General features: G+C 42.0%; 3 protein-coding genes, 1 long non-coding RNA gene and 1 pseudogene across 26 annotated transcripts; 2 read left to right on the plus strand and 3 right to left on the minus strand.

The window, feature by feature from the left end:
• Positions 1-1,531: 1,531 nt before the first annotated feature.
• On the minus strand, positions 1,532-18,860 carry LOC120100706 (uncharacterized). 5 transcript variants are annotated; one of them, XR_015673967.1, is made up of 5 exons: positions 18,701-18,860; positions 17,375-17,472; positions 14,204-14,286; positions 13,913-14,014; positions 1,532-2,161 (listed from the first exon to the last, which is right to left on the minus strand). It is a non-coding gene; the product is annotated as an uncharacterized LOC120100706 (long non-coding RNA). The 5 variants fall into 5 exon arrangements; XR_015673964.1 differs by having other exon boundaries at positions 14,174-14,286; XR_015673966.1 differs by having other exon boundaries at positions 13,913-13,995; positions 18,701-18,858.
• An 8,239-nt stretch (positions 18,861-27,099) lies between these two features.
• Il6st (interleukin 6 cytokine family signal transducer) lies at positions 27,100-67,240 on the plus strand. 4 transcript variants are annotated; one of them, XM_087616314.1, is made up of 17 exons: positions 27,100-27,260; positions 35,003-35,089; positions 37,993-38,072; positions 40,897-41,202; positions 42,235-42,355; positions 45,040-45,203; positions 45,851-46,005; positions 47,799-47,958; positions 51,486-51,568; positions 52,434-52,644; positions 53,065-53,247; positions 55,071-55,172; positions 55,349-55,495; positions 56,400-56,540; positions 59,337-59,433; positions 60,884-60,965; positions 61,821-64,836. In XM_087616314.1, the coding sequence occupies exons 2-17, from the start codon at positions 35,058-35,060 to the stop codon at positions 62,559-62,561; spliced, it is 2,805 nt and encodes a 934-aa protein (XP_087472440.1). In that variant the 5' UTR covers positions 27,100-27,260; positions 35,003-35,057; the 3' UTR covers positions 62,562-64,836.
• A 12,349-nt stretch (positions 67,241-79,589) lies between these two features.
• On the minus strand, positions 79,590-176,103 carry Il31ra (interleukin 31 receptor A). Of its 5 annotated transcripts, none has more exons than XM_087634308.1 (15): positions 175,832-176,103; positions 138,144-138,222; positions 122,939-123,056; positions 120,265-120,428; positions 109,048-109,190; positions 107,871-108,024; positions 105,472-105,551; positions 102,790-103,006; positions 96,057-96,242; positions 94,544-94,645; positions 93,298-93,444; positions 90,082-90,222; positions 86,935-87,028; positions 85,408-85,492; positions 79,590-84,170 (listed from the first exon to the last, which is right to left on the minus strand). In XM_087634308.1, exons 2-15 carry the CDS (start codon positions 138,196-138,198, stop codon positions 83,700-83,702), a joined length of 2,157 nt encoding a protein of 718 aa, XP_087490434.1. In that variant the 5' UTR covers positions 138,199-138,222; positions 175,832-176,103; the 3' UTR covers positions 79,590-83,699.
• LOC103691462 (serine/arginine-rich splicing factor 3 pseudogene) lies at positions 90,615-91,242 on the plus strand (annotated as a pseudogene).
• Positions 176,104-185,295: 9,192 nt separating the features above from the next.
• Positions 185,296-240,395, minus strand: Ddx4 (DEAD-box helicase 4). Of its 12 annotated transcripts, none has more exons than XM_087621694.1 (22): positions 239,670-240,395; positions 238,786-238,872; positions 231,781-231,841; positions 226,033-226,110; positions 221,314-221,391; positions 219,143-219,193; positions 213,893-213,952; positions 209,647-209,748; positions 208,659-208,739; positions 208,149-208,190; positions 205,980-206,027; positions 205,838-205,885; positions 205,495-205,637; positions 204,545-204,697; positions 203,945-204,099; positions 195,497-195,626; positions 193,803-193,969; positions 191,673-191,818; positions 187,765-187,864; positions 186,849-187,119; positions 186,616-186,729; positions 185,296-185,992 (listed from the first exon to the last, which is right to left on the minus strand). In XM_087621694.1, exons 2-22 carry the CDS (start codon positions 238,855-238,857, stop codon positions 185,906-185,908), a joined length of 2,187 nt encoding a protein of 728 aa, XP_087477820.1. In that variant the 5' UTR covers positions 238,858-238,872; positions 239,670-240,395; the 3' UTR covers positions 185,296-185,905. The 12 variants fall into 12 exon arrangements, with proteins under 12 accessions (XP_087477820.1, XP_087477827.1, XP_087477824.1 ...); XM_087621701.1 differs by having other exon boundaries at positions 209,692-209,748; positions 239,670-239,866; XM_087621698.1 differs by having other exon boundaries at positions 208,149-208,205; positions 209,692-209,748; positions 239,670-239,752.
• Between the last annotated feature and the right edge of the window lie 5,585 nt (positions 240,396-245,980).

Here is a 245,980-nt window from a genome sequence, read left to right on the forward strand (position 1 = left end):
GACCAAGACCCACGGTTTAGGCGAAGAGAAGAGGAACTGGGTGAACAAAGGTGGCAGATCACTGACCACAAAAAAAATCAGTTCAGCCCACAGCTGTCTTGGGCAAGCCCCTGGCCGGGTACCAGAACTGCAGAAGCCGTGGGCACTGCAGCCCCAGGCATTTCCTTCAGCCCTTTGTCCCAGATAGGCATCGACTCCCACTCTGCCCTCCTTTGTCTCAGCCTCATCTTTGGTTAGCGATTTTTGTTGTAGGAGTGAGAGAGGAAGGAGAGATTGCTTTAGATGTTGCATTTCTTATGCATCTCCAATATCCCCGAAACAGAAATAATAGAACGATAAGGAAGAGATTAGATCACTACCAGATTATCCACTTAGAAAATCCAGCTGCTCCAATTATAAAGTTTTTAGTAAAACAAAGAACGCTACAGTAGACAGTAATACACAGTACACGGTAATACAAAATATGCAGTAATTACTATGTGTACCATATACCCGTGTCTTAGGATTCTATTGCTGGGAAGAGACACCATGGCCATGGCAACTCTTACAAAGGAAAACAGTTAGGGGTTGGGGATTTAGCTCAGTGGTAGAGCGCTTGCCTAGTAAGCATAAGGCTCTGGGTTCAGTCCTCAGCTCTGGAAAAAAAAAAAAGGAAAAAGAAAAAAGAGAAACATATTTAACTGGGGCTGGCTTACAGTTCAGAGTTTAGGCCATTATCATCACAGTAGGAAGCATGGTGGCCTGCAGGCAGGCATGGTCCTGAAGATGTAGCCAAGAGTTCTTCTACATTTGGATCCACTGGCAGGAGGAAGAGACAATAAGCCTCTAGGCCTGCCTTGAACTTCTAAGGCCTCAAAGCCCAGCCCCAGTGACTCATTTCTTCCAAAAACACTCTACCTACTTCAATACTGCCTAATAGTGCCTCTCCCTGTGAGTCTGTGGGGCCCATTTTTGTTTAAACCACCACAACCAGAAAAGTTGTATGATACATAGGGAGAAACACTCATTTGTAATTCAAAAACATTAAAAGCCGGTAGAAATTACCTAAGCAAGATCCACATGAATTTAGGTGCATAAACAACAGAGAATTTGCAAAAATAAAAATCTAAGAACATAATTATAATAATTGAAATATATGTTTCTAAAACACGATTCGTCTATAAATTTGATTCAAGTCTAATTTAAAAGATGGCTTTATGAACCTGTCCTAGTGATGTTAAAATAAATGAAAAATCAAGCATTCAGCATAGTAAGAGAAATACTGGAAGAGAAAAGCCGGCAGCACAGAAAAATAATTAAGGTAGCATCCATTTGAGGCAAGATATAAATAAATAAACAAATAAATAAATCTCTTAGGAAAAACTCAAAACAGACTACAGAAGATATGACAATTGAGCTTCCGGGTGATGAAGTATATGGTACAAACTATTGTTCCAATATTGAGCCAATATTAAGCCAATATTGAGCCAATATTAAGCCAATAATTCATGTTCTAAGACTGGACTGTAAAGATATTAGAGACCTGGAGAATCATGTCAAGGTATTTTATTATAGAATTAATTCTAAAACAGAAAACTTAGATGCAAATCAAGGTATGATGGCAGACGCCTGCAATCCCAGCTCGCAGGAGGCCTAGGTGGGAAGAGTGCAGTGAGTTTGACCCCAGCCAAGGCTACAGAATACGTTACAAGCCAGCCACGGAGGAAAGTGAGACCCTACCTCAAGAATCCAGAGTAAAAAACTCAATACCTTATAGAACAACAAAAAGTAGTGTAGAGGGCCGCAATAACATTCGCCACCGCTAGATGGCGCTGGCTTCCACTGCGCCCCACGTGGAAGGCCAGGATAGCCTCCGCCATTACAAGATGGCGCCAGCCTTCGCCGCGCCAGCCGACTTCCTTTCAGGAAGTTAACTGTGCGCATGTGCAAGAGTGCCTTCGTGCCAGGTCTTTGCCCACTCCGGGGCGTGCCTATGAGATCATGGGTAAGCAACCAATCAGGCGTGGACATGCCACATTAGGGTGTATATAAGCAGCGCCATTTTGGGGCTCGCTCTTTCCTCTTCAAGATGTAATAAACGCTTTGCTGCAGAAGGATCCTGGTGTCCGCGCGTCATTCTTGCTGGCAAGACGTTGGGCGCGCGACAAAGTAGGTATCAAACCTATGACCAATAGTAGGAAAACATTTAAATAATCTATAGTATATTCCTTAAACAAATATACAAGATTTTAAGGAAAACTTTAGGGTGTGGGAAAATCACTATGTATTTCTCTGTGTTCCTAAGTGAATGGGCAAGATAGAAAACACTGAGTGGAGCTGGACGTGTCAGACCGTGCCACAGCCACCATTCAGCAGCTGACACAGAACCAACGAAACCACTTCGAGCTTTGTACAGTGTCAGCTGAAATTGTTAATCAAATGGGAGAATCATATCAAAGGAAATAACAGAGATTACTTTGGGGGATGGAATTTATTTCCTTAACATACTCTGTACATTCTAAATTTTCCAAAACAGCATCCACAAAATTTCTTTATAATCTGGGAAACAGTCAGTGCACACAAGAGAATTATGAATGTGATGTTGGGAGACTCTCACTCTCATAGGGACCTAGGTTGGGTGTGGGTCAAATGTTTCCTATGTCAGTGTTAGCACAGCAAATACCTGAAGTGATTTATGAAGTGAGAGGAGACTTGGTTTATAGTTCTGGAGAGTTCTATCTGTGACCTGACAGACCATTGGTGGGGCCTATAAAAGGCAGTATGCCCTACCAGGAGCGGACAGCAGAGCAAACCCACTCACCTCATCCACAGAATCCAAACAGAGCGGCCTGAGGTCCACCCGCCAAGGCCCACCTCCTAGTGTATTCACTATCCTCAGCAAACTTTATTTATTTATTTTTTTTTTTGGTTCTTTTTTTTCGGAGCTGGGGACCGAACCCAGGGCCTTGCGCTTCCTAGGCAAGGGCTCTACCACTGAGCTAAATCCCCAACCCTTCAGCAAACTTTAAATACATGAGCTTTTAGGAGAATATTTAATGTCCAAGCCATAGAAATCCCACCCCTTCTCCTACAAATCTTCCAGAAATAGAAAAGACAAATCTGGAATCCCCAAGGATTAGTTGAGCCGTGAGCAAAGGAGATGAATGTTACAATCTCAAAATCGTTTTTTGAGATTTTGATTTGATAAACATAGCCATGGTGTGAATACGATACATTCATAATTTGGAATGGGTTTATTTTGAAGCAGAGGCAGGGACTTGAGAAGAAATGAATTCAATATTGTTGCTATTGGTGGTGGTAGTGTGTGTGTGTGTGTGTGTGTGTGTGTGTGTGTGTGTATGTGGTGTGTGTGTATGTGGTGTGTGTGTATGTGGTGTGTGTGTATGTGTGTGTATGTGTGTGTGTATGTGTGTGTGTGTATGTGTGTGTGTGTGTGTGTGTGTGTGTGTGTGTGTGTGTGTTGCAAATAGTGAAACTCAGGGCCTTTCACATGCTAGGCAAGCATTTAACAACGAAGCTACACTGTAGCTCCCAACTCTTTCTTTATGACTTTGGTATAAACTTCTGCTCATCATTTGATTTCTCTGAATCTTAATATCATCACATTTATCATGTCTCAAGGAAGGAGAAAATTGCATATCCACTGGGCATGGTGACCCATGCTTTATCCCAGTACTTAGGAGGCAGAGTCAAGTGGATCTCGGTCAGAAGATCGGCCTGGTCTACACAGAAAGTTCCAGGCCAGCCAAGGCTACCCAGTGACCCTATCTCAGAGAGAGAGAGAGAGAGACAGAGAGAGAGACAGAGAGAGAGAGAGAGAGAGAGAGAGAGAGAGAGAGAGAGAGACAGAGAGACAGAGAGAGAGAGACAGAGAGAGACAGAGAGAGACAGAGAGAGAGAGAGGAGGGAAGAAAGAAGGGAAGAGGGAAGAGGGAAGAGAAAAGGAAAAAATGAAAGAAGGTGTCTAACCAACTGAAATGCATTTGAGCATGCTGAAGTCATTTGAAAATGAAAATACTCTATAACGTAAATAAATGAAAACCATTATTGTATTTACATGTCTCTCCCTGATTAAAAGGGCTGTTGCTGTCATCGGTGGAATAGGTCACGTGTTATCAAAAGGAGGACAGAGGTCACACAGAACAGTAATCCTGACTCTTTAGCTGCAGTCATCTGAACCCGTTGCCTACCCCCAGCCCCTGAGGCCCTCAGGAATGTGGCGGTGTCTGTGCTCTGTTGGTGAGCTCCACCGCTTAGCCACCTCTTTTCAGTGTAGTAAGCCGCTTCCTTCCTTCACGAGGTCCACAGGCTTTTAATGTAATGAAGCACTGCATTTGCATGTGCACCTCTTACGTGTATATTTTCTGTTAGTCATGTGTTTTCTATAAATATTCAAAGCTTCCCACACTAAAAAAAGAGGTTACTCACTTTTTTTTTCCAGTTAATAAGTCTAAAGAGCAACATAGTTACTTAGGTAGCTATATATGCTTTAAAAAATTACCGGGGCTGGAGTGATGGCTTGCCATTCTCAGAGTACCTGGGTTCAGTTCTAGCACCCACACAGTGTTTCATAACTGTAGGCAACTCCAGCTGCGTATCGAATGCCATCTCCTGACCTCTACAGGCACGAGATACACGGGTGATGCATGTGTATACATACGGGCAAAATATTTATACAAGTAAAATAAGTTTTTTATTTAAAAAATGTACATTTAATTGTTTGGTGGGGGAACATGGGCATGCATGTGTCCTTCTACAACATGGGCTCCAGGACCTCAGGTCGTGCAGCTTGGTAGCAAGTGCCTTTGCTAACTGAGCCGACCTTGCCAACAAGCTGACAAGCTTGATGGCCAGTTTGATCCCTAGGACCTACTGAGAGAAGAAGAGAACTAACTCTTCAGATTGTCATCTGACCTACACGCCCATGCCATAGGTCTAGCCAGGGGAGCTGTGGGAATTTATACCAAGTGCCCAAGTGAAGTTGACAAGTTTGGTCACTGAGTGAAGTTGAGCTACAGGTCATCTTAGGCAATACGTAGCCCGTAAGTTAGAAACAGAGACTCAGGACTTCCTAAATTCTTCATAGATGCGCATTAGGATTATAGTCCCTGAAAATCTTAGATATGTTCTGCTTTGTTAGATTATGAAGGTTCAACAATTTGTGGAGGAACTTCAAAAGGATTATTGACTGTAGTAAGGGAAAATTGTTAACGGATGCTTCAAGGATTCTGGCCTTACTTCAGTCTAGAGTTACTCAAGTTTGTCTTACCTGGGCCTGATAAAAAAACAAAAGCATGATTTCAAAATCCCACAGAATTTGGTGTTGGCAAGATTGGCTCAAGTTACTCCTACCTGAGATCAAGGTTTTGACCCACCACTATACCCGAGGAGAATCCTACATCACCATCCATCCCTTCATAATACTCTTACCTAATATGAAGACCAAGCTTGATGTATTCCCATTGGTTCTAACCACTTATCAAATATTAATTCATTTGATCCTTAAATTGACCTATTAAGTAATAATATTACTATTTCTGCTTTATATCTGAAGACATGAGGAAATAGTAACCAACTAGTCAACTTGTCCACTGTTACTTAACTAATAACTGTTAGCACTGAGATTTTTAACGAGAAAGTGTGTCCTTTTTTTTTTTTTTCTGTATATTTCTTTTTTTTTTTTTTATTAACTTGAGTATTTCCTATATACATTTCAAGTGTTATTCCCTTTCCCGGTTTCCGGACAAACATCACCCTCCCCCCTCCCCTTCCTTATGGGTGTTCCCCTCCCAAACCTCCCCCCATTGCCACCCTCCCCGCATAGTCTAGTTCACTGGGGGTTCAGTCTTAGCAGGACCCAGGGCTTCCCCTTCCACTGGTGCTCTTACTAGGATATTCATTGCTACCTATGGGGACAGAGTCCAGGGTCAGTCCATGTATAGTCTTTAGGTAGTGGCTTAGTCCCTGGAAGCTCTGGTTGCTTGACATTGTTGTACTTTTGGGGTCTCGAGCACCTTCAAGCTCTTCCAGTTCTTTCTCTGATTCCTTCAACGGGGGACCTATTCTCAGTTCAGTGGTTTGCTGCTGGCATTCGCCTCTGTATTTGCTGTATTCTGGCTGTGTCTCTCAGGAGCGATCTACATCCGGCTCCTGTCGGTCTGCACTTCTTTGCTTCATCCATCTTGTCTAATTGGGTGGCTGTATATGTATGGGCCACCTGTGGGGCAGGCTCTGAATGGGTGTTCCTTCAGTCTCTGTTTTAATCTTTGCCTCTCCCTTCCCTGCCAAGGGTATTCTTTTTCCTCATTTAAAGAAGGAGTGAAGCATTCACATTTTGGTCATCCGTCTTGAGTTTCCTTTGTTCTAGGGATCTAGGGTAATTCAAGCATTTGGGCTAATAGCCACTTATCAATGAGTGCATACCATGTATGTCTTTCTGTGAGTGGGTTAGCTCACTCAGGATGATATTTTCCAGTTCCAACCATTTGCCTACGAATTTCATAAACTCGTTGTTTTTGATAGCTGAGTAATATTCCATTGTGTAGATGTACCACATTTTCTGTATCCATTCCTCTGTTGAAGGGCATCTGGGTTCTTTCCAGTTTCTGGCTATTATAAATAAGGCTGCGATGAACATAGTGGAGCACGTGTCTCTTTTATATGTTGAGGCATCTTTTGGGTATATGCCCAAGAGAGGTATGGCTGGATCCTCAGGCAGTTCAATGTCCAATTTTCTGAGGAACCTCCAGACTGATTTCCAGAATGGTTTTACCAGTCTGCAATCCCACCAACAATGGAGGAGTGTTCCTCTTTCTCCACATCCTCGCCAGCATCTGCTGTCACCTGAGTTTTTGATCTTAGCCATTCTCACTGGTGTGAGGTGAAATCTCAGGGTTGTTTTGATTTGCATTTCCCTTATGACTAAAGATGTTGAACATTTCTTTAGGTGTTTCTCAGCCATTCGGCATTCCTCAGCTGTGAATTCTTTGTTTAGCTCTGAACCCCATTTTTTAATAGGGTTATTTGGAGAAAGTGTGTCCTTAAAAATCCTGTACTCAGCCACATTACATTGCTAAAGTGTGAAAAAGAGGTTAATTTTTGCAGAGAACTTGCTGTGTAATACGCTGACTCTATGGTGTTACTACTATTGTTTCTCCTTTTTAAAGGCATGAAACTATATTCTAGGAGGGTTCAGAAGCCCTCTCCTGGCAAGGCAGGTTGATAGGTTTTAATTCAGGTCATCTAATTCTGAAGCGCATGGGTTTTGTAGTTGTTAGTTTGTCTTTGTTTGTTTGTTTGTTTGTTTTACTCCGGGTATCATATAACTCAAGCTGCCAATAACTTACTATGGGGCTGAGGATGGCCTTAGACCTCTAATCTCCCTGCTTCTACCTCCTAAATGCTGGTAGTATAGGTATGTGCTGTTAGATCTAGTTCACGAGGTGCTAGAGAACCAAACCAGGCCTTTATGAGTATGCGGGAATGCACTACATACCAGCTCAGCAAAACACAGGTTCTGGAGCAGATAGCTTTGGCTTCATCACAGGCTTTCCTTCAAGGAGGACACATGGGTAGTGAGGAAACCCTGGGCATCTCTATAGGGCAGATGACAACATGGGCCAACAAGGAAATCCATCTATGCTCAGTGAAGAGGTTGAGAGTTTTGAGAAACATGACAATTTGAGGAAGTTAAATGGAAGATTGCTGGCTGTGTTTCGCATTGGGAAATGTACTTGCATTTTTAGTTCTTGTGGCTTGAAATGAAATCCCAGAGTGACTCATTTCCAGTGCTCTCTGATACGAAGCACGAGTCCTGATCCAGCAAAGATGGCTGACTTCTCAAGAATTTATAGCCACTCGAAGCTGGTAAGCTCCAAAGCCACCTAACTCCGGGGACTGTGTCCTTCTAATCCACCATGATCCCGAGTCTCAGAGAATACTCAGTTCTAAAGGATGTATGCACATGTCTCAAGTAGGAGCTCTTCCTGCGATAACACAGCTTCTTTGCAATAAAGATGTTGCTCCAATCCTCATGGAAACAGTCCAAAGTTAAGAAGATGTGCACTGGGGGTTGGGGATTTGGCTCAGCGGTAGAGCGCTTGCCTAGCAAGCGCAAGGCCCTGGGTTCGGTCCCCAGCTCCGAAAAAAAGAAAGAACGAAAAAAAAGAAGATATGCACTGGAGGTGACCAGCAAATACAAAATACAAAGATGTGTGTCTAAAAGTTCCATCAGAGAGTCACTGAGAGACAAGGCACATCGAAAAACCTGGCTTTCTGTCCCTCATCTGGTGACCATGAGCAGTCTGTCATGATGCCAACAGTGAGATCATGTGGTGAGTTGGTGTGTATTCTCATGGGACATCTTGGTTCATCGTTGCTTAGGGTGTTGTCTAGTCTTTATGCCTAGTGTAGGACTTTGTTTTATAATATATGCTGTATTTGAAAATATTCTTTGGCTGGGTGTGGTGGTACATGGCTTTAACCCCAGCACTTGGGAAGCAGAGGTGGTTGAATCCCTGAGTGTGAGGCTAGCCTGGTCTACAGAGCAAGTTCCAGGACAGCCAGGGCTACACAGAGAAACCCTGTCTCAGAAGAGAGAGAGAGAGGAAGAAGGAGGGGGAGGAGGAAGAGGAGGAGGAGGAGGAGGAGGGGGAGGAGGAGGAGGAGAGGGAGGAGGAGAGGGAGGGAGGGAGGGAGGAGAGAGAGAGAGAGAGAGAGAGAGAGAGAGAGAGAGAGAGAGAGGGAGAAAGAGGAGGAAGAGGAAGAGGAGGAAGAGGAAGGAGGAGGAGGAAGAGGAGGAGAAAGAGGAGGAGGAGGAGAGGGAGGGAGGGAGGGAGGAGAGAGAGAGAGGAAGAAGGAGGAGGAAGAAGAGGAGGAGGAGAGGGAGGGAGGGAGGGAGGAGAGAGAGAGAGAGGAAGAAGGAGGAGGAGGAAGAGGAGGAGGAGGAGAGGGAGGGAGGGGAGAGAGAGAGAGAGAGAGAGAGAGAGAGAGAGAGAGAGAGGGGGGGGATTATTTGATTATAGGGAGGTTAAAATATAAACTCAGATTATAGGGAGGTTAAAATATAAACTCAGAGTCAATACAAAAATACAAAAAGAGCTTTAACTCATGGAAAAAGATCACTGTCCACATAGTGTGATGTTAAAGGAAGGATTCTTTTCTTCAAAACCACTTGTATGGGGAAAGTTCTTGTTTTGGTTGAAAGCTGGAAATACAAGGCTATGCAAGACATCATCCCCCCTTCCATAAAGGCCTGTATTTAAGAGGAGAAGGGTGAGCAGCAAGCTGGAAACAATAATAAGAAAAAGAAGGGGAAACCAACATGGCCGAACCAACATGGTGGATTCCTACTCTGCACATTTTTCCTCACCCTCTTTTTTTTTTTTAAACCTCTCTAGTCTCCTACTGCACTTACCAATATCTGGCCTAGAGAGAAGCTGACCCTGGGGTGCTCTGTAACTCTTAATTATCTGGAACCTTTTGACACCAGATGCAGACACAAAATCCAGAAGTAGAGGAGTACCCTGGAGGGAGGGTCTAGCTGGGGAACGCACTGAGGGCCCTCGGAAGATACTTGAACCAAACGGTGTGTGACACTGAGACCTGAGCCCATCACTGTAGTGTCAATGCCTCATCAGTCTTTCTGGAATCTTACATTTACCTTCATATGAGATGAGGAGACCATGGTAACATATCTACCAGGAGCAATTGTGAGGCCAACTAGTGTGCTCTTACATAAATAAAACAAAATAACCAAACGGTCATACTGTAAGTGTACTCACTGACTTGAAATACACTGTCATTTTTTAACTTCAGATGTCTAAATACCTAACAATTTCCTGACAAACACACAAGAGTTCTAGAGCTCATAATTCTGTGGCAACGCTAATATATGTACGTATAATTTAGCCTTCTAAGTAATAAGCAGTCCATAAATACATATTGCCTAAATGATGGATGGTTCATCAATTGACTGAATGGAGGCATTTTCAAAATCAAATATAATGCTACTAAATAAGACTACAAGCTGTTAGTCTAATAAATAACTCAGTGACTGTTTCCCAAGCTGAATTAATGATCATACTCTACAGCAACCTTCCATTAGGCGTATGTGAAATAAGTAATAAATTTCTAAATTAATCACTCTGCTCACAGTTAGGATAGAGGCAATAAGTAGAAGCAGAAAGGACGATAATCACATTAGTGGGGTCTGCTGTGGGATCTATGCTGTGATGAGAAAGAATGCTTGCCTCAAGCTCCGTTTTTGTGTTTTCCATAGCAGTTAGCATCTTCCAAAATAGCATGTAACTGACTGCTATATTATGTCTGTCCCCTCATTCTAGTGTATAAGTATTGCAAAGCTGGAGGGTTTTCAATGACCCATACCAGCTCTTGAATATCTAACTCATGATTACTCAATAAATACTTGTTAAATTAACAAGCCAGCTTATTAATTAATAGCTTATACTTCACAATGTACCATCTCATTGCTACCCAATGTTCATATCTCCCATGCCTATCTTGGGGTATGAACAGGATTTCAGGGATTATTTATGGTCAATGGTTCCAAAATGCCACACCTTCTAATAGGCCAAGCATCTAAACACATGAGTCTAATAGGGTCCATACCTATTTAAACCACCACGTATGTTGAAATAACGTTCTTTAAAACCTTCACATTTAAAAAATATGACTTCTATTTGGTAATTCAAGAGATAGTTACTAAGCTGCAAAGTCCAGGAAGAAGCTCAACTCAAAACTACAAGGATGGTTGGGTAACTGTAACTTTAACCTGTGTATAATGTATTTCCTGGTGGGTTTTTGTTTCTTGTATGGGGTAGGAGTCAGGTTTATGTTTGCTTTGTGGCTTTGGTGGTGCTGATAGTCGTGGTAGGTTTTTGTTTTTATAATATTAGAAATAGAACCCAGAGCTTCACTCATGCTAGTCAAGTGTTCTTGTACCAAGCTACACCCCCAGCCCTAGTGTGTGTTTTGAAAGATAGAGATCAATGTGGTTCCATGTCTGGTCCACAAGCAGACACAAAATCTCAAGGCTCTCAGAATACCTAGCACAGTTCTAACAAGATGATTTTGATGAGGCCAACACAAACTGTAGTTACCTCACAGTAGGCATTCAGTCTGGAGAGCAGCCTAACTATAGTATGAAGTAAACAAGGGAATTCTTTGTGGATGTTAATTTTAGAGAATAGATGGATGCTTTATCTGGTGAGATGACCCTGCAAGCAAAAATGATTGTTACACGGGTCTATGAGCTGTGTTGAATCCCGGAAACATGGTAGGAGAACAGAACTGGCTCCCGAAAATTATACTCTGATGATGATGGTGGTGGTGGTGGTGGTGGTGGTGAAGGAGCAGAAGGAGAGAGAGTAATGGATGATAAGATAACTTGAAGGCATAGAAAAGAATACACACACACACACACACACACACACACACACACACACACACACACACACACACAGAGCGTCCCACTCAGCTCAGGCTGTCATAACAAAATAGTATAGTCTAGGTGACTTTAAAAAAAAGAAAAAGAAAAAAGAAAAGAAAAGGAATAGATTCCTCATTGTTCTAGAGGCCGCGAGGCTGAACATCCAGGATTTAGAAGTTTGGTTTCTCATGGGGGTCCCTTTGTGGTTTACAGAGAGCCACACTTTCTTGCTGTGTCCTGACATGAGCTGTTGTTAGAGATTCCCCGTCTTTCTTCCTTACCTCATGGAGCCACCAATCATTTCAGTCCCCTACGACTTTAGTCGCCTTCAGGATCTTCCCAAAGCCCTGTCTCCAAACACAGTTATGTTGGAGAAGTTCGAGTTTGAACGAATAGAGTTGAGGAAGGCACAGTGCAAACTTTTGTCTCTAGTCCTCTGAGGTAATGTGTTCAGTCACACGACTTGACTCATTCTGAGAAAGTGCTCTAGTTAAAGTCACTCAACAATGAAACCAATTGCCCACCCCCTGGAGTTGCGGCTTTGTGTCCCTGAAGGAGGGTGAGAAATATGTTCCTACAGTGAGTGAAGCATAGAGCCGAAAACATTTTGGATCTCTCCAGCTCAGAACTTCCGCAGTATTTGAATATTTTTGGCATTGCTGTTTGAGTACACTCACCATGAATTGCCCTTGCTCTGAAAGATTGGAACCATATGAGATTATTATATGGAGAAAGTCTAATAGAAGGCTTAGAGCAACGTTCAGACAATGTGTGATGAACTAAAATTTCACAGTTCCTGGCTTTGCAGTGAACTCCGAGGTCTGATTCTAATCAGGATTGTGCATAGGTTCATAATTTTGTGAAGGCTTTGGGGAGTGTGGCTTCAGTCAATTCTTGAGCAGCATCCTCAACACCACTTATCAGTCTTTTAAGGAAAAAACTTCACAGAGGTTAAGTCTGATTCCATGAGTGAGATTAGCAATGCCTAATAGGTAAAGTCATTTCAAACATAGTCCTTGGTAACTTGGGAGGAAAAGCCTAGAAAAGGAAACTAGATTAGGATAGAAAAGTCAGATTATTCTTTCACTATTTTTCTCCCACAAACTGCATGATCTCCTAGTAAGTCTACAGGTATAATAATTAGCTCACTAGACCAAAATTGGAATTATGTCTCATCCATAAACACTTGGCAGCCAACCCTATTTATTAATCCTGAGCTCTGTTTCACTGTCCACTATACTATGGTCAGTTTATATGCACATGCTATTTTAGCTTAATGCACAATATTAGTAAAAGTCACTGAACATATAATAAAATAAAACAAAAATACAAATACTGTTAGTTCAAATAAAAATTGAACTAACTATAAAACAAGTTAGCTGTAGTTGATACTCCACTATTTAGTAAAGTGACTCATGCTGTTAAGAATGTTAAGCAAAATGGATATTAGGAGATACACACACACACACACATACGCACACACATACACACACACACACAAACAGACATACACAGGGAACTTGAGCTCACTGCGTAGTCTAGGCAGTCCCTATTTCAATAAAATAGTGCAAAAAAAGAAGATGTAAGATGTCACCTGTCTTGGTTAGGGTTTTATTGCATGATCAAGACAACTCTTATAAGCATAACATTTAATTGGGGCTGGCCAATTAAATCAGAGGTTCAGTTCAATATCATCAAGATAGAAGTATGGCAGTATTCAGACAGGCATGGTGCTGGAGGAGCTGAGGGTTCTACATCTTCATCTGAAGGCTGCTAGGAGAAGACTGCTCCCAGGCAGCTAAGAAGAGCGTCTTAAAGCCTACACCCACTGTGATACACTTCCTCCAACACAGTCACAGCTACTCCAACAAGGCCACACCTCCTAATAGTGCCACTCCTCAATGGGCCAAGCATGTTCAAACCACCACATCTTCGTATGTCCTCCAGCCCCCACTTACACATATACCACACATATACATACATCACACACACACACACACACACACACACACACACACACACACCCCTGGTAACAATTTAAAATAGGTATAAATGGCTCAAGAAAGCCCCACATCTGTTTTTACCTGTGGAAGAAAATACCTGTTACTAAATACTAAATATTTGTTAGTTTACTAAAATGACTTGCTAATGATAGATGTAAATGTGATGATAATGTAAAGATGTTAAAAGCCCTCACTGCGTATTATCTGATCGCTGGTAGCTACCATGGCAAAGGAGAAAAGGTGCACTGTTCTTTTTTTCCTTTCCTACCTGTCATCCTTAATCATTGCTAATGCTCACTGAGCACCCTCGCCATGAACAGTCTTACCACCCTTTTGGCAGGTGACTTGGACTATACAACAGCCCTGTCCCCTCAGTATGATGTTCCAGAAAAGTTACCGATCCCCATCGAAGTGTCTCCAGTTTAGATAAAGAGTTCATCAAACAACAGAAATGACTTACAATTGAATTCATTTCCATCCTCCTAGCCGAGTTGAATTCTTCAATACTTTCTTAGGGCTTTCCTGCTGGTGGGCCTCTTGGTCCTTGGGATAGGAGAGGACTCTAAGACAGAGACAACGGCGATGGCTATATGCAGGTAGAGGGACTAATTAAAGCCATGCTTCTAAGAGTCAGCATCCTCCCAAGGACCGCCAGTGGCCAATGGAAGTGAGGGAAGGCGAGGGAGGGAGGGAGGTGGGCAGGGAGGGTAGAAATCCTTACCTGGTACTCTCAAAGAAGGAGTCAACTCACCCGACAGTTCTGCTTTCAATTTCTACCCTCTGCAGCCATGAGTATCCCTCGGAGTTACACTCATGAGAATGGATGTGTTGATGCTATACCCAAATATAATAGAAAGTTGTCATAACCAGGCCAAGAGATAGCTCAATAGGTAATTGGGTTCCCATAACTCACATAAATGCCACGTAAGTGTGGTAGGCCCAGCATGTGGGAACAAAAACAGGGCATCCCTGGCAAGCTGTGAATCAGACCATCCAAAATGGTGAATTCTGGCTTCACTGAGACCCTGCTACAATATGTCAGCTGGAGAGTGACTGAGGAAGTCACAGCTAAAACATATTGGGTTATCAGTGTATGCTCTGGAAGCCATCAAACTCTCTCTCTCTCTCTCTCTCTCTCTCTCTCTCTCTCTCTCTTTCTCTCTCTCTCTCTCTCTCTCTCACACACACACACACATACACACACACACATACATACACACACACATACACACAAAATCAACATTTTGTTATCTCTCTTGGAATCAAGAAAGACAAAAGAAAAATAACAACAGGTGAAAAGAACGACTAATTTGAATAATTGTGTTTTTTTCTGCTGTCTGGGAGCAAAGTCAGTTGTCTTAAGTGAGAGAATGTCCCAGAAAGGTAAGAAGCACGTCCAGGGGAACATAACTTTTTCATATTTCTCATTATTCTCTCCCTAACTTCACCAAACTTTCTCCCACCAGGCTGTCTGTCTGTCTGTCTGTCTGTCTCTCTCTGAGTAATTTCCCAAACAGTTCTAACAGTAGCTAATTTGTCCTGCTTTTTTTCAACACATGTTCTCGGAGCCTTTGGTTTATCTCTGTAATTATAACCTGTGCCACCCAACCCGTACCAGCTCTGTGCTCCAGCCAGCTCTGTGCTCCAACTCCCACAGGCATCCTGTAGGTACTTGGATTCATGTACTTAAAGGAGACCTTTGCTCCCAGGAGGTTCCTGAGCTGGAGAACCGAATGAGTTGCTATCCTATTAGACTTCTCCTGAAGCTGACATTTCCAGTGCCTGTCGCTAATTTCAAAGTCTCACTCCTATTACCCATTAAAGATGGATGGATCGATATAGAATAATTTTTTCCTGTTGGAAGAATAACTTAAGTTTATTATCTGCCATTTATCCTGCTATTTATTTGGAACAAATGTATTCATTTTAGCATCGACTCGTTTGGGGTATAGAAAAATAGATAAGATAGAGCTGGAACTGTGGTGTCCCTATCCCCACCCCACATGTTTATCAAGACCTCTGCTTTCTGATGACCCACTTTCTCCTTTGTGAGCTGGAAGAGACTGTCAGAACAACCTGTCACTGAACTGACTGTAAACACTTGCTCCGGAAGCTGTTTGAGGCTTTGCTGAGCCTGAATTAGAGCTCAAATTCTTCCTCTATCCAATTCTGTTCTCTCACCAAACCACTCCATGTTCCATTTTTAAGTGTTATTCTCTAATAAATATTTTGTACCCCCAAAGCCTCAAACATAAACTCCCTATGAATTCTCAAAGTACCCCATAGCCAAGTGATCATTTGGATGTCAAATTCCTCTGTAAAAATGGCTAAGGACTTTGGAGAGTGAAGAATTCTGTAACTCCAGAACTCCAGCATAAACTGATGGGCCAAAGCAGGACACTGGGCTGCCCTGTCTTTAGGAGACACAGTGGCTGATGCGTCACCATTTGTCACCCTTGCATATTTTATACCAGTCTTCAGCTTCGGAACAGTAATGCAATTGTGACATGACAGCTCATTTGGGATGCAAAATGTAAGCCCAGACCTACTGCACCAAAGACCCTGGGGCACACTGCTGTGTTCATTAGGGCCCGATGCTCGCAATGCCCTGATGGAAGCCAGTCATATTTCATTCCCTTACCACTGTTGTATATAGGGACAGACAGCCACACAGCCAGATTGAGTCAATGAAACACAAAGAAAGGCCATCCTGCAGTATCTCAGAAAGATAATGAATCTCTCTTGTTGGATGTGCCAGAAAAAGCTTATTGTTTGATGCTATGATGTTGTGAACCAAGTACTGGCACTCTAATGGCACTTGGTGGCTACTGATTCAAGCCATCCAGAAATCCACCCTACCTATAGACTGTGAACAAAGAATTTAAACCAATTCTTTTTCTGGCATTTTCTTTCTTTCCTGCCTTCCTTCCTTCTTTCCTTCCTTCCTTCCTTCCTTCCTTCCTCCTTCCTTCCTCCCTCCTTCCTCCTTCCTTCTTCCTTCTTTCTTTCCTTCCTTCCTGCCTTCCTTCCTTTATTTCTTTCCCTTTCCTCCATCCCTCTCCCCAAGGAGCCCAGAAGTCACTGTCATATACTATCATGACTTGACTGTTTAAGGGAGTAGTTCTCAACCTTCCTAATGTTGCTCCCTTTTAATACAGTTCCTCACGCTGTGGTGACTCCCAACCATAAAATTATTTTCACTGCTACTTCCTAACTGTATTTTTGCTTCTGTTATGAGTAGTAATGTAAATAACTACCATTTCCGATGGTCTTAGGCAACCCCTATAAAAGGGTCACTGACAGCTCCCAATGGGTCTCCGTCCACAAATTGAGAACTTCGTGTTTAAGGCACATCTAGTTCAAGAAACATACTAACGCCAGCACTCACTTCAACTTGCCTGCAACCTATTGCTCTGTTTCTCACAATGCCATCTTCTCTAAGTTCTCTCTGATAAGTCTCTGCTTGCTCACATCGAGTTAGCACCCATCTTTCCAAGTCCTTCATAAAAGATGCCTTGACTGTTCCCCCCAAACTGTGTCCCTCCACTTACTTTCTAAAGTCTCAGTCTGTATCCACAACATACAGCCTCTGCTTTCTCTCGGCTCTAAGCGCCTTATTGTGCACTGGCACCTGGCGTTGAATGTGATATTCTGCAGATGCTAAGTAGACAAATGAGGGGTGATGCCCTGGTCTTCAGAGAGGGATACGCTAGGGTACCAGATACTGCTCCCACCAGTAAGCCATGGATGTGCTTCAGCCATGACCACCTCACCAAGCCCCACTATAACTGTAACTCTCACTCTACGGTGATGTGACAGGCAAGTAGGGATATCTGTTGTCTTAGAGTTTCTATTGCTGTGAAGAGACACCATGACCAAGGCAACTTTTATAAAGGAAAACCTTTCACTGGCGCTGGCTTACAGTTCAGAGGTTTGATCCATTATCATCATGGTGAGGAGCATGGCGGCGTGCAGGCAGATGTGGTGTTGGAGAAGGAGCTGGGAGTTCTACATCTTGATCTAAAGGCAGCGAAAGGAGACAGTGTGCCACACTGGGTGTAGCTTGAACATAGAAGACCTCAAAGCCCACCCCCACAGTGACACTTCCTCCAACAAGACCACACCTACTCCAACAAGGCCACGCCTACTCCAACAAGGCCACACCTCCTAATAGTGCCACTCCCTATGGGCCAAACATTCAAACACATAAGTGTACGGTGGCCATACATATCTATCCAGCAAATGGAGGTGCCAGGCCACCATCAGCACCCAACCCTTCCTTCATGTCTGTTCTCTTCAGAAGCTAGATAGCAACAGCAGGTTTGTGTTTTGTGGCAGGAAGCAAAAAGCACAAGGATTATGTGAGAGCTTGTGGTTACAGTGTACCACAGTGTTTGAAAATGTGGGGTTTAGGCCTTAGATCCTTAGACCACCTGAATGTGACTCTAGGAGGAGCCCGGCCGTTGTCTAACTACAATGTCAAGCAAGGGAGCAGACTTCTCTGACGCTCTGTTTCCTTGTCTGAAAGATGGGAATCATAATCATGCTGGCTTCATTTTAGAACATGAGGAATTCTGGAAAAGGTCATGTTCATAAACCACTCAGCATCCTGTTTGGCACACAGTGAGCACTCAATAAATAGTAGTCATTGTTAGCGACCCAACCTCTCTGTGGCTCAGTGCAAGCTTTCGTCTTCACTCAGGGAGGGAAGGGCCTTTACACACTCCCCCGTTGTGTAAGTCTGCCTTCTGCCATTATAGCAAAATATCTGAGGCCAACTTAGTAAATGAAAGGTTTGTTTGGTATCAGGAATTTCGATTCACGGTCGCTCTCCTCTGTTGCTTTCTGTAGTAGCAAAGCGCACGCAGATAGTATATGCCGCAAAGGAAGCTTGCTCACTACACAGCAACTAAGAAACAAGGAGAAACCAAGAGGGGTCCAGGTCCCCGCATTCCCTTCAGGAGCATGCCCCTGTGCCTTGACTTTCACCCACTGTCCTTGCCTTCCAAGCTTTCCACCACCACCAATAGTTAAGAGACAAACCTTTCACGATATGGACCTTCAGGGGACATTCAAAACCCAACTTGTCACAGCTGTTCACAGGCAGCAAAGCTAAGGGACAATGAAAAGAAGGAGCTAGGCATTCTGCCTGCTCAGCTGGAGTACTTTAACACCTGGCTGTAAGAAACGTTGCCAATGTCCTTCTTCACATAAGATTCCCTAACTCCCAGCATGCCCATCAACTCACCAGAACTAAAACCTTCTGTGGCAGGCACTCCTCACATTCTTCCAGCACTTTCTAGGGCTCAAAGCCCGTTTCTTGTCTCTTCTTCCACACCAGCCTTGTAAAACAGCTAAGGACAATCTGTGCTAAGTCTCCCTTCACCTACGATAAATGTGGTCTATGCGATTTTCCAAAGTAGGGTCAGGAAGTTGCAGATGGTTTGGGACAGACTTAGTCACTTCCACCCCCTCATGGCCTTGTGCCCTGTACATGAGGTGGGATTTCCCAGTGAAATGCATAATGTGTATGCTCTAGGCACAAGATACGTTTAGCCATACAGTAGACCTGTGGAGAACTCCTTGGGGCCCAAAGTATATGCTGCCCAACATCCAGAGGATGGGCCTTTCAACTAATTGACTGTCTTTACTGTTATCTAAGCACTGTGGTGCACACTTGCACCTGCAGTATTCAAGAGGCTGAGGTAGGAGAGTCAGTGGCCTGGGCTCATAGAGAGAGACCTTGTCTCAAATGAACAAACAAACAAAAATATGTTAATTCTCCTATCTTATCCTAAATCATAAGCAAATCCCCTTTAACCTGAATACTTGCTCTAATCTTTACCTTTTGTGCTTATTCAGCCAAAGATTTCACATTTAATTTATACAATTGTTCTTTCTTCTCCACACCTTACATTCAAGGAAGGACTCCCAAATGCTTACGGGAACTGGAGAGGGAAAGTACAATGAAAGGGGAAGGTTTGGGAGTCAGGGCCACAGAAAGGATGCTGAGCCCTTGTTTGGAAGGGAATCTTAACTGTGTGGATGGTGCCAGGCAAGCAGCTCTGTGTGAGGACTGGCGATCTGTGCACAGATGTCTTCTTGGCTAAGAATGAAAGATGTGGCCACTCTGAGACAACTGTTCCCATCTCTGAGTCACCCACAAAGACTCAGTGTTTGTGATGGAAAAGCTTTGGTACCCTGGCTCTGACATCGGCCATCTCTGTGACCTTCATCTGACACTTCACAGTCCGTCATCCAAGGAAGGCAAGACAGGAACTCAAAGCAGGAGCCATGGCAGACCACTGCTTACTGGCTTGTTTCCCAGGGCTTGCTCAGCCTGATTTCCTATGCACCCCAGAGCCACCTGCCCAGGTGTGGCACTGCCACAGTGAGCTGGGCCTACCCACATCAATCACTCACTAACAAAGTGCTTCACAGGCCAAACTTAGGAAGGCATCTTCTCAATTGCAGTTTTCTCTTCTCGGAAAGTTTTGTACCTTGTGTCAAGTTATCAAAAGGCAAAACAAAACAAAAATAGGGCACTTGGCCTCCCAAATCTTGAATGGCATCTGCAATGGGGAGAATAATACTAATGTTCCATAGAGGAGAACAGTTTAAGCTATCCTCTTACCTCGTCACTGAAGAAGAATACCCTGTGATAGTCTTGATTGAAGTATGGTGGGTACAATTTCTTATCCTGAGCCATGAGTAAGCAATGCTTTTCAAGCCACGGCCTCACAGACAGTACAATTTAGCAATACAAGAAAGGAACAAAAATCCAGCAATTACTCTTTAACCTTGGCCAGGGAGAGTTTCAGCTGTTTAGGGACCAGAAATTCTGCAGCCAGGCCTGCTGTCTCAGGTCTGAGATTCCAGTATTCAGGAGGCTGTGACAGGAGAACTGTGATTTCAAAATAAACACCAGTTGCACTGCAGTTGTGTGTGTGTGTGTGTGTGTGTGTGTGTGTGTGTGTGTGAGAGAGAGAGAGAGAGAGAGAGAGAGAGAGAGAGAGAGAGATCTGTCATTCATGTTTTCATTGCTACTTTAAGACCTTAAACCACAAATTGCAGCTAAGTTATGGGTCTACCAGTCAAATGGTAAATCTTCACAAGCAAGCTTTGAAGTAAAAGTGATGACAATAGTATTTCTTAAAACTATGGGAAATGATTTTCACACAGATGACAGTCTTTAGATCTCACAATCTCTTGGTGGAAGAGACTGTATTCCCATTTTACAGACTAAGAAATCAAGCTTCCGTGTCTCTGGTGACAGAAGCTCCTGGTCTTCTGCCTCTGCATCTAGACATTCCTCCCAGATCCGTCATCAGAAACAACACAGGTTACAACTTCTGTAGGATGCAGGACACTTTGTGCCTGGCTCACTCTATCTGAGGGTTGCTTCTACCAAGGCCCGAGAGAGTGAAAAACAGAGCCAGCTCCCTCTCTCCCTTTAACCAGAACCTTCCCCTCTGCTTGTAACGTGGTTACCGTGAGCCTTGGCAATACACATCAAGCTGGCTGAAGTCAGAAAATGCAGCCCATCATTCTCTAGATTGGATTTGTCCCGCCCCTCCCTCTCTTTTAAAACATCTTTTTTTTTTTTTTTTTTTTTTTTTTACAAAGGCTGTCATATAATTTCCTCCAGAGCAGTTTTAATGAAATGGCCTGCTTCCTTACATAAGAAAGGCTCGTGAAAAATACTGGAGTCCACTAGTTATATCAGAGAAGATAAATATTTTAGTTGGCACACTTTCAACTATTAATTCCCAAGTTCAACCCGGCTATTTTGCTCAGACTGTGAACACACGAGTTTGGGTTCACAAACTTAGGTTCTAAAACATTCTGGGAAAAGCCTAAAGACATTGGCCTTCTTACCCAGGCAAAGTCCAACGCAAATGAAAACCATATTTCACAGAGGCGTCCCTGTGCTTCTTAACAGAGCAAAGCCAGGGAGTGTCGGTGGGTTTTCTGGTTCATGAAATGCTAGCTCTTCCTCCACCCACCATCTTTAGAATCCCACTGACGATTTCTCCCCACCTTTGAGTTTCTCTACCTAAGATAGAAAGTATTTCAAGCTATGAGGAATTGCAAATGGGAGTCTAGTGTTTTTTGTTATTAGGGAATGGTGGTGACAGGCAAAGCGGCCGCAATGTGGAGATGATATTTGAACCAGCCCCTCTCCAATGAAGCCTCAGAAGCCATGCGGAGAAGAGACTCAAGGCTTGACTATGGCAGAGGTGAGAATAATGGGGAGCAACTGGGCAGCTCTTCCTTCCAGGGCTTCAACTCTGGCCAACCTGAAGATGACATAGCTGCTGGCTATGCTTCTACTGATGTTTGCACAGGCTCTATCAGGAGATTTCATTGAGCTAATAAAAATGCCATGAGTATAGTCAGTGAAATGAGTTCAGAAACAACATGGGGGATTACTTAGACCATAGGGCAACAATCAAAACAAAGTAAGTGCATATAAAACAAAGACAAAAACAAAAAAACACTGTTGGAAAATACCTAAAAGAAACACATCAATGTGGTAACACTCAGAAGTTCTAAGAGCACAGGGGACACTCACCCTATGTCCATGATTTGTGTATGCACACGTCATCTAATGAGACTCTGGGCGATGTTTTCTAGAGCTTCGAGGAAAGGCAAGAGTTCACACTTCTGTTGGAATGGTGGGGCTTGAAACTGCTGCAGTCATTTTGTTACCACAGAGTAAAATCACGAAAATGACTCAGGCAACCACAGAGTAGAAACCGAGGCTCCAGCCATATTGTCAAGGCTGAATGGACAGAGGGAGAGAAGTCTGGTCCTTTTTTGTCAGTGTGGATCAAAGCTTACCTGATGCCTGTGGACTTCTCGGGAATGTTAAGGAGCCCTTGTTGATGCATAACTCTCTATGAAGATGAATTCTAAATTGTAAAGCTAGATGTGTAGTCTGTAATTTGTGAATAATACTTCCACAGTGTTTGAGAGGACAAGAGTTCAAATCCCAGTGTCTGTAGAAACTGTCTTCTCCTCTGACAGCCTTTTCCTGTCTCTGAGGAGGTTATTTCATTATCGGAAGAGTTAACTTCCAACACAGCACAAAAGTGACATTGTTATTGCCATCCTGATGTCCTTTTAAAATTCTATTTTACTCCTTATGATTGCCTGTGTGTCCATGTTGTGTGTGTGTGGGGGGGTGTGCATGCCCTTATACACTCACACAGAAGCCGGAGGCATCCTAGTCTACCACCTTCTACTTTATTCCTTTGAGACAAGCTCTCACTCACTGAACCTGGAGCAAGGCTGGCCACCAGCCAGTCCTAGCAGTCCTTTCTGCCGCCCATAGCACTGGAGTCCCAGGTGAGTAGACAGGATATGCCCAGCTCTTTACCCGAGTGCTGGATCTCCACGCTTACACAACAAGCTGCACCGAGCCATCTGAGTCTGGATGTTTGATACCTCAGGACACAGAACATCTTTATTGTTAACCAGTTGGTTGATATTTTGATTCGTAGCCTTCAGTACTTGGACTACTTCACACTTCATATAAATTAGGTAGTGAAAACTGGCAGAAGTGTGTATAGGCCTATTTAATAAATCAAAGCCAAGATGTATTCATCAAATTTTAAAGTGAAACTCAAGTTAGTAACCCCAACCAACACCGGACATTTTAACCCAATCCAAAGACAAAGTTACTTAACACATGGTGAGAAATGACAGGGGGAAAATATTAAGTCTTTTTTTTTTTTTTTCCTGATGAAGCCATTGCTTTGGTAAGAGCAGAAAAGTCTGTGTGTGCTCAGTAAGAACAATGCCTTGGTCATGTGCTTGATCAAAAGCAGGGGCAGCAGCAAGACAGACATCAGCAAGACCACGTTCATTTTCCAGTCTCTGCTCTCTCCACACAGTCCACTGAGCCAGTTGGACTTTGGACATCACATCTCCGCACTCTCAGAAGCCATGGGCACTTTCCCGGTACAGTCTTACGATCAAATTCAAGAAGGGAACTGGATCTAATTCTAGCATAGAGACTTTTGTGGCTGTCTCTAATCCACCCAGGGGAGGGTGCGCTTAGAATGAGGCAGAGAAAGCCGAGTTGAGATCCTGGAGTATTCAAGCACAAGCGCTCCCAAATACTCCTTTTACTTTCTTTGCTGCAGTGGGACATCGATATGGTCATTATTTGCTTATTTATATATTGTGTGTATGTTATACACTTTCACTCCCTTGAGGGAAATATACGTTTTCTTTAGACCTATATCAGTGCTGGCACATAATTGATGGTAAGTGTAGACTGAGGAAATAAACAGAACAAATTGAAGTAATTAGCACCTCCCTAATTCCTGGAATTCACGTCCCCCAAATAGCCTACTGCTTGATGTAATGTCACTCTCCAGATGCATATCTTAAGGAAGGTTTGATTGGATGTGAAGTAATATTCCTTATGAACAGTTTTTTGGGAGACACAAGGGTGAAGAGGAAATGGATACCTATCCACAGTAGCTGAATCCTAAATGAAAAAAAAAAAAAAAAAAAAAGGTCAAGGATGCTCACAAATGGTAGTCCCGATCTTTCCCAAGAATAATGTCATACATTTCCATACTAAGAATAAACATTGGGTACAGTCCAAGGAAAGGGGAAATTGTTAGGAACCAGCTTGACCAGGCAAATATGGCCGAAGACCAAGGGAACTGAAGATCCCAGTGAGAGTGTTGTTAAAATCATCCTGAGGACAAACTGCAGCTTCCGTGGGAGTGAGCACCTAAGCTTACAGATGGAGGCGGCTACAGGTACTGACAATGAAAACAGCCCCAAATATAGGAGATGGAGTGATCTCTTTAGATGGCTGGGCTGAAGGCGTGGCTTTACCTGGGGCTGCTTGCATATAAAAGGAAGCTAATGATCCTGTGGAAAGGGGTGAGGAATGGTGAGCTCTGAGCAGTCACTGAATCATCCACAAGGATGCCGAACTCATTAGATGACCTTAGGGTGCGAGACTGACACAGAGTTTCAGAAACCTTACAGGACACAGACAGGAATTGTGCCTATATCCTGGTCAGGGTCAGAGTGAGGCAGACAGAAGCAGGTCAAGTTTGTGTTCAACATTTGTCACCTTCGTCCTATAGCATGTGTCATCAGCTTTGCTCACCTGTTCCACGCACGGAAGGAAGGTGGGGCATGTGACACTCCACTGCCATTTTCTTATCTTTTCTTCCACAAACCGGTACTTATTATCAACTGTATTTAGAACCAACAAGATGTTACCACTGGAAAAAAGTGTACATTGCAACGATCAATGGGGATTTCTAGTGATAAATCCTTAACCAGAAAGTGGTTATTTCCAGGCTAACAGTCTACAGAGGGGTCTGGAAAATCAAGCAACTTCCACAGAGTGGGTGCTTCCTTCCTAACGTTTTGTCGTTCTGGAAGTTCTTCGTCCAACATTGATTTTTCTTTCCTGTTTAGGACTGTTTGTCAAAGTTGTTCTTTCCATGTTTGTGTGTGCCTTTGTGAGTTTGTGTGCATCATGTATGTGCAGGTGTCCTCAGAGGTCAGAAGAGGATTGATAGATTCCCTGGAACTGAAGTTATGTTGGCTGTGAGCCACCTGATATGGGTGCTGGGAATTGAATCTGGGTCCTCCCCGAGACCATCAAGTGTTTTAACTGCTGAGCCATCTCTCCAGTCCCTTTGCTTAGGATTTTAATCACTCTCACAAAATGTGAGTTGCTTAGTGCCAAGGCCTATGCTTAGCCAATACAGACAAATAAATTGATAAGTCATGTATGTGAGACAGGCAGCGTAGACCTTTGAATTCCCCACACATGGGCCAAGGCAGGTAAACATATTATAAGACATTGTCCTCCTTCTACACACAACCACCTCAGATAAACAGAGGTTTAAATAAATGCTGTAATGCAGAAAGGTCTGAGGAGCAAAGGCAATAGGAGACATTTAAGAGTACCTGATATTTAATGACTCCATACAATGTGTCAAGCTCTGTGTTTTAAATAATTTCGTTCTTGTAACTTAGTAGGTCAGAACCTTTCTCATTTTGCAGATGGAGAAGCTTGAGACTTTTCCAAGGTCACAGCAGTGGGAAGTCCCAGCACCAGGATTTGCATTTAAACAGTTTGGAGGCAGTCATTCCAGAGACCCTTTATGCTTTTCCAAAGAGCACCTTTGTAAGATCTTCAATTGAACAAAGGCCCTTACTAGTCTTTTCACTCAGGCCTATCTTGTCACACCCTGAAGGTTAGCAAGCTACTGTGGCTGGAGCCGAACACATCTTTAGCTGAAGCACTTCAAGTGTGTCTGAGACTTTTAAGTAGGTCCTTTGCAGTATCTTTTCAACTATCTGACCAACTGCTAAGGGGTCATAATTTAGAGCTGGGGGTTTAGAGATGCAACAGAGGAAAGAGGCAGGGAGGAAAGGGGGTTAGGAAGCTAGACTGCAGTTTGATCCATTTCCTCCCATCTGAATCGTCAACATAACAAATAACTTTAAAATTACTAATTTACGGGGTTTTTTTTGCTCCACAATTCATTGTGGTAGACTATCATTCTTCCAAAAGTCCCTAGCCTTCTGTTTTTTGAGTCATTTCTTCACTCTTAGTCTCTTAAAAAGTTTTTGAGAATGTTATACAGTAACTTTTACAACTTTTTTTTTGCTGTCCCCCAACTCCTCCCACACACCCCTCCATCCATCCAGCTTCCTGTCCTTTCTCCCCTTTAGAGCAAATCAAAACAAAAGGTAGATGTTGAGAATGAGAAAATCAATTTTCTTCAATGGAGCTACACTGATTATATCAAATCACACTCCAGGGCGAGCTCCGTGCTCAGTAAAAATTAACCAATGCAAATTGGAGTGATTCTTTACAGATACACATCCCTTATCTTTTAAGCTTTTCATCTTACTTGAGGGAGGGGGTGAGAGTGTACACACCACACACACACACATGCACGCACGCACGCACATTGTAGCCTTAAGGTCGTTTTCCAATCAAGAGAAGGGTAGTGATTACAATGAAATAGGTTTTTCCTTGGTATTTCTAATCACAGATCAGGAGGAACAAACCGCAAAAAGACACGTTTCTTGGCAGGTCACCAGCTTACCGATCAACCAATCACACCAAACTCACGAACAACAAAAAATTGCACAGTGGAAAGGTTCGTTTACTTAAGCCTAGAACTGAAGCGGTCACTATGGGCGAGTACAGTCAGGGCCACTAAGCCCGGCCCTGTCCCCAGGGAGCTCCCTTGCCTCCAGAGTCCCAAGGGCCTCCTGGCGGTCTCCGGAGGCTCACAGGCCCTCGGGGAAGACAGCCCAGGGAGGCTGCCGAAGGCCAGGGAGAGGGATCGAGGGAGGCATCTGGGTTGCTGTCAGCGACCCATTACCCTGGGGAAAATGGAACCTTCCGTTCCGGCCACCCACCCAGGAGCGGCGGGGAAGCCTTCGATCTAGTCTAGGAGAGGCGACCAGGCTCAATCTCCGGAATCCCGGACGCCGGGAACCGCGTTACGGGAATCGCAGAGGCCTGCAGTCCCGCCCCTTCGTCTCCGGCGACCCTGAGCCAATGGCCGCGCGCTCCGAGACTGATCAGAGCCAATGAGCTCCCGGTCTCCCGCTCAGTGGGCGGGGCCATGGGGTGGAGCTAGGAGAGCCCAGGTCAGCGGCGGACGGAGGGTGGCGTGTGCGGTCAGGAGGCCAGAGCTTCGAGCGATCCAGGCTGCGGCTCCGCTGAGGGGCCGGCTGTGTGAGCCAGGGATCCGCGGGGCTGAGGGACGCTCAGGAGCGGCGAGGCTCGCGGCCCGAAGGTGAGAACAGGGCCCCGGCGCGGGAGGGTGCGGGCTGCCTGGCGCGGCTGCCACCTGGCACCCTGGGCCCAGCGAGGCCGGGTTGGACCGGCGCCGAGCGCACGCCCGGAGCTGGTCTGGCTGGCCTGGGAATCCCCGCATTCCTTCCCTCCCCTCTCCCGGCTCCGACTTCCCTGACGTTGTCACTCGCCCTCCCGAACGCGTTCCTGACGCTCAGTTCCGGAGCCCCCGCCCCAAAGTCCTTCGGGATCGCGCGTCCTGGGTGACCGCGTCCCGCGTTCTTTCAGTTCCCGTGCCATGTCCACTGAACCAACTCTAGACATGGCCCCAGAAAGTGTGGTCTTCGGTGTCCCCTGAAATGCCACCATCCCCTGCTCTTGATATTTCTTAATCCAGAGCGAACTTTTTACCCAGACATCGTAACGTTTCGGCGTTGATGAAAGTTCAGTATTTATAATAAATATTAACGTTCTTTGGTCCGTACCCTTCCTCATAAATCCCGCGTGCCTTTACATCTGGAGAGCAAGCCTATCTGCCTTTAAATTCTCACCTCTCCTAAGCGTAAACGTGACCCCCTCAGCTATCAGGGGGCTCTCCTTCTTGGATGAACAACATTTTAATTCAGAACTCCAAACAAAAATAACATCAAAGGCTTGGCCCACTTCTGTTTTTGTCATTTTCCATTAAAAGGAAACTCATTTGGGCTTAATTTGTATAGTTACTGGACATCCCAGCAGCTGTACTGCTTCAAAGTAGTCAGTTAATGCGGGAATGTCAGGGTGAATCTTCTGAAAGATTAGCTGTTTGGTCTGGTCAGTGCTGTAAACAAAACTGTTTTAGACCGCGTGTGACTGCCAGCTTCCAGTTGGAACGACTCTTAATTTGAAATTACTGACTCATTATCAGGGGATGATCGCCATCGTCTTAATTTTCCAAGTTTGTGTTTATATTTATCATCGAGGATTATTTTTGAACTATAATCTGGAATCCTGAGTAGGACTAATCTGATAGTCGGTTACATTCTGTTTTCCATAGGTTTCTCTTGGGGGCGGGGGAATTGTGTCCATTTGCTTCTACTCACAAGTGAAAGAGAAAAACAAAATACAAGGGGGAATGTCGGGTAAGATAAACTTTATAGTAGAAATTTTGGATTGTTGGCATAGGTGGTTTAGGATATTACAAATACTGCTACCAGCTAATTTAATGCAGCATTCTTATGTAACTGGACATTCTGTCCTGTTTTATTTATGACTTTCTGTTTTCGTTTTAAAAATATTTTTTTTCCTAGGAGAATGTGGCATTTCAGTTCAGTGCTAGGATGAACACTGATTATTACATACCTATGAAGTGGGTGTTATAATTCTACCTCTTAGGAAAGGAAACAGGCCCAAAAGCATAGGACTCCAATCCTGTGCTGACAAACTGACGTATCGATGGATTTCTTATAGAAAATCCATTACTGTAAGTTGGTCTGGGGCGTTGAATGTTGCTCACAACCCTGTAGTAGTAGCAGGAAGGGGTTTTCCCAAGATGTGATCACAGCCCACATTTTGGTGCACATCACCTGGCCCTGGTACATTTGCAGTTTGTCTGCTAAGGAAGCAGTAAGTTCTTAAAGCTTTCTCCTTGTTTTTGATTGCAAAGGTGGCTTGATCACAGGTGAGGTTTCGGTTGATATTATTCACCCTGCTCTGGAATTCATAAAAGATACCTGAGATAACATCTAGGTTTTTCAAAGTTTACAAAATTGGGTTAACAAACTATTGTGTGAAAAAAAAACTACTCGGATACAGAGTAGTTTCAATTAAATAGTGAGGGATAGAGAAAGTGCCGTGGGCGTTTAAGGATTGGAATTGAAATAAGCAGTGGGGTTCCCAGAGGTCAGCCCTGAAGCCTGGATAAGGTTTGGAGAGAGGGAAAACTAAAGGGTCTCACCCTGAATGTAGAACAGAGGCTAGAAGGGACCATGGAACAGAGTAAAACCGCCATGCGCTGTCACCACAGTATAGTCATCTTACTAACGACTACTAAGGCAGCGTTGTTTGTCAGTCGCCGTGTGGATATTTGGCTAATGTTCTTGTGCTCTCCATAGCCTTATTGAGATAGGTCTTATTAGCTTTTATACAGAGGCAAACAGAAGTTATTATCAGATGCTGTCTTTACATAGATTTCCTGAGCTCAGTCTGAACCCTCAACTGTAATGCATGGCTTTTTCATACTGTCTATATGAGCGGCAGAGTAAATCCGTTATACCAGGACTTTTAAAACTCATGTTTAAGCTGAGGATGTAGCCAGTAGTAGAGTGCTTGGCTAGCATGTGCCAGGCCCTGGGTTCAACCTTCATCACTGCATACATGCACATATTCTGTCAGTAGCACTTAACTTATGTAATACATGCGCAAACTAATTGTTCTTTTAGTTGTTCCCTAAATTCGTCAAGATTCTCAGCACGTGAAGTTGTGTAATTGCTGGACTAGTTTTGAATCCTTTTAGGGAACTCGGAAAGTGCAGTGGGAACACAGATGTTTGTGAATGTAGGGGACATTCCACCGAAGAGATGTCAATTTGGGTTATAAACAATGGAGCCAGGCCAATGCAGTCAGCAGGGCACTGGCACTGTGGAAGCAAACAAGAGGGCATGCACAAGTGCACACTCCAAAGGTGTGCTAGAGGAAGCCTGCAGGTCTGTGGTAACTTGAGTTTACCATCCAGGTGTGGCTGCTGTGGAAATGATGAAAGTTAAGAGGAAGTGCAAAATGAGAAGCATAAACATTTGCTCTGCAGCTGGACAACTGAAAGAATAATTTCAGCATAATTGGAATAAAACGCCAGGCTGCTTATAATTCCCTCCCAGATTATAGCATGATCATTTGAGAGAAAGACATCTAAGGAAAGAGTTTTATTTGTGTGGTGAGCTGGGGGGGTTGAACGTTGTGAAAGGACCTTTCTAAATTGTAAGCAAGCGCTCTATACCCCGGTCTCCTCTATTAATAATATTTTAAAATAAAACTGAATATCGGAGAGCAGTCGGACAGTGCAGGTGGATGAAATCACTTCTTAGGTCCTCTGATAGTTGAAATAGTTGGCATTATTATTCACCCTTTTAAAACCTTTTGAGGAAGAATGATGGCTTTTAAACAGCGCTCCTGAACGTTACTCTGAGAAGAAGGGAGCTGGGAGTGCATCACTGTGCTGTGAAGCGGTCCAGGAGGAGGTTGTGGTAGAGGAGGGAGGAGCTGGCAGCTATTGTTAAGTGCTGTGATCTGGTCCAGTCCTTAGTGAGAGGTGAGGAGTCTGGATAAGATTTGTAACGGAAAAGTCAAGTTGTTAGGGAAGGTAAGAGAAGAACAGACTTTACTGACTGCAGCAACTGATAATGATGAGTTATTTATACATGTGTGAGGGGAAGAAAATTGCTGTGATTTTTAAACAATTCTGATAACAGTGTTGATACGGTGTGCCTGTATGTGTACTTGAGTGTCTATGTAGGTATTTCATGAGAAGATTTGTTAAATTGATTTGTGTCGGAGGCAGACTAAGATGATACACAACTGGAATTGAAGATTTGAGCCAGGATTCTTGACATTTGGTTCATGTCTTCACTGTAAGTATTTTAAAAGAAAAGTTGATCCCGAGGACTTCATCTTTGGGGACATTCATGGGTAGGAGATAAAACCTTTGGAGAATACAGAAAAGTAGATGAAGGAGAGAAGCACCTACATTGTATATGCCAGAGGGTCTCAGACTTGGGAAAGTAGTGGTGTTGGTGGAAAGCTTCAGAACCACTCAGGGTGGTGTCATGGAGCTACCAGGACTCGCGCTGTGTCTCCTAGCATATGGTGAGACTTTAGACAGATGCTTTAAAGCCTCCTGTACTCAGTCCAGAGCAGGAACTTCGATTCCTTTTGGTAAAACAAATGAGTTGAATGTCCTGCCTCCAGATTTTCAGATTCTCTTTAGTAGTCACGTTCACCCTTTGTTTTAAGGAAGAGTAGATTAGTCACTTCTTGTGAATAGTGGCTTGCATACTGGCATCTTCTGCACAATCCTTTCTTGTTCGGATGTTCTGCCTTACGTACATCCCCGGTGACTGTAACCCCTAGTGCTAGTTGGTGACTGTAACCCCTAGTGCTAGTTGGTGACTGTAACCCCTAGTGCTAGTTGAGCTCAGGCAGGCTGTATGTCAGATGGCACAGTGGTGGTTGGTACGGTCTTCAACCTTACGTGCACTGCTTTCTCGCTATGGAAACACTTACTCTGTCCTACAGCTGAGTGCTCCTGAGCCCTGACTTGGAAACTCTCTGTCCCCAAGGCACTCTGCATGTGTTTTTCCTGTTAGCTTTGAGCTCGGAGTAAGCAAGGACTGTTGGCATCAACTGCACTTGCAACATTGTATTCCTTAATTGATGGTGAGAATGTGGGCCTTCATCAGAGTGCTCATAGAACTCTCATTTGACTAAAATAGGCAAGGTAATTTGTAAAAGACATATGTCCTCAAAGGTCATAAATGTTTTGTGTTTTCCAGTATGTACATGATCCGACTTTCGCACTTACTTCTTTATTAACTCTGAAATATGTTTGTATAAAAATATCTTTTTACCTTTTTGCTCATAGGACCAGTTGTCCCAAAGTATGTCTTTGAATAATGATATACTTTTTCATCAGATTTTGTTTTGTATGTTCTCCCCATGTTGCCAAAGCTAGCTGCCAAGTCTTAAGCAACTGATTTTCCTTTCTGAGCCACCAACTAAGACTTGCAGGTGTGTGCGTGACTAGTGTATAAATTCTTTATTATTTACCTGGTTTATATTTATTTGTTTGTTTGTTCTGTGGTACCAGGGATGAAAACAGTTATACACATGAGGGCAGCTGTATCCACTGAGTTTATTTTAGTTCATGTTGTTGATGTGTGTATTCTTCTGTCCCCATAAATGTTTTACTTATCTTTACAGTATGTCTGAATGCTGGCACACTAAGTCCTTTTTGTTGTTGAAAATTGACTCTTAGTCTCTAATTTTTAATGGGTACAGTTCAGTAATAAACTACTTTGCTCTTTGGGTTAAAGTTGTGTTGCATTTCTATATTGTGAAATTCTTGTATAGTTATAACTGGATTTATCCTACTCTACTGTTGCTTTTGGTGCTATTACGAGCAATATTTATTTTGTTACATTTCTTAGTTGGTTATTACTGATGTGCTCTGGAGTGCTAGTTTTTAAATAATCATTTGTTTAAATATTATATTAAGTGTCTAGGAGTCCTGATAGTTTAACATGGTTTTTGTCGTTGTAGAAGCTACATATTTCAAAATTGCTAACAATGGAACAGGCAAACTACAGCACACCTCTTGTTTTTTAAAGTAAAGTGTGTTCAAAACTGTCAAAACGAATAATAATGAAACAAGTTAATTAAAAATGAGACTATTCAAATGTCATGCCATCCAGGAAGCCCTGTAGCTAAGCATGATACCTACCACAGGGCCCAGCCATTTGATCCTTAGAATCCACTTCTCAGAATTATAGCATATGTCCACGCAGACTTTGCCTAAGTAATTTGCAGTATTATATGTTATGTATACATATGAATATCGTCTCTTTATCTCATGAGCATCTCATATGCTAAGTATGGATCTGAATTCTAGAGACAGGTCAAGAGCACAGATAGAAAACTGCCTCCTTTGCTTACAGTCTGTTAGGGTAATACACACCATGTGCTCATTTCTTAGGGCTAATGTAACAAAGTACCATAAATTAGGTGGTTTAAAATTACAGAAATGATCCTGTGTGTTGGTGGTGCATGACTTTGTACTAGCAGGGGCAGGGGCAGGGGCAGGGGCAGGGGCAGGGGCAGGGGCAGGGGCAGGGGCAGGGGCAGGGGCAATCTACTGCCTGTCATGAAAAAGATAGGAAGGATGGATGGAAGGAAGGAAGGAAAGACAGACAGACAGACAGACAGACAGATTTACAGAAATGCTATTTTCTCCAGAAGCCAGAAGTCCTTCTGGTAAGAATCCTTTGGCACTTCCTAGCCTCTAACAGTAACCATGTGTTGACTTGTGTGTGTGTGTGTGTGTGTGTGTGTGTAACTGCAATCACTCCAGTCTCTGCCTTCTGTCAGATGCCGTTTTTCTGCGTCTCTCTTATAAAAGTTATATTGTTCTCCTCCCCTACTCCACTAGGGCATCTTTGCTAATGACAGCAGCAATGGTCCTGTCTCCAAAGAGGGTCATGTTTTGAAGTCATAGGACTTGAGTGAATCTTTTGCAGGGGACACAGCTCAACTTTGAGCAAACTGAGCAAACTAAGGAAATTATATGGATTTTAGAATTCGGGTTGGCAGACAGTGGCCTGCAGACCAAATCTGGCTTGCAGTCTGGTTTTGTAAAGAAAGTCTAAACATTTATCTGGTCCATTGCATAAACTATCTGCCAATCTTCTATAGATGTCTCGATGTTATAAAGGAGAAAACAAAAACAGGAGGGTGGTTGAGTAGTAGAGGCAGTTTAGAGGGCCATGAAAGGCCTGTGGGAAGAAGCCAGAGCACGGGCTGCACAGATTTAGCCCATGCAGTGCTTAGAGAGTTCAAGTCTCAGTATTCTGTGAAGAAAGCAACTGACAACACTCATCACGTGTGGGCTTTGGGACGTAAGAGACGTACACTTACGTGCACATACAATTATTAAGTTGTAGGTGTAGAGTTTTGCGAGACTATCCACCAACATTTTCACAAACTATTTTTCTTGGTGATATAGAGACTTTACATGCCACCCCTCCTTGTTTATCATTTGAAATTTTAAAAAGGTTAAAAATTTAATTCCTTGTTACTGGTTTATATCAAAGACGCAACATGTAGAAAGCAGCAATACAGGATTCAATACTTTGCCTAAATTTTAAGTCATTTCAAAAAAATGGCTGTCACTGCTCATGCTAGAATTTAACCTAGTATTGCATAAGGTTGAGCAGTTGAGAAGTGAGCAATTTTAGCTCAGTGTCAGGGAGTCAACCTCCTGCTAAGGACCTGTTAGTTCAACAAAATGCCCTGCAACATTCCATAGACATCTAGAGGGTTGAATTAGGAGTAGGTGATCTTAATGTTTGCAAGTATGTACTAAACCAGTGGTTCTCAACCTTCCTAATGTTTTAACATAGTTCCTCATGTAGCGACCCCCGACCATAGAATTATTTTCATGTTACTTCATAACTGTAACTTGGCCTCTGGTATGATGTAATGTAAATATCTGTGTTTTCTGATAGTCTTAGGTGACCTCTGTGAAAGGGTCATCAAAACCCTAAAGCAGTCATAACCCACAGGTTGAGAGCCACTGTATTAAACATAACTCTAGGCACTAAATGGTCCCAAAGGCTTGAGGCAGAAAGATTACTTGAATTTAGTAGTTAATGACCAGCCAGAACAACAGAGCAAAACCTTGTGTCAAGGGAGGGGTGGGGGAGATATAGTACCAACCATTCCGCTGGGTTATCATACTCTCTCCCAAGTGCTTGGGATCACTTTGTTCTGAAGTTCCTATCTAACCTGTGCTGCTTGGTGCTGACCTGCAAATGTAAGACCAGTGAAGGATTTCAAGAGCACATGTCCAGGTGAATCTAGGAGTTGGGAAGGACTAGGGGCGAGTATGACCAAAATACATTGTATACATGTATGAAGTTCTAAAGACTACAGTAGACACATGTGCAGCACTGTTATCAAAGTCAGCTTCTGAACAAGGCTCTTCTGTCTTCACAGGATGGGCCGATGGAAGAAACATGACATCTAGAGGCAGCAGACTTGTTTCAGATTCATGCCTTATCAGTTCTTAGGTTTGTGTATTGGGTAAGTCATTTGTCTTCTCTGAATTTTTGTTCTTTTTGTAAAAGTCCACGAAATAATGTCTGCCCTACTGATGTCTCCCAAGGGTACTGGGGGTCATGACTCACGTGAGAGCAGCCTGACATAAAGCAGTGTGAGCATGAGCGGGAAGGAGGGAAGGAGGGAAGGAGGGGAGGAGGGGAGGAGGGGAGGAGGGAAGGAAGGGCGGACAACTGTTAAGTAGGGAGGTAATATCTGAGATGCGCTCACTGTCGCACATTCCATAAACCACCCTGGTCCCTCCCCAGCTCCCCAGTGAACAAGATTTTGTTTGATTTCTGAGAGAAGGTTCTGCAATTACCTTTGATAGTCAGTCACCATCCCATAGCAACGGTTTATACTGACATCCTCCTTGGTGACTGCAATCCTTATTCATTCTTCATTCTGCCCTTGGGTTAAATTTTAAGAATGGAAATAAACATAAAGGTCCTAGTATAGGCAATAAAAATGTTTAAAGTGGCACAGTTATTAAGTTTTAATCAGGACATGGCCAAGCAGATTTTCCTGGAAATCCAACATGGTGAGATGGGTGCTATGAGAGATTTACACCCAAAGGAGGTACCCAGTGTGGAGAATCAGAATATCCTGGATCACAGTTGGGACAGCAAAGGAAGTTTGGGTTCCCATTGTCTGCTTGTCTTCCTTGGCAGCCAGGATTTCATTCAATGCATATATGATTTAAAAAGCATATTAGGGGCTGGAGAGGTGGCTCAGCAGTTAAGAACACTGACTGCTCTTCCAGAAGTCCTGAGTTCAAATCCCAGCAACCATGTGGTAGTTCACAGCCATCTGTGATGGGATCCGATGCCCTCTTCTGGTGTAGCTGAAGACAGCTACAGTGTACTACTCATATACATAAAATTAATAATTCTTTTTTTAAAAGTTATTAGTATATGCATATGATTTAAAAACCTATTAGTGAGGCATGGCGTTTAAAGTGTTTGAATTAACCATGTTTTGTATTGCTTAGTAGCTGGGTGAAAGCAAACCCAGTCTGTTATCATCCCTGGGCAGTTGTGGCACTTTTATGTGTCTTTTAAGCAACAGGGAGTGACTTACGAGTGATTAGTGGCTTTCTGCTTACCACTTGGTACAATAGCTGCTCCCCAACTGAGGACTGGCTTCACCTCCATAGTTTTTGTGACCCAAGCTCTGAAATATTAAATAGGAAGTTCTAGCAAAACAAAAAGTATTAATCAGGTACAATTAGGCTGTTTTTTTTCCCCTCCACCTGAGAAAACTGGCAGACTGAAAGAACAGCAATGCAGCTACTGCACACACGTTTGTTCAAGCAAGCCATTCACAGTCTGTGTGATAAGCACTACTCGAGATTACTAGTGACCCACCTTTCAGCAGACTACTGTTGGCTCGCCATATCTGAGGAATTACCAATAGAGAAGAGCCACTCTGTAATTCACCCTTTCTTGAATCTTCAGTTACTAGTCATGTTTTAGCTTTTTAAAAGCTTCCTAGAAAGCCAAGTTCAAGGAAGTCACTATGTGCAGTATTTTTGCAATACATGCATATTCTGCAAGAGGCGTGGAATAAGAGGAACACTTAATACACCTTTAATTTGAATGTTTACTCTCAACAGAATCAAATGAAAAGTATAACAGAATCCTGCCCTTTTTAAAACTAAGTCACAGGTAAAGTCAGTTGTGTAGAATGTGACATAGAATACTCTAATGTCCGACACTCTGGTAGATCCTCCTTCCTCATAGCTCAGTGACGGTTTTTAAAATTAGGAAGTAATACTTTCTAGTCATTACAGTGAAGGCCTTTCCGTTTCCCCAGGGCACTGCTCAGTCACAAGCCCAGCTGCCCTAATCTGTATTGCGTGTGAAAGTTAACCGGGCCCTGTATGCTTGCGCATAGTTCTTGCTAATTCCGTATTGCGTGCGAGAGTTAACCGGGCCCTGAGTACTTGGACATTCTTCTTGCTAATTGCTGTGGTTAAGTTCCTCTGCTTGCTTCTTATCGCTTCTTGTCAGGTTAGCACCTGAGCTATTGGGCAGCCTACGGCATCCTTGAAACATTCCTCTGTGTGTACCCTTTGGAAGACATTAGCACATGTTTCTTTCAGTATATGCACGGTGTCTGTATGATGTTGTTTGCTTATAAGATTTAATGTATAAAGTAAAAATCTGTGGGCCATGATTTCTGTGTACTGCATGTCTTTGCAGGAATACAGAGCGCCTCACACTTAATGACATTTCAAGGATGTTGAAATACTGTTTCACTTAGGAGGGCTTGCTCATGGTTTTAAAAGATAGCCGGAATGGCCCCCTCCAGAGGAAAAGGCAGGCATGCTTCTGCACACTTTAAGGTGTGGGTTCCTCAGACTGATCTTTGTGTCCTGTAAGTTAATTTGCTGTCTGCAGGTATCACCGGACCTCACCGCAGGCTGTGGGTTGAGCTGGTGGTTAGCAAAAGAAGCTGTTGCCACTTTGTTGCTGCTGCTCAGAGTAGTGTCTTGTTTCTAACCAGGCCTCACAATATTTTGCTTGTATTCGTGAAACTGCTGCATATCAGACAGACTGAGCCATAGCAGCCAGCGAGAAGAATGTGTTAGTAGCACAGAGCTGCTCGTGTACAGCAGTCCTAGCACTACTGAAGGACCAGTCCTGGTTTCCCTTTCGTTGGTTGGTTGGTTTTTTATTTTGATGTAAAATCATACATACAAGTAACTGTGAGACGGAGGACTTTAGGTATTTGAGCACCATAACTTAAGTAAGCATAGGAAAATATTCCTTTTCTGTATTCATATAGGTATTTACCACCTTCCAGAAAATAGCTACAGAGTAGAAATAAGCCTGAGTTTTAACCTGTGTGGAAGAGAACGGGTTTTAACATTATGTCTGTTACAGGAGCATCCCTTGCAAGATGTCCGCACTAAGGATCTGGCTAATGCAAGCTTTGCTTATTTTCCTCACTACTGAGTCTATAGGTAAGGCTCATGAAATGTTCCAACTTTACAAATTAGACATTCATATTTGTATATAATTAGGTTTATGTTTAGTAATTATATAATTATGTATATATTTTTTTCTGGGGTCATTATTGAAAGAAGTATCTTCAGTACCAATATGCCTGATAATTCATTTTACATCATTTGAGTTTCATCAATACTAAATGCTAATTAGCTGTATTTCAATAATGTTAAGATTGGGGATATACAAAATGTTGTTTCTGATAAAGGAATGGGATAGAAATCTGTTAATTCCTAGTCCTTTTCTTCTCCTTGATTTTGGTTAAAAGTCATCCAGCAGTGTTATTGCTTACCAGAATGATGTGGTGGGGGCTGAGTAGTGACACGGACCTGATGGTGGCCTGAGACCTGATGATCTACATACAGTGTGGTGAATGAAGACATTAAAACTTGACATTTTGAGAAGTTAAAAAAAATTATGTCTATGGGGGTTTTCTTTTCTCTACATGTATTCATACACCCACATGCATGCCTGCTGGCTGGGGAGGCCAGATGAGTATGTGGAATCCCCTGGGACTGGAGGTACAGATTGTGAGTTGCTGGGTAGATGCTGGGACTCGAACTCCAGTCCTCTGCAAGATCAGCAAGTGTTCTTAACCACTGAGCCATCTGTCCAGCCCTTGGAAAACTTGTAACAGTTTGACATAGCCATAACAACTGAGCATATGTCAACGGAGTCAGCAAAGGAAAGTACAGGTCCGTGGCAGGTTGGAAGAACACACCTGACCTCTGTCACAGTTTGAAAAGCACCCCTTTTGGTCAACTCTCTTCACACTGAGGAGTTCAGCTTCGCTTTGAACAGTTTGCAGTAGCAGAAGGTTTGATGTTAAACTGAAGCCCAAATAGGATGGGTAAGAACCTAGAAACTCACTAGCAAGCATTGGCCAGAAAGCACCCTTAAGCTGGAGCCTCAGGGACAGAGAGAGGGAGGGAGGGGGGAACAAGGAGAGGGAGGGAGAGGGAAGAGAGAGAGGGAGACAGACAGACAGACAGACAGACAGACAGAGACAGAGACAGAGACAGAGACAGAGACAGAGATAGACTACATTTGGCCCAGATAAGTGGACCGGAGACAGAGAAATGGGAGTAAGAAGGGGTAAGTTCGAGCAAAGCATACTGACCTGTATCTGTATTAGCACTTGGAAAACTGAGGCAGGAGGATTACAAGTTCAAGGTCAGTCTGGGTTGTACAACAAGACCTTATATCATTACTTTGAAAATACTTACCAGACCAACATTGTTTGGTACCAACACCAGACAATACAAACAAATGTGCAAGCTATATTTGTACATTTGTTCAACAAGACCTTATATCATTACTTTGAAAATACTTACCAGACCAACATTGTTTGGTACCAACACCAGACAATACGAACAAATGTGCAAGCTATATGCTGATACTGTGACAAACATAGATGCAGAGATTCTTGATAAAATGTTAGGAATGGCATTTACCAGCACATTAAAAGGATTATTTAATCTGACTAAATGCATTCATTGCAGAGGTGCAAGGACTATTCACCATGTTAGCACAGCTACTATCAAAGCCAACACGAGACTCTTAAAGGAAAAGCAGTCCCACTAGCAGATTGCTATAGTCAGTCTTCTCACTGCTGCAACAAAATACCTGACATGCAACTTCAGGAAGGTAGGATTTGAGTCCCATGAGGCTGGGGAAGGCACATCAACAGAAGGTGGTGCAGCTGGCTCACACTGTTCGTGCCTTTAGGAAGCAGATGGATGTTAGTGTAGAGCCTGCTGTCTCCTACCCAGTCCAGGAGCCCAGCCCAAGCAAAGGTGCCATCTGTATTTAGAGTGGATCTTTCTGCCTCATTAGCCCAATCTAACCCTCCTGGGGGCATCCTACAAGTTTATCTCCTAGGTGAGTCTGAATCCTGTCATATTGACAGATTAGTTTTATACTAACCATTTACATATGGTTCTGCATTCTCAGTGTTGGGTAAATAGTAGAAGAGAAATTAAATCAGTGTGTCAGAACAAGACCTGCATGCCCATTGCAGCACTATTTACAATAGCCAAGAAATACATAAGTGGATAAGGGAAACGAGTGTGTCAGAGATCTTAAAAAATGGTGAGCTCCTGTCATTTGGAACAATGTAAATAGGACTGAAAACGTGATAAATGAAATTAGCCAAACAAACAAACAAACAAACAAACAAAAGCAACTGAAACTGCAACAGTGTATCTCAGGGGCTATTCAAAGCAACCAGAGTTAGAGCCCAGTCAGCAGCTGTGGAGACTGTACAGTTCAATTGAGTGTTTGTTTTTGTTCCTGTCTGATTCTTGTTTTCCCTTCTTCAAATAGAAAGTTTTATTCCATATATTGATTCCATGTATTAATACATTTATCGCTAAAACTAGTCCAATTGTTTTCTCAGCCCACCTGTTCTATGGAATTTAGACCATCTGAGCCAAGGGGCGGAGAGATGATAGACAGGGTTGGGTTGTGCTGGAAGCAGTCTGTTTTCCGAGGAAAACCAGAATATTTGACCATGAGTTCAGTAATGTTTAATATTTTGTACATTATGACTTGTATATTTCTTGTATATTTAGGAATTCAGACCACAATTTTTTTCAGGCTTAATTTTTTTTTCTTCAGAGAGTTATTATAGTGAATTTGTATAGTCTACACGGAGTGTTACTTTTGTGCTGGAAATACTGTCTTTGGGGCTTTTTGCCCTGTTCCTGTTATCGTGCCAGGCCTTGAGCCCATGGCATCACACGTGCCAGGCGAGCTCAGCAGTCTGTTGTTCTTTTCCAGGTCAACTTGTGGAACCATGTGGTTATATCTACCCTGAGTTTCCAGTTGTCCAGCGTGGCTCTAACTTCACTGCCACTTGTGTGCTAAAGGAGAAGTGTCTGCAGGTGTACTCCGTGAATGCCACTTACATCGTGTGGAAGACAAACCATGTTGCCGTTCCTAAGGAGCAGGTCACAGTCATCAACAGAACGGCATCCAGTGTCACATTCACAGACGTGGTCTTTCAGAACGTCCAGCTCACCTGCAATATCCTGTCATTTGGACAGATCGAGCAGAATGTGTATGGAATCACCATACTTTCAGGCTGTAAGAGTTGTGTCTGTTTGTCAATTTACATTTTTCATGGTTTCTGTTAGCCTTCCCAAGGACAGTCACTGGTTCAGTACTCTTTGGATGTCCCTGTTTTATAAAACAACATTTAGAAGCAATGTGCATTATACACAACCCAAAAGAACAACGCCAGTGTCATTTCTTTGTTAAAAGACAGACATTTATCAGATTCTTGAAAAACACTTTGACCCGAGACTCTCTGTGCCCGTAAGCCTATTACTGATCTGCAGTTTGTGTCTGTGATAGAAACTTTCTGTGTCTCCTCATTACTGAGAAAAGGCTTGAGTTAAACAGGTTCCTGAATGAAGAAAATGGAGAAATACCAAAAAGAGGTCATGGATTTGAAGCGAGCAAGGAGGCATTTATGGGAGGGCATGGCAGGAGGAAAGGGAAGGAGAAGCTATGTAATTATAATATTAAAAAAATTACTCTTTAAAAAGAGTAAGTACAAAAAGAGTAGAGCCAGTGATCCAGACCTCTGGGGTCGGCTAGGAGTTACACAGGGTCAGCATTTGCTTTTCTGCCAGTCCTTCAGAAAGCAGTAAGGACTGGAATTCGCACCGAGGTGTGGTGGGAGGTGCCAATCACCCCAGCATCTGGGATGTGGAAAAAGACCCAGAGTTTGAGGCCGGCTTAGACTTTGTAGGAGGACACAAGTAAAATAAAGGGTATGTGAGTCGTTTCTGCTCCTACGACTACCTTTTAATACTAGTTATTAATAATTTCAGGGAGACACCACTGATTTACCTGGTTATAAATTAAAATGTATTTTATATAGAAAATTAGGTGAAAGCAATTAATTAAAGACAGTTACACTAAAAATATATACAATGACCTAAAACGTATTTAAGAGTTGGAAGGAAAATTAACATCCGTTTCTCATTATGCCCATATCTTTATCTTGGGTTCACTTATCTAATTGGGGTGGGTCTCAGGTATTATATAAATTAGATAATATGTGTCTATCTAAGGTTTTTTTACTTAACTTAAATGTTTGTTTCCTTATAGATCCTCCAGATATACCTACAAATTTGAGTTGCATTGTGAATGAGGGGAAGAACATGCTGTGTCAGTGGGACCCAGGAAGGGAGACATACCTTGAAACAAACTACACTTTGAAGTCAGAGTGGTAAGTAACGCAGATATGCCCTGTGCTGGACGGTCAGACACTGGCTGGGGCTCTCTTTGTGGGCAGCAGTATGGGTGACTGTTTTGGGACATCTCACGTGCTCTGACAACAGCATTGTGTGCTCCTCAGGGTACTGTCAGCAGTGTCAGCAGTGAGCAGTGTGTACACTTGACCCCATGCTGCCTTCAAGAGAAGCCAGCCACATTCTGTCCCTAGAGTTGCAGTACCAAGCTCTAAATGATGACTTTCAATCACAACCACATGCTATTTGTCTTAGTCAGTGTTCTCTCCCTGTGAGAGATAGCGCGACCATGACAACTCATATGAAGGAAGACATTTCATCAGGGCTGCCTTACGTTCAGAGGCTTAGTCCGCTGCTGACGTGGGGCATGGCAGCACGTACGGACGTGGTGCTGGAGGAACTGAGAGCTCTACATCTGGATCCGCAGGCAGCAGACACTGGGCATGGCTCGAAACCCCAGAAACTTTCAGCTACTATTGATTTCCTCATTTCTCTTATAAAATGCTTTCTTACAAAACGTTTTTGAATTGAAAGTTTTTAAAAACTCTAAAACCATCCCTACCTTTTAAATTGATAAATTCTTCTCTTTCTTAAATGACAGATTCTGCTTGCTTCTGTTTCCCTTCCATGCAATTCAGTTACTTCTTGGATACTGCGTAACATTCTCTCATTCCTTTATTCCCTGGGAATTGTTAGGTTTATATATTTGGTCAAATTTGGGTTGGATTTCTTTTTCCAAAAATTTCACTCTGAGGGATGGCGTGTTAGGTCCCTAGGATTAGGTTGTGGCTGCGGATGTGGTTGTCCATAGAGTGCTCACTGCACAAGCATTGGGCTCCTGGTCAGATCCCTAACCCACACATCAGATGACATGGCAGCATTCTGTGAGTCCAGCTCTGAGGAGAGAGCTGCAGAGACAGGCTGCAGCTTACTGACCGGCCAGCTTAGGTCACTGAGCTCCAGAGTCAGGGTGACCCTGCCTTAGTAAGTAGAGTGCACTGGGGTTGAGGAAGACACCAGACATGAACTGCTGGCCGGCTCACTCACTCACACTGCACATTGATCTCCAGTGTTGCCAGCCTTGTCCTTCTTAGAAATCTATTTCTTTTATATATTTTATTTTTATGAATATACCATAGCTGTCTTCAGACACACCAGGAGAGGGCATCAGATCCCATTATAGATGGTTGTGAGCCACCATGTGGTTGCTGGGAATTGAACTCAGGACCTCTGGAGGAGCAGAGAGTGCCCTTAACCACTGAGCCATCTCTCCAGCCCAGAAATCTTATTTCTTGATGCACACAAAAGCTAAAAGAATAGTGGGTCCTACGCATGCCCGCCACCCAGATTCTACAGTTCACTTATGAGATTCGCAGTCTCCTCTCCAGCGGCCAGTTCATCGCGGTCGTTAATGCAGTGAGGTATAGGCATTAGGAATGTTTATAAGTTGACACTTCGGTGTCTACGTGGTTAGCATCAATATTGAAGTGTACTGTACTTTGCACTGAGAGCACAGATCTGAACTGTCTGTGTCGTGCAGGGGTTTGACAAGGGCATACACCTGTAGAACCGCATGCTTCCTGAAGTTTTCTTAATGCTCCTCAGTTCCTCCCAGTCCCCACCCCTTGAGACAGCCGCAGAGATTGGACCAGCTCACTCCCCGTCTGCTTTCATTCTGACGTCTGAGCGCTTGTCAGTGTTTGTTATTTGTGGATTGTAAAGTTAGAGCACTCTGCTTTGTTTTGTTTATGTATCTTATTTGCAGTTCTTGGTATTAGAAGAAGTACATGCCAGATATTTGCAGGTACTCTGCCTTTTCAAAGCTATACCTCTAGTCTCAGGGTTACTTGAATGTTCTCACACACAAAAATAAGGTGCAACTTTGAGTTTACATTGATATTTTCAACTTTGAACTATAGTTTTTTTTTAAATATATAATCCATCAAGCAGCTACATCTTTTTTTCTGTACCAAAAATTCTAGTTCCCAACAATATTAAAACATTTGTTTGCTACTGTTTTCCCCAATAAACAATATAATTCCAATATTATTGCTGGTGATAGATACTATTTCTAAAAGCAGTTTCTAAATCCACAAATATATGTGGTTGAATCATTGTTTTAAAACGTTTGAAATCAGGGCTAGAGAGATGACTCGGTGGTTAAGAATGCCTGCTGCTCTTCCAGAGGACGAGATTGCTCTATTTTTATTTTTTAAGGCTTATTTTATGTGGATTTTTTTTTTTTTGGTTCTTTTTTTTCGGAGCTGGGGACCGAACCCAGGGCCTTGTGCTTCCTAGGTAAGCGCTCTACCACTGAGCTAAATCCCCAGCCCCTTATGTGGATGTTTTAACTGAGGCATAACTTTGTGGATAATGTAAACTTTCTGTAGTTGACAAAGTCAGCCAAGGCTTCCCTTGTTGGCTGTGAAGGTTGAAGAATTTTGGAGCTTGATAGAGCTCCGCCTCATCCTCTCTCACCTAGCATACTCCGAATAGAGAAAAGACAATGCTAGTTTAGTAGGGATTCTGTTTCAAGAAGGAGAAAAACTACAACGAATCCTGTTAATCTGTTGTTTCAGTCTAAAAGTATTAAATTGGCAATTCCAGAAATAAACAGTAAGGACAAGTTTACTATTTGTGGTTCTTCCAATTTTATATTTAGGGCAACAGAGAAGTTTCCTGATTGTCGAACAAAGCATGGCACGAGCTCCTGCATGATGGGCTATACCCCCATCTATTTTGTCAACATCGAGGTCTGGGTGGAGGCCGAGAATGCCCTTGGGAATGTCTCCTCAGAGCCTATCAATTTTGACCCCGTGGATAAAGGTACTTAGAAGCTTGAATATGGGACTTTATCAAACTATGGTTTGTAAATTACTTTTCAGATCTCGATTAATGTAGAAATGTTTATTAATATACTGATTTTTATAAAGTTTTTAATATTAAATGTAATTTGGAAACAGAATAATAGCTGTAGTTTAACTGTACTCATGGCTGTTTCCAGTTTGCTTTTGGAATATTATCATTTCTGTTAGTTTTATTTTTGAGATTGAGTTTTATGTAGCCCAGGCTGGCTTTAAGTTGGCCGTGTGTCTGAGGCTAACATTGACCTCCTGATCCTCCGGCCTTCCCCACTTAGATTGTCACTGTTTCATTGTTTATCTAATCTTCCCAGATCACACACCACGGCAATCACAGTCACTTCTTTGTTCTAGTTTTACTTTCTTTTCAAAATGTAATTTATTATAAAATTTCAGTATTTTTTAATATCAGCATCTGAAACTTAACAAATACACTGAACAGACTCGGGAAGGTTTCCTTAGAATCTCTCTGTTACGTGGCAGAACATCATTTCTAGAGATTTCATTTGGGAAGCATAATCGTACAAAGCAGATGGTCGTGTTTTTGAGTTGTAGTATATGAAATTGTAGAAGTAAAGCACGACTAACTTTAGGACTTACTTTACTCTTCAGTGAAACCCAGCCCACCTCATAATTTGTCAGTGACCAACTCAGAAGAATTATCCAGTATATTAAAACTAGCATGGGTCAATTCAGGTTTGGACAGTATTTTAAGGCTGAAGTCGGACATCCAATATAGGACCAAAGATGCCTCAACTTGGATTCAGGTAAATTAAACGTTGCTATTTATTCTAATAGTGTTGTCATTTGTTTGTTTCTTTGCCTGCTTTGTTTGTTTTGAACACTAATATGAAGACTCACCTGTTTTGTCAGTGTCTTACGTTTCTGATATGTGGAACATTCCGTTTGGCAGAACGTGGAGCTGTGGAGATAGAAAGCCGTGACCTAGAAGGAAATAAAGCAGGCCAATAGAACACACAGGAAAGGCATGCAGGTGGATCAGGGCCTTTTACAGAGCAGGGTTTGGCATGCATAGCTCAGACAGCCTTGCTGCGTGGGTTAAAACCTGCTACCTGCTTTTAGAAATGGAATTTGACTGGAACATGTTTGTTGTATTTATTTAGTGGCTGGAGTAACAGATTTTCTGGTCCCCAGCTCAAGATCCCTAGCCCTTGATAGAGGGTTTGTCAACTCCTAAAGTCCAGAAAGGGTTAGTGGGGATCCAAGCCTGGAAAGGGAGGTGGCTGGCGTGTTTATGATCTCAGCAGAGGAGAGCTTGTAGCCGTCCCAGGGGCGGTACTGCATTGGCTGCCTGTGAGATTTTGTGCTGCAATTTCATTTATAACTAATCGCCCACTTTTGTTTTATGATTCATTTAGTTTACTACCATGGTTGCAGTTATGAACTTCTAAAGATACTAAACCCCATAACCTTTGTGCTCCTTTATGATACTCCACTTATTTTATTGGCTCACAGTGCAGTCACAGAAAGCAAAACAAAATTGGGTTCATGACTCAGACTGTACAGAGAGGATGTGTATGTAAAGTTCTTCAAAGTATATTTAATATCATAGAGTCTTAACCCAATAGTACAGAAGAATTCCACCAAATCTGACATCTACTTTTGTATCAGAACTGAAATGTCAGAGTGATGTAAAGAAGTAGTTGTTTGTGTGGATTTGGTCTCCTCCCCACTCCCAGTTAAAGGACAAGTTCATCTGCTACGCTAGCTTCTGCTTTGCTTTCCACGTCCCAGCATGTGTGCAGTCACACAACTTAGAAGGCAGCTTGCTCTTCCCTGGGGGCCAGGAGTCCAACTCACGTCAGGCTTAGTAGTAGGCACCTTCACTTCTGAGCCATGGCGCCGCTTCCTCGCTTTTATTTACTTGGGGGGTTGGATAACTTCTTGTTCCCAGATAAATGTATACCCCTTCCTTCTGCACACTATTGTCACGGTGTGCCGGCCTTCTGATTTCACTGTGGACTCCCATTCCATCTCGCTTCCCATGAGCCACTGGACAGAAGGGCTGGTGGGAAAGAGAGGAATAGAATTGAGACCAACACATTTATTTTCTCCTGTGCCGTAAGACTGTGCCCTCCCAGCGCTGCCCTCTTGGAGTCTTTTCAGGCTCTTTTCCCTTGGGACATAGCCATAAGCTGGGACAGTCCAGTTCCTAGCACACTAAGCATTCAAGGTTCAACATTTATCCTTGCTTGTATCTTTTCTCTAAGCCATCTTGAAGTGTTTTGTTGTTGTTCGTGTGTCTGTCTGTTTAAATGTTTGGGTTAGCTGTGGAATTGGCTGGCTCTCTGAGACGGGCTCTCAACCTCAGGCAGTGTAGTCTGTTAGAACTTGCTACTTGCTGTCGTCAGTAGTTCGTCCTCCTGATGCTACAAGCACAGGTCACCTCTTCACGCTGAGAATCCTGAGGTCTCACAGTGAAGGACAGAGTAGGGGGTGGAGCCTACGTTACGGACTGTCAGATTCTTACCTCCATGGATTTCTGAGACTGTACTCACTTTCTCTATCGGAGGTGTTGATGGTGTCGTTTTATTCTCAGGTCCCTCTTGAAGATACAGTGTCTCCCCGGACTTCGTTCACTGTTCAGGATCTCAAGCCTTTTACAGAATATGTGTTTAGGATTCGGTCCATTAAGGAGAATGGGAAGGGCTACTGGAGTGACTGGAGTGAGGAGGCGAGCGGGACCACATATGAAGACAGTAAGTGAACACAGTGAGGGAGGATGCTGTAAAGACACAGCCCTCACTGCTGTATGCGTGGTTATTTTAGTCGAGCTGTACCGTTTTATTATTTCATTTTTAAGGAAATCACAGAAAACTTAATGTGTATTATTGATAGTATATGTGTATTTAATAGCTAATTAGGTTATATTATATTACTGTGACAGGGTACTTTAAATGTCATTAATGAACCACTTGATTAGCTTTGTTCTAGGAAGGTGGTCCCAAGATGGCCCTAACTAGAGAGTCGTATCCTAACTCGTCAATGTCACTGTCAGAGCTGGCTGTGGCGGTGCAAGCCTTCAGTCCCAGCACTGGGAAGGCAGAGGCCAGGAGAGCTCTGAGTCTGAGCTCCAGCCTACCCAGGGCTACGGAGTGAGACCCTGTCTGAAAACTAAAACTGTCAAAAATGTGTTTCAGGGTGTTTTTTTTTTACCAGGATTGATAAGCCCGTGGAAAGGGACCGGTTTAGGATTTAGGTTGGTTTGCTGTAAGTCATTTTTTTCATCACTGATTATATTATTTTAGTCACACATACACTGAGGAATATAAAAGCTGAAAACTGTGTGCAGTCTAAAGAAGGGTCTCTCTAGGTCTGGAGACTCTTGCTCTTCCGAGGCCTGGAGTGGATTCCATTTCAGGGGGTCTGACACCCTCTTCTGGCCTCCATGGGTACTGCATGCATACAGTGCATAGACATATATGCAGGTAAAACACTCATGCACTTAAATCTATCTGAACAGGTTAGACCCTTCACAAAGCTGCTAGCAGTTCTGATCTCCTGTGGAGCCACCGCTGTGGTCCCTTTTGTGACCTTTCCTACCGTAATCTCATGGCAGCAGCTTTAGCTTTGCAAACCTCATGCACTCAACCGTCTTGTGAGAGGTTGAGTCACTGTGAACTAAAAATATCAAAGGCAGCAATATCCCTCCCTCTATATTCTCACTCGTGAGCACTGTGCAAACAGCAGTCTTACTGTGGCCAGTTTGAGAATGCTCGGTCCAATAACTACGCCCCTTTGGCTCATCTAGGGATACTTTGTTTTCGTGGGGGAGGGGAAGGAGGGGGAATTTGTGCTTTGTAACACAGGCTGGCCTTAGACCCTCAGCAGTTCTCCTGTCTCAGCAGACCAAGCGTCAGGGTTATACATGAGTCACCATGCCCCGTTGTTGATTGGGAATTCTTCAAGTGGGTTTTTAGAGGCTTATGGGTCCATTTGTACAAGTTCATGAAACACCTCGGAGCGCAGGCCAGATGTGGTTAGGTGTGCACTTAGCGCTCTCTAGAGCATCTTAAAAGCCATTAGATGAAGCATTTCTTTAGCCTGCAGTGTGAAGCTTCTAGGTGCTGCTCGTGTAAAGAGGTGTGGCTGGCTCACTTCCTGTGTACTTCTGTGTGTTTTGTTCCGCTTGAGCGCAGCACCACAGTAGTAGAGTGTGTGAGATCCCAGTGTCCGGCACCACAGCTTTTCAGACGTCTTCCCTGCCAGCCTGTCTTCTTACTCTCCCCCTGTGTTCTGTCTTTCTCACAACCAGCACATTGCTGTGTGAGTTTCATTCAAATGCTGTTTGTTTTAGTATATGTAGTATTTGCAGGTATTCTTAACAGAGCTCTGGAACTCAGAACTTACAGGAATTTAGTTTTGTCCTTTGAAATGGGCTCTCCTGTACTCCCCCTCCCCCGCTCAAACACAGGATGTAGCCACAGTTGGTCCTGTTCTACCTCCACATGTCCAGTGCTAAGGCGATGAGGCCCATGCTTGCTTACCTCCTAGAAGAATGTCGTGATGTAGTCAGTGTTCACTCCTTAGCTTCAGTCCTGCCGTCCTTGTGTGTAGTTACTCAGTCTAAAGTTAGTAGATGAAAATTTTTAGAAATAAACGATCTATAAATTTTAAGTATCTTTGATATATTTTTATTATCCAGTATTTAATACCATCCATAGTTGTTAGTTTGTTACTGTACCTCATTTACAAGTTAAACCTTAGCGTGAGCAATGTCTACAGGAAAGCAATGCATAAAACGCTCATTGCTCTTCAGAGTCCTGCTGTCCACAGGGCTCTTAGAGCACACGCCCTACAGATTGGAGGGGCTGCCGCATTAGTGTGTGACTGGGTCCTAGTGCTCAGAACTGTCTTTTTATATTGTTCCCAAACGGCTGGAGACCAGACATACACCAGCATAGTTGTTTCCGATTTCATCTTTAGCAAAAAGTAATACAATAATTCAGTTTCGTTTTTTTAATCACTGTTGGAAGAAAAACCTTACTTTTAATTTTAAGACTTTATTCTTTCTTGTCTACTATAGTACACGAATGCATACACACACATTCACACACACATACACACACAGACACACCAACACATACACACAGACACACACACAGACACAGACACACATATAAACACAGACACACACACATACACACAGACACACACAGACACACACACTCACTCACACACAAACACACACACACACACACATACATACACAAACACACACACACACCTCACTTTTTTAAAAAAAATCAATACTATTAGCTGATTGTTCAAACTTATGGCACCTTCTTGGAATAACAGTTATTTAAGAAATTGAGATTAGAATATCCCAACTTCAGCCTGATCAATCACGGGATCCCATTTACGTTCTTTTCTTTTCTTTTTTTAAGATTTATCTATTTTATTTATGTGAGTACACTTTAACTGTCTTCAGACACCTGAAGAGGGCAGATGGTTGTGAGCCACCATGTGGTTGCTGGGATTTGAACTCAGGATCTCTGGAAGAGCAGTCAATGCTCTTAACCACTGAGACATCTCTCCAGCCTCTCCATTTCTGTTTTTAAAGAAAGCACTACTATTAAATATAGTTGAAGATACACTAGTCAATAGAATGAGGAAAGATCTGCGTAAGTGTGAGCTGTAGGTTTGTTGACCCTGAAGAAACAATCAGGACAAACAGGAAGGTTGCTGTGCGAGGTGAGGTGTGGTTTGGGAATGCAGTGAGGTACTGGAGCAGCAGCAGCAAATGCAAAAAACAAACAGGGCTGCTTCCTTGTCTCCTTGTAGGAAATACTCGCATCTCTAACGGACTCAGTTGTTATCTGTAGTCACGCACCATGGCACAGGCCGATAGTCCCTACTGCTGAGAAGGCCAAGGCGAGAGCCTCCTTTGAGCCTAGAAGTTCTGTCCTGCTCTCCATAACATAGCAACACCCTATGTTTTGTTTTATTGATGTGTGTGTGTGTTTGCGTGTGCGTGCGTGCGTGCGTGTGTGTATGTATATATGTGTATGTATGTGTGTTTATGAGATGGTGATTTAAATTCTCAGCTGCCACTCTGACTAAGGACAGACCCAAGTCCGTCGTCCTGCTGTGGGCTGCTGCTGGAAAGAGAAATGCCGTGTGACTGAAGGACAGGACCGTTGAGAACAGAAAGAATTACTTCAGAACTTTACTATATGGTTAAGATAAAAAGCATCTTATTTTATAAAGTTTCTGTTTTCTTTAGGACCATCCAAAGCGCCAAGTTTCTGGTATAAGGTAAATGCAAACCATCCACAGGAGTATAGGTCTGCACGGCTCATATGGAAGGTAAGGGAAAAGATAAAAGACTTACACTCTTGTCTCATATAAATGTACTTAAATGGTGCTTTAACTTTTTAACACTTACATTTTATTCTACTCATCTTCATTCCCTCCAGACATTTAATAATGTTACTGAGTAAAAACACAAAGCCTTATCCAGCTACTGAAGAAGCCAACCGAGTTTATAAACGCAGCTGATCCACAGTGTGGACTTAGCACAGTTCATAGAAGGGTAACCTCTGTAAGAACAAGACCATGGAACGTCTCTGCACGTTCAGGGAACTGAGAGGCTTAGAGAGAGCAGAGTGTGGGCAGTGAGGCCAGGCCTGTCCACCAGCATGCTACACTGTAAGGTGGCGGCGTCACGCCGTGAGGTGGAGACAGAGAAAGATGCTGGAGCACAGATGATAGACCAACCTCTCAGCTGCAGAGACAGAGGCTAGACCACCCTGCAGGCCTGCTTCCTTGATGGTTTTATTCTCCTAGATTATTTATTTGTTTGCTCTGAGTCTCTCAGTGAGTACTAACTTCAGAATGATCTCAGGCTGGGGAGGTGGCTCAGCTGTCCTGAGCCCCGGCTGCTCTTCCCGAGGATCCAGGTTGGGTTAGCCCCGCGTGGCAGCCCGCACTGTCTGTAGCTCCAGTTCCAGGCATCCAGCCCCTTCTTCTGATCTCCAGGCATTGACACAGCACACTAACAGACGTGTAGGCAAAGCATTAATAATACACATCAAAATACATCTTTTTTAAAAAATGAGTTTGCCCTTTCCTCCAATTAAATATGTACAGGTTTGACATTGGCAGAATTTGTAGACCTGAAAGGTGATTATTCAAGATTCATAAATAGTTTTTGGTAAACTTTTTATTACAGACATTGCCCCTTTCTGAAGCCAATGGGAAGATCTTGGATTATGAAGTGGTTCTTACACAGTCCAAGTCAGTTTCGCAAACTTACACAGTTAACGGCACAGAGTTGATAGTAAACCTCACCAATAACCGCTATGTAGCGTCTCTAGCAGCAAGAAATGTGGTCGGCAAGTCCCCTGCAACCGTCCTCACCATCCCCGGCTCCCACTTCAAAGGTGCGTATTGGCAAGGCGGGGCCGTGCTCCTGGATGCCAGGGTTCAGGGTGCACAGCCCTGGAAGCACGGTAAACAGGCTGCTTTCTGCCGTCAGCGACAGCCATGCTTGCAAGGGCTTCTCTATCAATGCTTTGAGGTACCCCACCCTGTGCAGTTATTTGAACTCCGGAGCGAGCATACTCATTCGTTTACGTGCTTCCTGATAATTATTTGTTTTTTGAAATACTATTTCAAGGTTCTAGGAATTTTCTTTGCATGTGACATAGCTACATTATTTATCTCTAGCTGGTAAGGGCAAAGACATAGTTATAAAATTAAATACACAAAACCTTTGGGCATGACTGTAAAATACTGAAATCTCAGATTTATCAATGTTGACTGATTTTTATCCGCATTAAATTCTTTTTTTTTTTTTGAAGCTTCTCACCCCGTAGTGGATCTTAAAGCATTTCCAAAAGATAACCTGCTCTGGGTAGAATGGACACCGCCATCTAAACCTGTGAACAAATACATACTAGAGTGGTGTGTGTTGTCAGAGAACTCACCCTGCATCCCAGACTGGCAGCAAGAAGATGGCACTGTGAATCGGACCCACTTAAGAGGTACCCACCTAAGCGTTAAGTAGATGATGTGCGTCTGACCCCAGGAGACGGTGTCTTTTCCATGCTTCTTGTCCTTGTCTTCTGTTGTCTGGGCACGGTGAGCCACTGAAGACTCGCAGCCTCACCTGTGACTAGGTGTGTGACTTAGCAAATTACACTTCAACTCAGCCTCTGAACCACAGGCTCTCCGTATGGGGAGAAGGGCCAGTACTTTTCTAGGAAACTAAAGTACAAATAAAAACCCTTGGATTGCTTTATTAACCTAAGGACGCTTACAGAACTGTACAGAGAATCCAGTCTTTACTACCAGTTGTTTGTTACGTGTGCTCAACTCAAGTTAACTCAGGCAGCCCGGCCGAGCACAGGTTCCTTATGCATTCCAGGTTCTAACAGAGAGTGAATGTGGTCTAGCTGCTACCTAAACCCTGCATGGTTGTAAAGTCATATAATAGCATTAAAGAAAGCGAAGCTGCTCCCTGCATGCTCTTCAGTTCATAAGAAGGGCAGCCGTTAGGGTTCGGCTGGGGCAGAGGCATGCCCTATGCAGGGGCGGCTCTCACCAGGTTGCTGTCTCACCTTAATGAACTTAGATGTCTCCTTTATTGGCCATGCCAGATAAAAACCATGGGGCTGGGGAGCAGGCAGCCTAGGAGATTAAAGAGCATGTGGTCAGCTCTCAGAGTCAAAGGTGTCAGGCTCAGCTCCCCGAAAGCATCATTAGAGCAGAAGTTACAAATGGCCTACTTTTTTCTAAATCATAGATGTCAAGAAAAGATAAAACTTCTCTGGTTAGGAAGACAAAGGTGCATGTAATTTTGTGAATGTTAGCAAAGGAACTGGAGGTTCATGCATGTGAAGGTATAAAGAACCACCTTGTTCAATGCATAGTTTATAAAAGGCCACTTTAACTAGTTCCTAAACCGTACTCCAGTTGTCTGATAAAACTTCTTGGATAATTTGGAAGGATTAGAAATAAAGTATTGTATTTAAGATTTTTCCTTTTAAAAGTGAGCAGGAGGTAGCCTTGACTCTGCACAGCTGTGCACTAGCGCTCGCTCTGCCCTTGATCTCACTGTTGCATCTCGGCAGGTCCCAAAATTAGCTAAAGTCCTGGCTTAGGGCTCCTACTGCTGTGAGAGACACCATGACCAAGGCAGCTCTTAGAAAGGAAACATTTAATTGGGGCTGGTTTGCAGGTTCAGAAGTTCAGTCCATTACCATCATGGAGGTAGACATGGTGCTGGAGGAGCTGAAAGTTCTAAATCTTGATCTGCAGGCAGCAGAAAGAGACTGGGTCCCACACTCAGCATGGCTCCAACATATAAGACCTCAACGTCTGCTCCCACAGTGACACACTTCCTCCAACAAGGCCACACCCACTTCAGTAAGGCCACGCCTCCTAATATTGCCACTCTTCATGGGTCTGTGGGGGCCATTTTCTTTCGAACCTCCACAAATACCAAAGCGGTCCCAGAATAATCTGAAGTGTTTTACTAATCCTGAACATAAAAGCATTCACTTTTTCTATTTGCAACACAAACACTTTTCATACATTCTGGTTCACTGTACTGACCCTAAAAATAGCCTTGTGGTTTTTGTTACCCAGATAGCTCATCATAGCCTTGAACTCACAGTGTAGCCCAGACTGGCTTCAGTAGGATTACACAGCCAACATTTTACTATATAAAGTTTATGTTTGGTATACAAAAGATTATTTTATATATAAAACTGCAATTTTTAGAAGTAAAACTAAGTGGTCCTGTAATAATAAGGTAAAAATCTCATTTGGGGGAAAATTGCTATCTGTGCTATTCTTGTTGTAGGAAGCCTACTGGAGAGCAAGTGCTATCTGATCACAGTAACCCCAGTGTTTCCCGGTGGGCCTGGAAGCCCTGAGTCCATGAAGGCGTACCTCAAACAAGCAGGTAGGTCCACCCTCACCTGCTTTGAAAAACGCCTTTAGCATTCCCCTGTCTTGAAACAAAACAAACAAAAAGCATCCTCATTATGTTTGATAATTTCATCATAAGGACCCTTTACTGACTAGTGTTCATTCCTAAACTCAGCTTCTCAGTTCACAGCTCCGTTTACTCTCCTACAGCTCCTTCTAAAGGACCGACTGTTCGGACAAAGAAAGTGGGGAAAAATGAAGCTGTCTTAGAGTGGGACCATCTTCCTGTTGATGTCCAGAACGGATTCATTAGAAACTACTCCATATCTTATAGAACCAGTGTTGGAAAAGAAATGGGTAATAAAATTGTAGAACCACTAAGAATGTTACTAAAGCTTTTTCTTAAGTTTTTAAATACGTGTTCCTCACATAGTGTGTTTGATAGTGTAGAGCATCCTTAGCAGACATCTGCAGATGTCTCATATTTATGACACTATTTTTTAAAACATTGTATTATAGGTGTCTTAGTTAAGGTTTTACTGCTGTGAACAGACACCGTGACCAAGGCAACTCTTATAAAGACAACATTTAGTTGGGGCTGGCTTACAGGTTCAGAGGTTCAGTGTATTATCACCAAAACGGGAGCATGGCAGCATCCAGGCAGACATGGTGCAGGAGAGGCTGAGAGTTCTACATTTTATCTGAAGGCCACTAAGAGAAGATTGACTTCCAGGCAACTAGGGTGAGGAGGGTCTTAAAGCCACACCAACAGTAACACACCTACTCCAACAGAGCCACAGCTCCTAATAGCACCACTCTCTGGGCCAAGCACATTCAAACCATCACTAGTAGTATTGTGGCTAGTAGCATGGCTCGGCAGGTAAAGGCACTGTCCTCAAACCTAGTGACCTCAGTTCAATCCCTGGGTCTCACAGGGTGGAGGGAGTGGGGAGCAAGTTGTGAATTGATTCCCAAAAGTTGTCCTCTGACCTTCATACACACACACACACACACACACACACACATACACACACAGAGAGAGAGAGAGAGAGAGAGAGAGAGAGAATCATACACATACAGAGTAAGTCAATGTGATTTTACAAAGATTTTAAACTTTAAATATATATTGTTTTGTCCTTGAAGAATTTTAATTTCAGTTATAAATGTTTGTTGGAAAAGTATTTTTAATACTTCACAGTGCCAAATATTGGACAGAGAAGTCAAAAACATTGGGTAAAAGAGCTGTTGTTTCTCCTTCCAGTTGTGCGTGTGGATTCTTCTCACACAGAATACACACTGTCCTCTTTGAGTAGCGATACACTGTACATGGTCCACATGGCAGCATACACAGAAGAAGGTGGGAAGGATGGGCCGGAATTCACTTTTACAACACTAAAGTTTGGTAAGAAATCGTGAAACTTTATGTTTGAAGTTTAATTTGACTAGAAATGGATTCACTGTGCTAACATGGTATTTTAAAGGGCACTGGGGACGGAGGCAGCTCAGAGGCAGAGCAGTTACAGCCTCAAAGCTGTGGTTGGCCTCAGCATGGCGGGGGCGGGGTGTGGAGGTCACAGGATGGGATGTGTACTTTAGGATGTGGACACTTGCTTATGTGGTATAGGTTGCTGACGTATATGAACTCCTCTCCTTTTGGCTCCTGCTTGACTGTGGTAGCTGAGTTCACTTGCACAGCCGATCTCAGAGCTTACTGCCTCCCTTCGTGGGTTCCTTTCTTCAGAGTGGATTGTGTAGTTCTCCATCTCTCCTACGGTTGGCCCTTCTTACAGACAGGTTGCTTGAGAAACTAGTCTGGCGCATTCTCTTTCCTGTTGAAATCCGTTTCCAGCCCTTCCACCCCTGGGGACGCTGCCCAGTGAATGGATGTACATGGGGACTACTCACTGAGGAAGACAGGACGAGGCAGAGGGAGTGATGTCCCATCCATTGCTGGATTTGAGCTTCACCTTTCTCTCTAATCTTCAGCATAAAGTGCGCTGGCTTGCTGGGCTCCCTGGTTCTCAGAGTCCTGCTTGTGTTCTCCTGTGGTGTTGTACTCCACATCTGTATTCTGCAAAGCTGTTACCGGCCCCTTCGCTATATGCCTTATGTGGTATTTAAACTTCTTCATGGCTTCAACTTTCCCCTCTTTCCTGTTACAACCCTCCAACTATTTGCAGAACCCAGAAATGTCAGTGTAATTGCACTGAGTGTCTTCGTATTTCCCCTTACATAATGGAGAAGAGTGCGATTGCTTGTGCCTCATTCCCCTTAGGAATAAGCCTGCCTCTGGCCTCAGGTCATTACTCGCTCTGCCTTACCGTGTCTTTCTAAGTGAACAGTCACCGTTTACGTCCTTACGAGGCTGTCCTGTGCCTCTCTGACAGCGTGTAGTATACTCTCCTTTGAATCATTGTAGGTTTTTTGTTTGTTTGTTTAATTGAAACTGTATTTGTAATTCCCCAGGTGGCACCAGGGTTATGTTCTATGGTAATGTCCATGTTCATTGTTAAATGTAAAGATAATGTAAGAATGCGATTGCATAAAATCCTGATCTTCCTTACAAGGGAGAATCAACGTAGGTTCTGGAATGAGAGCCCACATGATGACATGCTAATAAATCTGTAGCAGTTAATACTTAGAATAAACACTGAAAAACAGTAAAACTTTAGAAGTATTTTCCTAGTTGCAAAAGCCATGTTCACTACAGGACACGTTTATACTAGATTGTAAATTAGTTCAAACTCATCCTCAATATAATCTAGCAGTATCTCTTTCTCTTGTTGATGTTGTCTATCTGCAGTTTCCGTTGTAGCTTCCTCAAATGGCCTGGGAGTCTTGCCCCAAAGACTTTTTGCTCAGGTGAAGAAATAATACCAAAAGTAAATACATTAATTGAATCAGTAAACAATCCGAGTCTAAAGCCATCGGCAGAGGCCATTTTACCTTTAAAGAAGGCTTTGGTAGAGACAAAGCTGCAGTTATGATGCAGAAAATAGGACATAGACAGCATCTGAGAGAGCAGCACGCACAGGGCCTAGGCCAGGCCCGTGAGAGATGCAGGGCTTGGCTTAGCAGCAGTTCTGAGACTGCTGCACCGGTAAGTCAGTGAGCCTGAGCACTCACGCAGTAACGTTTGAGCGAGTGTGATGGGGTGTGTCTGACAGGCCTGGGGAAGAAGATCCCAAGTTAAAGCGAGGCTGTCTGTGAGGCTCTTAACAGCCCATCAATAGCTTATTCCCAAGCCACTTCTACTGGCCTTCACGGGTTGAGCTATTCATAAGGGGATGTGCATGATAGAAATTTAAAATGAAGTAAACAGCGTATTTCTTAAGAGTTACTCTCATATTTTTCCTATAAAAGAATAACGAAAAGGAGTTATCTCCATGATAGGATGCAAGTTTAGCACATTCCAGACCCAGTTCAACCTTGGCACCAGGGGTAAAAGCAGGTGGAAGGAGCTGGAGGAATTACCCAGAAACAACCACGAGGAAAGCATTTTCATATACCCCTAACAGTTCTCTCAGTTAGTGACTCAAAGTTCCATTTTAAAAGCCTGTAGAGATTTCTATGGTCTTTAGGAATTTCAGATTTATTTGTATCTTTAAATATTTTATTTATTTGTTTTTAAGACAGTGACTCTAGTGAGATAGCCCAGGCTAAGTCTGGCCTCAAATTCCCAACCCTCCTTTCCCCTCCTGCATCCTTGCGTGCAGACAAACAAGCACCACTGTGCCCAGCTCTGCGCGCTTTCTAGGTGAATCGTCCTGTGCCGCCTCCGGCCTCATGAGCATCGCCGTAAACTCTTGGCCTACAGCAGACGCATCATCATTTGATGACTGCTACCAGTAAGCTGTATGTTTCCTCCCTGCCAGCGTGCGTTTTGTGTTATTATACACCGAGGTTTGCAATGCAAGTACAAATGCCTGAGTACAGAGAGAGGAAGAAAAGCTACCTCAAAACCACCAGGGTGGGCAAAAGGAATGTATACTTTGTCAATAATCTGCAACTCAGGTGCTTGGAAGACAGACAGGAAAGCCTAGTTGGGCTCCACAGTGAGTCCAGGCCATCCGGGTTCATCGCAGGACACTGTCTACTTAATCAAAAAATCAAGTGGTCTGCAACGAAGATGATAATGTTTTTTCCTCTTTTTCTCTGAATTAACACTTATTTCTTATTATACCCTTTGGTCTTTTAGCTCAAGGAGAAATCGAAGCCATAGTCGTGCCTGTGTGCTTAGCTTTCCTCCTGACAACGCTGCTGGGAGTCTTGTTCTGCTTTAATAAACGAGACCTGTAAGTTGCACTTTACATGGTAGTGTTTAACCGATATTTACAGCCGAGCTCTGGCTGTGCACAATGCTTGCCCACCTCCCCACACTCATCCCCACTCCTACAAAGACCCTTGTTTGTTTTAAGTCTGTCCTCTCTCAACCTCTGCCTCACATGGACTAGCCTGTTCTCGGGTGTAGCTTTGTCTGATCTAGAATTTCACATACGTGGAATCAGGTGGCTTGCGGACCTCTGACATTTATCAGTTTTGGAGCTCATTCCTGCCGTTTCCTGTGTTAATTTTTCCCCTCTGTACTGCTGAATCATGATCTGTAGTGTGGTGTATGAGTTTACAGGTTCTAATTCTACCTGTTGTTTTATAAAACAGTTATGAATGCTCCGATAATCATGGTAGTTTTATCAGGAGTGACTAGAGAAACAGGCATTTAGCTCCGTGTTAGAGCATTCATATGGCCTGTGCAAGGCTCGAGGTTCCATTTCCAGCCTCACAAGGAAAGAAGAGACAGTCCCGGCCCTCAGTGTCTCTGCCGTCTTGAGTGTCCCACCATCGTTAGCACTTGGGACTGAGGCAGATCTGCTCCCCTGAGACTGTGAGCATGAGTGTAGGACTCAGGTTTTCATTTCTGTCCCCACTGCCAGTGGCTCGATTGATGAGTCACATGCTCCTTATGGTTTATCTATCAAAGCTGTTTGTCCAGTTTTAAATTGCTTTTTTTTTTTTTGTTGACATTGAGTTGTAAATGTTCTTTTTATTTGGAAACAAACGTTTTTGTTAAATACATGTTTTGCAAATTTTGTCCCAGTTTCTGTATTTTGTTTCCTTAACTATGACCTTGGGGAAGCAGAAGTTTTTCATTTTGAAGTTCCTTTCCCAGGCTTTTCCTCTGCTTCTTGCATTTTGTAACCTCTTTAAGAAATCTGTCTAACCCAAGGTTATATGTTTTCTTCTAGAAGTTTAGTAATTTTAGCTCTCACATCTGTAATCAATTCTGAGTAAATTTGGGGACAGGATACAAACCAGAGTGTAGTTTCTGCCTCCCACCAATCTGTTCTGTTGATGTTGAAAATAGCTTCTTTTCAAATAAACGTTTGTCCCTGATAGTCTGTATCTACTTCTAGGCTCTCATTTCTGTTTTCCTGAACTGTGTGTGTTCTTTTTTAATTTCTGATACTTTGAGATTGGGTTTTATATAGCCCACATCGGTCCTGGATGCCTGTCGTTGCTGCTTCTGCCTCCCCCCCCACCCCCAGTATTGGATTTGCAATGTGAGCATGCGCTGCTCTCAGCTGGTGTCAGTCAGCTCCATGACCTCCTGTCTTCTTTGGGAAAACACAAGTTTATCATTGTTTACTTGGCGTCAGTTAGATACCACTTTTATCTAACTTTAGCAGAAAGTTAAATGTCTTTGTATTGTTATGTGTTCTACATGTGCCTTGCTTCTTTTCCTTTCAGAATTAAAAAACACATCTGGCCGAATGTCCCAGATCCTTCAAAGAGTCATATTGCCCAGTGGTCACCTCACACCCCCCCAAGGGTAAGATACTGCCTTCTTACTGTTTCTATACAGACTTATATAGTAGGAGCCATTGATGGAGCTTAGCCAAAAGATATTTAGGCAGAGTGAAAAGAAAATAGGATGTAAATGGCAGTTGTCAAAATCCTGAGAATCCCTCTTTATTCCAGCACACTGTCTGTCTATCTGTCTATCATAGCACGTTTGTGCAGACCTTCCTCACACTGCTCAGCGCACACAACAAATACGTTGTTGAAAATGGAAACTGAGGACTGAGACAAAGGGATCTGTAACTGGATGTTAGGTCCTGGCTGACGGCTGCCATCCTCCCCGTAAGCAGATGAACGCTGGGGACTGTACTAGACAACACTTCACACTTACAGACCCTAGAGGGGACGCCTTCCTGATACCCCAACAATCCTGAACTTAACAAATTATACCTGTAACTTTGCATAGCTTACCGAACCTCGGCAATCCAGGTTTGCTTACAAAACCTCGGTTATGCAGGTTTGAGTTTTAATGCTTCCAAGGCTCTTTCTTATTCATGTAACTCTAGGCTGCCTACAGCAGATATGAAACACTCAGTTCTAGTTATAGCCTACGTGCTTACAAAGATGTTACTTTGCAAACTGGAAGTGCAGCCGAATCTGGACGCCTTGGTTTGCTTTATTTGTCTGCATTCAGCTGGTTGCTAAGACTCCTCGAGGTGGATGATTCTCACCCCTGGAAGTCACTTAACGGTTTCAACCACACACAAGCCCTTACATGTTTTTATTTAAAAAAGCTGTAATATAGGGCTCAGAGCAATGGCTCAGTGATTTAAAAAGTCGAAATATGCCCAGAGTATCATTCATTCATTCATTTTTCTCTTTCCAGCACAATTTTAACTCCAAAGATCAGATGTACTCAGATGCCAATTTCACTGACGTAAGCGTTGTGGAAATAGAAGCAAACAACAAAAAGCCTTGTCCAGATGACCTGAAATCCTTGGACCTGTTCAAGAAGGAGAAAATAAGTACAGAAGGGCACAGCAGTGGCATTGGGGGGTCCTCGTGCATGTCCTCTTCTAGGCCCAGCATCTCCAGCAGTGAGGAGAACGAGTCTGCTCAGAGCACCGCAAGCACGGTGCAGTACTCCACCGTGGTGCACAGCGGCTACAGGCACCAGGTGCCGTCAGTGCAAGTGTTCTCAAGGTCTGAGTCCACCCAGCCCCTGCTAGACTCCGAGGAGCGGCCAGAGGACCTGCAGCTGGTGGATAGTGTGGACAGCGGTGACGAGATCTTACCCAGGCAACAGTATTTCAAACAAAGCTGCAGTCAGCCTGGAGCCAGTCCAGATGTTTCACACTTCGAAAGGTCAAGCCAGGTTCCGTCAGGCAGTGAGGAGGATTTTGTCAGACTGAAACAGCAGCAGGTTTCAGATCACATTTCAGAGCCCTATGGCTCCGAGCAACGGAGGCTGTTTCAGGAAGGTTCTGTGGCAGATGCTCTTGGCACAGGGACTGATGGACAGATAGAGAGATTCGAATCTGTTGGAATGGAGACAGCGATGGATGAAGACATTTCCAAAAGTTACTTGCCACAGACTGTAAGACAAGGTGGCTACATGCCACAGTGAGGGACCGGCTCCTGCGGGACCTCAGCGGGACTGCGAAGTAAAGCTAAAATGCTCGTGACTTCAGATGGGAAATAATCTTCAGTCCCTGATGATAACCATTGCCTTTAAGGACAAAGTCACAACTGGGCCATCTCCATTCCAGAGTATCTGGGATTCTCCTTCAAGCACTACATGAACTGACTTTATCCTCTGAATAGCTGGAGGACTCTGCGCTGTTTCAGAATGTTTGCACTGCTGAAAACTAAGTGTGTCTGAGTTTGTAAAGCTTTTGTTTTGCTCCATAGAAAGTGGGGAATTTAAATGAGCCGAGCCGAGCCGTGGCGTCGCTCAGCTGTGCTGGTGGTGAGACTGACCATTCAGATGCCGGGAGCAAAGGTCTAACCCTCCTCAGCCAGCAGCTTCATGTCAGAGTTCCCCGGGCAGACTGCCCAGATTGTGTCACCTATCAAAAAAAAAAAAAAAAGAGTGGAGGGGGCAGGGTGGCTCATTTCTGGGTTTGTTATTAGAGAATCTTGGCTTGTTTGGTGCCGTTGGTATCGATGCTTCCAGTTATTACTGAAGAAAAGGACGAACTTTCAAGAGAAGCAGCATAGAAGAACCCATTACCTTATATTCACCTAAAACCTCACAGAAACCTGCTTATTAGTGATAACATTTTTCAAAGTCAGTTTCACCAACACTCTAGTGGACCGGGCTGGCCTCAAACTCACAGAGATTTGTCTGCCTCAGCCTCCGGAGTACTGGGGTTAAAGGCATGTACCACCACCACCACTTGACTTAAAAATTTGCTGTTTTTAAAGACTTAAGTTGCTGACATTTTTCTGAACGTATATAAACACACCAGGGACAGATGATTCCAGATGTTGGTGGAGGAAGCACTTTATCCAGAATGTCTTCAACTGTACATTACTTTAATTGACTCCACCTTGTTTTTGTTTTTAAGACTAGCAAGGTGTTTGCTGAAGGGTGGCATTGCCCAGAGGCTCAGGCGAGTCCCAGAGCTCACGCACCGATGTCTGTGACCACCACCGTGGCAGAAGTCCTCCTACAAAGCTGACGAAGCCGTGAGGGTTTTGTTAGTTTGCTGGGCGGGGATTGAGCCCACAGCCTTGTACATGCTAGACACTACCACTGAGCTCACCTACACATCTCACTATGTTATGTAGGCTCAAGCGATCCTCCTGTCTCAGCTTCCTGAGTGTTGGGACTTCGGGTGTGCGCTGCCACACACCCGACCAGGTAGTTTTAATATCTGCCATTTATGAGGTAGAGTTTTACACAGGATTTAGGACTATCTTAAACCTGTTCCTTAGGTTGCTTTGTTAAGGAATAGCCTGGACATCCGGTGTTTAGCACTAAAGCCATTATGTATGCGCCTAACTTTCCAGTGACATGTCCTGGGTGGGCAGGAGTTGACTGAGCGCCATTAGTGGTTGATTACCACCAAGTGTGCGCACAGGAAAAGGATTAAAGTTTCAGAACATGGCCCTTAATCATTCATAGCCGCTGCCCCACGGTGGCTGAGGAGGAGTTGATGTGCACTGAGCTGGATGTGGTTTTGCCGTTCACTCAGAGGACTGTTTATACTCTACTTGTGATGTGTTATCGTTATATTTTTATACTAGGTAATCCTGTTCTGAGTCCTTTCACGTGTATAATCCTCATGGGACTGTACGTGCTTTGCTCTGGTATTCAGTTGCCTTCTTGGCAAAACCAGCCTAGAATTGCTAAAATGCCAGGATTGAAGTTAGATGATGAAAGTCGGGCACAGGAAGGCCAGGTCAGGGTCAGAGAGACCAGAATTCACACTACAAGGCTGGCACCATCACCATTCAAGTTGGGCATGGAAGCCTGGGCCCGGCAGGACTGAGCTCCCTATGTATGTGTATCTGCCAGGAAATTAACACTTGCTAAATTTCCCATCCTCTCACAGCGAGCAGTGTACCTGTGCGCTGCTGTGAACGTTGTAGTGTGAAGTCTGTCCTGGGGTAGGGAGTTACCAGTGTGAGGTCAGGGATGAACACAGCTCACTGAAGACGAGCCTGGTGGAAGAGAGTTTGCCATTGTGCCCACTGCATGAACATTCCCTCGGGGGATGTATCATGGAGCACCTCTCTTTGCTCTAAGAAAGAGTCTTAGAATTCATCTTAAATACAGACTTTGCTACAGCATGTTTAAGAATAATCTGGATGCACGTAACTTGTATTTTAGGTAGGCAGAGAAACTAATCTGGCTGCTTTCTGTAAAACCAGTCTAATAAAGCTAATTCTATACATGTTCTTTTCTTCTCTCGTGTGTAAAACTGTAGTTTAAGGCAATCAGAAAACAACCTATCTTGTGGCCAAAACTAGTTCACTGTAGTTTAAGGCAATCAGAAAACAACCTATCTTGTGGCCAAAACTAGTTCACTGCTTCTGATGCAGTTGCCTGCTTAGGAGTCATAGACAAAGAAGGTTTAATGTAATCAATATTACCAAACAGAGTTCCCATCTTTTACTCACCAAACAAAGTCAGTCCTTCGAAAAGCATAAGTCAGTACTGGCGGACACAGAGAAGCCAAAGTAGGAAAAGTGCAACCCCATCCTGGTTCTCCTGTCTACAGTTCATTCAGCTTCTGCATAGTTCCTGAACTGTAGGGTTTTTTGCTTTTCGGGTTTTTTTTGTTTTGTTTTGGGGTTTGTTTGTTTGTTTTGTTTTTGGGGATTTTGGGGGGGTGTTTTTGGTTTTTTAAGATAGGGTTTCTCTGTGTGGCCTTGGCTGTCCTGGATCTGCCAGCCTGGTGTGCCACCACTGTCTGGTGAGACCATAGTTCTTACTGTGAACTTAAAGGGCTGAAGAGGTAGAAGGGCTTATGGGACGGACTGCAGCTTCTAATTTTTTCTCAACCCTACTTTAATAATGGTTCTTAAATGCTTTAACCTTCCTTCTAGCCCACCACCCATTAGGGGTAGTGGAAAAGAGAGGATACAGGTGAAGTGGACCTGTTTAGAAATGGTTCTTTGGAGCAAATCCTGTCTGCACTGTCAGGAAATCAGCAGTTCGGTTCACTGGTCAGCAGTGGCAGCCCCACTCGAGAACACTTCCTGGATGCACCAGCAGTCCAGTTCAGTAGTGTCGGGAGAGCAGCAGCGGTGGCCCGACCTAGCAGGAGTGGCCAGGCCTCAGCCTCAGCACAAGTCAGCAGAAAGAACCAGAAGTTCTCAGCTGTGCCTCTCAGTGAAATGAAAGTATCCAAGACTGTTGAGTCCTATATATACTGCCTCCAAATATCATGTGTCCGTGGGTGTGGTCTCCCCACGTGTCTTGCCTCAGTATGTGAGTCTGTATCAGCTGACATGACTGCCAATCGACCCAGGTCAAGGAATTCGCAAGAAGCCACCAGAACACACGTTTTTTGGTGTTTCTCTTTATGGAGTCCTGACAAATGGCGCACAATGATACATGTGAGGCAAACCAATATGTGTGTTATTACAAAGAATCCTTCATCATGTGTCCTTTCGAATGCTTTCTGTAGCAAAATATCCTTTCACCTGTGTCTGCTTTAGCAAAACACCGTCCAACACAACTGACTTTCCAAAGAACCTTAAGTTTCCATTCCACAGGACACTGTCAAAGCCAGGACTGCTAACGTCCCATTAGACATCGCACTGTTTTTAAAGCTGTCTTCTTTTTCCTGCCCACAGAATTAGAGCTACAGCATTCCTCAGTGTTTGTCATAGACATGTATTAACCAGGTAGAACAAGCCAGGAGGTTTTAGACTATTAAGTTTACTCTCCTGCTTCATGTTACTGAGTTTCCTTTAAAAGCAAGCTTTTAACACAACTTCTGGTTAGTAGAGATTTTCATGACATGAGTAGAATCAGTGAGCTGCAAAAAAAAGTGTAAAGGTGAATTGTTAAAAATAACCCCTTGGGCTAGCTCTGCTCTAGGCACTGTTGTTACATTACCCAGGTAAGATTACGTTTTAAAATGTGCCTTTCTATGAGTTAGAAAACACACTATATGGCAAACTATATAATTAATTCATAGACAAAGTCTTCTCAAGCCAGATGTACTATCTCTCAGGTTCATGGTTTGTTCTGTCACATGCAGGTTAGCCTATGCTCACTCCGGTAAAGCTAAAACGGTGATGGCTGTAGGTGTTACTCGCTCTAACTTTTTTAGGGCTTTTTGTCACCAGTAAGCTCCCACAGACTGGTCAGTTTTTTGTTTGTTTTTTGTTTGTTTGTTTTAATTAGTTGTCAACACCAGTGAGGGGGTCAGCATGAAAACGCACCAGGCCGGTTGGGTAGAGATTCTTAGTCCTGTGATCACCAGCTTAGTCTGGTAACCACAGACTGCAAATGCTGTTACGTAACTAGAAACATGGGACGTATCAGAACAAGGGGATGCTACACAGGTGTTTGTGTAATATACAGTGCACCTTGCTGCTAGTGTGACAGTAGGCATTCCCTGTGGCCCCTTATGCCTTTGCTCTCCTGTACTCCACGTGAGCCCTGTTCTCTCAACTCTGCCCCACCCACCCATGCAGCTTCACATGGGAAGCTTGCCCGTGTTAGCGCTGTAGTAAGTTGCATGTGCTGAGTATAACCAAAGCTATCATTTTTATGTTGACCCTGTCATAAATGTCTTACTATATCAGCTCTAATCCTTTTTAAATAAATTTGAGAAAGAAACTGTTGTCTTTTTTGTCTGCAGTCACCACCGTCTGAGTGTCATCATGTATGGTGTTTTGGCATTTCTCAGTACTGGTGTTGGTTAACGCAGGTCTTGGTATAGATGGTATTTTATGAGGGTTTTATGGCTTGTTAAATGCTCTTTTAGCATAATGCAATAGGAATTAGAATAAACTGGCTCTCAGTGGTGGCCTCAACAACAGAAGACATGACAGTAACTTACCGTTTGCAGATTGGCTACATAAATTCTGGAATTCCAGCATCCTCCTGCCAAGTGGGTGGTCCCCTATGTATTTGCTCAGGGACCAAATATTAGAGGCACTGCGCCACCTTGTGGCCAGTCTGTGCCCGTGCTGCTGTAGTGTCTGGTTTGCCTCGCCAGGAAGCCAAATCTGCTAGGGTAAGTAAAGGTTCCAGCCACTAAGGTCTCAGCTAAACATGGTGGGTTGTACCTACAAACTAGTCAAGGAGTGACTCTCACCCCTTCCCAGCATGCCTTCTAATGTACTGTCTCCCAGCTGACTGCGCTGTGTACATGGATAAAAGTCCTTCCTGCCTTCGAAAGGATTATCCCGTTTCCCTACAGGGAAAGGGTCTTCCTACTGAGGATTGTACAACTTCCTACAGCTTGTTTTTTCTTAAAGGAATATATAAAAATTCTTCCACAAACTGCATCCATATTCTTCCATACACAGGGCTCGGTATGGGTGTTTGGACGGGCCATCACCATGGGAGAACGGGAGATGTTCTAGGTTCTCTGATTTATTCACTCTGAGAAGGACACCCCAGCATCTGCAGGATAAAGAGACCAGAGGAGCCATCTGGGAGCGTTTCTTTCCTGAATTCAACCCTTTTTTGTCAGAGACCCACCCTGAAGCTAAAAACAGTGCAAAGCCATACTCGGAAAGAGGTAGGGCGTTGGAAGGTCAGCAGACTTGTTACAACCTTTTAGACACCTCACTTGATATGGCTAAATAAATGGATGGATGGATGGATGGATGGATGGATGGACAGACAGATGATAGATGATAGATAGATAGATGATAGATATATGATAGATAGATGATAGATGATAGATAGATGATAGATAGATAGATGATAGATAGATGATAGATAGATGATAGATGATAGATAGATAGATAGATAGATAGATAGATAGATAGATAGATAGATAGATGATAGATGCTGCTGCTGCTGTCGCTCGCAGAGCGCCTGCTGTATGCTGAGCCCAGCCCAGCACTGTCAGTACTGGTTTCATCTCAGCCACAGGGCAATTCTATTTCCCCACTTTACAGATTAAAATAAACAGGGTTTAGGAAATAATTAATCCGTAGGTGAGTAGGCAGCACGTCCGAGGCTCATAACTGGGTTATCTGAACACTCTTGCTCCAAGCAACTGTTCTGCCCACCCACTCCACAACCAAGGACAAGGATTGGTGAGCTAATCTGAAAAGGCTCTGTGGGAGAGCACTTGTTTGAGTCTGGCAGGCCGCCCCGGCCTGCTCTCTACAACAGAGTTGAACAGTTGGGTGGAGCTTACGTACCCGTACCCGTACCCGGCAGGCATCGGCTCAGCAATTTAGGAGTGCGGAAGTCCAGCCCATCGCTAGCGCTCCCAGGAAAAGTTTCGGAGACTCCCACAGATTGAGCAGGAGCTGCCCTGCTCAGGGATCTTCCTAACCAGCTCCCTAACCAGTTCCACCAAGGGCAGGCTTTTCAGTCGTGGAACCTGTATTTGTCTCCTGATTTGTTTCTGGGGAAGTTAGATCATCCCTGACCTCACCTCTGTAAAAAAACAGAAACAAAACAAAACAAAACAACAACAAAAAACCCAGCCTTCCAATTTGTGACAGAATAGGCACAGTCCTCTGCCTGCTGTGACTGGCCAGGTAACCAAAGGAAGGGCCCAGGTGATGGTTACTTGATGTCACTTGGAATCATCCAAAGTGACAAACTCACTGAGCCTTAGTCCACTGACCTTCCAGGACTCGTGGAATGCCTGTCTCAGTGCCATGTTTAACACCCAGTGGGCCACAGCCTCCAATCGGAAAACTGTCCAGATCCTGTCAGGCTGGTTGTTAACTTCCTGCTTCCATACCTGACACACCTGAACTCTGACCCATGCCTTCCATCTAAAACCACCTGCCTCCAAGGGACTAACACACACACACACACACACACACACACACACACACACACATGCATCCCCCACCCCACACACACACACCCCACTTTGCTCTGTAGACCATGTCTAAGGGGTGCTGGCCACCAAAGTGATTTCTGACTAACCGTTATTTGGGTGTGTCCGTTTTAGCACTCATTTCTCTTCTGTGCATCTGGCATGATTTCCAAAGCTGTCATGTTTTCCAGGGACCTATAAAAATATTCTCAATTTGAATAAAACAGCTACTGCCAGCAAGCCAAGAAAAAAGTATGAAATTGAAATGAAAGAATGTCTCATTAAATGTGTCATAAAGCATAATGTCAGCATCATTCTCTTGGAATTTATAGAGATCTATTCGTTTATGAAACATTTACAGATGTGATTAGAATTGGTAGCTATTTTGTTCAATTAACAGGAGTCCTTAGCTAGTTTGGTGGTACATACCTGTGATCACAGGATGTTGGACACAAATGTCAGAGGCTAGCAAGTCCATGGAGAGCTCAATAGCATGAACTCCAAAACAAACAAACAAACAAACAAACAAAATGTAACAGCAAGTGATTCCCAAGAAGTCATAAACACTTTCGATTTTCCCTAGTTAGAGTCTCACCCAATACTTTCAAAAAACAACATATTAAAACCATTTTAAAAAATGTTATCTGTCTGTCTTGATTAGAACTTTGGTGGTCCTTGTTATGGCATTGGAAGATGTAATACATTTTTCAAATTTTTTCCAACCCACGCTGAAGTGTTTCTGAAAATATTACAAGTTAGAATGATCTCTTACAAATAATTCAAGTGGTGGAGTCATCACTATCACTTTTGATGAGTTTTATTTTCATTAAAATCTGAGCTCATGAGAAAAGTAGGGCACGGTAAATAATATAGTGTATCTGCTCAGATGTGAAGGGAGAAATAACACAGTGTCTCAGAGAAACCAAAAGCAAATGGAAAAGTGATCTCAGTAAGTTTATGAAAAGATCCTGATTTCAAAATATAATACATGTATGTATTTTCTCTTTTTAATAATAAATCTTGTTCATTGACAAGTTCAAAAAAAAAGTTATAGCCAAAAGATATATTGTTTGAGGGATCTACAGAGCCCTGGCTGTCCCATAACTCTGTGTAGATCAGGCTGGCCTCAAACTCACAGAGATCCACCTGCCTCTGTCTGCTCAGTGCTAATATTAAAGTTGTGCGCCATCAAGCCCAGTCAACTCTGGTTTTGATCGTCGATAGACCCCCCGAGGTGCAGGACAGCTCTCAGAGGACCCAGCTTGAACACAAGCTACGCCAGCTCCACGCACATTCACTAAGCAACAAGCTAGAACTTAACTCCTTCAACCAAAGTCCTGATGGGCAGGCCAGCAGCCAATCAGAACCCACTGCATTCTCCAGTGTTAATAGAAGGGACACACCTGTGGACATCTGGCACTCTCAAGTGAAGACAAAGATGGCCACTGAAAACTGGACCAACAGTTCGTCTTTCTTTCATCCATGCAAAGAGTAGCTGCCTTGTGCTCCTGGGTCCCTAAGGAGAAAGCTCATCTTGAGATGAGACAGACAGACAGACAGACAATCAAATTGCTCCCCACACTCGCCTGGCTCAGCGGTAAGAACAGATTACAATGAGCTTCAGTCACACAGTGAGGCAGTTTGATGCTGCTGTGAGGTTGACTCTCTGTGACAGGACTGCATGTTTCATGAATTTTCATGGGGAGTCTATTCATAGTCACCCCAAAGAAGGCAACAAGAGACCAAAGGAATTCTTCCACCCTGCTCCAGTCTGATGAATTAGTGAGTTTAATTGTGATTCACAGCAGGGTGGTGAAGAGGGAGTTACGGAAACAAGGGCAACTTACTTACTGGCAGCAATAACCAGTCTCTTCCCCTCTTCTCATCAGATGTGAGGGTCTCACGTGGGGAACCCCAGCGATCTGACTTCATGTCGAGTTCAGAGGACAGAGTTTCATAACACTCCAATCGCCCCTCCCCACTGGGACCTATCATCCCCCCAGCTGTGGTTTGTGCCTAGGCTGGCAGTACCAGCACTGCCCCTCCTGTAGAATGGGCCTGAAATCTAATCTGAAAGGAACTGGTTGCACCCACAATAGTTATGCCACAATTACATCTATGGCCATGCTGCCTGGTGTGCTGTAGAAGAACACGCTTTACCATATCTGGGTAGAACCATTGGCAACCACTGCCTTCCAGAAGCCTGGGTATGATCCTCTGTCACTACTAATGGCAGCCAGTAGAGAAGGATCAAAGGGCTCTGAGCTGATACCACAGACGCTGACTCCATCAGTTATCCCCAGCTGATGCAAGGGCCCCAAGCTGGAAAATCTCTACTTCTAATATACTTCTTTTAAATGAGAAATGAACACACTTGGGGAAGGAAACAGTCCTTGCCCATCCTTGAGACAAGCTTAATTCTTAAACCTCTGTCTCCATACTCATCCGCTGATGCCCACTGTGCTTGATGTTCTGGGAGCCAAGCACACTCGCCCCCAGATCTACCCAAGTCTATACCTTGTAAGACACCACCAAGTTCACAACGCAGTCTGAGGTCACCAGTCACCCTCTGTGGTCTTTACCTGTAGGCCGCCTTGGCCATCTTCTAGGACCATTTCAAGCCCATGAGATCTCCCTCTAAGGTAGTGATGGCATAGTGAGATCACCTGAACCCCTTCCTCGCTTGATGAACTGTGTAGTTAGAGCTGTAAAGCCTCCGGGGTCTCAAAATCACTTTTGCCACTTTTTGCCTTGGGAACTCCATCTTGGCACAGGTGCCTCTGAGGGACCCTGATAGGCTCCTGCATTGTCTTAACTCTTTTTCATGGACCCTGAGTTGCTATACCACAGAGGCTCTCAACCTTCCTAATGCTGCAACCTTCTTAATACAGTTCCTCACGTGGTGGTGACCCACAGCCACAAAACTATTTCATTGCTACTTCATAACTGTAATTTTGCTATGAATTGTAATAAAATTTCTAATATGCAAGATATCTGATATGCAGGGTATCTGGTGTGTGACCCCTGTGAAAGAAGGGGTTGTTCAACTCCTGCAAGCGGTTGCAACCCACAGGTTGAGAACCACTGCAAAGCACCTCTTTATTTTTTTATTTATTTATTTATTTATTTTGGTTCTTTTTTTTTTTTCGGAGCTGGGGACCGAACCCAGGGCCTTGCGTATTTTTTTTTATTTTTATTAGTTATTTTATTTATTTACATTTTGATGTTATCTCCCTTCCTGGTTTCCCCTCTGCCCCCTATCCCATGCCCCCTCCCCCTGCCTCTATGAGGGTGCTTCCAACCCCTGCCTCACCGCCATAACCCTCCCCTACGCTGGGTCCTCGAGCCTTCACAGACCAAGGGGTTCCCCTCCCATCGATGCCAGATAAGGCAATCCTCTGCTACAAATACAGCTGGAGCCGTGGGTTCCTCTTTGGTTGGTGGTTTGGCCCCTGGGAGTTTGGGGAGGGGGGGGTCTGGTTGGTTGATATTGTTGTTCTTCCTACGGGGTTACAAACCCCTTCAGCTCCTTCAGTCCTTTCTCTAACTCCTCCATTAGGGTTCCTGTGCTCAGTCAGATGATTGACTGCAAGCATCCGCATCTGTATTAGTCAGGCTCTGGCACAGCCTCTCAGGGGCAGCTATACCTGGCTCCTGTCAGCAAGTGCTTCTTGGCATCAGGAATAGTGTCTGGGTGTGGTATCTGCAGATGGGATGAAAACCCAGGTGGGGCAGTCTCCGGATGGCCTTTCTTTCAGTCTTTGCTCCACTCTTTGTCCCTGCATCTCCTTTTGACTGGAGGAATTCTGGATTGATATTTTTTGAGATGGGGGGCGGCCCCATCCCCTCAACTGAGGGCCATGCCTATCCACTGGATATGGTTCTATCTCCCTTCCGTTGGGTATTTTGGCTAATGTCCTCCCTGTCCAGTTCTGGAAACCTCTTGGATCTCAGCAACTGGGACTTCCTAGTGGCTTCCCCAGTCCCCTACCCTGCACTGCTACACACCTCTGTCCAAATTCCTGACCGTCTACTTCTCCCCATCTCCTCCTATACCTGATCCTTCCCCCTTTCCCCTCCTCCTCTCTCCCTCCCTGATCTCTCCTTCCCTCTACCCCCTGTGATTATTTTCTTCCCCCTTCTAAGTAGGACAGAAGCATCCACACTTCCAAGGCACTTTCTAAATGTAATGTTTACATATAGTCTGAGTCACCGCAGACCCTCTGGGATCTCCCATACGTGTAAAGGTCATGAACCACCACGAGGCTCAGCCAAGTCATACAGCCCCAAACCAGTTATGAGATCATCTATGAAATAGCAACTGGTTGTGTAGATCGGAGGATTCGTCAGGGTGTGGGACTATACTGCAAACACACCAGTGTCCTGGGCATATATATGCATAGGTGCGACCTTTCAGTGTGGCTTGATTCCGTCCCTTCTGATCTTGGACTCTCTCCTCATTTCCTAGTGTCACGTGCTTTTATCTGTCCCCGTGCCTTTACCTAGCTGTGCCTGATGACCACCCTCATGAGACCCAACTACCACAGGATAGGAGAGAGTAGTTGGTCATGGGATTAGAGGTAGGGGCTACAAAGGAAGTCTTTGTTACTTGTGTTATATAGAGTAGCAGCCAGAGTATGAGTCTTGGTTTGTCATTGAGACCATAATTTAATAATGGTGTAGCCTGGGGTTGTAATAACCAAGACATATAAATGTCCCAAAAGTTTTAGCATTTCTCACTTCCTCCCCCCTGTCCCTCCCCTTGTTTGGTCCCAAACTCACACACTTACTATGAATAAGCACCCAAGATCCGCTGGACTCCACGAATCTGCCCGTTTCCCTATTCATCTAACTAGCTAAGTGCTGGGATTGGTTCTAATGCTCTGACTTAATTGGGAATCTGCTTGTCCAAACCCTGAAGGCCATTGTCCCCAATTGGTTTTGGATTGATCAATAAAGAGCCAATGGCCAGTGGCTGGGTGGAAAGAGAGGGGCGGAACCTTTAAATTTGTGCAGGCGAGTGGTAGGAAGGAAGACAGAGGACCGCCATGACTCAGGGAATGTAAGAGCCAAAAGAGAGAAAGCCAACCCACCATGTAAGAATCTGGGTGAGTGGTCACTGGCTACTTCCCCAGTTGGGCCCGGGATAGCAGGGGAAGGTTTAGGAGTTTCAGGAGTACCAGAGGGGAGTGTTTGCTAACAGGAAAAGGTTTAGGAGTGCCCAGCCTTTGAGCTAGTCATGGGATGTCAAAAATTAACCTGTGTGTGTGTGAGTGTGTGTGTGTGTGTGTCTGTATGTATGTGTGTCTGTGTGTGTATGTCTGTGTGTGTGTGAGTGTGTGTGTGTCTGTGTGTGTGTCTGTGTGTGTGTGTCTGTGTGTCTGTGTGTGTGTGTGTCTGTGTGTCTGTGTGTGTCTGTATGTATGTCTGTGTGTGTGTCTGTGTGTGTGTGTCTGTATGTATGTGTGTGTCTGTGTGTGTATGTCTGTGTGTGTGTGTGTGTCTGTGTGTGTGTGTGTCTGTGTGTGTCTGTGTGTGTGTGTGTGTGTGTGTGTGTGTGTGTGTGTCATTCTCGAATCCATATTGCTCCTGGGCAGGAGCAAGTGTGCAACCCACAGGGAGCCAGAGTGGCTTAGCCCATTACCACTGCAGTCAAGCCTTGCCTCTGACACACTGTTCAGCTTTTATGGGGACAGTGACCATCTGTAACCTTAAGTACCCACACTGCTATGTAGCAAAGAGCCTCAACTACCACAGCGCTTGCTCAAGAGACTGTTCTTGGTTCCTCCTCTTGCCTTTCCCAGCCAAGGACTTCAGGGAGGGTTCAAAGAACACTCAGGAGGCAGGAATCTCTTGCTCCTCTAATTCATGTAGAAGTTTTCTGTACTAGGTTTTGTTTTGTTCTTGTTGTTTCTGGTTTTAATTTGGGGTTGGGGAAGACTAATGAGGCTCTCTCTTCTAGGAAACGAGAAGGAAATACTGTTCTAGGTCTGAGGGTGATTGCCTTTGTGTGGAGCATGCCCACCCCCAACCCTGCCTCCAATGAAGAGATAAAAGGATGTCCCATGGAGCTAGCCCAGGAGATGTCCTGACTCGTCAGCTAGGAGACTGTTGGCCAAGCTTGTTGAGAAATCAGCAGCCACCAAGTCTATCATTTTTCCTGGAACTTCTTTCAATTTCCTGGAGGACAAGACAGCCTGGTGGATAAACATATCTCGGAAGGGGCTGGAAAAAGCCCTAAATACGGGCTGATACATAGAGAAATGTGCAGCCTCGTGTCTCAATAGATTGCTGGTTTTGAAGGGACAGCTATATTACTGTGGGTGTGCTCTTAGAGCTGTTTCCTACAAAAGCAGTTTTGAAGCATGAAACTGGAGATATTCATGTATCTAGCTATGGTTGTCTGGTTGGTTGGTTGGTCGGATGGATGGATGGATGGATGGATGGTTGGCATTGCCATAGGACTTCTTGCTACAGACATCCTGAGCCCTTCTTAAAGCCTGGCTCTTCTCTCACCATCCTTGTGCTGTGAACATGGACATGGTCCTTCCACTTCATCACCTACCCTGATAGAAGCATTGCTCTGAGTCATGTGCTTCTAAAAACAGCCCCAGGGTCTGGGAGGCACCAAGGGGAGGGGAGGGCTACATCCCCATCAAAAGGAGACCTGCCAAGCCCTTGTTCTCAATCTGTGGATCATGGCCCCTTTCACAGGGGGCAATATCAGCTATCCTACACATTAGATATTTACACTATGATTCATTAGAAGTAGCAACATTTTAGTTTTGAAGTAGCAATGCATATAATTTAATGGTTGGGGGTCACCACAACATGAAGAGTTGTATTAAAGGGTCACAGCATTAGAAAGGTTGAGAACCACTGGTTTTAGGACCCACCCCATGAATCAGCCTCTCTCTCTCTCTCTCTCTCTCTCTCTCTCTCTCTCTCTCTCTCTCTCTCTGGCACCGAGCTGTTTCTTCCTTCTTCCTCTTCTTAATAGACTTTCTTAGAAATTGTAGAAGCATGTTTCTATGGATACGATATGAGATGATCAGACAGTGTAATCTCAGACATTTAATGTGTTTGTATTTCAGGAACACCCAAAATTCCTCCTACTACACAAAAGCAGTCAGTCAGAGGCCTGGGTTCCAGCTCACCAATTCCAAGCCACACAACCCAGGCAACACCCTTTAACCTTTCAGAGCTATTTGACTTCTCTAACAACAACGCTTTGTGTCTCACAATAAGAGATGAAGCAGATTCCCAGAGAGGTGTACAAAATCCAAGCACAGAGCCTGGCAAAAATAAATGCTGCAACATTAGCCTCCATCACAAAGTAGTGAGAGAAGGTAGCCGGAGTTTACAGTGGCACTGCTGTGTGTGGTGTATCGAGGTGTTACCCTCGGAAAATGGTTGGATATTTGCTTGGTATTTGAATTTCACTTTCTCTTCTTCTAGAAAGTTCCAGCAAAATGATTCTTTCTTTACAAAAGCAACCACCACCAAACCTGGCCAGACACCTGAAAAATCTGCTCTATGGGACAGGGGGTGTTTTTAAGCCTGAGCAAGCATGTTTAGAGGCAGGGGAAAGGAACTGACAAGGGACTGGAGGAGGGTCCTGAGCCACTTGTCACTCAGAGACTTTCCTGGAACCTGAGCTGAACTTAAGGAAAGAGCCTGCCTGTTGGCTTAAAGTCAGCAATTTGGGTACAATGACATCTGCTAGGACCAGTAAAGTGAGACTTACAGGGGAACCGGGGAGCTAGAAGTTTGAAGATTCTGCTGGGATAGGTAGGCAAGAGGAAGGGAGGGAAGGAGGGGGAGGGAGGGAGGGAGGGAGGGAGGGGGAGAGAGAGAGAGAGAGAGAGAGAGAGAGAGAGAGAGAGAGAGAGAGAGAGAGAGAAGAGACTTAAGGGTAGATGGAATTTTTGGCAGGAGGAGTAAAGAAACTGGTGACCTAGAGAGTCCTGGTCATCAAGCATTCTTTCCCTTGACCACCACAAGCCCGGATCTCTACTCATTCTGTGTCCCCAGCCTCTGTAATCACGGCCGACTTTCTGTGTAGACCAAGCTGGCTTCAAACTTGCAGCAACCCTCCTGTCTCTGCCTCCTGAGTACTGGGATTGATGACATGCATCATCATACCTGGCTAGATTTACAGATTGAAGAATGAAGAAGTCAGTGGAGAAAACCAAGATGGCTGCAGCCACCTCTGTGCTCCAAGGAGTCTGAGAGACCCACGGGGGTTCTGCAGGGGTGACACAGCTGTGGAAAAGGGGTCTACCGAACCCACAACAGCTCCAGAACAATTAAGAAAGATAAAAAGCAGGACTTTTCAAAAGTGGATTCAGAACATTGAAAAGAATCATGGCAGAGGAGAGCCACATACAGTGGAGAATGATGGATCTACGCTTCGCCACCCAGTCTCAGCCAGCAGGCTGCAAGCACAGAGGTCGTGCCTGGTGGTCCACACTGACAACAGGGAGACATCTGAGGCTTGTGCAGGTCAAATGGACGACTGTAGTCTGTGCTGCTGCAGGAGTCCATGTTAGTGTCGGTGGGCGGGGCTTCTGCAGGGGGGCCACGCTGATGAGAATGGTTCGTGCTGCCACCTTAGGCCCGTGTTACCACCAAAGGCCAGGCAGACACACATGGTCTGTGCTGCTGCCTGAAGCTGCATTGATGTCTCTGGCCTACGCCGCTGCACGTGCATGATGCTGGAGACCATGTGGATGTCTGCGATCTGTGCTGTCCCTAGAAACCATGTGGACGTCCATGATTCGTGCTCCCACTGACTGAGGACATGGAAGCTATGTTTGCAGTGATATTGATGGCTGCAGACTCAGAACTGAGAGAGACAGACATTGGAGGCCTCTGTGACAACCCCTTCCCGACCCTGAAATAACAGCCTAGACAGAAAGCCTTGGAAGAGAACTCTTAAAAATTGTGATAAGGATGCCCAAGTGTAGCTCTCCACAATGGATGGCTTCTGGTGGGGTTGCAAGTGGGGAAGGACTCAGTTTTCTTTAAGGGGCTGGCCACTAGGAGCTTAACCATGCTCCAGGGAGTGCATAGATAACACAATTTGGACTTGCTTTGTTTTCTTTTGGGGGGCAGTCATAAGGGTGGGGAGACAGACCTGGAAGTACTGGGAAGTGTGATGGGGTTCATGATGTGAGTTTCCCAAATAATTAATAAAGATATTATGTGTGGAGGAGATGAAGTAGGCAAAATCCAGGAAGTGCAGAATATCATAAAGGTGATTTTATGACTTTATATGGGTGGTCAAAATACAAATGAGTTGACAATAAAGAACCTGGAAGGTTCCTCCCATGGCGGTAGTGACATTTTTCATCCCCACCCTGCACCACACAGCTCCCATTCATGTCATACATTACCCAGACACATAATAAATCTATGGGGAAGTGAACATGCCCAGCCTCAGGGGACACAGGCCTGCTGCTCCTTCGTTGCTGCAGTCATTTGGAACTCTGTGCTGGTTCTGGATTGCATGTTTTTATTTCCACTTCAAGTCTAGGCTTTAGGACACTTCTCTCCCATCTTACCCCCATACACGCATTGATTGGATTTGGGAAAGACAAAAGATCCCGTGTCTAAGAGTGAAATTAGTAGCATATGCATCCAACCTCCTCTGAAGGACCCCGGGAGGCCCTGCTGACTAGGCTTCATCCTCGCCTGAGTTCTTCCACACCCTTCCTAGCAGCTCAGGGCATGTGCCTTGGCCAGGACTATGCACACAGAACTCAATACAATTGTGACCTCTGGGCTCTTCCAACACGGACTGGTGCTGTCTGTGCTTCTGCTCAAACTCCCCACTGACCCCAGGGCAGCAGGAATGAGGATCACTAATATCCTCTGCTAGGCTCCGTTCTCTCAGACTCTAAGAGGACAAGACACCAACACTTCTGCATGTCTGATTATGGGTAGTCACTATGGCAGTCAACACTCACATCAAAGAACCAAGAGGAACAAAATCAAGCACGCAGAAGGAATAGCCAATTGTCTGCGGAAAAGGACAAATATCTCCCAGACATCTCAGCTAACACCGGAAGTCACTGTAGCCTCTTGAAATTTTATCAGGCGAGACGTGATCACAAAACCTGCAGCAAATTCAGAAGCATCCCCACGTGGCTAGGACAAAGTAGGAAAAATATTTTGAACCAAGATGTTTATCATAGTTGTTCTTTATACAGAAAAGATGTTCAGTACAACCCTGTTTGACTAAAGCAGTGTCTTACAGACCACAGCACGCAAGCATGTGGAGGGAGACCTGTAATCCCCAGCTGTGAGGCTGGCTGGGCATTGTAGGCAGAGTTCAGCATTGCTGGCTGCTGCCTACTAGATGCCAGTAGCACCCCTCCCAGCCATGACAGTCAAAGCATCTCCAGGTATTGTTCATCTGTCTGAGGTGGGAGGGAAAATGAACCCTGGTGGAGAACAACTAGTACAGGCAACAGCCACCAACACTCCCACAGGTTGAGCAGGGGATAGGAAGGGATGAGGGGGTTGGGGAACCTTGAGTGTGTGCCTTTCCACAGGAGGCAGGCACTCAGCTAGAAACCCAAAAAGTGTGCCTAGAAGTCAGAGGGGGAGACATAGTGTCCTCCTTTATGTTATTCCCTTGAGACAAGGTTTCTCACTGAATGTGGAGTCAGGCAGGAAGCCAGCAAGCCCAGCAGTCTTCCCGCCTGCAGCCCCGAGGTTACAAGCTCACATGGTAGCCTCCAGCTTTTTACGTGGATGCTGGGGACTTGAGCCCGGGTTCTCATATTTGCTCAGCAAATGCTCTTGCCTGTTAGGTCATCTCTCAGTTTCTTGGTTTTTACTTTACTTAATTTAGAAGCTGATTCAGAGTTAGGACAATGCTATCTGAGGTTCATGCAGGGACGGATGTTCACAAACCTTCTGCAAAGGGCCAGATCTCCAGTCCTAAGTCTCTGCCACAGTTACTGAAGTTGCTTTTGGTAGGTTGGGGTGAATTGGCCACAGATAACATGAAGTAAAGTATAGTGAACCCTGGACCTAGCATTAAGCTTTATTTGCAAGCATTGAACTTTTGTACACTTTTCACATCACGGAATATTACATGTCCTTTGAATTTTGCCAATAACATTATTCGCTCACAGATCTATACAAACAGCACCTAGATTGGTCTGAGGGGAGGTGCTGTCTGAGGCCTCTGGGCTACAGGGTACCTAACCATCTGCTATACCTGAGAGCTTGACTAAGAGACAGGTTGGAGGCAGGGCTCGGGCTCAGGCTGCAAGCAGTGACAAGGATCCTCACTGCAACTCTTTTCCTGCCCCTCCCCCAGCCTCCAGCCCCATCAAACCCCTGTGAGGTCCAGTATTGCAGGGTTCCTCCTGGCACTGCCTCCTGCGTGGCCAGAATCAAAGCATCGCTTTTGGGTCTCTGTTTTTCTGTTAAGAACAGATTGAGTTCTCTGGCATTCTTTACTGTTGTTTTCTCTTTTTAGATTTATTTATTTTATGTATATGAGTGCTTTGCCTGAATGCATACCTGCACAGCAGGAGAGGGCATCAGATCCCATTATAGACAGTTATGAGCTGCCATGGGGTTGCTAGGATTTGAACTCAGGACCTCTGGAAGAACAGCCAGTGTTCTAAACCTCTGAGTCACCTCTCCAGCCCCCATCTTTTGCTATTATTGAAAATAACAGAGCATCGATGGCATTCCTAGATGTTTGCATGGTCCCCTGTAGCGTTCAGTAATAAGGAAGGAATCACCATCCCATGTTATGCCGGGCACCAGGGGGCCACATCGCACCAGCAGTGTGTTCTCATTGTGGCAGACTCTCTGACCCTTTGCTCTCGAAATGTCTCCACCCTGCTCATTAAGTTCCCTTGGCCGGTCACTACCACACCAGCCCATGCATCCAGATTTCGAGTTCCCTTGAACTCAGTTGAGTCACCGGGTGAAGGAAAACACCACACAAACTCAGTTTGAAACAACAGGTAACTCAAGTCACTGGACACTACTAACTTAATTAGTATGCCATACTAACTTAAATCCTCCTGTGGCGGAGCCTGGTGGATCAGCCATCTAATGGGGGCTTCTAGTTCATTACATCTTGTACCCCAAGTTCTCTCCCTGTCCCTCAATCCTCAAGTCCCTTTTCTCCTTCTTTCTGCCCTCATTCAGACCTGGATGTCCGCCTACTCTTCGCTCAGCGATTGGCCCCTTAAAATCTTTGTTAGGGGAAGGTCCTTGCCACAATTCCCAAGGCCCCAGAAAGCTCTTTATCATGAATTTCATAATTTCTAATTGACTGCCACTAAATGGCTTCCCTGAGTCCTCCCAACGTCCCTTTTCTTTGACAGTAAAGAGAGAAAACACTGATGGCCTCCTTTTCCCACAGAGGCAGCCCGTGGTGCAGAAGTGGGAACACGTGGTGATTTGATCCATCGTGGCCTCTGAGCCTGCATCTTGTGAGGCCACCTGGAGGGCTCAGCACGGAAAGGAGAAACCAACTGTCCTTAGAGCTGGCTCTGCTGGGACCACCTCAAAGCCTGCTGGGACAGCACAGGGCCTTCAACCATCCTACCCATCAAAAAAACGGCAAAGGTAAATACAGGGCAAGAAGGCTGAGAAGGGGAGAAAGGAGTGGAAAGAAACAGAGAGGTGGAGAGATGTGTCTTTCAGAGAGCCTGAGGAGAAGGGAAGTCAGGAGGCTAAAATGAAACGGAAGCAGGCAGGGCAGCAGGCGCAAAAGGAAGCCCAAGGTGCTTCTGACCTCTTCAGCTCTGGGAGCTGTGCGTGCGTGCGTGCTTGCATGTCTCTGTCCCACCCCACTGTTCAAGGACTGCGTGTGTGTATGCCGTGTGTATGTGCATGTGCGTGCGTGCGTGCGTGCGTGCGTGCGTGTGTGTGTGTGTGTGTGTGTGTGTGTGTGTGTGTTTGGGTGTGTGTGTCTCTGTCCCACACCACTCGCTGTTCAAAGACTTTAGATTCCAAAGCCTTATCATGTCTTTCGAGGCTCTGCCAGCTCCCCTAACCTCCCTGGGAACTGGAGATTCCCCCAGTTGGAGGTGAGAGAGTACTCTTGCCAAGACAGAAGGCTGGGCCAGAGCCTCCCCAGTCAGAAATTCCAGGGATCAAATTGCCCAGTGTTTTGTTTTAAGTCACTTCCCAGGCTTGAGAGCAAGACAAAAGAACCAGAGGGTGACCCCACTGTGCAGCCACACAGTTCCCCAGCCTAAGCAAATAAATCCTGTAGTTGACTGGCACTTCTGCCAAAGGCTCCTTCTTTTCACAAGTTCTGTGCTCAGCTATACCAAAGAGGCAGAAGTCCTCATAAGGCAGAAATAAATTTGCATAGTGCTACACCTTACCAAGGTCTTGCTCAGTGTGGCTGGGAAGGGGCCCTTTTAGGATCTGCTCAGTAAGCACTCTGAGGCTCCAAGCCAGTGTGAGGGTCAGTGTCTCTGAACCAAGGCCACCAAGCACCTTGTTTGGTGCCTGCTCCTAGTTTGGTGCCTGCTCCTACCGGGTATAGCACAAGACAGAGGAAATGGTCTACAAAGGAGGCTGGCCTGCTACCTAGCCCAGCCCAAGCCAGCATCTCACTGGAGGTGTCTGGGATTTCCTGATTTACCGGCAGTCAATGTGTAATAAACTTGGGGTGAGTGGGATGAGTAGAACACTTGCCTAGCATAAACAAGTCCCTGGGTTCAATCCCCAATGCTGCAAAAATAAACGTAAGTTGGTAATGAAGAGTCTCAGAAAAGGCATTGCTGAAGACGCTGAGGGGGATCAAGGACTGGGGAGCCTGGCATACTGTTAGGAATCCACTCCTCTCTTGGCCTCTGCCCAAAGGAGAGAAAGTGTTCAGAGGCAGGGAGGGGAGAGGAAGAGTAGAAATCAGGTTCCTGTCAGAGTCGAGTGCCATGGAAACAGCAGTCCTGGACCCCGAGGGAAGCTTCAGCAATGGCCAGGACAACTTGGTCCCTGGGGATATGATCTGACTTGTGCACCTGGGCATCCTTTAAGCTTCGAAGATAGGCCCTTCTCCCAAAGCCATCATTTCAAGGGGCGTCTGTGAGAGCACACAGAAGTAACTTCTGTCTCCCTGTAAAGCATTCCATTCTTCCCGACATAAGTCCACAGCTGCATCACCAATTTCTGGGCAGCTCAGCAGCAAACTGAACAGGCCAGGGTAGAAGGAGGCTTCTGGAAGTTTCCATGTCTTTGCTAGGGAAGAGATCCATTCAGTCTCCGAGGGTTCCAGACCATAGCAGCACTTAGATTTCTCCCTTGCTGTACTCTGGAATATTTTCATGCATAAGAAACTCCCTGGTTGTCACTGAATTTTTCAGATATGGATTCTGAGCTCGCTCTTCACAGGGGGGCTCCAGTCCTGGACTCTGACAGGAAGGTAAAGGTTGGTTGTCAAGTTCTGAGTATGTCTCTTCCGCCATTCCCGGAGTCCGGCTATGGCAGTCTTCAGAAGCAGCCTCAGTTAAAACTGAGGGCTCCTTAAAACTTTTCCCTGGGGGACAGTCAGCCCTGGATGGGGAGGTCACATACTCATTCGCTTCTCCTCCCAAAACGCTCTCCTGACCCTTTCCAGCTTCCGCTGTCGAAACTACTTCCAGAAAATTCTCAAAGTTCACTACCAGCTTATCAGTGAGGTCAGCGGGGACAGGACATGGTTTTAGGACCTGGTCTTCTGTGTTCCCAGAGTTTTCAGTCTCCTTCATATTTGACTTCTTCTACAAAAGAGAAAAGGGGACACCCCAGGGGTCATATAAAGAGTGCAAATGACTGAGCCGAAATCATTAGATTTGGGACACAGAAGCCCCGCCCCTAACAAACCCCCCACCCCATCCCTCCCTGGTCCAGACAGTGACCAGCTACTTCCTCAGGAGCTTGGCAACTGTGCTCCACTTCCCGAGGAAAAGCACCCAATGGCCCACAATCCTTTTAGAGAGCTCAAGGCTATTTTCCTGACCATATTTACAAAACTCTAGGTGAGACGAGAGAAGCCATAGGGAAAAGCCACAAAGGCAAAAGACACCACCAGAAAATCTAAGGCGGCCTCACAACAGGACGGGTCTCTGTCATGTTTATCTCCTGCCACTCTGGCCCAGTGCCTGGTGTACACTTTGCAATTAAACAGCACATGCTATAGAGGACTGTCCTGCAGACTATAACAATCAGGTCTCTTCAACTTCATACATAGGAGAGCAGAAAGGCCAATATAACAGAAGCAAAGAAAAGGAGGGAGCAAAACCAGAGCTCATTATTACAAAAATGTTCGTGTATTTTTTTTCTTTAAAATTCTAAGTTGAAGAAAGAGACTAAGGTTTTAAATTCTTGCATCGAGGCCAACCTGGGGAATGACTTTCAGTACCAAGGATCTCAGAGCTACATTCCACTCAGGGCTGATTTCCACTTGGGGGGAAGTCATAAGTTAGACATTTTTCAAGTTTCCAATTTAAAAAAGTCCTTAAATAGAGTATTTCTACTTGGAAAAAAAAATCTGTCAGGAAACCCTCCTGCTGATTAACACCCGCCCTGGGAGAGATGAGACTTAAAGCTGCCTTTGGCCTACTATTTTCCCCAGGACTGACTGCTGTGTCTCTGAGTGGACCCCAGATTAATTTGTTCTTGGCTGCTTTTTAAGTGACCTCAGAGGTGGTAGTCAGGCCCTCTGGCTCCCCATCAGAAAGCCAATTTGTGAAACAATTCTTCTCCCATGGTATCCTTACTTCTCTGTGGAGAATACCTCAGACCCTGGTGAGGGTCTTTCCTCCAGTCCAGAGGCAAGGTGGAAGTCCCAGTAGGAAGGCTGATTCCATCTGCCCATTCAGCTGTTCCCTGGGTCTTTCAAACTTCCAGTCCTTTCTCTGTGAACCTTGGGAAAAGCCTCTCCTAGTCCCATCCACCCGGTCCTCCTCCCCCAAGCCAGTCTGCACAGTTTCCTGGACAAAACCCAGTAACATGTACCTTGAAATCATCTCCAAACCAGGTAGCTAAACTACTTTCAGCAGGGTTGGGAACATCAGGACAGCACAGATGAGTCAATCGGCTGCTAAAAGATGAGATTTTTAAGAGAGGAGTTGAGTTCAGAACACGGTCCATGCATAGTGCGTGGCTGAGCTAAGGGCAAGATTTATTAAAAAGTCAATAGTCTGACTCCCTACTCAAGAAGGGTCTGGTTGGTTTGAATGAGAATGTCCCCCACGGGCTCACATGTTTGAATTCTTAGTCCCCAGTTGGTGGAACTGTTTGGGAAGGATTAGGAGGCGTGGCCTTGTAGGCCTAGAGGTTTCGCAAGCCTACTCATTCCCAGTTAGCTCTCTGCCTCGTGGCTGTGTCTCAAAATGTGAGCTCTCAGCTCCAGTGCCAAGCCAGCTTTCTTGCTGCCTTGCTCCCTACTGTAATAGTTATGGATGGGCTCTAACCCTCTTAAACTATAAATCTCAAATAAAGTTGCCTTGATCGTGATGTCTTATCACAGCAATAGAAAACAACCAAGACAGAAGGCAACTGCCCAGCTTTCTATTCAGCAAGAGTCCACACTCTTGACTGACAGGAAACAGGAAACAGTTGTCTATGGGACAAAAGGAGATGCTTCCCCCACATAATTATATCCTTACCCTCCTTTCTCTATCACCCCGTATATCCACCCTGGTCTTGATGTTAACAGCATTACAGCCACTCTTGTCAAGTGTATCCTCAGGAGCACTAACTACCCACACTTTGGCGTAGTGTTCCCAAAGTATGTTCCCAACTTCAACACCACCATCACCCACTAATCAAAATACACATTCCTAGTCTTTATCCCAGAACTCTGAGTCAGAAATCCTTGGGGCAGGATCCAGTTCTAACACATGTCTAGATTGAAGATGGTTACTCAAGAATACGATGTACAAAAATTTGTGCTGTGACTTGGCTGCAGTATATTGATGGTGATTGAGGTCGACATTAGCTTAGTCACAAATGAAGCCCAGCTGCTGGGCAGAGAAGGCTCCAAGGGCCAGTGTAGATCGCCCTACACAGAAGGAACACTGAGACAGCCTAAGGCTCACTGCAGGAAGAAATACAAGATGCTGAAGACAAACTTCTTTCCCCACACTGGTAAGAGCAGGCAGGACAAACATGCCTGCCTCCAGCCCCCCAACTCTGCATCACAAAGAACAGACCTGTGCTCTCATCCAGTTGGCTAGCAACCAGGGCTCAGTCTCCTTTCCATTTCAGCCTCACGTGACAGACATTGGCAGACAGAGCCTAAGGAACAGGTAGTACTCCCTGCCTCAGAAGGATCTAGACTTGGTGTAAATAAGTATTCTTGTTTGTCAGAATCCTCGTGAGTCTGAGGGTGTGGCCTTTAATCATTCTTACACATATGGACCAAATGAATGGATGAGCAGCCCTCCCTGGGCGGAGTTCCCTCTACACCACGTGCCACGGTGGCACCCGCTGCTATCTGCGGCCGATTTTTAAGACATTCGCTGTCAATTATGAACTCACTTTGGCTTCCTGAGACCAAAAGTCACTGTTTTGATGCTAAGTAGAAGAAGGCCTCCTCCAATTAGAGTCGTTAGAAGGACAATTTCAAAGACACCTTTTTGACAAAGAGAACAAAAATAACGTCAGTAAAGTTCCCTGACTCTTTGACAAAAATCAGATATAAACTTTTTCTTTTACCTTTAGCAACATTTCTCATTACTTTCCTATTTAAATCCAATTCATTTCTATTGAAACCACTGGGATTTTAGTTCCCTACCTAGCTGTCTTCTCTCCATATAACATGATAGATATTAACATATCTTCTTTTGTATTGTTACATTTTACTTATACAGAATAATGAGTTTCATTGATATCTCCAAATATTACACGTTATATACTGATAGATGTTGGGCTTGCCAGGGTCGTCTTCCAACTTCATTCAGTACTTACTAGCATAACTATTAGTCAGACATTATTCTGAGACATAAAACAAACAAATAAGCAAAAAAAAAAAAAAATCAGATCCTTACTCACATGGTTCATGTATCCTGGGGTAGACAAACCTCACATGATAAACTTTGACAGGTAATCTTTGACTTGTGGATTTGCCTGGACTAAGAGATACCTACAGAATGGCAGACACATGCTACTGTGTGTCTGTGAGGGTGAGCCCAAAGGATGGACATGGGAGAACACTTAGGGGAGGGTCCACTCTGAATAGGCTGATGGTACCATCTGATAGGCTGGCAGTACCATCTGATAGGCTGACGGTACCATCTGATAGGCTGACGGTACCATCTGATAGGCTGACGGTACCATCTAATAGGCTGGCGGTACCATCCGATAGGCTGGCGGTACCATCCGATAGACTGACGGTACCATCCGATAGGCTGGTGGTACCATCCGATAGGCTGGTGGTACCATCCGATAGGCTGACAGTACCATCTGATAGGCTGACAGTACCATCTGATAGGCTGACAGTGCCATCCGATAGGCTGGCAGTGCCATCCGATAGGCTGACAGTACCATCTGATAGGCTGGCAGTACCACCAGATGGGCTAAAAGTGGAAAAAGAGAAGGAGGGTCAGTGAACCCAAGTTCCCTTCTTCCTGAGCATGAATCCTGATTGCTGGGACCATTACCCACAGATAAGCCAGCCTTTAGACCCAGACTCACTCTAGCAACTCAGCAGAGAGCTTCCAGGCCTCCAGTTTTAGACTGGGACTGCATCATTAACCCCTACTCTTGCTTTAAAGATTCAGATTTCTAAGACTGATAACTACCAGGGTCTCTGCTTTGGCAGCATGGTGAATACCACTACTGGGAAGCCTAGCTTCTGATCACTTCTGTTCTCCTAGAGAATCCTAAGTAATAGAATAACGTTAAGAGTACTTCAGATAAAAACGATGTTCAAACAGAGTAACTAGGGCAAAGTGGAGGGAGGTTAGTCACTGAGTTTTATATTTATTTATGTATCACTTATTTACTTTTCCAGATAGGGTCTCATTGTGTGGCCTGAACTTGCCATGTATGCTGGTCTAGCCTTATACTTTAGACCTTCCTGCCTCTGCCTCCCGGGTGCTGAGGCCAGAGTGCATCACCATGCCTGGCTAGATCTAACCTAAAGCCTGCCCTGGACTGTGGAAAAAAGCAACGTGAGATGCAAAGCTTTGAAGAGGGAGAGAAAGAGTCAGAAAGTGATAGGAAACGAGGTAGGGGGCAGATCACTTGCATTTTGTTTAAAATTGAAGCCATGATTGGCGAGCTTTCAATGGGAATCTAGAATTTTAAACTGTGGCCTCTGTGTCTGAGTGGGTTCTAGAGGGCTGGGAGATGGTTAAGAGCACTGGCTGCTCTTGCAGAAGGTGAGCTCTCCACACTCACATAGCTGCTCACAACTGCCTGCAACTCCTGTTGCAAGCGATGCGCGAGTCTGTTCTAACCTATGCAGGAATGTGGTGCACATAAGCTCACTCAGACACAGGAATACACATAACAACAACAACAACAACAACAACAACAACAACAACAACAACAACAGTCTTTCAAAGAAAAGAGATTGGGTTGTGGAGGACCCAGGAGGAAAGTAGAATTGTTTTTAATCTACAGACTAAGGAGAGAATTTCTAGGTTCCAACATAGGATCATGCCTTCAATTTGATCCTGAGAGAAATTTTCATGAGCTGACATAAGTTGTACCCAGGATTCTGAAGCTGTAATGTGACTTTTAAATAATTATTTTAGAAATAGTATCAAAAAGAATTCCAAGAAAGCATGGTTAGCCTGTAGAAGAGAACATGTTTCCGTGTAAAGTTATATATTCTACTCATAGTTTCCAGAGCCATGGTCTACGTTATTCTTCAGGAATATAAATAAAAGAAGCCTTTGAGATGCATCAAGAAGACATTTTTGGCTTATAGCAGTTATCTAGTTATTGCAAAAACTTGTCAGTGTTACTTGAATTTTGATGGATGGATGGATGGATGGATGGATGGATTGATTGATTGATTGATTGATTGGAACAGGCTTCCTCTGTGTAGCCCTGGCTATCCTGGAACTCACTATGTAGACCAGGCTGGCTTTCCTCTTCATTTTCCTTTGTCTATTTCGTATCTTCAGCTTTCCTACTGAATATCTTCCTTGAGCAGCCAACATATGAAATTATTATATTTCACATTATTTGCTATATCTATCAAATGCTTCTTGCTTTCCACATTTTTTCAGTGTGAAAGCTGGTAAGTTGAATACACACATCTTTTTGCAAACAAACAAAAACCCCACCACAGATGGTAACATTAAGTCTCTCGTCAGTGACCTTTGATCAACCGATATTTTTTTCCTTCCAAGGTTCTATTGCACAACTCTTGACATTTAGAAACTGGTGTGAACTCAGGCAACAGCCTTTGGCATGGCTGAGGCTGAAGTTGGTGCTGTTTGCTTCCTCCTAAGATTATTTAAGGCTGCCTATCAGGAAGGGTCTGTCTAACTCAAACCTCCCTTTGTCTGCAGCTCAGGAGCTCCTCACTGCTTACCTTCCTGGGGGGTGCAAGTGGGCCAGAGAGCAGGAGAATTCACCCTCTGCTGCCCTCTGCTGACTTCCCTTGCACCTGACAAATGGCATTTCCAGCCCAGAGTAAACCCCAGGGTGAGGCCTGACCCTAGTACTCACTGATTGACGATGTCTTGAAGTTTATGCTCGACCCGATGGTACCTCCAGCTCTGGTGCTGGCCATGACAGAAACAGTGTAAGAGGTCCTTCGTGTCAGAGACTCCAGGTCATACTGAAGGGTGTGGGAGTTAACAGTCTTGGCTGAAAAGGAAAGTAGAAGTTAAATAGCAAGCCAAACTGAAAATGTGTATTAGCATTGACCCAGGGTACCCTGATCCATAATTCTAGCTTCTCAACTTCTTCTTCAAACAAGTCCACCAGGATGGATCAATGACCGGAACATAAGAGCTAACAGTATAAAACTCTTCAAAAGTCCAAATAACCAAACCACAACTTTGAATTGTGAATAGTTTCTTTTTTAACTATGATACCCAAAGCACAAGCAACTACCTAAAACAATATTAAACTGAACTTCATTAAAGTTAAGAAGCTTCTGTCAAAAAGATAGTGTCAAGACTGAAATAACTGTCTATAAAACTGAAGAGAATATTTGTTAGTCATAAATTAGGTAAGGAGCTTAGGCCATTTTGTGGATGCTGAGGGACCAAGAGCATCTGTGGGAGCAGAGCCAGAGGGAAGGGGGTGGGCTTGCCAGAGCGTTAGGATTTGAGCTTGGGCCTTTTGAATCCAGGATCTTGAAACGCATCGTGATTCCTGTCCCTTGGACTGTAAGGTTTATGTAGGTAATCTTGGAAACAATGGGAATAAAACTGAATTAGAACGGGCTTTTGGCTGTTATGGACCACTCTGAAGTGTGTGGGTTGCTTGAAACCCTCCTGGCTTAGCTTTCGTCGAATTTGAGGATCCCCGAGATGCTGCTGATGCTGTCTGCGAGCTAGATGGAAAAAACTACGTGATGCCGTGTAAGAGTGGAACTGTCAAATGGTGAAAAGAGAAGTCAGAATCGTGGCCCACCCCCCTCTTGGGGTCCTTGAGTCCTCCACCTCAGCGCAGCTCCCCAAGAAGGAGAAGTTTTTCCAGAAGCCGGAGCAGGTCACTCTCTAGAGATAGGAGAAGAGAAGGGTCTCTGTCTCGTGAGAGAAATCACAAGACATCTCCATCCTTCTCTAGGTCTCATAGCCGATCTAGGGCAAATGAAAGGAAATAGACCAGTTTGCAAAAGTGGTATACAGGAAGTAACTTCATTTGACAGGAGTATGTACAGGAAATTAAATTTTTGTTTGAGTGCATTTTTAAAGATGTTTTAGCTGTTCAAATTTGTTTTGTCTCTTGGAACAGTGACACGCGAAACGATGTAATTCTCTATGAGGCCTGTGATATCAAGAATTGTTACTTGACAATGTTCCCTTAAGCAAGATTGAATTTTCTTTGAATTTTAGTTTTTCATAGACTGAAATAAACCTAGATCCTGCCCAGTTTTAAGTGTGATGTACTAATAATATAATGGCAGAAACTGAATAAAGCTGAGTTCCCCTAGTAGCTGAGACACTATGTGGCACTGAGGGTGAAATGATAAGCAGTCTCGAAAAGCTGCTGTGAGCACAGCCAACAGATAAAGGGTAGGAACCGCACTCTGAAGGTTTTCAAAGCAGTTCCTTCCTGGTTGTAGTATGTGGATGCATAGTTCTTATAACATCTTTATTTGGAAATGTAAAACTAAGATATCAGTGTCCTATCAGTTTAAAGGTACATTGTAGAGCTGAACTTCTTGGTTACTGTGCAAGATTTTTTTTTCATGCTGTCATTTGTAGTGTGTTTGTGAGAATCCTTGGGATTAAAAAGATAAGGATCTTATACTCAGAATACAAAGAACTCATAATTCAAAAACTACAAAGACAATCTGATGTTAAAATGGGTGAGGAAGTGGCCAACAACTACACAAAGGACTGCTCGATATCATTAGTGACTGGCGACAAAAGTTTTCTAAACGAGATACCCCTTGGAAAACACATTCTGTAAGATTAACATATTTTATTTCGCACTGAACCCAAAACCTTGTGCATGCTAGGTACGTGACTTGGGCTCTGAGCTTCCCCCTTAGCCATGAATACTTCTTCGAAAGAATCTGAATAGGTCATCTATAGACAGAGTCTGGTAAGAATCTGAATAGGTAATCTATAGATACAGTCTGGTAAGAATCTGAATAGGTAATCTACAGACCAGTCAGCTGCAGAAGACTAATACAAATCTGGTAGTCAAAATGAATAATAATATGATACATCAAGATACCCAATGTGATGACCTGTAACCTTTCTGAAAAAACCAACATCCTGCTGACTAATAGATATGACAAACCTGTGACTTTTCTAACATCCTGTCAACATCAGCCGATCCCCTGACCACACAAATATTGTGTCCTTGGCCTGTGTAAATGTTTCACTCTTCTCCCCTCCCTCTGTTACCCATGTTATGGTATAAATTCAGCCTTGGGAAAAAATAAAATTGTCGCCTTGATCAGACTCTTGTCTTGGCGTCCTTCTCTTCCAGGTCCATCAGCCTCCGTCACTGACATATAGACACAGTCTGGTAAGAATCTGAATAGGTCATCTATAGACACAGTCTGGTAAGAATCTGAATAGGTAATCTATAGACCAGTCTGATAGTCACCAGAGGCCATGGGAGGAGGGGACCGGGAGTGATTGAGTTAAAGAACACAGAGCTTCCACATGAAGAGGGAGAAGAGAGAAGTGGCGATTGCACAATGTGGCAAATGTTCTTAAGACTGCTGAACTATACATCTTCAAATATTTAGTACCAAGTTTAAAATCAAATTTAGCCTAAATGGGAATCCAAGCATAGCTCAGAGCTTAGGATGTCAGAAGATACTGTAGAGTCAAAAATGAAGTCCCCTGGGCAGTGGGAGGTAGAACTTATACTTAAAGAGCTCTGCAGTAAGGCAGGTGCCATCAAACCCGGTCTGCCCCTGCCTATGGATCCACTCTTTAGGATGGGCAGAATCTGAGTTCTTCGTATTCTGAGAATGGTTGGAAAAGTCCAAGGGGACCCATTCATTCTGTGACTGAGCAGGAGAGATCACACGAGCTCCTCCCAGTCCTTCTCAGGATTCCTTTACACCTTTTCAACTCACGAGATGGTGCCTTCCCCTCTTATTTCCAGAGAGGTACAGAGAAGCTGAGATTTGGGTAAGCGTGCAGGTCACAGAGGGGAGCCACCTCCGTGTCTGTATTCTCATCATCTGGGGGAGCGAGCAGAGGGTGGGTTGAGTTTGTTCAGCTTGGCCGTGTGCACACTTACAGAGTTTTTTTCCACCTTCAGCTTGGTAAAATATCGTGTAATTGTGGATAAATCCATTTCTAATACTCTTGGGAATCTCTTTCCATGTGACCACGGCTGTCTTCAAACCAATGTTGTTCACCGTGGTATTGGGACCAGATGTTGGAGCTTCAGAGGACCGGGAGGATAAAAAAGAAATATCAAAGTTGAATCACACCCACGAAGACCAACCCCTTGCCCTAGACTTGCTACCCTTGTTCAGGCAAAAACCGCAATGCTGGGAGAAAGAGGTTGTATGGGGAACTGAGGAGTTTGTAGAGATTACCCACACCCTCCCCCAGGTCAAGCATCTTATATAAGATGATGAGAAATGTCAAAGCCCCAAGAAAATGTAGTTTTCTGTAGGTCCCCCATTCCAGTTAGCACCCAGCTTTCATTTCTGTCTGTAAAGTGTAGCTATGATCAGTTGAAGAGTAACTTCCCTGGACTACCTTTATACAGCAGGAGACATGTTCTAGTGTTAAATCTAGAAGATGCTCATTTCCAAAAAGATAAAGTCTGAGTAATGTGCCTTGTTTATTGTCTTATAAATATCACCTGGGAGGATGCAAGATAGCCCAGTGGGGAAGGCACTTGCCGTGAAAGCATAAGATCATATAAATATCTGGCCGTGGTGGCCTCTGTTATAAGATCAGAGCTGAGGAGGTAGAGACAGGTGGATCTCTGGGGGTTGTTGGTCAACCAATGGGCAGCTAGACCAGTGGGCAAGCCCCAGGTCCCAGGGAGAAATCTCAAGACATAAACAAGGTGAATGGCTTCTGAGAAATGACAAGCAAGTTTGACTTCTAGTTCTGATACATGTGCACCAAAACACCCATGACTAACAACATACATGCACACATGTATGCACTCCCAGAGAATCATTTTTAACGTGTGTATGGTGAGCTTGGTGCACTTCCTGAATTGATCTTAATTAACGTTACCTTCGGAGACAGCCTCACTTGCTGTCTTGTTGTGACATTAGGTAAGGAGTTTCACCTCTATGAGCTTCAATTCCCCATTGTAAAGCAGGAAGTGACTAGATTTGTTGAACCCTTTATACCCACCCACCTTTGAAATTTAGCAACTCTATACCCTGGGCCCAAGTGTGTCAAACACGCACAATGGAAGATGAGTATTAAGGTGTGGTAGAAATGAGTCTTGAAACAGCTCTGCATCTGAACTTGTAAGAGCCCATTTTATTCCCCCAAGGTTGGTCCACACATACCTTTTTCTTTGGCATAAGCTTGGATGGAATATGGCTCTCCTACGTGGTGTCCCAACACTGGATACACTGATATATTATAGCATGTGAAAGGTTCTAATTTATCTTGAGGAGAGGGGAGGAGAGAGAGCTGTGTAAGTACACATAATAGCAGAGTAGACAAAATGGAGGACTAAGCTGTGGCCTTGCAGAAGACGTTCTGTTTTTCTCTAAGGCCTGCTGTTGTTCCGAAATGTTCTATCTAACTCCCAGAACCAAACTGAGGTCAATTTTAAGAAAATTACAGCTCCATCATAAATGGGGGTGGGGAGCCCTTCTTCCATCAATGATTTTATTATGCGATTTGGGGATATATGGAATAAAATTTAGCCTTTCTGACAACAGCATATCCTCAAATACATTGAATTCTGGTTCTCTACCTGTTCCCACTCCTTCATAAGGCTTTGTGTTTTGTTTTGTTTTGTTTTGTTTTGGGAGACAACATCTCATGATATAGCCCAGGCTTGCCTTAAACTCAAGATCTTCCACTTGTCTCAGCCTCCTCCAGAGGGCTGGGATTATGGATAGATATCACCACACAAGGTCCGTGCGTTCCTTAAATAGAGGCCATTAAGTACTGGGCGACAGTGGACATGATGAGACTTTAAAGGCAAACTAAGCTTCTGCCTTATGTGGGAAATGGACTTACTTAGGATGGGGGCTAGCTCTTAAGCAGGTCACTAGAATAGATGGGAGTTTCTGAAGTAGGACAAGTGGGACTCAAACTCTGGTGTTACCCTGAATAATCAGGACTCCCCTTTGGTGGGTATTAAGACTATGTTTCTTTTGGACAGGACATGACTAGACCACTGCATTCATGAATTCATAGCAGCTGTGCTTGCCCGCACAGATCAAACCGGTCAGCATTCCAGCATGAAGTGGGAGGGGTATATGAGAATGAGACCCACCTCTAGCTGAGGCGCTGTAATGGGCAGTTGATGGGTGATAAGGGCAGAAAAGTCGGTTTTCTTTAAGGGTGTGCCAATAGGCCAACAACTATCAGTACACCTATGCCTATATGGGCAGCACTAATTCCACTCAGTAGGTTATTTAAAAAAAAATAAAAATAAAGGTAGAGACAGAAAGTTGGGAGGGGTGGGAAGAAATGGGGAGTAGATCCGGGAGGAGCTAGTCAGATATGGGCAAAATATATTGTATGTTCATATATAATTATCAGACTCAAGTAACATATTATTTTAAAAAGCCTTCCTTTTTTTTTTTTCCTGTTAAATTGTGATTAGCACCGGCAGGGTAGCTGGTGAGCATTATTATTTCCTGTGTCTCCATTAACCCGCGTGGGTAAGATTATGTTTGCTTCCCACCTGGGAACAGGTTTTCTGTGCCAGCTTCGCCTGGGAAATGCTGAGAGCCCAGACAGCTGCTAATCTTCTCCAGGGCTGTCTACACAGCCTTCAAAGCTGATTTAAATGAAACCACATCCCGCGCCCAGGGTGTCTGCAGGCTCTGAGCCAGCTACCTTGCTCGATGGTCCAGTTGGTGACCCGAGACACAGATTCCCAGCAAAGAGCAGGGAACTTCGACTCAGCCGTTTCTGGGATCCACTCCACTATCCAAGTGTCCACCTCAGGAATGGAACTCTGCCAGTTCACCACCAGCAGGGGCTCAGCTATGTAGGCCTGCATGCCCTTGATGCACTGGAAGGCTGAGGAGAAGGGAGAAAGGACTGGTTCACAAATCAACCCAAATGTACCAGCCCCACTGGCATCCTGTCATTGCCAAATTGCAAAGGGTTAAAGTTCAGGCTCTCCACTGTAGCTCTGAAAACTTCCCTTTCATCCTGGTCCCTTTCCCTGATCAAATATCTCCAATGGTTAAATGCCTTTTAAATCTGCTTTAACCTCCCCTAAACTTAGCAGATTCCAGAAACGGAGCTCACCAGTGAGCTGGGGTCTGGAGGGACTGGCAGCCTGTGCCTCTCCTCTGCAAGTCCAAGTCTCCAAGCAGGAGAGGAACCTCCTCATCCCTGAAAGCTGCAGCTCATGGTTTCCTTTCTCAAACTGGCTCTGCACTTGAGATTCCCATTGCTATGCCCGGAAGCCCAGCCAGGAAATTTGTCAACCTGAAAAGGTCTCTGGGTTGGAGAGGATGAAGGCCAGACAAGGGCAGAGCCAGGGCAAGAAGCACAGAGCATGGACATTGGCACCTCTTCCCCGGGGCTCCTGCTGCTTCTCTCCTGACTTCCCCTGCCCACTGCTGCTGTGTGTCAATAAATATTCTCCAAAATGACACCCCTGTGCTACAGAAAATGACTTTGTGTGGAAACGAGGCCACTGTAGTTGTACTGTGGATGGTGGACCCTGCAGCCAACATAACTGATGTTCTTATAAGAAAAGGAAGTTAGGGGAGGCAAGGCTGGGAAGATGGCTCAGTCAGTAAAGTGCTTAAGACACAAGCACAAAGTTTGACCCTCAACATCCACACAGAATGCTGAGCTCAGGGAACTTGAGAGGCAGAGACAGGAGGACCCTTGAACCTGTTTCCTTACCACTGAGATAGCTCAGTAAAGAGTAAAGAGAACATGTCTCTTGCAGAAGACCGGAGCTAGGTTCCCAGCACCCATATTGGATGCTCACAAGTATCTAAAATTTAAGTTTCAGGGGATCCAATGCCTCTAGCCTCATTGGACAACTACACTCACATGCATATACCTACACACATATGCACATAATTAAAAACAAGAAAAAAATCTACAAGGATGTGGTGGCACATGCTTTTAACCACAGCATTGGGAAATTCCAGTACAGCCAGGTGACATAGAAAGAACATCTTAACACACACACACACACACACACGTGCACACACAACACATGCATGCACACACAACACATGCATGCACACAAGCATGTACATATGCACAAGAGTGCACGGCCACACACACATGCATACACATGCATACACAGACATGTATGCATACAAGCACATGCATATATATGCACACGAATGAGTACACACACATGCACACATGTATACACACATGTACACACATGTACACACAGACATACATACACACAAGCATGTCTGCACATGGACGCACACACACACACACAAACCCATACACACACACAGACATACACAGGCACACATACTTAAAAAAATTAGGTGTAGAACAATCGAGAAGACAAACTTGTCTGTCTCTGGCCTCTGTACATGTGTACATATTAATATGCACAGAAACCACACACAAAATAAAGAGAAAGATAAAAAAGGAAGCAAGCAAGTGGGGGGAGGGTGGAGAGGTAGAGAGGAAGATATTTGAGCTGCCTCAAGCCAGAGCCTAGGGCCACAAGGAATGTGGAAAGGTTGAAGAGGATCTTCCTCTAGAGACTCTGGGGTGGGGAGCATGGTCCAGTCCACAACCTGCTTTCTTGTATCTCTAACCTCCAGAACCACAGAACAATGTGTTACTGTTGTTTGAATGGACCCAGTTGTTGGTAGTTCACAGCAGTAGCCTTAGGCTAGTAAGATAGTACCTCAGCTTAATTAGCCTCTGGCCTGTGTCCTCCACTTCCTCCTCGCCTCCAGTGCCAGGTATGCTGCGGGGGCTGGGAAGAAGACCATGAGGAGGTCGGAAAGGAGTCCAGAAACTGAATCAGCCATGAAAGAGGGAGGCCTGTCCTCATTAAGGAAGCGCTAAGAGAAAAGGTTCTAAATCATCCTACTGAATGAAGACTATCACCATTCCTCATCAAGAACACCTTGTGCACTTGCTTCTAAAAGACTCAAGAGTAAGAGGAAAGCATGACCAGCCCTGGAGGCAGGGAAGAGGTCTGTGAACATCGGTGATGCCTCATGATGGTTGTGTAGACAGCTGCCCTAGATCTGGCCAACACTGTTCAGGGCCTGTTCAGACAGAGCTCCAACTCTCTCTCTGACGCAGGCCACACTGCCCCTCGGGCCAACTCACCACACAAGTGGCTTTGCTTTTCCTGGACCAGACCAGTCCTGCCTGTGACTAAAGACACATAAAAATTCAAGAAGTTCAAGAGTAGAGAGACCCTAAAGAGTTATCTCTGCCAATCCTTTACTTTAAAAATGATGACCCCAGAGGCAAACAACCATCTCGGCATCTGTGACCAGAAATTCCAAGTCACAGGATTGTGGGTGAGAATTCTGGCTTCTTGAAAAACCCAGTTATGTTATGTGAGCATGTCTTTGTTTTAATCCCAGGTGTAGGATATAGGGCTGCTTCAGACTGTCCATGCCGTGTGATCGTCTCATGCTCTAGGAGAGGTGTAACTTTTGCCAGCTGCAGAGAGTTTATGTTTAGAGTTCTGGGGACTCGGGGGGGTCATAAATTCAGGAGCCCCCAGAGGGCCTGTGGCAGCTGCTGCTCCCCTAGCAGCTAGTGGTTCCTGCTTTTGCTGTTGCTGGATATACTGGTTGGAGATATTCTGATGACAAACATTAGACTTGCCTCTGGAAACTTGATGCCCCTAGTCAACAGGAAGTAGTCTAAAGAGGTCTTGCCCCCTTTTCCCCTCTAATCTTCTTTCTCCCTGATCTAGTGTTGGGCAGTTGGAAAGAATTGGGATGGAATAAAGGTCAGAGGGTAGTAGATATAAGTAATAAAGTAGCCAAAAGCCTAGCTACACATTATGAACACTAATTCTAAGATAAGTGCATCACACCAATTTCGTCCATGCAGATCTGGGTTGGGATTGCACCGGAAAAATCTTGTTCAAATCACGAAACTTTCCTGGGTCTTTTCATCCTGTAGAAGATAGACCTAACATTATCTGCCTCGTGGGTCATTTCGAGGCTGCGATAAGCCATGCCTTCTTGTCACAATGCCTGACACAGCCTACTGCACAGCACGGGATGATCATGATGATCAATTAGAGTGAAGCAACAATGTTACTTAACTCGTTCCTACCTGGATTTACTTTATTAAATGAAATTCAGTAGAGTCTCACTTTTCTGTGATAATTCATGATAAACACTGAAAAAGCAGCCAGAGGTATGATGGACTTTATGTTTTCCTGGTGTCTCCACTAATATGCATGGATAATGCCTTTCGACACATATATGTACTGTATCAAATATCTGCTGTCATCAGTGTCCACCAATGCTAAAGAAGGATGACCTAAACTCGTCTAAGACAACCTTCTGCAAGCTTCCTCTATAAAGAGCTAGACAGCAAGCACTTTGGTGTTCAGAGGCTACATGGTCTCTACCACAATTACTCATAACACAACTGTTGGGCAAAGGAGCCACAGAGCACATGAAAACATGTGTCAATATTTAAAAAGTCAATTTGCAAAACAAAAATGCATTGGGCAAGATTTGGCCAATACCTTGTCTAGGACCAATACAGGTAATAGTTTCAATACCAAATCTTAAAAAAAAAAAACTTAAGTGAATTTAGCATATAACTAAAGTATAGTTTACAGTATTTTAAGTTGATAATCCATACCTATTAGAAATGTAATTAATCAGAACCTTATTAAGAATGATGGTAGTAAGCTACTATAACCTAGTATCTAAGCAGTAGAGAGCTTAGCTGTATAACACGTTCAGGGTCCTCTGTTTAATCCCCAGCATGAGAGCGGGGGATGGAGAGAGACACACAAAGAGAAAACAGTGACAATAGGGTTAGAGGTGTATGTGACTTAGTGCTTTCCTAGCAGGAATGAAGCCCTGGGTTCAATCCTTAGCACAGCATAAACCTGGTAATGCTTGTACACTTGGGAAAAGGACATGAATGAGGATCAGACACTCAAGGTCATCCTCTGCTTCATCCGGACTTTGAGGACAGCCCGGTTACATGAGATCCTGTTTCAAAACAAACAAAAGGGATGATGATCAGCACCAGTCAAACGTTTCCACAGAGGACCTCATTCATTCCACACAACAGTTCTGTGAGAGTTCCAGTTTACAAGCACAAGAAGTTAGCTAGCTCGCCCAGTGCAGGAGAGCAAAGAACCCAGGGCTGCTGGACTCCAAGGACCACACTTCCATCCTCTGTTCTCTCTTGCTTCCCATTTCAGGGCAATAGTGGAACTGAGAGTAATTGCTTTTGGCAGTGTTTCTGTGTAACAGAGAACATCTGATCCAATCATATACCATTTGTTGAAAATGTCACCAAACTCTTAGACACTGGAAGTAGGATGGTAAGGACACTGACCCGAAACACAAAATTATGAGCCTCCCAGGATTCTAAACTAAAGGCAGAAGTGGGTTAGGTTAAGAGAGGAGAAGGGCAGACAGAAAAGTGTACAGCAGTTGTACAGAGGCCGGGCTAAGGAAATAGAGGTACCGGTCAGAGAGAAAGGAGCCTTGATGTCCGTGCCAGCTGCTATGTTATTTGATGTTTAGAAATTATAATTTTTTTTCAAAAAGAAACAAATCCTGGCAAACAAACAAACCCTGCCCTCTGGGCCCACAGTCAAGCATCACTGGACAATATAACCAGACTCATCAGGGGAGGGCAGAGGAAGAAGGAAACTCTAATTTGGGTGAGTAAGAGGTGAGGATGAAGAAGGTGGATCTGGGAGGAGTTAGGAGAAGGAGATGATAGCTCAAAATGCACTGCATGAAATTCTCAAGAATTAAATAGAAGTGCTGTTCTAAAAAGGACTGTCTTCGTGGGATATGTATCCTCTTGAGGAGAAAAGTTGAGGGGGAAGGAGAGAAGAAGGAGATGGAGCGAGGGAAGGAGAGAGAGAAAATATGAATGAATGAATGAATGAATGAATGAAGTTCAATTGGCAAAGTAGAAGTTCTGTGCAGACAGCAGAGTCAGTTTATTGTTTGCAAGTTTTAAACACAAACCCAAAGGTGAAGGGGCTGAGGACAAAGCTCAGTGGGTTAAGTACTTGGTGCAGAAGCATGGGCAGATCCTGGTGTCCACATACAGATCCAGGCATGGCAACACATACCAGCAACCTCAGCACTGGGAGGGAGACAGGAGGGCCCCAGGGAGATGTGTTCAGTGAGAGACCCTAGCCTGAAAAATAAGGGGGAGAGTGATGGAAGAAACATCCAGTATCAAGCTCTGGGCTCCACAGTGGTACACACACACACACACACACACACACACACACACACACACACACACACACACACAGATACACTCACACAAACACATATACGGCACACCATTTACACACATACATTCACACACAACATAGCACTCACACAAATCACAGCACATGTATATACACACAAAAGACACACATGACACAGCACTCACACAACACAGCACACACTTAACACCGTACTCATACGCATATACACACGAGACAGCACTCACACATGCACACACCCATGACACAAAATACACACATAACACACACATGCACAGCACACACACTCATGCACAGCGCACACAAGAACACAGCACTTCCACATATATGACACAGAACTAACACACCGACATTTGACACAGCACTCACACCCATACACACATGATACAGCACACACATACATATATAAACAGCATTCATACACTAATGAGCGCACACACACACACACACACACACACACACACACACACACCACAGCATTCACACACAATCCAAGAAGGCTTTTGAGTCCAAAACAGACAATAAGGCTTTGCCACTTTGCCTGGGTTCGGCAATGTCCAGTGTGTGGATTCAGTAGATGCCAGGCATGGTGGTGATGTCAGTAATGCCATCATCACTCGTGAGGCTGGAGCAGAACTGGCTGTAAGTTAAAGGGCAGCTGCAGAGTGGGATCTCTGCTCAAAAACACCTAACAAGCAATTCGTTGGCAAATCTACATACACACAAGAGATTTCCCTAGCTGGGCAGTCAGACAGAATGGGGAAAGACAGAAAACAGGACAAGGATACTAAAGCAAAGCTGGGCAGAGGGACATCTGGGAAGGACCGAGTTCAGGAGAGGACACAGTTTTGATAACACAGGTCTTGAATATGATTTTTTTTTTTTTTGTGGCTCAACCCAACATATAGCCATTTGGACCAGAGCCAACAGAAGCAGCAAGTAGACCGTTGAGGTTTGACTAAGCTGTGTGACTGGCCTTAACTCAGCACAGACCAATTTGTTCCATAGGAACTGTAATTTGGGGTGGAAGGGCTTGTTAAACAGACTCTGTTTCCCCACAGCAACCTAAAAAGCCACTGTTCCTCCCCCTCTTCAGTCTGATCACAGAGGAGCAACCACCCTGAGGACAGAGATGGGGCTATACATTGTGAAAGAGGTACCTACTCTCCTCATGGGCATCTGGGATCCTCAGTATGGCCTCTTGGGACTTGCCAAGAGAGTTAAAAGAAGTCACAGACACACAGTGCGTCTGGCCCAACAGAAGCAGTTCATAGTGCTGGGTAGTGATGCTGTTTATCTCCGTGACGTTAGTGCTGTTTTCTGCAGAGTACTGTATGTTGTAGCCAAATGTTTTCTCCAAGACTGGGGCTCCTCTCGCCTTCTGTAGCCGAAGTAAACAAAAGTTGTTGCCAATACCAGAAAGAGAAAGGCACAGAGAGTGATAAATGGAGAGATGGCATGTTAGCCATCGGACGGACGCTAAGCTACAAGCAGGGGATTATCTTTCCAACACAAATGTTTGCTGTGGGGTGATGTTAACCCTTCAAGTGCCAGAAGAGGTTATCTATGCCAAATGGTGACCTGATATCAGTTCTTAATCCAAGTGCGGTATTCATGGGGCCAAGCTGGTATGAGTAAGCCACCTCTAATTTCATCGGTGTCTTTCCTTCTATCATGTATGGGCAGGGGAGTAACATCTAGAGTCAAGGCATTCCATTCTGGGCCAAAACTAAGTTCAAGAAGTCATCAAAGGCTGGTGAGCAGCTGTGCCCTTATTGTTTATTCCCATAGTTTCCCCTCTAAAGGGAGATTGCTGTGTCCTGGGCGAGATGTCCAGCTAGGTAATCCAGCTAAAAGGACCAAAATTCCTTTGGGCAGGAAGCCCAAAGTGAAACCCCAGAAATCCTGACCCAGATTCTTATTTCTAGTCCTGACCTTAGACCCACTGGCCAGATGTTTTGTCTAGGAGTAAGCGTGCTGAGTATTTCTTGGGAATTATGGGGACTCCCAGTTTCTTGATATTTATTAGTCATTACGAACGTACACAGAACAGAGTGAGTGAGTGTGCAGTCAGATAGAGCTCTCATTCCCTTTGACCCAGTGCCATCTGGTCCTGGAATTTCCCTCTCAACGGCCAGACGAATAAAAGACCAGCTAGAACCTGTCTAATGTCTAGACTAGAGGTCCTCACGATGATTCCTTATCTCTCCCCTTTTGTCTTTAGCTGACATGTAGTTCGCATTTTAAAAAAATTTCTGGGTTTCATTATTTATTCATTTTCAGTGCTGGAAATCACGCCCACTGCCTTAACCAATGCTAGGCAAGCCAGCTGCCACTGAACCTATGACATTCAGTACTAAACGTGTACATCAGTGATTCTCAAGTCAGTCACAAAATCTCACATCCTTTACCACCCTCAAACTCCAGAGTCTTTCAGTGCATACTTTGCTAAATAACTTGAACTCTTAGGTAACCTAGAAGGGTAGCAGCCTGGGCTACACAGCAAGACCCTGTCTCAGCCAGGAGGTGGTGGTGCACACCTTTAACCCCAGCACTTGGGAGGCAGAGGCAGACAATCTCTGAGTTTGAGGCCAGCCTGGTCTACGGAGTGAGTTCCAGGACAGCCAGGGCTACACTGAGAAACCCTGTCTCAAAAACCAAAACCGAAACCAAAACCAAACGACAAAAATCAATCAATCAATCAATCAATCAATCAATCAATCAAGCGGAAAACCACCGTCTCCTGAAGCACAGAGGCGGGAAGTCTGGCCTGCTGGACTCCTTCCGCAGCCTAGCAAGACCACGCAAGGGTAGGCACCATTGCTCACTTTCTTCCTACGGCACATCCACAGACCCACCCCTTTCCACACTGCGCCACGCCTAAGATAACTATGTTCCACATCGGTGGCTGTGCTTCCTATGTTCACGCCTCTGCCCAAGGAGACGGACAAAACAAGGCCAACCCGAGATGAATGGTTTGGGGATGTCCCTTAGCGAGCCAGGGTGATGCCTCCACTCAGAAGGACTTAACTTGCCAAACTTGAGCAAATAGATGATTTCTTGATGACTCTGGAGATAAAAAGTCGGGGCCCAACAGCTTCTTCCTCTTTGCCTTTTCTTGTTCCCTTCAACTTCCCGTTTTCTCTTCTGTTTCCTATAAGTTTTCTTCTAATTGCCCCCTTTCCATTCCTGTTTACCAATTTGCTTTCCCTTTCTGTTCCTTCCTTCCTTCCCTCCTTCCTTCCCTTCTTCCTTCCTCCTTTCTTTCCTTCCTTCTTTCTTTCTTTTCTTTCTTATTAGTTCTTCCTCCACCCCTCACCCCCCCATGCATTACTTACCACCTTCTGTTTTTCCCTCAAGCCCATAATTTCACCACAGAAAGGGTCATGTGACCACCTCTCCTGCCTTTGCACACCACACTATCCTACTACTAAAAGGAACACCCGTATCCAATGTGTTGGCAATGGCAGACGACCTGCCCCCCAGGGATGCTGATGACCCCAGACAGTGCTGCAGAACGAAGCTGCAGAAACTCACACTGGACTCTAGGGGATCGCAGCTAGAGGCAGCTTCCTCTGGAAGGCCACAAAGCATCCTGTAGTTGCACTTGTTACTGCCCCAAATATTAATAAGCCAGATCAGAGAAAGCAGCTGGTGGGTAATGTGTACTTGAGCCATCTACGGGGTAACCTATAGCAAGTCTCTGACCTACACAACAACTGAGGCAAGCACACAGCCCTACAGGAAAGTTAGGAGATAAAACATCAAGGATCACAGTGTCTTGAGTGGAAGGGACCAAAGGTTCTTAGCTGGAGGGTAGGTTTAAGTAAGACAAAGGGAGACCACCTTCCACAGCAGTAACACTTTCCTGTCTCCATTCACATCTGCTGGCTCCAGAATTCTCCACAGGTCCAGGACATGGGGAACTGAAAAGAACAAGAGGAAGCTTGTGACTGACAGAAGGGGGTCGCAGCAGCAAACAGATATGCACTGAGCCACTAGATACCCTGCCCTTGGCAAAGAGATGCTTGAGGGGGTCAATAAGGCAGAGAGGAGAGAGTGAGCCTTGCAATGCCCAACAAGGTCTTCATTTTGTGGTTGAAGGACTGGAATCAACCATATTTCAAAATAAAAGTGCACCGGTCTGATAATACAATAATAATATAAGGGTGATGGTAAAATATACTCTAATGGAGTACACATGGTCTTCTAAAGTTGGATGGATTTGCACCATCCTATGCCCTCTGAGATTTGACACCTGTATATATGTACAATAGCCCTTTCATCTGCAATCAAACACATACCAGTAGTACTAGGTGATCAATGGTGACAACTGCTAACTTCTAGCCTAAAGCCCTATCACTGTGTGGATCTGACATTACTATCCTCAAAGAGAACGTAAGAAATTACCCAATTATATAAGCTTTTAAGTAATTCAGCCAGGATTTAAGTCTAAGCACATCTGTACCAAACAGATAGATATTTAAATACTTATATATGGTACTTCAGTTTGGCTTAGAACTTTCCAGATAATTTTAAGCTTTGAGATTGTGTGAATTAGATAACTAGCGTTCCATTATGAAATAGGAAATAGATGGTTTGTAAGTTGGAAAACAAGAACTTAGGCCTTTCTGGGGTTTAGGTCACCTTTCCACGTCCCCCTTCTCAGATCCCGAAAAAGAATAACAACAAACAAAAGCAGAAGGAATGTTCCACTCAGAGCCAGAGTTCTCGGGGTGATGTGTCAAGAGCTGGTCTGCATTTAGTCAGCAGATGGCAGCTAGCTGAACTAGCAGTCAGAAGAAACAATAACTTACAGTGCTGATAGCAAAGAATGTTGGGGACAGTGACATGAGGACATCCTGGACTGGGAAGCAGGCGCAGCTGGGGACTGAGCCGTGCGAGCGCCATGAAAACCGCAGCAAGACATGGACAAGCTACAGCCACACTCTGGGTATTAGTGAATCGCGAAATGGTGAAAGGTGTCACTGAGGAAGAGGACAATTTGGGTAAGGACGTGAGGTTCATTCTGGTGTTTTTACAGAGAGAGCTCAGCTCAGTCACAGCGCTGACTATCCCGGCACCATCTGGCCATTTCTTTTTTCTTTTTTTTTTTTTTTAAGATTTATTTATTTATTATATATAAGTACACTGTAGCTGTCTTCAGATACACCAGAAGAGGGCATCAGATCTCTTTACAGATGGTTGTGAGCCACCATGTGGTTGCTGGGAATTGAACTCATGACCTCTGGAAGATCAGTCGGGTGCTCTTAACTGCTGAGCCATCTCTCCAGCCCCATCTGGCAATTTCTTATTGTGAACTTTGTGTGCTGTTTCATACCTGTAGAGATTCATAGTGCTTAAGCCGTCAGAGAGGGTGTCTGTAGAATGTGTGCCTGATGCATACGATTTTAACCAAAATTTTCATTTCATTTATATTGCCATCACCATGTGGTAGATCTGGTCCTAACACTTTAGCGTGCGATTTTGGATTTTCTGTGGTCTCTTCCCCACATTACCAGACCATGGCATGTAAAAGTCTCAGACAATAAAGATACTCAGTTCCCCAACTAATGCATGAAGCTACATCCATGAAGAGAAAGTTACAGACTAAGTCGGAACGCCTCCAATGGGAAATACGAATTCAGAAGGTGTCAGACAGGTTTCCTGAATCTAACCAAAAGTTGAATGTGACAAATATTTGATACTTCCAAGTGGGTCTCCTGAAGACTCAATCAGGAAGAAATAAATTCCTGGGCCAGGAGTATGGAAGTTGATTCCAGAGACGGGCTGTGGGAGATGACTTTGTGCAGCCCGTTTCTTTCTTTCTTTTGCTGTCATTAAAAATAGGACCCTATTTTCTTGTATTATCTCTACCTCAATGTACTTAGCAGTCATTTTTAAGGTTTAAGATGCATAGCTTTGACTTATCATAGGATGCCCACCAAGGATGTGATACCATATCTTCTAGAGTCTAAGAAGCTCTTAAGATTATGGAAGCTGAGGTCCTAATCTCTGGGTATACAGATCTGCTAAACTAGGTTAGGCATCTGAGGAGTATTGCGCATTCCCAGGAGTATAGCAGCTTAGCAGATACCACTGATGTTTCTGGAGAGGGGTCCTCCAGATACTTTAGAACCCAAGAATTCACAAATCCCAATCCCATGTGTCAAAACCCACTAAGGCTGGACCCAGGAAGCTCTCCACCAGAGCAAGCAGATGAGGAATAGAAGGGAGAGGCTTGCCTTCCTCCATAGTCATTCTGGTTTCTTCTTTGCTCCACTTGCTCCAGTATCTTGAGTCACTGAACCTGAATCGTAGAGCCAGGACATATTGTGTGAAAGCCTGAAGCCCTGTGAGGTTGAAGACCCGTTCGCAGTCCTCTAAATTGACTTCCGTCTGTAAGACAGGATGACTCTCAGCAGAAATGGAGAAAGCGTGTGCTGTTTTCCTGCTTCTCAGCCTCAGCTGCAGCGCTTCCTTGCTGAGATAAGTCAGACCCACGTTAAGTGTGGCTCGCACCCTGAATCACCATCTTCCTCTCCGTCTGCTAGTTGGAAGTTTGTGCAACAGAGACTTAGTGTCCACTATTCTGAGGGGTGCAGTATAGAGCCCAAAGACCCAGGGGCTACTCAGTGTTTGGCTTAAACTCCAAGGTGATTCTGGCACCCAGAAGTCCAGAAAAATAAATAAAAACAAACCAGCATGAAAAGCAGAGAGATAATTGCCATGAAGAAGTAGGTAACCCTAAAACCATAGTTCTCAACCCTCCTAACACTATGACCTTTTAGTGCAGTTCCTCATGTTGTGGGGATCCCCAGCCACAAAATTATTTTTGTTGGCACTTCATGACTGTAGTTTTGTTACTGTTATGAATCTTAATGTAAATATCTGATATGCAGGATATCTGATGTGTAACCCCCAAAGAGGTTGTTAACCACACTCTAAGTACAGGCAGTGATCAGGAATGGGTAAGGAGAAAGCTCTGACAGACTACTGGATTTTCTGTTCCCGATTTGGGTGGGTTCTTACAGGAATGATGACTTAGTAACAATTTATTAGATGAATGTATATTTTGTTCACATAAAATATGCTATATATTTCATAAAATATTAAAAAAATGTTTCAAGTGGCCAAATAATAGTTTCTGGTGGCTGATACTGCAATATACAAAACAGGGTATACACAAAACCAAACTTCTACTTCTTCAGGGTACTATTGTTTTCAGAATATAAAATGTAAATGGTAGGATATACTCCCAAGCTAAAAGGTACAAATGGAAAATGGGGAAATAGAATAGTCACTATTAATATTTTTCTGTTTTTCATGTAAAAAGTAAGAAATATAATTCTGGATGAACAAAAGTTGTCACTACGGCCCTTCCTTGGGTCTCTAGTAGAAATCCATACTGGGATAACTTACCCAGTGGCTACTGTTGACAGTCCTGAACTGAATCATGCATGTTAAAGGAAACACATGAATCTTTTCCCAGGGTTCCCATCGTATCTGGAACATTCTATTTGAAATTGGATTCACACTTAAAATTATAGGTGGTTCGGTTTTCACTGAAAAACAAAAACAAAAACCATACTCAATCTTCATATTTACAGACAGATGAGAAGATACTAATGGTGTCTGCCCAGAGTTGAGAGCACAGTAAGCCTACAGAGCCAAAGCAGTCTATGTTCTATGGTCCACCATGCACAGATGCATTAGCAAGGCAGTGGACAGTGCCAGTCTCCCAGGCCTGTACCCATGGTAACAGCATACCCAGCAACAAGAGAATTGCTCCTATCATCTCCTTGCAGATCAGTCCTTTACTCAATGCCAAGCACCACGATGGCAAAACATAAGAAAGCATTCAACAATGGTGATATGTAATCCTAACCAAAACGTGGCTTACAGAATAAACTACAACTGAACTGTTCACGAAGAGACTTTGTAACCGTCTAACGAGTTGCTTCTTTGGCCCCCTGAGATGAAGGATGGCCACCAGAAAATGTTGCTCATTTCTTTGCGCACCGTGAACATGGTAGTCCCAAATTTCTTTTCTTGAAGATATGTTTTAGCCAAGCATGGTAGCTCACATTTATAAACAGAAAACTTGAAAGTCTGAGATAAGAAGTCTGAAACAACTTCTAACCAATGCAGAGCAAGAGTTTGGCTTAAATAAATAAACAAAATTTTCTTTTAAAATTCTAAAGCAAAAAAGATATTTTAGTCTAAAGAAGAAGAGGAGGAGGAGGAGGAGGAGGAGGAGGAGGAGGAGGAGGAGGAGGAGGAGGAGGAGAAGGAGGAGGAGGAGGAAGTAGTCACCAAGTTTCTCCTTAGGTCCCTGTAGTTTGGTTCTCACCCATTGGTTACTGAAAAGTTGTGGAACTTTTAAGAGGTGAGGGCTAGGAGGAGGTTTAGAGGTCACTGGGCATTTACCACTAAAGAGGACAATAGACCCATGACTCCTTTTTCTCTTTTAGTTTCTTCTCCAGCTATGAAGTAAACAGCTTTGAAGCAATGGGACCAGTCAGCATAGGCTGAAACCTGTAAAACCATGAGTGAAAACAAACCTTATCTCTTTATAAACTGTCTAGATATGTGTAGGGAGAGTCTCTTATAAGCATTACATGTCAATTAAAAAGCAAATGGCCAATTAGCTGAGGCAGGAAATGGGAGGTGGGAAATTGTCAGGAAGAGAGGATTCTGGGAAATAGTAAGTTAAAGGAGAAGAGAGCCATGAGGGTCGAAATGAGAGTGGAGACAGGGAGATGGACATAAACTAGCAAGACAAGGAATTCAGAGGCGCTGAGGAGATGCTGGAGCGATGAGAAGGAAGAAGCAGGCAGGGACTGAAGAAGAGGAAACTAACCAAATGGTAAACACAGAATAGACTAAACAGTTAAATAAGTTGAGAGCTAGTCGGAGAATCAGCCAAAGTTTATGGTCTAATAACTAATCAGTCTCAGAGTCATTGCTATTGGGAACTGCATGACCAGGAAGAAAAATCAGATTTATTTTTTTATATATATGTGTTATAGTAACATAAAGCTGACTGACACAGTTAACAACATGTGAAAAAAAACTAACCCAGGAGGCTAGAGACATGGCTCAGTGGTTAGCGCCACTGTAGAGGCCCCAAGCTCAGTTCCCAGTGCCGTATCAGGCAACTCACAGTCACCCTTAGCTCCGGCTCCAGGAGCATTCAGTACCACTGGCCTACACAAAGCAGCTGCAGTCACGTGCAGATACCTACACACATATAATTAAACATATAATAATTAAAATTTATGAAAGAAGATACCTTTTAAACAGTGAGCCAGGCATGGTAGCAAATGCTTATAGTCCTATCACGTGAAAGGCAGAAGACATGAGAATCGGGGGTTTAAATTTAGTTTTGCCTAAATAGTGCAAGGCTAACCTGTCCCAAAACATCAAAATCAATCAAACAAAACAACTCCTTAGAACCAACCATCAAAATGTAGCGATTTGTAAGCCTGAGAGGGAAAGACAGCAATGAGCTAGGGCTGGTGATGATTTCCCTCTTAGATGCAATACCTCAGGCACGAGCAATAAGAGAGAAACACATGCAATGATTTCATCAAACTTAAAGAGTCACCATCAAGAAATGTTATAGATCATTCAAACAAAGGGTGTTAGGAGACTCTTAATCCCAAGGCTGTGGGTTCCTGCCCCACACTGGGTGTCAATTATTAGTGCAAATTTAAAAGCGGCAGATTTTTCTCTAACCTGGCTAGGTCCCAATAGACAGAGACTATTAGATTTATTCAACAAGCTCTAAGGCACACTAATGAGCAGATATTAATCTGTTCTAATCCTCTAAACTAACCTGGCTACTTCACAACCAAAATCCCTGAGACACTTTCGTTTTAGTATTGATCTGGCTCTCTCTGCTCCATGCATGTTCTCATGGTGGCTCCTGGACCCTCACCTCGTAGCAAATCCTCTCTTCCTCTCTTTCTTTTCCCCTGGCTGGGATCAGAAGTCCAGCCCTATTCCCTCCTCTGCCCAGTCATTGGCTGGTCAGCTTTTATTGACCAAATCAGAGATAATTGGGGAGCAATGTTTAACCAACATTGAGAGGGGAGCTTTTGAGAATAAGCATTACAACGCCATGTCTGGATTGCAACTAGATATGGGGGCACAGAAATCAGCATTTGAATTATACAAGGATAATCTTTCATTTCGCCAACATTACCCTCCCCTTTTGGACCAATAAAGGGCTCTTTCTCTTACAATAACAAGCAATATATAATTTTTATTCCAAATATAAAGAAAACTTTAAAATACAACATAACTGGGAAAGGTGAAGGGATCAGTGTGGGGGTAAATATAATCAAAATATATTTTATAAATGTGTGAAGAAGTCATGATGAAAGTCATTGTTAATTATAATTAGTATAGCTAATAAAATGCTTTTAAACGACAGTGAAAGCAGGGCAATGGTGGTGCATGCCTTTAATACCAGCACTTGCAAGGCAGAGGCCACCCTGGCCCACGGAGTGAGTTCCAAGGTAGCTAAGGCCACACAGAGAAATCCAGCCTTGAAAAGAAAAAAAACAAAAACAAAAAAACAAAAAAATAAACAAAAATAAACAAAAATAAAAAAGAAAGACAATTAAAAAGGGATAATTTTTTAAATGAGACATTAGTCATTGTAGATGCCACAATGTGAATCAGGACCAAAATGAGATACCACTTCACATTCACCAGAACAACTGTAAAAAGAGGGACAAAAATGCATCACAGAATGTGATGATTTGTATATGCTTGGCCCAGGGAGTGGTACTATTAGGCGGTGTGGCCCTGTTGGAACAGGCATGAGTATGGGCTTTGAGACCCTCATCCTGGCTGCCTGGAAATCAGTCCTCCACTAGCAGCCTTCAGATGAAGATGTAGAACTCTCAGCTCCTCCTGCACCATGCCTGCCTGGATGCTGTCATGCTCCCACCATGATGATAATGGGCTGAACCTCTGAACCTGTAAGCCAGCCCCAATTAAATGTTGTCCTTATAAGAGTCGCCTTGTCTGTTCACAGCAGTAAAACCCTAACAAAGACAGAGAAGATATAAGGACACTGGAACTTTTATAATCTGCCAACGAGAATGATAAATTGACAAAGTTTGGTAAATCTTCAAGAAGTTAAATTAAGTTACGACATGACATAGCAATTGCAGTAGGCATAATTTTAATGTATTTTCAAGTAAAAGTTTACAAAAATATTCACAGATGCACTATTCATTGTAATCAAATAGTAGAAACAACCTAAGCATGTATTAACTGACAAATGGATAAACACAATGATATAGCCATCCCATGGCTACAATTCAACCTTAAAAATGGAATGTGATGTACCCAGGATCAGAGGTGAGGAGGCCACATCTGCCCCAACACCCGGAATAACTGGGTCTGCCAGGATTCAGGGACACAGGAAACCAGGGGCACAGATCCCTTCCAGTCTGAGCCAGTACCCTGAGCAGACCTTGGGCACTGGCTCCACACCCATTCCCACAACACCCAGAGGAAGCTCGACTCCTAGATGCTCTAATACGCCCAGGATCACAGTTTGAACCTGCACCCAGAGCAGACCTGGGGCTCTGGCCCTGCACCCATGCCTACAACACCTAAAGGGAGCCTGACTCCCAGGTACTCTGAAACACCCAGGAGCACAGGAGAGGCCACAACATCTACCCCACTGGGTAACTGGGTCCCCCCAGGATCCAGGGATGCAGGAAACCCCACTCGGCCAGTCACACCGGCTCCTTCTGGTATGAATCTAGACCTGGAGCAGGCCTGGGGTGCTGGCTCTGCATCCACTCTTATGACACCCAGAGGGAGCCCAACTCCCAGAAGAACCAGGAGTACTGGAGCTCTGACACATGCGAGATCATAGTTGAGACCACAACATCTTTCCTAGCACCCAGTGTAACCAGGACCTCTACAGGAACCAGGGAAGCACAAATCTCTGCCAAGCCAGAGGCATGGGTTCCTTCCAGCTTGCACCTGTGCCTGGAGCAAACCCAGGGCTCTGGTTTCCCATGCACTACTGCAAAAACCTGAGAAAGCTTGATTCCCAGGAGCTCTGATACAACAGGATCTCAGGAGCTTGGTCACACCAGGATTTCAGGATCCCAGAAGCAGTTTGACTCCGAGGAGTTCTGACACAAACAGGGTCACAGGAGGGACAGGTTGCAGTGAGAGACAGCAAGGGGAGGTAACACTAAAGATAACCAGATGTCTAGAGACAAGCACAAGAACACAAGCAACAGAAAAAAAAGCTATTTGGCGTCATCAGAACCCAGTTCTCCACCACAGCAAGTCCTGGATACCCCCAACACACCAGAAAATGCAAGATTCAGATATTAAAATCAAATCTAATGATGATGATAGAGGACTTTAAGAAGGACACAAATAGGGGTTGGGGATTTAGCTCAGTGGTAGAGCGCTTGCCTAGGAAGCGCAAGGCCCTGGGTTCGGTCCCCAGCTCCGGAAAAAAAAAAAAAAAAAAAAAAAAAAAAAAAAAAAAAAAAAAAAGAAGGACACAAATAACTCCCTTAAAGAAATACAGGACAACACATATAAACAGGTAAAAGCCCTTAAAGAGGAAACACAAAAATCCCTTAAGGAATTATAGGAAAACACAACCAAACAGGTGAATAAATTGAACAAAACCATCCAGGATCTAAAAATGGAAATCAAAACAATAAAGAAATCACAAAGGGAGACAACCCTGGAGATAGAAAACCTAGGAAAGAGTCCAGGAGTCATGGATGTAAGCATCACCAACAGAATATAAGAGATAGAAGAGAGATCTCAGGTACAGAAGATACCATAGAAAACATTGATATAACAGTCAAAGAAAATGCAAAATGCAAAAAGTCCCTAGCCGAAAACATCCAGGAAGTACAGGTCACAATGAGAAAACCAAACCTAAGGATAATAGGTATAGAAGAGAGCAAAGATTCCCAACTTAAAGGGCCAGTAAATATCAACAAAATTATAGAAGAAAACTTCCCTAACCTAAAGAAAGAGATGCCCATCAACATACAAGAAGCCTATAGAATTCCAAATAGACTAGACCAGAAAAGAAACTCCTTCCATCACATAATAATCAAAACAGCAAATACACAAAACAAAGAAAGAATATTAAAAGCAGTAAGGGAAAAAGGTCAAGCAGACCTATCAGAATTACCCCAGACTTCTCACCAGAGTCTATGAAAGCCAGAAGATCCTGGGTAGATGTCATACAGATCCTAAGAGAACACAAATGCCAGCCAAGACTATTATACACAGCAAAACTCTCAATTAACATAGACGGAGAAACCAAGATATACCATGACAAAACAAAATTTACACAATATCCACAAATCCAGCCCTACAAATGATAATAGATGGAAAAGACCAGCACAAGGAGGGAAACTACATCCTAGAATAATCAAGAAGGTAAGGTATTCTTCCCACAAACTCTAAAGAAGATAGCCACACAAACATAATTCTACCTCTAACAACAAAAATAACAGGAAGCAACAATCATTTTTCCTTAATATCTCTTAACATCAAAGGACTCACTTTCCCAATAAAAAGACATAGACTAAACAACTGGATACATAAACAGGACCAAGCATTTCGCTGCATACAGGAAATGCACCTCCGTGACAAAGACAGACACTTGGTCCCAAGAAACAAGCTGAAGTAGCCATTCTAATATCAAGTAAAATCAATTTTCAGCCAAAAGTTATCAAAAAAGATAAGGAAGGACACTTCATAAGCATCAAAGGAAAAATCTATCAAGATACACTATCAATTCTGAACATTTATGCTCCAAATGCAAGGGCACCCCATTCATAAAAGAAACATTACTAAAGCTCAAAGCACACACTGCACTTCACATAATAATAGTGGGAGACTTCAGCACCCTACTTTCATCATGGACAGATCATGAAAACAGAAACTAAACAGAAACACAGTGAAACTAACAGAAGTTATGAACCAAATGGATTTAACATTTCAATAGAACATTTCATCCTAAAACAAAAGAATATACCTTCTTCTCAGCACCTCATGATACCTTTTCCAAAATTGACCATGTAATCGGGCACAAAATAGGCCTCAACAGATACAAGAAGACTGAAATAATCCCATGCATCCTATCAGATCACCAGGACTAAGGCTGGTCTTCAATAACAACAAAAACAACAGAAAGCCCACATACACATGGAAGCTGAACAATGCTCTACTCAATGACAACTTGGTCGAGGAAGAAATTTAGAAAGAAAGTAAAGACTTTTTAGAATTTAATGAAAACAAAGGCAAAACATACCAAAACTTATGGGACACAATGAAAGCAGTGTTAAGAGGAAAACTCATAGCTCTGAGTGCCTCCAAAAAGAAGCTGGAGAGAGTATACACTAGCAGCTTGACAGCACACCTGAAAACTCTAGAACAAAAAGAAGCAAATACACCCCAGAGGAGTAGATGCAGGAAATAATCAAACTCAGGGCTGAAATCAACCAAATAGAAACAAAAAGAACTAGACAAAGAATCAACAAAACCAGGATCTGGTACTTTGAGAAAAATCAACAAAATAGATAAACCCTTAGCCAGACTACCAAGAGGGCAAAAAGGCAGTATCTAAATTAACAAAAATCAGAAATGAAAAGGGAGACATAACAACAGAATCTGAGGAAATTAAAAAAAAATCAGATCCTACTACAAAAGGCTATACTCAACAAAACTGGAAAATCTAGATGAAATGGACAATTTTATAGATAGATAGGTACTAAAGTTAAATCAGGAACAGATAAACCATTTAAACATTCCCATAACCCCTAAAGAAATAGAAGCAGTCATTAAAGGTCTCCCAACCAAAAAAAAAAAAAAAAAAAAAAAAAAGAGCCCAGGACCAGATGGGTTTAGTGCAGAATTCTATCAGACCTTCAAAGAAGACTTCATACCAATACTCTTCAAACTATTCCACAAAATAGAAACAGAAGGAACACTACCCAATTCATTCAATGAAGAGATGAAGCCACAATTACACTTTTACCTAAACCAGAGACCCAACAAAGGAAGAGAACTTCAGACCAATTTCCCTGATGAGTATTGACACAAAAATACTCAATAAAATTCTTGCAAACTGAATCCAAGAACACATCAAAATAATCATTCACCATGATCAAGTAGGCTTTATCCCAGGGATGCAGGGATGATTCATATATGGAAATCCATCAACATAATCCACTATATAAACAAACTCAAAGAAAAAAAACCACATGATCATCTCATTAGATGCTAAGAAAGCATTTGACAAATTTCAATACCCCTTCATGGTAAAAGTCTTGGAAAGATCAGGAATTCAAGACCCATACCTAAACATAGTAAAAGCAATATACAGCAAACCAGTAGCCAACATCAAACTAAATGGAGAGAAATTAAGGCAATGAAAATATCTATAGATATCTGGAATAGACTTGAAGACCCAGAAATAAACCATCACACCTATGGTCACTTGACCTTTGACAAAGGAGCTAAAAACATCTAAGGGAAAAAAGATAGCATTTCTATACATGGTGCTGGTTCAAGTGCAGGTCAGCATGTAGAAGAATGCAAATTGACCCATTCTTATTGACCTGTACAAAGCTCAAGTCCAAGTGGATCAAGGACCTCCACATAAAACCAGATACACTGAATCTAATAGAAGAGAAAGTGGGGAAAAGTCTTGAACAAATGGGAACAGGGAAAAATTTCCTGAACAGAACACTAGTGGCTTGTGCTCTAAGATTAAGAATCGACAAATGGGACTTCATAAATTGCAAAGCTTCTGTAAGGCAAAGGACACTGTCATTAGGACAAAATGGTAACCAACAGATTAGGAAAAGATTTTTGCCAATCCTACATCTGATAGAGGGCTAATATCCAATATATAGAAAGAACACAAGAAGTTAGACTCCAGAGACCCAAATAACCCTATTAAAAGTGGGGAACAGAGATAAACAGAATTCTCAGGTAAGGAAACTCGAATGGCAGAGAAGCACCCTTAGTCATCAGGGAAATGCAAATCAAAACAACCCTGAGATTCCACTTCATATCAGTCAGAATGGCTAAGATCAAAAACTCAGATGACAGCAGAGGCTGACAAGGATGTGGAGAAAGAGGAACACTCCTCCATTGTTGGTGGGATTGCAAGCTGGTACAGCCACTCTAGAAGTCAGTCTGGAGGTTCCTCAGAAAATTGGACATTGTACTACTTGAGAACCCAGCTATACCACTCCTGGGCATATACCCAAAAGATTCTCCAACATATAACAAGGACACATGCTCCACTATGTTCATAGCAGCCTTATTTATAATAGCCAGAAGCTGGAAAGAACCCAGATGTCCTTCAACAGAGTAATGGATACAAAAAATTTGGCACATCTACACAGTGAAGTACTACTCAGCTATCAAAAACAAAACCTTCATGAAATTCTTAGGCAAATGGATTGAACTAGAAAATATCCTGAGTGAGGTAACCCAATCACAAAAGAACACACATGGTATGCACTCACTGATAAGTGGATATTAGCCCAAAAGCTCAGAATACTCAAGATACAATTTACATGAATTCACATGAAGCTCAAGAAGAAGGAAGATCAAAGTGTGGATGCTTCAGTCCTTTTTAGAAGGGGGAACAAAATATTCACAGGAGGAAATATGGAGACAAAGTTTGGAACAGAAAGTGAAGGAAAGTTCATCCAGAGACTGCCCCACCTGGGGATCCAACCCATGTACAGTCACCAAGCCCAAACAATATTGCTGATGCCAAGAAGTGCATGCTGACAGGAGCCTAACATAGCTGTCTCTTGAGAGGCTTTGCCAGAGCCTGACAAATACAGAGGTGGATGCTCACAGCCAACCATTGGACTGAGAACAGGGTCCCCAATGGAGGAGTTAGAGAAAGGACTGGAGGAGCTGAAGGGGTTTGCAACCCTATAGGAGGAACAACAATATCAACCAACCAGACACCCCAGAGCTCCCAGAGACTAAACTACCAAGAAAAGAGTACACATGGAGTGACTGATGGCTCCAGCAGCACATGTAGCAGAGGATGGCCTTGTTGAGCATCAAGGGGAGGAGAGGCCCTTGGCCCTGTGAAGGTCGGATGTCCCAGTGTAGGGAAATACCAGGGCAGGAAAGGAAGGTGGCTGGGTTGGGGAACTCCCTCATAGAAGCATGGGGAGGGGTATGGGATAGGGGTTTGCTGGAGGGGAAACCAGGAAAGGGGGTAACATTTAAAATGTAAATAAAGAAAATGTAGTAATATATAACAGACTCTGAATACATTATAGAAGCCAGATTTTTTTCAAAAAGGGCATTTATTATACAATTCTATTTATATGAAAAGTTCCTAATAGACAAATCCATAGAGATAAGAGAAAAAAATGTTGAACTTGTTAGATGTTAGAAGAAAAGGTCAATAAATGATTGGGGACTTGTTTCTGATAATTATGATGTTTCCTGACTACATTGAACTTACTCCTATTTCTGAATTTCATGGTAATATTTGCACAACTTTGTGCTTATAATAAATCCACTGATTTGCATACTTTAGGGTTTTGAATTTATAGTATATTAATTGTATTTACCAGTTCCTTTAAACTACATGGTAAAAATTGACTTTTGAAAAAATTTTGAAAGATCACAATTGACAACACATTTTTTAAAAAAGGAGCCCCTCATTTCTTTCACGGGCAATGATGGCATGTTGGAGAGGGGGCCATGGTCATTTCTCTGAGGACCATTTATGCTACATACTGCAAAAGAGATTAGTGGTCAGCAAGACACCTCTTGTTTATTGTTCTTTCTTCTCTCGTCTAATTAATTCTTTCCTTCCTCTCCCTCCACTTTGCCCTTTCTTTCTCCCTCCCTCTCTTCCTTCTTCCGGAACACTACATGCCTACTAGTGGGTCTGTTGTGGTAAATATTATTTCTGTGTTTCTACTCCACCTTAGATTATTTAGTTCTCAAATAAAAGACACATAACTTTTATATTTACAATAAGCCTTAGAGCATCAGGGCTGGGCAGATATCAACCCTCTATGGTGCTTTTTCTACTTCCCTGTTAATAATCCTGAGATATCACTTGCCATTGTTCCACCTGGGCTGCTCCTGCTCCAACTGCTCATGGCCCTGAGTTCACCATCCACCAACCCTAAGGCACCTTCTTCTATCTCCCTCTCTTTCTCCTCATGGTCTCTTCTCAGACCCCAAGCCTGGGAACCGAAGTCCTGCCTACCAGGCTTTGCCTAGCAAAGGCTGTAGGCATCTTTATTCTACCAATAGTTTTAAACTAAGGTGTAAGGTTTGCACAACAAAAGCTGGCATACATGAGAATTCATTTGTCTTGAGGCAACTAGACCTTGTGATACAGAATTTAGCATTACAACACACAGCAATAGACCAAACCTCAACAGGCCCGCAGTGTGTGTGTGTGTGTGTGTGTGTGTGTGTGTGTGTGTGTGTGTGTGTGTGTGTGTGTAATTCCCTCAAACTTTGAGTCTGTCTTTGAACCTAAAGATTCCTTAATTAGGGGAAGTTGGAAGAGCAATTAATTCCCATGCCCCTACACAGACACCATCAACTACTTACCTATGGAGCTTAAATCCCAATATGTGATGGCAGATATAGCTTTACCATCGTTGTTTTGAGCTTCTACTTCAACACTGCAGTTGTCTGGGGCTATTGCACAGTAGGAGGGAAAAGAACACGAAGCCTCTGTAGCATTAACAGTGCAACTGCTCTTCCCATAGGAGCTTTAAAGGAAAGGATATTCAACATGAGTTTGGTACAGAAGTTTGAAGGATGCACATCATGTACAGAATAATCACCATTTTATAAAAACATATTTATGTGATTTGTCAGAGATGCTTAGAAAGCTACTCATAAACATGTTTAAATAATTGTCTTTTGACAATACAACTAAAATGTATGTTTCTAGCTGAACTCTTATCATTTGTATATATCGTTTTTAAAAACTCATTAAGATAGATGGCTTATTCATACAGATAACAGATAAAAGGCAGATAGATTAGAGAGATGACAGATAGGGCATAGGTAGATGTGGCAACTTGAGTGAGAATGCCTCCCCATAGGTTGATGAACCATTTGGGAAGGATTAAGAGGTGTGGCCTGTTGAAGGAGATGTATCACAGGGGGTGGGCATCGAGAACCAGTGTATGTGTGTCTCCCCTCCTCTCTTGCCCACCTCTCTCCCTTCTCCCCTTCCCTCTCTTGCTGCTGTACATACGTATCAGGATGTAAAGTTCTCAGCTACGGCTCCAGTGCCGTGACTGTGTGCTTCCCACCATGATGCTAATGGGCTAACTCTCTGAAACTAGAAGAGCTCCAGTTAAATTCTTTCTTTTGTAAGAGTTGCCTTGGTCATGGTGTCTCTTCATAGCAACAGAATACTAAGACAAGAAATAATAGACAGGTCATATATAACAGGTAATGATCAATGATTGATGGTGAAATGATAGACCCTCTCAAGCTGCTATTAACAGGAATCAGGTGAGTGGGTGTCAGAACATGGTCCAGGAATGGATACCTGTGAAGAGAATATTGAGCACTTAAGAGACACTCCAAGGAAACAAGGCAAGAGTCTTGTGACCTAGGTTTCTTCGAAACATAGAATTGTTCTTGGAACGTGTTTTCATGCTCCTCCCAGGCATAGCGGATAAGAGTGGGTTTACTTCAAACTACTTGTTATTGATTACTATTATTATTCAATTAAATATTTAAATTATCCTTCATATACCTGTATGGAAGAACGTGTTTTGCCGCATGTAGTTTGTTCTTGTGATTGATTAAAGCTTGAACTCATGAGACGTTTAGTCACGTGACCTTTCTTAACCCTCAGAGTATAAGTACTCTGATATATTTGTCTGATACTCTGAATTAAGTTGGCTACCACATGAGACTTTAGTCCATTAATCAGCTCCATTCTCCCAGGTGCCTGCCTCTAGAGCAGTGTCAGGTGGGCACAGCCATGGCCTATGTGGCTCTCAGGTTGTAGACATGGAGCAGAACTGACCAGGAGGCTCAGCTTGCAAGTTGTGCTGGAGAAGGAGAGACATTAGACATTTGGATTCTGGGGATCAGAAAGGACCTTGAGGGTTTCTGATGCAAAAAAGTGGCTCCCAGAGTGATGTATCATGGTCATAAGCACAGATATAGGTCTGTATAGGGTGAAATAAATAAAGTCATGTAAACTGAAAGTGTGGCTGTGACCGTTGCTAGGGCTGCAATTAATGTTTGCAGGTATTCAGGTCACAACCCTGGAACTATACCCTTTCTCTTCTTTTCCACCCTTCCAGATGTCTTTGAAGTCTCAACTTAAAAACTACCCACCTCTTCTCTCTTCCTCGGGGCAAGGATTTGTTCTTTTCTTTTCTTCTTTTGTAAATGTAGACTTCCCTTTGAGTGCACACATGTGTGAACCCACAAAGACAGACAGACAGACAGACAGACAGACACAGACAGACACATCCCACCAACATCACCACCACCACCAACATCCTTGTGATAATTGGCTCTACTTGAAATAGACAAAAACAAAAGTCCATCTAACAATAGTATCCAGCCTGAGTTTCTAGAGGAACACAAATGAATAGTTTCATTAGCTTTCTTAGGAAAAAAACATTTAAAACTTGCACATACTAAAACACTTGGCTTATGAATAGAATCATAACTTTTAAATGATAAAAAATTTTATTCAAATGGAAAAATGGTCAAAAGGGATGCTTGAGGTGGTAAGGAAAAGTCAGTGACCACTGAACTGACAAACAGTACCATAGAAATCAGTGGCAGGATGAGGCAAGTCCTCTTAGCTCTAGGCCACAGCCACACTATATCTGGATCCATGAGAAAACAAATAACAATGAAGCAGAGGTATAGCTCCTTCTAGAAAGAAGAGGAGCAAAACCAAATGTGTGAATGAAGACTTTCCCACCATGCTCCTAACTGGAGACCACTCTTAGCCACTCTGGCATCTAATGGCAGATCACCATATGGTCTATAGTCCTCCCTCTTCAGATTCAATCCTGTCAGCATGTTACAAGGAACTGGAATGCCACCCAGCCACTTTACAAATATAGCTGTCACCCACAGGTTGAGAAATGCCATCCTTCCTAAGTAACTTGACTTGGGTGAATCAGAAGCCCCGCTTCCTGCTGAGATCACATAGGAGCACACACACACACACAGTTCCCACAATTACTAAGTCATCCCCCACTGAGAGCACACACATACTTCCCACACTTACTAAGTCATCCTCACGGTGTAGCTGGTATCATTGGTTTCCTTCTCTGGACTCCAAGTGCAAGTCAGATTCCTGTCAAAGTAAAAGATGCAGGAAATGTTCTCTGGCTTAGGTGGTAGACCTGGAGAAAAGTCACAGAATTACAACTTTAGAACACAAGAACCACTGCTAGCACTCCACACTTTAATCAGTGCCTTCCAAATCGCATTTGCTACGTAGAGTAGATTTTCCTGATCCACTGGTTCTGAACCTTCCTAATACTGCAGTCCTTTAATACAGTTCCTTGTATTGACCCCTAGCCATAAGATTATTTTTGTTGGAACTTTGTAACTGTAACTTTGCTACTGCTATGAGTCATAATGTAAATATATGATATGCAGGATATCTGAAGCCACCCTTGTGAAAGGGGTTGCAACCCACAGGTTGAGAACCACTGTCCTGACCAGACTTAGGAGAAGTCTTTTATGTCAGTGACTGCCTTTAAAGAGATGTCTACTTTAAAAAAAAAAAAAAACCAAACAAACAAAAAACCCCAAACATTTTATAGTCCTAATAAAAATAAGCAGGAAGAACCAGGCAGTGGTGGTGCACACTTTTAATCCCAGCACTCAGGAGGCAGAGGCAGGAGGATCTCTGAATTGAAAAGCCAGCCTGGTTTCAGGACATCTTGGGCTACACAGAGAAACCCTGTCTCAAAGGACAAAACAGTAATAAGAACAACAACTACAAAAACTCACTTAGAAGCAAAAGATATTTAAAGTAAACATGAGATGTGTGTGAAGTACTAAGCAAGGCATCAAACGAACCCCTCTGAATAACCGGGTTATAGATACAGATGTAAAAAAATTCAAGTATTTTTTTGGACAATGTTTGCATGTCTGCAGCTGACGTTCCTGGTAGTTCCCTGCAGGACAGGAACAGCACATACTTCTCATCCAGAACAAAAGTCTAGTGCCCTAAGGGGTCCCCAAATAGGAGAAGTTACATATTAATAAACAGTAGTGGGAATGAATTACATTGTCAGAATATGGTCCAAGAATGGCGTTGTGTAAGGAAAGTTCCGAGTACTTATGAAACAACTCCAAGAAAACAGGAATCTTGTGACCTCAGGTCCTTCAAAGCATGGAATGTGTTTTCATGCTCCTCCCAGGTGTAGTGAATGGGACTGAGTTTACTTCAGATCAATCATTTCAACTGGACCCATTTTCATATGTCTCTATGGGAAAACATGTTTGTGACACAATGTGGCTTATCCTTGTGTTTGGACCCTTTACTCAGGTGACCCTTATCAACCTCAGAGTATAAATTGTCTGATGCTCTGAGTAAAGTCAGCTACTGAATGAGGCTTCAACCCACCTCAGTTATTGGCTCCATTCTCTAGGTCCCATGGCCTCTAGAGAGGTGACATTACATCTTAATTTTTCACTGACTTATGTACAATTTGATTTCATCACGAATGTAGTCAACAAACTGTAGAAACAGAATCATTACCTTTGACTTTTAAAACTTATTAATTTTTACATTTTACTTCAGTTGTAGATAGCATGACATATAAAACACAATGTTACAATTTCTAGGTTAAGGTAGTGATTAGATCTGCTTACTATTGGGCATAAATTAACCATTAGATCTTACTATTTAGAACAAGTGTCATAAATTTTTGTTTTTGGAATTTTTATTTCTAATATATAGATTCCTTTGTAATCTTAGAGTGTGTGTTGTTTTGGGTGGTGTTTTTTTATATCAATATATTATTTTTGAGAAGTGGGTTCATCAGCTGTAGCAGGTAACGATGAATTTCTAATACATACACAAATGCAAGAGCTGAGGGCAATTTTATACTAAGGGCAGTGTTCAGCTGATAAACTCCTACTATTATTTTTTGAATGTTTGACTAGGTAATAGTCTTTAAGAGAAGGTATATTTCAGAGAGGAACCAACTTAAGTCACATATTAAATAAAAGCTTTAATGCTTTAAAAGAAGTCCCTATCTGACAAGAAATAGAAAAGGATGGGTTGGAGAGATGGTTCCTGAGATGACCAGCCTCAGATTATTATATAATCTGTGACTGGTTCACCCTTATTAAGCAAGGCTTTAAGGGATTCATTTTAGGAAAGATTCCTGCTATTAAAATGCTTTTCCTGTTATTATTAAACACATATAACAATCATTAAGTAATAGCACGCCCCTTTGGAGCAGATCTCTGCAAATCTCAAAGATGTACTGTCTCGTAGTGATGCTATATAGACAAATAGATGACTTCTTAGTTTTAATGATGATCCTATAAGAATTCCTAAAGTTATATCAGTGATTATTAAGCTCTTTTATAGTGGGACTGCTATTAAGTCTTTTTCTGACAGTCAAAACTACAGTGAGAACTCTGCCAGTCTCCCAAGTGTCACCAGTTAATTGCTCTTAGATAGTAACCAGACATTCTCCTACTCAGAGCACATTCCAAGAGGTTGTAAAACAATTAACCAAAGGTCATAAAAAGGGAAATAATGATTTATTATAGGTGCTAGGGCAGAGGATAAAATATTGACCAGGTTTATCTATACAAAACTTCACTAATAACTTAGTTATGGTTTTAACCCTTCAGTGAACCTGTGGAGCTGTGACAGGTGATGGATGGTTAACCAGATAATTACTTCTGATGAATATGCATGTAAACATTCTCTATTGTAAACTTCTATTTCAATTTATGATTTGACTTTTCATGTGAATTTGTGGTGAAATTTGTAACATGCGATCATGTATTCTGAAAGATGTTTAAGTGCTGAGGACAAAGAGAAGAGTCAGGACTGAGCTGGAGAAGACAGCTGGAGGAGGACTGAGCTGGAAAGGACTGAGCTGGAGAGGACTGAGTGAAGGAGAACTAAGCTAAGAAGAAGTGTGCTCAGGAGAACTGAGCAAAAAAGATCTGGGCTGAGAAGAAATTCAGAGTGGAATAACTTAGAGACTTGGAGAGAGCAGAAGGAGCAGGCAGATTTTTCCTTACCATGGGACAGAACAGGTCATTTCTCAATAGTAACGCAGTTTTAGTCTTATTAAAAGGAACAAGTCTTTTTCGCTCACAAACTTGGGTTTAATTTATTTAGCATTAAAAGGGTAGAAACTATTTCTTTCTCTGTGCAATAAAGATTGGAGCTCATCTTTCGTCCAGAATGAGTGAGTTCTTTCTGCACCGGTGCTTGGTCTTTGCCCTATATGCATATGTAAGTATGGATGTGTATAAGTAAGTAATTGTGAGAATGTATGCATGTGTATGTGTAAGAATGTAATTGTGAGAATTCATGTAAGCTAGGCCCAACTGATTGAATGGAAATGTATAAATGTACATTTATCAATCTATATATGAACTTATATAAGTTTATGCATATTTGCCTATGTAAAAGTTTTTCCTTCTGCAAGTGCTATTCACTTCTCTTGGTTCAATAGAAGTTTATTGCTCCAAACTTCCCCCTAGCTTGACAAGCAAGAGGCATAGGGACAAAAGGGAAAAGGCTCTAGCAATTAATTCTCTACTTTATCTCCTGCTGTTTTAGAATGAGGTGCTAAATGCCAGAGTCTGCAGTTTTTGGCCTCAGAGGAACACAGAAGGTGGGTCAGTTACAGTAGTAGAGCATAGCAACTTAGACATAGATAAGTAAATCAGCTACAGTAACATAGTAATTTAGATTTAGATAAGTAAACTTGTTATTATACAACAACCCTAAATATCTTGTAAGACAAAGTTTTACCCCCATATATTGTAAGACAAAGTCTTACCCTCCACCGATGCTCTTCCTCCTCCACTGCCTCAAGAAGAACCAACACAAGAAAGAAGACTAATGCCAGGGCTGGCCCCTGGCATGGTATAGATACAAACATGATAACCCAATGCTCAGCTAACGCCAACTGACACACAGTGACCAACAGAGGAGAGACTGGGCAATCAATACCAGATGGGCCAGAGAAGACCAGTGGAACATAAGGACCCATTCCTACAGTCTAGTGTTAGACAAATTCTACTCTAATGCTCAGACACCATCAGAAGAAAGAGCAAGAGAATAGCAGGAGTTCTGGAAGTGGAAATTTTTGCTCCAGAAAGACTGAGTTAACCCAAAGATGCTGGAAACCAGAAGAAGAAAGTGAGGTAGGGCTAATAAATAGCCTTTAGGGCTCTTCAACTCCCCCTATTTCTCTATTCCTACCTGACTTTTCTTCCAGTCGACAGGGGACTTTGTTTGATTTAGCTTAATCACTGAAAATAGGGGTGTTCTAGTCCTTGAAATACCTGAGCAATGCTCTCTGTATCTTAACTCTTTCAGAGAGATATTACTGTTTACAGGAAGGCAACAGTAAAGCACTCCAGGATGAGTCACATTCATCCCTTTGTTTAGATTTTGACATTCATGGTTTTTAAAGGACTCAGATACAAAAGTTTATGTATGTCCACATGACAAAGGAGACCCTGAACAGTGACAAATGAGAATGAACGAAAGCTAGATGCTTCCATATTGTCCTTCCTTTGACTGCCTCTCACAAGCTCTACATCTATCCCCACCACTCAGTAGTTCCGTAAGCATTTCTATCTTCACAGCTTCAATACGAAAAACCATGACAAAGACAGTGACTTGCAAGTTTAGATGCATAACAAGACCAAAATGAACTGAACTAGACCTAAGTAATAGCACATGTTACATGGAGATAAGAAGGTGCAGAATTAACACATTCCACAAAGGGTCCACACAACTTAAGACGTCCCTGGGGATCCCTTGGAACAGCAAGCCAAATGTTAACAGCCTGAACATTTCACAAATGTCACAGGGAAAGTATCATAGAGGATGAACTAAGGGTCATTCAAATATTCCCAAGAGAAATAACTCATTTGCTGACTGATTCACTCCTTATCTCTTAAGAGATTAGGAGTGTATTCATATGCGTGTCTGTGTGTTTGCTGCATGCGTTGTGTATAGTGTGTAGCGTATATAATACGGGGCTTGTGAGGATATGGATCCTCAGGTTTCATAGGTAATCCAAGCCTAGACTATGTGGTAAGGTCCAAGCTAGTGAGAAAATTTGTCTTTAAAAATCTCAAAAGTAAGCAGTCAAGGTGGAGGAGCCCTGCAGTTCAGACTGCACCTGGATCTGAACGAACCCAGTCAAATAGCTTCCTGCACCCAAATCTTGTGGGAGGGAGAGCTAGACCTTCAGAGGGGCAGACATGCCTGGGAAACCAGAGGAGACTAAACTCTGCCCACATTTCTGACTCTAGAGGAAAACACCTAGCAACATCAGGGTCCCCTGTGCACAGGGACCCAGAAGAAGGGGCAGGCCCTTGTGGTTGCTGCCCTCAAGGAGAGCTGAAATCTAGCCCTGAAGAGAGACTTCAGGCCCGAGACCAAAGGTAAGACCAACTTTTCTGCTCCAAGTGACCTGCCTGGTAGAATCAGGACACGTGCCCATAGGAACAGCTGAAAGCCAGTGGACAGGAACGACTACCCGCCTGAAAGCAGACCACTCTGTGCCCATAACTGGCTGAAAGAAAACAGGAAAACAGGTCTACAGCACTCCTGACACACAGGCCAATAGGATGGTCAAGCCACTATCAGAAATAGCAGAACAAGGTAACAGCAGAGACAATCTGATGGCAAGAGGCAAGCACAGGAACCCAAGCAACAGAAACCAAGACTACATGGCATCATCGGAGCCCAATTCTCCCACCAAAGAAAACACTGACTATCCAAACATACGAGAAAAGCAAGATCTAGATTTAAAATTACATTTAATCATGATGATGGAGGATTTTAAGAAAGACATAAAGAACTCCCTTAGAGAAATGCAGGAAAACACAAGTAAACAAGTAGAAGCCCTTAGAGAGGAAACACAAAAATCCCTGAAAGAATTACAGAAAAACACAATCAAACAGGTGAAGGAATTGAAAACGGAAATAGAAACAATAAAGAAAGCACAAAGGGAGACAACCCTAGAAATACAAAACCAAAGGAAGAGACAAGGAGTCTTAGATACAAGCATCACCAACAAAATACAAGAGATAGAAAAGAGACTCTCAGGAGCAGAAGATTCCATAGAAATCATCAACACAACTGTCAAAGATAATGTGAAATGGAAAAACCTATTGGCCCAAAACATACAGGAAATCCAGGACACAATGAGAAGACAAACCTAAGGATAATAGGTATAGAAGAGAGGGAAGACTCCCAACTAAAAGGACAAATAAGTATCTTCAACAAAATCATAGAAGTAAACTTCCACAACATAAAGAAAGAGATGCCCATAAACATATAAGAAGCCTACAGAATTCCAAATAGATTGGACCAGAAAAGAAACTCCTCCCATCACATAATAGTCAAAACACCAAATGCACAAAACAAAGAAAGAATATTAAAAGCAGTAAGGGAAAAAGGTCAAGTAACATATAAAGGCAGAATCACACCAGACTTTTCGCCAGAGACTATGAAAGCCAGAAGATCCTGGACAGATGTCATACAGACCCTAAGAGAACACAAATGCCAGCCCAGGTTACTGTATCCAGCAAAACTCTCAATTAACATAGAGGAGAAACCAAGATATTCCATGACAAAACCAAATTTATGCAATATCTTTCTACAAATTCAGCCCTACAAAGGATAATAAACAGTAAAGCCCAACACAAGGAGGCAAGTTACAAAAAAAGCAAGAAACTAATTGTTTTGCAACAAAACAAAGAGAAGACAAGCACACAAACATAATCTCACATCTAAACACGAATATAACAGAAAGCAACAATCACTATTCCTTAATATCTCTCAACATCAATGGACTCAATTCCCCAATAAAAAGACACAGATTAACAAACTGGATATGTAAAGAGGACCCAGCATTTTTCTGCCTACAGGAAACACACCTCAGAAACAAAGACAGACACTACCTCAGAATAAAAGGCTGGAAAACAACTTTCCAAGCAAATGGTTTGAAGAAGCATGCTGAAGTAGCCATTCTAATATCGAAAAAAATTGATTTTCAACCAAAGGCATCAAAAAAAGATAAGGAAGGACACTTCATATTCATCAAAGGAAAAATCCACCAAGATGAACTCTCAATCCTAAATATCTATGCTTCAAATACAAGGGCACCTATATACATAAAAGAAACCTCACTAAAGCTCAAAGCACACATTGGACCTCACACAATAGCAGTAGGAGATTTCAACACCCCACTGTCATCAATGGACAGATCATGGAAACAGAAATTAAACAGAGACATAGACTAACAGAAGTTATGTACCAAATGGACTTAACAGATATTTATAGAACATTCTATCCTAAAACAAAAGGATATACCTTCTTCTCACCACCTCATGGTACTTTCTCCAAAATTGACCATATAATTGGTCACAAAACAGGCCTCAACAGATACAGAAAGATAGAAATAATCCCATGTGTCCTATCAGACCACTAAAGACCTATAAGACCTGCTAAAGCTTGTCTTCAATAACAATAAGGGAAGAACACTGACATATACATGGAAGTTGAACAATGCTTTTTACTCAATGATAACCTGGTCAAGGAAGAAATAAAGAAAGAAATTAAAGACTTCTTATAATTTAATGAAAATGAAGGTACAACATACCCAAACATATGGGACACAATGAAAGCTGTGCAAAGAGGAAAACTCAGAGCTCTGAGTGACTGCAGAAAGAAACAAGAAAGAGCATATATCAGCAGCTTGACAGCACACCTAAAAGCTCTAGAACAAAAAGAAGCAAACACAACCAGGAGGAGTAGAAGGCAGGAAATAATCAAACTCACAGCTGAAATCAACCAAGTAGAAACAAAAAGGATTAAGCAAAGAATCAACAGAACCAAAAGCTGGTTCTTTGAGAAAAATCAACAAGATAGATAAACCCTTAGCCAGACTAACCAGAGGACACAGAGAGTGTGTCCAAATCAACAAAATCAGAAATGAAAAGGGAGATAATACAACAGAATCAGAGGAAATTCAAAAAATCATCAGATCCTACTACAAAGGCCTATATTCAACAAACCTTGAAAATCTGAAGGAAATGGACAATTTCCTAGGCAGATACAAGGTACCAAAGTTAAATCAGAAACAGATAAACCATTTAAACAACCCCATAACTCCTAAAGAAATAGAAGCACTCATTAAAAGTCTCCCAACCAAAAAGAGCCCACGTCCAGATGGGTTAAGTGCAGAATTCTATCAGAACTTCAAAAAGACCTCATACCAATACTATCCAAACTATTCCACAAAATTGAAACAGACAGAGCGCTACCGAATTCCTTCTATGAAGCCACAATTACTCTTATACCTAAACCACACAAAGACCCAACAAAGAAAGAGAATGTCAGACCAATTTCCCTTATGAATATTGATGCAAAAATACTCAATAAAATTCTTGCAAACCGAATCCAAGAGCACATCAAAACAATCATCCATCATGAAGTACGCTTCATCCCAGGTATGCAGGGATGGTTTAATATACAGAAAACCATCAATGTAATCTACTATAATAACAAACTGAAAGATAAAAACCACACAATCATTTCATTAGATGCTAAGAAAGCATTTGACAAAATTCAACATCCCTTCATGATAAAAGTCCTGGTAAGAACAGGAATTCAAGGCCCATACCTAAACATAGTAAAAGTCATATACAGCAAACCAGTAGCTAACATTAAACTAAATGGAGAGAAATTTGAAGCAATCCTACTAAATCAGGGATTAGACAAGGCTGCCTACTCTCTCCCTAATTATTCAATATAGTTCTCAAAGTCCTAGCCAGAGCAATCAGACAACAAAAGGTAATCAAAGGGATACAGATTGGAAAGGAAGAAGTCAAAATATCACCATTTGCAGATGATATGATTGTATATTTAAGTGACCCCAAAAGTTCCACCAGAGAATTACTAAACCTGATAAACACCTTCAGCAAAGTGGCTGGGTATAAAATGAACTCAAATAAATCAGTAGCCTTCCTCTACACAAAAGAGAAAAAAGCTGAGAAAGAAATTAGGGAAATGACATCTTTCATAATAGTCCCAAATAATATAAAATACCTTGGTGTGACTTTAACCAAGCAAGTGAAAGATCTGTATGATAAGAACTTCAAGTCTCTGAAAAAAAAGAAATTGAAGATCTCAGAAGATGAAAAGATCTCCCATGCTCATGGATTGGCAAGATTAATATAGTAAAAATGGCCATTTTACCAAAAGCGGTCTACAGATTCAATGCAATCCCCATCAAATTTCCAACCCAATTCATCATAGAGTTAGAAAGAACAATTTGCAAATTCATCTGGAATAACAAAAAACTCAGGATAGCTAAAACTATCCTCAACAATAAAAGGACTTCTGGGGGAATCACTATCCCTGCACTCAAGCAGTATTACGGAGCAATAGTGATAAAAACTGTATGGTATTGGTACAGAGACAGACAGATAGACCAGGGGAATAGAATTGAAGACTCACAAATGAACCCACACACCTATGGTCACTTGATTTTTGACAAAGGAGTCAAAACCATCCAATGGAAAAGAGAGAGTATTTTCAACAAATGGTCCTGGTTCAACTGGAGGTCAGCATGTAGAAGAATGCAGATCACCCTGTACAAAGCTTAAAGGACCTCCACATCAAACCAGATATACTCAAACTAATAGAAGAAAAAGTGGGGAAGAATCTTGAACATATGGGCATTGGAGAAAATTTCCTGAACAAAACACCAATGGCTTATGCTCTAAGATCAAGAATCGACAAATGGGATCTCATAAAACTACAAAGCTGCTGGAAGGCAAAAGACACTGTTGTTAGGACAAAATGGCAACCAACACATTGGGAAAAGATCTTTACCAATCCTGCAACTAATAGAGGGTTTATATCCAAAATATACAAGAACTCACGAAGTTAGAGTGCAGGGAGACAAATAACCCTATTAAAAAATGGGGTTCAGAGCTAAACAAACAATTCACAGCTGAAGAATATCACATGGCTGAGAAACACCTAAAGAAATGTTTAACACCCTTAGTCATAAGGGAAATGCAAATCAAAACAACCCTGAGATTTCACCTCACACCAGTCAGAATGGCTAAGATCAAAAACTCAGGTGACAGCAGATGCTGGCGAGGATGTGGAGAAAGAGGAAGACTCCTCCATTGTTGGTTGGATTGCAGACTGGTACAACCATTCTGGAAATCAGTCTGGAGGTTCCTCAGAAAATTGGACATTGCACTACCTGAAGATCCAGCTATACCTCTCTTGGGCATATACCCAAAAGATGCCCCAACATATAAAAAAGACACGTGCTCCACTATGTTCATAGCAGCCTTATTTATAATAGCCAGAAGCTGAAAAGAACCCAGATGCCCTTCAACAGAGGAATGGATATAGAAAATGTGGTACATTTACACAATGGAATACTACTCAGCTATCAAAAACAATGACTTTATGAAATTCAGAGGCAAATGGATGGAACTGGAAAATATCATCCTGAGTGAGGTAACCCAATCACAGAAAACCACGCATGGTATGCACTCATTGATAAGTGGATATTAACCCAAATGCTGGAATTACCCTAGATGCACAGAACACATGAAACTCAAGAAGGATGACCAAAATGCGAACGCTTCACTCCTTCTTTAAAAGGGGAACAAGAATACCCTTCACAGGGAATAGGGAGGCAAAGTTTAGAACAGAGACTGAAGGAACACCCATTCAGAGCCTGCCCCACATGTGGCCCATACATATACAGCCACCAAACTAGATAAGATAGATGAAGCAAAGAAGTGCAGGCCGACAGGAACCAGATGTAGATCTCTCCTGAGAGACACAGCCAGAATACAGCAAATATGTAGGCGAATGCCATCATTAAACCACTGAACTGAGAACAGGACCCCCATTGAAGGAATCTTAGAAAGAACTGAAAGAGCTTGAAGGAGCTTGAGACCCCATATGAACAACAATGCCAACCAATCAGAGCTTCCAGGGACTAAGCTACTACCCAAAGACTATACATGGACTGACCCTGGACTCTGACCTCATAGGTAGCAATGAATAACCTAGTAAGGGCACCAGTGGATGGGGAAGCCCTGGGTCCTGCTAAGACTGAACCCCCAGTGAACGGGATTGTTGAGAGGAGAGCGGTAATGGGAGGAGTGTGTGGAGGGGAACACCCATAGAGAAGGGGATGGGGAGGGGTTAAGGGGATGTTGGCCTGGAAACCTGGAAAGGGAATAACATTTGAAATGTAAATAAGAAATACCCAATTTAATAAAGATGGGAAAAAAGTCTCAAAAGTGGACGGTGACTGGTGACAAAGATTTCCTCTCATGCACTCCACACAGACACACAGTTCCACAGACAGACAGACAGACAGACAGACACGTTCTCTCTCTCTCTCTCTCTCTCTCTCTCTCTCTCTCTCTCTCTCTTTCTCTCTCTCTCTCTCTCTCTCTCTCTCTCTCTCCATGGAATAATAGAGACAAAGAAAGATAAATATTACACAGTCTCATTTGTGTTCCTTCAAAAGCTGACCGCACAGAAGAAGGTACTGGAGGTGTGCGTGGTTGGAGGTGAGGAAGTATAGAAAGACACTGGTGAAAGGATACATACTAATAGCTAAAATGCAAGTTCCTCTTAAATGCCAGCGACGTACAAGTGTATAGGGCCAGACAAGAAAAGAGATTAGTAGTTGACCAGGGGACAGGGAGGGGAGAGAAAAGGAAAATAGAAGAATGCAAATTGATCCATTCTTATAGCCCTTTACCAATCCTATATCTAATAGAGGGCTAATATCCAATATATACAAAGAACTCAAGAATAACTTAAGACTCCAGAGAAGGGGCTAGAGAGATGGCGCAGTGGTTAAGAGTGCTGACTGCTCTTCCAGATGGACCCTAGTTCAATTCCCAGCACCCACATGGCCGCTTACAACCATCTGTAACTCCCAGATCTGACAACCTCACACAGACATACATGCAAGCAAAGACATAGCAATGTGCATAAAATAGAAATAAATAAATTATTTAAAAACAGACTCCAGAGACCCTACTAAAAAATGGGGCACGGAGATAAACAGAGAATTCTCAGGTGAGGAAATTCGAATGGCAGAGAAGCACCTAAAGAAATGTTTAACACCCTTAGTCATCAGAGAAATGCAAATCAAATGACCCTAAGATTCCACCTCACACCAGTCAGAATGACTAAGATCAAGAACTCAGTTGAGAGCAGATGCTGGCGAGGATGTAGAGAAAGAGGAACACTCCTTCACTGTTGGTGGGATTGCAAGCTGTACAAACACTCTGAAAATCAATCAGAAAATTGTATATAGTACTACCTGAGGTTCCAGCTATACCACTCCTGGGCATATACCTAAAAGATGCTCCAACATGTAGTAAGGACACATGCTCCACTATATTCATAGCAGCCATATTTGTAATAGCCAGAAACTGGAAACAACCCAGATGTCCCTCGATAGAGGAATAGATACAGAAAATGTGGTACATTTACACATTGGAGTACTACACAGCTATTAAAAACAATGACTTCATGAAATTTGCAGGCAAATGGATAGATCTAGAAAATATCATCCTGAGTGAGGTAACTCAGTCACAAGAGAACACACATGGCATGCACACATTGATAAGTGGATATTAGGCAAAGAGATTGGAGTATCCATGATTCAACTCATAGACCTCAAGAGGAAGGAAGACCAAAGAGTGGATGCTTCAGTCTTACTTAGAAGAGGGAACAAAATAAACAAGGGAAGTAGAGGGTGGGAGGAACTTGGGAGGAAGAGAGGACGGGGAGGGGGAAGGGGGCAGAATAAGGTATGGAGGAGATGGGGAGATGTACAGAGAGTCAGGAATTTGAACAGAGGTGTGTAGCAATGGGGATGGGGAACTGGGGGTAGCAACCAGAAATTCCCAGATGCTAGGAAAGCAGGAGCTCCGAGGACCCCATGGGGGTGACATTAGCAGAAATACCCCCCAAAGGGGAGGGAGAACCTGTTGAGACCATATCCACCCACCCATCTCCAAAATTTTTACCCAGAATTGCTCCTGTCTAAAGGACATACAGGGACAAAGAGTGGAGCAGAGACTGAAGGAAAGGCCACCCAGAGACAGCCCCACCTGAGGATCCATCCCATATACAGACACCAAACCCAGACACTATTGCTGATGCCAAGAACTGCACGCTGACAGGAGTCTGATATGGATGTCTCCTGAGAGGCTTTGCCAGATCCTGACCAATACAGATACAGATACTCAAAGACAACCATTGGACTGATCCCAGAGCCCCAATGGAGGAGTTAGGGGAAGGACTGAGGAGCTGAAGAGGTCTTATCTGGCATTAATGAGAGGGGAGGCCCTTGGTCCTGTGAAGGCTTGATGCCCCAGTGTAGAGTAATGCTGGGGCAGTGAGATGGGAGTGGGTGGGTAGGTGGGGGAGCACCCTCATAGAAGCAGGTGAAGGGGGGATTGGGTAGGAGGTTTGCAGAGGGGAAACCAGGAAAGGGGATTACATTTGAAATGTAAATAAATAAAATATCCAATTAAAAAAATGAAGCATGGAAAAAATAAATGAAAGGAAAATGGTTGTTAATGGCTATAGTTTCATTTTTTGTATAAAGAAAACGTTCTAAAACTGACTGTAGGCTGTTTTAAAGGTTTATATTTATGTGTACCTGTGTTGGGCAAGTACACGTAAGTACTAGTCCCTGCAGTGGGGGGGGGGGGCAGAGCAGGACCTGTGCTCCCCTGGAGCTGTGGTCCTGGTCATTGTAAGCTGCTAGGAACTAAACTATGGTCCTCTGCAAGAGCAGCAGGCATTCTTGACTCCTGAGCCTTTCTAGCCCTAACACTGGATATAGGTCACACTACATAGGTCACCCTCTAGAGGTCACCCTACTGAACAAACCAAGAGCCTCTGGATCTTACTGTTTTCAACACAGCTGTCAGATATGTGAATTTTACTCCATTAAAGCCAGCTTTCAAAGCAGCAGCTTTGGTGAGCATGTATTAAAACCCAAAAGCAGAGGGAATCACATAGGTAGTTTCCAGAAATAAAAATGACACCCGGGGCTGGGGATTTAGCTCAGTGGTAGAGCGCTTACCTAGGAAGCGCAAGGCCCTGGGTTCGGTCCCCAGCTCCGAAAAAAAAGAACCAAAAAAAAAAAAAAATGACACCAGGTGTCAGGAGAGAAAAAATGGCTCCAAAAGTTATTTTCTACTCATCCAGGGCTGTTCGCATGGGCTACCTTCGTTCAGAGCTTGTTGCTTGTCATACACAGACATTAGACATGGGTAATTAGACAGAAAGGATTAAATGTTCTTCAGTATCGGTACTTCTTCCTGAACACAGGCAGACTTTACCTCCTTGGCACTTTAAGATTGGAAATGGCCATGGGGCTAGCCTCGACCATTTGACATGCAAGAAATAATTGCTGGTAAACTCCTTGCCTTTCATTATTTAGCCCACAGTGATTTTTTATCTTAATTTTTCAACATAGATTGTGATAAACTAAGTTGCTTTTAGGTTGACATGATTTAGGTATGACGAACCCTTTGACATTGGCACAAGAAACTGTCATGTACTAATTTCATTCTTGAGAACCACATCATTGAGTTACAAAAAAAAAAGGAAAACCTATTTCTTTTTTTTCTTTCTTCTTTTTCTTCTTCTTTTTTCTTTTATTCGGAGCTGGGGACCGAACCCAGGACCTTGTGCTTGCTAGGCAAGCTCTCTACCACTGAGCTAAATCCCTAACCCCAGGAAAACCTATTTCATAAAGTAAGTTTACGGTTTTATGCTGGGCAATGCTTATAGCTATCCTTGGGCTGTCTACCCCTTTGACTCTGTGGCATGATGTTAGGATCTGGAAATGTGTTGGGTCTCTCATAGCTGTCTTGAAACGCATGCAGTCTGTGGACCAGATAGATGTTGGACATATCTGAATGCGCTTGATCTTTATGAGGTCATTGCTTCCTTTAAGAATGTGACAGAACATCTCTCCAAATTTACATATGTAAAAGTATTTCTATTGTCAGCACACAATGCAAGCTTGTGCCCATGCATGGGCACCCACGTACATTAAAACTGGCTTGGATTCTGTTGTTCATCTGTGGATGTTCAGAATCACTTTGTTCCAGAGTTAAAAATTCTTCTCCAAAAACGTCTGAACTACATGATCCATGAAAGGCTAACCTACCTGCTAGGCTGAATTTGCAGAGTAGAGGGAGTAGCCACAGTGCCAAGATCCACATTGTCCCAGAATTCACACCTAGAGGCTGGAGAGAGATTTCAAAATGCCATCAGTCAAGTGAGAGGCTGCTTCCTGTCTCTCTTTAACAATACTACTCCATTGACAGATTCTAGGTATTTGGGCAGGAAGGAGCTTCATTTCCTCCCCATCCCACCCCATCCCATCCCACCGCATCCATGCCACCCCATCCCAATGACTGTCCATCACAACACAGATCTTTTCTATTACATCCACCCTGTACCCATTTTAAAGATGTGTACTGGCAATGGGTTTCTCTTTTGTTCACAGTCCACACCACTTACAATGCATACTCTAAGCAAACTACCACCAAGAGCAGAGCTGCAGCAGGCAGAAGGTACTACACATCTGTACAGATCTGAGACCAGACTACAGCCTTTGCCTCAGTTACTGAGCCCTGGGCCAAATTGAATAACCCAGGCTTCCCAGAAATGCTGCCCTATTTCATGTCTCCAAACTGTTTGCCTACCAAGGCTCCTTCCCATTATAAAATTATGATACATGATATTTTGGTTTCTTACCTAGTTCTTGGCTCATAACTCCTTCCCCAAGGCAGGCCATAGAAACTGAAGTTTGTCTTTCTTGAGATGTCATAGAAACTGTATCAGAAATTCCAATTTTCCCTACCTTTTTTTCTTTATGTTCTCTTCTTCCCTCCCTCTCTTCCTCCCTCCCTCCCTCTCTTCCTTTCTTGCTTTCTTTCTTGAGACAGGCTCTCACACTGTAACTAGGGTTAGTTTTGCTAAGAGCTTTATGTGTCCAAGGCTGACATTGAACTCACAGTAGCAATCCTCCTGCCTCAGCCACTGTAAGTGCTGAGTTACCATACCAGCTTCTCCCGCCTTTCTATCTTGCTACTAGGCAGGACCCTACCTGTCCTTCTGCAGTCATAAAACTCTTGTCACTGCAGAGGGAGCCCACTCCATTTCCTAGAGGAAGGAAGTCTTTACACTCAGACTTGCTAGATTTCCCCACCTAATGGGATAGCAATTAATTTCCTATATAAAGGGGAAAACACAAAGGACATGGCCCCAGGAGCTCTCAGACAGATGAACATGCAGAGACTTCTGGAGGCTTTAGGAGCTCCACACTTCTACCCCACACCTTCTTCTATGCATCTCTTTATCTGTATATTTTCTATAGTATTTCAATAAATAACCCAATACACCTGCTCCTCTGAGTTCAGCGAGTTGTTCAAGCAAATTGGCCAAACCCAAAGAGGAAGCTGTAATAATGTAATGTAATGGTTTATAGTCAGTTGATCAAAGGCACAAATAAAACCACCCAAGGCTTGGAACTAGCAGATGCATTTACAGGGAGCCAGTCTTAGGGTTTGTACCTCCAACTGGGGGCTGTGATGTTATGTCTGGGAATGTGGTATCAGAGCTGAATTGGGTTAGAGGACGTCTCTCTGGCATCGGGTGCTACAGAATCAATTGTTTGCTGTGTGAGAAATCCCTGCCCATCTGCTATTAGACGTTTCTGTGATGACGATGACTGTGGCGTAACAGAAAAAGAGATCATGACATTTTGTTTTGCCTACCACATCCTTATTCCCAGCAAATTAATCACTTTCCTAGACTCATTTCAAGGCCAATCTATGCCAAGATGCCCTCCCTGAACACCCACAGAGCATTCCTTTGAACCTCGTCCACAGAGTTGCCCGAATGGTGCTTAGCAACATACCTTCTGCCTTCCCCTCACTCCGGTAGCTTTGCGAGACTGAAGCCTATTCAGTGCCGCGCTGCTACATGGTAGATATGGTTATGTAGTACCGCTTATGTAGCATAGCCGTTAATAAGGAATAAAATTAATGCCAGCTCTGGGCTAGGAGAACCTAAAGACTAGGCAAACGTAAAGACAACTCATCGTAGGAAGAAATAAACGCTGTGTTTTCCTGTGACAGATTGTGGGATGTGGGCAAGGGGAGGCTTTTAGATAAGACAAGCAGTGCAAATTTCAGGAGAAAGCTACAGGGATAGAAGTCTCTTATGTATAAGCAACCAAAGTACCCACCAGATGAAAATACGTAAACAAAGCAGCATGAGACGAGGATCTCCAGAAATAGAAATGGTCAAGAGTGGTGAGCGCGCCTGTAACCCAGCATTCAGGAGGCTGGGGCCTAAGGTCAACTGTGACCTCAACAACATCCTAACCCATCACAGCAAGTTTATGCGCGGTTTAAGCAGCAAACAAGCTCCATTCACAAAGCTGAGTAATGAAAACGTCCTCAGTGAAGGGCCGGATGACTGGTTGGAGAACAGCAATGGTTATGCCTAATGTTTCTCTGGGGAACCAACGTCTTTGCTCAGGATGCAGCCTCTTGGATATAAATGAGCATCAGACATCAAGGGAAATCTTTGTTTTCTCAAGGAAGAATAAATATGTCTTTAAATTTTTTATCATGTGGACCAGCAAGATGGCTTAGTGGGTAAAGAAAGACATCTGGTGCCAAGTGTGACAACTCAAGTTCAATCCCCAGGTTCTACATCATGGAAGAAATTAACTACTGCAAGTTGTTCTCTGACTTCCACAGGTGCACATACAGGTGTGTGTGTGTGTGTGTGTGTGTGTGTGTGTGTGTGTGCGTGCACACACACACACATAAAATTAAAGTTCTTTATCAAGATAAAAACAAAAAACTCAAAAAGAGGCAAAAAATGTAATCATTACATAATAATGCAATGTTTCTCATTGTTAGAAATTTATTAATTTATTAATCTGTTTCTAGTTTTAGGATTAAAAACATGTCTTTTTGTCTTTGTTCCCACTTACATGCTCAAAAGCATTGTTGGAGTTGGAGGGAGGGCCAGATATGGACATTCTATAAAAACAGATGCTACCAGCCCAATAATTGAACCAATATCTATAAAAAGCTAAAACTGTTGACAATAAGTTATTTTCCATGCTTAAATCTATGGCTATTTCACGTTAAATAAAATTTTAACATATGGTATTTGAAATTAATACTGATTCTCACTTTATTCCTTTATTATGAGAACACTTACCTGTTATCTGCGAGAGTCTAAAATGAAGCTTTAAACAGTTCCCAGCACCAGCCCACCTGGAAGCGAGGCTAGAGAAGTCACAGTTGAGGAGAGTGACTTTCTAGAAACTGAGACAGCAGCAGCTGGATTCCTTGGATTCATTCAGCACTGGGAACAGAAGAGCCCAGCTCTGACTTCCAAGAGCTGGATTGTGGCTTCTTAATAAGGGACAAAGACAGAGAGGGCAGCCAGAGTAGTTTTTTTTTTTCAAGCTACCAATGAGTGAGCTGCTATTTACTGATGACTATCATGCTGTAATTCCTCCAGAGAGTTTGAGTCCAAAGTGAGTAAAAGTCTTGGGTCTCCTTGGAGAGTCAGAGAATGAACCATGACCTTAAATATTCCTTGGTGATCATAATTGTGCAGGGAAGACACAGAGCAACTAAGAAGAAATATAAAGTAATGACTGTAGAGACCCAACCACGCCTTCAGGACAGGGACCCTTACTCTATTGTTTGTTTGTCCTCTGGGGATTTTTTTCAATGAGAAACCTTGTCTCAAGGGAGAGATAGATGATGATAGAATAGGATGCCAAGGGACCTTCACATGCTCTCCTGGGCAGGAACGCTTAGACACACACACACACACACACACACACACACACACACACACACACACACAGTGGTGAGGAGAGAGAGTCAGAGAGACAGAGACAGAGACAGACAGAGAGACGGAGACAGGCAGAGAGCAGTTTGTTTTTATCCAGGACTATTTATTGGGGGAAATTACAAAATGTTCTGTCACCAGAGTAATAGATTCTAATAGGGCAGCCACAAGATGACACCACAGCCTTGGGGAAAATACTTCAAAACCAAGTCTCCTTTCCAGGTTGCTCAGAATCAGAAGGTTTTCTCTGATTACAGATTTGGCAGAAGGGGAAGCCTAGGGCAAGGGATCTGGGACTTCTTGTCTTAAACAATCCATCCCTCACGGGTCTCTTAGAGGCTTAAGTGAGGTGAACATCATAGGAAAATGACGAAGATTCCACTGTGCTCCCAGAGAGAACCATCAACGTTTCCAGATCCTGGGTCAACAACCTTCACTTTGAAATGGAGCAGCTTGGTATTAACTGGTCTTTGGAGAAAGAGCCCTTCCCAGAAACTGGCATTCTCACTCACAGGAAACGCATTTGAACAAAGTATAGGGCAGACAACTAGAGTTTCCCAGCGGTACCATGGATGTGTCATGGTGGACCCTTAGCATCTTCAGCAATGCCATGACTCCCGTTCAAACTCACTGACTACACCACCAAGGACATAACCCTGTGGCAGCCACCATCAGGGATGAGGAAACAACCCGAACAATTACTGCTGGCTTTAAGCAAAGGCCGGGATGAAGTGAGAGAGGAGAAGTGGGAGAGTCTCCTGCCTGCTGTCTCTGCCTCCCTACATCCCATCACATGCCACAAGTGAAGGACCATGAGGGGCAGCTGTTCTCCTCCCTAGCAACCCTCCATTCCACACGACACTTTTGGCACTTCAAATCTCACTCAAGGTTGGCTCTGAGATGCCGAACTTTGTCCATTTGTACTTTCTTCCATTCAGTTAATTGTTCACAACCCATGCAACCATTGCCAGCTGACAATACTCTACTGTGTAGAGTAAAACTATCAACCACGTCATATTAATTTGTGAGAAATTCTGAGGGACTGAGTGTTTTAGTCAGGGTTTCTATTCCTGCACAAAAAACATCATGACCAAGAAGCAAGTTGGAGAGGAAAGGGGTTTATTCAGCTTTCACTTCCACATTGTTCATCACCAAAGGAAGTCAGGACTGGAACTCACACAGGGCAGGAACTTGGAGGCAGGAGCTGATGCAGATGCCATAAAGGTATGCTGCTTACTGGTTTGCTTCCCCTGGTTTGCTCCGCTTGTTTTCTTACGGAACCAAGAGCCACCAGCTCAGGAATGGCCCCACCCACAATGGGCTGGGCCTCCCCCATTGATCACTAATTGAGAAAATGCCTTACAGCTGGATCTCATGGAGGCATTTCCTCAAGGGAGGCTCCTTTCTCTGTGATAACTCCAGCTTGTGTCAAGTTGACCCACAAAACCAGCCAGCACACTGAGTGAAGCTGAGTAACTTGCTTGATGGCTTCATCACCCCCCGAACCCCCACAGTGTGAAGTCTCAACCTTCATGGTCACTCACACTTGTTTTCTTGACCTTTAAGAGCATCGGGCTGCCCAACCCAGTAGGGTTGACTACAGTACTGAGTACAGTACCTCAGAATTCCTCACAGGCTCTGGTGTATCCTTCTTTTTTCTTCTTTTGCTTAAAGAAAAACTGTCCCCTGTTCCCATAACTTTGTTGCTGTGTGATAGGTTCAATGTGCGCACGAGTGAGCATGTATGTAGAGGCCAACACTCAACAGATGAGTCCACCTTTTTAAAAAATTATGTTTGAATATTTTGCCCACATCTACGTCTATATACACACTTGATACCTGCAGAGGCTACAAATGGGTAGCCAGATGGCTTGGGACTGGAGTTACAAACAGCTGTGAACCACCATGTGGGTTCTGGGAACAGGAACAAAACAACAAAAAACCTGTCGTCTTGAAGAGCAGCCAATGCTATACCCTCTCTCTATCCCATCCGCGTCTGTCACTGTTGCAGTGCTCAACGATTCAGATAGACTGCCTGGGCAGAGTCCCAGGATCTTCCTGTCCCTGCCTCCCCCGTGCTGGGATTACAGCTGTGTACTGTTGTGCCCAGATTTTCTATATGGGCTCTAGGGAATTGAACTCAGGTCCTTGTGCCTGTGTGGCAAGCACTGTACCATCTAAGCCATCTTTCTAGTTCCCCCTCCTTCTCTTAATTGCTGATTTGGATCCTGAAATAATAATAATGGTCTTATCTTTCAACAGCACTTACACAGGTATTTTTACCTGGGTCTTTGAAGTAAATAGGCTAGTTATGTCTGTTTCATAATTACTTAAATATTTAAAACCATGTAAAGTATATTGTATCTATTATATTTTAGGTTACGTTATATGAAATTTCTACTTTCATAAGTCAAGCTCAGTCAAATATTGGCAATTTAAACTTAATAATGGTCTCCTTACTTTTCATATGAGGGTGTGGAATGATTTCCAGGATAAAAGTGAGAGACGTCAGATATCTGCATTTCAGTCTCAGAGTCAGTGAGCCCACTTGGGTAATGAGCTGCTTCCAAGGAAGAATGTTCTAAATGGCCAGCAGCAAGCCTGGCAAGGACACAACCACGTTGTAACACTAAGAACCTACTGGGTGCTGATTACATTATACCAATTGTGCCCTTGCCTCCAAGTCCCTGTAGAGCTGGTCTTACCACCACTTTACAGATAAGCAAACTGAACATCAGAGGTAGTCGGTAAACATTTCAAAAATAACAGTTTGCGAGGGACAGAAACAAACCCAAGCTCCCTAGTACCGGTTCTCAACTACAGCGATAGGGTAGTGCTCACCTACAACTTTAAGGTAGCTCTCCGCGACTGACTCTCCCTCCTCTCTCCTGTTTTAAAACTCTACTACCCACGAGGATTTCGCTCCAATTCACCCTGCTCTGGTTTTCTCTAGTCTATACTTTAAAATCTATTTTTGTTCAGAGAATTCCTCCACCTTCTCACTCTCGATTCCCAAGATTCCTCACTGTAACTTTTTAAAAACATGACTTGCCAAAAGAGTATACTATAACTATCAAAGGAATAGCCCATATGATGGGGTTCTGACCCATAATTTCAGCAAGCAAACACACATAGTAGGAAAAAGAGAATCTGATTATCAACGAATGAGTCCTCACACTCACCTTCATGATTAGGTGGTACCCCATAGTGTCCCTCTGGTTCAAAGGATCCTGGCAGAAACCAATGCTATGCACAGGCCAAGATGTACCAGGTGATAGGCATTTTATCCTGGGGAGATGTGTGCTTCCTGTGCTTATTTGAGGGCTTTCCCTTGAATTTTAAATCCAGCCCAACCCAGGGTAGCACTTACCCACTTATGTTGAGAAATGAGTTGCATTTACTGTAACTGCACAATTAAATAAATAATCACCTGCTTCTGTTACGCCACTCAACTTTAAAGGAGTATCATCTGAGAGGCCATAAACAATTCAAGGAAATTACTCAATTTTCAAGTTTATATTCGAGAACTCCTGACAAATGTGGTAATGGATATGAAGTGTTGGGAGTATCCTCAACTCCAGACAAAGAAATATACAACCACGACATTCTATGTAATCCAGGAAGGGGCCAGGGGAGATACAGTGGCTAACTCTGAAAACAGGTTTATAATTTTTATTTCTATTTATAAACCCAGCTTAGTTACCAACACGAATGCTGAAAACTAATAGTTTATGAATCCCTTGCTATGTGTTAGGGTTAGTACTAATAACTTTAAGTTTCTCACTTGATCTTCATAATGACTCTGTGAAATTGACAGTATCCCTACTGCATGGGTAAAGAAATTGAATTCAAAACCGTTGAGAAAGTATATAAAATGTGGGGCTGTTCTGGTTAGTTTAAGTCAACTTGACACAAGCTCATCTGAGAAGAGGGAATTTCAATTGAGAAAATGCTTCTGTAAGATCTGGATGCAGGCAAACCTTTAGGGCATTTTCTTAGTTAGTGATCGATGGGGAAGGCCTAGCCTATTATGGGCAGTGCCATCCTGGAGCAGTGGTCCCAGATTCTATTAGAAAGCAGGCTGGGCAAGCTATAAGGAGCAATCCAGTAAGCAGCACCCCTTCATGGTCACTCTATCTGCCTGTGACTCAGGATATGTAAAACAAATAAACCCTTTCTTCCATAAGTTGCTTTCGGTCACCATATTTAATACAGCAATAGAAAAGTAACTAATCTAGGATCCTAGAACTAACCTAAGGCCACCTAAGGTTGTTTCCTATACACCAAGATCAAATTAGATGATTTGAGGGATTCCTTTATATACCACACCCTTGCAAGCTTTTGTTACTGGCTGATGAAATCATCAACACAGAAAAATAATAAGACCAGAGGTTGTGGTACAACAGGAAAGAAACCCAGCCTAAGTTTTAAGATGATATGTTTGCTACATTGATGTTCATTTACTTTAAATCCACTCCCCACATCCTTTAGGCAATCTACTATGTAGAAGAAATGAGCAGAAACAGAGAAACAGACCTAGTTGTTTACATAGTAAACATAAATATAAAATATTTAAAGTGTTGTTATAGTGCACTACATAGGAAAACTAAATAGCAGAAAATACAAAGTACTTCTTTATACAATCAATACTTACGTATACAATGGCTATTTGAAGGCATGCTCCTTCACTCTCTCAGGAAACTATAGAATGAAAAACAATAGAAATGGCAAGGAAAAGAGGAGGGACAAATAACACTAAGGAAAAGCTTCAAGGAATAATATTATATTTATCTAAAATTATACATAACAAATAAATACACACATATAAATGAAATTCTATCACTTGGACTGACATTGCTCCTTATAAGAGCAATATATGAATAACCCCACAGCACCAGTTATGAGAAACCTCTGTACATGGGCTTTGTTACTTTGTGGGCTCTTCTTTTTCCCATCCTTTATCTCTCTGTGCATCACCCCCAATCACTAGATAGGAAAGAAAGAAGGAGGGAGGGAGGGAGGAAGGGAGACAGAGAGAGAGAGGAGGAGGAGGAAGAAGAGGAGGAGGAGGAGGAGGAGGAGGAGGAGAAGAAGAAGAAGAAGAAGAAGAAGAAGAAGAAGAGGAGGAGGAGGAGGAGGAGGAGGAGGAGGAGGAGGAGGAAGAGGAGGAGGAGGAGAAGAAGAAGAAGAAGAAGAAGAGGAGGAGGAGGAGGAGGAAGAGGAGGAGGAGGAGAAGGAGGAGGAGGAGGAGAAGGAGGAGGAGGAGGAGAAGAAGAAGAAGAGGAGGAAGAGGAGGAGGAGGAGGAGGAGGAGGAGGAGGATGAGAGAGGAGAGAGGAGAGAGGAGAGGGAGAGAGAGAGAGAGCCCTGAATCTAGTTTCTTTTCTTTTGCTTCTTCTTTGAGCATGACTACTAAGAAACCACAGCTCTCCTTGAATGCTCAACCACCACCAACTCCTGCCTATCTGTGCCCTGGCATTTATATACCCTCTGAAAGTCCCCAGAACTCCAAATGTCACACAAAGAAACTATCTGCAGCTGGCAAAACCAAACCGTCAGCTGCTGCAGTCTGAAGCAACCCCCATATCCCTACACCTAGGATTAAAACAAAAACATGCTTTTGCAATATTTCCGTGTTTTTAAGGAATCCAAAATTCCAAAAATCTCACTACAAACCTCCATTCGACTTGTTGGTCAGAGTAGTTAAAGTGACTCCCAAAACAATGTAGACTTTGGCTGTTGCCCTTATTTGCCTCTCGGAGGCTCAGGTAACATCCCAGAAGAGGTGGGAGGAAGAGTCAGAGGACCAGGAAGTCTGATCTGTGATTGTGTCTCCTAGCAATGACAGGGAAGCTTCCCCCATGACCCATCAGCAATGTGTCTGACTGAAAAAGACCTGAACAAGTGATAATACCAATAGACATATTAACAAAGGGAGAAGTCCCTCAGGATGTGGCTCCAGACCAAGGACACTGACTGCGAGACAGTCTGTCCCAGGGATGGGCACCCTCATTGACTGGAGTCAGCAGGCTGTCCATATGCATTTATTTCATACATAAAATAATAATCAAGATGAGGCCATCGATTGGGGGCATAGAAGGAGTTTCAGAGAAGAGATTATGAGAAGGGCCGCAGGGAGGACAGGGAGAGGAAAAGTGAAGCAATCGGATTTTAATTAAAATTTTAAATATATTTCTTCCAAAAGAGTGGGAAGTAAAAAAAAAAAAAAGACAAATGAGAAGGCTGAGGCCTAAAAGAATGTCGATAGGAAATAAGCACAATTATGCTACAGAATCATACACAGTTCAGGACGTTGAGATACCAGTTGGTCCAACTGACCCTTGTTTTTTAAACCTGCTCACCTACTAACATTTGTTTGTAAAATTCTCAAACTCACACAGTATTTTGGTCATTTATAGACGTGCAGACAGTATCAGAAAATTAAGTTATCTGATACAAACGTTTTCAGCTAAGGCCAAACTAGGCGACAGGCAGCTTCCTCTGACCAGCCAGCCTCCATGTATACAAGCATCCCTTTTGTGATCCATTTAGCCCCGTCTTTGCCCCTTTTGTTTTCTGTAACGATTTCTACTGACTATACTGCTTTAGATGGCCAAATGCATTGAGTGCTGCTACCAGCTGCAAGCCTATGGGATGTGTCTTACGAAGTCAATAAATGTTACACAAAGCTTCACCCAGACATGAGTTAGCGTTTAGCCATGACTTGAGTTCAATGTTGACAAATCAATAATACACTACAAATAAGGCAATTTTTAAGGGAAACACACTCAAAACTGGGTTATACATTATTTAAGTGATGGAGATATCATGCGAGAACTAAAGTAATTCCCAGAAATGAAGAGCATTCACCTGTAGATTGGAAGGTCCCACTGTCCCTAGCATAGAAAGTAAAAACAAATCTACCCTAGAGTAGAAAACAAAGCAAAGGCCCAGAGGAACCCAGCCCTGTATTTCCCACAGGGGAAATCGTTTGGTATTTGCAAATTCAGTGTAAATACACTAAAAAGTGACTTTAGAGTGCAAAACCATCAGAAATAACAATTGATTTGGGGGGAAATGAAGATATAAATTATTGATTGAAAATCTACAGAAAAAAAAGACTACTAGAATTTTCCCAACTCTATAAAGTTAAACTGATTCAATTTCCCCAGCATACTTTATATATACATTGTATGAAACAAAGTATTTTTTGTTATGAAGTTATTACAGAGGCCCTCGGTAGAATAATAAAAAGGCCATACCTAGAAAAGGAGAGCAATGTGCAAGGGATCCAGCTCAGTTCCCCGGAACTGAAGGACAGCGCTGACTGGATCCAAAACTCCTGCTGTTCCCAGTATAACCCATGAAAATAAATCCCCCCATGAGAACAAAACTTGAAGGGGCTTGAGACCCCATATGAACAACAATGCCAACCAACCAGAGCTTCTAGGGACTAAGCCACTACCCAAAGACTATACATGGACTGGCCCTGGGCTCCAACCTCATAGGTAGCAATGAATAGCCTAGTAAGGGCACCAGTGGAAGGGGAAGCCCTGGGGCCTGCCAAGGCTGGACCCCCAGTGAACGTGATTGTTGGGAGGAGGGCGGAAATGGGGAGAGGATGGGGAGGGGAACACCCATCTAGAAGGGGATGAGGAGGGGTTAGGGGGATGGTGGCCTGGAAACCGGAAAAGGGAATAACAATTGAAATGTAAATAAGAAATATCCAATTTAATAAAGATGGGGGGAAAAAAAGAACAAAAGAATCGTATTTAGGTACCAAAGATAAACAGAAAAAAGGAAGGAAAAACTCTCAAGTCAGCCATGAGGATGGCCTCAGACGTTTCAAGTGCAGAGCAAGAAGCTAGGAAACAATGAAATGCATTTTCTACGCTCAGGGAAAACGACTTCTCCTCTAGGGCATTTTACCCATCTGAAGGTTAAAGAGAATTTCAAACATGAAAGGCTTACAAAAATGTTTTTACCATGACAATTTTGTTGTAGATGTTACAGATAAATATGCTGAAGGAAAAAGGAAGGCTCTTGCTAGTAGGAGAGAAAATGCCAAGAATGGTGAGCAAGGGAAATGGCAAACGATTGAGACCAAGTAGAAATCATCTCTACCAGACAAGTGGCAGGCACTGGGCTCAACACATGAAGAAAATAGAGATGGCAGGTACTGAAACTGGAAAAGCCTTGCTGGTCTGTGAGAAAGCTTGGAGAAGGATTCGTGCTAATAGTAAAGCCCGTGAAATGGCTCCGTGCACAGACACTTGGCTTACAAGCCTGAAAATCTTACTGAGACCTACACGGTAGAAGACGGCAACCGATTCCCACAAGCCATCTTCTGGCATGACACGCACACACCCACACATGCACTAAGAATTTTAAATAAATATAATTAAAAAAAATTAAAAAAACAGTAAATTGTGGGGGGTTATCATTCCAAGAAAAAGAAAAACTATATATTTTTACAGTTTATTGTGTAGCTCAGGTATGAATAACCCACATAGTGATCACAGTTACAACACTGAGAGACTCAAGCAAAAATTGTGAGGTAATTATACTGTAAGAAAGGTATTATGAGAGAGAGAGAGAGAGAGAGAGAGAGAGAGAGAGAGAGAGGAAGAGAGAGAGACTGTGCATAGGATTAACAAGGGGGTTCTTTTTATTCCAATGAGGTCTTATTAAAAACTTATTTATTATTTAATAATTCCATACATGTATAAAACATTCTTTCACTCATTTTTTTCTCACTGTTGGGAGTTATTATAATAAAAATTACAATATTGGGTATGAAGGGGAGACAGGCCTTACATGCCAGCCCCTGGCAGGCTGAAGCAGGAGGATCCTGAGTTCAAAGCCAGCCTGTGCTGTCCGGTGAGATCTCATCTGAGAACAGCGAGGGCCGGAGTGGAGCTGAGTGGTAGAGGACATACCTGTCGAGCATGCATAAGGGTGCGAATTCGACCTCCACCGTCAAACTAAGGTGATAGTGTTCTTGGGGGAAAGTCTGAGAATGAATGGGCAAGTCTCTTCCCACAAGAGTGTCACTCTCAGTCTGATTCACAAGCCACCTCCTGCCAGGAGGAACACATGGAGCCGGGGTACCGGGTAACCCAAGGATTTAAGCGGGATCTTTGTTTTAGTTTCTTTTTTCCACTGTTTATTGGAAAGGCTTTGAAAGGAGGAAGTCAGGCTCTAGCAACTGAATGACAAGTTAACAGATTAATAAAGTTTCCTACGGGGGTTGGGGATTTAGCACAGTGGTAGAGCACTTGCCTAGCAAGCACAAGGCCATGGGTTCGGTCCCCAGCTCCGAAAAAAAAAGAAAAAATAAATAAATAAAGTTTCCTACGAAATGGTCCATGAATTAGAGAAGTCGCTGATGCAGGAATTCCACTTTTAGACATTTACTAAAAATGAATAATGATGGAGCTTTCTGGAGCCACACGCCCCAGTATAGCTATATGAGAGTATTTAATAACAAAACAAAAGAAAAGAAACAGAAAACCAACCCAAACAGAAGGTGGAGACATGGACTAGAAGTTAAGTATACATGGCTGCCCTTCTGGAGCACCTGGGCTTGGTTGGCTCCCAGAAACCACTTCAGGTAGCTCACCCTACCTGCAATTCCAGCTCTAGGGTACCTGGGCCCTTCCACTTCTTGCCTCCTCCAGCACCTCCACACACACAGTGCAGCATACAAGCACCCAGGCACCCCACCCCCACCACACACACGATATAAATCTATTTCTAAAAATAAAATATGTAATGTAAAGAAGAAAAGGGAGCTCCTTGGACTTCCCTGACTTAACCTGTAACAAGGAGTTGTGGGCTAAAAGAATCCCCTTGCCGTTGAAGTTCTTTGTTCAATACGAATGGTATTTCGTCAGACAAGGGAAATGAAACTACTACAGCAGAGGCAATCACCAGGGTTAGGATGTTGCCTTTTAAAATGGTGAAGGGGAGAATGTGACACATCGGATGGTGCATTAATATCTAAGATATACAGAGAGCTACAAAACTACACACCAAAACTCCAAATTGATTGTCCAAACAATCAATGGCTTAACGAGTAATTATCAAAAGAAGAGATACCAATGGCCAATAAATACTGGAAAAGGTTTTTAACATCTGTAGTCATCAGGGAAATGTAAACTAAATCTGCTCAGAATAACTATCATCAAGAAAACAAATGACAAATGCTGACCAGGGTATGGGGAAAGAGAAACCTTTCTCACTGCTACATGAAATATAAATTTGTGCAGCCACTGTGAAAAATCAATATGGCTGTTCAAGAAACTGAAAATAGAATCATCATGCGACCCTCACATCACAAAGATAACACACATCCCGTTTTCTGGGTTATACTGTTCACAATAGCCAGAAAAGGAACTAGACTACATGACCATCAACAAACATGGGGGTTGGGGATTTAGCTCAGTGGTAGAGTGGCAAGGCCCTGGATTCGGTCCCCAGCTCTAAAAAAAAAAAAAAATGGATAAAGAAAATGTGAAGCATATTCACAAAGTAATGTTCTGTGGCCAGAAAGAAAAATGAGACCAGTATAACATCTGCAGGAAAATGGACGCCACTGGAAATCATGTTAATCAAAACAAACCAGACTCAGAAAGACAAATGCTGTGTGGTTTTGCTCATACTCAGAACCTATATTGAAAGTGTGTGTGCGTGTGTGTGTGTGTGTGTGTGTGTGTGTGTGTGTGTGAGAGAGAGAGAGAGAGAGAGAGAGAGAGAGAGAGAGAGAGAGAGAGAATAGAAAGGAGACCAGGAGAAGGGGGAGGAGCTCTTAGGGGAGCTGGGAAATAGGGCAGGGTAACTGGGAAGCAGAAAGAGGGACCGATTAGAGGAAGAAAGGAAGCACTGCTGAGGAAGAGGCATGGAGAACAGCAGTGCTGAGAGAATGAGGGAGAACAAGCTGTACTGACACATATGTACGAAGATGTACTGACACATATGTACGAAGATGCTATGACAAAACCCAAACTCTGTTAGTTAACCTAAAACATTAGTTTAAAAACCAACCAGCTAGATCCTGCGTACACATCCTTTCCTAAGGTCTACTCCCAGACTTCATGCTTGGACCAGCATGAACATCCTGCACACCAACCCAGTCACTCCTGTCCACGTGACTTCATTCCAACGTGAGCCACATCCCAGCCTCTGGGCCCGGTCTGCCCATACAACCTCTCTTCTGCCCCAGCCTGCTCTATCCACACCAGACACAGAACTAGCAAAAGGAGTTCACAGGTGCAGAGATCACTGCAAAAATATAAACAATATGAAAACTCAAGCCAGTCCCTCCTCTCCATAACCTACCAGGCCTGTGGAAATGTTTGTCAATGAGAATGACCTAGATGAGCCCTAGGATACAGAATTTAAAAGAACTATCGCAAACTTCATCAAAGAGTCAAGGGATTTAGAGACGACACAAAGAAGTAGCTCAATGAAGTAAAGACCAAGAACTGAAGGAGAACAAGCCCGGAGTGATGCCCAAGACAACACACGGATGGGCTGATGGATGTGAAGAAGGCAAACCACGGCTTTCTAACGATTTAATGTAGAAATACAAACACTGAAGAGGACTCGAGCTGAAATGAACATAGAACTGGAAAGTCCAATGACTGAGCTACAACACTGAAAGGAAAACCTTGCAGAAGACAGAACAACACTCAAGGATCCAGTATCTAAACAAAATAGACAGTGCAACAAAATTTAAAAATGAAAGAAAGGAATATACAGTAAATGTGGGCACCATGAAAAGACCAAACCTTCAAAGTACGTGCACGGGCAAGGGAGGAGAATTCTAAGATCTTAAGATCATAAGGAAACACATAGAAAGAGGAAGCACCCAGAGCGCTGAATGGACAAGGCCAGAGAAGAAAATCTCTGCAGCATACCATAGTCAAAATACCAAGGAGACAGCACAAAGAACGTGTATTGACAGCTGCAAGAGAAAAAATACAAAGCTCATACCAGAAGAAAACTCACGAGAATAATAGCTGATTTCTTAATGGAAGCTTTGAAGAGCTTGGAACATTGCATTCTAAGTCCTAAAAGGTCATGGAAAACAGCCTAGACTAATACACTCAGCAAAACTATCACCATGGTGGAAGGAGAAAGGAAAATTTCCCATGAGATAAAGTCTTAAATAAAAATTATATCCAACAAACCAATTCTAAAGAAAATACAGAAAGCGATATTTTGGGCTGAGGAAAGGAACAAGCTTAGCCAAGAGACTGTGGGAAAAATACAGGGTGATATTTATTAAAACAGAATACCACTGAAACCACAAACAATACCACCCAAAGTCAGCAACGTGATTACTGAAATTAACACACACACACATTTCAACAATAACTTTAAAATTAATAGCCTTACTTTTCCCATCAAAACGCTGACTGAACGGATCAAGAAACAAAAGCTGTAAGTCTATAAAAAATGCACTGTAGCCTTAATGACGGAAGTGCTCCAAGGAAATGGGATCAGGAAGCAAGGAGGCAGTCCCTCCCACTGTCTGACAAGACAGACTTCAGACTAAAACTGTAGACACGACAGGTCATTCTTAACAAGAGAACAGCTAGCTGAAAAGAGATTACTATAATTATAATATGCACCAAACTCTGATAGAACCAACTTCTACCAACTGTACTGTTGGATTTAAAGACAGATTAACATCACCACATTGTTAGTAGGGATTTCAATACGACACCGTCTCCAATAGACAGGCCATCGAGACAAAAAATAAACATCAGACGTCATTGACACCACACACCAAATGGGCTTAACAATCATGTACGGAATATGTCACCTGAAGGCCAAAGAATACACATTCTGCTCAGCAAAACACTGAAGCTTCTCTAAAAGGGACTGCATCCTGGGACACAAAACAAGTACTACTGCAGATTCTTTCTGATCACAATGGAGTAAAACTTAAAATCGACAGCAAATAAATCTCTAGTAAATACACCAATTCATGGAGATTAAGCAATATGTTGCTGAATGGATCAAAGAAAAAAAATCAAGAAATAAAAAAATCTCTAGAACTATAAATGAAAATGAAAGACAGACAGATCAAACAGTCCTACAAGAGAAATTTACAGCAATAAAGAAATCAGAAACTCAAAGAAATAACTTACTGGTAGGGCTCAAACTTTTGTAGAAACAAGAACAAACCAAATCCAATCTCGTCGATGGTAAGAAATCATAAAAATCAGAGCAGAAATTAATGAAACAGAAACACCACAAAGAATCAACAATCAAAGATTGAGCAGGATTGACAGACCCGTGGTCCAACTAACCAACAGGATCAGAAACGAACAAGAAAACATCATGACAGACACCAAAGGAACTCGGAATATTGTAAGCAAATACTTTAAAAACCTAAAATAAATGGATAAATTTCTAGATTGAGCCAAACTATCAAAATTAAACCAAGAAGAAGCCAACAGCTTAGAGAGACCCATAACAAAGGAGGAAGAGACTGAAACAGTAATGAAAAGCCTTCAGCTACACATGGTCCAGAGCCACATGGAGAAGCAGAATTCACAATTCTACTTTCTGGTTCAAAGAAGACCTGCAGCAAATACGTTTTAAACTAACACACACACACACACACACACACACACACACACACAGAGAGAGAGAGAGAGAGAGAGAGAGAGAGAGAGAGACAGACAGACAGACAGACAGACAGACAGAAACAGAGAGACAGAGAGACAGAGACAGAGAGACAGAGAAAGACAGAGAGACAGAGACACAGAGAGAAAGACAGAGAAAGGACACTCCAAAACTCCTATAAAGTCAGTATTACTTTAATACCAAAACCAGGTAAAGACAGTACAGAAAGAAAAAAAAAAACTATAGGTTGACATCTCTGATAAACAGACTCAAATGTACTCAATCAAATACTTGCAAACAAAATACAGACACACAACAAAAACATCTACCATTACCAAGTTGGCTTTATTCTTGAAATGCAGGGATGGTTCACCATACACAGGTCAATCAATGTAATAAACTGTATAAATGGACTTTAAAATCACAGGATCATTTCAATAGATGGAGGAAAAGCCTTTGCCGAAATCCAACATGATGTGATGAAAGTCCTAGAGAATACAGGGCTAGAGGGAATCTACCTCAGCATAATAAAAGCTGTATATGAGAAATTCACAGCCTACACTATCGCAATGGAGAAAAGTCTGAAGCCATCCCACTGAAATTAGGAACAAGAGAGGAGTGTTACCTATCCCGGCTTTTAATATTGTGCTGGAGTAATAAGGCAAGAGAAGGATAATAAGGAATAAAATTTAAAAAAGAAGACATTAAACTATCCCTACTTGCAGATGACATTATGAGATCCTCAAAAATCTGCCAAAAATACTAGAAACGATAAGAAAATTCAGCAAAGTGGAAGGCTGCAGAATCAACTTACACTAATGCACAGCTTTTCTATATGAACAACAGATATTCAGAGGGACATTATGGCCACTTTCCCATTTGCAATAGACTCAAAGGAAAAACATATCTCGTGTTAAACCTAGCCAAGGAGGCAAAAACCTCTACAATGAAGAAAAAGATAAAGACACTAGAAAATGGAAAGACACCAATGCTAATGGATTGGCAGAATTAATATTGGGAAAATGATCATTTTACCAAAAGCTACTTACAGATTCAAGGTGATCCCAATCAAAATCCCCTTCTCATTCTTTCCAGGAAAACAAAAAACAAAAAAACAAAAAAAAAAAACAAAACAAAAAAAAAACCTGCCCTAAAATTCACACGGAACCACAAAAGACTGCAGAAAGGCGAAACAATTCTGATCAAACAAAAACAACGCTGAGGCACGGCCACTCCAGACCTTAAGATGCTACAGAGCCACGGTTATACAAGCATGACACTGGCACAAAACAGACGTGTAGACCGTGGAACAGCACGGAAGCATGTTTACTCCTAACTTCCGCCATGTAGTATTGAAGATGCCAAAAGCGGTACGCTGGAGAGAAGTCATCCTCACCAGCGGCGCTGGGAAAACTGGACGCCCACAGGAAACACTCAGACTCGTATCTATCCCTTTGCACAAAACTAACTCCACATGGATCAAAGACCTGAATGTGAAGCCCGGGACACTGATAGTGCTCGAGGAACACACGGGCAGTGCCCACACAGAAGAGCACGAGGAGAGGACTGTCTGATTAGGCAAACAACTAACCAGTGGAACCTCATAAAACTGAAAAGCTTCTGCACAGCCAAAGAAACTAATTGGGAGAGGGGGAAGCCCACAGAATGGGATACTACCTTTCCCAGCTACACATGACAGAGGATTAATATACAGACTATATAAAGAACTACCTTTAATCCCAGCACTTGGGAGGCAGAGACGGGCAGGTCTCTAATTCAAGGCCAGTCTGTTCTACTGCGAGTTGAGTTCCAAGACAGCAAGGTCTACACAGAGAAACTCTGTCTCAAAAAACAAACACCCAAACAAGTATTTTTAAAGTTCCTATCAATAGGAAATACAAATCAAAACAACTTTGAGATTTTATTTACCCCAGTCAGAATGGCAAAGTCAAAAAGACAACGGACAACACATGCTGGAGGAGTTTGGGGAAAGGGAGACCCTCATTTACTGTGAGTGGGATTACGCACAGGTGCAGCCCCTATGAAAATCAATGGAGAGAATTCTCAAAAAAAAAAAACTAATTTCTCACAAACAACAGACTAGCCAGCTAAAGGGATAGAGGGATTATCAAAAAAAGATACTTGAAATTATTAAACACTGATCAATTTAATAGCCTTGGGAATGAGGGTATCTGCGATCTCATGACACTTTGATGGTCAACATTTCCTTAGATAGATAAATCCTGGCCTGTCTTTAAAACATAAATCTTTAACTTAGATATTCATGCCTCCACAGGCATTACCTCGAACTATTTTTCAACAAGCAACTGTCCTGTTTCTGGCCTTGGGAGCTCATCCGGCTGATCACAGAACACAATTATGGCTTCACTAATTCACATCAGAAAAGCTGCAGCAAGGTGTAATTCCGCTACAAAACCGTGCAAAGCAGTCACTCTGTGGGGTTTCTGAAACTTTCCCTTAAAAACAACAGAATGACATAGTTGTAACCCCTGCCAGGGAGTACAAATGGATCCCATTACCTTATCATGTCAAGCGAAATGTACTATCACAATTTCCTGGAAACCCTTCAGGCATTTTAAGCCTTTGCCTCATTAATTACTCTTAAAAATGTTTCCTTAAAAACAGAGTGGAAAAGTTATCTGCTCTTTCCCATAATTATGCACTAGTACAAAATGTTTTTGCCCATTATCCTGACTGAAAAGAAACTACAAAGAACCCTGGACACAGACAAAAGTCCCTTGTGCCTCTCAGTTTTTTTATTTGTAGTATGAGTCACAGTTAGTGCAAAGGCATTAAGAGCTTATTCCAATGGTTCTTGGGTTTGTTGGACCTGCCTCTCAGTTCTGCTCTAAAGTTGCTGACCCCCTGCCAAGCCTGCTTTCTCCCTCTCTTTCCAGGCACTGCTATGTCCAGAGGTAAAGCAAGCAGGAGCCACTCCCAGTTTGAAGAGAAGGTCTTCTCTGCTCCTGTACAGACCAGGCCAATCAATGAGCAGTTGTTGAATAGAAGCAGTTGTCTCCTGCAAATCGAATGGCAATCTTTCATATTCAAATGTATGCATTTCTGTAGCTACGGTTCTTAACTTTTAAAAATTGTTCCTTTTTTCCTCAAGGTCTGATCATCTGTTACTCTTAAAGGCTCTTATGTTTGACTGGATTCAGACCTAGAAGCTCTCAGCCTGGACAGCTGAGGTCGCTTGGCAATCTCTTCCCGGCATTTTCCTTCTGCTTCCTTACTTTGATCAACATAAAAATTTTGATCAACATAAAAATCAGACTTACTCCCTATGAAAAGGTGGCTTCATCTAGTCGACAGTCTCTGACACTAAAAATCATGTTAATCCTCTATATATCACATGAGAGAAGAATTTGGTCTAACACTGTGTGGAATACTTGCTTTCAGTCACTCTGCAACCTTCCATTCCTCCTTGCTAATCTTTTACTTACAGGGTATGGCCCTGTGTAACCATGTCACCTAGCTCTTCTTGGGTCTCTTTATGTTTTAACATCGTGTATTATTGCCTTGAAATTCTAATTTTGGTTTGGTTTTTTGAGACAGAGTCTCAAAATGAAGACCTGGTTAGCCTAGAACTCAAAGATTCCAGAGTGTTGAAATTAAAGGCAAGTGCCCTCAAGCCCAGTTACCTTGAAATTCTTAGTTGTTTTTGGACAAAGGGCCCTATATTTTCCTTTTTCCGTGACATTCCTATCTCTGTGTCTGTTTTTTCTTGAAGTCAAGTAGAAACATCTAAGTTGTCCCCCTGAGTACACTTACCATTTGTCTTAAGTTTCCATTGCTGTGAAGAGACACCGTGACCAAGGCAACTCTTATAAAGGAAAACCTCTAAATGAGGTTCAGAGGTTCAGTCCGTTAGCATCATGATGGGTAGCACTGCAGTGTCCAGACAGACTTGGTGCTGGAGAAGGAGCCAAGAGTTCTACATCTTGATCTGAAGGCAGCAAAGAGAAGACTCGCTGCTGCAGGCACCTCTTCCCCACTTGTCAGAGCTTGAGCTCAAAACAGACCTCAAAGCCCACCCTGACAGTGACACACTTTCTCCAATAAAGCCACACTGCCTAACAGTGCAACTTCCCATGGGGCAATCATCACACCATTCATACTTATAACTCTTATCGCAATTATGATCTCAGGGTTATAGGCTTCCTTCTCTGGCCACAGCCTTTCTCTATTGCTTTCTCTCCTGGAACAAAGGGTGGAACTGCACCAACAACCCCGAGTTTAATTTTAGCTTAAGTACCAAGAGAATTTTGGCACAATCTACAACTATTTACTGTGCATGCATGCCTTAAGTTTGTGCGATAGCACTACACAGCCCTTCTTGGCAAAGGCTTAGATTCTCAGCAGAAGATAATATGCATTTATTATCTGATCTACGTGGGGTTGTAGGGGAACCTTCAGAATACTGGCTCTAAAATAGGTACCTCAGCATCTCCCACAAAGGTTCATGTGGGAACAGCCTGGCAGTGTAGTACTACAGTGAGACAATGGTTTTTAGGAGCTAGTAGAGAGTCTTGGGTGATTTCAAGCATGTCCTTTAAGATTCTGGCTCCCTCCTCCCTCTTTTTCCCTCCACACCCATGAGGCAAATGGCATGGCTTTTGCCACACATACCAGTGTACTGTCTCAACCGCAAGCCTAAAAGAAAAAATACCGATTGATAATGAACCGAAACCTCCAATAGTATGAGCACTAATAAACCTTGCCTCTTTATAAACTGACTGTCTCGAATACTTGCTGCAGGGATGGAAAGCTAACACAAACAGCTGCAGACATGGAAGGAAATGCACGTGCACATATATGTGTGCATGTGGAGGCACAGATGGACGCTGGCCATCTTCCTCATTTGCTCTCCACCTTATTGCGAAGGTCTCTTGCTGAAGCTCTCCAGTTCAGCTAGACCGGCAAGCCAGCAACCCTGGGAATCCTGCATCAGCCACCAAGTGCTTCATGAGAGGCTTACCACAACATGTTTACCATATCCATCTCTTTAAAATGTGGGTTCTAGATCAAACTCAGGTCCTCATGCTTGCACAGCAAGCACGTTACCAACTGAATCATCTCCCTAGCCCCTTAGACTATTCTAGTGCGGTAACAGATGATTGAACATGGAGAGTAACTTTTTGTGTTAACAGGTGTCATTAACTAGACACCTAGATATTTCAGGTGAAGGTCCATTTATTTTGATTTTGGGTGAGGAGGCATGGGACAGTGTCTCCTTGAACTTGTTATGGGACTGAAGGTGATCTTAAACTTTCGACCATCCAGCTTTTACCTTCCAAGTGCTGGCTTTTAGACAATGGTAGTTCTATATTGTGCTGAGTAATGAATACAGGTACTTTATGAATGACAGATATTCTACGAAGTCTACATCCCCAGTGCTAGTTATTTGATTTCTTTGAGAAAGGGTCTAACTAGGTAACTAAGACTGGCCTCAAATTCATGATGCTTCAACTTAAGATTTCTGAGCACTGGGACTCCAGGTATAGAACATGATGCATGGCTTTAAATTTTTTTTCATTTTCACTACATTGTTATTTAGAATGTGTAGAATTACATAAATTCAGACAAAATTAGATTAGGAAAATAAAATTACAGTAACTCTAAAGTACCAAAGGGAAATAACACAATAGTTTGTGTTATTATTTATTTATTTAAGTAGAGACAATGCAAAAACTGGGTTTTTACTTAATCTTTTTTTTCCTCCATCTTTATTAACTTGGGTATTTCTTATTTACATTTCAATTGCTATTCCCTATCCTGGTTTCCTGGCCAACATCCCCCTGAACCCTCCCCCTTTCCTTCTATATGGGTGTTCCCCTCCCCATCCTCCCCCCATTACCGCCCTCCCCCCAACAATCACGTTCACTGGGGGTTCAGTCTTGGCAGGACCAAAGGCTCCTCCTTCCTCTGGTGATCTCACTAGGCTATTCACTACTACGTATGCAGCTGGAGCCCAGGGTCAGTCCAAGTAGAGTCTTTGGGTAGTGGCTTAGTCCCTGGAAGCTCTGGTTGCTTGGCATTGTTGTACATATGGGGTCTCAAGCCCCTTCAAGCTCTTTCAGTCCTTTCTCTGATTCCTTCAACGGGGGTCCTGTTCTCAGTTCAGTGGTTTAATGATGGCATTCGACTCTGTATTTGCTGTATTCTGGCTGTGTCTCTCAGGAGAGATCTACATCTGGTTCCTGTCGGCCTGCACTTCTTTGCTTCATCCATCTTGTCTAATTGGGTGGCTGTATATGTATGGGCCACATGTGGGGCAGGCTCTGAATGGGTGTTCCTTCAGCCTCTGTTCTAAACTTTGCCTCCCTATTCCCTCCCAAGGGTATTCTTGTTCCCCTTTTAAAGAAGGAGTGAAGCGTTCGCATTTTGGTCATCCTTCTTGAGTTTCACGTGTTCTGTGCATCTAGGGTAATTCCAGCATTTGGACTAATATTTACTTATCAATGAGTGCATACCATGTGTGTTTTTCTGTGATTGGGTTACCTCACTCAGGATGATATTTTCCAGTTCCATCCATTTGCCTATAAATTTCATAAAGTCATTGTTTTTGATAGCTGAGTAGTATTCCATGGTGTAGATGTACCACAGTTTCTATATCCATTCCTCTGTTGAAGGGCATCTGGGTTCTCTCCAGCTCTGGCTATTATAAATAAGGCTGCTATGAACATAGTGGAGCACGTGTCTTTGTTATATGTTGGGGCACCTTTGGGGTATATGCCCAAGAGAGGTGTAGCTGGGTCCTCAGGCAGTTTAATGTCCAATTTTCTGAGGAACCTCCAGACTGATTTCCAGAATGGTTGTACCAGTCTGCAATCCCACCAACAATGGAGGAGTGTTCCTCTTTCTCTACATCCTGGCCAGCATCTGCTGTCACCTGAGTTTTTGATCTTAGCCATTCTGACTGGTGTGAGGTGGAATCTCAGGGTTGTTTTGATTTGCATTTCCCTTATGACTAAAGATGCTGAACATTTCTTTAGGCATTTCTCAGCCATTCAGCATTCCTCAGCTGTGAATTCTTTGTTTAGCTCTGGACCCATTTTTAATAGGGTTATTTGTCTCACTGCAGTCTAACTTCATGAGTTCTTTGTATATTTTGGATATAAACCCTCTATAAGTTTCAGGATTGGTAAAGATCTTTTCCCAATCTGTTGGTTGCTGTTTTGTCCTAACAACAGTATCCTTTGTCTTACAGAAACTTTGTAGTTTTATGTGATCCCATTTGTCGATTTTTGATCTTAGAGCATAAGCTATTGGTGTTTTGTTCAGGAAATTTTCTCCAGTGCCCATGTGTTCAAGATGCTTTCCCACTTTTTCTTCTGTTAGTTTGAGTGTATCTGGTTTGATGTGGAGGTCCTTGATCCACTTGGACTTAAGCTTTGTACAGGGTGATAAGAATGGATCGATCTGCATTCTTCTACATGCTGACCTCCAGTTGAACCAGCACCATTTGCTGAAAATGCTATCTTTTTTCCATTGGATGGTTTTGGCTCCTTTGTCAAAAATTAAGTAACCATAGGTGTGTGGGTTCATTTCTGGGTCTTCAACTCTATTCCACTGGTCTATCTGTCTGTCTCTGTACCAATACCATACAGTTTTTATCACTATTGCTCCTGTAATACTGCTTGAGTTCAGAGAAAGCTATTCCCCTGGAAGTCTTTTTATTGTTGAGGATAGTTTTAGCTATCCTGGGTTTTTTGTTATTCCAGATGAATTTGCAAATTGTTCTCTCTAACTCTATGAAGAATTGGGTTGGGATTTTGATGGGGATTGTATTGAATCTGTAGACCACTTTTGGTAAAATGGCCATTTTTACTACATTATTCCTGCCAATCCATGAGTGTGGGAGATCTTTCCATCTTCTGAGATCTTCAATTTCTTTCTTCAGGGGCTTGAAGTTCTTATCATACAGATCTTGTACTTGCTTGGTTAAAGTCACACTGAGGTATTTTATATTATTAGGGCCTATTATGAAGGATGTCATTTCCCTACTTTCTTTCTCAGCTTCTTTCTCTTTTGGGTAGAGGAAGGCTCCTGATTTATTTGAGTTCATTTTATACCCAGCCACTTTGCTGAAGGTGTTTATCAGGTTTAGTAGTTCTCTGGTGGAACTTCTGGGGTCACTTAAGTATACAATCATATTGTCTGCAAATAGTGATATTTTGACTTCCTTCCAATCTGTATCCCTTTGATCACCTTTTGTTGTCTGATTGCTCTGGCTAGGACTTTGAGAACTATATTGAATAAGTAAGGAGAGAGTGGGCAGCCTTGTCTAGTCCCTGATTTAGTGGGATTGCTTCAAGTTTCTCTCCATTTAGTTTAATACTAGCTACTGGTTTGCTATATATGCCTTTTTTTTTTTTGGTTCTTTTTTTCGGAGCTGGGGACCGAACCCAGGGCCTTGCGCTTCCTAGGCAAGCACTCTACTGCTGAGCTAAATCCCCAACCCTATATATGCCTTTTACTATGTTTAGGTATGAATTCCTGTTCCTTGAATTCCTGTTCTTACCAGGACTTTTATCATGAAGGGGTGTTGAATTTTGTCAAATGCTTTCTCAGCATCTAATGAAATGATTGTGTGGTTTTTATCTTTCAGTTTGTTTATATAGTGGATTACATTGATGGTTTTCTGTACATTAAACCATCGCTGCATCCCTGGGATGAAGCCTACTTGATCATGGTGGATGATTGTTTTGATGTGCTCTTGGATTCGGTTTGTAAGAATTTTATTAAGTATTTTTGTGTCGATATTCATAAGGGAAATTGGTCTGAAGTTCTCTTTCTTTGTTGGGTCTTTCTGTGGTTTAGGTATAAGAGTAATTGTGGCTTCATAGAAGGAATTCGGTAGTGCTCCATTTGTTTCAATTTCGTGGAATAGTTTGGATAATATTGGTATGAGGTCTTCTATGAAGGTCTGATAGAATTCTACACTGAACCCATCTGGACCTGGGCTCCTTTTGGTTGGGAGACTTTTAATGAGTGCTTCTATTTCCTTAGGAGTTATGGGGTTGTTTAAATGGTTTATCTGTTTCTGATTTAACTTCGGTACCTGGTATCTGTCTAGGAAATTGTCCATTTCCTCCAGATTTTCAAGTTTTGAATAGGCTTTTGTAGTGGGATCTGATGATTTTTTGAATTTCCTCTGATTCTATTGTTATATCTCCCTTTTCATTTCTGATTTTGTTAATTTGGACACACTCTCTGTGTCCTCTCGTTAGTCTGGCTAAGGGTTTATCTATCTTGTTGATTTTCTCAAAGAACCAGCTTTTGGTTCTGTTGATTCTTTGCATAGTCCTTTTTGTTTCTACTTGGTTGATTTCAGCTCTGAGTTTGATTATTTCCTGCCTTCTACTCCTCCTGGTTGTGTTTGCTTCTTTTTGTTCTAGAGCTTTTAGGTGTGCTGTCAAGCTGCTGATATATGCTCTCTCCTGTTTCTTTCTGCAGGCACTCAGAGCTATGAGTTTTCCTCTTAGCACAGCTTTCATTGTGTCCCATAAGTTTGGGTATGTTGTACCTTCATTTTCATTAAATTCTAAGAAGTCTTTCTTATTTCTTCCTTGACCAGGTTATCATTGAGGAGAGCATTATTCAACTTCCATGTACATGTGGGCATTCTTTCCTTATTGTTATTGAAGACCAGCTTTAATGTGTGGTGGTCTGATAGGACGCATGGGATTATTTCTATCACTCTGTGTCTGTTGAGGCCTGTTTTGTGACCGATTATATGATCAATTTTGGAGAAAGTACCATGAGGTGGTGAGAAGAAGGTATATCCTTTTATTTTAGGACAGAATCATCTTTTTTTTTTTTTTTTTTTTTTTTTTTTTTTTTTTTTTTTGTAGCTGGGGACCAAACCCAGGGCCTTGTGCTTGCTAGGCAAGTGCTCTACCACTGTGCTAAATCCCCAACCCCTATAAATATCTCTTAAATCCATTTGGTTCATGACTTCTCTTAGTCTATGTCTCTGTTTAATTTCTGTTTCCATGGTCTGTCCATTGATGAGAATGGGGTGTTGAAATCTCCTACTATTATTGTGTGAGGTGCAATGTGTGTTTTGAGCTTTAGTAAGGTCTCTTTTACGTATGTAGGTGCCCTTGTATTTGGGGCATAGATATTTAGGATTGAGAGTTCATCTTGGTGGATTTTTCCTTTGATGAATATAAAGTGTCCTTCCTTATCTTTTTTGATGACTTTTGGTTGAAAATTGATTTTATTCAATATTAAAATGGCTACTCCAACTTGCTTCTTCAGACTATTTGCTTGGAAAGTTGTTTCCCAGCCTTTTACTCTGAGGTAGTGTCTTTGTCTCTGAGGTGTGTTTCCTGTAGGCGGCAAAATGTTGGGTCCTCATTGGGTATCCAGTTTGTTAATCTGTGTCTTTTTATTGAGGAATTGAGCCCATTGATGTTGAGAGATATTAAGGAATAGTGATTGTTGCTTCCTGTTATATTCGTGTTTAGATGTGAGATTATGTTTGTGCTTGTCTTCTCTTTGTTTTGTTGCAAAACGATTAGTTTCTTGCTTTTTCTAGGGTGTAGCTTGCCTCCTTGTGTTGGGCTTTACTGTTTATTATCCTTTGTAGGGCTGAATTTGTAGAAAGATATTGTGTAAATTTGGTTTTGTCATGGAATATCTGGGTTTCTCCATCTATGTTAATTGAGAGTTTTGCTGGATACAGTAACCTGGGCTGGCATTTGTGTTCTCTTAGGGTCTGTATGACATCTGTTCAGGATCTTCTGGCTTTCATAGTCTCTGGTGAGAAGTCTGGTGTAATTCTGATAGATCTGCCTTTATATGTTACTTGACCTTTTTCCCTTACTGCTTTTAATATTCTTTGTTTTGTGCATTTGGTGTTTTGACTATTATGTGACAGGAGGAGTTTCTTTTCTGGTCCAATCTATTTGGAGTTCTGTAGGCTTCTTGTATGTTTATGGACATCTCTTTCTTTGGGTTAGGGAAGTTTACTTCTATGATTTTGTTGAAGATATTTACTCATCCTTTGAGCTGGGAGTCTTCACTCTCTTCTATACCTATTATCCTTAGGTTTGAGCTTCTCATTGTGTCCTGGATTTCCTGTATGTTTTGGGCCAGTAGCTTTTTCCATTTCACATTATCTTTGACAGTTGTGTTGATGATTTCTATGGAATCTTCTGCTCCTGAGATTCTCTCTTCTATCTCTTGTATTCTGTTGGTGTCTACAGCTCCTTGTCTCTTCCTTTGGTTTTCTATATCCAGGGTTGTCTCCCTTTGTGCTTTCTTTATTGCTTCTATTTGCATTTTTAATTCCTTCACCTGTTTCATTGTGTTTTCCTGTAATTCTTTCAGGGATTTTTGCATTTCCTGTCTATAGGCTTTTGCTTGTTTATTTGTATTTTCCTGCATTTCTCTAAGGGAGTTCTTTATGTCTTTAAGTCCTCCATCATATGTTCAAATGTGATTTTAAATCTAGATCTTGCTTTTCTGGTGTTTGGGTATTCAGTGTTTGCTTTGATGGGAGAATTAGGCTCTGATGATGCCATGTAGTCTTGGTTTCTGTTGCTTGGGTTCCTGTGGTTGCCTCTTGCCATCACATTGTCTCTGGTGTTACCTTGTTCTGCTATTTCTGACAGTGGTTAGACTGTCCTATAGGCCTATGTGTCAGGAGTGCTGTAGACCTGTTTTCCTGTTCTTTTTCAGCCAGTTATGGGCACAGAGTGTTCTGTTTCCAGGTGTGTAGTCGTTCCTGTCTACTGATCTTCAGGGGTTCCTGTGGGTGTGTGTCCTGAGTCCACCAGGCAGGTCACTTGGAGCAGAAAAGTTGGTCTTACCTCTGGGCCTGAAGTCGCTTCTCAGGGCCGGGGTTTCAGCTCTCTGTGAGGGCAGCAACCAGAAGGGCCTGTCCCGCCTTTGCTTGGGACCCTGTGCACAGGGGGCCCAGATGGTGCTACACGTTTTCCTCTAGAGTCAGAAATGTGGGCAGAGAGTAGTCTCCTCTGTCTTCCCAGGTGTGTCTGCCCCTCTGAACGTCTTGCTCTCCCTCCCACAGGATTTGAATACAGGGAGCTGTTTGACTGGGTCCCTTCAGATCTGGGCCTATCTGGAACGCAGAGTTGAGTGCCCCTATCTTCCGGTTCCCAGAGGCCCTATACAGTTTCCTCTTGGGCCAGGGATGTGGACAAGGGTGGGCAGTACTGGCGGTCTCTCCTGTCCTGCAGTCTCAGGAGTGCCCACCTGTCTGGGCGGTGAGCTCTCTCTCCCACGGGGTTTGGGAGCAGGGAGCTGTGGACCGAGATCAGCGAGGTTCGGACCCCAGCTAGAAACTGGAAGTGCCCAGTCCCAGAGGAATTTTGCCTTTGTGAGTCCTGAGTCCACCAGGCAGGTCACTTGGAGCGGAAAAGTTGGTCTTACCTCTGGTCTGAGGCCTGAAGTCGCTTCTCAGATCTGGGTTTTAGCTCTCGGTGAGGGCAGCAACCAGAAGGGCCTGTCCCACCTTCACTCGGGACCATCTGCACCTTTACTTAATCTTTAAGATTTTACCATATGTATGTATGTGTACATATTTATGTATGTATTTATGTGTGTGTGTGCGTGTGTGTTTTGCCTGTGTGTGCCCTGTGTATGACTGATGACCATGCAAGTCATAAAGAGGCATGGAATGTCATGCAAATGGAGTTATGTGTGGTTGAGTCATCATATTAGCACTAGGAATTTAAGCCAATGGCTTAAATTTTAAAGGCAAAGTTAAATAATATGAACAGTGGGTGTCCACTAAACTTTATCTGTGACAGATCTCACTTCATATTTCAGAACAGCCTGAAACTTGCCATGTAGCCCAAGTTGGTCTCAGTGCTGTTGTTACTTCTTTTACATCTATCAGTGTTTTTACCCCCCAGTATGTATGTGCACACACCATGCAGTGCCTGCAAAGGCCAGAAAAGGGCACTGGAAGCCATGGAACTGGAGTTAACAGTTATGAGCCTTCAAATGTGTTCTGAAATCCAAATAGAGGTCCTCTGAAAGACCTCTGAGAGCAAGTGTTCTCAACCACTGAACTACCTCTCCTGCCCCTTACAGTTTCTAGAAAGCAAAGATTATAGGCACACACCACATAATCATTCATTTTTAAGTTCTGAGATATGACAATTATAAAAATCCCCCCTTTCTCCCTTTATTTCCTCCAATCCTTCCATATACCCCCTCCTTGCTCTTTCTAATTCATGACATCTTTTCATTGTTTGTGTGTGTATATATATACATACATACATACATACATACATACATACGTACATACATACGTACATACACATTCCTAACTACAGCCTACTCAGGGGGCTGACCATTTGGTATTAGATAACACATTGTTGCGCTCTTCCCTAGAGCGATCTTCCCCCCAGCATTCCTTAGTTGCCTGTAGTTCTATGTGTAGGGTTGAAGCCTCATCAGCTTTCCCTGTTCACTGTGAAGTGTCAATTGACACTGTCCTTGTTTAGTTCATGCTTAGGCAGTCATGGTGGTGAGACTTTTTGGGTATAATGTATGACATTTCTAGGAATCACAATCTAACAACCAACTCCCTGATCTCCTGGCTCTTAAAATCCTGCCTCCCGCATCAACATTCCCTGAGCCTTAGGCATAGGACTGTTTTGTTATGTATCCACTGGGACTGTGCACCACTATTCTGCACCAAATACACTTAAATAGGGATAGTCTGCTAGCTATTTGTTCCACATATAATCTTTAAATGTGAAAAATATTCTGAGGAGAAACTTTTTAACACCAGTTAACATAGATGAAGGAAAATCATTCCAGCTCACAAAAGAATAAAACATGACAAAGACCAGTGTTTCAAAGCTGACCAAAAACAAAAGGTAAACTTCATTTCATCTTACTAGTAGTTTGTTTATAGTTTATAACTATTCTATTCTTATAATAAAATAATATATTTTATAATAAAATATATTTTATAAAAAACACATTACTCTAAACTACACCTATTAAAATTTGGATTTCTCAAAGAAAAATAAAGTGAGGAATCAGTAACTGAATTAAGTTTTGCTAGGTCTTGATAATAATCACTCCCATGTTACTAAAGCAATCTGTTAGTAATTGGACGTTTTCATAAGACACAGCCAAAAGTTTGAAACTGTGCAGGCAGACGATCCTTTGCTTGGAGAGATTCACAGCATTACCTCATTAACATGGAGTGATAATTAAGAGGGATAGTAAACAGACAAAGATTGCAAAAGCAATTAGTACTTCCATCGACAAGCTTGAACTGGGCAGAAGACAGAATATGCAGATAAATCAACACTTCATAACGTCTGACGGCCAAGAAAAACAAAAATTTCAAAGATATGATTAACAGCTTGGCATAATAACCATATTTCAATGATGTTTTAAGATGTTTTTCTCTTGGTACCTTGTCCACTGAGGTAATTCTGAAAGCTTAATTAGTACTTTTATTTTTCCACTCTTCCCCATTATAAGCAAGACACTAAGACTTCCTTATCAAGTATAATACAAGCAATAAGTTGTGATTAAACATCTAGATATTTCCATAAGACAACTGTTAGACTCAAGTTAGATGTTTAAAGTATGATAGCATTACACTCAAAGGTTAAGGAATAGAATACCATGGGAAACTTCTAAAATGTATCAGTCATTCTGCCTTGTTCCCTCTTTAGAAATCTTTCTCTCTACTACATTTGAAACTATGGGTTCACATTTAACAGAGAATGGGGCAAAGTGATGGATCATGTCTGGATCCAATTAAAGGACTCTAATGTCTTTTTCCCACTCTTGTCCTCTGCTTTGATGACATCAATTGCTATATTACAAGCTACTCTGTGGGAGGTTCACAAGGCAAGGAACACCAGGCAGACTGTGGTCAATAGCTCCTACGATCTGATAGAATGACCACCATCTGAGAGGGTCTGCAGGCACACCCTTGCTGGACATGCTTTGATTATACTGTAGCTGATATCTAGCCTCGAAAGACCTAAAACTCAGGAAGTAGTTAAGTCTTGTCCATATTTCTAACTTACACAAAGATTAAGTAAATAAATGTTTTATGTCACCCAGATTACAAGTAATTATATGCTAATAGGTAACTAAAGCAAAATTCAAGGAAAGAGAAAAACAATGCACATACGTGTAATTTAGGCCAGTAGTTAAGTAGGCATGCATAAAAATGGAATAACCCATGGCTAAGGAAATGTTAGAAGGAAGCAATACATGAATAGTAAAGTTGAACAATTAAAAAAAGCTCCATCTCAGAGAGTCCTAACTCCCTAGTTGAATCCACTGCAGATAAAACTTTTCCAGCCAATGTCCCATGATTTGGTCTACAAGTCTTTTGCTAAGAAAGGGGATGAGTATGTATCTCAGTGACATGGTACTTGCATGACATATGCAAAACCCTGAGATCAGTCCACACCACCACCACCACGATGACGATGACGACAACAATGATGGAGGAGGAGAACTCTGGTTTCCTCCACTACCAAAACTACAGCAATAGCAAATTTGTTTGTTTTTGTTTTTTTTTTCCATTTTGAACAAATACCTGACAGAAACAAGCGCAAGGATTCATTCTGCCTCACAGTTTCAGGGGTACGGGAAAGCATGGTAGCTGGTGGCTCTTTATATTTTGGCAGTTCAAAAAACAGCTCAGGTTGGAAGTGGAGTTAGGCTGTAATCCTCAGAATATCATATGTCTTCCAGCCAAGCTTTCTATATCAAAGGCTCCACAACTCCCCCAAAACATTTCCACAACTTGAGAACAAAGGGTTTCAACACATCTCCCAGCAGGGGACATTTCTTAAACTGTAACATCAAATGACACCATCAAAATGTCATTAGAAATATAGCTTCAGTTCTTGTTCCTAGATGGGTTTGGGTAAAATGGCTTTGGTAGGGTCCTGAAGATGCTCACAGAACACTTTACTTTTAATTCATTGGTTTTTACACAGGAAAGAATTTGGAACATCTTACAGCACACCTGACACAAGGTCCAGTGAAGTGATATATTTCATGTGTGAATTTTTTTAAAAAGTAGAAAATTTCACACACACACTCACACACATAAAAATAAGATCACATTTCCCACAGATTCCCTTCAACATAAGCTTCAACATAAGCTTATTGTTTTTTTAAAAATGTCATTAAGTTCAATTAATGTTCCCCATGTACATAGGTGTGGGTTCACATATTAGGCAACCCACCAGTCACAATCTCCCCAAAGGAAGAAAGATTCTTCTTCACCCATCAACTCTCAACTGCTAATAACCTCCTTGGTAATAGGTGAGGCTTGACAGCCCCTCCCCCACCTATGCTGGTGTTTTGCCTGCTGGATCTTAGGCAAATCTGTGTACGTAATCACAGCTGCTATCATGTGCATATCCAGAAGGAATCTCTCCTCCCTAACCTCCTTTCCTAGGGATAAGCAAATCAATGGCAATTTTCACTTAAATTATGTCATCTTTTCTCAAAATGCCTAGGCAAGACTTTAAGGTATGCCTAGAAGTGAGGGGGAAATTTCAGTAAGATGGAAAAGGAGGTTTCAAGGCCTGCTAAGTCTTGAGTTATGACAGAGCTTGAGGCTTCCTATTGAGCGAAGGTCTTTATTGATTATAAACCCCGTACTGCACACATGCTAGGCCAGGAGCTCTGCCACTACACTATAGTCCTAGCACATAGAATTGATTCCCTGTATCATTTTTAATGTTTGTTCTTGATGTATGGAAGTCCTAAGACAGCTTGTGTGAGTCAGTTCTCTCTCTCCTACTATATGGGGTCCAGGAATAAAATTCAGAATCAGGCGTGGCAGCAAGCCCTTACCCACTGAGCCGCCTTGCCAGCCCTGTTTTCTGTTCTTTTATGGTCACTTTCCAACCCTTTTGTTTGTTGTTGTTTTGAGACAGGGTTTCTCTCTGCAGTCCTAGCTGTTTTGAAACTCACTCTGTTGACCAGGCTAGCCTCAACCTCAAGAGATCTGCCTGCCTCTGGCTCTCAAGTGCGAGGATGAAGGGATGCACCGCCACTCCCTGGCCACCTTCAACTCTTAAAGCATATTCAGGCAAAAGAAAGCAGGAGAGAAGAGGTCCTTCTTTAAGATCCTTTTAACAATCTACAAACTCCTTAGTATCTGAAGCAAATTAAGAAGTCTCTGTCCTGGGATAGAGACAGTTGATCAAAGTGCCTGACACTGAAGTGTGAGAATGCAAGTTTGGATCCTAGTACTACATAAAAACCCAGGGGTGGTGGCCTACTTTGGCAACCCGAGTGCCAGGAGTGGAAGGGGACAGGTGAATCCCTGAAGCTCATTGGTCAGTCACTCTAGTTACTCAGTGAGCTCTCTGTTCAGTGAGAGATCCAGTCTAAAACCTAGGGGGCATTAGGAAGATACCCAATTGTCTACTTTTAGCCTCTATTACTACTGTGTGTACAATCAGCCTCTCCTCTCTCCCTCCTCAGTCTCTCTCTCTCTCTCTCTCTCTCTCTCTCTCTCTCTCTCTCTCTCTCTCCTTCCCTCCCTCCCTCTCCCTCCCTCCAATGTATGTACTTGTGTATCTTTGTCCTGACTTAATTTAGTATAGAAACGTAATGATTATCCTAGAGAACATCATTATTCAATGGTGTTTTCATTTAATCATTATTGCCAAGACTTCCAGTTGAGTCTCAACTTCCTGGACACATAGGTATGGTTGAGTTCTCAAGACTGTGACAAGATACATTTGCTCTTCCCCTGTCAAAGTCAGCAATCTTATGCCCACCTCCACTAACCTGTCCTGCTCTTTCACTTTTTCTGGCTTGACAAAAGGAAAACACAAAAACTTAGAGACTTAGAAGGCATGTGCACACAGAGACAGAATAAAATATAATAAAAAAATTAACATTCACAGGATGACATAATTAGTAGTGATCTGAAGTGGAGACCTATGGGTCAGATGCTTTGCTGGGATAGACACATGGAGTGTTTTCCTGAAGTGGACACAGATAAGAGGATATTTTGCTAAGGCAGACAAGTAAAGGAAAATTTCCCTGAAGCGCGCGCAAACACAGATGAAAGAATGTTTTGCTAAAGCAAGCACATGAAATGACATGTATGAATTGGTTCAGCTTACATTGCATTGATGAGCTGTTTGTCGTGACTTCATAGAGAGAAACTCGCCAAAGAACTTCTTGTGAGGTTCTGGTGGCTTCTTGCCACTTCTGAGGACTCAGGCCAATTGGCAGAGCTATGTCAGCTGATACATACTCACATGGTGGGGCAAGACTGGTGCAAGGACACATGTATTTGGAGGAGTATAAATAGGATCTAATGGACAGTGATGGGGGCTTACATAGCTAGCTTTGCTTCTTGGAGTCTTGTCTTCATCTTTGCTGATCATTACTTCCTTGAGAGAAGTTCGGCAGACAATTCCTTATGGAGCCCCTGCAAGTCCTGGTCACTCCTGCTGACCAGTGCTGACTCTGCTCAGGCCTGGCTCTTTCTGCTGGGTTGTCCCCTTGCTGCTGATTCCTGTTTGCTATCCTGACACTACTGAGCTGGACTGCTGGTATAGATTTGCTCCTAAGAACTATTTCTAAACAGGTCTACTTTTCTCCTAATAATCCTAATAATATCCTAATAATCTTTCTTTTCCACTACCTCTGGTGGGTGGTGGTCTAGAAGGGAGGTTAGAGCATATAAGAACCTATATTGACAGTAGGCCCTTGAAAAATTTAAGTCTGCAGTGGTCAATGTCAGTTATTTCCTTATATAGGGTTTCTTTCCTACTGAATTCTACACAGATGGGAGAAGTGAATTCTGCAATTACTCAAAAGTGATCAGCATAATTCAACATGTTTATTCATAGTATACTATGACAAACTGTACTGACTGAGACATAGTCACATTCTAAATTCCAAACTACCAATTAACTTTAGGGCATTATATAGGTAATTCTGTTTATAAATTTAAAGTCAATTACTGGAATCAGAATTTCCTTTTCAGTGACTGCTAGTCCAGTCAAATGTTCAGTGGATGCATATATCAAGAGGCAGGTATTAGAATTCACAATATGCTCTTCCCTGGCAAGAACACAATGGGGAACAGCCTGAGCTGATGAGCACTCCTGGATAATCATCAACAAACCTCCGACGGTGGAAACCCTGATCAAACAATCCATTAGGGAGGTGTGTAGGATGCCAAGACACCCAATTAAACAAGTTGTGTAAAACTCAAGGGTAAATTAAATTACACTTATGATATAGACAAACAATATAGCTGGAAATGTGGTCCCTGACTTCTCAAGAGCCAATTGTCTATTTAACATCATAGAAAAGTTAAAACATTACTAGAACAAGACCTAAACATTACACACGTGCACTGGCATTCAGCTATGATAGTCTTCATTCTAATATAAATCTGTCTCTCAAAACTTATGTGACTACACGGATTGCCTGACTTTATCATGTGAAGTGGGTGGGAGAGGGTCCAGTTATTGTCCTTTTGTACAAGTTAACTGAGGCCAGAAGGTGATGATAGGCTGTTTCTCTCTTCTCTTCCCCTACCCTTACCCTCCGCCTACCACTTACAACAAAGTCAATGTTAAGATTACTCCAATTAGCTACATATGAAGCTCCATGCTCACTTCATTGTACAGCAGCGTCTGCTACATGTTAAAGCTCTTGATGTCAAAGTGCTATGTTCTCCATTCAGAAGCTTTCAATCTCCCACATGGAAATCAAGTTGAAACAGATAAGCCCAAGACTTTAGGGTGAGTATGTTCAGAAAGAAGAAAAAAGATTTTGCTCCTGAGCAGTCAAAGGGAATCTCACAGAACTCTAAGACTGCAAACAAAGAAAATGTTAACCATATAGACAAAGCTCTTTATGGGATCTCCCGATTTAAAAACTGACTGGTGGGGTTGGGGATTTAGCTCAGTGGTAGAGCGCTTGCCTAGCAAGCGCAAGGCCCTGGGTTCGGTCCCCAGCTCAAAAAAAAAAAAAACAAAAAAAACAAAAAAAACAAAAAACAAAAAACAAAAAAACAACAACAAAAAAAAAACTGACTGGTGCCCCCTACTTGGATGATCTGTCCATGTTAGCACAGCACACCCACATTCTACCTTTGGAGTTACCCGTTATCCTCTTACCAGGGTATTCTTGAGGCATCATTTATCTCAGCAACAGGTCTTAATCTGCAGCTCTCAACACTTCCTTCTAACAGAGGCATGTGTTTGGCAAGTTGGTAAACTGACGTTTAACATAATGCTGTGATCTATAATCTATAGAGCTATAGGCACAGGGCAACTCTCACCTGGGCATGGGATGCCCCTGGTTCCTGGCTGCAGGATCTCTTCTGGCTGCTCAGCTCACCTCCTTAGGGCTCACCTGGCCAGCTTCTCTCCTTCCACCCCAAGGCTGGACCACCACGTACAGAGTAGGAGAGACTCTGGACAGGGCTGCCTCCAGCACTGTACGCTCCGAGAGCCAGGAGAGCAGTGCTTCTCCAGACTGGCTGTGGCTCTGCAAAGGCTCCAGCACAGGTAGCCAGATGCAACCTGCCAGCTGCCAGGGCTAGACTTTCCTGGCCAAGCCTCACAGCCACAGGCCTGGGAAACATGAAGTTCATTTTTACAAAACACATACCAAGACAGTAATTCAGTGCAGGGTAGGAGAAGCTTAAGTGTTCAAGAAAGAACTCTTCCCAGTCACACTGTAATTCCCAAGGAGTGTCTTGAGAGTATATCAAACATGATCAGATCAAAAGGACTGATCAGATAAATCTTTTAAGGGGTGAAGGGAAAGGTACTGATAAGGGACCGGATGCTTAAATTTTTTTTCTTTTTTTTTCTTTTTTTTTTTTTATTAACGTGAGTATTTCTTATATACATTTCGAGTGTTATTCCCTTTCCCGGTTTCCAGGCAAACATCCCCCTCCCCTCTACCCTTCTTTATGGGTGTTCCCCTCCTCATCCTCCCCCCTTGCCGCCCTCCCCCCAACAGTCTAGTTCACTGGGGGTTCAGTCCTAGCAGGACCCAGGGCTTCCCCTTCCACTGGTGCTCTTACTAGGATATTCATTGCTACCTATGAGATCAGAGTCCAGGGTCAGTCCATGTATAGTCTTTAGGTAGTGGCTTAGTCCCTGGAAGCTCTGGTTGCTTGGCATTGTTGTACATATGGGGTCTCGAGCCCCTTCAAGCTCTTCCAGTTCTTTCTCTGATTCCTTCAATGGGGGTCCTATTCTCAATTCAGTGGTTTGCTGCTGGCATACGCCTCTGTGTTTGCTGTATTCTGGCTGTGTCTCTCGCGAGAGATCAACATCCGGCTCCTGTCGGCCTGCACTTCTTTGCTTCATCCATCTTGTCTAATTGGATGGCTGTATATGCATGGGCCACGTGTGGGGCAGGCTCTGAATGGGTGTTCCTTCTGTGTCTGTTTTAATCTTTGCCTCTCTATTTCCTGCCAAGGGTATTCTTGTTCCCCTTTTAAAGAAGGAGTGAAGCATTCACATTTTGATCATCCGTCTTGAGTTTCATGTGTTCTGTGCATCTAGGGTAATTCAAGCATTTGGGCTAATAGCCACTTATCAATGAGTGCATACCATGTGTGTTTTTCTGTGATTGGGTTACCTCACTCAGGATGATATTTTCCAGTTCCGACCATTTGCCTACGAATTTCATAAAGTCATTGTTTTTGATAGCTGAGTAATATTCCATTGTGTAGATGTACCACATTTTCTGTATCCATTCCTCTGTTGAAGGGCATCTGGGTTCTTTCCAGCCTTATTATAAATAAGGCTGCTATGAACATAGTGGAGCACGTGTCTTTTTTATATGTTGGGGCATCTTTTCGGTATATGCCCAAGAGAGGTATAGCTGGATCCTCAGGCAGTTCAATGTCCAATTTTCTGAGGAACCTCCAGACTGATTTCCAGAGTGGTTGTACCAGTCTGCAATCCCACCAACAATGGAGGAGTGTTCCTCTTTCTCCGCATCCTTGCCAGCATATGCTGTCACCTGAGGGTTTTTTTTTGTTGTTGTGTTTTTTTGTTGTTGTTGTTGTTTTGTTTTGTTTGGTTCTTTTTTTCGGAGCTGGGGACCGAACCCAGGGCCTTGCGCTTCCTAGGTAAGCGCTCTACCACTGAGCTAAATCCCCAGCCCCAAACATGTTGTAATGTACTTTTTTTTTTTTTGGTTTTTTTGGAGCTGGGGACCTAACCCAGGGCCTTGCGCTTCCTAGGCAAGCGCTCTACCACTGAGCTAAATCCCCAACCCCTGAGTTTTTGATCTTAGCCATTCTCACTGGTGTGAGGTGAAATCTCAGGGTTGTTTTGATTTGCATTTCCCTTATGACTAAAGATGTTGAACATTTCTTTAGGTGTTTCTCAGCCATTCGGCATTCCTCAGCTGTGAATTCTTTGTTTAGCTCTGAACCCCATTTTTTAATAGGGTTATTTGTCTCCCTGCGGTCTAACTTCTTGAGTTCTTTGTATATTTTGGATATAAGGCCTCTATCTGTTGTAGGATTGGTAAAGATCTTTTCCCAATCTGTTGGTTGCCGTTTTGTCCTAACAACAGTGTCCTTTGCCTTACAGAAGATTTGCAGTTTTATGAGATCCCATTTGTCGATTCTTGATCTTAGAGCATAAGCCATTGGTGTTTTGTTCAGGAAATTTTTTCCAGTGCCCATGTGTTCCAGATGCTTCCCTAGTTTTTCTTCTATTAGTTTGAGTGTATCTGGTTTGATGTGGAGGTCCTTGATCCACTTGGACTTAAGCTTTGTACAGGGTGATAAGCATGGATCGATCTGCATTCTTCTACATGTTGACCTCCAGTTGAACCAGCACCATTTGCTGAAAATGCTATCTTTTTTCCATTTGATGGTTTTGGCTCCTTTGTCAAAAATCAAGTGACCATAGGTGTGTGGGTTCATTTTTGGGTCTTCAATTCTGTTCCATTGGACTATCTGTCTGTCTCTGTACCAATACCATGCAGTTTTTATCACTATTGCTCTGTAATACTGCTTGAGTTCAGGGATAGTGATTCCCCCTGAAGTCCTTTTATTGTTGAGGATAGTTTAGCTATCCTGGGTTTTCTGTTTTCCAGATGAATTTGCAAATTGTTCTGTCTCTTTGAAGAATTGGATTGGTATTTTGATGGGGATTGCATTGAATCTGTAGATCGCTTTTGGTAAAATGGCCATTTTTTTTTCTTTTTCTTTTTTTTTTTTTTTTTCGGAGCTGGGGACCGAACCCAGGGCCTTGCTAGGGCCTTGCTCCTGCTAGGCAAGCGCTCTACCACTGAGCTAAATCCCCAACCCCAAAATGGCCATTTTTACTATATTAATCCCGCCAATCCATGAGCATGGGAGATCTTTCCATCTTCTGAGGTCTTCTTCAATTTCTTTCTTCATAGTCTTGAATTCTTATTGTACAAATCTTTTACTTGCTTGGTTAAAGTCACACCGAGGTACTTTATATTATTTGGGCCTATTATGAAGGGTGTCGTTTCCCTAATTTCTTCTTCGGCTTGTTTCTCTTTTGTGTAGAGGAAGGCTACTGATTTATTTGAGTTAATTTTATACCCAGCCACTTTGCTGAAGTTGTTTATCAGCTTTAGTAGTTCTCTGGTGGAACTTTTGGGATCACTTAAATATACTATCATATCATCTGCAAATAGTGATATTTTGACTACTTGTTTTCCGATCTGTATCCCCTTGACCTCCTTTTGTTGTCTGATTGCTCTGGCTAGAACTTCAAGAACTATATTGAATAAGTAGGGAGAGAGTGGGCAGCCTTGTTTAGTCCCTGATTTTAGTGGGATTGCTTCAAGTTTCTCTCCATTTAGTTTAATGTTAGCTACTGGTTTGCTGTATATGGCTTTTACTATGTTTAGGTATGGGCCTTGAATTCCTATTCTTTCCAGGACTTTATCATGAAGGGGTGTTGAATTTTGTCAAATGCTTTCTCAGCATCTAATGAAATGATCATGTGGTTTTGTTCTTTCAGTTTGTTTATATAATGGATCACGTTGATGGTTTTCCGTATATTAAACCATCCCTGCATGCCTGGGATGAAGCCTACTTGATCATGGTGGATGATTGTTTTGATGTGCTCTTGGATTCGGTTTGCCAGAATTTTATTGAGTATTTTTGCGTCGATATTCATAAGGGAAATTGGTCTGAAGTTCTCTTTCTTTGTTGGGTCTTTGTGTGCTTTAGGTATAAGAGTAATTGTGGCTTCATAGAAGGAATTCGGTAGTGCTCCATCTGTTTCAATTTTGTGGAATAGTTTGGATAATATTGGTACGAGGTCTTCTATGAAGTCTGATAGAATTCTGCACTAAACCCGTCTGGACCTGGGCTCTTTTTGGTTTGGTTTCCTTAGGAGTTATGGGGTTGTTGAACTGGTTTATCTGTTCCTGATTTAACTTCGGCACCTGGTATCTGTCTAGGAAATTGTCCATTTCCTGCAGATTTTCAAGTTTTGTTGAATATAGGCTTTTATAGTAAGATCTGATGATTTATTGAATTTCCTCTGAATCTGTAATTATGTCTCCCTTTTCATTTCTGATTTTGTTAATTTGGATACAATCTCTGTGTCCTCTCGTTAGTCTGGCTAAGGGTTTAGCTATCTTGTTGATTTTCTCAAAGAACCAACTTTTGGTTCTGTTGATTCTTTCTATGGTCCTTTTTGTTTCTACTTGGTTGATTTCAGCTCTGAGTTTGATTATTTCCTGCCTTCTACTCCTCCTGGGTGTATTTGCTTCTTTTTGCTGTAGAGATTTTAGGTGTGCTGTCAAGCTGCTGACATATGCTCTTTCCTGTTTCTTTCTGCAGGCACTCAGAGCTATGAGTTTTCCTCTTAGCACAGCTTTCATTGTGTCCCATAAGTTTGGGTATGTTGTACCTTCATTTTCATTAAATTCTAAAAAGTCTTTAATTTCTTCTTTATTTCTTCCTTGACCATGTTATCATTGAGTAGAGCATTGTTCAATTTCCAAGTATATGTGGGCATTCTTCCCTTATTGTTATTGAAGACCAGTTTTAGGCCGTGGTGGTCCGATAGCACGCATGGGATTATTTCTATCTTTCTGTACCTGTTGAGGCCTGTTTTTTGACCAATTATATGGTCAATTTTGGAGAAAGTACCATGAGGAGCTGAGAAGAAGGTATATCCTTTTGCTTTAGGATAGAATGTTCTATAAATATCTGTTAAGTCCATTTGGCTCATGACATCTCTTAGTCTGTCTACGTCTCTGTTTATTTTCTGTTTCCATGATCTGTCCATTGATGAGAGTGGGGTGTTGAAATCTCCTACTATTATTGTGTGAGGTGCAATGTGTGTTTTGAGCTTTAGTAAGGTTTCTTTTACGTATGTAGGTGCCCTTGTATTTGGGGCATAGATATTTAGGATTGAGAGTTCATCTTGGTGGATTTTTCCTTTGATGAATATGAAGTGTCCTTCCTTATCTTTTTTGATGAATTTTAGTTGAAAATTGATTTTATTTGATATTAGAATGGCTACTCCAGCTTGCTTCTTCTGACCATTTGCTTGGAAAGTTGTCCAGCCTTTCACTCTGAGGTAGTGTCTGTCTTTGTCTCTGAGGTGTGTTTCCTGTAGGCAGCAGAATGCAGGGTCCTCGTTGCGTATCCAGTTTGTTAATCTATGTCTTTTTATTGGGGAGTTGAGACCATTGATGTTGAGATATATTAAGGAATGATTATTGCTTCCTGTTATATTCATATTTGGATGTGAGGTTATGTTTGTGTGCTTTTCTTCTCTTTGTTTTGTTGCCAAGACGATTAGTTTCTTGCTTCTTCTAGGGTATAGCTTGCCTCCTCATGTTGGGCTTTACCATTTATTATCCTTTGTAGGGCTGAATTTATAGAAAGATATTGTGTAAATTTGGTTTTGTCATGGAATATCTTGGTTTCTCCATCTATGTTAATTGAGAGTTTTGCAGGATACAGTAACCTGGGCTGGCATTTGTGTTCTCTTAGGGTCTGTATGACATCTGTCCAGGATCTTCTGGTTTTCATCGTTTCTGGCAAAAAGTCTGGTGTAATTCTGATAGATCTGCCTTTATATGTTACTTGACCTTTTTCCCTTACTGCTTTTAATATTCTTTATTTTGTGCGTTTGGTGTTTTGACTATTATGTGACGGGAGGTGTTTCTTTTCTGGTCCAATCTATTTGGAGTTCTGTAGGCTTCTTGTATGCCTATGGGTATCTCTTTTTTTAGGTTAGGGAAGTTTTCTTCTATGATTTTGTTGAAGATATTTACTGGTCCTTTGAGCTGGGAGTCTTCACTCTCTTCTATACCTATTATCCTTAGGTTTGATCTTCTCATTGAGTCCTGGATTTCATGTATGTTTTGGACCAGTAGCTTTTTCCGCTTTACATTATCTTTGACAGTTGAGTCAATGATTTCTATGGAATCTTCTGCTCCTGAGATTCTCTCTTCCATCTCTTGTATTCTGTTGGTGAAGCTCGTATCTACAGCTCCTTGTCTCTTCTTTTGTTTTTCTATATCCAGGGTTGTTTCCATGTGTTCTTTCTTGATTGCTTCTATTTCCATTTTTAATTCCTTCCCAATGGAGAAGTAACTATAGAAACCACTCAAATATGTAGCTGAGAAAGGAGGCCCAGTAAGCTCACCCATACTGTCCTTTTGAACAAAGTATTTTCAATGCTCATCACAAAACCCATTTCTACTCCTTCAGTCCCAAGGCCCCAGGAAAGGACAGAATGGTAGGTTACCAACCCTAGGTCAAGAGCACCGATCATCTTCGTTCTCAATGTTGTCACACTTCTTGCCAAGCCCTCACTTGTGCAGTTCCTTGGTATTTCATGTTTGAACTGCCCTGGAACAGCTGTTCACTCCTAAGTAAAAGATACCCACGTTAGACATAACCATCACTCTGCCTTTTCTTGAAAAAAGACTGTTGATCATCAGGCATTAAAGAGGATTAGACTCTAAGGGGACACTGTATTACAAAAAGGGACTAGATGTTTTGTTTAAATAAAGGTGTCCTTGAGTTCCATCAAATGCACAGTTCACAAAATGACAGAGGCTTAAGATATCGGATACCAAGCTGCAGAACAGATCCTCACTGTAAAACTGGTTTCTTGCATTAAATTCCACAGAAGTGGTATTGATGAAACAGAAAACTTGATTAAATAATAATTTGGGAAGAGAATAAAGATCTGAAATACTTAAATTAATTGCTTTAAAATGACTTGAAAGACAGCAAAAAAACTACCACAAAACAAGCAAAAATTTAATAAAAGATAGGATTTAAAGAACTAAAGAGTTATGAGAGTCAATAGAAGCTTCAAAAAGAACAGAAAGTTTAGGAGGAAAATGTCTATGAAATAACATAACAATCACCCCTGGAACACTCTCTCCTAATAAAAGACATTCTTCAAAGTACATTAAGTATTTCTTAGAATTAAAAGGCCACTCATTATAATAAAATAGAAGTCATGAAAAATTTGAACCTCCTAGGCAAACTGATGGAAAAAACAATACATTGAAAACAGATTACTCCAACGATAACCCAAATAAAAGGCAAGTTTGTTTGTGGAATGGTTGTGAACAATTTCCACTTGGCGTAAACAATTATCTTTCTCTCCTGAGATACAAACAGAAGTCACAGGAACTAGGAAACATAGCACTAGGAGAACAGGGAAGATTATCAAGCTGCTTATTGGACAACCTCATGGTAATGTGCATAGGTATGATATAAATACTGGCTACTGTGTTTAGAATCACCCAATAGATTCAAGGAAGGCCATGGCCATAGAACAGACTGCATGTCTGGAAATAAAATAACAGGTTAGCCCGTTATATAACAAAGAAGACAGGAAAGAGAAAGAATGCCATTAATATCCCATAAAATATACTTTTATAGTGAGTTAAAGAGAAATGAGTTATATCCTAACATCAAAATTAGAAGATGTCTAAACATTAGAGGCCAAAACTATCTATGAAGAAATAAACGCCAACACAAACAGCCAGAAACTGTTAAAAGTTTTTGATTATAAAACAGGGCATGGGAGTTTGAACAAAGGAGGACAGAAGAATATTATTCTAAAAACTTCTTACAGAATTTTATTTCCTAACTATAGGAAATTTATTTAAAGGAAATTATTCAAACTTACACCAAGACAAGAGGCTAGCTGAATATAGGATGTTTGTGATGTTGGTAGGATTATGCAAACATTCAAGTTTTGTATTTGATTCAAAGATGCTATTTTTGGTATTTTTACAAATTAAGCAAAATCATAAACTTAGAAAGCAATCACGATAGCTATGACTAAGACTGAGTAATGAAAAAATAATAAAGAAAGCATTCACTATGCTCTTTGAAAACACACATTAGAAGAGAAAATCAAAACACACAGATGTTACAAATAGTAATGCAAGCATCTTTATTCATTTAGTCTTTCCCAGAAGTGAGGTTGGGAAGTGAAATGCTTTCCAGATTCCCCTAGTTGATGTTCTCTCCTCGAGCGTTCCACGAGCGATGCTGTACAGCTCATCAGCATCCTTACGCAGTCACACAGAAGCAGCCACACGGGTGATCACATGCTCACACTTTGGTTTCCTTGTCTTTTCTTTTTCTATAGGCTCAATTGATATTTGTAGTCAATCTATTCCTTTTCTGTTCTTAGAGCTTCAACTCAACCTTAATTCCTAAAGATTTTTTGAATTCTATACTTTGTAGTCTGAGCTTTTTAAAAGTTGCATACGAGTTACTAAGTATCATTACAGCATTTCTGAAAGTTCCGTGGAATTATCCCACGGATATTTGTAAGGGGAGGTCTGGTACTAAGGGTCTTATTCGCCAATTGGTACTTGATTTGTCAATAAAGAAGGCCAGGAGCCAATTGCTGGGCAGAAGGTACAGGCGGGACTTCTGGTTCCCAAGAGGAAAAAGGACTTAAGGAAGGAGAGGCTTTTTCTGCCATGCCTTGGAGGAAAAGGGAAGTAGCAATCATGTAAGACTTGGGGTGGGGGGGGGGGGGACGACGACCTGTGACCGAGGATGTGGGGGAGAAACGAAGATAATTGGTAAGGGTACACTTTTCCAGGCAGGAGGTATCTTCGCCCAGCAATTCTTTTTTTTTTTTTTTTTTTTTTTTTTCCGGAGCTGGGGACCGAACCCAGGGCCTTGCGCTTCCTAGGTAAGCGCTCTACCACTGAGCTAAATCCCCAGCCCAGCAATTCTGCTTAGTAGGCAAATTAAAAGGTAACAGAGCTGTGTGTGTCTTTTATCTGCTGATTCAAGGGTATCCGGAGTGGGCTGGTAATTCAACCCCTTCCATAGCAAAGTTGAGTAGAAAGAGAAGCCAGGTCAGGGCTGGTGGTGGCTTTCCCAGAGCTGAGCTGGGTTGGGGAGTAGGGAGGGGCTGGAAGCTGGCTGCAGACTCTAGCAAAGGCAGTAGTGTTTTTTAAAACCACACACAACAGATAAATCTTAAATAGCTCATGGAGTAGGTAAGCCTGTGAGGAGTGAGAACAGCAGCATTCTTGCCTTGTCAACTGTAAAACATGAATAAAAAGTAATGAGGAAACTGAAACACTGTGTTGATAAGTTTAGATTCTAAGACTAATTTTCATGACATTTTGATATCTGTATGGATTTACACATTAATATTTGTTTAAAACTTCTTGCTCACCACACTGATTTCACAAGATACAAAATATCCAAATATGAAAACTAGGAACTGTAATATGCCACAAGAAAAATGAAAAATGCTTTTGGAAAACTTAGGGGGAAATGTGTTTCATCTTTTATTTCCAAGGAAAATCTGTATATTATAAAAGCAAACATTTGTCATACCACCAAGTACAGAGCTCACATTGCAAACTGAACCATTTTCATTACATGTCTGATGATCTAAAAATCAAATAACTTTGAAAGGCTTCAGTCTCCACTGTTTCATGAAAATCATGTTAATACATTGTACTGACACACTATTCTTTTAAAGGATCAAGTAGAAATTAGACCCGATAATTAAACAAGAGTACACCATATCCTATTGCTTGTTTTATAGATCAGAAACACTATACTAAGACATAGCACTTGGACATGAAACATGTCTTTAACTTTCTGAAGAATATACTAGAAATAAGCAAAACATAGAATGCTTTAATATTTCCAGTGAACACCATTTGTATCAGTAACTGCAATGTTGTAACTTCAGCATTTCGCATAACTAATCAATGAAGCTGGTTATTTTTTAAGGGTTGGGAGTAAGAACAGAAGAACAGGAGATATAAGAATATCAGGTTTCACACTTCTGTTAAAATTTTAAAAATAAAAACTGTTTTTCTTCTCTGCATCAAAACCATCAGACTTGCAGTATGCTTGTTTGCTTTAATCCCATGACTCGTCATCAACTGGATTGGGAGCTTGTGCAGAAGAAATCCCAGCTGTGTTCAGTGTGTTCTTGCCCTGGAAATTCTTTAAAAAGAAAAAAGAAAAAGAAAAAAGTTGTGACAGCAGCCCTACTGTTAACGCCGTACAGACAGACAGTAGGGACTCACATTTTCTACCTCAATTACCCCAAGCATCTCCTGACTTACAAAATGATTCACTTCAAAGGCCCACATAATCCTGTAAAGTCTAAACTGTACAAACTGACTCGAGAATATTTTTCAAGTCACTAGCTTTTAGAGAATAGAAAAATGCAGTACACTTCAAATAGGTATAAATGTTTAATTAGAACTCTTCTATACCAAGATGAGGAGGAGGAAGAGAAGAAGAAGGAAGAGGAGGAGGAGGAGGAAGAGGAGAAGGAGGAGGAGGAGGAGGGGGGGGGGCTGGCACATTAGTAAGACTTGAATCTCTACAGCTCTAGCATTTTGTATTAATAATGTGGTCAAAATTAAAGAATTCTTACAAAGTTCAGAAGAGCCCAACGGATACCAGCAAAAGGAACTGGGATGTTAAGACTGTAAACCTGAAACCTGTGCGTGTACATATGTAATTAAAATGACAGTTTTAATTTAATAGTATCACCTCGTAGAATCAAGCACATTTTCCAAGAGTAATCAGAAATCCATTCCTTAATGTTTCTCACTAACCTTCCTAGTGTCAACAGATGCAAACACAGCCCCTCTTGTGCTATTACTGAAGCTGGGAGGCGCATATGAACTAAAGGCAATCTCTTCTAACCACGCAGGAACATCCTGTTGAGCCTTGAGAAAATAAAAATTTCTTATGCAACATGAAATTTCAAAAATTGTAAAAGATTTCTCAACAACAAAGAACTATTCAATTTTAAATATTTAAAGTTTAAAAGGTTGTTTAAACTTACATCTGACAGTACTTTAACTAGAGGTTGTGCTAAATGATTATCAGATTCGGTATCAAAAAAAGAAATCGCCCTGCCAGTATTTCCACAACGTCCAGTACGTCCAATTCGATGAACATATTCATCAATGGTAGAAGGAAGGTCAAAATTGATAACATGTTGAACATTTTCAATATCAAGTCCTCTGGCAGCCACTGAAGTAGCAACAAGAACTGGGCACTTTCCACAGCGAAAATCTCCAAGAGCTTGTTCTCGCTCCCTCTGTTCCCGATCGCTTAAAACGGAAGTTTACATTAGAGCCACTTTTGAGAAATTTATTAAAGTTCATCAAGCAGTATACTTTAAAAAGTAAAAATTATAACACTCACTATACATGCCAACTTCCCACACACTGTAATAACCTGGTACTGTAATACACATTATAATTTCCATGTACTATAATAGCCCATCCCCAGCTGCCACTTTATCCTCACAGTCTTTAGTTGGAACAATCACCTCTAGTAGAAGATAGAGTAAGAGACAGCTAACAGAGCCAGAATATGATATATATGTTATATAAAATATAACTCATATATGTTATTATAAATCATGTTATATAAAAAATAATCATTTTATTCTGCACAAAAAATGATTGCTCAAAAACATTCTGAAAATACAATTACAGAATTCTACACATTCAAAAGTGATTTTAGGTCTTTTTAGTAAAGTACCAATACCTGGTGTTAATATGCCATTAGTGCACCACAGAGCAAGCATAGTAAACATACAGATACAAACTAAGATTCTATCTCACAATGTTATATAATCTTAGGGGGTGTACTGTATATGCAGTTTGTCACTGACAAAAAATTTTCATTGGGCCTTTTAAATAACTAACAAAAGTTGTTTTCTCACTAGAAAATCATATTATTGTACTTACCCATGAATACTTGTAGTTGATATTTTTTCTTGACAAAGAAAAGTCGCAATGAAATCTGCTTTTTTCTTGGTTTCAACAAAGACCATAGTTCTTTCATCACCTACAAACAAGATTATTAACATCCAAACAACAAAATTAAGCAAAAAAAAAGCATGCCACAGCTTTTGTCTCATCCACATAACAACTGTACTGACAGCAGCTGGTATAGAAAGGGTTAATTACTTCCTGACTGGATGTTAAAAAAGAGACAACTGGGGGTTGGGGATTTAGCTCAGTGGTAGAGCGCAAGCGCAAGGCCCTGGGTTCGGTCCCCAGCTCCGGAAAAAAAAAAAGAAAAGAAAAAAAAAAGAGAGAGAGACAACTGCTTTCCTATTAGATGGATTCAAACACACACACACACACACACACACACACACACACACACACACACACAATATCTCTCTCTCTCTCTCTCTCTCTCTCTCTCTCTCTCTCTCTCTCACTCTCAAGTGTGCCTTCTTTCCTTAAGCAAAGACTTAACTATGGGCCATTTCTCAGTAATTGCAAATGTCTCCGTTTCTTTTTCCTCTTCATTTTCTATAAATTTGTTACTTCCCAAAATAATCTAATCTTTCATTTTACTCAGATTGGTCAAATTTACACTAATGATATCTGACCCTAGGCTGATAAACTCTATAATGTATGTTCAAATGTCATCTCCTAAATCAAATCCTTTAATTCCCAGAAGAAGATACAGCCTCATCAGTGGCAGCCTCATCCCAAGGCTCACTTAATTCATCGAGTGGTAAGCACTTAGCTGGCATAGATTATTCTGTGAGGGATTACTCTATAACATGATAAAAAAGAAAGACTTTAAGATATCTATAGCCTTAGTAGAAGGGAGAGTTTTCTCCTCAGGATCACTCTTTCCTACCTTCCTGCTAGCTCACTTCATCTAACAAGTGTTGTAGTGGCTGCCTATCACTATTAAAGACACTGAAAACAAAAAACAAAGCCCCTGCTCACTGTTGAGATTTAAGAGTTATAAGTAAACTATTAAAATGTTACATGACTCACAACTGTTTCCCATTTTTCATATTAATGTTAGGAAACATCTGATGAAGCTTTACATCTCAAAATAAGTATTTGATTTTCCAAATTGTCTAAGCTGGTCATTGTGATGCACACTTGCAGTCATAACACTCTAGAAGTTGAGGCAAGATTACCAGGAAAACAGATAGGCAGATGCAAGAGATGGCTGGAATGAGGGGATGGAAAAGAGGAAGAGAGGGTGGAAAAAACATTTTTATAAAACAGTATAGATTAAAGCCCAGCATGGTGGGTCAACATTTGGAGAGAGGAGACAGGAGGATCATCTCAAATTCTAGAGCCACCTGGTCTACACAGAGTTCCGAACCATTCAGAGCTACACAGCAAGACCTTTTCTAAAAATAAAACTAAGAAGCCCGGGAAAATAAAAATCAAAGCCTTTCCACGCTTGCTGACTCATAATTCTAGGTTTTTTGGTTTGGGGTTTTTTTTAAGGTTTTTTTTTTCCTCATTATTACAAAAGTGACTTCTTGATTTCTCCTTTCTCTGACTCAACACTGACATTCAAAATCTAACAGTCTTACTAAAATAGGAGACTAAAGTTGGGGGCAAAGTACAGCACATAAGTCGATATCAAGATGCCCATACAAACTGTCTCCTGCTCAAAATAAAGCTTCTTCAATAAACAAATCAGAATCAAACAAACAATGTAAGATAAAAAATAATGTGGAACAGGAGTGAAGCCCTGAGGGCCAGCAGAATGAGTGGAAACAGGCGACCTCAGGAGGTAGGAGGTGGGGGACCCTCCAGAATGTACCAGAGACCTGAGAGGTGAGAGACTCTCAGGACGCGAAGGGATGAAATGGCCCACAGATGGCAAAGGGACCTTGTAGAGTCCATCTTCAGTAGAAAGACAGGGCATCAACTGGAGGGACGGGGTTGCCATCAACACTCAAGAGCTCTGACCCAGAGTTGGTCTTGTCTAAAAGAACTACTGGAATAGGGATGGAGAAGAGTCTGAGGGAGGGAGGTCCAGGTACAAATTGGGATCCAGCTCAAGGAGCCAAGGCCTGACACTGTTGCTGATGCTATGGTAGGCTTCCCTCCAAGAGGCCCAACAAGCATCTGACCAAGACAGAAGCAGATAAATAAACCCAATTAATGGGTGGAAGCCAGGGGTAGGTTGATGTCTGTATGCAGGTGAGGGCTAGCACAAGTTAGGTCATGGCCATGACTGGACAGTAAAAAGTGAGGCGGCGACAAAGTTTTTGTAAAGTGAGAGAGAAGGAAAAAAAAAAAAAGAAGAAGAACTAAGCTGGAAGCAGAAAAGGACAACGCAGATCTGTGTGGTCTTAAACAGCCTGAGGTAGTTATGAATATTTCTTAAGATAAATTGACCTATAGAAATCCATCCCTTATCTAGCTGGGCAGTTTATATCTTTATCAACTGGTTCTGAGTTTATTATATGGAATGGGAATTTAACATATAAATCTGACTGCTAAATTACAGCTTATTGAGTCTTAATTTTAACAGGTTGCTAGGAGTTTATACTATAATTACCAGGGGGCAGTTGCTGGAGTGTGAGCAGAGTCTGTGACAGGGAGTGGTGATAGGCCAGCTGCTGCTGAACCTCTAGTGTCCTGATTTTACTGGGTAGCTGGGACAAGAGAGTTCCCAGCTAGAAGAGAGACAGCCAGGAGAGGGCGGCTAGCAACAGGGCGGAGAGACTACTAGGGCTAGAGGTTAGCTAAAGGTAACATGACCTGGTGCCACATTAGAACCGGCTGCCACTGAGATGAAGGTACTCCACGGATGCCATGTGGCTCTATGGTGCTGGCACTGGCGTGGGATAAAAGTTCTCATTTATTTTTAATAATTACCACAACAGCCGGAGACTCCTGTGGTTGAATTAGAGAAAAGCTAAAAGAAGTTGAGGAGGAGGGTGACCCCATAGGAAGGCCAGCAGTCTCAACTAACCTGGACCCCCGAGATCTCTCATACAGAGCCACCAACCAGGCAGCATACACACCAGCTGATATGAGGGGACACATACACAGCAGAGGACTGCCGGGTCTGGACTCAGAGAAGATGCACCTAACCCTGGAAAGACTTGAGGCCCCAGGGAGTGTGGAGGCCTGGCAGGGTGGAGGTTGTGGGGATATCCTCCTGGAGATGAGGGTAGAGGAATGGGATGAGGAACTGTCTGAGGGCACACCAGGAAGAGGGTAATGACTGGATTGAAAAAAATTAAAGATAATTAATAATAATAATAATATTTTGGAAGAAGGCAGAGAAAACATTTCTCATGCTTATTATGAAAAGACAGCACTAGAGTCTCAAGTAGACTCTAGCTTTGAAACACTTCAAATCTTATGAATATGGGAACACTCCTTAGTAGGTAAGAAATGAGGGCCAGTTAAAATCAGCAAGAGCTCATTTTGTTTTCTTTTGAAGACTGGGTCTTGCTATGTAGGCTGGATTGCTGGCTTCAAGCTCACAATCTGCCCGCCTGCCTTTCAAGAAAGCATGATTTACAGTATCACTGTTACTCAGTAGATAAAAACATGTGACTATAAGCCTTTCTAGTTTTCACATGCATATATACATGAAATATATGATGAATATGTAATATATATTTCTACTGAAATACTTTTTAGCCAAATATTAAGCTAAGTCTCAAATACTTCTATATTTAACTTTTATAGCACTGAAGGAATGTTCATACATAATTTATACAAAAACTAAACCATAGTCATTTATAAAGATTTACAGAAAATTAAGATTTATTAAAATTTATAGGCAACAATGATGACTTTAAAAAATAAGTAGTTTTAAAATTCAAAATCATGACAAAAATAATTATACTAAACTGAGGTACCTATGTTTCGTAGAATCTCAACAAGTTTTTCTCTTTTTGAATACTGGCCAACTTGAAGAATGGACTGCTGCACATCTCTGCAAGCTCCTCCCACTTGTCCAACAGCAACAAACAAATAATTTGACTTTAAAAACTCGCCAGCCAACCTTAAGAGAGGAAACAGTGCTCTTTAGCTTGTTCTCACGCACTTGTGCTCAGCCCTATCAATGTCATCTCATATTGACTAGACAGCAACACAGAACAGTGGGAAAGTCATCTTTTAACATTAAGTTTTTATTTTCAAAGATCAGAATAAAATGTTAATATCTTTAAAATATAAACTCAGTAGCAAAACATTTTTGTCAAACTATGAACACAGGAATTTCCAGTGAATTCTATGCAAAATTATGTGAAATGTGTACATAACAATAAAAATATGAACTACAATGCTGACTGTAACAAGCAGAATTTTTTTAAACTAAAAACTGGCCTGGGAATATAGCTCAGCTGTAGCGTGCTCCTTTAAACATGTAAAAGCCCTGGGTTTGACTGCCAGTGCCACATAAGCCAGGCCGTGGTGGCACATGCCTATAATCTCAGCACTCAGGAGGCAGAGGCAGGATGATCCCCAGAAGTTCACTATCACCCTTAGCTACATAGTGAGCCTGAAGCCAGGCTGGGATCTATGAGACCCTGTCTCATAAAAGGGAGTAAGGGAAGGAGGGACTGACTAAAATGTGATCCTAAAGCACAATTTTATTATAACCTCAATACTTATGAATACATGCTATTGTTCAGATTTGTCTTCTGAAATATTACTTAAGTTATTCTTCTGTAAATAAATGATTATGAGTAAACCAGATTACAGGTTTTTCATGCCACAATACATATAGAAAAATAAGAGCCAAGGGCCATGAAGAATTGGGCCATGTAAGGTTGTCCCGACAGTTGAAAGGATAAACAGACACACTGCACTACCTACAGGCTCCAAGCCTACATGAACTGTGCATTCTCTATAAAGAACAGCCTTGGAGGCATTTCTATGAGAAGATGTTAAGCAACACAACACAACCCAACATACTAGTCCTAGAAACATGGGTTTTATATGGTGTGCAAGCCACAGTCCACCATCTACCACCACTCCCCCAATAGTCAACCAACTTGGGAAATCATTTTCCTCTTAGAAAGAGAGGAATGGAATCCCTAGTTCTCAAAGAGAATAGTTTTATCAAATAAAAGAGCAAGAATTCTGCTGAATGTAGGCTATTGGCATGGCCTAGACTGTTTAGGCTCCCTGTGCCAAGTAAGGGACTAGTTGGTAGAAGAAGATGCTATTTTATGAATGATGTGTAATCCCAACCTCCAAATTTACAAGTCCACAGGATACACAGGATAATTCCCAAGTATCTGTTAATAATTGGTTTGTGAACTTTCTACCAAAGACCAATTCTCCTAAATACTATACATTTAGGATTAAAAATAAGCCTAGTGAGGATAGCTTTAGCAAACACTGATTCCCAGTACACACTGTAGGAGTGGAGACAGAGGGGAGGGGAGAGGTGGGGAGGGGTAGGAGGAGAGATTATAATAACACAAAGTCAAGGGTAAAATTGAAAAATAAAAAAAATGGCAAACTTTAAAGCATAGGCTTACTTTTGTACTGCATGTATAAAGCTCTTTTAAAAAAGCAATTCAAGTATCTGAAACCAGAATGTTCACATTGCTTTCACTTGGTATATATCTGTTACTTTGTATATGTGTGGGTGCAAGTGTGCTCACATGTTCATACATCTGCATGTTTGTGTGTTATGGTTGTCCACGTGGAGGTCAGAGGTCAACCTTCTTTTCTGAGACAGAGTTTCTTACTGAAATCTGGGATCTGCCCATAACAAGCTAACTGGCTGGCCTGAGCCCTAGGGATGTCTGCCTGCCTTCTCAGCACTGGAGTAAGGAGCCGACTTCGTACAGTGTGGCAGGGGCTAAACTCGGATCTTTACACCTACATGACACAGGCATTTTACCTACTCCTAAATTAACTAATTTTGAGACAGATCTCAAACCAGAGATTCATATTTCTCTATCTCCTGAATGTTGGGACTGAAGGCACACACTACCATTTACACTTTTGTATTTGAGAAGAAAAATATTTACCTCTGGATTTCTTCTGGAAAAGTTGCACTGAATAAAAGAGTTTGGCGCTGTTCCTTTGATGGCATTCCTGGACAAGAAATTAACTTCTTCATTTCGGGTCCAAAACCCATATCCAACATTCGATCAGCTTCATCCAAAACTAAGTACTTGACTTGTTTGAGACCAATCTTTAAGGATATTTTCAAAGACAAAAACAGAACATACATACTAGTTTACATTAAGCTAAAATATGCTTCACAATTTCAAGTGTTTAAAAGTTATGCTGTCTAGTTGTATGTCAACTTGACACCACAAGCTAGAATCATCTGGGAAGGAAATCTCACTTGAAAAATAAGCCTTCATCCAACCTGCCTGTGGGGCATTTTCTTGACTTAATGATTTGTGTGGGAGGGCCCAGCTCACATGGTACCACCTCTGGTCTGGAAGTCATAGGTTGCCATAAGGAAGCAAAATTCTTCCATGGCCTCAGTTTCAGGTTCCTGCCTCCAAAGTCCCCCTATGCCTTGAGTTCCTGTCCTAATTTCCTTCAATAATAGACCGTGACACCCAAGTTGGTTTTGGTCATGGTGTTTACCTATCTAATACACAGAATATCAAGGCATACAATGAGGAGAACTGTTGGTCTCATCATAGATAATCATAATATAGCTGACCTAAACATTTACTAATATTTAAAATGTGTTACAAATTAAGTTTAATAAAACCTAAAATATCTACAGTAATACTTTATACTAAAACTTCCTGTAATTACCTGACTATTCTATTATCTTCAGTGTCTAACCTATTAGGCACTAGCCATATGTAGTTTGAATGAACATAAAACTAAATTCTTCATTTTAAAATATATGTAGTCACATATGGCTAATAGTTAACTTGTAGTAGACAGCATGAATTCATATTATCTAATCTTGATAAAATCATGATAAAGATTAAACTTTAATGCAAGAAAATAAAATCTAATACCATTAAATACTGAAAATAGATTAACTTTTTTTTTTTTGAGACTGGTTCTCACTATGTAGCTCTGGCTGTCCTGGAACTGCAAGTGACTTTGATACTACCACAAAGATTGTTAGTAAAAAATCTCACAGTGGTTTCTTTAGCTACTTTTAATAAAATTAATTTTAAAGGTTCATTTACCAATAGGTGTTTTAAGTACCTCCTTTGTAGAATGCAAAATACTCAACTGCAGTTCATTAGCATGAATGTAAAGAATTAAGAGATGTTATAATTGGGTATGAGATTCCCAAGTAAAATCTTTTCTTAAAAGACTTAGAAAATTAACAACTCATATTACTATCATTCACATGCTTTAATAGAAGGCAAAGTTATTGATGCCCCAAAGAATGTATCTTAGGAAAAAACTACTTCACCAAAATGTATATGAAAGTATACAAAAATATTCATTTTATTTTCTTCCATGTAGTAAAATATTACGGAAATCAGATACAGATTCTAACTAACTCATTGACTAGAGCTAACTAGAGACTTTTTGAGTAAATTGTTAATCTCATTTTGTTTCCCCAAGTATAATATAGAAAACACTATGACTTGTGAGATTATCTTCACAATTATGAAAGTTAATTCAAAGCACCCAACAGAACCAAAACACAGGAAATACACCTCTTATAATCCCCTCCCTTTCCCTATAAAATAACCACCAGGCTAACAACCTGTTGCTTTGAAAGGCTTACCTTTTCTTTGCCTATGATATCCATCAGCCTCCCTGGAGTAGCACATAATATATTACACCCTTGCACTATCTGTCGAATTGAGTGCCCAAACTGGGTTCCTCCATATATGACAACAGCTCTTACACAAGTCCTATAGATAAGAGAAATGTCGTTTTCTAGTTACTTGGAAACTATTCATTTGTCACTTTACGACAAGGTCCATAATGAAAAAAATTCGGCTATCTAAAAAATGTTAAATTCTGTTGAAAGGGGGAAGTTTATAATGTCAAAAAGCAAATAAAACAAATAGGAAAAAACTTGGTCTGTCTCAAGTACCACTATCATCCTTTCTCCCAATTACCAACTCACACAAGGGATTACAAACTCTCTAGTACTATTATTGCTGGCAAGCAGGGAGAGTGGGCCTCCTGCTCAGTGTCAACATCCAAATGCTATCTACTCATCCTTGGGAACAGACATTATCTAAATTTACCAGCATGCTTTTCGTTTTTGAAAATGTCTCTCTTCTTTTACTCAATTTAAAATCAGGTATCAACATGGTACTAATCTAAGCAATTATACCTAAATTTTGCAAAAGAACTATAAGGTTTGACATTAAAGATATTTTAATATTCATTTTAAATTTTATAAAAATAAAAGGATAGTGGTTTATAAACAATAAGCACTAAAAAAAAAAAAAAAGAAAACACTAAAACTCCAGGGGATGAAACTAAGCACTCAAAAGTAGTCCTGGGGCTGGAGAGATGCTCAGCAGCTGAGAGCACTGCCTGCTCTCCCAGAGGTCCTGAGTTCAGTTCCTAACATCACAGGGTGGCTCACAACCATCTGAATGGGATCCTGTTATTGTATACTGCACAATCCCACAAGATACACAATTATAGAAAGAGAGAACTGTACCTTAAAAGAGATGATTGGTAAACAAAAAAAGGAGAATTAAAAACTCCCAGAGACAGACTAAATAATGCTTTGTTAACTCTCATTTTTCTCAATGTTGGTGAAAAAAAAAACAGGCACTAGGCCAACCAATACACTATTGGGATGTGCTGACATTCGAATGGAAACCTGCAATGGGATTAAGATGTGGACACGCTTATGTTCATGTACCTACAGGGGATGAAAAGATGAACAGCAACAAAACTTACAAAAATCAGACTGGACCAAGCAAAACCTCTTCATTTGAGACATGAATGTCTTCACAAAGCAAATAGCCCAAATAATTTACAGACTGTCTCAATTACTGACTTCTTAAAAGAAAAAAAAACAACATGCAAATCAACTTCAAAGAGACAGACAGACAATACAGAGAGTGGGCAATAAATGCTATAGCTAGATAATACAGACACTAGATAAAGCCAGAGACTGGGTAATATATGCTATAGCTATTTTTTCAGAATAAAATTTAAGGTTTTTATTTAATTACTGTATATTTTTTACGTTTTTTATTTAATTATTGTATATTGACAGAAATTTAAGTTTTTTCTTTTATTATATATTAATAGGAATGTAAGTTTTTTCTTTAATTGTATATTGATAGAAATTTAAGTTGTTTTGTTTGAATGATTGTATAGTGATAGATTTTAGGGTTTTGTTCATTGTACACTGATAGAAATGTAAAGCTCTTTTGCTAGACTACTGTTTGACTATTGCTCATAAGCCATTTTTGAAAATGCGATGGTTCTTATATTTCTATTGTGTATAGATTGTTAATGTTAGGGAAAAGGACAATTCTTAAACAGAAAGTGGGAGATAAAGTGGAAACTTAAGGGTTCTTTGGAAAGTTGGTCTGATGGTGTTTTGTTGCAAACACGGAAGGAGTGCTTTCTTAAGTGGACACAGGTGAAAGACTAAGGCAAACTCATGAAGGAATGTTTAGCTGAAGCAGACAGAGGAGAAGGATGTTTAGCTAAAGCAAGCACGTGATGAAGGATTCTTTGCTAACGACATATATGTATTTGCCTCACATTGCATAGTTGAACTGCATTTGTTGGGGTGCCATAGAGGAAACACACCAATACCTTCTGGTGGTGTGCTGCGGTTTCTTGCCGACTCACGGACATGGGCTGATTGGTAGTGATGTCAGCTGAGACACAAGCTCATATGCTGAAGCAAGATGTGATGTTTGGAGGGTATAAATACAACCTGAAGGACAGCGACAGAGGCTGACCTAGGCTTGTTTAGATCGCCAGCTGTGGAGTACATGTGGGTCTCAAGTTACTGAGAAAGGCACAGCTGAGAACTTCTCCTGGCACCCTGGTCCCTCCTGCTGACCCAGCCAAGGCTGAGGTCTGGCTGTGTCTGCTAAGGTCTTATCACCTCTGTTGCTAACCCAACTCTACTGAATTGGACTGCTGGGGTATCCAGGAAGTGTTTCCAAGTGGATCGAGCTGCTGCTGCTAACCTATGAACTGAACTGCCAATTTCCAGATAGCACAGATGGGATCTGCTCCAAAGAACCTTTCTAAACAGGTCCATTTCTCCCATATCCTTTCTTTTTCATTACCTCTGGTGGGTGGTGGGCTAAAAGGGATGTTAATGGATTTAAAATCCATCATTAAAATATAGGGTTTGAAGCAATTTACAGATTCAATGCACTCTCCCCATCGAAATTCCAACTCATTTCATCATAGCTAGAAAGAGCAATTCTCAAATTCATTTGGAATAACAAAAAAAAAAAAAAACAAACAAACAAACCCAGAATAGTGGAAACTATTCTCAACAATAAAAGAACTTCCAGGGGAATAACCATCCCTGACCTCAAGCTGTATTACAGAGTAATAGTGATTTAAAAAAACTGTATGGTATTGGTACAGAGATAGGCAGGTAGATTAGTGGAATAGAATTGAAGACCCAGAAATGAACCCACACACCTATGGTCACTTGATCTTTGACAAAGGAGCTAAAACTATCCAATGGAAAAAAGATAGCATTTTCAATAAATGATGATGGTTCTACTGGAGGTCAGCATGTAGGAGAATGCAAATTGATCCACTCTTATCTCCCTGTACAAAGCTCAAGTCCAAGTGGATCAAAGACCTCCACATAAAACCAGATACACTGAATCTAACATAAGAGAAAGTGGGGGAAAAGTCTTGAACAAATGGGAACAGGGAAAAATTTTCCTCAACAGAACACCAATGGCTTATGCTCTAAGATCAAGAATGGACAAATGGGACCTCATAAATTGCAAAGCTTCTGTAAGGCAAAGGACAGTGTCATTAGGACAAAATGGCAACCAACAGATTAGGAAAAGATCTTTACCAATCCTACATCTGATAGAGGGCTAATATCCAATATATAGAAAGAACACAAGAACTTAGACTCCAGCGAACCAAATAACCCTATTAAAAATGGGAGACAGGGATAAACAGAGAATTCTCAGGTGAAGAAACTCGAATGGCAGAGAAGCACCCAAAGAAATGTTCAACACCTTTAGTCATCAGGGAAATGCAAATCAAAACAACCCTGAGATTCCACTTCACACCAGTCAGAATGGCTAAGATCATAAACTCAGGTGACAGTAGATGCTGGCGAGGATGTGGAGAAAGAGGAACACTCCTCCACTGTTGGTGGGATTGCAAACTGCTACAACCATTCCATAAATCAGTCTGGAGGTTCCTCAGAAAATTGGACATTTCACTACCTGAGGACTCAGCTATACCACTCCTTGGCATATACCCAAAAGATGCTCCAACATACAACAAAGACACATGCTCCACTATGTTCATAGCAGCCTTATTTATAATAGCCAGAGCTGGAAAGAACCCAGATTTCTTCAACAGAGGAATGGATATAGAAAATGTGGTACATCTACACAATGGAATATTACTCAGCTATTAAAAATGACTTCATGAAATTCGCAGGCAAATGGACAGATCTAGAAAATATCATCCTGAGTGAGGTTACTCAATCATAAAAGAATACACATGGGATATACTCACTGGTAAGTGGATATTAGGCAAAGTGGATATCAGAATACCCATGACACAACTCACTGACCACATAAAGCTCCAGAGAGGAGACCAAAGAGTGGATGCTTCAGTCTTACTTAGAAGGGTGAACAAAATAATAAAGAGAAATAGAGGGTGGGAGGGACTTGGGAGGAAGACAGGATGGGTAAGGGGAAAGAGGGGAAGAATCAGGTATGGGAGGAAACGGGATGATATACAGAGGATCAGGAAATTGACCAGAGATGTGTAACAGTGGAGGATGGGGAACTGGGGGCAGCAACCAGAAAGTCCCAGATGCCAGGAAAGCAAGAGCCTCCGAAGACCCCACAGGGATGACATTAGCTGAAATACCCCACAAAGGGGAGGGAGAACCTGCTGAGACCATTATCTAGAGGTTTGGCATGCCTCTAGATATGGGTTGGGCCACCCGCCCATCTCCAAAATTTTAACCCAGAATTCTCCTGTTTAAAGGAAATACAGGGACAAAGAGTAGAACAGAGACTGAAAGAAAGGCCATCTAGAGACTTCCCAACCTGGGGATCCATCCAACATACAGACACCAAACCCAGACTCTTCTGCTGATGCCAAGTGCTTGCTGACAGGAACCTGATATAGCTATCTCCTGAGAGGCTCTGCCAGAGCTTGACCAATACGAATGCAGATGCTCAAAGACAACCACTGGACTGATCCCAGGACCCCAATGGAGGAGTTAGGAGAAGGACTGAAGGAGCTGAAGAGGCCTTATCTGGCATCAATGGGAGGGGAGGCCCTTGGTCCTGTGAAGGCTTGATGTCCCAGTGTAGAGGAATGCTAGGGCGGTGAAGCAGAGTTGGATAAGCAGGTGGGGTAGCACCCTCATAGAAACAGGGTAAAGGAGGATGGAATAAGGGGGTTCCAGAGGGGAAACCAGGAAAAGGGATAACACTTGAAATGTAAATAAATATCAAATTTAAAAAAATAAAATTTGAAAAAAATTAAAGTTACGAGATCTGATGCCCTCTTCCGGTGCATCTGAAGACAATATTAGTGGATTCATATGCATAAAATAATTCTTTAAAAAATAGAGTAATTCTATTTGTTAATAACGAATATATTCAAACAGAAGATTTCCTATAATTTTAAGCACTGACAAACTCTTCGATGTTTCATCTTTTTTCCCCAATATAATCTTTTTATTAATTATTTGGAAATTCCATACAATGTGCCCCAATCATACTCGTTTCTCCCAGGTTCACCCTCTCTCTCTTATCTCTCTCCCTTCCCCCAAAGTACACCAGGTCCAGTGTGTGCTGCTCATAGATTCACTGAAGCATGGTCAAAGTACCAGCGGCCAGGTCCTTAAAGACAATTGATGAGTTCTACACAGCTCCCTGCCAGAATCCATCAACTGTGAAAAGCAAAACATTTCAGCATCTTTATAACAGTTTTTAAGGACTCTCTTCAATAGCTTTCTGCCTGAAATGTCTATTTTGGAGGGTGGAGGTGATTGTCACAGAAGCCTCCAATATCTCTCATTCTCAGTTTTGAGTTTTCATTCATTGATCCCACTGCAAAAGAAGCTTCTTTACCCACAGCAGTCAGTGGCAGCATGGACCTCAGACATCAACAGGGCCCCAAGGTTTCATCCTTTAAAGGTTTTAAGTAAGTTTTCTGACTACTTGTATGGCAGACCTGGCTTCAAAGGTGTGCAAACTATACAGTTACACAGTGTCTCAAACTCGAAAGTGTAGTGAAAATTTTGAAATTTTGGTTTCCTTAAAAAACACAAATATTGTAAGAATGTTTTCATATTCATGCCAGGTGAGGCACAGGGGCTGCTTCAGACAGCCCACAGCAGCCGACTATGACTCGCCTCCTGCTCTGGCAGAGACTCTGCCAGCTACCAATAGTGTCTGCAGCTGTGCGATGTTAGAGACGCCAGGGTCTTTTCTGAGGGTATAAATGCGAGGGCCCCAGGAGGTTGAGTTGTTGGTTGGTTGCTGGGTTGCTGTTGGTCAAAGTTTCAGTCATGATCAAAGAAGAAACAACAACAAGGAGAAATTAAATACCTGATATGAAAGGTCAAACTTGCCCCAAGGAATTTGATGCACCTCATCAGCAGAAAGTCGTCTAACTCTAACATGGCGCCCTTTCTGAACCCTGACTTCATTCACAGATCTCTTTCCTTTCCTCTTTCTTCCCCTTATCTAGTGTGATAGGGATGAAAGAGTGGAAAAAAAGTGGAGAAGGGTGGAAGAAAGAAGAACCCACAAAGTACCAAAAGACAGCTACACCAAAGAGCCTGGGTGCTTGGCTCAATGCTATCTTGCAACCTATAATAATAGCTTTAGAGCAATGGGCTCTAAATTTTATGTAAGTTCTGGCAAATTATATAACCAGTCCTGAAAGTGGACTAGTTCATGACATTCTTCCTACAATGTAGTAGGCAGACAATGTACCATTTATGAGACTGCTACTTTATAACTACTGCAGCCTTCTACCTGCTCTTTCACTGAGAACTTCATTAGAGTACCACCTGCCATTTCCTAAGACAGTGAAGTATCATTATGGGCAATCTGTACTGGACGGTTTTGTGTCAACTTGACACAACTTTAGAGTCATCAGAGAGTAAGGAGCCTCTGTTGAAGAAATGCCTCCATGAGAGCCAGCTGTTAGGCATTTTCTCAATTATTAATCACGGGAGAGGGTCCAGCCCATTGTGGGTGGGGCCATCCCTGGGTGGGTAGTCCTGGATTCTATAAGAAAACAGGCTAAGTAAGCCAGGGGAAGCAAGTCAGTAAGCAGCACCCCTCCACGGCCTCTGCATCAGCTCCTGCCTCCAGGTGCCTGCCCTGTTAAGAGTTGCTGTCCTGACTTCCTTCAATGATGAGCAGTGATGTGGAAGTGTAAGCTGAATAAACCCTTTCCTCCCCAGCTTGCGTCATGGTGTCTCATCACAGCAACAGAAACCCTGACTATGACATAGTCCAATCAAACTGCTGGACCCCTGAAAACTTGGCTGTTACACCTCTTAAGAGACGATATGCCAGAAACACACAACAAAACTGCACCCCAGTCCTTAACCAACACAGAGAATGGCAGAATACTTATTGTTGTGACCAACTAGATCTTTCAGTAGGTAACCTGTTAGGCATCAGTAGATGACAACCAGATCTTACAGTAGGTAACTTGTTAGGCATCAGTAGACAACAATACCAATGTTGTTAAGTATGTAGTTAAACTTAACTTCTCATATGAGTAGTAAAAACGTACATTAATGTAAGCATTAAAATAAATTCATGTTAATAATAACAATAAGCCACTCCACACACAAATACTTAAAAGAGAAAACCTGGGGAAAGTGGCACACACCCATAGCCCCAGTTACTCAGAAGGCTGAGGGGCTGAGGTAGAATGACCTCTTTAGCTAGGAGTTCAAAGTCAGCTTGAACAAAAAAAAAGCAAAACTTCAGTTCATAAAAATTAAAAATCTTAAATCTGTGTCTCTGTCTCTCTCCTTCCCTCCCTCTGTCCCCTGGCCCTACTCTCTTTCTGACATTCAGAAGTCAGGGTGTAAGTCAGGTGTTTTCCTGCCACTCTCTCCTTAGTTTTTGAGACAGGATTTCTCACTGAACCTGAATTTACCAGTTCAGCTAGGCTGGTGGCCAACAAGCTCCTGGGACTCGCCCATCTCAGCCCAAACCTCCAGCATTTGGAATTAACAGATGTACACTGCTGCACTCAGCTTTTGCATGGAAACCAGGGATCAGAACTCAGATCCTCATGTTCACAAAACACTTTCACCAACTAAACCATCTTTCCCCGTCCCTCATAAAATCTTTACATAGCAAGACATTAAGTATGCTTTTACTTACAATAATCCAAAGAAATCAAATGCTTTAAAATAAAATGCATAAACACATAAACAAACCTGAAGTTATTAAAATTAAATTTGATTGTAGAAAAGTAATTTTCTATACTGTGAAGCCAAAACGTAGGTAATTACCAGGAACATTCAGTTATTTTGTAAACTTTTTCAAGTTTTAAAATGTGCATATTTATCTGTGTGTGCTTGTGTTATATTTGTGGACTGTATGTGTACAGTCCCAGTGGAGGTCAGAAGAAGCAATCAGAGTCCCTAAAACTGGAGTCAGAGGCAGTGTGAACCACCCGTGTGTGTAAGAATCAAGCCTGGTGTCTACAGCAGCAGAAGGTGCTCCTGACCTGAGTCATCTCGCTGGCTGCCCCTCCCAGTTTAAACATGCACGATAAACCACCAGAAGGTCAGTGAGATGGCTCAGCAGTAAAAAGCAAGCTACTAAACACCAGTATTTGTCATGTTTTCTTATTTTTTTAAATGGTAATTTTGTTTCTTCTAAAAATATAGTCTATAAACAAGATTATAAGAAAATACATTTCATTCAATTATACTAAAAATTTTATGAATATACTAAAGAGCTCTCAAATACTTGAGAGAACTCTCTAAGAACTATTTTATGAGTGGCATTCCAGATATACTTACCCAAAAGAAAATTTTCTGGCTTCCAAATAAATTTGGTTGATCAATTCTCGAGTTGGTGCTACAATAATACACTCTGGTTCCTGCAGTTCTTTAAAGCGACTGGCAGTTATTCCATCCCTCATCATATGAGCCAAAATAGGCAAGAGAAAAGCTGCCTACAAGTTAAATTGATTGATTTACAACTTAGCATTCATTTTTGGTCCTGCCAAAAGCTAGTTCTACTTTATAGCCTTAGGACTCCTTTCTTGCTGGTAGATTTATGATAAAAACTTAGCATAACTTTTATTGGAAGGAGTTAACTAGCTCTTCATAGTCATGTTACACAACATAACATGTTTGATAAAATTAATCTAGCTAACATAACATTAGTCTTTTAAGAAAATAAGCATATTTATGTATCCTGGACAGTGACAACATAAACAACAAGAAAATAAAAAATTAGAAGACCGTGAATACTTATAACAGCTCAGATTATCTACAAATCTTCTAACTAGTAAAAGAGATTCCAGCTACTTAGGAAACACCAAAGGAAAAAACAAACAAACAAAACCCAACAATGAACAGTCTGATAGAGGGCAGTCTATTCAGAAGGTGACTTACCGTCTTCCCAGACCCTGTTTGAGCACAAGCCATCAAATCTCTTCCTGCTAACACAATGGGAATGCTGTACTTCTGCACAGGAGTGAGCTTGGTATAGCCAGCCTTAGCAATGTTGTTATTCAGGGTCTGGCAGAGATTCGCTTCTTCAAAAGTCTAAACAGAACAAGAAGTCAATGATAAGCTGCATACCTCATATACTCATCATTGCAGCATATTCCATTTAAGTGAGCGAGCTTTAAACTTTGACTCCACTTTACATAGCAATATACACCACTGTAAATAGATAAAAATGTTATTTTCATGACATGGTAAAAGTATTTCCTATAAACAGTCCTGTAAATACTTTTTTCTGCCCTCTTAAACCCTACAAGATACAAAAAGCTCTGATAGGTAACAAAGGCTTACTGTGAAGATAATTATTATTAACAGGAAATAGAAGATTTCTGCTATTCTCCTTACAAAAATCCACTTCCCACGACTGAAGAGAGCTCAGCAGTTAAGGGCACTGGCTGCTCTTCCAAAGGATATGAGTTCAATTCCCAGAACACACATAACAGGCTTACAACCATCTGTGACTCCAGCTCTAGGGGCGCTGATGCCATCTTCTGGCCACCGCGGTCACTGGGCACACATATGGTGGAGACATATTCAGGCAAAACAGCCACACCCATAAAATCCACTCCTTAGACCTACTTTTCTCACATAATGAGGATGTGAGCATTTGAGTATCTAGAAAAAGCAGCCTTCTCAGTAATTTAAACAGAATTCTTCATGTGATATGGGGAATAGAGCTGGGTTTCAGCACTTTCCCTTTTGATGCAGCATTCCTACTGAAAATGGTAAGCAATACCTTTCAATTTTCAATCAAGGATCCTAGGCATGAAAAGGTAATTTTTATATTGATAGCAATTTCATCATACCATATATCAATACAGAAATTATATACTGACCAAAATTGCCGGTGGTGCATCATGTCCAGATACTTCAACAAGTATGGTATCATATTTATCAAAGTTTATGCCTGTCTGATAATGTGCAAAGATGGAGTCCTCATCCTCTGGTGGAGGAGGGGGTATATATGTCACTTTTGGACCTTGGAATATAAAAAATATAATTTACAAACGAGAAGTACAACAAGGGAAAATAACAAAAACGGACAAAAACCAAATAGAAAATAACTGTTAAATTCCTTCCTGAGATTTTCACTGTCAAGTGTTTTTAATCTAACTACAGTTTTAAGTATCTTTAACTTTAGAGGAGTACAACACAGACTCAGGTACTGCAGATGCCAACCTTGAATATCACTGCTTTCGCCTCCTTCAGCTTCTGACTTCCAAGAATCTTAAAAGGAATAAAACCAAAAAGATAAATGTTAATTGAAGAATAAAATAACAGTACCATAAAGATCAAAACCTTTTTCCAAAATAAAACTTACTCTTTCCAGAGCCTGTTACTACTTCTTCATTTAAGCCTTTGTAGCCACCTATTAAAGAAATTCAGAGTGATGACGCAACTCATGGAGAGTTGCGCATGTCTTCACCCATGTCTGTAAAGAGGACAGTCTCAAAACAGAAAGCATCATTAGTCACTGCTTACATGGTGTCTGAGACAGTTAGAGGCTGCAGCACATCTCAGTGCTCAGTGCTCTTTTAATGTGCACAAGTCCCCGGGTTTGATGATCCCCAGCATGAGAAGAAAGAAGGAAGAGGAGAGAAATAAGATGAGAAGAGAGGTAAAGAGAGAGAAGCTTACACATTTTAAGGTTGTTCAATAGTCAACATGGTAGATTTATGTAGATTACAGTCTTCCCTTAAGCTATGAGACATTTCCCTGGTCAGCAAGGAAATAATTGTCTAAAAGAAACTAAAACTGTTGGGAGGTGCCTAAGACCATCCTTCAGGATCAATGATTCTTCAAGGAGGACCCAGATTATGGCCTTAATTATAGCTATGGTATATTAAAATGAATTACTAAGGAGCATACTCAACCAAGAAAGGAGGGGCATGGGTCAAGTTTCCCAGTTGTCTCTACTGGTGTTAGTTTTAACAACACAAATATTTACCAGAGCACTTCAGAGATTCATACAGAATTTTCACTTGAAAGCTGGTAACTTCTGAACCTTCTGCCTAGCATATAGCATAAAATCCAAAACCCTCAGAGAAAAAGGCAGTATTCAGCATTACCTACATCATATATATTATACAAACAATTCAGGCATAATGATTTACTCTTATCAATTGAAAGAATGGCAATCTTTCCCATTTCCAAGTTCTCAAAAGTTAGCTAAGCCAGTTTAGCAATCCACCTGACTAGATTAAAGGATGCAAAGCCTTGGTTCCCTTCTTATTGATGTGACAAAAGACAGCTGGAGGAGGAGAGAATTAATTTTGGCTCAGTTTGAGGTAGAGTCCCTTATGGCAAAGAAGCCACGGCAGCAGGAGCTTGAGGGAGATGGTCACACTGCGTCAGCAGTGAGGAAGAGGAGAGCAGAGAATGCTGGTGCTGAGCTCCCTGCTCTTCAGTCTAGGATGCCGGCCTGGGGAACTGTACTGCCCACATTCATGAGTCTTCACACTTCAACTAACCTGGTCTAGAAAATCCCTCAGACAGGCTTGGCTCCCAGGTGGTTATGGATCTTGTCAAGTTGACAATATTACCTACCTCTGTCAACTTGACATTTAAATGGATCCCTTATCATCACTGACTCATGGCCAACTTATATTGCAAAATGCTTTGAATCGCACTTCAAACGTCCTCATAGGGGCTGGAGAGATGGTTGAGAGCTCTGACTGCTCTTTCAGAGGTCCTGAGTTCAATTCCCAGTAACCACATGGTGGCTAACAACCACTGTAATGGGATCTGATGCCCTCTCTGGTATATCTGAAGACAGCGACAGTGTACTCATATACATAAAATAAATAAAAAATCCCCATAGACTACAACAACTCCTCGGTATTTCTGATCCTCCTTCAGACAAGCTATAAACATCTGTGGATAATCTGATTTAGATAAATTTTAGCAAACTTTGTTTCATATAAGAAAATGTAAGAAGGCAGGGTTCACTACTTTGCTTTCAGACTAACGAGTTACCAAAAAAAAAAAAAATCAAATAACCTTTATTGATCTACTAATCTGCAAAGTATTTTAAGTTTCATATAATACTTAAATATTTATGTTCTGGAGAAAAAACCTTTTTGAGAGTAAAAAAGTCACATTTATTATTATCTTTACTCTTAGATCATGAAAGGAAAGGGGTATTTTAATAATGTGTACAAATATCTCAATATTTAATATCTGCATGATATCCCATTTGTGGTTATATTGAAGTATTCATTGATGGACTTTAATTTTCAGGTTTCCTAATATAAAGAAAACTCAGTGAGTATCTTTTGTATGCATTTACAAATAAATGCTCCTACCATATGTGAGTCTTACAATAGAATTGCTAGATCAGAAAGAAAATAACCTGAAAACGTAATAAGCCATGTGAAGGTCATAGTCATCAGGTGTGTAGAAACAATGATGATTACCTTTATGCTAAAGAAAATGAACTTAAAGATTACAATAGATGTAAGCTGAGAGAAGTCAGTCAGTAAGAGCTCACCTCGGCCATTCCCACTTCTGCTCTGGAAAGTGTCACCACTGCCTGTAAAACATTGCACTGCAACACATTAGAGGAAACGTGCCTCCCGGCTCTCCCTCCCCTCAGATACACAAGGAGAAGATAACTATATTCTACAGTCATTCAATAGCATTCCTAGGCCTCTTGATTTGTTTATAGAATTCATTTAAATCTTGCTCCTTTTAAGGCATTTTTCACTTTTTTTTCCCACCTCAAATCATACATAGCGTTTCTTTGAAACCAACGCAAGCCTACTTTCCTTCTTCCAACTTCAGTCCCTGCTCCCATCTCTATTGTCAGCCCACTCTAGAAAGGTAACTCATCATGCACTAACTTTCTAGGGGAGGCAAAGGCACACATGTGCCTGTGCCTGCATAACTAAGATCCAGGGGAGGTCGTGAGCTAGCCTTGAGATATACCTAACCATGCCCTTGTGCTAAAATCATAAACACGTTATGAATACCAGTGCTCAGTAATGGCTTCATTTCTCACCTGAATCACTTGCTGCTGGTTTCCTAGAACCAAAAAGGCCACCACCACGCTGTGATCCCTGATCTTGGTCATATTCACTATCTTTATTTGAAAGAAACAGAATTTGATTATGTTACTTTTATAACATTTTACAATAATTTAGCAAAATGTCCAAGACTGGTATTACAGGTTAAAAGATATATAAAATTGTATAACAAGAATCACAATGTATATTTTTTAAGTGTCACAGGAAGGATTTCTCTACAAATTATATACTTCACTGACAAATAACTTCCTCAAAAATCAATGTCATTTTATAAATAAGTTAGGGTGAATCTTATCCCCAACCAGAATGGGACTTTTATTGTGCATAGAGACCACACTGTATCATCTCACTGCCTGTTCACCAAAACATCATCTCTGTCCCTACTCCCACCACTGCCAATCTAACACTGTTGGCCCTGTTCCCATCATAATCTAACACTGTCAACCCTGTCCTTCAGAGGCCTGTATGTTTTAATAAAGGGCAATTTATTCAACTTTACACATTTGAATATTAAATTACACAATGAATATTAAAAATTTATTAATGCCATTAGTTTCCAAAATTACTATTGAGAGACAAATGTATTCTATGTGATTTATGAAAAATACTTTCTAGAAAATGTTAGCTATCAGAATGTAAAGTAGAAAGGCCGTGTTGGTGAAAGAATGTATGAAGGGGACAGATATATAGAACACCATTTATAAGGTCAACCATCATTTTCAGCCTCCAAACACTTAGTAATATATAATGCTTTATAAAGACTTAGTAGCACAAACTTCTGAAAAAAGTGTTCCAACTTAGTATTCAGTTGCCCCTGTTTCTGAAAATAATGATACATGATACAGAGTGGTAACTTGTGTCTGCTACTCTACTAAAATCTTCATATAATAGCAACTTTGTACATTGGGTTTTTAAAAGTAATTTCCAACAAATGAAGCACATCTTATGCAATCCACTACTAACTTGGTCTTCCTAGACCAAATCCTCCGCGGCAACCTCGGAAACTACCTCTTCCACCTCTTCTGAATGGGCCTGAAGCTTCCGAATCATTCCCATCTGGATAGCCTACATCAAAACACACACAAGAACAGCACAAAATAACAACAGAGGGATCTTGGAGACATGGTAATGGAATTTAACATTTTAAGATTTAAATGGCTTTACTCTTTTTTTTTTTTTTTTTTTTTTTTTTGGAGCTGGGGACCGAACCCAGGGCCTTGTGCTTGCTAGGCAAGCGCTCTACCACTGAGCCAAATTCCCAACCCAATGGCTTTACTCTTAACTAAAGAATTGAGAGTTAACTTTTCAAAAGTCACACATTTGAGCTATAAACTATTATTCTTTACTGATACAGATATTGGTATGACAAAAAAGGCATTGCTTTTTAGAATTATTGAAAGGGCGTAACAATTAACATATAGACTATTGACAGATTAAGGACTAGGCTAGTTAATAAATATGTTAATATTTTTTACTCAAAACTGAGTAAAAGAAGCATGTTGCTTGAATAGCACAGCAAGTTGTTACAACTACACTATGAGCTGGATTTTTACTATGTACTACCAGATTAAATGAATCCAAATTTATATTTGCCCCCTATAAAAATAGACACTTTAACAAAAGCACAGGAACCAGGTACATGTAAAGTCTCATTTTCTGTTACAAATTACAAGTGAAGTATGACTTCCTTTAATGAAAAGGTAAATCACTTTCAAACCAAATGCCAAGTACATAAAAGATGTTTAGTTTATGTATTTGCTATTATTTATAACAACACAATGATTGCTATAATCCAAAATCGTATATATTCAAATTATTGACAGATTCTATTTTGAAATCGTGATTATACAATAAGAGCGAGCATGGGCTGAGATGCAGCTCAGCTGCAGAATTCTCACACAGCATGTAACAGAAGCTGTGCTCTGTCCTCGGCATCACCAAACACAAATCAAAGAAAATTCAAATTAACATACTAGCTAGCCTAGCCCTTAATCTGTCAATAGTCTACATGTTAACTGTTATGCCCATTTAATAACTCTAAATTATTCACATTTTTTAAAAAGGTCTACCAACTTTCTCGCTTTTTATTAAAAAAAATTCTCCTGAACTTTTCTTTTTCTAAGCAGAGACTATTTCCATAAACATCATCAAATAAGATACAGAGCAAATGTATAGATTTAAAATATAATAAAATAAAGCCCTATGGACCTTCCATTCAGCTTAAGATTAATAAACTCCTAACACAACTATGTCCATGGGGGGTTGGTTTCTCTCAAGCACCTCTCTCCCTCAATGACCCAACCAACACTGCCTTGCATCCTCCTTATTTTATCGATGTACGCAGACTTCAGAATCGTGTACAATCTGCTGGGGAAGCACTGGGAAGCCATTCCACATTTCTTCTGTTAGCTTTTCTTGTCTACTCCTGTGCTCCAGCTTATCTGAATCTATTCTCTTACCTGCTTCCTACCTTACTTGTCTTCCCTTAAGGAACTCAGCCTACTAGTTTCCCACCAAATAAACTAGCTGTACCTGATACATCATGGTCTACTTTTATTGTTATTGGGTAATAAATGCTTCACATTTTGACTATAGGCTATAAATTGAGAAAAATCAAAGGTTATATCTATTGCTAATTCATTTTTTATTGTACCTTATTTAATAAGAGAAATCATCTATGACACAAAGGCTATAGCATAATTTCTGAGTTTCTTCTGGTCTGACTAAATGACCAATCTGTATGTAATTTCAATGTATGATGAAAAGGCATCTAGTCTATAACTTTAGGATGTAAGATTACAGACAGACTGTGATGTGAAACTTGCTAGCTGGTATACAAAGCTACATTCTTAGTGGTTTCTGGTTTGCTCACTCCTACTTTCTGAAGAAAATGAAACGAAAACATACTAGGATTCACAAATTTTTCCCTTATAATATGTCCTTTTTTTTTTCTTTTCTTTTTTTCGGAGCTGAGGACCGAACCCAGGGCCTTGCAAGCGCTCTACCACTGAGCTAAATCCCCAACACAGTATGTCCATTTCTAATATTAAGTTATATTTTGTTTCCCAACTCTGTATCAATTATGTTTGGGATGATTCTCTTTTCAATTCTTCGATGAATACATCTACTAATATTATGATTACTGACACATGAATTTTTAATTCTACCACCTTATGGTGTGTTTTTTGTCTTCGATTTTTTTCTAGTTTTGTTGTTTTCCTTTAGTGTTCTAATTAATTCATGAACACCTGAAGAAATGCTTTTCAAAGATCAATTATTCATTTCCAAATGCAAAATGCAAAAGATACTTTCCTTGTAAAGCTTGATTTCTTTGGGGTCTGGTATTTCAGCAGATGTTTTGGCCATGGAGATGGGAGTTAAAACTTTTTCTTTTAAGATTTTTTTTTTGTTCTTTTTTTCGGAGCTGGGGACCGAACCCAGGGCCTTGCGCTTCCTAGGCAAGCGCTCTACCACTGAGCTAAATCCCCAACCCCTAAGATTTTTTTTTTAACATTTATTTATTATGTATACATCATACAGCTTTCTGCCTGCATGTATGTCTGCAGGCCAGAAGAGGGCACCAGACCTGATTATAGATGGTTATGAGCCACCATGTGGTTGCTGGGAATTGAACTCAGGACCTCTGGAAGAGCAGACAGTGCTCTTAACCTCTGAGCCATCTCTCCAGCCCTCGAGTTAAAACTTTTTAAAACTGAATTATATCATTTTTCCTGTTCTCCTTTCTCACTCCAATCTTTCCTGTGTACTCTTGTCCTTGATTCTTCTCAAAGTCATGGCCTCTTTTTATTTAATTATAGCATATGTAGATGTCTAAATTTTAATGAAATAATAAAACATACACTTTCATTTTGTCCTTTCTCTGATTATCCTTCAGTTTTACTTAAAAACAACTTTTAGCTGGGTATGGTGGTGCATGCCTTTAACCCCAGCACTTAGGAGGCAGAGGCAGGTGGATCTCTGTGATTTCTAGGCCAGCCTGGTTCACAGAACAAAGTTCGGAATAGCCAGGGCTACATAGAGAAACGCTTCAAAAAGAGAGGGGGAGGGGGAGGAGAAGGAAGAAGAGGAGGAAGAGGAAGAGGAGGAAATCTATAAATTAATCTGACTTAAAGGTAACTCAAAGATATTCACCATTCTCCAGAAAACAATCTTTTCCATAGTTGGTGTCAAAAATCTGGTTGTTAAAAACGGGAAAAAGCAGCAGGACTGGGGATGCAGCTCAGTAGTGGGGAACCCAGGGGGACACTGAATTGGATGACTAGCACTGGTTTTTTTTTTTTTTAAACAAACAATGCTAAACGATGTACTTAATTAGGCTGGAGAAATAGCTCATCGGTTAAGAGCACTGACTGCTCTTCCAGAGGTCCTGAGTTCAATTCCCAACAACCACATGGTGGCTCACAACCATCTGTAATGGGATCTGATGCCCTCTTCTGGTGTGTCTGAAGAGAGTGACAGTGTACTCACAGACATAAAATGGATAAATAAATCTTTAAAAAAAAAAACTTAAAAAAAAAAAGATGTACTTAATTTCATTTTGCCCCACTATCACATCTTTGCAAAATTATAATGCTTAACTTAGGAGACAGACTTTCTTCAATTTGGAACTGGGTGATAGCTTTGCTAGTGAGGGAGAAGAGCCTGGTGTTCAGACAGTCAGCTAACTATCTCAGGGGAGTTCCTAACAGAAAAGTCTTTATCACAGATGGGGACACATGAGCTCATTCTACCCTAAATTCACTGGGTTTTTCTTTTCTGAAGGTATTACTGTTGCTGTTGTAACATGTCTCCCTATATATTCATGAAATATAATGATTGCTATACAATGTCACCTCATATTTGTAGAATTATCATAAGATCTGAACAAAAAAGTACAATTTCTTGCTTCTGCTAAAAGTCTAGTGACCCTTTTCAGAGACAAATACATTCTCAGTTATCTAAATTGTAATTGATCAAGATACCTCTTCTGTAAATTATGCTATTCTTCAGATCCTTGGGAAAAAACCAATCTCCAATGACACTGGATCTGAAGAAGTGAACTACCAACAGTCGCTTGAGTATCAGAAGCAAGAGCACACGTCAACGTATTTTTGTGAAGTTTTCATTACTTTTCTTTCAGCCCTCCTAAAGTCAGTTTTGTCAGTTTATTTTTGTCTTATATACAAATTGTTCAAAGCACTGTCCTTACCGCCTCGCTTGGAAAACCCTCTGCTCCGAGTCTGAGTATCTTCACAGTCATTAGTAGACTCTTAAATAGAAATGTAAGATGTAAATAGCATCTAGGTCGCTTTAATGACATAAGAGCTACTGTAACAAGAATAGTTTTCACGTTGAAATATAAACATTGATCCTTAAGATAATTTTACTGGGAACACAAAAACATTGCTCACAGTAAATTCCCTATACAGTAAGTACATATGTGTGTGTATGTGTATATATATATGTATATATATATATATCATTGTTTAATGTCAAGCGTTTGACTGAGCATGCACTATTTGCCCACTGCAAAGCTATACAAAATGCAAAATGAAAAGCATCCACAAGTAATCAAACGGATCAGAAAAGCATTTATAGGCTATTAGAGACACATGGCTGTTTTATTTAAAATGTCATTTCTTAGTAATTCTAGACAGTGCTGCTTTCTTAAATCCATGCAAACTTTTTCTCATTTTTTCTATTTAATTACTCAATTACTCAATGGCTTTTCTATTTCAATGACAGTACAACTATATTTCTAGGGCTTCTCTGAACAGTGGTGTGAGGATCAATCAATCACAACACTGATGGATGATCAAGTGAGCTGGGTGAGAGTAAATGCCTAAGCTCCATTCCCAGAGTTTATCCCCCAAGTGCTGAGTGATAACAAAGAATGCTCAATTCTTTAAACTTTTAACGTTATAGATTATTAATATAACTCTAAGCTCTCCAGAAGTTCTGAAACAACATATTTGGGAAATATGGAGATAGCCTCAAGGTATCTGGCACATGTCACTGAGGTCCAGTATTCAAGAACTTTAAACAGACAGAAAGTCAAGAGGCCAACAGCTTATGGGACTATCATCTAAACTCCTACACAAAAGTACCCGTCTAACTAATATGCTTTGTTTAATTCTTTTAAAAACATTATCCTGATACCTAGCTGAAGGCCCTCCTTAACTATTTGAGCTTTAGCAGCCAGCATATTTTTATATTTATTGGTTCTTTGGGGATTTCACATCATAAACCCATACCACATTTGCATCACATTAGCGTCCCTGTCCTCCCTGACACCTTTTCCCCTGCCCCAGCAAAAAGAAAAAGTCCAATTTATGTCATCTATATATTTATTGGGGCATGATCAAGCTCTCGGGGCCCTGCCCCCTAAATAAAGCTGCGCCCTTTTCTCCTGCATCCCTGCTGGAAGTCATCCACTGTGGAGGGTGAAACCCCAGCATCCTATCTCAGGACTTAAGAGTTCTCTCTGATGCTTCCTGTCTAGGCTTTTCCTACTTTGGGGAAGCGTGGAGGAAGGCTTGAGGTAGAGGTAAGGGTTGCCACAGAAGCCTTCTTTCTCAACTGTGCATCTGAAGTCATCAGTATCACTAGAAAAATGGCTCACTTGCTCTTTAGAGAAGATGAGGAGCCTTGGCTGCAGTCAGTGTGCATTCTGAAGAGCCATCTAATGTGGGGCCTGAAAATCATGCACTTGAAGGAGCTCATCCAGAGCAAGAGTGAGGTTGAGACGTGTCCAAACTCCAAAAATCTCATCCTGAGACTGGCAGGAATAAGACTGTTTGCTCCTTGCTCTGGGCCAGCATGTCTCAGGGCATATACATAAGCCTTACACCCCTCCACCACCACCATCACCCTTAAGGTTAGTTACATACCTGGTGACCAGATTACAGGTAAGAACATGTCTAGATAGCATGTAGATTTCCTCTTCATGCAAATGAACATCCCCCAGCACCTTAGTCCCAGTCAACGATACACACTCACCCTGAAAACTTCTCACTCCCCAAGATTTATATAACCCTCATTTACCTCCAAATAAAGAGAGCTGTTTTGCTAAAAAAAAAAAAAAAAAAAAAAAAAACTGTGGAGAAGGCCATTTCTTCTGCACCCACGAAGACCAAACCCCCGTAAGATAGCCCCCGCCCCAGCTAAGCCCCATTCCTTCCAGTGCAGCCCCAGTGCTCAGTCACTCAGAGGTAAGCAGACCCAGGCCAGCAATCTAACACAACTTTCTTGAAGAAGATTTAAGAAAGAGTATTGGGAAAGAAAGAGCTTTTAGAAAGAAGACTGACTCTGAGATAAAGAGGTGAGAGCCTGCTTTAAGAAAAATATCCTATAAATCAGTTTAGGATATTTTGATGGTTTGCATATGCTTGACCCAGGGAGTGGCACTATTAGAAGGTGTGGCCTTGTTGGAGGAAGAGTGACATTGTGGGGGTGGGCTTGGAGACCCTCCTCCTAGCTGCCTGAGGATGCTCAGGCTGTTCCTGGCTTCCTTTGAAGATGTAGAACTCTCAGCTCCTCCTGCACCATGCCTGCCTGGATGCTGCCATGCTCCTGCCTTGATGATAATGGACCAAACCTCTGAACCTGTAAGCCAGTCCCAATTAAATGTTGTCCTTTATAAAACTCATGCTGGTCATGGTGTCTGTTCACAGCAATAAGACCCTAACTAAGACAGATACATATGTCTTTTTGTCATTTTAAGAAATGGAATAATGGCATTAGGCAAACTTGGACAAAAACCAAGTCTATACTATATTCTAACTTCTTGTGAATCTAACTATTTTAGAAATAAGTTTAAAATAAAAAGTTATCTTTGTGGATCTGGAAGATAAAGAGAGCTCAAATGAAAATTAAATAAAATTAAATAGCTAAAACCTAATAATTACATAATATAAAAATGTGGTGTATAACCTATGCAGCTGGCACTGTTCTAAAGGGATAACTCATTAATGCACTCTTTCCTGTCTGCCTTCCTTCCTATTGGTCAGAAACAGTCTGACTGTATTTGCCAGGATGGTCTTAAACTCCTAGGCACAAGGATATTCCTATTTATTTTGCTGTGTTGTGTTTTGTTCTTTAAGACAGAGTCTCTCTTTATAAGCTAAACTGTTCTAGAACTCTGGCCTCAAATGAATAGAGATCCACCTACTTCTGCCTCCCAAGTGTTGTGATTAAAGGGATGAGACACACACTTGGCCTGACCCTCTTATCTAAGTGTCCCTAGAACTAGGACCAGAAGACAAGCCATCACACCCAGTTTTATTCTACTGCACTAACTTTAACTCTTAGAAAAACCTTGTCCAGTGACTATAATCCTCATCTTATCAACAGAGAAAACAATTTTAAAAAGTTAAACACCATTTTTAAGACAACACTACCACCAAGAGGATGATCTGGGTCTTAAACTCCCAAATATCTGCTCCTTATCCCTATACTATGCCAAGCGAGGCAGAGAGCCGTAAAACACTAGTGTTGCAAGCAAAAGCTGCTGTGGCAATCTTAAACCCATTCCTGGATTTGTCCACAACTGTGAGACTGGAGGACTTGATCCATAAGTGTCACTTTTCTTCTTTGAGAGGAACTAAGAAAAAAAAACAGAAATAGACAAAAGCAAAATCCATTTTGGAAAAAGCACTCCTTAACATAATGAAAACTTGACTTATGCTCTGCTGTTATTTGACCTCCCATTGCTAGAAAGTATTCAACTGGGAATCGTGGAAAATCTGTGCTTAGATGGAAATTATCTTGATTACTATGATGGTCAGGCTTCATTATCAACTTGACTGGATTTAGAATCATGTAAGACCACAACTCTGGACATGTCTGTGAGAATGTTTCCAGGGAGGCACAAGAGATTAAGAAGAAGAAACATCTATCCACCCTGCATGTGGCTCTCACTACCCCCACGTGCCAGCGTCCTGAAGGGAATAAAAAGAAAAGGAAAGACGAGCTGAGCGCCATAGCACCCACCCCCTGCCATCTCTCCACTGTATGTGCAACGTAACGAGCTACATCACACTCCCTCTGCCATGCCCCCCCCCCATGACAGACTACTGACTTCTTGGAATAAATTTCCTTAAGTTGCTTTTATTACAGTAATGTGAAAATGCAATATAACCAGTAAGTAGGTTAAAAATTACTAGGGTAAGACAAAAGTACTCAAAACTAAAGAAATTTTTAAAAGATTTTTTTCCTCTTCAACACTAATTCTCCATTCTATGTTTTCTTTTGAATGAGACAGGGCTAAAAGCAATGGCTGGAAGAAACCATCTTATTTGACATGCTATAATCCAATCCTAAACCTGGTATGGTGGCTCATACTCCCAGCACTGCACTCAGAAGGCTGAGGCTGGAGGACTACCACAAGTTCAAGGCTGTCTTGGTCTACAGTGCAAGCCCATGTCTCAAAAGCAGCAGACTACCCAATCTCAATTTTAAAGGTTTTAGGGATTATGTTTAGTTTTAGCTTTGATTTTGAGAACCAAAGTATATAATAAAATAAGCCCCCTATTCTTTTTCCTCCAAATGCTGGAGATGGAACCCAGGGTCTTGTGCATAATAGACTACCACTGAGCTCCAACCCAAGATCAAATCTCAAATACCTAATTAAGAAATGACATTTATTAAATATTTATCACAAATGTTAGTATTGTACTCTGTTCTTTACTGACAGCCTAAGTCCCTAGCGTATAAGATGGACGGCTCCCATTCTAGAGTATATAAACACTGACTTAAGAGTGAATCCCTTGCTTTAGTTATCATTAAACTAGAAGGTAAGCAGGGCTGAGAAATCAATAAACTCTGGAATTCAATGTCAAACAAAAAACACATCAAAATCACCAGAGATGCACTTTACATACAAGTTCCAAGACCCCACACAGACCTTGTAAATCAGACTCGATAAAGCAGTTGACAACCTGGTAACATCATTCTGTTCTCATCATGCTGTTTCCCAAGAGCTTGGGTACCTTAGACATTTTTTTTACTCAGAGAGAGAGTAGTTTTCTCATTATTTCCTCTTAAACTTACTTGAGTTTAAATATAAAATGGGGGGGGGGGGGGATTATACATGCCACAGGGCACACATGGAGGTCAGAGAGCAACTTTCCGGAATCAGTCACTCCCTTTCCACCACATGGTCCTAGAGATTGAGCTCAGCTACAATTACCCCACAGTGGAGTTTTAATTCTTGACTTACTTTCCTACTACCTATTCTTTTTCTCAAAGGTTGTACTTTATAGGTTAAGCTAAGACGGGTGGCAAAACCAAGTTAAAGGTGCCTGAATTCTTTCTCTACGCCCTTGCCCAAGGTCTCTACAGCTGCCTCATGAAACCGAGCATGATGTCACACGGAAGTGAAGTTAGGACTGCCCATCTGAGTCTCTGGCATGTGCTTCCAACAGTGTAATTTTAGAGCCACCACAGAGACACAGCTTACCTTTCCAGAAACCAGAGCTGTCACCTTCTTCAAACTTGTTATTTAAAAAACCTGTACAAAATAGAAAACAAAACTGCAACTTTCTGAAAGAATTTCTTTTATCTCTATAGTTTAAAAAAAGTTTCCATGACTGGAGAGACTGCTCAGCCGTGAAGTGCTCTCTGCTCTATTATAAGAGCCGGGGTTCAGTCACGCATGTCAGGTGCCTCACAATGTCTCTAATTCCAGCTTAAGGGATCTGACACCCATGACTAACCCCCTGGGATGTGTGCAGAAACACATATAACATGCATGTACACATAAATATAAAATATATTTTAAAAGGTTTCCAGGGACAACTAGTTATGAGGAGCCTACAGAATGAGATAAACTCTGTAACTATACAGACACAGGATGAGAACTAATTCAAATAATACTAGAACTTCTCCCTCTATTAGATTATTAGCTCTTTTCTTTTAAATTTAAAATTGTTTCAATAGACTTCATATATTCCAGATATTCCCTATATTCCCCCTTACATGCATAGGCAAGACAACAGTATGTATCATAACCATTATTTGCTTCCCATTCAAAATATTAAAAATAAGTAAGTTTGGGGTTGAGGAGATGGCTCAGTTGATGAAGTGCCTACCATGTAAGCATGAAGGGCTTGAGTTCAATCCCCAGCACCACCATGAAAAAGTCACACACATGTCTATAATTCCTGCACTGAGGAAGCAAGAACAAAAGGACCCCTGGAGGGGGTTGGGGATTTAGCTCAGTGGTAGAGTGCTTGCCTAGCAAGCTTGAGGCCCTGGGTTCGGTCCCCAGCTCCTAAAAAAAGAAGAGAAAAAAAAAAAAAGAGGACCCCTGGAGCTTACCGGCCAGGCAATCTGACCAGATCAATAAACTCTGGATTCAGTGAGAGACCTGTCTCCAAAAAACTGTTGATTGATAATCAAATGTTCTTCAGTGTAAACGTCCTCAAAGAACTAAGTGCAGTAGTGCATGCCTGTGGCCCTAGGTGTCTGGAAGGTAATTAGAGCCATTACTGAGTTCCTGGGTTAGATACCTACCTGGGCAGCATAGTGAGAGACCCATCCTGTCCCACTCTGTCTCAGACATACAGAAAAAGATATTCAGGGATACATACCTTAACAGTCAATGTCAATATGGAATGCCTATCAATCATTATCTAAACTGTATTATAAAAAACTCAGTTACAATTGGGTCTGTTTAATAGAAGAACCATCCAGTTACTTAGACAGTTGTTCAATTTATCTATGATATGTGTGTTATCTCAAGTCACGGAATATCTGCAGGTTTAACCAAATTTAAGGGTTTTCATAGCAATAAAATACAAGGGAAGTTTAATACACAAAACAAGTATCCAAGTATTCACTATATGATTGACAAAAAAATCCTTTAGCAGGTATTTCCTTTTAAAGTATACACGTAATCTCTAAAAGGAATATTATTTCTACAAAAAACTAAGTTTTAAATTATTACCTTCACTTTCAATCTTGAAAGCTGCTTGTGGAAAGGACTATATTTACATTTACTCTACTGCCCTCGCCACTGCTGCTCGCTCTTCCTCATTCCCGTGATCAGGAAGAGTCAGTACGAGTTTCTAAGACAGGGAAACGTCCATCTGTCCATTACTGGTCTTCCTTTGCTCAGCTACAGATGAGCACGCTCCCTACAGAGGTACAAAACCAATCTCCATGGGAACTGGGAGCCCTGAGTAGTAAAGAAGGGAAGAACTTAGGCTTGTGCATAAGGAGAATCGATGACAGCACAGCAAGAGGAATGGCTGTTTTATTAAAAGGCAAATAAATGGAGGGCCAGCAAGTGCTTGCTGCAAAAGCCTGATTTGACTTTAATCCTGGGAACGCACACGGAGGAAGGAGAGAAGCAATGGCTTCAAGTTGTCCTATGTCCTCCACGCATGCACTGCAGTACATGTGCAATCACACACACGCAGTAAGAATAAAATCTTCTTTAAAAGACAAATGGAACACACTGAACGTACCCACAATAGCATGAACTGCCGCCTTTATACTACGCCTATATGAAACCACTTTCTATGAGCCTCATGATTTCTACATGGCATACACTTTTTGTGCTTTGTTTTCTAAAAAAAAAAAAAAAGTCAACTAAAATTTTGGTTGTAAAATATTACAAGTAATTACCTCTGTTTCCAAAACCCTTTCCTCTTCCAAAGCCACCGGTTGTAGATGTAGTCTCTCTTTTACTAGACTCGCCAATATCTGAAAAATTTTAGGTAGTTAAACTCAACAGGAAAAATTAATCATCAAAAAATAGGGATGAAATAAATCTTCAGGGTTAGATGACTGTTACAGATGCTAAGAAAACAGTAAAAGAACTTAAAGATAAGTTATATACTTGCAAGGTTTTCTTTAATTATCAAGTTATGATTCCAAAGTCAAAATCATAACTCCACTAGTGGTAAAATGTAAGTTGTACTCATGTTTCCTTCTATTAGGAATTCACTTCATGGTTCCTTTGTACTAAATTCTCCTCACCGCAACAGACCAGAGCATTACATTCAGCCAACATGATAATCTTCACTATTGGAAAATTTGTACTATATTCAGTATTTATATTGTTCTATTATTTACTTTTCTAATACCTCAATCACTCCCAAGCTTCCTACTTTAAAACCATTTTTTACACCTATTTCTGTGTGAGCATGCATCTGAAGATCAAAGGGTGAACTCTATCCTTGCAATAGGAATTAAGCTCAGGTTGTTGGGCTCAGCAGAAAGCACCCTTATCTGTGAGTCACCTTGCCAGCACCTCACTTTGTTCTCTTTTTGAGACAGTCTCACCATGCAGCCCTGGCTGGCCTTGAACTTAGAGATCCACTTGTCTCTGCTTCTCTGGGCTGAGATTAAAGGTGTATGGCACCACCCTTAATTATTTTTTGCTGTTGGTAGTGGGGTGTGTGTGTGGTGTAGCCAGGGCAGACTTATGCAAAGATCAGAAGATAGCTTTCAGTTCATACTCTTTTTCCAGTCTGGAATTGGGGGACTGAACTCAGGGCATCAGACACATAGCAAATGAGCCAACCTGCCAGCACACTAAATAACTCCATTTTCATACTGTGAACATCCAGTATTTTTTCTGTATCCTACCTTCCTATCGAAGACCAATTCCTCTGTGAAGTCTTCTCTAGTACTCTAATCAAGTATAGCCTTTCCACATTCCCAACAGCATACCACTCTCTGTACCCTCTTCTTAGTAATGGTCCATGAGTTTCTCAACCAGTAGGTTAAGAATCAGGCTTAGAAGGACAAACCACCTACATAGGATACTGAGGTAGGAAAATCCATTGAGCCCAAGAGACGGGGACCAACCTGGGCAACACTACACGAATCTCATCTCGAAAAAAGAGAAATAATCTTAAGATCCGAAATACAAGGAGAATAATTGGTTCCTGTTATAGTATTTTCATTAATTCTTAGGGAATTTCATACAGTGAATTTTGAGCATATGCATGGGTACATGCATGTGTGTACATGTGTGTGTGTGTGTGTGTGTGCGTGCACACACACACACACACACGCCCTACCTTATCCTCTCTACCTGGAAAAGAAAAGAAAAACAGAGACATCCAAGTCAGCATGCACTGTCACTATAAACTACAATTATGAAAAAGCATTCTCTGTGATCCCTATAAACTGTCTTAAATCTCTAACATTCCAGTTTAGAGGTGCTGAAGGAAAACTTCAAAATTATATATAAGTACTGTCGCTGTCTTCAGACACACCAGAAGAGGGCATCAGATCTCATTACAGATGGTTGTGAGCCACCATGTGGTTGCTGGGAATTGAACTCAGGACCTCTGGAAGAGCAGTCAGTGCTCTTAACCACTGAGCCATCTCTCCAGCCCAACTTCAAAATTCCTAAAAGCCTGTATTAACTACATATGCCAACAACCAAGTATTTTCATCATATCTTAAGAACTGTATGTAATTCAAGAATATAAAGATACTCAACCATAATTTGAAGGGCATAAAAAGCTAATCAATGTTATATTTTAATTCTAAGAACCAAATTAAAAGCACACTAACACACATCAAACTACACAAGTTTGAAAAACACTACCAAGATTAAACTGTATAAAATTCTAGGTCAGTCATATGGAAAATAGCTTATGAGATTATATGTAGTATCAAGGTAATTGTTAAAGTTATTGGCACTCAACCAAACGGGAATTTTTGGTTTTGTCTAAGACAGATCTTACCGTGCAGCTGTGGACTGGTTCTGAACCCACACGCTGCCAAGCTTTCGTAGTGTTAGGACTATAGCTGTGTATTGCCATACACATACCAAACAGAGTTCTGTTTTTAAACATCAACAACATGCACTTCGACCTAAACATATAAAAATAACTGTGACAAAATGTGTTACACTGGCCTTTTCTAAAGGTACTACTGAGGCCAGGCATGTTAGCACGTGCCTTTAATCCCAGCACTAGAAGAAGATCCCTGAGAGTACAGTCTTCTACTCTTATTATTTAGAAGCTTCCATCAAAATGTATCACATAGGCTCTTTAAAGTTTGCAAATGTAATTACACTGTTAATTCTCTCCTAAATATAATACTGAGATATTAAGTATTTGTATTGCCAGTAGGAGCTGGCAAAACCAACCTTTGAACCTTTTCTCTCACATAGTTGAGACGAGTGTGGTGCACATGCATATAATCCCAGCACTTAGGAGGCAGAGGCAAGAGGTTCAGAGCTTTTCGGTTTATGAAGCAGACAGGCCTATAAAGTAAAACTCTTTAAAATGGGAAAACAAAGCTAAACAAAATAAAAAACCATCAATTATATGATCCAAGTCAGCAGTGTATACTAATGTAAACATTTAAAAACAAAATGTACATTAATATTTGAAAATCATGCTAACAATTAGTAGCAAGATACTCAACTATAAATTCAAATTTGTGTTTATATATTAATAAGAAATTAGGTTTTCCAAATGAAATACCTTAATTATGACAACATAGTAGAGCTGGCCCAGATGGTGAAGGCACAAGTGAGCCAACCCGAGGGCGTGAGAGTGGAAGAGCTGGTCCAGCTCCTTTACAGCCACAGCACTGGGTGAGCTAGCCAGGGCAGCGCTGAAGAGCTCTCCCTGGTGGTGCGTAGGAGAGCTGGCAGGATAACAAACAGCTACCACCCAGGCCCAGATCCAAGGCTTTAAGTTGGCCCACCCACAAAATCTCATCTATTGACTGCTGGAGCATGTGAAAGCTGATCCTGCTGATCCAAAGCTGCAGCAATCTCATGACAGAGGGCAACACAAAAGATACCCAAGAGGAGTCCTGGCAAGGAGTATTGATGGTGTAGCGGAAGTCAGAGGCCTCGAAACCAGACCAATGACTCACTGCAATGAACATTTGTAAGTGAAGATATGTGGACAGAAGGGTATACTGTGGGACACACTGTGACACACTACAGCTTCCACAATGAGAGGTTTGCTATGCTTTTTTTCTTTGGTGGGTGGGTTGAAAAGGTAGAGGGCAGATATGAGGGGAGGGAGAGATGAATGGGATTGGGGTGAATGATATGAAACACACAAAGAATAAAAGGATATATATGTGTATATATGTATATATGTGTGTATATATATATATATATATATATACACAGAGAGAGAGAGAGAGAGAGAGAGAGAGAGAGAGAGAGAGAGAACAAAGAGAAAAGGTGAGTGTTAGGTATTTTTAAGTTGCCATCAGTGCTAGAGATGCTATACCTTGAAAGACAAAAAGCTAATAAAGGTTCAAGTTAGCCTGACATTTGGTTCCATGTTATTGCATTATAATAAAACATAGTATCAACTATTAATTATGGGGAAATGAAGGTATTTTGCTCTGTAACTACTAAACCCAAGTGTCTGTAGCTTTTTGTTTGTTCATGCGTTTGTTTAGACAAAGTTTTGCATGCAGCCTAAGATGGTCTTAAAGTCAAATCCTCCTGCCAAGTGCTGGAATGACAGTACACATGACAAGCTTTGACAGCTTAAAAATGTCACTTCAAAACACAACACTTTGAAGGTAAAGGTAGAAAGACAAGAATTTTAAGGCCAGCCTCCGCTACACAGCAGATTCGAGGGTAGTCTGTGCTACAGGAGACCCTGTCTCAAAAATAAGTAAATAACTTGTTAAACTTAGTACTGATGAACTAACAGAAGTATCTCCCAGACTGCTTTTTGTTAAGAAAGCGAACACTCAACAAGGCCTTCCACCCTAACCTCCAAAGGTTTTTATAACATTCTTCTCACATCAATTCCTAGAAACAGGAATTTGAAATTAAGCAGCAGCTGATTTGGGGGACCACTCTGCTTCTCTAGTTCACTTAGCTGTCTTATAATACCAGGGAGGTAAAGCAGAATAAAGTACTTGGGCCTCCACTACCAGCCCTTATGAGGGCCACGAGCTCAGCACTTGTCCGCACTGTATTGCACATGGAGTTTATGGCCAACCTTGGTTTAAGGCCAGCATGGATTATACTATGTAGAGTTTAAAGCTGGTTGGACATGCTTGTCTTTGTTTCTCTGCCCCACACTCCCACACCTGACAATAAATAAAAATTAACTTGCCAGGCAGTGGTGGTATAGGCCTTTAATCCCAGCATTCAGGAGGCAGAGTCAGGTGGATCTCTGGGAGTTCAGGGCCAGCCTGGTTCTACAGAGCAAGTTACAGGACAGCCAGAACTATACAGAGAAACCCTGTCTCAAAAAAATCAAAAACACAAACTCATTATAACAACAAAACCTACCATGCACTGAGTTATAGAAGACTTAGCTTTGTACCAAATAGGCAATCAAACCCTATGCCATTATTCAACAGTTCAGAAGCTTAAAGAAAGATGACACTTACCTCTGTTTCCTAAATTTCTTCCAGAGGAAAATCCACTTCTCATGAAATGATCTCTTCCAGAAGGTCCATCTTCCATTTCTAAGCAAATAACATTTCAAAGCAAGTCAAATAAAAATATGTATCCAATTTTAAAGCCTTTTCAATATGCCACACATATAATAGAGAAATTTTATTAACCAACAAGAAAAGTTGACAGATTCAAGCTACTTGGGAGGCTAAGGCAGAAGAGTGACAAATCCATGAACAGTCTGAGCTACAACATAAGTTCAAGGCCAGCTATGTACTGAGATACATTCTCAAAACAAAATTAGATTACAGAGTTAAAACAGGGCTAGGGATGTATTCGTGGTATCCCATCTTGCTTAGCATGCATGAAGCCATCTCTAGTAAAGAAGAAAATTGCTAACAAAGAGCCTAACTGAAAAATGGGTTGTGTTTGTAAGTAGTTCTTGAGAAGAATACCCATGGTCCACTGCTTCTACAAAGACCTGTTCACCAGCCTAGGGATGGCTCCAGTCACTGTGAGCTAGGCTCTCTTCTATCAACCAGCAATAAAGAAAATGCCCCACAGACACGGTCACAGAGCAGGATAATCACGGTAATTCTTCACTGAGGATCATCTCTCTTCTAAGTGACTCTAGGCTGTGTCAAGACAATGACAAAAACTAACCAGGACACAATAATTAAAAGCAAGAGACAACATAACAGGATTCTCTTTCTAAGAAAAATGAAAAGAAATCAGATCAAGTATAACTTTAACAAAATGAAAATGTACAGAAAGCAAGGACAGATAAGCAAAGTCAAGCAAGCCTGTGTCTCCACACAACAAAAAATATGTAAATATGCATCCATAAAATACAAATGGAATTTGATACAATTATGTCAAAATATATAAAGAAATCTAAAATCAGTCACTCTCAGTGGTTGGCAAAACCCAGGGGCCAAGATTTTAGATAATTTTGTGATAATTTAGTTCCTTCCCAGCTTTTTAAATTTTTGACAAAGTTTATGTAGGTATCAGTTTAGTTTACATTCACTTGACTAGATCTGCCGCAATAAGAAAACAGCTTCCTAGGTCCAAAGGCTACATTCACAACCATAAAATAGGGGTTGGGGATTTAGCTCAGTGGTAGAGCGCTTGCCTAGCAAGCACAAGGCCCTGGGTTCAGCCCCCAGCTCTGAAAAAAAAAAGTCAGCAGTTTAATTCACAACCATAAAATAGGACTGACACATGGGCCAGCAGTGGCACTTGCACCAAGCCTGACTAGCTGAGGGCCAGCCCCAGCGCCCACAGGGTGGAAGGAGAACCAGGCAAGCTGTCCGCTCCTCTCGGAGCCTGGGCTGCAGCATGCATGCCCCTCCCAAAACACACAGTAAGTGTAATACACAAACTGGTTTTTTGAAAATAATTTTAATTGAAAAGAACTAAAAAAAAGTACTTGTTAACCAAAAGAGGAGCAATTTATTTCTTACCTGATTCATTCCCTTAGCTTAACCATTCATAGATCAATAGCTATGGCTTTTAGTGGGGTTATTTCAATCTAACTTTTTAAAACTCTATGACAGCAGACCATTATGCTCTCATGATACAGGCCTACGTCATTCCTTGACTGAAACTGCCTTTTGTTGATTCCTCAAAGAATCAGGTTTCTGTTGGTTACATTATCAAGAAGTACACTTTTACACACTTGTCTTTTTTTATGTTTAAAAGATCTCAGCATTTATATAGAGGAAGCAAAATTAGCTTTCTGTTAGTTTCATGCAGGCTCTCGAGACTCTGGTTATATATTAAAGCAATAGGTTTAAACTTTTTTTTGTTTGTTTGTTTATTTCGATATTTTTTTTTATTAACTTGAGTATTTCTTATATACATTTCAAGTGTTATTCCCTTTCCTGGTATCCGGGCAAACATCCCCCTCCCCCCTCCCCTTCCTTATGGGTGTTCCCCTCCCAACCCTCCCCCCATTGCCGCCCTCCCCCCACCAGTCTAGTTCACTGGGGGTTCAGTCTTAGCAGGACCCAGGGCTTCCCCTTCCACTGGTGCTCTTACTAGGATATGCATTGCTACCTATGAGGTCAGAGTCCAGGGTCAGTCCATGTATAGTCTTTAGGTAGTGGCTTAGTCCCTGGAAGCTCTGGTTGCTTGGCATTGTTGTACATATGGGGTCTCGAGCCCCTTCAAGCTCTTCCAGTTCTTTCTCTGATTCCTTCAATGGGGGTCCTATTCTCAGTTCAGTGGTTTGCTGCTGGCATTCGGCTCTGTATTTGCTGTATTCTGGCTGTGTCTCTCAGGAGCGATCTACATCCGGCTCCTGTCGGTCTGCACTTCTTTGCTTCATCCATCTTGTCTAATTGGGTGGCTATATATGTATGGGCCACATGTGGGGCAGACTCTGAATGGGTGTTCCTTCAGTCTCTGTTTTAATCTTTGCCTCTCTCTTCCCTGCCAAGGGTATTCTTGTTCCCCTTTTAAAGAAGGAGTGAAGCATTCACATTTTGATCATCCGTCTTGAGTTTCATTTGCTCTAGGCATCTAGGGTAATTCAAGCATTTGGGCTAATAGCCACTTATCAATGAGTGCATACCATGTATGTCTTTCTGTGATTGGGTTAGCTCACTCAGGATGATGTTTTCCAGTTCCAACCATTTGCCTACGAATTTCATAAACTCATTGTTTTTGATAGCTGAGTAATATTCCATTGTGTAGATGTACCACATTTTCTGTATCCATTCCTCTGTTGAAGGGCATCTGGGTTCTCTCCAGCTTCTGGCTATTATAAATAAGGCTGCAATGAACATAGTGGAGCACGTGTCTTTTTTATATGTTGGGGCATCTTTTGGGTATATGCCCAAGAGAGGTATAGCTGGATCCTCAGGCAGTTCAATGTCCAATTTTCTGAGGATTCTCCAGACTGATTTCCAGAATGGTTGTACCAGTTTGCAATCCCACCAACAATGGAGGAGTGTTCCTCTTCCTCCACATCCTCCCCAGCATCTGTTGTCCCCTGAGTTTTTGATCTTAGCCATTCTCACTGGTGTGAGGTGAAATCTCAGGGTTGTTTTGATTTGCATTTCCCTTATGACTAAAGATGTTGAACATTTCTTTAGGTGTTTCTCAGCCATTCGGCATTCCTCAGCTGTGAATTCTTTGTTTAGCTCTGAACCCCATTTTTTAATAGGGTTATTTGTTTCCCTGCGGTCTAACTTCTTGAGTTCTTTGTATATTTTGGATATAAGGCCTCTATCTGTTGTAGGATTGGTAAAGATCTTTTCCCAATCTGTTGGTTGCCGTTTTGTCCTAACCACCGTGTCCTTTGCCTTACAGAAGCTTTGTAGTTTTATGAGATCCCATTTGTCGATTCTTGATCTTAGAGCGTAAGCCATTGGTGTTTTGTTTAGGAAATTTTTTCCAGTGCCCATGTGTTCCAGATGCTTCCCTAGTTTTTCTTCTATTAGTTTGAGTGTGTCTGCTTTGATGTGGAGGTCCTTGATCCACTTGGACTTAAGCTTTGTACAGGGTGATAAGCATGGATCGATCTGCATTCTTCTACATGTTGACCTCCAGTTGAACCAGCACCATTTGCTAAAAATGCTATCTTTTTTCCATTTGATGGTTTTGGCTCCTTTGTCAAAAATCAAGTGACCATAGGTGTGTGGGTTCATTTCTGGGTCTTCAATTCTATTCCATTGGTCTATCTGTCTGTCTCTGTACCAATACCATGCAGTTTTTATCACTATTGCTCTGTAATACTGCTTGAGTTCAGGGATAGTGATTCCCCCTGAAGTCCTTTTATTGTTGAGGATAGCTTTAGCTATCCTGGGTTTTTTGTTATTCCAGATGAATTTGCAAATTGTTCTGTCTAACTCTTTGAAGAATTGGATTGGTATTTTGATGGGGATTGCATTGAATCTGTAGATTGCTTTTGGTAAAATGGCCATTTTTACTATATTAATCCTGCCAATCCATGAGCATGGGAGATCTTTCCATCTTCTGAGGTCTTCTTCAATTTCCAGGTTTAAACTTTTATGAAAGAATCGCTCCTTGACAACAGCAAAGGTTTTTATGAACTTTTGACAACAGATTTACCTTGAACTTAAAATAGCCATAGGAAATAATTTTGCTTTAACCAGATCAACTGAGTTTCAAACTCCCTTCACATTCTACAAACTACCTTGGCACAGTTGTTTTTTTGTTTGTTTGTTTTTCTTTACTTTAAGCCAGGTTCCAGTGAGCCAACAGTTCCATTGACTAGAAAATGCTTTACCTCATCCTCTAATTTTAATGGGAGAAATTATAAACTGAATGTAACCACAAGTCTTACATTTGACTTCCTTAAAATGAGCAGTAACTCAAATGCATAGGTAATAACTTGAATTCACAGGAAGTACAGTAGTCTGGTTGCCAGGGGCTGGAGACAGGAGGAGGGAAGAGCTATTATTTTAATAGGAACAGAATTACAGTTTGCAAAGATGAAAAAAACAAAACAAAACTCAGGGTAAAGAGTAGATGAGATACAGCAATGTGAGTGCTTAATGCCAGCCACCAACTACACACTTAACAACAGCAAAGATGAAAACGTAGACTCTTCAGGCTGGAGCAATGGCCCAGCAGTTAAGACACTTAGTGCTCCTGCAGAGGAACCAGGTTCAGTTCCTGCACGTGCACATGCGCACGCATGCACACACACACACACACGCACGCACATGCATGCACGCACACATACACACACACGCACACACACACACGCACACACACACACGGCAGCTCACAACTATCTCTAACTCCAGTTCTGGAGGACCTAGCACATTCTTCTGGCCTCTTCAGGCACCAGGCATATATATGATGCACTTACACACAAGCTGGCAAACACATAAATAATAAGTAAACCTTTTCTTCTAATCACAAAGCTCAAAGCTGGCCCAATGGCTCAGCAATTAGAAGCACTTGCTGTATGTACAGGCCTGACCACCCAGAGTTCTAGTCCCAGAACACCTAAGGTGGAGAGAGACTCAACTTCACAAGCATGCATAGCATGTACACACATAATGCACATAGTAATAAAAAAATTAATGGTAACAATGGTCACTGTATGTACATTTTACCATAATAAAAAAAAATCTTCCACTGTAAAGTAGCACTCACATCTGAGCCTGTTTAAAGCCTCAACAAAACAAAATACTGCCACGATTTAACTTCTTAGCCAACTCCTACCCTTCCTACCACGTTAGCATGTACAGTAACTCCACAGAGTATAGGTAGTACACATGCAAGTGGGATAGCCCAAGGAAAAACTAGTACAGAGAAATGGGTTAGGAGCAGTAGAACAGGTTGAAACTTTATTTTGAACTTATTCTCGTGGAAACTTCAGTAAATTAGTTTTCTGATGCAAAAAAAAAAATCATGTTCTTCATGGTATGACATGTCTGGCTTAGTCCGTTGTTTGGGACCAAATAATCTCACCATCTATCCTGCTTCCTTTTATCAGGAGACCTGACAATGCTTTAGCAACCTGAAGCCAAATATGCAACCTTCAGGTTGGAAAAAGTTTTGTAGCAACTAACTAAATTAAATAATGCAGTCTACAACACTATATCTTCTTTAGTTACAAGTTACCCTACCCTAAAATATCCAAGTTAGAATGCATCCTCATTAGAAAATTTTAAAAACCCGCTCTATGTATCAGCCTACCTAAGTATTATATACAACTCTTAACCTAAAGAGAAAAGCCATCTTGCCTTGACACACACCTGATGATGAAGCTGAAGTCCTGTTAAAAGTGTCTCCATTTGCCCCAGAAGAATATTTATCCTGTAAGAAAGCAAGCCAAGTTTTCTACTCAGAATAAGAACATGTCATCGATTTCACAAACAGAAACTTACAGAATCCCTTCCTTTTCATGAGAAATATATTCTAAGACTCTCAGAAATATATATAAGATCCTGAAACCACAAGTAGCATATAATCATTCATATATTGTTGCTCTCTCTCTGCCTCACTCCTTCTCCCCATCTCTCATACACACAAAATATGAGACATACCTTTTCTTATTCATATCTATCTATGGTAAGGTTTATGAACTTGGCACAGTAAGAGAATAATAAAAACAATTACGGCACTATAATATTAAGACCTTACTGACATTTATTCCTCTTGTGGTGTGACATGATCTAATGCCACCCACATGGAGATGAAGCAAGGTGGATGAAAAACCATTATAAGATCAAGCTACTAGTGACCTTCTGGCAATACATCAGGAGAAGCAATTCATCTAGCTGATGGTGAGCCACAAGCCCATAATGTCAGACAGCTAGTGTATACACAGACACACTTGATTTCTGGGCAAGACAAAAGGAGATGGTGGCAGGTTTTAACATGCTACCCAGAATGACATGAAATTTAAAACATCAGCTATTTACTTCTGAAATTTCCCACTTAATATTTTTACACCACAGTTGGCAACTTGTAACTGAAACCATGAAAAGCAAAACTGCAGAAAAAGAGATTGTTGTGTGATTTCATGATAAAGATTACTGTATAACTGCATGCAAAACAGTAAGCAGTGAGGGGTTCTAGGTCAACAGATGCACCCTCATTAGTTATTCTAAGACATGGTAACCTAATTTGTAGGTGTAACATAAATTATCACTTAAAATTAATAAACTACAGCCACAGGACAAATCTGGTAGGCCACCCATTTCTATAAACAATTTTATCGGAATACAGCAATTCATTAAAATATGAATATATCAACAGATGTACTAGCTGAGCTGTGGCTGTAACTAAAACTTAGCAGTCTAAACCGTTCACAGACTAGTCTGCTGAGGCATCCTGACAAGTATAAACTGCCATGAAGTAAATACACCAAAGACGATACACAATATTGTTTGCAGAGCTCAGTATTTCACAGTACACTCACAATGCTACAGTGTAAAGTAGAACACAGGACAAAACTATCAGCAGGCAGGCTCAAAGTAAAGACACTTTTCTAAAGATTTATTTATTATATCTAAGTACACTGTAGCTATCTTCAGACACACCAGAAGAGGTCATCGGATCCCATCACAAATGGTTGTGAGCCACCATGTGGTTGCTGGGATTTGAACTCAGGACCTCTGGAAGAGCAGTTCGTGCTCTTAACCGCTGAGCCATCTCTCCAGCCCCCAAGTAAAGACACTTACGTTAAAAACTTTCACTGTGACTAGGAATGACTAGCACTCAGGAAGATGATGAGACTGAGGCCAGCTTGGGGTACATCAGACGACTATCTCAAAAATGTTTTCTAGGGGCTGGGGATTTAGCTCAGTGGTAGAGCGCTTACCTAGGAAGCGCAAGGCCCTGGGTTCGGTCCCCAGCTCCGAAAAAAAGAACCAAAAAAAAAAAAAATGTTTTCTAAAGCACTACCATTGGAAATAATTTAACCAAAATAAGTTAATATCTTTACACTTGTTAGGTGGCAGTTTCCTGAATTCTGCTTTGCTGGCAGGATCAAAGCTGAGTTCATGTTCCCAGGCCCCGGAATTCAACTCCTGTCCTGCTTCTTCAGATGTTTCATGTCTGTCTGTCTGTTAACCAGTGAAAGATGTAGAGGGAAGGTGCTGCTATCCCGTCGTCTAACTAAGGCACACACATTGTCAATGTGCTGCTTGTCTTTACTTAATTAAAGGAGCCTGCCTGCTCCTTTGTTCCTTTATCGCTCTCAACTTCCAGGTCAGAGTCCAGGAGGGGACCTGGAAGGAAAAGCTGACTCAAGGACCCCAAAATTAGGTGACCTGGATATGGCCCAGTCACCAACATTTAAACTTCTTTACTTAAATTAACCCTTGTGTCAAAATATGATTAGACAATGCAACAGCCCAGCCTGGTCCCCTTTGTGTCCCCATCCTATAAAAATGTGCAATCTCACTGCAGGGCTGTTCAGATCCTGAACTCTCTCTGAAGTGACTTTTCTTGGCTTCCACCCGGAACTCAACTTCAATGAATACTCAGTTATGCGCTGCAAACTATACGGATTCTGGGGCTGTTTTTCAAACTCAATGATGTGGTGAATAAAGCAGCTACTGGGTCAGAATATTCATGGTTAATTTCAATTAAACTTGAGGGAGCAGTAGTTGAATAATTCTCTTCAATGATCTCAAATATTCACTGTTCCTGTTTCTAGTCTTAAAAACTACTATAGATACATGTACATTATTGAGGCAATTTTTGCTACAAAATCAATAATTAAATACCAAGTTAACTTTGATACCTTCTGGTATTTCTCAGTTTCTCTGTTATGACAATGTGAGTAATTTTTCTTACTTCTAGCACCTATAATGTCCTTCCATCATTAACCCACTCCTTTATTTCTTGTGTAAGCTTCCTCTTAAAACTTTCAAACTATAGCTCTGAAATTCATGTATATGGAGAACCCAACATGAATAATTTAAAGTGAGAAGACCTAAACTTAGAGATATTACAGTCAAATGACTGCATCACAACCACAGTCTTCCTTCAGTAAGTTCATCTACGTAAGTGCTAAAGTTGGAAAGAGGGCACCATGGTGGTTATCTTCAGCTAATTTCTAAAATTTCTCTCACAAGAGACACTAAGCAGCCTTTAAAACTTTTATGTAGCTCATGAACCATCCAATTATTTTCCAAAGTTCTTATTAAGACCGGGTGTCACTGAAATTCCCTAGAAAACTGCTATACTAAAACGGCCCAAACTTATTGCTACCAGATACCAAAACAAGAATGATCCAACCAGTCCTGTGAAACAGTAAAAATCTTACTGGATTAGTGTGTCTGCACCAATAAATAATAAATGGGAATGGTACATTCGTGCACTAGAAAACCGAACATTTCATTACTACTGATGCCTCAAGCTAATAGAACTTAATATTCACATGCTTAACTTACAAATTCCAAGACAATTTGTGAAAATAGGTACAAGTTTACAATAGGTAAAAATGACTGAAGATTTAGGGCGTCCACTATACTACTCTAACTCATCCATATTTTAAATGTGATTTTTCAAAATATTTTTAAAAGAAAATGCTTTATCCCTTCTCATTAGCTTAATTTGCCTTCCTAGTCTCTCCAGCTGTTGACCCATCTCTCCGTCCCACTTAGAACATTATCCACAGCTGCTGCCTCCCTGGTTTCCTTCAACCTATGCCCAGCCCAGCTTCCGCTCACCTCCACCTGAAATGCTTTTTTAAAATTTATGCTTTTCTCATACAAAGACCTCAGCCTCCCCTCCTGGAATGTGTAGTGTTTTTGTGTTGTTGCTGCTGCTTGAGAATTTCATACATGCATATAATGTGTTTTGGTCAAATCCCATCCCCATTCCCTGCCGTTCACTTCCTCCTCTGTCCTCATACCACCCACCCTTTTCCCTCCCCACCTTATGTAGCTTTTACAAACCCCCTGAGCACTTATACTAAGTCTACTTACAAGCACAGCCTGCATATGACAAGTAGCCTCTCAGGGACTGCATCCCCTCCCCTAAGAGCCATCCATTGCCAACAGCTTCTTGCCTAGAAGTGAGCCCTGTCCCACACCAGCTGCTAACCCTTGAAATTAATACCTATGTGAAAGAGGGTCGTAACAGATATAATTAAGGATTCTGATAGAGTTATTTTAGATTATCCAGCTGAGTCTTAATTTGTCATCCTGTGTGTCATTAACAGAGAAGTTAACACAAGGGAACACACACTCAGAGGTTGGGGGTGACACACACACACAAACCACAAACCAATGATTGTCTACATACAACAGATACTAGAAGCTGCAAAGATTCTCTCTTAGAACCTCCAAAGGAAGGACAGATGTGCAGATACCCTGACCTCTTTACTTATGGCTTCAAGGATGAGAAAAAGCTTAGGTTGCTTTATTCACATTGCCAGTGTGTGGTGCTTTGTTACGGCAGCTATCTGAAACCAATATACCTGCCTTGCTAATGCCCTCATGTGTTGTTTGTTCCCTCCTGGTATCTTTGATCCTGATGTCCTGCTAAGATTGCTTCAGATCACTAGTCAGAACCTTCAGGAAGCCATCCCTCTCCACTTGCTCTAAACCCACTTCAGCATCAACAGACTCATGCTTCTCTATTTTCATGGCTCTCCCTACCATGAGGAGTTGGTGAGTTTGCAAATGTGAGTCTCCTACAGTACAACATCTTTGATAAAGTATTCTATCATGTCCAACACTATTTATAGCACAGGATAAAGTAAAAATATGTTAAATAAATCACAGGCCATGCTATTCACTTACTTTTAGAACAACTAGCTACAAACCATTTGTAGTCTCTTAAGCCTCCCAAATAAATCAGTATAGAAATTTCAAATATTTGACCCATAAAGATTCTCTCTGTAGCTACAAATAACTTTGGATGAAGATATGTTTGCCTGCATTCTAACTGTTAACTCTGAGGTGTAATCTATTATTTTCTTATCGACTATTACTGCTACTACTGAATCATAAAATTACAGTTATGGAGAGATTAACTCAATTTATTTTCATTTTAATTTCAGGAGCTTTTTTTCATCCTAAAATGTACCAAAAAGGCAAACAGGTCTTACACAGAAATAATTAGTATTTAGAATTTCTCCCAGTCAGCTAACAAAAGGCACCGCTGCACAATAATCAAACTGGGTAGCTAATACACTCATTCCGATAAGCCAACAGAGTACAAATGTGCAACAACTACGACTTCTGAACTATACTGCTAAGCAGTTCGCATCATTTCACACCTTTATTCTATCCTTAGGCGGCACAGTCACTTCCAAATCTAGATTTGGGAAGTACTAAGAGCTATCAGAACACTACCCTAATATTTCTAAGTATATAAGCATATATTATTATTATATCTTAAAGAATGCTCATTAAAATTCTGATCACAGATACTGTTTAAGATGGTATGTATACAAGACTATATCAAAAGCACTATTAAACTAAAAACAGAAATGAAAATTCAGTGGGAACAATCAAATGGTGTCTTAAAATCCTGAAGAGAAGACTAGATTTTCCTCCATAAAAATGGTATTTATCCTTACCTTTGTCTTGTTTTTATTCAAGAAAGGTCAACAGGTCATGAACTCTATCATGTTCACTCAACTCAACAAACCCAAGTCACCAACAATAAAACCAACAATGGGGTCAAATTTGAAGATAAATACAGGAAACTTACTATAAACTAGCTCCATACAACTGTTAAATCATGATGTGTGATTATCAATTTAGTATTCTCAATGTCAAGATAACTTGGCTATGTTACTCAAAGTACAGGGATTCCAAAAAGGTACTTTTCAAAGAACTGGCAACCTGCCAATTTGATAGCCCATGCCCATAATACCTGTATTTAGAGACCAAAGGAAGGGGAAGGGGAAGGGAGAGGGGGAAGGAGAGGAGGGGAGGGGGAGGGGGACGGACAGGGGCAGGGGCAGGGGCAGGGGAAAGGGAAGGGGAGGGGGAGAGAAAGCAGGGTGTGAAAATTTAACTAATACCCAACTTCAGAAACGCAGAGCAAAAAATATACACAACACACTCCACAATGTGTAACAAAAAATCTTGAAGAAAAGAAAACTCTGACAGATCCCTTACAAAGTCCAAGTACAACAGAGTCTGCATCAGTTAAGTTTTTTACTATATAATCTATTAAGAACTAGAAGGAACTACAAGCCATTAAATGTCCTCTTAACATTTGAACCAACATTCCCATTTTTGGAAAAAAAATTCCAAATTAAACAAGCCATAGATATGAATGATAATATAAAAATGAAAAGCTACCATTATCTTAAACACCCAAAGAAAATCACATATTGCAGTACACTCTTTTGACAAAATACTGTAAAAATATTATTAATTCATAATTAGTGAAGTTAAAAAAGTCAAAATTGTTATATCATTAAACCATGTAAATTTTTTGAAAAATAAATACTAAAAATATAACAAGAGCAAGACTTTTAGATAATTTGTCTCTCTACCAAAAGATGTTATTATTTTTATGATACAAAGAGAACTATCAAAAGATAACATATATTAAAGACCTAAAATAAGTTGCAAGCCAAGAAATATTATACAGTCAGACTATTATTTGAGGTATCTGAATTCAAAACCCGTATCAATCAACTCCAATTAAATCAAAAAAACATAGTGTTTTACGTTTGTATAAAATAAGCACTTCCACAAGAACATCACTTAGAATCAGAACTGACACACACATAAAATGGAAAATTTTCAATGTGAGGGAATTTCTGCAAAAACAGTATCTTATAAAGTACATTGCATTGAAATATGAAACCCCAAGGCTTCTTCTTGAGTTATAATTTTAACTCCCCATGCCATTCAGAAAACCTAATCTAGTATTTTATAGTCCAATATATTCTCATTGAGCTCCTTAGATAAAATTACTTTTCAGAATTCAAAGTACCTCCCAAAATCAAGTCATTACTTTTAATTTTGTCTATTCATAAGCTATCTGTCAACATTTTCAGACACAACTGTACAAACTTGTGTTCACCTGGCGGTCCTAAGTCATTGAGGTCTGAATTACATTGGTAGCACTACAGCTTTTGCTTGTGATTATCAAATTACTATGTCATTCAATTTGAAGCTTAGCCTGCGTTTCTCATTACCCATAAGAGAGGTAAAAAAAAAAAAAAACCACATGCAGATAAACACTGAAACAGGCTATAAAAATTTAGAACTTCCTCACCAGTTTATTAACTGATAAAAACCCACAACTTTTAATAATCCTGTAAGTTTTATTACCTTCTCAAATACAGGAACGTAGGAAGACACATGAGGTTTGAGGATTTCTGCCTCCCAATCTTCATCTCCCATGATAGCTTCAGGTTCCTTTTTTAAAAACGGAGAAGAAAAGGTACTTTTGACCATGAACACATCAGAAGTGTTATCTTTAAATTATGGGGCTGTGGTAAAGGTCAAAGACAAAGTGAATGAAGCACTAGACAACTGGGGTTGACCACCACCACAAAATAATACAATCTTTTGGTCCCTCCGCACCACTTGCAACTACTAAACTAACTTCCCCAAAAGTCTTTTGCTTCTTGCCTAAGGGTGATTTTTATAGCTAGCACTTTTATCTTTCATAGGCCAGGGGAATCATTCAGGCAATCACTGCGTTCCCAGGGGATGCCAATTTGCCCAAAACTCTAGTTTGTCTCCCTAAAAGGATTCCCAAATGGCTTGCTGTGTATGAGGTGGGTGGGGGGTTACTGAGATAATATTCAAGATATGTCCCGTTGCGTCCCCTCAATGGCAGACAGGATGTCTTGGAGACTGGAAGGGGGAAATGTCCTGAGTAGGCGCCCGATTCTTTCGATGTAGGATACAGAGCTGCCCAGAGGAGGATCGCTCACCACAAACACCGTTTCTTCTGAGAAATGGCCGCCTAGGCGCTGAGCAGAAGGTTCCCTGGGCCTCCCTCCCCTGCAGGCCTCAAGTGTTCACACACCGCTCTACTCAGCATGAAGACTCCAGTCTGAGCGGGAAGGCCCCAGAGGCCGACCTCAAGCCCCAGGCAGGCCCATGTGAGCAGCCTCTGGCCTAAGTCTGCCCCAGAGGCTACCGGGCCTGGTTAGGACGCCCTGAGCCAGGGTTGGAAGCAAGACCAAGGCCACCAGCCCACTCACCTCTCCGCTCCAGGATCCCTGGGCTCCTCGCGGCCCGCCGACGCGGCTTAAACGGCTGCACGTGCGGACGCCGGGACGCCGATTACGTCACGGGCGCGGGGCTCGACAACAAATAGCACCAGGCGACGGGGCTCGACAGCCAATCAGCGCCCTCAGCGCGCGGCTTCCCGCCCCATGGACGGCCTGTGCGTTCTCTGCTTTGATGAGGCCGAGGCAGGGGCAGTGAGGCCTCTTTGCTCAGTGGCCTGTTAGGCCTGTGTGAGGGGGTTGACCACGCCCGCCACCCACTGCATCCTGTCTCTCTTCTGGGGGTCACCAAGAGCTTATCAGTTCCATTGTATTCATACAAAAGTTTAAAAAATAAAAAATAAATCTGGGACTCTGGGAGGCAGAGGCAGGTGAATCTCTAAGTTGAGGCCAGCCTGTAATACAGAGCAAGTGCCAGGATAGTCAGGGCTACACAGAGAAACCCTGTCTTGGGAAAACCAAAGAGGGTAAAACTCTGGGAGCTATGCAAATGCTTTCTCTCCCATCCCTTCAGGCTTCCTCTTGACCTACCAAAGTACCGGGCTTGGCTATTCTGAGTCTAGTGCTCTCTCTGTATCTGAGGAGTTCACTTCCCTCCACTCCTCCACTAAAACCAACTAGAAGCAATGTTTTTCTTTTTCTTCTTCATAAAAAAAGGCAAAGATGAAACTCCATCTTGGAATTGTCAAGAAAGCCAGTCTGTAGGAAGATAACAGAAGAGAGAAAGAAATGGCTTGTTTGCCAAGGCCTGGATTTGTGGTATATCTGTTTTCATTCCTAGGGCACTGGCCAGTTCAGCATTTAAAGCACTCATTAACTAGATAGTCACTTTCTGTCCGCTCCTCGCCTCTTTCAGAAGGAAAATTCCTTCAGTGTTTTTCCTAGTGCCTGCCAAAGGGTTAACAATCAAATATATGTAAAGGCGATTCTTGATTTCATTTTTACCTCCACAGCTTTCCTTTCTCTGAATCTTTGAAGAAATTCTAAGGAACTTAAAGATGAGGAACTCCAGCTTAAGCTTGCTTTTAAACTTTTCATTTCTGCAACCATCTTTTTCTTTTCAGCACCAAAAAAACACATCAGCATTTATCTAGTGAGCACTACAGTCTCCCAGGCTATTAAAGCGAGCTGCTTTTAAAAGTCACATTAACAAAGGCCAAATTCACAATATACTTTAACAGAACTGTCATTTAAAATGTGAACAAAGTTCCTAAAATGAACGTATTTCTAAACATAGACTCTTTGCTATGCACTTTTGGAGTGAACAGGTAGGTTGACTGCTAGGTCCAGTGGCACATTCCTGTAACCATTACTTGGAAGATATAGGCAGGAAGATCAGGAGCTCAGTGCATAGATAATTCAAGGTCAACCTATGCAACGTAAGACTCAGCCTCAAAAGCCAAAACTAGATGATGATGATGATGATGATGATGATGATGATGATGATGATGATAATACAAAGACCAGGGGCATGGACCTGACCACCTGAGGACTTGCGTTTGATCCCTGAGATCTGCATCAGGGAAGGAAAGACTGACTTCCACAACTTGTCCTCTCTCTCTCTCTCTCTCTCAGACACACACACATACACACACACATACACACACACACACACACCACAGAATAAACTTAATACCATTTTAATAAAATAATGACTAAAAGACTGAAGCTTTTTAAATAGAGAGGACATCACAAGCACTTGGCTGAAAATTCAGCATTGGGTTCAGGGCAGGGACGGGGGAGGGGGAAAACAATAAGTGTTTAAGGTATGTTACCACAATTTTTTCCAAATATAAGGAGAAAATAGGAAATATGCAATAAGAAACCTGGCAAACACTATCTTAACTACATGACCAGAGTTTACAACGCTCTTCTTGTTACCCACCACTATATAACAAACTACTGCCAAATATGTTGGCTTACAAAAATTCTCTCCCAAAGATTGAGAGGGCTCAAGAGACCATCTCATATGATTACATTCAAATTATAACTAGAACTTGAATCTTCTGATGCTTTAATATCAACTTTTTCTTTTTTGGCCCTGCCAGAGTTTGAACCTAGGTACTTGAGCATGCCAGGCAAGTTGAGCTACATCCCCAACCTCCAATGCCAGTTCGTTTAAACATCCAAGGTGACTTCTTTACTCTGGCATCTGGTGGCTGAGATGGGCAGAACAATGGAATGCTTTTTCTACAAGAGGCTGCCTTAAGCTTTGAAGGTTGTTGGACAACCTCAGCCTAACTCTGTAAGGTTGTTTCATTTCAACTAGACAGACTTGTCAGGGACATCTCTCCAAAGGACTAGGGCAATAGTTGCAAGGCTTCTTGAGTTCTAGCATAAGAAGGTAAACAATTATATTTGTAACATTCAATTAATTAGTTATCAGAAAGTCACAAGGCCAGGCCAGGTTCATGGAGATGGACCTGCATAATGTTGTGAAAACTGGAGATAAAGTTTACTGCAGAACATGGAAACTGACTATGGTTGATCACAATGTAGTTGCATCAACTAACTCCTTTGGCGTTCATTCAAATCCCCACTAACTTACCCTTTCACTGTTGTTCCAGAGTTACGCTAAGCACATTTCTTCCTCTTAATTCTTTTTCCCTTCTGTGCATTTTCAAATGGCCTGTCTTGGAATTCACTCTTTTTCTCTCCAGTTTGAATTACTCTATCATCAATGCATCATCCCTGGTGCATTTTTGGAGTATCTTCATTATTGAGGATTTCAACTTTTTAAAAATTGCCTCCATGTCTCACTCAATTTTACCTATTAAAGTGTTGATTTATTTCTACATTTCGATTGAAATTCAGTAAGCTTCTTTAAACTTGGTTTGTTTGCTTTTAATTATGGTGGAAATTTGAATGAGAAATGTTTGCCATTGACCCAGGTATTTGAACATTTAGTTCCTCACAGACTGCTGTTTAGAGGGGCTTGGGGGATGCAGCCTTGCTGAAGACAGGGCACCAGTAGGGGCCTTTGTTAGTATCCAGCCTCACAGCACTTGCAGCTCACACTTTCTCTTGCGCGCTTTCAGATGTGAGCTCTCCGCTTGCTGCCCCGGCCACCACACCTGGCGGCTTCCCTGTCCCAGTGGGGTCTTATCAACCTGAAAACACAGCCAGAGTAAATTCCTTCTTCCATAAATCAGCTTTTGGTGGTGGTATTTTCTCACAGCAATGGTAAAGAAACTAGTGCAGAACCCTTATGAGCATCCACCTACACTGGTTACTGTCTGGACGGTTTCTGGCATTTTATTTATACTGTCAGATGAGGTCATAGTTCCTTAAACGTCCTTGGTGCTTATTGATATATGACGTCATTCGAGGACAAAGGGTTAGGTATTTATTCCGGACTTCATAATTTGGCTTGCTTTGTTTTTGTTTAGTTTCAGAAATTGAAACCAGCATGCTTATTATTTTTTTTTTTTAGCCTGTAATTTCTAACACTAGATGGCACCAAAATTCAGGTTACCTGTGGCCATGCTAGGAGGCAATCCAAGCTTATTTTACCCTAACTCCTCAGCTGGTGAGTTTTTCCAGACTCCATTAGGGAGTTTTTTATAAAGGGTAGTTTATGCACACAAACCTCTGTCTGGGGCTTGCATAGGCCTACCTGTGCCTTCCCAGGCCATCAATCAGTCTCTGGTCACGAACTGTAGAAAGAATCACCAGAGGGACCAGCCCTGGCTCCTACTCTAGGACTGTGGCTCTGAATGCCACAATGCTGAGCCCACAGTTGGTGCTGAGCTGACAGTAAGGCAAAGTGAGGCAAATCCAGCATGCTACAGAGCATGCCTGTGCCAGACATCCAGGTCGTGAGCTCCATCTGTGATACTGGCCCAGGACAGTTGTACTGCTGCAGGCTGGGGATGGGTGGCAGCAACGGTCCCTCGGGGAGTATTAAGGTTGGCATTGAGCTCCTAGGCAGAATCCTTGCTTTCATGCTTTGCCATCCATTAGGTGGAGTTCTGCTCTCCATTCTAAAAGCTGGAGTTGTCGGGAAGATTCCCGACTGCAGTCTTGGCCATCATCTATCACAGGTCTACAGCTACAGGGCCACGGGATGCAAAGAGTTGCACCCCAGAACTGAGAGACCACTGTAATATGTCCATACTGCTTCAAGTCCGTGGTCAGGATTTAATTCCTTCTCCGTTCCCAAAGTGGAGTTAGCATTCTCCATGAAGCTTAGAATTATGGGAGGGGCAATGCAGGCCTTGGCATCTTTTCAATGTGTCTTTTCCTGTTATACTGAAATCAGAACACTGCAGATGGTTTTTTTCACCTTACTTCTTTAGCTCTTTTGAAGGTAGTGTGGTGGATGAAAATCTGTCAGGGGCATCAAACCTTAAGGACATTATGACCTGATGTTGTTAATCTACAAACGTGTTGGGCCTTACCTACAGCTATTATGGGATGCATCATACCGCAGGGCCTTAGGCTAGACACAGCAATTAATCAGTAGGGAGGTAACTGGTAGATGATCTTACCTAGCTGCCTCCTTAAAAAGGACAACATTTAAACATGCCGGACAGACTTTGTATCTCAAAGCAAAGACTTCCAAGAACCATCAGGGCTGCCTGATGCATTACAGTGGGAAATACAGAAAACTACATGTAGAGGCTTGATTTCAAAATCCAACTTTAGCTTTGACCAAACCTTTAGATTTAATATTAATGTCTTAGATACAATGATTTAAAGGTTATGACTTTTTTTTTTTTTGGTTCTTTTTTTCGGAGCTGGGGATCGAACCCAGGGCCTTGCGCTTCCTAGGCAAGCAGTCTACCACTGAGCTAAATCCCCAACCCCAGGTTATGACTTTTTAAAGCAGTCTTTATGTTTTAGAAATACAAATATGTGGTTATAGAGGACATGAGACTTGGTTCTGTATTAACTGTTTTTTGTTTTTGTTTTTGTTTTTATGAGTAACGAAAACATAGAGGTTCACCATACTTCCTACATCTGTACATAGCTAAAATTCTCCACTAAAACATGAAAAAACTAGGCATAGTGAGTCAGGTTGTACTACTATTGCTACTACAGCTGCTGCTGCTGCTGCTGCTGCTACTACTGTTGCTGCTACTACTGTTGCTGCTGCTGCTGCTACTACTGCTGCTGCTACTACTACTGTTACTGCTACTACTACTGCTGATGCTACTACTATTGCTGCTGCTACTGCTGCTGCTACTACTACTGTTGCTGCTGCTACTACTACTACTGCTGCTGCTGCTACTGCTGCTGGTGCTGCTGCTGCTACTACTACTGCTACTGATGCTACTACTACTGCTGCTGGTGCTGCTACTACTGCTGCTGCTACTATTACTACTGCTACTACTACTGCTGCTGCTGCTACTACTACTGCTGCTGCTACTACTGCTGCTGCTGCTACTGCTGCTGCTGCTGCTACTGCTGCTGCTACTACTGCTGCTGCTGCTGCTGCTGCTGCTGCTACTGCTACTACCACTACTACTGCTGCTGCTGCTGCTGTTGCTGCTGCTACTGCTACTACCACTACTACTGCTGCTGCTATTACTATTACTACTACTACTACTACTACTACTACTACTACTACTAGCATTTAGGCGGCAAAAGGATCACAAATTCAAGGCCATCCTGGGTCACAGGGCAAGTTTTGTGTCAATGAGGGATACAAAGTAAGACCTTAACTAAAAATACAAAAATAAATAAAAATAAAAACCAATCATGAAAAATTGCACTTCTCCCCCTGACTTTTCCTGGCTGTTCTTGCCTACTTCTATGACCAATTCATTCTGAATCTTTTCAGATGCCTCCTTCTCTACCTAATCATTAAATGTTAGTGTGTGTGGTGTGTAGGGCATTTTATTAGTGATTGATGTAGGAGGCCCCAGCCCATTGTGGATGGTATCATTCATGGGCTTGTGGTTCTGAGTTATGTAAGAAAACAGGCTAAGCAAGCCATGGGAAGCAAGCTAGTAAACAGTACCCCTCCATGGCTTCTGCATCAGCTCCTGTCTCCAAGTTCCTGCCCTGTTTAAGTTCCTGTCCTGACTTATTTCGCTGATGAAAACCGATATAGACGTGTAATCCAAATAAACCCTTTCCTTCCCCACCTTGCTTTTTTAAGCATCAGAAACTCAAATTAAGTGTGTCTTAGAATCTGTTGTCAATTGCTGACCTATTTGTAAACTGAGTGATTTTTAAATCTTATTCTGTAGCACATGAATGCATTATTAAGGATTTCTTAATGGGAAACCTGGCACAGTGCTATTCTCTTTATTTCTTGATTGATCTTCGACCTTGCA

This window comes from Rattus norvegicus, chromosome 2, assembly GCF_021556685.1.
Source record: "Rattus norvegicus strain SHRSP/BbbUtx chromosome 2, alternate assembly SHRSP_T2T, whole genome shotgun sequence".
In the NCBI taxonomy this organism is placed as follows: Eukaryota; Metazoa; Chordata; class Mammalia; order Rodentia; family Muridae; genus Rattus; species Rattus norvegicus.

Coding starts and splice junctions, on each gene's coding strand:
- Il31ra (XM_087634316.1), bottom strand. CDS start 145,074: ATGGGGTACCACCTAATCATGAAG. Junction 93,445..94,543: donor AGCTTATGCCAAAGAAAAAG/GTATGTGTGGAC, acceptor GGTCCTCTGAAG/CTCCAACATCTGGTCCCAAT. Junction 87,029..90,081: donor CTTCAAGACATCGTCAATCA/GTGAGTACTAGG, acceptor TTTGTCAAAAAG/GTGTCTTTGAAATTGTCCTT.
- Il6st (XM_087616314.1), top strand. CDS start 35,058: ATGCCTTATCAGTTCTTAGGTTTGTGTATTGG. Junction 42,356..45,039: donor TACACTTTGAAGTCAGAGTG/GTAAGTAACGCA, acceptor TTTTATATTTAG/GGCAACAGAGAAGTTTCCTG. Junction 60,966..61,820: donor CACCTCACACCCCCCCAAGG/GTAAGATACTGC, acceptor TTCTCTTTCCAG/CACAATTTTAACTCCAAAGA.
- Ddx4 (XM_087621689.1), bottom strand. CDS start 238,857: ATGGGAGATGAAGATTGGGAGGCAGAAATCCTCAAACCTCATGTGTCT. Junction 221,392..226,032: donor AAGAAATTTAGGAAACAGAG/GTAAGTGTCATC, acceptor AAAATTTTTCAG/ATATTGGCGAGTCTAGTAAA. Junction 208,206..208,658: donor ACCAGCAGCAAGTGATTCAG/GTGAGAAATGAA, acceptor AATGTGTTGCAG/TGCAATGTTTTACAGGCAGT.